At 36.2% G+C, this 288,358-nt stretch overlaps 1 protein-coding gene and 1 pseudogene across 1 annotated transcript; both read right to left on the minus strand.

The window, feature by feature from the left end:
- Positions 1-39,560: 39,560 nt before the first annotated feature.
- On the minus strand, positions 39,561-39,678 carry LOC150099880 (5S ribosomal RNA; annotated as a pseudogene).
- Positions 39,679-41,873: 2,195 nt separating this feature from the next.
- Positions 41,874-178,066, minus strand: LOC150099881 (alpha-2-macroglobulin-like). The gene is made up of 23 exons (XM_090403164.1): positions 177,922-178,066; positions 168,099-168,293; positions 142,429-142,527; positions 141,183-141,296; positions 139,638-139,783; positions 124,046-124,336; positions 122,395-122,544; positions 105,212-105,284; positions 99,802-100,000; positions 75,159-75,387; positions 69,887-70,126; positions 67,086-67,137; positions 66,852-66,944; positions 64,960-65,136; positions 64,549-64,787; positions 61,072-61,309; positions 57,663-57,853; positions 57,340-57,552; positions 57,084-57,202; positions 52,810-52,900; positions 46,608-46,682; positions 45,597-45,699; positions 41,874-41,920 (listed from the first exon to the last, which is right to left on the minus strand). Exons 1-23 carry the CDS (start codon positions 178,064-178,066, stop codon positions 41,874-41,876), a joined length of 3,519 nt encoding a protein of 1,172 aa, XP_090259290.1.
- Positions 178,067-288,358: the final 110,292 nt, after the last annotated feature.

Consider the following 288,358-nt stretch of genomic DNA (forward strand, 5'->3'; position numbering starts at 1 on the left):
GAGATGGTAATCGACGCATTATATTTACTTTAATTTGCATTTCGTTTTAGGTTATTGTTAACATTACGAATGATAATAAAGCAAGAAAAATTTCTTTCTAAATGAACTGACTGAGATGCTAAAGAAAAGAGAAGCACTCGATTATTGTCCGCACTTGAAGTTTGTGTACCCTAGAGTTATTACGATGTGGAGAACACATCTGATGTGAAAGGCTCTGCACATTCGCCATTTTATAATATCTACATACGAGCTAGATAAATTCGTTTCTCTTATTAAAGTTTTTATACTGCTGATACGTATTTGAAGGGGTTTCAAAATTTTAAACAATTCGCTAGAGTTTTAATTTTTGTTTTAAAAAAATCGTTAGAGTTTGTCCCTAGAGATGAGATACCTGATCATCGTTACCATTACCATTGCAACATTACTATTACATCATAACATCACCATTACTACAGTAAAAACTCTCGATGAGTTCGTAAGATTCGTGAATAGGATGAGATACAAAATTCAGGATTTTAATGCACTTCAGAATACCTTTTCTTTTCTTTTGTTCTTTTTTTTCATGCAACTCCTATGCTGCACGAAAAGCCAAAAATATAACTATGGTTAGAACACTGGAATTTTTCTGTTTTTTTATTATATATATATATATTTGTGGGTGTAAAAGATACCCAGTAATTTTATAAATAAACTTGGTTTTTAATCCTCTTTCCCAAGTAAGCAAACACACAAGTAAGTCGAGTTTGCGACTACACGTAGTGCAACTCGTGGCAAAGGTGGAGCAAGCTCTGATCTCTAGTCTTACAATTTTTCCTAATGCGAAGCATATTTCCTTGCGGAGATGTATGATGCTATGCATTAAGGTAATTGTCTCTACAATATATATATATATATATATATATATATATATATATATATATATATATAATAAAAAAACAGAAAAATTCCAGCGTTCTAACATATAGTTATATTTTTGGCTTTTCGTGCAGCATAGAAGTTGCATGAAAAAAAAACGAAAAGAAAAAGAAACAAAGAAAAGAAAACTATTCTCAAATGCATTAAAATCCTGAAATAATGTGTGTGTTTAAAATTATTAACTGACTTAACCACCGAGAAAAAATACAAGAGATTTAAAAAGGTTTCACTCATAGTTTCATCGGAAATGCCGACTTCGTCAAGTGAATACAGTACTTTGGAGAAAGTGAAATCTTAAATTATATTTTACGTTTGTGTTTGAAATAGAGTACCAATGTGTAAAGGTTTTTTTTTTATGTTGGGCCCATACACAGGAGGTTGGTACCGTGTATGTGTAATGGGTTTGGAAAGGAAGAATTTGTTTACATTTGATTTGAATGACTTTAAATTGTATTCGTTCTGAAACACAGCAGGTGGGAGATTGTTCCAAAGTGCAGCAGTTGCAGGGATGGAGGAAGAGGAAAAGAAAATTGTTCTGTTTCTTTCTAGGGGAACTGTGAAGGGATGCACTCATTGGAGCACGTGCAGCAGTTGCACGTGCTCCAATGAGTTTATTACTAAACTGAGGAATTATTGATGATATTTCCGATGAGCATTTTCCATGGAAATATTTGTAGAATATATATACTGCAGAGATCATACGTCCGTGTGAAAGAGGGAGGGGGGAGTTGGTAAGTGATGGATCATTGATAACTCTCATTGCTCTCCTCTGTATTGAGTTGAGCATTTTGAGAGATCTGTTTTGGGCCACACCAAATAAGTGAGAGCAGTATTCAATAGTTGGGCGGATTTGTGACTTGTATAAAGGGGATGAAGTAACGTCTTGAGCAAAAGAGAAATCCTAGTTTTTTTGAGGCAATCTTTGGGATATGTTTATTCGAGGAGTGGTTTGATGTGAGGGTGAGTCCATGGAGCGAGATCTCAAACTGTCTGGAGATTTGGGTATAATTAAAAAGGATATTGGAAAAAAATGGTTCTTTTTTATGGGAAATAGTACAGAACTGGGTTTTATTGGCGTTGAAATTTATGAGATTATCTGAACCCCATTGAAGGATGGCTTGGAGATCGGAGCTGAGGATCGCGTTGGAAGATGTTCTGTAGGTTGAGGTGAGTTGTGTAGGGTAAGGCTTATCAAATGCAAGCGAAGAGTGCAGTGTTCTGCAAAACTGTGTATTGGGTTGGAGGTCAATTTCAGTAGGTCGTTGATATATAGCAGGAAGAGGGTTGGTGAGAGGACAGTACTTTGTGGGACCCCAGCATTAATCGAGTGGTGAGAGGATAAGTAGCCGTCCACCATCGAAGAGAGTGTGTGCCCAGAAGTAGTTTTCTATTCACCTTCTGTAGGTGGACAGAAAACTGGCTATCCACCTACAGAAGCCCTGGGTCAGACCGAATGATGGGAGTTTGCTTAATAAGCCTTTGTGCCAGACCCGGTCAAAGGCTTTGGAGATATCTAGTGCACCCACTTGAGATTCGCCAAACGTCTCCATAGCCTTCGTCTAGAGATGGGTGACGTACGTGAGTAGGTCTCCTGTTGATCAGCAGTGACGGAATCCATACTGGCGGTCGTTTATTTGGTGATTGTCTTCAAGTGCAGGAGTTGTGAAGTGATGAGTTTTTCCATTACCTTCGACAGGACTGAGCTAAGCGGAATAGGGCGGTAATTTGATGGCAGTGACTTGTCACCCTTCATAGGGATGGGCTGAATAAAGGTCAATTTCCAGTTTGTGGGAAAGATTCCAGATGGCATTCTCCCAATTGTTCTGGAGCGCAAACTTTCAGAACAATTGGGGGAATGCCATCGGGGCAGGAGACTTTTTACTGTCTAATTTAGACAGTATTTTTCTAATCTCATTCTGGCAAAAGGATATGGGGGGGCATTGCATTTTGCATATGTGGAATGGATGGGAAACATTTACAGTTGTCAGTTATGCATGCATTTTAAGCAAAGTAAGAGGCCAGAAGATTGGCTTTTTCTGTGGGTGATGATGCAGTAGAGCCATTGGGGTGTGATAGGGGTGAGAATAGTGTTGGGCAGAATTTACGGCCAATTGCTTTGTCGAGAGACCAAAAGGCTCGGCTGCCGTTTGGACAGGCTTCTAGTTTCCTGCCTTTTGTTATTTTGAACTCTGTTATGGAAGTGTTGGTTGTTTTTTTGCATTTATTACGGGCTTCGGTGTAAGCTCTGAAGGAGGATGGGGTTCTTGATTTCAGCGTTGTGATATGTCTGGTGTTTCATCTCACAGCCTTGGCACATCTTTTGGAGAACCAGAGTTTCGTTAGGGAATGGCAGTTCTGGTATTCATGCCGGTGAGGATTACTTTGGTAATAAGCTCGGTGCATATGTTTTGGTTGGAAAGCCTGGAAGCAGTAGTCCAACCATGGGAATGCGGTATAAAAGATGCGGAGGCTGTCCCACTTGGCACTGTTATAGTGCCAAACTACTCTTGTATGGGAGTGTCTGTGTAAAGGATGTTGCATGGGGGAGGAGATGAGCACTCGGTTGTAGGCAGAATTGCCCAGGGGGCTGTGTATTTGAAGAGGTCATTGGTAAGGAAGAGATCTGAGGTGTTTGGGGAGTGGTTTGGGTTATCAGGTATTCTGGTTGGCATCTGGACTAGTTGTGTAAGGTCGTTGGTGATGGCAAATGTTTCTGCATCTCTGCCTGCAAGATCTGTACAGCTGGAGGAGAAAAGCCAGCTAGTGTTGTGGACGTTAAAATCTCCTAGGAGAACGATTTGGCTGTTGGGAATGTGGGATTGGAGAAAGTCGACTTTTAGGGGGAGGAAATTAAAGAGTTCAGGGTGGTTTGTTGCGTTGGGGGAGCGATAGAGTCAGCAAATGAATTGGACTGAATGGGGAAGGGATATTTTCAACCAAAGGAGGTTAAAGTTCGGTGATTCTAGGTTGGGTTCTCTTTGGCAAGGTATGTCAGAGCGGATGTATGCACCACCCTTGGGACGAACGCTTTTGAAGAGTGAGTAGTTTGGAAGGTTGAAATAAATGATGCTGGGGGAGTGAGATTTGAGTTTCTGCCAGGAAGAGTAGTTGGGGTTTGGTAGACTGTAGGTGATAGTGGACACTATTCAGGTTGGAGTTTAGGCTACGGATGGCTGGCGTCTTTGTTCCCTTTGTGCAAATGATAGGTCTGGTTGTGCACGTATGCGCGATTGGGGGAAAGTGTCTTTGAACTTGTTGTTCTTGATCGCTGTTATTATTTTTGATGAGGTTGTCCGCGTGTCGCAAATCACTTTTACTAGGCGCGGGAAGTTCTTTCCGTCCTTCCTTTTATTTATAGGCCCGAAACGGTAGCACCTGACGATATTCTTAGGATCGATATCGCATTCTTCTGAGAGTTTGTCGATGTCCTCTTGTAACGATTTTCCGTTTTCCGTCGGGAAATTCAAAATGATGGCGCTGAGTTTTTTGTGTTTGGCCTCCATCAATTCGTTTACCGTTGCTGCGATTAGAGCGTGAAGTTCTGTCACTGGTGGAGTGGAGCTTGCGTTGCGCTGGTTTTCAACTTGTTCTAGCTTAGCTTCGTCTGCACGTATTTTGGAGGTGAAAGTTTCATTTTCTATAATAGTACAATATGTTGAACAATCCTATGTGTAACGTAAGAGCAACAGCTCATCCAGGTTACGATATGCATATTTAAAGTAGAGATGTTCGAGATTTAAAGTGTTCCAGGTTTTCGACACGTTTACCTATGTTCGGTAGTTGTTTTACCGAAGGGAGGCACAGCGAACAGAAGAATGGCTGGTTAAGTTCGATGTGTAGCTTTTGCGCAGCTTCTTCAATTCTCGCGTAGGAAGCGTGCACCCAGTGGCGACAGAACTCGCAGAATATCCCATTTTTTCTGTCGGTGACACCAGTTTTGCAGCACGTAGTAGGTATGTTAGCGGCGGTCGCAGGCACTGAGCTGGCGAGACACGTGGTGCTCGTTCGCCTTTGGGTTTTGATGCCGCCATCTTTGCTGCGTACGGCAGGCATCGTGTGCGCTTGCACGTGGCTGATTTCAAATGGGAAGAATAGTTGACTTACAGTGTGTACTGACGTATTCCGCTGTTCAATAACCGCTGTTAGGTTTCCGTTCGGTAGTTAATTTCGATGGAAAATCACTCGCAGTAACGATAAATTGGAGAGCACAAATTTGAAGTACAATATAAGATTTCGTTTTGTCCATAGTACTGATGACGAAGGCATTTCCGATGAAACTATTAGTGAAACCTTATTAAATCTCTTGTAATTTTTTCTCGGTGGTTAAGTCAGTTAATAATTTTAAGCATATCATTTAATCGAGTCAACTACTCTGGAAATATATATATATATATATATATGCACTTTTACATTATTGAAGGTTTTGCAATTTGCAAACCAATCAAAACTCGCAGTTTTCTTTCTGGTAAACACCACGTGATATTTAGCAGATGCTTTCCTACGACTTACGTGATGATGCTTAACTCTACGAAGAATCATCATTATCAGGTTTGTTCAGTCCCATTGCTGCTGAATGCCTTTCCACACTTCATCGATTTTGGGCGATCTTGTTTATCTCTCAACCATAAATATCCTTCACATTTTGTTCTCTCATCATAAGATATTAATGCTGGTCTACCTGGTTTCCGATGACTAATTCTTGTTGCTCGTTCTGTTGTTCTCTTTGTCCATCTGTTGTCAGCGTGTCGTGCCCAACACCATTTGCTGCGTTTTATTACCAATGCGATTTCCATTACCTTTCTTTGCTTCCTTTTAAGTAGTATTATTCTTTTTACTTCTTCTTTAACTACGCGTTATTCCCGCTTCCTATGCAGGGTCCGAGTGTTACTTAGATGCGACTACTTGTTAGTACCACTCTCAACCGACCTGTCGCTGGTAGGGGGGGGGGGGAGGAATATATTCGTGACTGTAGAAGAGTATGTTCACGCCAGATAAACTGGTGAAAAAACCCTATTGCCAGCGCCCAAGACCGGCTAACTTGGCTATGTCTGAGGAAGATGCTCACGTCTTCTACGGGAATCGAACCCGGGACACTCCTTCCCAAGGCATATGATTGGGAAGCGCAAAGCCACTAGGCTAACCGTGCAGACAGTATTATTCATTTTACTAAACCATGTTATTTCCAGCGTGAGTCTTCCCTTAATTCGTTAGGTGGTTTTCGTTTTCTTTAGGTGCTTTTAGAAAAGCTCCACGTTTCCCTAGTATAGATTACTGCTGTGAGGGCAAAAGTTGTAAATCTTTCTTTTTAGGAAGTTAGGTAGGTTTCTTTTAAATGTATCTGTATCGTGAATAGCAAATCACCATCGTTCTCTTATTCTAGCTGAAGTTGTATTATCAGCTTTATGGTTGTTTGTACTTATTTTTCAATTTGATTTATTTCAGTTTGTTTTTATTCATTGCATTTGCACTATAGATTAGTTTTTATTTATCTCTATTCATTTTATGCTTGTTTACAAGCCTAATTCATTTATTTCATTAAGCACTTGTTCTAGTTTTTTTTTTTTTTGAAATTTGCTGTTAGTATGACATCATCAGCGAATCGTAGAATGCAAAAGTATTCGCAATCAATATGCACTCCTTGTCTTCAAGTTCAGTTTTCTCATTGAATTCTCAAGGGCCGTAGCAAATAATTTTGGAGAGTCTCCCTATCTGAACTCCGAATTAATTTAAATTCCTGTTTTATTCAATTTCAATGTATTATCACTGAACCTCACACACACACACACACACACACACACACACACCTGAGTTAACGTATGAGTTAAGATGTTAATATGAATATCATCTATTACTAATCGTTTTGAAACTTCAAGAATTTCGCACAGATCTATTGAGCGCAATATTTTCTCATGAAGAATGACCGCGACAGAAATTGGTAATATAGGTTCGTTTGTTTTTACATTATTTAACTTAGGCATATGAATGATATGAAGTTTATAAAGATGTTCTGAAACCAGCCTTTTTTTTTTCGATAATGAAAATATAATATATTATTATTCTAACATTTCAAATTTTTGCAAACTGATTATAGTTCTATAATATATTGTCAGATTTATCACCTTTCGTATATATAAATATGATTCCAGTAGTCCAAATTTAGCTGTTTTCCATGCTCGTTTATATACAGTACACAATTCTACTAGTTTAATGAGCAGAAAATATTCTTCAGCTATTAACGCTTCTATATATATTCCACAACACCCAGGTGGCTCCATTTTTATTTGTAAATTCATGTTTTATTTGATATTTGACTGCTTATTTAGAAAACTTTCCAGAATATCTTTCAACACTAATACTAATTTTAAATAATGCGTTTCCTTATTTTTGTATAATTGTCGATAAAATATAGCTATAATCTCCAACATGTTTACTTCGTTTGTAATCAGTACCCCATCTTCAACTGACATTTCGCTTCTCATATAAATATCAAACCCATTATCAAGAGGTTTTCTTACTATCTTTATACTGCTTTATTTTCTGTTGTTGATGTGATCATATTTGTACTAAATTACTTTGTGTCATTCTTATATTTTTCCTTCTTGTTTTACATAATTCGGTATATTCTATGTTTCTTACACCAAATGCATTACATTTCATGTTCATTTTTATTCCTATTAGGTCGTTTGAATTAGCAAAAAACCTCAACTTTTTATTATACTTTTTTCCTTCAAATTACTGGTTTTATTTTCGGTATTCGAAATTTTGTGATCCACTTATTTACGACTTTTTCTAAATCTACTTGAAATCGTTTTTATATTTCCGATTGTCAAAGAGATTTTCTTTTTCCCCATAGCAATCACCATCAAAGACCATTAGTAAAATATCCTCATTTTAACGGCTAAAACCTTTTGTAGTCCTTAGAGCGAACTACTGCAAAGGACGATGAGATTGCCTAGATCTTATTGCCTAGCGACTTCGTTAACGAAGGGTTCCCTTCTCAAATACCTAAAACTGCTTTTCAAGTTTACTCTTGCCATTTCAATCTAGTTAATATGATTTCGTATTCCACGCTTCAAGAAACAAAGTTTTTTGCATGAAAAATGCTTTGTTTAATATACGAATTTTGTTTAATAATCAAATATTTAAAACATTAAAAATATATTAAAATATATTATTTTATATAATTTAATATATTATATAAGGCGAGAGTGAATTGTGAAAAAGTGGAAATCGACAGAATTTTGTCTCGTTATGATATAATATCAAACGATTTGATGCGTAGGCTGTGCAGAAGTAATCGATGCGAGTTTCTGGATGTGCGGAGTGAATTCGAGGGTAGACTAAGAGGGACGGGCTACACCTAAATGTTTGGTCTCAGGAATGTAGAAAAACTAATAACTGGAATGAGAGCTATCTCAAAGAGTGAGGGATACTATATAAAGTGAGGAATGGTGTGAACGTTAGTTTAACAGCGACAATGTTATATAACTGTGCTAATGACGCGAATGGGATTTTTCATGGAAATGTTGACGAGAAGAGAAAGACTTCGGGTTTGTGTTATTCCAGTTCGGACTCATCAAATGTGTGCAAAAAAGATCTACATGTGTGAGACATTAGAAGAGTGATCTGGAAGTTGTCAATCAGTGTAGTGCAGAGTGTAGTTTAGACAATACAAGAGAACGAACAGAGAGATTATCATGTCTCTTCACGAATTCTAGGACTACCAGAAACAAAGGCAGAGAGTTTGTTGCCTTAACTAGCATGTTGCGACCTCAGATTGTAAGCATTAGTGAGAACTGGCTATCAGAATCAGACCTACTAACTGGTATAGAGTGTGAAGGGTACAATAATTTTAGATAGGATCGAGAGGACAGGATAGGATCAGGCATACTGCTAACGATATCGCATGATTTGAATCCAGTTAGTGTTGAGTTCTATAACTGAAGTGTTACTTCTAACAATATTTTATGTGGCAGTGAGTTTGAAGCCATCTGGTGTGAGGTGGAATCTAACAAGACAAATTACACAGTGGGGTGTTGTTACAGGCCTGGTGGATCGGTTGCTGGTGATGAAGAAATGCATCACCAAATAGAAAAGATGAGGGCGAAAAGAGTAATCATAATCAAATCAAAAAATCAGATAACGCCTTTCTGTTCACGCGTACGGAGTACATGAGGCCGTTTTAGCCCTATCTAACTTTTGGGGACGCAGTGGGCAGTTCAATTCCACTGGTAGCCAATTAGAAATAGCTGGCTCAACGCTACCACGGTTAGCAAGTGACACCATCTCGTGGACTAAGCACAAACACAATATATATATATATATATATTATTTTACTCTTTACCAATGATACCTGAAGAAGTTGTATTTCAACGAAACTAGTTGTATCTTAACAATAAATTTGTCATTCTATATAAAGTCATTTATACCGAGTCATTTATATATATATATATATATATATATATATATATATATATATATATATATATATATATATATATATATATATATATATATATATATATATATATATATATATATATATATATATATATATATATATATATATATATATATATATGTGTGTGTGTGTGTGTGTGTGTGTGTGTGTGTGTGTGTGTGTGTGTGTGTGTGTGTGTGTGTGTTAAAAATACCAAGCAATTTTAAACCTGGTTTTTCTCCATTTCCCAAGTAAGCAAACAGAAAAACAAATCAAGTTTGCGCCTGCAAGTGATGCAAGTCTAGCTGATCCTACAGGTAGTGCAAGACCAAGGCAACTCGTGGTAAAGGTTGCATAAGCTCTGATCACTAATCTTAATATTTACCCTTAATGCCAAAACACATCTCCAAGAAGGAGATGTATGATGTTTTGTATTAAAGGCAAGGGGCCACTACCCAGACCGGTTTCGACCTTTATTGAGGTCTCATCAGTGGGAGCCAGGCTAGAAATACCAAGATTTAGTAATACAGAGCTTATAAGTATTTTACCAGAACAAGTTGCCATAAGGTGTTTTGACCTTATTAAATAAAAATCTATGGAGATGTGTTTTGGCATTAAGGGTAAATATTAAGATTAGTGATCAGAGCTTATACCACCTTTACCACGAGTTGCCTTGGTCTTGCACTACCTGCAGGATCAGCTAGACTTGCATCACTTGCAGGCGCAAACTTGACTTGTTTGTCTGTTCGCTTACTTGGGAAATGGAGAAAAACCAGGTTTAAAATTGGTTGGTATTTTTAACATTTACTACACCCAAGGTAAAATACTTTCTACATATATATATATTAATGTTTTCTTTTGCCAGATTCGTTCAACTTCGAATTGCAAATCGCGATACTTTGTAATTTTTTTAATTTCTTTGTCTTCAACCCGACGATCACCTGGTACTGATATTTCGATAAACTGAAGAACCATATTGTCATTTTTGTCATGCACTGTGATATCGGGTATATTGCATTCCAAGCTTTTGTCAGTCTGGATTTTGAAATCGCATTTAGATTTTTCATTTTCAACCACATTCTGGTGAAATGTATGCTTACAATAGTCTTTAGATACTTTAAACCCATTCGTTTTACATACCGCATATTCCGGCGTACAAGTCGGCCTGGCGTATAGGCCGATATTGGAATTTTTTTCAGTTTATGAGTTTTTATAGTATACTCTTCGTATAAGTCGACTCGAAAAATTTCTTTAAAAATAAAAATTATGACAGTTTTTAAGTAAAATGTTCATACAGGCGTCAACCACTAGGATCATTACTGTCTTTTTAGTCCTTCCATTCTTTGTTTTAGCAAAAGATATAAAATACCTAGTTGACAAAAGAAATTTTACTTCGTACTGACCAGTTGACCAATAGTAAACTGAAGTGCAATGGCTCCTTTGACGCGTGTTTTAAGTGCAAAGTGATTAAATTTGCAAAAGAAAATACTGTGTCGCTGCACGTCAGTTCGGAGTAAACGAAAAACTAGTTCGTGATTGGAGAAAAAATGAAACTTTAATAATGAAAATGCCAAAAAATAAGTGCGCATTACGGAAATTTGTAAGTGGCCTATTATGAAAAATAATGTTGGGGTTGAGTTCGAGGAAATCGCCAAAATAGACTCATTATGAGGAGAAATAATATTCGTTCATTTGTTTTGAAGTGGGGCAAAGCAAACAAAAAAGGACAGCGAAAACTTCAAAGCCACAGTGAGTTGGTGTAGCCGGTTTATGGAAAGGAAAATTTTAACGCTTCGACTAAAAACGAAAATCGCAGAGAAGCTGCCAAAGGATTTGGATGATAACAGTGATGACGAAATTGATGCTAAATCTGATGGAGAAAACGAATACAATTCATATGATGACGATATACCGGAAGAAATTACATGAACTTTTCATACATTCAGACAATGAAAATTAAATATTGATTATGTAGTCACCTACCTATTTTCTTTTGTAAATAAAGAATTGTATAACATGAAAATATTTTTTTCTGTAAATAAATTTGATATAAGTTGAAATATTTTTACTTATTTATCATTTTTATTCATTGCTAATAAATTTAAGACAGTAGGATATCTTCTAGTTTTTTCTTGGAAAGCAATCAACTTTGGATCCAGCGTATAAATCGACCTAAAAAATTTAGTATTTTTTTTTCAATGCTGAAAAGTCGACTTATAGGCGGGAATATACGGTAAATGCCAGTGAATTATCTTAGCTACGTTATCGTGTCTTTTACACAACTCAATTGGCGCGATTTTGCAGCACCCATTTATAATGTGGTCTCAGTTTCTTCCTTTGCTTTGCACAATCTGCATTTACTGTCTTCTTGAATGTTTTGTATTTTTGCCTTCGTAACGTTGGGTTTAACAGCCTGTTCTTGAGCTGCAAAAATTACCGATTCGGTTTATTTCTTCAGTGCTCCATTTCTCAACCATTTCCAGGTCAAGTTGCTGTCAGCACTATCCGCTATGCTTCAAAGGTATTTTCCATGCAATGGCTTATTTTTCCATCTTTAAGTTCTCAATTTACTTGGTTCGTTTTGGATTCCAATTTTGTCTCCATGGGTTTAAATAAATCCTCTTTCCTTACCTCAATTAGAAATTTTTCCGTTGTTTGCTGCAGGTAATCATTCAAATTGCGTTTTTTTCTTCAATAACTTGTTTGATTTGTAATAATCCTCTACCCTCTTTTTGATTGATAGATAGAGCCTCTCAATGTCACGGCGTGGATTGAGGGCATGGTGCGCTGTCATTAATTTTCGAAGTTTTCGGTCTAAATCGTCCATCTCTAGCTGAGTGCATTCAACAATGCCTGCCGAATATCTCAGAAAAGGAATGACCCAGGTGTTAATTGTTTTTATCAAACGTTCAATATTAAGCATTGACTTAAAGAGTTTCCTTAGTCGTCTTATGTATTCTGCTCTAGTTCTTTCTTTGATCTTATTGTGGAGAAATTGTGATGCTTCTAAAATTCCCAAAAATGTATAGCTATCTTCGAATTTGAATGCCTTTATTATTGCCCCATTGAGCAGTTCAATTTCGTTCAGATCTTCAACCTTTCTTCTTGTTATTCCAGCAATTGCACATTTGTCTAAGCTAAAATCCATTGATAAATCTTGACTGAATATGTGCACAGTATTAACCACGCTACCGGCCAAGACGTCTATAGACGTCAAGTTTATAAGATGCGAAGTGCATATTAAAATTATAATATCATTGATATTACATTGAAATATATGATGGATACGAAGCGAATGATGATGCGTATCTGATCCATAGTGGCACGTGAGGTAGTTAAACTTGAACTACATGTGTTACAGCGAACGAAGTGCTGTGCAATTCGTTCTTTAAACAACCATTACGCAGCTTCGGGGGGGGGGTGCAGTTTTAAATTTCTGAAGCCTTTTAGATCGATGTTTGGTTGCTGTTTTCCTTGACATCTAGAAGCATGTCATAAGATTCAACCAGAGACATTTTAATCCAAATTCTCAAATATCCGCCAATGTATCTGAAAGCTCCACACAGGAAAATAAAGTTAAAGACAATCACGGAATTCACAGAAACAGAGCTGAAACCTCGATGAATAGACAGCTTATTATAATGCCCACTGCGGGAATATAAAGTGCCTCGAGTATTCTTAATCCCTCTTCGTATATTTTAAATAATAATAAACATCATAATGGCTTCACATATATCTTCAGCGCATACAGAGTATTCCACGATAATATTTCTTTATAGTGTTGCATTATTGTTAGCATCGATATCCAAATTAGTCTGTTATTTGTGAGGAACCCGATATTGTCTTCTCCTGCATTTAGTTCTTTCATCCATTTCTTGTTGCATCAATCACCGTGAACTTTGGTCTTCCTCTTAATCTATAATCTGAATAAAACTATGCAAAAAAAAAAAACCAGAAAAACATGGCACACAGCATTCTTTTTTATAATAAGGTAAACTGTTTTGAAAATATGATTTGCGCGCTGTGGAATAGAAGTGAACAATTCTCTTTTAGGCGATCACGAAATAACTTTTTGTTAATCATACTCAACTGTATTGAGTATGATTAAAAATTTAATCATACTCAATTAATTAATTGAGGCATTTAATTAATTTTGATAAATTAAGCCAATGATCAGCCGAAATAGATACCGACTTTCTTCATTTTGTACTCTCAGTTAAGTCATTAAATTTCTGGTAAAAGTACTTGTAAAATGGTCAACGTCTAAAAGGCTGCTATGACAAGACTTTTTCTTCCAAGTATTCTGCTCATTGTAGAAAGATGAATAAGGAAGCCTAAAATGTACTATTTTCCCTACGACACTTTTAGTCCTTTCATTTTTAGAGTAAAGCGAACAGCTATCTCTTTATTTTTGTTCGATATTTCAACATATGCTCTATCCTTTGATAATGATGCGAAGCTGGTGCACATTATGACGCACAGCCTGGCATTTAATGGTGAACAATATACTCTAAGAAGTTAATTATCATAGTAATAAAGCAGGTAGGCTACGCATTGAAATTTTATGAACTAGATGCAGTTCGGCGAGAAAACTTTGGCAGATCAACTCGTAAACTGACCAGTCAAATAGTTCGAAACATCTTTTCAACCATGAGAAGCCTTAGGAAAGGTCAGGAACACATTCAGCCTTTTGTTTTCTATCCTGTTGAGAGCTACCACCTAACACCGTCGCGCCCGATTGAAAGTTTGAATGTTTACCCGCTTTCTAGACGTAATCGTCAGTTCTACAAACTCCCACAAGTTGATTGGTCTGAATTCCTGGTTGTTATCTTCTGAAAAGTGTTCGTCCTTAGGTTTTAGAGACCAGTGTGTTAATGCATTTACAAGTGAGGGATTATCATGCGCAACACAAATTCTCCGCTTTCGATGATATCAGAAACGTTTCACTGCGACAAGTTTCTTGGATTTATTCAAATCGCCAGTAAGCACTTCAAATTGTACTGGATTATGGGATTGATTTACGAAAAATAGAAGTAAATGAAATACCTAACAATTTATTAGGATGTAAAAAAAAATTTAAGCTCGCTTTGGTTGAGTGGAAATCAGTTCGCCACAGAAGATATTTCAATATAATTTTGGAGGCTGTTGGGGAAAGATTGTGGAATATTAGTGTAATGTGTGTACAGTAGTATTCACGCTTAGAACCTTCAGAGAAAAATTAGGTGAGTATGGTTTCTGTCGTTGTAAAGACGAAATGTGCATAAAAGCTGACCGTTCATCACTTATGGCAAATTTTGTAAACTAATTGATGCCGAAGCGTAGTTAGTTTCGTCCATGTCATAGTAGCAGTGGACCCTAAACAGAAAAATGACGATGAGTTAATAATGAAAATGATCCTCTCCTGTCATATCCTCCCTTTCGTGTTGGGCTTAATGGCCTGTCACAGTCGAGTTGCTTGGCCTCAAAAAACTGATTACTGGTTTATAGGGGCAGTTAATTCCATCTGCATTGTTTGTTGTATCTGTAAATTGTGTGCACTCTAAAGGTGGATTGCTACTTTGAGAGATGAAAAATCCGAGATTCTACACAAAACATCCTCCATTTTCGTGTGAGACCGGCAAAAATCATCTTCCCTTGAAATCCCTGATAAAGATTATATATATATACACACACACACACACACACACACACACACACACACACACACACACACACACACACACACACACACACACACACACACACACACACACACACACACAGAGTAGTGTGTGTTCTACAGTCGATTTTTTGACGATTGGCAAAATATGATTTAAATCGATTCGTAGTGTGAGGCTTTGGAAATGATAGAGGTAATGTAATTTTAGAAAACCGCATCACAAGTACTTACCTCCTAATATGAATAAATGTTTTCCCCTTTATCACAAAAAGAAGAAGGTTAGTTAGAATTTTAGAAGCTCATCTACCAAAAATGATAAATATTTACAAGAGTGAATTTATCAGAATAGGATAAAGAAAATGGCTTGGAATTAAATTCTGAGACTGGTGGGAAGACGACTGTCCATGCTTTTTGAACTGAGATATTGAGCACTGAAATTTGTGATTTTTATTTAACAACTCGTTACTCTTACGATGTATTTCATTTATTATTTCCACTAACCCACAGCATTAACATGAGCTGTGCTGCAAAGAAGAAATCTTTTAATCGTTAGATGCGTACAGTTTATGGAAGCTGTTGTCAATCAATGCCCTTGCATAGTTAGAGAACTGCAGATGGCATAGAAAGTGTATTTCACAAAGGCGTAAAATTTATCGCAGGATTTTCACATTTGCCAAGTGGAACTTAAGATGAGAATTATTTCCATAATAGAAATAAAGTCATATTTTGCTTAGTGCACGTAATACGTCTTTGTATTTCAGAAAATGATTAACAGAGTTCATCCTGAGAATCCAAAGATGGAACAGAACATCCGAGTTGCACGAGTTCGTTTTAAAATAAGAAGTCGCTTGATTATAATCAGATGAAATCCAAACATATATAAATATATCAAAGTTATGATAAACTGGAGTCGGCAATTATTGAAAGAATCTTTGGATTAGGTAATTAAAGATTAGAAAATGAACTGAAAATCTCCAACATTTTAAATATGCTGGAATCATCAGGCATCGAAACTGAAAAACGTGTTTTCTGGAGCTTAAATATAAATGGAATGTAAATGTTTATTAAGAAATCGAGTTGCCTCCGTTCTTAGTTTAAATCAGTGCAAATATCCTTCTATGTTTACTCAGAGATGCACTTTCAGTACGAAAACATACAATTATTTCTTCGAAGAGACTTAATGCAATAAATAACGAATACTGATGAATGACACCTACCGCACAGAGAGAGAGAGAGAGAGAGAGAGCTGTTTGGAGGAATTGCTTTCTTTAAGAAATCTTTCTGCTTAATGCTCAAATGCCAGCTTTAAACTGACATTCTCAGAGATGTTAGTACTAATCATCGTTGATTTCGTCAGCAACAGTAAACAAGGAACCATTTTGTGATATTTCTGTTTAACTCGTGAGATAGCAGTCTGTCTTCATAAAAATTATGCCGTAACCGGTAAACTTGCACCGATTGTTATGCTAATGAAATGAGCATAACAATCGGTGCACTTCTAGCATTTGTCGTCGCTTTCGAGTAGATTTAATCTGACTAATGCAACTGCTATACATTAACAACAATGATAATCTCGTTGTTATAGTAAGACATCTAACTTTCCGGATTAAATGTAAAGTGAGATGGTGATCTACAGAAGAGCATTACATTTACTGTAATTTGCATTTCGTTTTAGGTTATTGCTAACATTACGAATGATAATAAAGCAGGAAAAATTTCTTCCTGAATGCAAAGACTGAGATGCTGAAGAAACTAGAAACACTCGATTATTGTCCGTACTGGAAGTTTGTGTACCCTTGATTCTCCATATGATTAGCTCTGATATGGAGAACGTTTCTGATGTGAAAGCTCTCCATATTTGCCATTTTATAATATCTACATACGATCTAGATAGATTCGTTTCTCCTATTAATGTTATTATAATGTTGTCAAGTAAGCGAAGGAGAAGATGTTATTTGCAATCGTCTATAAAGACAACACCAGCATATTCTAAAATAGGTGTGAATTGATTTTAAAAATCGCTAGAGTTTGTCTCTAGTGCTGAGGTGCCTCCTTATCATTATCCCTGTCACACTAAAACCTCTGTATTTCATAATATTCGTGAATAGGATAAAAACAAATCAGAGGATTTGAAAGCATTTCAGAATGAGAAAATTAATCTGGTGCAGTTTTCATTTTTGTTTTGTTTTTTGCTTTTTTTTTATGTGACGCCTATATATATATATGTGTGTGTGTGTGTGTGTGTGTGTGTGTGTGTGTGTGTGTGTGTGTGTGTGTGTGTGTGTGTGTGTGTGTGTGTGTCGAAAGTATTTTACCTTGGGTATAATAAATGTTAAAGAAAGATACCAAGCTATTATAAACCTGGTTTTAATCCATTTCCCAAGTAAGCAAACAGACAAGTAAGTCACGTTTGCGCCTTCAAGTGCAAGTCTTAGGCAACTCCCAGCTGATCTCCTATTACTGTAGTCCCAACCGGGGGAATTGATTCTAAGCGTTTCCTCTACCAGATCACGAAAGGGTCGATCTCTGGTACGGCCCAACGGAGTTTTTCTCCTGGAAACTCGGTTTTTCTTCCGGTCAACTCAAACATTCAACCATCGAATACACATTATTTCACACAAAAACATATTCTGTTAGTATGAGATGCTTGTATGCCTTTTTTTATATCTGATCCATACAAGAAAAGTCACAAGACCTATAATACTTTAGTGCCGTGCGTGGGCAATAGGAATAGAAGAAAGGAGGATACTCTTCATATTTGCTTGAACAGCTGGAAGAAGGTTCCAAAGAACAGAAGTAGATGGAATAAAAGATAAGGTAGTGAAGTTGGTTTGGTGAGTTTCAAGATGAACTGTACCAGGGTGTTGGTTCGCAGTGGCTCTTGTTTTAATTATTTTGGAGTAGAGTGGAGAAATATATTGGCCAAATCAGCAGAGCACTGTCAAGAAGAGTCCCAAAGCAGAAGCTGGACATCTGTGACAGACAAATCATTAATTAGCCAGATTGCCAACAGCATCCAGCAATCTCAAAGAATTTTTGTGCACTAGCCCAAATATGGGAGAAGTATTACATGGGAAGGTGCATTTGGGGTTTGTATAGAGTTAGCAGCTGTGGAAGTGTGAAGTAGTGTCTTGTGCGGAAAAGCAAACAAAGGGTTTTGTCTGCTGAAGACGTTATAGTTGAAATGTCGTTGTGTGAGGAACGATTAGCGTTGCAGATTACTTTAATAAATCTGTTTGGATATTTCAGTATTACCAAAGGTAAGGAGAAAGAATCCGAGCTCTTTCTTTGCTCTTGAGAGAGGACTGAGTTTAGCTGGTATAGAAGTTTACAAGGTTGTCCTTGCTCTACTGAGATATAGTTTGAGGATTTGAGTTCAAGTCAGTGGTCGTAGCAGATCTTGAAAATTCTAATACCCTATAACTACAAGGTTTGTCGAATGAAAAGGAGTGGAGTGTACTGTCATCAGCAAACTAGTGGATAGGATTGTAAGTCTGTGAGAGCAGGCCGTATACAAGAGGAAGAGAGAATGTCTGAAAGAACAGAACAACCCTGTAGTAATCGTGCATTGGTGGGGAAATATGAAAGAGAAACTGTCCACAATAACACTTAGTAAGTGACCTGTGAGGTAGTTGACGATCCTGTTCCAGAGTGGAGAAGGCAGCTCATAGGATTGCAGTTAGTTAAGTAGGCTCCTGCGCCACACCCTACCCTTTGAAATGTCGAAGGCAACCACTTGAGTTTCTTCAAATTTCTCCATTTCTTAAATACAGGAGTGAGTGGTGAAAGCAGGAAGATCAGCTGTAGATCGCGATTGCAGAAATCCATACTGCTGGTCATTGATTAGTTTATATGTCCCTTGGTGATTCAAGAGCTGGTTGCTGATGACCTTCTCCATACGTTTAGAGAGAACAGAAGTGAAAGCAATTGGATGGTTGACTTTCAAAACCTTCCTTTAGGATGGCATGGATGTGGAACTGTTTCCTTATTGTAGGATGCATGATATGTGACACCCTTGTAGTGCTAAAGGACACGAGACTGTGACCTTGTGGGTGAAGGTAGCTCAGTTACAAAACGGGGTTGTATGAGGATATGATCCGTGTTGCCAAGAGAAACTGAACCACAGAATACAATACGTAGAAGGGAGCTTAATAGTAAAAGGGTCTGTTAGCAAATTTGAAGAGGGATTATTAGGTATTCTGTTAGCAAGATTAATCTGACAAAACTCATTGCTGATGGAAGCCACAGCATCCCTGTCTGTTTGATGAGTGAAACTGAAAAAGTGAAACCAATAATAAGTTTTAGCTACTGAAAAGAAGGACGACCTCAATTTGGGTTGTTTTGACTGCATAAAATCTAGCTTTAGCGAGAGAGATAGAGAGAGGAGATCGTTGTAGTGGTCGAATTTGTTGATGGAGTTTGAAGAGCGATAGTGAGAATATATGAAAAGCGACAGTTTATTCGGTAGGGAAATTTTGAGCCAATGCAGATCAAACAGCAGAGAGTCAAGGAATTGCAGTCTTTGGGATGATATGCCGATTCTTATGAAAGCTCAATTGCGCCCTTGGAGCGAAAACAGCTGTGTGATGTGGTTTGGGCTATTGAGGTTGGCACTAGGTGGAGTTCTGTTATGTGAGTAATTCTCGTTTAGAAGACTGTAGGCGGTGCATATAATTTATAAATCAGTTTCAGCTACATATTTACCCTAAACAGCATGTTGGCGATTGGTTTTAATTATTATTATTATTATTATTATTATTATTATTATTATTATTATTATTATTATTATTATGTGACACCTCCAGGGAGTCCAAAGACTCATCGAGGGAGAGTATGCCAACAGCATCGAACGATTGATGCTTCCAACTAATAACCGCGCTCAAGCTTGCTTAACTTTTTGAGTGAGCCATTAGTAGCAGAGGCTCTACCAATCAACCAACCAACCTTTGCTAGCAGCGGAAACTTTTTTGGCAAGTATTAATGTTGATGGGTGTTTGGTTTAGATTTCTGTTATATTATATTATGGCTATTTAGACTATTTTTGGATTTCTGTTGCATGGTTTTTAGCTAGTTTTTTGGGGGACAGTTTTTCAGATCCGAGTAAAATGGCATATCTTTGCTCACACAGACGATACTGAGTCTCCTGTACCCAAGTGGCCTGGTCCCTATATGGGGAAACGCGTTAGATGACAGATTGAAGAATATGCTACCATCAGAAGATAAAAAACCATGTAAACTATATTAATAATGAATAAATGCTTTTTTTTGGGTCATATTTTATTATGCAGCAGAAACATGAACAAAAACCAAGGAAGTACAATCGATGCTTATGAGCTCGGCCTATACAGAAAAGCACTGACGATCTCATGAATTCCGAACAGAAATCACGATTTGGAACCCGCTATCTCTGATTGGCAACTGGTAAAGATTGAACTGTCCACTCAGTCTCCCAAAGAAAGATGGGGTTAAAAGGGCTTTCCTACTCCCTAAGAGAATAAAAGGCGTTAACTCATTTATTTTCAGTTTTCCATCATCCTTATGCCCAAGGAATTCATTCCGTTTCACCATTTTCTACCAATCTCTAGCTTAATTAGATTACACATCTGTTTCACTCCAATCCTTTTTAATCTTAGAACTCTAAAGTAACATTCGAATATTGTCTCATTTAAATATTTCTAAACGCTTCCCATGCACAGTCAACATCCTTCCCATCTGACAATTCATAATATCATGGAGCAGATCGCACGTGGTCGTAAGTTCCAGCTTTGTTCTTCAACATGTAACCTCTTCTGAATAAAACATTCATAAACTTAAGAGACTTCCCACGTGAGTACTATATGATCGCTCTCATTAGTCGGAGGAAGAATAGCGACATCTTTAACAACTGAAATTTCCTCCGCCAATATAATTAGATGAAATGGGGAGTTTTCTCCCAGTAGCACAATGAATTCAGTTTCATTCTTCTCATGAGGTTTCACTGCAGCCCAATCAATCTTTATATAATTATAGCCTACTATTGTGATTACTCGTTTCTCACACATCATATTTATTTGGTCATGCATTTCTTCGTCACCAGTCTCTCATGAGATGGCTTCAAATTTACCTCTACATGAAAACATTGCGAGTAGCATTGCACTCATAGTTCTCCCGTCTAACTGGATTCAAGTCATCCAATGTCATTAGCAACACATTTCCCTCTTTTCCTGCGTGTCCCTTCTTGAAATACTGTACCTGTTACACACGATACCACTTAGTACATCAGCCAATCATAGCCATGTATCTATCGCTAATGCCTGCAATCTAAGGTCCCAATGTATTGACTAAAGCAACAAATTCTGCAAATTTTTTTCTTATACTGTTATATTTCATGAGTTATCTGCATGTTTTTACATGCTCTTCTCTCTAGTGTGACACAATTGGACAACTTGCAGATTTCTTTTCCTTATGCAGGCGTACTTGTACACGTATGACAATATGAACCGTAAGAACAAAAATTCAATCTTCCCTGATATTCACTCCATAATAATGCTCATTAACACAACTACATAACACTGCCGTTCTTACACACGTTCTTACCATTCCGCCCATCATAATTTAGTTTTCCTGACACTCTGTTAGGTCTCACACTGATTGATAAATAGGACTCCTAATTCCAAACGCCTTCATGAATAGCCCACCACTCTTATACAAATCCATTCTTCTTTCCAAGTCACTTCACACATCCAAAATTGGCATCCATTCCTTCTACACAGCCTATGCAAACTCAGATCAAGCGGATAGGACCTGGCGCTCGCCAGTGGGCCGAGCTTTGTGGAAGAATTAAAAGAGATCTATAAGAACGATATAGATATTATGCATTTTGATGATTAATTTGAACAGCTTGTGCTATTTTTACAATAAGATGAAGAAAAATTCAATACTGTACACAAATATAATATACCAGGCTGCAAGAGAAATGTCAACTTTTCCAAATGTAGAAATTTTTGGAACCCACTAAATTTGACTGGCGGGGACTCTCGCCGGCTTACTCCTCCGCTGAGCATAAGCATCTAATCGAATAGTTTGCCATCGTATCTCTTTTGACTCATTCCTACCATATGTAGGTTAATATACTTGGGATTTTCACTTTTTATATCCCTCTCACTTCTTCCAACAACCCTTTCATATTATCTCATGCTGAATTTATCGCTAGGGAAGACTTTTATACCTACTATAATTACGATATCTTTTACTTTTCTCTCCTGTTTTTCAATTGCATGTACTACAGGGTTTTTTTTTTTAATTTTTGCTCTGGAAAACTTAAAGTTATAACAAGCTCATCAATAGCATCTTTTATAATAGTCACCATACAAAGAAATCCCTTTTGCAATCAATGTTACCTTATTTTATTACTTTTTGACTTGTCTGATTCCGTGCTTCGTTGTTTATTATTTTCCAGCCTAAATTTGCTCCTCTCCTTATGTTCATTTAAACGTCCCTCGACATTTTGTAATTCCCGGGTGCCTGTCTAAAAGTTTGCTTTACATTCGCAATTTTGGGAGTTAAATCATTTTGAATATCCTCTTTAATATCTTCAATTACCTCCTTAGTAGGAAAAGTCTTCCTATTTTCGACAAATACCTGTTCTTTTAGGGTTACGTTTCTTGTGCAGTTTTGGCTCAATTTTAAATTATATTTAGTATTCAATATCTGAGCCTGTGTAGCTCAGTGAATGTGGCCTTTCTACGCCAAGGCGCTTGACCGCACGAAGAAAGACTTGGTTTCGAATTTAGTCGGCGACTAAAGGAAATTTTTCTAAGCCTTTTCTCGACAGTTCCGGTGTTAGTCGATATCTGCACTGACTAGAAGGTTTCTCCTGGAAACTCGGGTTATTCGCCGTGTAAACACAAGAAAATCGACCGTAGACCCCACGCTATTTCAAATATTAAATATATTGTGCCAGGAGTACGGACCACGAGATGGTAGCACTTGTTGAGTCATTCTCTTCACTGCGTGCCTCTTAATTAGTGATAGCCTTCGGTCAGCTATGCTTAATTGGGTACCAGTGGAGATTGAACTGCCCACTCAGTCTCCAAAAGTTAGATAGGGATCAACTGGCCTCACCTATTCCCTATGAGAGAATGAAAAGGCGTTAGATGCTTTTCTTATTCAATTCTTAATTTATTCACTTTATTTATTCTTATGCAAAAGGAATATAGAAAAGCTATAGGTCAATGTCCAGGCAGGAAAGCCAATCCAACGCCTCATCCGTCACCTCGTGGATGTCCTGTGGGCCACCACCCTGGAATTGGTGCCTTGAGCAGTTGTTCACAATATGAGTAATCGTCTGAGCCACGGAAGAACAACCACAATAAGGGTGGTCTAACAGCCTCCATTTATGTAGTAGGTATGCCCTGGTTAGTTCTGATCATCCTGCTGATTAATGACCAAATCTTCCTAGGAAGAGCAAACCCAGGCTGCAGAGCACAGGGATCTTCTACCTGGAAGCCGTTCGTTGGGAGATTGTTGGACCCGTATTCTCTCCACATGTCAGGTATTGATAATAGGGCAGCTGAAGAGAGTTCGTCCATGGACCAGAGAGGCTTTCTATATTTTAGGCGGAGACAGGTGGATTTATGAGAGTTTTGTGCGGGGGCAGAGGTGGGTTGCACATTGCTTTATTAAATTATTTAATCGAGGGTTGTCTTCTCTGTATGTTTGGGGGAGCAATGTTAGGCAAAGGCAGCCAGGAGAGAATATCTTAATAAAAATTATGTTATAAAAGAGTAACTATTCCATAAACACAAAACTCTACTCTATAAATAAATATATTCTATAAATATATATTCTATAAAACGCTAATTTTATTTGGGAAAAGAAAAACACAATAACAGATTACAATTGCCAATTTTATTTTTTTCTTTAACATTTTATTATTTCCCAGATAAATTACATACATTATATGAACACAATTATGCATAACAAATACTTTCTCGTACATAAAGTTTTTTAAATAATAATAATAATAACAATAACTGTTTACAACGTATATTATTATAAGTATACATAATAATAATAATAATAATAATAATAATAATAATAATAATAATAATAATAATAATAAACTAACACCAATTTAATGTCCAATTTTATATGTGCGTTAAAGAATACACCGACTACTCGCAACGTAACCTCGAACCCAGGTACAATACCCGACAATTCGTATATTTCGCTTAGAAAAAGGAGTGGAAGAATATGGAAAAATAAAAATATGGACATTTGAATCTGTGCGCTTGATATTTATTTCAAATTTCCAAAAGCCATTTTAAAGAGACTTCCCTGAACTTAATTTTTTGAAACAGAGAACATGAACTTTTGATGTCTTCATATTTCTGTGGTTGCAACGGGCTATTTGCAGAAAAGCCTGTTGGTGAAGCTTCAGAAAGCGTGCTTATCAGCTGAAAATAATTATCCTGTGTACACTGCCAATTATGCCTGGAGAGAGGATTATAGCAGTTTAAAGAGTGCTCTGAAGAGGCAACGCTAGGATTGGAAATGTGGTATGTCTACTCACAGTTCGTGACATGTCCACATGCCACCAGAAAGACAACAAAAACATTTTGCTATCTTTCGTTTTTAAATCAAACTCCAATAAAGAAAACGAAAAAAATTTATATAATACGAAAATGCAATAAAAATTTGGGAAAGAAATAATAATATACCCAAGGAAATCTGACAACAAACAAACAACATTATTCCAAGAAAAAAAAAATCTCATTTGCATAAACCTTAGCATATTGTAGTTCTCAGTACCAACATCAGTAATGCGCCACACAACTTACAGACTCAAATGGCAGCCGCTGTGATTACATCTTCTAAACTTTAAACATCGTATCATGTTTCCATAAAAAGGTCGAAACTTGCTCCTTTGTTAGATTTCGAATTCCATGCCAAAAGTTATCAGACGTAAAATTTCCTTTCCGTGATCTGCTTTAGCTCGATAAAAAAAAAAAAAAAACAGCTAACGCCTTTTTAATCCTGTACAGAGAGTAGACGAGGCCGATTTAGCCCTATCCAACTTTTGGAGAATGAGTGGGCAGTTCAGTCTCCACTGTTACCCAATCAGAGATAACTGGTCCAAAGCTAACACTAATTAAGCAGCTCACAGTGAAGAGAATGGCTCAACAAGTGCCGCTATCTTGTGGTCCCTAACCCCAACACACTATATTTATATCTATAGCTCTGAAAAAGCCTTTGTTCGACCGTTCATGGCTTACCCATGAACATTTTAAGAGTGTGGTTAGCAAAGGTGTTAGGACATTTTTTGTTTGTTTGTTTGGAGGGTGATGTGCGGGTGGAATGGGTTGCCAGAGTAGTTGTGGGTACTTCGATAGTGCATGACTTTAACGAGAGGTATGATAGGTATATCTGCATAATAGCTAGTGTATAAATAATGAATCTCCCGCAATAAGTCATCTGCCTCTATGGATGTACCTGTGTAGTAAGAGTAATAATAATTTTCCCGAAACATTTAGTTTGGCAACTTTGGGCGACGTTGAAAATAGATCTGCATAGAATGTGTTACAACTGGTAGTCGGAAAAAATTTCCATAGCGTCCTAATTAATTACTATAAATCTATACGTGTGTGTCCTATGTTTTCGGAAACGTGGAGGTAAATGGTCATGGATTTCATGACTCAAATTAAATTTGAGGCAGGTTTACAAAACAAGTAAGTCTGTTTAATGTAACCAAGTGATAAAAAGGTTAACGCGCAAATTATTCTTTATGTATAGATTAAAGTGTTAGAATCAGTGGGACTGGAAAAAATTATCTATATACTGTAATGGCTTCAGACAAACTCATCCGAAAGAAACCTACAACAAAAAAGAAAAATGATGAAGTACATCGAAAGCTAAGTCTAAGAATGAGATTAGGTCAGCCTCAGAATATAACCGAAATTGCGGACGCTTTAGTTGCTGCTGAGGGTGTAGAAAACATTAGTGCAGTTAATGAATGGAATACTTCCAGGGGAGTGTATGACGTTACCTTGAATACTTATGCGGCCAAAGACAGATTGATGACTAAAGGAATAATTTTTAATGGGAAATGTATAAGTCTGATACCAGTAGATGCTCTGTACAAAACACTGAAATTAAAACGATGTCCTAATGAAGTGACCGATAGGCTAATTCGCAAAACATTTTAGTCCTATGGTGAAGTGCTAGATATTCGAAGAGGAATCCTTTCGAAGTATCCATACATTTTGGATGGTTCGGTTACACTCACTATAAGAATGAAGAGAGAAATACCTCATATCGTAAACATTAGTGGATTTAATGTTGTAGTAAATTATCCAGGGGTGAAGGAAATGAGTGCATGTTGCAAGAAACTAAAGAAAGCTCTAGTACAGTATATGAGATCTAAACCGAGCAATCCCACAAAACTGATTAATTATTTAAGAACCAGCTGCGATACAGCATGCCAGAACAGTCCTATGAAAAATGACATGCAGACACCTAGTCAAATGTCTCATGTTCCCAAAAGCAGTGAAAATAAAATAAATAAACCTTTCTCATCTCTGCTTTCACAAAATGTAGATGAATCGATTAATTCCCAGATATTAAATGAACAAGGAAGCAGCTAGTAATAAAGCTAGTAATAAAGCTAGTAATAAAGCAGACTGTTATAGCATGTATCCAGATGCTAAGAAAAGACACAGACGAAGAAAAAGGTATTGGACATCAGCACGACTAAGTTGGGATATTAAAAGAAATGTTGATATGAAACAAGAAAATGAGAATTCTGTGCATATAAAAGTGGAGTCTCCAGACATAGAAATATTGAGTGGCCCATGAGAAACCCATCAGATATGTTATTACAATATGATATTAAAGAAGTGGCTTGAGATATCTCAATTTTACATAAGTGAAAACTGGTTAGCTGCAGTATGAAGAGAAAGACTAACACACATCTCTAGACCTTTCGTAAAAGTCAAATAGGGGGAAAAGCCTCATTTTAATAAAGAAAGATTATTTGAAGACAAACTTGGTATTCTGTGGCTCCTCTAGTTATTTATTTCCATAACAGTAAAATGCACGTGTATGTATATATGCACACTCTCCTCCTCTTTTCAGAGTAAAAAACACAAAATGAAGTTTATTCAAAAATTATCAGATCAAACTTTTAAGTATTTTTGAAATTTTTTTTTGCAAATAATTAGTTTTGAGTTAATAATTTTTTTATGGTTAATTCTTAAAGCTAAGAATTAAAAAATGAAAATTGTTGATATATATATATATATATATATAAGTTTTAAAAGTAGTAAGTTAAAGCAATCAGAACATATTATTTTATTTCAAATTCCAGTCAGTTTTCTTATGAGTGATTTAAATAAATTAATTTAAAAATAGAAAATTGCAATAGTTTCATTTTTTGATTGAACAAGGGAATAGTTTGAAATGCGTCTTTAATAAGTATATTTAATTAATAATATTGGTCTAACATTTTGATATATTAATAAATTAAAATCCGAAACATATAAAATTAGCAGATGAAAGATACTTTCATAAAAAAATAGTTTACAAAACTGTCACAGTTAAAAAAATGTGAACTTCATCCATGGCATCTATAACTACATGTAGATATGTAGTTCATATCTTCATTAATGTTATCTTTTACTTTCTTTAAATGTGAATATCTAAAATGTATAAAACAAAAGTTGTACAAGAAAATTAAAATTTTCATTATTTATATTAATGAGATTATTAGGACATGAAGATAGTAAAAAAAGTAGTTGGTATATAAATTTTTGAAATCTTGGAGAAGAAGAATACTTGTAAGCCCAAATACATATTCAGGCTAAGCATGAAGCATTCACAAGTTTCATACAGTGAGACAGTGGCACCATGGATATTCTATATGTAAGATTGATATCTTAAATACATTCTTAATAAACTCAATAAGAACAAGATAAGATATTAAGTTTTGGACTGTAAATCGCATCCACTTTCAGACGCCAAAAAACTAGTCATATGGGTACAGTCAAGTTAGAAACATTTCCACAGCTGACAAAAGAACTCTTATTTTGGTGCATTTCTGATTCTGGATAAAAGTTAGCTCTTGAGATGGAATTGGACTTAAAATGACTCTCACAAATTATTGATAAATTAATGCCACTATACTTGTTGTAGTTTGGGGAGTATTTATTGCTGCTGCTCACTCCAAAATTGGTCTCTCTGACTGCTGACATTTATGTAGCATTGTAGTTTTTTCCTATCCAAATCGGTATGATGGTTTGCCAGGCCTCACTTGCTATAATGATGGTAGCAAATATATTTTTGGTATTCTGTGTGGTATATACTAATTAAGAGATCTTTTTGTCCATAATAAGCCAAGGCACAGGCACGTAACACATTTGGACTATTAAATGGATGATATGTAATGTATTGCTTGCTTGCACACGTCTGTATCTGGTAAACATTGCTGCTCGAGAACAGTATCTATTACTGGTATTACATGACATCTCTAGGGAGTCCAAGGACTCATCATAGAGGGCACTCTACTCTGCCACAAACAATTCACCATCTTGCTCATTACCATCTACCACCATCAATACCTTCTACTACCCACCACCACTTGTTGCAGAGAATGCTAACTGGTCTTCGTGGTAGATTACTGTCCATTTCCTTGTTAAACACCACCACCATCTGCGTCATAGAGATGTGAAGTATCTACTGCAAGTTGGAACTTCATTGTACTTCACTGCTATCGGCTTTGTCTCCTTCCCCCTTCTCCCATGCAGTACAGGTGAAACGTTTTCAGAGACACGTCAAATACACTGTACAGTACTATTCTCAACACAAGGGCACAGTAATAAAGTGATTCTACTGACCAGCCAGTAGATAGCGTAAAAGATTGCTATTCTGACCTTTTCCCTGCTGTTGTACTAAAAACCTGCGCAACAGAATTAACAACTATATCTCCAATTTTTGTAACCCTGTTTTCTCTCGGAAATGATGACGACATCACCAGCCAACTTCTTCATCACCTGGAGACCCACCAGCTAATCACTGACAGCAACATGCATTTTGCCATTCTTGATCTACAGCAGATCTAACCATTACCACCCATGTTTGGATTTAAGCCCATAAAGGTTTGCAGAAGGCAATGGTGGTCACTCATGGTTTCTAATATCTCACCAAACTACATCTTATATTTTGTTTTCTGCATATTTTGATTGGGTGTTATTTAACAACTTCCTCATATTTCCCTATCAATGATGCAGTACCGCAGAATTTTACTCACTTTCTTCCTCCTGTATATGAATGACCTGTCACTGACTTCAGATCCTATCCTTATGTATGATGATGACAATACAGGATATGCCTTTCCTTGAGAAAAAACTTCAGTGGATAATTATTAGAACTAGTCTTCCGAAACCAGTGCTTTCAGTGGGGCAAGAACTTCAGTAGCCTCTCTCACCTTCCCGTGCAACTTTCAAGAAACATGTCAGCAGGTTTTCGTATGCCCTTGTCCATATGCAGCACACACTGATGTGCTTTAGGTTGTGCAGCTTTGTGTGTGTGTGTGCGTGCGTGCGTGCGTGCGTGCGTGTGTGTGTGTGTGTGTGTGTGTGTGTGTGTGTGTGTGTGTGTGTGTGTGTGTGTGTGTGTGTGTGTGTGTGTGTGTGTGTGTGTGTGTGTGTGTGTGTGTGTGTGTGTGTGTGTGTGTGTGTGTGTGTGTGTGTGTGTGTGTGTGTGTGTGTGTGTGTGTGTGTGTGTGTGTGTGTGTGTGTGTGTGTGTGTGTGAAGGTCTGATAAAAAAATAGAAAGTTTTTAGTTTAATTTGTGATTTTAACATGGAGTGGGGGTTATTTTTATTTAATTATTGATTTATCTGTCTTTTCACATATAATTGAATATATGGGATAGAAACAGTTTTGCTTTGGTCTCCTTTGGTGTTTGTCTCGGGTATTTTATCTACTGTGTTAGAGTTGTAGCCATTGGCTGAAAATGTGTGGAAGAGTTTGTAGAGTTCTGATAAAATTGTCATTGGGAACAGATTTCCTGTATTTGTTATTGTTTGAAGATACACAGATAATGATATGATTCTTATATGTCTTTTGGTGTGGTGTTTGCTTTCTGTAAATAGAAAGAGACAACAGATAATTTGAAAAACATGTGACTAATGTGTCCAAGAAGGATATATTTATTTATTTTTATATTTTTAATTGTATTTTAAATGAATCCATCAAATGAGATCAAATCACAAATACATAATTCAGCATATTGGAGACAGAAAACTGGCTTAGGTGAGCTGTGTTGAATACTTCGCTCACTAAATGCTCTGTATAAAATTAGCTAGAGACGTTTGGGGGGATTATACAAGTAAACAGAGAAATAATATCAAAGCAAATTGGGACATCTGAATTTTTACAATACAGATTTGAAATTAACTGAAAGTTATAAAGAAGGGGTGGGGAAGAGTTAACTATTAGGGATGATAAGAGGCTTTGCTAAGTTAGCTGAGTATTATCTTTTGAATAACTATCTACCTTTTCTTAGACACCTCAGTCATACGTCTCTGATATAGTTCATTACCTTTCTTATTTATTGAAAGCCAATAAATAAGAAAGGTAAGGTACTGTCAACACTGAGAAATATTGACATAGGCACACCTTATCATTCAGCCTAGTAATACGGTATTCTCAAAATACTAACTCGAGAGCCAGGGATATCTGCTACAATGACACAGTTCTCACCAACAGAAATCCCTTTCCGTTACTACATGTTTAGCAAATACTACAGATCAAACAAAACAGATAAATTACTCATTTTGAGAAAACAAAATCCAGGGGAAAACGGGGATATCTAAAGTGCTAAATAAATGTAATCTCCATACCACTTTCAAATCACACATCGGACTAACACACTCGTCTACAGACTGAAAGACATGGCATTGCTGTCTTGTCCAGGAGTATAAAGTGCCCATGTGTTGTAGCCTAGGAGACACACCAAAAATCTGTTAACATGTACCTCAGAGAAACACGAAATACTTTTATTGTCATCCCAGGAAGTCAGGGCTGGCAGATGTGTAATTGGTATTCATATAGTGGATTAAAGTCACATTTTTAGAGGAAAATACAAGTTGGAAAGACTATTTTTTGGAATCAGCATCAGCAATAAAAACTCTCCGTGAAGAAAGAACGCTCTAAATCTAAAGTATAACTGCATTAATTGACTAATAATTTTGAGGGAAGTCATTTTTAGATCAGTTCTAACAAACCACCAGCTACAAAATTCTTTTTAACACATCTGATGGCACCAGATTTGGTCATTATTTCTTTTACCCAGTAAAATTTGGAATATTTCCAAGACTTCTTGGTTGTTAGTGGCCGCAGATGAAGAATGATACCATTCGGTATATTAGAAAATAGAATGAGTATAATAATGAACTTGGAATATAACTGATTAAAAATAATAATAAAAGAAGTCTCAAAGTTTGTGAGGTACATCTATCTCTCGTTATCGGCATTTTTAATGTATGCTGTTTACTTTTGGTTTGTAGGATTATTGTTGATCCAGGATCATGGAAGATTCCACATATCATCTCGTTTCTTACTTCCATCTGCCATCTCTGATCTCTGTCCACTTTTTATCCTTACTGCATCATTTGTCTATGCCGTATTGTCTTTAACTGTAAATCTAGTGAAAGGTAAAAGAAACCAACACCTTTGCAAGTTGTTGATGGTTCAACTCCCATATGAGTCGTTGTGGGATCCACAATCTGAACGCGCCTGGTGAGGCTGGAGCTATAGATCTCATTCCCACTTTGGAATTTCTCGATCACTTCATAGCAAAGATAGCAGCAGGAGGTTTTCATGCTGAAGCTTGTTTAACCTAGATCAGGATTGTCCAACCTTTTACATTCCATGCGCCAATATTTCATGTATGAGTTTAGATGTGTCATACAACTCTTGTACCCTTAAAATCCCCGTACAAATATGTTAATATAAACATATTTAACATAGACATGATATATGAATTTAGTATAAAAAATATAAACATTACTTACCTTAATGAGACTTTGGACCTGCTTGGATTTTGCCAACCTTTTAATGTTTGGAGTTAAATTAGTTACTGAGAGCAGCAGAGAATTCTTCAACATTAAAACAGTCAGTCGCGACCTCATTTTGTTTTTAATCAATTTCTTGACTAAAAATGCTTGTTCACATCTGTTCGTCGTTACGAAACAACAGATATAACTCTCGGCAAATATTCTTAATTCTTTAGCATGCTCACAGAGTAATGATCGCCAGGAATTAATCATGCCAGAAGCATTTGGGACTGAGGGAAGCCCATCAAATTTCATGTGCAATAATGAATTGGTTTCAAATCAATAAGTTTCATTTGTGTGTTACAAGACATCTTCATGATATTTTATTCAATAAGTGAAAGTGAAGTTATAAATACAAGTATGCAGTCCTCATCGTTAGCAAAATCACAAAAATGACTTTCAAATAATTCTTGAAATACCGGAATTTTTCAATATATTTTGTAAAATTGCCATTATTATTATTATGTCGTCGTGATACCTCCAAGGGGTTCAAAGGCTCATCGAGTGCGGGCCCCTACTCTCCATCTCCACCACTCAATCCACCAACTACAACAAACCGCAACTACCTTCGTCATCTACCGCCCACCACTAATATCTTCACAGACAATCACAAACATTTATGCCCATGGTGGGATTCGAACTCACAGCCATTTAATTTGAGAGAGATACGCTCATCCCCGGCCAACCAGGCTGGTTATCTTCAGCACATTCACGCTGCTCTTTTAAGCGCAGAAAATGGCGCAAATTCTCATTTTCTAACTGAGAGGAAAACAGTTCTATCTAACTTCATCTTGAATGCATTGATATCATTTAATAAGCTCGGAAACGATTTGTTCTCGTCCTGCAGATTCAAATTTGGATCAGTGAGATAGCTTCTAAGATCAACTGAAATGCTAAATCAAACAACCAGTTGTTAGCACATAAAAGTGCTCTTTCTTCAGGCTGCTCATTCTTCTCTTCTAGAATATTTAAGAACAGTATTTTTCAGTATCAAAAATCCACTCAGAACCTGTCCTCTAGAAATCCAGCGCATCTCAAAATGAAGAACGAGACCACCATATTCTGCAACGAATGCTTCACAATAGTCTCTGAATTCTCTTCTGTTCAATCGTCTTGCTTTAATTTTATTCACGCATTTCACAACCGGTAGCACATTTGACTGCAAATTTAACGTTTTACCACACAGTCACTCTTGGTGTATAATGCAGTGATATTTTAGTAAAGGACGACAAGAAATATTTTCGAACATGTTGCAGTCTGAGCGACGTTACCTATCGTTGACAACGCTATGTCAGTACAGACGCTAATGAGTTTATGTGAATCTACTTGTGGAATTTCTAGGCATGATTTTACTGAAATATGTCTGATCCTCTTGTTTTTCCATGAAGCGATTCAAACTGATAAGCCTCCTCAGAAACTTAAAAACTATCATCAATAACTATTACAAAAAGGCTTAACTGGGCTACATCACATACGTCAGCAGATTCATCCAAAACTAAAGAGAAAGCAAAAGCACCGAGAAGGTCTTTCAGTTTCAGTTGTACATCGTGACAGAATTCTTCGGTGAATCTCGTAACTGCTTGCTTTGACAGAGCAATTTCGCCTACTTTACTTTCGATATTTTTATCGAAAAACATCTTGCAAATATTTGCAGTAAAGACCGAGCAATTTCTTTTCCATCAGAGAAATACTAGGATGCTTCTATAATCGCCAAACTTTCATAACTTCTTTTAACAAACATATTCTCTCCGTACTCAGATCCACGCACTAACTTCAGTTTTCCTTCTATTTCAGTCTGATGTGTTTCCTCACGGATTCACTTTAAATAAGAACTCATTTTCCCACTTTTCGTTAAATTCGCATTACTATCACCTTCTCTTTTTCTTTTTCTCATTTTCTTTTGCACTCTGATGGGCACCAAAATGTAAAAACAAGGCTTAATTTTTGAAAGAGTACAAAACTGCCAATGTTCACAAAGGATGAACAAAGCACAACTCCGTAGCGTACGAGTATCAATGGTAAACTGACGAAAACCTGTGATGCACCACTGCATCTAATTCTTGGCGCCTCGGGGGTCAAACAAGTGAATGCACAAAAGATGTGTACGAAACAAAAAATCGGTAAAAAATAATTACTTAGCTTTTTTTCTACAAATAGGTTTGTGGTTAATACTTTTTGCATAAATAGGCTTAACTTTTTATCATTATCATTGGGATGCAATGCGCCCCTTTTCGCGCATGTGGAATAGGTTGTCTATCCCTGACCTAGATGAAATTGGCCTGTTTTAGAAGTGTGTATGCACAGTCGTACTTTCATATCCATCAAAGAGAAGACACCACCTTGATTTAAACCTTCCAAAGACTACTGTTCGTTGCTTTTAGGAGACAGTGCTTCCAGGAACTACAGAATAACACATCTCAACCCTCACAGTGTGTCACTCAGAAAATTTGTGGTCACTTAAAGGATGCATAAATAGAAGACTGCTGTTATTTGCAGATAGAATAAGGGCTGCACAACATCGCAGATTTTCAGTAATTTATTTATTTGAGAGGGAGAGAGAGAGAGATGCACGTTATGTTAATCTCGATAAGAAAGAACCAATTCAGTTATTGTAAATAAAATATTTAGTACACATAAAGTGTACTGAATATTTTATTTACTACCTCATGCGTTAAAACAGTTATTCCAAAACTGTGTGCCCTGGGTTGCCGCCCAGTATTCCAGTATTTTCAGTGAAATGTTATTGAGCTGTCTTGCGACAATACACGAAAGACAACATTTGGCAGCATTGAACTAACTGACTTTTGGATATCAATAAAAGATGAATATCCGCTGTTAAATGGTAAAACTCAGCGAATCTTAAATCCATTTGCGACATCATGTTTGTGAGACGCTGGGTTTTCTGCGGTTGTATCATGCAGAATTCATTCAAATATCATTCAAGTATCATGCGAAATTCAAGTTGGAACAGGAAATGAGGGTCGCTGTGTCCAGTTTGATTCCAACATTTGAGTAGATGTACTGTGAAGAACAAGCTCACCCGTCCCTCTAATTACGATTTATTTATTCAATGATTTGATTGTTCAAATTATGTTCTCATTTAATACTTTTTACATAAATTGTTTGTGAATTTGAAATACGTGTGTTCGTTTACTTTTTTAACTTAACGTAACCGCACCAATTGCTCACTGCAACTGTTAGGTAGGCCTTTGTTCTGCCTTTGCGTTCAATGGAAAAATCCTGATACACTACGGGCGTCGTGAACCGAAAAGGTTTGGAAACAGTGCCATTGTATGTATGAAAAATAGATGCTTTTTCGATTATATTAATCTTGAAAGATCAAACTCCTGCCAATTTTGGTAATGGAACTTCTATTGTTCCCATTTTACAATTTTTTTATATCCGCAGCTATTCTCGAAAACAACTCACGTACAACAGCAGTAGAAGTGGGTGTGATATATACGTCACATACACGGCTCATGCAGGTATAAAAGAAAGCACGCGGTCTTGCAGTCTGAGTAGAGACACATTAACGTGTTCATTGCCAATCACGCGATATCGAGCGGTGAGAGTTCTCACCAAACGGCCGATCACGCGTTGTCGCGTGGACGTCGCTAGCTAGATAAAAAAAATTTAAAAAAATTGGCCACCACACGAAATTCCAATTTTCAGCTTGGCAATGAAAGTGTTAATAGTAAAATGAGCAACACTGAATAGCTCAGTGACTTTTGACATGGCATTGTAATAGTAGTTCACCTATGCAACAACTCAGGTCGAAATATTTCTGCGCTGCTGCAGCTGCACCCCAATCAACTGTAAGTGATGTTATTTGTGAAGTGGACATGCCTAGGAACAACAACAGAACAATTGCGACCAAGTTGACCACATAAAATCAGAGTGGGACTGCCAGGTTCTGAAACACTGTGAGGTTCAGCACTTGGCTTATTTTAAAATTATGTTTCCAAAATAAAATTATATGGTGTGAATGGAACAGTATACCTGCGAGTATTTGGTCCATTCAGATCCAAGCGTTGTGATGGCCAGGGAAGATGGTGAAAATCGTTATCATTCTTGGTGAAGCACTGCTGAACAATTCTTGCGCGGTTGACAGTAGCATTCTCGTCAAGAAACAACCATCACCTGTTGGAGAAAATGTGAACATTGTAGGACTAATTTGATCAACAATAATGTTCAAATATTCCTTTGAGTACCACTGACCACCCAGAAATATCAGGATACTCGTTCTGTACTAACAGAACATGCCCTACGCTATGACACCACTCCAGAACTTTGGGTTGTGTATACAAGGCAATCTGGGGTTCGTTGCTTCAGGAGGCTCCGGTCAAACACTCTGCTTACCGATGGGATAGATCTAGGCCCTGTGCCTCGTAGCACCGTATGACCTTATTCCAGTCTTCCAGTGTGCAGGCACGGTGTTCCTGATACCACTGCAGACGAAATTTCCTGTACGTCGCAGAAATCGGTGGTTTTCTGCATGCTATTGCCGATACCGATGTTCTTCAGTTCCCTGCTCGTAGTTCGGTAAGATGTCAGTTGGGCACAAACTTTATTAAATGCTTCGTCAATTGCCTGGCACAGAGAGTTCTGGTTGTCTGTACAAGGCTTCTCAGAAGGCGATCTCTTCCCTCACGGAGGAATATTTCACCTCTTATTGTGCTGAAATAAGAGTTGTGTGATAATAAGCCTTTTATCAAACTCTAAAAGATTCTTTGTTTTATCCATGTAATGGACACCAATGATGATAACTGACCAACCAGGAGCATTTATAAACTGTTGCCTAAGACACTTGTGTGACGCGCGTGACCAACTAGTTTGCATATTCGCTATGTAAAGGACGTTTAGGCACATCTTCCTAAAGATTTCTAATTCAGTGGCAGTTATGTGCGTACATCTGAAAAGGGCATGACTTGGTAAGGGGGCCACGAGAGAAAATCTGACGAACATACTGCAATTCTATATAGGCTTGTAAGTTGGGAACTGAAAACGACTCCGTGAGCAATTGAATGACTGAGTTTGAATGAGTATGGGAAGGGAGTTAGAGGTAAAATCAAGTAAAAGACAGAAATACGAACATATGTGTGTTAGTTGGAATACCCTTCAGTTAGTAAGGACCGCTCCGAGTTGCTTCTAGGAAATGAATAACCTTTGAATGTTATTTTTAACTGAATTTAGGTGAGCTAATCTCTTTGGAAGTAACGGATTCCCCTTTGGGAAATTTGGACTATCTATTCCGCCAATCAGGCAGGCCGTGCAGACAGGATTAAACGTCCTTTCGTATCATCAGTTAGATTGTGCATGAAACAAGTTACTAACCATGATCGTCCACTGAACCTAATATGTATTGAAAAGACAAGATGATATGAAAAAGAGTGGTCACTGACTCCTTTCTCATGCATTTCTATGCGAATCACATAGAGAAAGGTACAGGCATTACACGTGATGTCATAATCTGAAATCTTCACTTCAGATCTTTTCTTTTTTCAAAACTGTTATTTAAAGTTATGGAATATTCCGGTTTATTAATAACACAAAATCCGGTATAGAGATAATAGGAAGCAGTGCTTCGATGAAATACTTATTCCTGTTGTAACTGAATACAGGCGGTTTCGCAAAATGATGTGACTACGAGAGAGGTGCCATCGTCAGCTGTCACATTGGTGGCATGTCCATACGTGCTATTACCGCTCAACTGGAGCAGCCAAAATCAACGGTAGGCGATGTGATCAACAACTGGAGACGTTCTGGCATCACTACTACACAAAAACAACCAGGGAGGCAGCCGAAAATGATTGACAGTGATAGGACGGTGTTAAATTGGGTGGCACGCAAAAATTGGCTACAATAGGCAGAGATCATCCGTCATGAGTTCGAGAGCTCCAGTAAGACCATCGTGAGCACTAATACTGTACAAATCAACTCCATTTGCTGGGTTTCCACGATAGAGAAGCGTCACATGAGCCGTACATCAAAACACTGAACAAGGTGCTTCGTCTGGCCAGTTGCGAAGAGCTTGTAAATGAACGGGACAGTTAACCAGTGGAAAACGATTGTCTGGAGCGATGAAGCAAGGTTCATCTGCTTCCAATCTAATGGCAGGATGTGGGTGTGGAGCCAATCTGGTGAACGCTTGTTACCGCGGTGCGTTGTACCCAGAGTAAAGTTTAGTGGAAGAAGAGTAGTGGTGTGGGGTGCATTTAGCTTGTTTGGGGATGGGGACCACTGGTCGTTGTATACGGGGTTCCATGAAAGCATCTCAGTACCTTGATATTCTGGACAATCAGGTCTGTCTACACTGGAGGTTTTATGGAAAGGACCCGTGTTACTATCAAGACGACAATGCCCCATGCCACGAAGCTTCAGTTGTTATGGAACTGTACGAAGAGATGGGTGTTAAACGACTGCCTGGCCTCTGGAAGTCCTGACCTCCACCCCATCAAACACCTATGGGACGAATTGGAACGGCGGTTGAGGTCCAGAGCAGCACGATATTTCTCTGAACTCAGTGCTATTGTGATATTGAAAAATCATTTTTTTATGCAATCGTTTCAGTAAATAGGCCAAAACTTAAGTAGAGGGATATAATTAGAAATCATTTTAAAATACAGAATGGCGGAGAAGATCAGAGGCGATCTAACAACGATTATTCGGAAGAAACTTGCTCCATCTACATCAGTTTCCTATGAATTATCTTATTTGTAAGTGCCTAATGCGTTGTTTGATCCCCTTCCGCCACTTATATTTGATCGAAATAGTCTTCCGATAAACGCATTCGGTTGAATGAACGAATTACACAACCACAATGAAGCGAATTTTTTGAGAACATGCAAATGTTTCCACGACGTAAACCAATTGACATAAAAAATTGTCATTGACTCACCATAGTATTAATTTATCATGAGAGTTGGTTGTTTGCACGCGTGGAATGTTCTAATTATGTTCTTCCTAGAACTAAAGAATTCTTTCTTTTTTGAATTTTGTTGGGTATTTTCTCTTCTCAAATGCCCTTCGCTTTCACAAAGAGATTGGACACAACATTTATTATTATTATTATTATTCGTGACACCTCCAAGGAGTCCGAAGACTCATTGCGGGAGGACACCTATTGTACAACTCTCCGTCTCCACCACCAATCATCAACATCGGCGCCATCAACTGGCCACCACCGCCACCACAGCTTGTATTTTTTGTCTGTAAATTGCGTGTGTTCTGAAGAGCCGATTTTTCTGTATGCAGGACGAAAAACCTTAATTTCCGGGAGAAAAAACTCTGCTACCTCCGTATGAGATCAGCTAACTCACCTTCGATTCAAAACGTTCGTATAAAGATACCTCCCGTCATGACGAGAATCGAACTTAGGCCTTTTCCAATCGAAAGGCGCAACGCACCGTCGTTCTTCCAATTGCGCTACGGAGGGGCTTAAATATAATTAATGTCAGCAGCACCCAGGGTTCCCAGGTACCATCCTCCCAAGTACTAACTGGCTTCAAGTTTGCTTAACTTCAGTGATTAAACGAGAACTGGTGCTTTCAAACCGATCTGGCCGCTGACAGATTTAGTCAGCGGCCAGATCGGCCACAACTTTCGTCAATCGACAAGCAGCTGATATTCCCCACAAGGAATTCCTTTCATGCGATATGAAGACTTGAGGATGAAAGGACGGAAGTTCTTCGGTTTTTTTTAATCAGTCCTGCAGTTAAATGCTTCCTTCACAAAAAACGTGTGTAAAGCAGTTCCTTTTATTTTTCAAAATAATGAATTACAAAATGGTAGAAAATAAATTCGTTCAGGATGATCCTGGAATCGGACCAACAAAGTTCTTCCGAGTGTGCAACGCTATGAATGCAGAATTTTACTGGAAGGTTCCACCGGCGCGTATATTTATTATGCTAATAATGATGGTCAGTAGAACATGATAAATAGATTTAGTCAGCTTTCTGGTAATGTTTGCATCTATAAATCTATTGGTGGGCGGTAGATGGCGTTGGTGTAGATAATGATAGTTGCAGTTCTTTGTAGTTGGTGGATTGATTAGTGGAAACAGAGAGTTGCAGAGTGCGTGCCCTCCCTCGATGAATCTTTGGCCTCCTGAAGGAGTTACGTAATAATAATAATAATAATAATAAATTTCTCCTCTCCAGAAGTCTACTATTATGGAACAGTATATGGTCAACATTCCATAATGCTGCTAGAGCAAAGACTATTGTAGGCTCTAAACTAAAACCAGTGACTAGAGGAGTTTTTCTCGTGGTCATTCTGATAGATTTTGATGCAAGCAAATAATCAGTGGTTAAAATCATCCTGAAAAAAAAATGATTGCGGTTCTCGGGTATAAGACTGTTGTTTGTAGGTCGTAGTAACATGAAGTTTATTCACCCCCAGAATTATTATTATTATTACGTACCTTTCAAATGTTCATCTGAAATGGCTTCAATAATTCCACAACCCAGTACTAAGTCCTTGGAACAAGTGCAACTATCACCAAACACAATACACCTTGAAAACCACAGAACCAGTTTCTTTTCCTCCTCCTTCATCCCTGATTCTGCTGTACTGTGGAGCGTCTTTCCCTGATGTGTTTCCCAAGGAATGCAGTATACAGTACAGTACAGTACAGTCTTTTTAATCAAGTGTAAACGAGTTCCACCTGCCCCAACCCATATATGGTACTAATGTGCTATAGGTTGATCAACCAACCTTTTGTGTATAGGTTCAACATCGAAAAAAAAAAACTCCACCGAATCCCAGGAGGACACTCTACTCAACTCAGCTGTTTGAGAATTCATCTTTCCCAGGTGTTTAATAAATTTTCTTGATTTTTCTCAGCGCTGCTGTGACAATACGAACAATTTTTGTTTTTTTGTTCCAAATTCGGTTAATTTTACTTTCCCAATTTCTACACGTATTACCTGCAAGTCCATGTCAATGAACCAAACGCGTTTGTTCCACTTCGGTATTGTCAACATATTATGTTCTATTTCTTTTCTGTTTTGCGCTTCCATAATACACTGCTTTTCATAAAATTAGGGAGCAAACAGAAAACTCAATATAACGACTGTATGATAAATTTTGTGCAACTCAGTGAAAAGCAGGATGACATGAGGTGTGAAGGAAACACCCACAACAATTTTAAATAAATAGTTTAACTTAGTAACAAATGGGTACATGAAGACGAAAGTATTGTACTCCAGTCCTTTGGAATGACAACGTAGTGACAGGAGATTGCTTTCGGTGCATCTATTCTTCTTTCTAATTGGTACTTACTGCTTCTGTTCTCCTGATGCAAAAGAAATTACAATTCCCTTGCGAAATTATGTAAAATTTCGTCCCCATTATAGTAAATGTGACATGGAATTATCAACATTTCTAGTTGAGTTTATCATCGGAAAAATGTCGTCTACACCGCTTCATTAGTCTTCATTTCTCTATTTTGGCTGTGTATTATGTTCTTTAATTAGTTGCGCATTTTCTGTTTCAGGAGTGTTTCGCGTGTGCTGTTTGTGTTGGTGTTAGGAAGATTTGAAAGAAGACAAAGAAAGAAGGACGTAAGCAAGAAGATAATTCATCTACGAAAAAATCATTGGGAAATGATAAACATTTTTATTAATTAGCAAAGAAATTATGTCGAGTTATAGCATCGTCTTGGAAAACGGGGAAAGTCTGTACTCCTTTGCTAGCGGTACGAAGACCAGAACTCTGATGGTTCTGATGACCTCACCATTGATGACGAAGTTAAAGTTCAGCTGTTATGCACATCCACCTTCCACGCTGTACAGGACGGACTCCTGTCGATCTGCAAGTGAATGTACAAATGAATTAAATTGTATTTGAAATACATTACTTTATGAAAGAAGAGAAGTGTAGAATAACTTTATTGAAATTGGATTCACTCACTCTCTTCTATTAGAAATGCACCCTTTCAATCCGAAAGACTACTTTTTGATTTGAAATCCTCGCAAAGCCTATTAATATAAATTCGATGAAATGAGATTCTCCAAGAACTCTTACAGGTGATCAGGAAACAGCATTTCTTAATTGGAAGCCAAACGGGAGTGCGTGGATCCCTCTTCTTTATTAAAACAGATAACACACCTCTTCAAAACGAGCAAAACAGTTTCTGGCTTCAGTGACTTTCGGACCCATTCTAGGATGATAATTCACCAATAATCTCATTTGGTACGAAGCGCTTTGTTTCAATGGGCTTCACAATTGTAAAGCATATACGGCGTAAACATTTCAAACATGAACAGAATATTTAATATTTTGTTCAAAAATATAAAGGACCGGCTGAGTCTGGACTACACAGAAAGCAGCTGAAGAGAGAAATAGATGAAGATACCTCCTGGATGGAGATGAGAGTTGACAGGAAAATATCTACGTAGGCTCCCTTTGATAATTATTCGATTATTTTCTGCTTCAAGTGCAGTTTTTTTTTCGCAGTGCCCAATGTTATCTATTAAGATAACCGCTGGACTCTTTTCCAACGATTTTAACTTTCTCTAAATCTATCGAAGATTTCATAATATAAGTTAACAGTTCGACTGCCTTCTAGACTCCGATATTGCACTTGTGAAGAGAATATCCCCTTCCACACACAAGTGTATGATTAATATTCATACGTGCAGATGTTTTCTAAAGTCCATTTGCAGTTACTCAATATCTTTAAGCTCAGTGTGTCCACTGATATTCGTAGTTTTATTAACAAAAACGGCATCTGTTTTACAATGAGAGGAAATTCGTAAAACCTTAATCTCATTTGGTTTGTGAATAATATTGTCTGCGCTGCATCCTACGGGAGCAATGAAATTTCTGAATGTCCTTTCGGCTCTATGACTGCATGTAATTCCTTATTTCTCTTGTCCGTATTGATAGCGACAACAATTGCTTACAAATGGTTATAAAGCCATTTATAGAGTCGTATAGCTCTCATGAATACATTCAAAACGGCAAAATTAATCTCTTTAAACTCTGTAATTGTGTAGTTCGCTGACTTCTCCATATTTGTCTTGCTATTTTGAGTTTCATTTGGTACGCAACGGGTGGATGCCCCAAATTTAAATTCATTTCATTTAACTGTTACACTTTGGTATATTTGTCTTCAAGTGTGTCATGTCCTCGTAATTTTCCATCTACAAATGAAATCGTTATGTTTCCTTTTTTCACTGGAAAATTTATAAAACGCATTCTGAGTACACTTGAATATTGTGAATACAAATGTTCAAGTGTTTCGGTAGCGTTCAATTTAGCGAATTAGTAGCCTCAATTGAGCCCTAAATCCATATCATTCGTTGATCTTTTGATGTAATTAACACGTTGGTATAACAAGAATATCAACCTGTTCTCAATGCAATATGAACAAAATATCCAATCCAGAATTCTTAGTCAATCAAAATTATAGCCTGTAATAAAATTCTTTCGCAATTATTGAAAACAATTTCACATTTGACGCCGTATGGTCACTGCCTTACCCTACATAATTTTGGCAACGATGTCTTCTGCTAGAATCAGTGGTAGGGTCGCAGATTCCCTTTCCACACAAAGGCAAGATGTCAAGAGGCCGTGGGTTCGAATCCCACCATGGGCATGGATGTTTCTGATTGTCCCACAAACTTTGTGTGGAAAGGGAATCTGCGATCCTACCACTTATTCTTGCAGAAGAGATCATTGCCAAAAACATGTGAGTACCTCACATTGATTTGACCATACGGCGTCTATGGACGTCAAATGTGAAAATTTAAAATTTTGGAATTATTGAGATGATCATTAATAAAAGTGCTGATAACGTTTCAGTTACCAACATCATGTGGGCTGTTTTATGATCAGTGCACTTTTACATTTAGTTCTTAATTCCTTCGTTCTTTTTATTTTAATGTGGCTCCCACCCAGGAAAGATTTTTGTGAACGTAGAGTTTCATTCGTACCTTGAGTGGGTTACTCTTTTTTTTTTTAATTCATTAATTTTATATATATTTGTGTCCAGTTTAGCTCTGCAGAAATGACGTTTGCATCCACCTGGTAGATTCTAGTTGCCTACAGAAACGTTTTGAATAGTACTTCCTTCGACCGGTTCTAGAATTATTCTAGAACCAGTTTGGCAAGCTGTTTTTTTCTTCTTTGCCACTGGGGTTTTCGTCCCTAAACTCAAGAAAATCTAGCGTAGAACCCACACTACTTCAAACAACAAAGAGAATTGTGTTAATGAACAGGAGATTGCAGCACTTCTCTGCTTATCTTTGCCGAATGCCGTTTATAACTGACCAGATATTTCTGAACCATCTGGACAGGGGCGAATGCTGGTCTTGAAATTCACGCTTGCTCTAATTATCATTCAAAGAGTGGGAGGTGTGATTGAAGTCTGATTAGCGGAATAATGAATTACTGACTTTAAAACTATATATTTAGAAATTTATGTACATTTAATTATAGAAATACAACATTTATTTTACAAATGATATTCTATCTTTTTCAATTTATCTACTTGAACACAAATTCTACCCTACTATTCTTCTTTATGAATTGGTCAATAACATCGTCATAAAAAGTTGGTTGTAACTTAATTTTCCCAAGCAGCACGCACACTTGTTAAGGCTGGCTGAAGCTCACTGGATAGAGCTACGTTGACTGCGTATGGCCTTGTATTTAAGACGACGTTAAGGGATCAGAAATGGCTATGCGCGCGCATGAAATCACAGTGCTGCAGCGAGGATCTGGATGCTCCTACAACCGAGCAAGCCAAGGTAGCTTTGACTAGACGAGCAAGCATCGGCCTTCGATACACAACGCAAAGCTCAATTATTGCCGCGCAAGCTTAAGACGTCCTCTGTATACAAAAATAAAAGCCTAAATGAATGCTTATAAACGCATGCATTTATGAAGAAATAAATATTACTTCTTTCTCAATTAATTAGCTTGCGCAGCAAGCATAGCAAGCATGGAGAATTCGCCCTGCATCTGGAGAATTAAATTTTCTCTCACCCTCCAAATGTCAAATTGGACTAAAATGGCCCTTGTTTATTCCCTATACAGAATAACACGAATTAGCGAATTCAGTTAATTTTATATATTTTTTAATTTTCATTTATTTTAACCTAATCCAGAAACCATACCCTCGAGTCCAAACAAGGAACTCTTCCAATCAACTTCAGGACAACGTTAAGCACAGGACGGGGACTCCCACCGGCCGAGGAAATTCATTTCCCATTCAAAGACAATAGCAAACATCCATGCCACCTCGTTATTCGATTCGAACACGCAGCCTGTTGGCTGGGGATTGATACGATAACCACTCGTCCAGACATTCAGATAAGTGGTTTGCGTTCACGTGGTTCGCATGAGTGCAGCAGTGAAAGAATTCCAAACGTAAAAGTTAGCGAATGCAAAGCTCGATTGGCTGAATTGCTTTAAAAATTCTAAATAACATCAGAATGAAATCCCAAAAATAATGAATAACCAAAATGGCGAATACTCACCGGTCTCATAGTAGTCGTAGACGCGAACGGTGGAGGATTTCACGTCTTCAACCTCGAGCTCCTCTTCAGTAACAAATCGAAAACATTTTTCTTCGTTGGAGAGCTCGAAGAAACAAGGCAATTGATTACTCTTTCTTCTAGGTCACAGTGTATGTGTGTGTGTGTAGTTTTAGTTAATGCCTTTATTCTAAAGTGCTAGTCGGAAACCACGTTTCTCAAAAATATTTTGAGTTTAGTCTTTATTTACTACCTGTGGACTTCGTAAACCACTTCCGATTTCATATTTCAAAACAGAAAGAAATTATGAAGTCGAGATTGCAATCATACTATTTTCAAAGTGCTGTTAAAGTAGGTAATAAGTGTTCAATTTATAGTCGATGGATAGTTTTAATACTGAGGTTTTATCTACACTTGGACACAGTATAACAATACTCTAACCGTCGGGGCCATTCGGATTAAATGTAAATGTCAGGCGTGTTGTGTTATAGGAGTCGGTAAAATCCCACACATGAGGACTGAAAGAGGTCCAAACGCACGGGAGACAAAAACATCAATTAGGCTACTTCCCCACGACCACCAACTTTCAGCTCCAACTAATAAGTATCAAAAATTATTTCGTTGATGCAACTTCAATCTAGTAATATAAAAGTATATTATAAGCTTGATTTGGGTTTTAAGTCACTTAATTTTTTCGGGAAAAAATAAATTAAAAAATGACAGAAATATGTCAACAAATGAATCTTTTCTTTTGTTTTTTGTCATTTAGTCTTTTCAGCAAATGATCCTTTTTCTTGTTGGTTTCTTTGTTTGTTCTTTTTGTTGTTTTATGAAGACATTTAAGAAAAAATAAAATCTTAAAAAATCACTTTAAAAAATTCCTTTACCAGTTCAAGGGTACACGTTCGTATACTAATATTTAATGACTTAAATAAATGAGGAAGATTGACTTCGTTAGGAAAGTTGAATGCAAATATCTTCTAAAAAAAGTCAAAATGAATGTCTTTTGCCTACCTCATCAAAATAAAAGTTCATCTTGTTTCCATCCACTTCGTACCTCTTCAACTGGACTTGCTCATCCAAAGAAAGCTATAGTTTGAAATAAAGAAAGAAAGAATAAGACTTTTCTCATAAGTGAAGTTGTTTTATTAGTTTCAGTTTCTGTGCCTTAATCAGGCTATAAAGGCCGACGATTTCGTTTCGTATTTTCTCATATTCTGATTTGGTAAGTTAAGTTGAAGTGAACGGAAAATGGGTGAAAAGATTTCGCATATCACAAAACTTACTGAAATAATCATAATATAAGAAGAAGAAGAATAGCACTTCCTTATTATTTCAAGGTCATACAGTTGGCACTGAAAGATTTGCAGTTGACATCGCAGTATAGGAAAATTCAACCTTCGGCACTGGAGTTGCCTTCGAATTGAAAGCCGAGCTACTTACAACTCTTTTAAGCACAATTCATATTTGCTGTCATATTCCACTGCAGGTCACCGTATTAAGGTGGAGATGAGCGCATTGTATATCAAAGTTTAATAGAGAGAGAGAAATTTAATGTGTGTATATATATATATATATATATATATATATATATATATTGTTGCAATCAGGATTGACTCGAGATGTATACATTTATAAGATAAACATTTTTAACTGACTAGAACCCGAGAAAGTATAACAAAAACCTTTAATAAATCACAACTAGTTTCATGGTATTATTATTCCGACTTCTTCAGGTGAGTAAGCAATAAATAACATAAGACTTATAAAAATAACAACGTAAAAGACATGGACTTTCTAGCTTAATATAAAGAAACAGTGATATTTGAATTGGTGACCGCGTGCTACCGTTGGCATGAGTTGAATGTGTGCGACAGCTAATTTTAGTGCGCCAGTATTGGATTACTGCGCTATGGGAATCAGGCAAGTTGTAGCTTAGATTGTTTTTCAAGTGTGAAGGGTTGAAACAGATTTATCTGTCTGGCCATAATAAGGTCGACCACAGTCGCACATAACTTTATAAATACCAGGAAAATGCAGTTGGTTGTGTTTTAGTTTTGGTCGACTCAGAAAAGAACGACGTTTTGGCAGAGTAGTATAGTCGGTCTTTATGTTGAATTTCTTTAAACTCCTGGATAGTTTTGGGGTAAGTAAGCTCAAAATTTTAGCTCACCCAGTCCTGTCTTCTCAGCGGTTTAAAAATATTAGAAAGCTAAGAATTTGACTCGCTGCGCCCTCTTTACATCTTTTCGAAGGGCTGAAAGGTGTATGCATTTTCGAAACGCGAATGTGACGCTGCGTTTACACGGTGAAAAGTGCCATCTTTATGAAGCACTAATGCTTTATTGCCCTCCTGAAGAGGACAATGAAGCATTAGTATATTGTGATCAATTTTAAGTCTGCAAACTGGGGGAATCTTTAACTAGAATAAATGCAAAAATATAATATAGGTGATACTGATATTTAGTGGATGGCACCGCACACCTGGCACATCAGGAATATTCGCCCTTGATATATATACGTGGGTGGTCTGAAACGTTCTCGGCCTCGACCATACAGGGCAACACTATCGTCAAGGTGTTTTTTTCCTAGGTTGGTACATCTATCATAAGTATCCAACATGAAATTGCAAGTCATTCTATCAAATATTTTTTTATACAGCTGTTCTGAAGCAAAAGAGTTGTCTGTATCCCTTGAAATGGATAAAGTTGAGTATCATGCGGTTTTCAACTTCTTTGTAAAGGAAGGTTTAATGCCAAAACAAATTCATTCAAAGTTCATAAAAGTTCATGGGCACTCTTCTCGTTCATTTTCAACAATTAACAAATGTGCTGCCGAGTTTATATGCGTCTGTACCAGCCTTGAATATGATCCACGTGAAGGACGTCCAGAAAGTATAACCACACAATAAATCATTGATCAAGTGAACGATATCGTATGAGATGACCGGCGAGTCGAATTGCTTGAAATTGCTGACACTACAGGCATTTCAAAAGCACGTGTAGGATATATTTTGCATGAAGAATTGCAAATGAATAAGCTTTCATAAGATGGGTGCCGCACTCGCGGAAAAATGCATTCGCATGGAGATCTCAGAACAGTATTGGAGCGTTTCAACAATAATAAAACTGATTTTGTGCGTCTTTTTATTGCCATGGATGAGATGTGGATTCACCATTAAACACAAGAATCTAAACAGCAGTTAAAACAGTTGAAAAAAGCCGGTTGCTCGACGTCAAAAAAGACAAAGTCATGGCATGGTATTTTGCATTTTGTTTATTAATTATTTTAAAAAAAGGTAAAACAACAGCCGGGGAATACTATTCCGATCTTTTAACCATACTAGACGAAACCTTCGTGAGAAAAGACGCCGTTTGCAGAAGAAAAAAATTATCTTCCATCAGGACAATGCACCTGCCCACAAAGGTGTTTTGGCAATAGGAAAATTAAGGGATTTGCACTATGAATTATTGGAATATCCACCCTATTCCTCAGATTTGGCTCTCTCTGAATTCTATCTCTTCCCAAAACTAAAACTCTTCCTCGCTAGTCAGCGTTTTTCTTCGAATCAAGAGGTGATTGCAGTTGTAGAGGGATATTTTGCAGATCTTTCTGAGAACTACAACGGGGAGAGGATAATGGCGCTGGAGCGTCTCTGGAATAAATGTATTAGTCTTAAGGGAGATTATGTTGAAAAATAAAAATAATTTTGAAATTATAAATTCGTTTTTTCATGTTAGGCAGAGAACGTTTCAGACCACCCTCGTATATATATATATATATATATATATATTCATTTTTAATATTAACTGACTTAAAACCCGAGAATTATAACAAAATGAGATTTATTTGAAAACGCAACATGTTTCGTCGAGATTGACTTCATCAGGCGTTAAAACATAGAAAGATATTAAAAGACACTGAAAATAACATTGAGACACTCTAAAGCTATACAATTATAAAGTCATAATATTCGACTGTGAATTACAGTTATTAGGAACTTGAGCTATAGTCCGTGTTAAAGTTCTATTGTTGTACACTTGTGCGTGTGTGGAACCACGCGATCTCCAGTATCTGATAGTAGAGCTGAAAGAGTCAGGCAAATTATAGCTGAGATTATTGTTCATATGAAGCGGGTCTAAGGTGATTTCTTTGACTCCACAATGCGGCGTTCCACCTCATCATGGCAAATGTGTAGGTTTGAAGTTGACGTCCAATTTATCCCATGTTGGCGGCTTTGGTTGTTCGTGTTTATTGAAAACAGGACATGGCCCGACAGAGCAGTTGCTCTGGTTCTCTTATAAGCAATGTCTCTCTGGTGCTCCTCGAGACGCAGTAGGATAGATTTCTCCGTTTGCCCATAGTAAGGCTTTCCACACTCACATGTGACCTTGTATACACCTGGGAATTGTAGAAGGTTTTGAGATTGTTTATAGTTGTTGAAACGTGATCTTATTTTTGGCAGCGTCGAGAAGCACGTTTGTATGTTAAACTTCTTTAGGATTCTACTCAGCTTTTTGGATAGTGCGCTGATATATGGCAAGACGATATGACCTTTGGAGTCGTCCTGTGTCTCTACGTTGCTATGTTGACGGTGGGATAATTGGTTGTTAATACTTTTTAAAGAGTAGCCATTGTTTTTCAAGGTCCATTTAAGATGTTGTAGTTCTTTTTTTAGTTCTTCATCCGACAGTGCAGATCTTGCACGATTTGCAAGAGTTGATATAATACCCAACTTTTGCACTGGATGGTGATGTGAGGACGCCGAGTGTGTGGGCTTTCTAAATATAGAGACTTTTATTGATTCAGGCGTCTTGGTGAGTTTAACATCTAGGAAACAAATGGAACTATTTTCTTCAATCTCCATTGTCAATTTTATATCCAAATTTTATATTCAGGCGTCTCACCAAGACGCCTGAATCAATAAAAGTCTCTATATTTAGAAAGCCAACACACACGGACAGATATCTGCATGCGTCCTCACATCACCATCCAGTGCACAAGTTGGGTATTATATCAACTCTTGCAAATCGTGCAAGATCTGCACTGTCGGATGAAGAACTAAAAAAAGAACTACAACATCTTAAATGGACCTTGAAAAACAATGGCTACTCTTTAAAAAGTATTAACAACCAATTATCCCACCGTCAACATAGCAACGTAGAGACACAGGACGACTCCAAAGGTCATATCGTCTTGCCATATATCAGCGCACTATCCAAAAAGCTGAGTAGCATCCTAAAGAAGTTTAACATACAAACGTGCTTCTCGACTCTGCCAAAAATAAGATCACGTTTCAACAACTATAAACAATCTCAAAACCTTCTACAATTCCCAGGTGTATACAAGGTCACATGTGAGTGTGGAAAGCCTTACTATGGGCAAACGGAGAAATCTATCCTACTGCGTCTCGAGGAGCACCAGAGAGACATTGCTTATAAGAGAACCAGAGCAACTGCTCTGTCGGGCCATGTCCTGTTTTCAATAAACACGAACAACCAAAGCCGCCAACATGGGATAAATTGGATATCAACTTCAAACCTGCACATTTGCCATGATGAGGTGGAACGCCGCATTGTGGAGTCAAAAGAAATCACCTTAGACTCGCTTCATATGAACAATAATATCAGCTATAATTTGCCTGACTCTTTCAGCTCTACTATCAGTTACTGGAGATCGCGTGGTTCCACACACGTACAAGTGTACAACAATAGAACTTTAACTCGGACTATAGCTCAAGTTCCTAATAACTGTAATTCACAGTCGAATATTATGACTTTATAATTGTATAGCTTTAGAGTGTCTCAATGTTATTTTCAGTGTCTTTTAATATCTTTATATATATATATATGGTCCATAATGTGTATTATGGTATATTATGGTCCATAATATATATAATGGAACTAACGCAAAACTGATAACAAATTGAGAACAACTCGAACTAAAATCAGCATTTAATCCATTTGAAATTGTGCAGACATATTTACCTTGGTGAATTGGTTAGTTTCAAGGAAATGCAACTTAAAAAGATAATATGAAAGAACATAAAATGAAAGCAATTTCATATAAGTCTTATTGTAGTGTTTACGTATGAAAATGAGACATGGGCAACGACTAATAAACAGGAAAATAGGTTTCGTGTGTTCCAAAGTGTTTTATAGAGAAGAATGCTCCTCAAAATAAAAAGGGATAGAATGAAATACTAGAATGAGAGCGATGACTGGAGCAGAAGTAATAACGAAGTACTGTAAAACACACAAATGGAGTCGGGTACATTAGTAGACTGCCGTAAGAAAGAAGTACAACATTAAGCACTGAGTGCATACCAAGAGAATAAGGATGTCGTCGATAACAAGATGGAGGGATGTCGACAGAGGTGTGACATGACATGATGGATATCAGGTAAAGACAGACAGAACTGGAAAGTTAAGGGAGAGCATTATATTCAGCCAGTAACGAGCCGTATATGACACATTATGGACCATATGGCCTTTCCAGAACGTAAGACATTATTGTATGTGTTGAGCGATAAAGGGAAATGTTAAAATATTGTAATGGTTTTAGACTTCACTCATGTACAGAGAGAAACAAATGTTCACTTCGTAACTGAAGTGCTTCTGACTTAGAGGTCAGTGCATTTATCTGTTCTTCCCGACCACCTTTGCGTAACAAAATCCTAGAGCTTGCAGATGGAAATGTTGTCATCTTGTGTCCGACATGCCTCGTCTTCAGCTGAGAAGTCTCGTAAAGGTCCGCGCATCCTTGAAGTCTCTCTTTGGTATCGAGAAATCACACTGCGTTAAATGCACGGTTTTTTCTAGTCACCAAACACGGTACCCTTTTCCTGGAAAGACAATTGAAGAAAAAAACGGGAACAGAATTTTAAAAAATGTGAAAATAACAGAACCTAAAAATACTGGCTTCTTTCCCAGCATTCATAAGAATTACTGCGAAAATACGTAAAGGACAAAACTGAGGACTATTCCACAAGTTAACGGGAGGAGGGATTCTATGTTTTAAGATTTGGAGGATACTTCAAAGTTCTTATTTTCTCATTAGGTTAATATTAAACCGTGCTATTAGCAAATGTTTTCATTTACCCTCTTAGGTTTGGGCAAAATGTTTTAAATTAACATTCCTGCATACGTAGTTTTTACTTTCGTCTATTCTTCTTAAAATATATAGCTATTAATTCTAAGAGAATTTAATTTCTTACCTTTGCTATGGACTCTTTAACAGGTTTATAGCCGGACAACAACTTGACTTCCACTATTGCCATGTTTGACTTTTGGTCATTTGGTAAAAAACTAAATTGAAGAAATGAAAACGGAAAAGAATAATTTAGAACTTAAAAGAGAGAAACATATGCTATAATGTTTTAACCCAAATGAAGAAAAATATATTTATTTTGAAAATATGGTAAGTGTTTCATAAGTGAAACACTTTCTATTGCCCTAGATCTCTTACTAGTTATTTATATTTAGCAAGTATACCAAACAGTTTAAAAAAGGTTCATTTTATGTATTGATCCCACACACACACACACACACACACACACACACATAGAAAGAGGTTGAAGGACATAAATTGCAGTTCATTTATTTATTTATTGAAACGTTGCAGGTTTCAGCTGTTTCGAAAATACTTCATGAGGAAGGCTTTTTCAGAGGACAGAGGTAGAGACGGAATTAAAGAAGATGATAAAAGCACGTTTGGTGTGTTTGCAGCTGCACAACAAAGGGATGGTGCTACTCCTGCGTTAATAGATGCAACAAAAAGTCAAGAAATGGTTTTCACATCAGTGGAGCAATAACTATTCAAGCACCTTTAATCTTCATTGCTTTCTTCTGGACAGCATGAAGAATTTTTACAGAAGTTTTAGATGCTCCACCTGAAACATGCGAGCAGAATTCTAAGAATGGGTGAATTTCGAATTTGTACGTGTATATTGTTAAGAATCGACTGGGCATAAAACAGTATCGTGAACGAAAGAGAATGGCTAGCTTTTCATGCTGAGGAAGCTATTGTTGAGCTGCGTTTGTGCCTTTCTGCCAGGAGACGATAGACGTGAATGTTAGTCCAAGCAGAGAGAAATTATCTTGTCTTATGGCTTGTGGTTCACTGAGAATAAGGGAATGAGAACTTTCTTTTGCTAGAGTAGGAAAATTGTTTTAGTAGCATTGAACTTTACCAGCTTGTCTATGCTCCGTTGAAGGACATTACGTCAATCGATCAGAGTTTAAGGCAGCAGTTGTAGATGATCTGGTTGCTTGGAATATCCTTGCACTGCATAGTTTGTCAAATGACTAGGATGAATGGAGAGTGGTTTCGTCTGCTAAGCTGTGGATAGGATTATTGGGAGTGAAAATAGGTCGTTTGTGTAAACAAGAAAGAGGGTAGATGATAAGACAGAGCCCTGAGCTCTAAGCCATCCCCATGACACGCAGTGAACGACCAGAGAGGAAAGTAGCAACCCAATTACAGAGGATGGCGGAGACAGACCAAAGGATGGCATTTCGTTTAGCAGGCGACGTTGCCAGACACGATCAAAAGCTCTGGAGACTTAATAGGCGAGAGCACCAGTTTCATCTAACCTTTCAATTGCACATGTCTAGTAGTAGGTGTTGTAAGCTAAGCGGTCAGCTGCAGATCTTGAATTGCGGAATCCATACTGGTGTAGCAAATTAATCGATGACCCTTAGATTAGTGGAGAAGTTGTCTATTCATGACTTTCTCCATAATTTTGCAGTGGACTGAGTTGATGGCAACTGCTCAGTAGTTTGACGGTAGATTCTCTCTCCTTTTTGGGAATAGGCTGGATATGAGATTGCCTCCACATGTTAGGAGAAGTACGTGCAATGCATGATAGATTGTAAAGACCGTACAGAGCTGGAGTTATCTCAGGAGCACAATGAGAACAAATAGAGAGATGCAATCATCATGACCACGAGAGTCTTTTGTGTCCAAGTTATTTAATAATTTTAATGAAGCATTTATTCTTCTCGATGATTCCTTCTACTTCTTGTTTATATACAAGGGTCGATAAATTATGCAAATCTCTTCTCGTCAAGCAAAATAAATAAATTACACGGTCAAGTTCATCTAGTAGTTTAATGGAATGTCCCAATAAGTCAATAGAAGTTCCACCATTACAATTAATAATGCTGTGATTTCAGAAGTAATTTATAGATTTATTTTTATTGCTAAAAAAACAATATTCAGTTTAACCAGTCTACAGCTACTCGCCAGCTAGCAAAATGTACTCGTCACAGGCGAGCATATTTGTCGATCCTTGTATATATTTATAATCCACGCAGAAAAAAGAATTGAAAAGTCTCTTTCTGCTGCAATTGGAGGTTTTCGAGAGTAGAAGAGTCGCAGTTCCCTACTCAATCACTTCTTATGATCTCAAAACATAAAATTTCTGTTTGTTCTTGAAACATGATTTGGCTCTCGTGTAATACCTTCGTTAGGATCAAACTGTGTTCCCACACAGTGAGGAGAAAGAAAGAGAGAGAGAGAGAGAGAGAGAGAGAGAGAGAGAGAGAGAGAGAGAGAGAGAGAGAGAGAGAGAGAGAGAGAGAGAGAGTAATATTAACTAATGTGTTACTTGTTGAAGGAAAATGCATTTATTATTCCAACCTAAGCCATATTTATATTACATGGTTCCTTTGATTTAATGCTGTAAGCAGTCTATCGATAAAAAGCGATAAGAAGAAGAAATCACGTGTCAGAAGTAAAGGTGCATTTGGTGGAAACATTCTTTTATGGTGACGCATCCGTTATGGCAACTGTTATATCCAAAGTATATTTCAGCTTATGGGACTGCACGAATAGTTTCTTGATACCACGTTTGTCATTAAAATTGGCCAAGCGACAGATTTTAATGGAAATTCGGAATTCGAAATTGCACTCAATTTCATGAAAATAGCAAGGAATTGTTAATATCAGCTCGAAAGATTTTCCAGTGAAATTATAAAAACCAAAATTAAATCGCGTTAGCATCTCTCTTGTGCATCTTAATCAAAACTGTTATTACTTTCAAGAATGACAGAGAGAGAGAGATATTATTGCAATAAGCAATACCAAGTTGATTGTTTTGGATTACGACGAAAGCACTCAACCCTATGAAGCCAGCCTGTTGTCGTGTTCTGGACTTTATTTATTATATTACATTACGTTATTATTATGAAAACGATTTTATTATCCAGAACAAAAACAATTTTCCATATCCTCCGGCAAGCTGACCTTCCACGGAAAAGTCGTTATAAAGGTTCATCATCGTATATAAGATGCGAACTCAGGTGACCTCAGTCAAGGGCATCATCTCTAGCACATGGGCGACCTCTAATTTCTAGAGGTCACGAAGTTGCATGAAAATTCGTGTTACAAGAAACGTTCAGGAAAAGAGACAAATGAATTGGAATTATGAGAATTTTCTCTCCTCCATACAGCCTTGACATAAATACTCTCTCTCTCTCTCTCTCTCTCTCTCTCTCTCTCTCTCTCTCTCTCTCTCTCTCTCTCTCTCTCTCTCTCGAAATCTGCATCCTCATTTTCAGACTCTCCAAAGGTAAATCATTTCCGAATTCAAATCGTGAGTGCTTCTCGCTAGTCAGCATTCGAGGAACCGAAGAATATATTTGGCCGTTTGACAAATCAAGATCACGTACGAAGGTGAATTTTGCACGAGTCCAAGTCCAAACAGTAGAAAATTTGAAACTTCTGCTGCAGAATCTAAACTGATAAAAAATTTATGCGCTTCAGGCTTCCGGTGTGTTCCATCAAGCACCTCCTATAAATAAGATTCACCCACCGCCTAAACAAATTCGCAACCGTCCGTGCAGAGGGGACCTGGCTCGATACACTTCCTGAAACCATCCTGTGTTGCCTTTATGGCAACCATCGTTCTTTCTTTCTTAAATCATAGTTCCAATTAGCGAGCTTTTTTTTTTTCATTTTTTTCTGTCCAAATAACTGTTTTACTTCCTGATAATGAATCGAAATGATGTGCTTAGATTTAGTTTTACATCCTACGTTCTGCAGCTGCGATGTGCACACAAACACTTCAGTTTCTTCCCTCCCATTTTTGCGGATATGTTTCGTATCCTGTACAAGAATTACCGGCCTGGTTGGACGAGTGGCTACCGTACCCACTGTCCGACCAACAGGCTGCTGGTTCAAATTCTGCCTTGGGCATGGATGTTTTTGAATATCTTTAGGTAGGAGTTGAATGTCATCACCCGCTAAGAGACACTTCTGTGCTTATTAGGAGGCCTGAAGTGGCTTGGAAAAAATCCATGTTTGTTCTCTAGAGTGTAAAGCATTGTCTCATAACCTGATAAAAAAAAGGAAAAAAACGTCATTAACCTTCCCAAAGTGCAAAAGTATTATAGGCTCATAAATAAAATTTTCCTGGGTGTGAGCCTCAAAAAAAAAGGAAGGCGAAAATTTTTTGATAGAAAGGGAGAAACTCGTTTTTGAATTTACCTCACGCAAACCTCGGTCTCCACTTTCTTACAGCCATATGACTCGCTTCCGTTGGTTGTCACCTTCAGTCCGAATTCCTTTTTCTTAGGAAGATCTCTGACTTTGTAGCGAACCACAGTCTGAAAGACAAAGGCGCTTCAAAAACTGAAGGAATCGAGATACTCACACTTGATTTAAAGAAAAGTGACTGCCCCTGATAAAAGGAAGCCTACCACAATATTTAAGAAACGTCTGAGGAACAGCGGTATGAACTCACTTGGATAAGGACACACCCACTTCCTCTTGCTTCAACGTTGAACGTAGAAGGAAGGCGCGGAATCTTCGTGGTTTGCACGACCAGTTTATTGTCTTCCGTCAAGTTGAATATTTCAGAAAAGTCCTCTCCCTCAACCTTCACTGCGAGGTCCATGGATTCTACTTGAATTCGAGAAGAGTACTGTGCCAAAGCTTGTAGTGCTATCACAGTGTACTGCAATGAGAAAATCCTGTAGAAATAACACGACAAAACAGTAACTTGGAACTGACTCAATACATACTCTGCCGAAATGCCAATCAATTTCTGAAGTGGATGATTCTCACCTCTGTTGAGAAATGGTCGGGCTTGGAGTTTCTCTTTTCAGCAATCCATCGGACAAGGCTCTTCATTTCTTCATAGTTTTGCCATTCGTTTGTCCGTAGCATTGCAAGCAACAAATAAGCAGCAGTTTCAACATCAGCGGAAGTGTAATCGCCTTTTCCTTTCCTCTTGTCCATCCAGTCGGTGAAATAACCTAAAATTAGGAAAACACGTATCAGTCTTCATAACACAAGACAAGTAATAATATTAATTGCTTTCCTGGAGAACGACGCGCAAACTCTGATAGTCACCAACTTATGCCTAACAAACCTTGTGCAGCATACAATTCTTATTCAGTTTGGTCAGCAGCTCTGGTGCTTCCTCCACATACACGTGCGTTCCATCAACCTGTGAAAAGTAGCAGTTAGCTGAATGTTTCATACACCCTGTTGATAGCTTTTAGCAAAATTGTCACTCATTTGTTGAATAATTGCATCTGTAGTCCGCATGGCATTTACATTCATCAGGGTATTCTTTCATGTATTCTTTCTTTAATTTTGTGACATAAAGCAAGAATTCGTTTGCTTTGTCTTTAGCTTGCTTGGCCAGTTCCTTTACATATTCATGCTTTGCTGTTCGGACGAGGGTGTGCTGAAAGGTTGTCGTCATTACCGTGAAGGAATTGGCATATCTGACATGACTTCTTATATATCCTGAAAGAAAGAGAACAAATTACTACAGTTGGATGCTGACATGGGAATTAAAGCGTTTTGAGATATGTTCTTTCTTGTGGCATCTCAGTTGATTTAATATCATTTTGTTCTAGATGTTTATAGCAACCTTTTAGCCGCTCACTTCTCGTACAATAGTTGTAACTTTTCTGGCCTGCTCCTAATGATTTTCATAACTGACGTCATCATTATGAACACGTGATTCCGTCCATATCTTTTTCTTAAGAATATCTAACTTAACATTTCAGATCCATTTTAGTCCTACTCTTTTATATTCTTCGGAATCTTGGAACACATTCCGATATTGAGACGATCCATTTAAGTGTTTCTAAATGCCTCCCACGCACTACAGACATCTTTCCCATCCGGCAACCGACAGCAATGGACAGAACCTTGCATATACTCAAGCGAATTTAAATTCCTGCTTCGTAGTACAGCATGAAATCTCCTGATTGGAATATTCATACACTTAGCCACTTCACAAGTCAGCACAACAGAGAGAAAAAGATCCCGGTCCCTAATCGGAGGCCGATCAGTCCCATCTTTAAATGAAACTGCTCTGATGCTGTAATCAGATGGAATTCTCTAGGTTTCTTTTGTCACATGCTGCTTGAAGAAGTATTCTCGCAAAGCTCAATGAATTCAGTCTCTTCCTCTTAAGAGTTTATTTTTTCATTGCTGTTCAAAGTCTTCCATGATGATCACTTGGCCCATCGTGTTTATTTGTTGATGCATTTTGTTGTCGCTACAGCTTATCCACTAGATATGAAACAATACTTGACTATCTGCTTTAATTTGTTGGTCACCACCTCACACCTAGTCAGATAGCTTCAAAATCACTGTCATCACGTGGAAATTGTCTTAAAATTACATAAATTCACGTTTTCTCTATCTTCCTCCTGAAGACAATTACGCATATGTTCACGGCTAAGAGTTAAAAACTGGTCTTCATTTATTTCATTTCTCAATTATTACTATCTCATTATTTTTTTTCTTCTTCCTATCATTTTCTTAACACGTTTTGAAGTGGTCCTTTGCCTTTCCCTCTGCTAATTACATTTCTCTTCTATTACTTTAAGATATGTCCCATCGAAAAGTGAGTAATTATATTACTCACTTTTCGATCGGTCAGTGGCTGATCTTTTCTTCAACTGATGTCCAGTAGGACATCCCTTGAATAGGAGTTCAGATGAAGAAGAGAAGTCCTCGAGCCTTAAGGAATGGATGGTATCTTAGGATGCGTAGCGTCCTCTATTTAGAGAAGTTCACGACAAGGTAATGCAGGCAGGCACGTCACTCCACTGCCGCACTCCTCCAACGACAAGTTCTTATGCCTGTAAATTTCTGTCTGTTCAAGGGACCTGCCTACCTGATTTGTGGAACAAAAAAATCCCAGTTTCTGGTGGGGGGGAGGACTATTATTCTCCGAATAAGATCCGCTCATTAACCCCCTAGTTGAAAAACGTGATAAAGGTTCCTGATGTCATAGACGGGATTCTAATCCAAGTCTTTCTAAGAAAAGGGCTCGTCGGCCTTAACTGAGTCAGAGGGCTCTGACAAAAGCCGATATTGCATGTCATCTGTGCAAGCGTCGGTGTTTGAGGACTGTATTACGAAAATATATTTTAATAACACTAATCAATGCAACTTTTCCTCAATATAACGCCTTTTAATGCAAATAACTGATGGCGTCCGCTTCTTATCCAGTACTGCCTCAACTGTGTTGTAAAATATGGAAAGTGAATCCATATTTTTCTGACCGCCTCGACAACGAGCGGAATGAATAAGTTTACATGCAGGTCAAGGACCGGAGTGAAATTGGCTTGACAATTCATTGACCTCATCATCATGTTGTTGACAATTTCCGAGTAACATTTTCTAAAGTTCTCATCAGCTGGTGATATGGAAGCAGTTAATATTGTATTTGTATCGGTGACACTTCGCCAGCAGTAGTTTTAAAATGTGATTGATTTTAAAATGTATTTTTTTAGGCAAATTCTTCTATCAACCATGAAATACGTCCCTTCTATGGACTTTTGCTTTCTTTTCTTTAATCCCACGCAATTCACATCAACGCGCTGGTCTTCTTTCGTGCAATCTTTATAAACAGCGTATTGGCCTTATTCACATCGATTATATAAATATTTTAATACTTTTTAACAGCTTGGTTCAATACTTTCGGAACGTCTCTTTTTATATATGTGAGAAATGTGAGTATTTTCAATGTGAGTAACTTACTCCCACTGAAAGTCAGTGCAGATTCAAATGTTGATTACTTTGTTTGGTACTTTGCTTTGATTCGTATCCGTGGATCGTATTGTTTGGTGTCACCAAACTAAAATCGAAATGAAAGCTAACCCCGAACGTTGTGTTCGCTTTCTTTTCAAGAAAACGAACACAACGCTTTCTTGAAAACATGTTTGTGAGTCGATTTTTTTTTCATAAAGATTTTAGTTTCTCTTGTAATCGATGGAGTTTTTTCCACTTCTACAATTATCACATTCATGTTTGCTTTTCATATTTGAAGGGTGTCAAAAATAGAACGTAAAAAAAGTAGACAAAATAGACAAAAGTGTACAACCTTATCGCGAGGAATATTCGTATTCCACTGATGTGAAGAGATATGCATGAAACACGATGGAGTTACGCCCCTTGCTCCTGATCCCTCAAGAACACAAATCCTTTTCTCTCGTAAGCTTACCTGTTTTATTGGCAAGCTCCCACATTTTATTCAAGTACATCGTTGAGGAGGAATGCCCCGCCAGGGCAGCTGCGTAGGCATACAAGGACAGCGCATAAGGAGAATCATCCTCCGCTCTTTCGATACAAGACAGAGCCGCAGTGGTGATCGCTTCATTTAGGAATCCAGACTCGAGTAGTGCAATCAGAATATAGGCTGTGAGCGGACTATTTGAAACCTTTGCAAGCTTTATTCCACCCTACAAAATAGATAAGAACAGTTAATGAACAAGACGAAGAAACTCTCTGGCAATACGCAGGGAAACCAATGGAACTCTCTGCTTTAATCAGAAACCAATATACATGTGAAGTATGAAAAAGATGGCAGTTAGGTCATTGTCATTTCTCGTTCAGTCGAGTAGAGAATGAATCTTGCACTCCGGCTTGCCATTAAATTAGGGACAGGTACCTACTAACGTGCTGGATCCCTCTAGCCCTGAAAACGGCGGCCACACGAGTAAGCAAGAGTCCAAAAGCTTGCGAAAATGTTTCGCAGGTATGGCGACCCATGCATCCTCCAGACCTATCACACAATTCATTCACGTTCGGCGGTGATTGGACACGGACACGATTGCTCTGCTCGACGGCATCGCAAAGATTTTCAACTGCTCATCTTACTGCCTGGACCAGTAAGATGAGCAGTTGTCTTGCTGGTAGACGACATCTCCATTGGGATAAACATAAATGGGTGTAAATGGCTGGCCATGAGCTCCACGTACTGGGATGCATTGGGTACAGGTAGAAAAGGTCCCAAAGACCTGCAATGGAAGACATCCCAGGACATCAGTGAGCCACTACCAGCTTCTACAGTTCCGACTTGACATGCTGGATCCAGGAGTCCATTGGGTTGTCGCCATAGCCTCAGCCTCCCATCTACGCTCACATATTACCTCAAATCACTGGTTTGGGATAATATGTGAGCTAATTTGATATTAGATAATCTCTGGTCCCTATCGGTCCGTACGATGCGAGTCAGACGCGGAGCCCACGATCATTCAACTCTGGTTGCCATTTGCAGTTTGTCCGGGCGCTTTTCTTTTCTTTTTTTTTTTTTTTTTTTTTCGGCAGGAAATTTCATGTTCCCCGAACGGTCTTGAAAATTCAAGTTCGCTGACAATTTCTGAGATTCAGTGTCCCGTATCTGGCACGTACGACATGGCCTGTGTTAAATGCGTATAAATCCCGCACCTTTCCCATTACGCTTCTCACAAAAAATGCTTGGGTAAGCTAACTCTGGCAGCTTTATGAATACACGTAAATGCGGCAGTTGCAGTACAGAATTTGCATAGCGTCTCCTATCCCTAATTCAATGGCACTTCGTTGTAGCATCGCTCATTATTGGAAATGAGAAATGCTAATGGAAGAAAATGATGATGGAACATCTACTATGTAAAATATACATTGTGGGCATTTACATTTACTTCCGCATAAAGTTAGCCAAGCTACTGTTTAAAAATTGTTGCCGAGATGGCTTACTCATCCAACAACTAAAATAAGAGTTATGAAGCAAATGATCGAGACAGAATAGGTTGAAAGGCAGTCTTTACTACAAGCAAGCTATCGAGTTAAATCCGAAAGAAATCTTTATATAGATACAAGGGATTCAAAACCTACAGCAAATTCTTGCTGTGGATTTGAAATTAAGACAGAAGAAATCTGTCGATGTTCTGTAATCAGATACGAGGGTGATATTAAAGATTCACAGATGAAGAAAAATTTACAAGCTTTGGCAGTTTAGAAAATTGACTGGAGGACTCATGAGCATACAATCCTCACCGTCGTAGTTTGCCTTAGTTTTCAATACATAAAATACATGAGGATGGCCAAGGCTACCGTACAGTCGTATTATATTAGTGCTGTTTGATGAGCCTCTGTACCTTAGTCTGTATAGACGAAACCCTTTGGCCGGAAATACCTGGGTTCGATTCCCGTCAATGACGTTCTTCTTTCGACTAAAGGTGAGTAGCCGGTCTCAAATGGAGGTTGGGTTTTTATTCACCCGGAAACTGAATTTTCCTCCTCCAGAACAGGCAAACTGGCCTCCTTAACACACACACACACACACGGTCATACGTGCACTCATAAATACTTAATCCGCCATGAGTGGGTTAAACTCGCCCCAGTAGGGACGGGGAGAAAGGAAGGAAACTCCCTACGAATAAATAAATACATAATTGGTGTTTGATAAACATTTCACTGACAGCTGTCTAGAATTGGTTGGTTTTCATCAGAGATAGACGGAACCTAAAAAATTGCAAGAATCCTCCTTCAATACCAAAAGCAATCGAATGTCAGATAATTTTATTTTGCATGAGGGAACTCTCCGGAGGTGCCTAAGATTATGTGGTCAGTGGATTACGTCTGGGAGCTGAAGCTCTTCTTCTGGCTGGTTTGCCACTTTTGTTTGAAGAAAAACCAGAATTTCAGATGAGGCAAAGCTTTAAATCCTTTCAACTGATAAGCGCTTAGAACGATTATACACATCAAAGATGGGATTCAAATACAGACTTTCCAACCAAATCTCATTGTGGACACTAACCTAGGAATAAGAATAAGATGGAATAAGATGAAATGAAGTCACTTGCGACACGTTTGATCGCATTGCAGAATTTTCTCGACAACAAAAATTTTTGTTCAGCTCGAGACAATCACTTCCTAATGAAATACCCATTTTTTCGATGACCAAATCGAGTGGATGTGAATCCTCTTTCGTAGGTTTTCGGAAAAATTATTTTTTTCCAATTGCAACTGAAAACTCAGTTCCAAACATAACCGAAATAATTTAAAGTTAATTAAGTTCTGGAACGGTATTCTTGGAACAATCATGATCTTCTACCTGAAGTACTTGTTGAAATGAAATATCAACACCTGCTTCGAATGTCTAAAACAGCTTCAGGTTTGTAATCTTAATTCTTTGCTTTGCAATTGTTCTAAAACATTGAAATACGAATCGATGTCCGAAATTGTTTTCTGTTCCTCATTATACTCTACTTTTAAATGGAGGAGTATCATAAGAACAGGTTCAACAACCCGTTCTTAAGATACTCCTTCATTTTTAGAAATTTTCTCGTCTTTCAAAAACTTAAGGCAACACTGCATATGATGCGTATTTCGCCTTGAGCAGATTGTCATCATAAAAATAATAATAATAATAAAAGACTGTGATCGTTTGACCAAACTTCTGGTGAATTTCCATCAACAACACCTTGCTTATAGCGAGATGTTGTTGATGGAAGTTGCTTTACTAATCGCTGAAGTCGCTTTGCTGATCGTCTGCATCAATCCTTTTATTAATGTGATACTTTTAAAATTAGCTTCAAATTTTAATCCATATTTCTTTTTCTTTTATTCATACTGGATTTTCAGTGTCGAGTTATCTTTACTTCACGTACAGAAAATTGTGGGAAAACGTTACTAATAATTTTTTTTAATTACTCACCCTTAGATCAAGGTGATCAAATTTCCCCACCATAGGGAAGCAGCCATCTTCCTGTTGATGTTTTACCACCCACTCGATGGAACGAGAGAGATCAGCCTCGTTTATTGGAATGAACCTCTTGGCCTTTGAAAACGATTTCATAACGAAAGCCGTCAGCCAGAGGCTTCCTTCTTCATCACTCTTTCCAAAGGCGCTGTAGGAGCCATCATTGCGACGATAAAATAGCTGTAGTTGGTATCCTGCAATGGGCAAGTTGTATTACGTCAAGCAAATTATTAAAAACATTAATTTAAAAGCCAAGAGCGCCTCTTGTACCGTAATCTGATAATTACTGAGGGAATAATTTATTTTCTAAAACGCGGCAAAATAAAGCAGCAATGTGATCAAGATGACATTTAAAATGTTGTTTACCATAGTTCAGATATAAAAGAACCTTGGATTCAATGTCTTCTGTGAGATTTCCTGTAGACTGGAGGTAGTCCAACACTAAGATATTTGATAGGAACCGAATCATGTTGGTCTCTCCGGATCCCCCGGGATATCTCACCAAACGATCCACGTCTTGGAGAGTGAGTCCCATTAAATCCCCTGTTGAAAAAACAAAACCATGAAAATTTGATAGGATACCCGAATGATTGTGTAAAAGAGAGCAAGAAAGAAAGAGAGAGAGAGAGAGAGAGAGAGAGAGATTTAAAACAACTCTTCTTTTAAAAAGAAATTACGAGAGAGATGTCCGTCAATAAAATAAATACGTCGACAGGTAGTTTGGAGTCTACTTTATTCTCACGCACGTGTTCTGATCATCATCTTCATTCCTTTCAGTACCTTTTCTGTGCAACCATTGGAGTAAAGCTCTTCAGTAGTTTTCGGAACCATTTTGTCACCTGTGCTTCAATCTCTGAATAATTTTTAAAATGAGATGCCTTCGGTTTAATAAATAATCATGACACACTAACTGTTCGTGTATAGCTTTGCTTTTCATGCCGCAAAAGCGATTTCTGATTGTCGGCACGAACACTTTCGTTGGATTCACTTTCTCATGGACTTCGCACAGATTTAGAAATTTATTGCCGTTTTTATTCGTATCTCCCGGTGAATGACTTTCGCAGCCAAAAGATATTAGGATGGACTTTCCAGAAGAATATTTTGTCTTCAAACGCTTGACCTCGGTGTAGTAGTTCTAGCAGTGTTCTACAAATAGAATGTTCAAATGTTTTTCTGAAAATCTCAAGAGCTTTACACCAATGTCTTGACAAACCAGTTGGGAACGAGAATATTTTGTGAACGATTGCACAAACTAGAGACTGAAATATTTATTTATTTAATCGGCACATCTCTTCTGAGTGGGAAGCTCTAAAGAATGAAGACTTTTTTTCAAATTCTTCTCTAATAGAAACACTTAAGATTTAAAATAATCTCTCCCTAAACGTTAAAAAGATTCAAATTCCTGAAGCTTCTATATGAAAGCAACAAACTCATTTTACTGGCGATGCTGCTGGTTGATTGCTTCAAATGCATTTCAGCATATCTGGTTGGGGGAGGTGGTTAGCGTTTTCTCTCCCCATTTAAAAAACTGTGCACTTCAATCTAACTGCGAGAATTTGCAAATGTCTTCAGGCAGACGAAAGCTTTTATCTCCCGGTATGAGACGATTTCTCCAATTATTGCAGACCCCATGAAAGGTTCGAAGATGTTCCATATTTGGTCTCAAGGGGGGGTTTTGGATTATCTTGTCCTTACCTTAATCATAATATGAATCTATGAGGTTTCTTGTCTTTAATGGGTGGCATTCACATACAAATAGCAGAGCTTGCGCATTTGAATCTTTTGTTTTTGCAATCTTCAGTTCGAAAGCTTGCTCTTCTACTGAAGGATGCTTCCGATGATCCAAATCATCGTGATTTTGACGGCGCAACGGCAATGCACTCTTTGAGTACAACGATAAAAGATTGTTCTTATGTTTTTGTTTGTTTGCTACATACCAAAGCGCTTCCATACATATTTATTTGTTGGGGCGTGGAGTTTCAGTAAATTTCATATGAAATGTCATTTGTGTCATGATAAAGTCTTAGTCCTGCATCATTTTGGTAAAGAAATTGCTAATGTTTAATTCGCAGCCACGGATGTCTCTTTAGTCAACACTTAAGTAATGCAGCATCCTGTCGTCTGGTCCAGTTTAATTCGTTATGGAGAGTAAAAGCGATTGCTGGTCTCGTTTTAAATTGGAAATTACTTCAGTTCCTAGGGAAGTTAGCGGTAAAAGAGGGATTTGTAAGATACGCAAGGTTACAAAATGTTCTTACCAGATAAAGAAATTAGAGCCCTTGAGGAATCCTCCACGACGTTTTCTGGTACATCAAGATCTTGCTGGGAGGTGAACACCCCTCCTTCCTGGTCTGAAAATGCAAAAATATCATTTTGATCTTAAGCCTGCGCAGCCACTTCTACAGAGTTTTGAGAAAAATGTTCCTGATCTTCTAAATGTACTTTGAATTATAAACTATTTGAATGTAAACCCTGAAGAGCAAACTACCCACCTTTCATGCAGAAGAAATTGTAGATAACCCTTTCTACAGGAAGTCCCTCTGCCTGGAAACAAAACAAACTTATGTCAGAAATATACTTCTTCCTTCATCGATCATGCATGAAACAGATTCAAGGCAAATATGCAAGAAAACACGAACTAACAGAACTTGCACTGCAGTCGCAAATGAAATTTCGGTCGATCCGCCTTTCATATTGTTTATGAGAACATTATTATTAGCATTAATAGTAGTAGTTTTTGTATATAAAGAAATTGCTATTTGCAGAATCTTTCTATATTTATGTGTAATATTTACAGAAAGTTCATGCATGATGTGCTAAGGAATTCACGTTTGTTACATGGAGAAATTCCATAATATAAGTATACCACATGAAATTAATTCGCAGTTTTTTCTGTGCTTGAGTAATTTAAAGGACTGATTGTGGAATTAAATTTAGTGTACTGAAGTGGCAGTGTTAGAATTTAGAAATATGGAATTTATAAGACGAAAGAGAAAATCTACTTATCCTGAATTATAATCAGTAGCATGGCTCTCATCTTGCAGCTTTTTAAGGCAATTTTAGATGTCACGTACTCAGTGGATGATTTCAGAGGAGATTGCATCGTTACAATACTCTCTTAAATTTCACCTCTGCAAAGATTTTTTCTTCTATAAATGAATGATGATGACAGAGATATATTTATTGAAAGTGATGAAGATGACTTAGGGTTTTCCCATCTTCTATTTAAACAAAAAACAGCAGTTGCAAAACTAAGTATACAAACGTGCACATCACAATGCTTTAGAAAGAAAACATAAAAGAGAGTTTCAGTAGTTTTGTAGTTTGTTGTACTCACCGAAGATGAGGATAAAGCAAACCTTTCTCCCTTGGCACACATTTTGAAAAAGGCTGCTGAATATATTAAGTCAATGCATAAGAAAAATTCAGTTGATCAGCAAGTTATGGAAGATCTTATCCGACAAAATAACTCTTAGAGGAACAGATAGGTGTATTAGAAAAAACAAAACATTTACGGGTACATTTGTTGCAGATTTCGGACAAAAAGAAAAGAAAACCATTTCATTGTCTGATGAATCTGACCCAGAAAGTCCAAGTATAGGAGTAACTAAATGTTACAGAATAAAAAGAAGAAACTCAAGCCTTGGAAAGACATCTGCATAAATACAAAGTGATATCATTATTATAACCGGACTGCAAGTTACGTTTTCACTTTTGTTTTTAGCATGTTCACAATATAACGATGTAGTCCACGTTTGTTGATGGTGGGTTGATAGAAAAGAGGAGGTTATTTGCATTTAGTTAGTCCACGAATAACTAAAGAGTACATAAACTGTAGTTTAATTCCAGTTGTTAATATAATGATTGAGAATAAAATTGTTTTTTTAATTAGATTTTTTTAATTATTTTTTTCAGTCCTCCACCAGGAACGATGTCTTTTCGAGAGACAAACATCACTCTTTCTAAGAATTATCTAAAGCTTCTTCTATAGTGAAATAAATAAAATGATACTTAGAAAAAGCGTTCTAAGCCAGGTTTGACTTTATTAGAAAACAAGAAAAAAAAAGATTCCATAAAGCATAATCAAATCATTCATTCATGAAGATAAAAATTAAGACACAATGATTAAGATGATCATACTGACATATTACGATTATGATGAAAATGATTAAGACAAATTATCTTCTTTACCATCATTTTCTCGCATATATTTGGGAAGTATGCTATCAATATTTTCTCCAATAATAAATCTACTTTCCCTTTATTTCAGTTACTAACATATATTTTATAGTGTTTAGTTTCAAATTTGTATAGTTAATGGAACAATAAGAAATCTGCTGAAATGAATTTATTGCATGAGAGCAATCCAGTTAGCCTCTCAGAAATCACTCCATTCATTCCTTCTGTTTTTCAATAAAAAACACTTTCCGTCAATCTCCGTATATGGCGGTTTTATGCAAACCATAAAATTTTCACTAACCACGGCGTTTAACTCAACTCGTAGAAATTATTTTAGTGTTACTAGTCTTCAGTTTGACACGTGACATTTTAAAAAGTACTTCAAGCGTTATGTAAGTCAATCAGCAAACTTGTCCTTAGGGGCATCTCTCTTTAGTGACATGTCAGCCATGGCGTATGAGCTTCAGACTTTTTCAAAGTGACCATAATAAAAGTGAAAGTTGCACCTCGAATAGAAAAGAATATGGAAATTTTTAGAGACTCGGCAAGCAATTCATGAGACATTCTTGCATAACAAATTGTGAGAGATAAATATTAAACCAAGAAAAGAGCTCTCATTGATCAGGTGATTTATGCATTGTGCTCGACATCCGGAGGAAAACAAGGCGAAATTTTAGAGGCATAAACAACTGGTAACCAGCTTCTCCACGCCCATTCTCATCACCTGACTGCTCAACTAATTTTAATGCGACCCACTGCACATCCTTCAGAACCCGTCAGACACTGGATGAGAAATGCCTTAATTTTGTTAAGTGGAGTCGCTGATGGTTCAGATCTAAGTGATCGGTAGATTTCTAAGATCTGAACCTCACAACTTACCGTAAGACTCTTTACCAAACTAGCACATAACGAAGAAGGATATTCGCTTCTTAATCGGGAGTAAGAAGGTCTACGACATAAAAATGTCTCACATGGTAGAGCGATTTTAATTCATTTCAAAGCAATACAGTTTAATTAAATAAAGTTAGGAATGAAACTCTGTTGTAATGAAAAATGAAAACATCATGAAAAGGAATTTGAAATGAAAAATCAGAGCATCACAGGACGTTCTTACCTCTACTAGCAACTGCCTTGTCACTGCATCCCTTGCTATACTGCTGGCTATGGATTCATTTCCACACACGTCTTCGTCGTTGACGGAATGTGCGAATACAGTCACGTTGATATTTCCAATCGCTTTGGGTTCGATCATAAACTTGTGGACGACGCTCTTCCCTGCAGGCACACAAAGCGTTCTTGAAGGTGAGCCATCGACCAAAGTGAAGTTGGTACTGGACTGTAGGGTCACTTTTATCTAAGAGAAAATTAAAAGGTCAGTGATATACGGGGATCGCCTGAAATATTGTGGGTAATAATCATGAACGTTCAACATGATAAAGTAACAGTTTCCAATTCCATGTCGCATCTAAGCGAGCCTGTAGATTGAATCATCATTTGAGGAATGAGAGGCCACATTCTCAATACGCGTTAATGAAAATGTATGTGAAGGAATTGCTTACTTGACACCGACAAACGTTCCCCAAAAGAGGTGGAGAAAGACCCATTCTATAGCTCGAGATGGCGACGCTTCGCTACTGATAATGTTGCTTCTGCAGTATCATGATTTAATCAAACTAACAAAATTACCAATACCAACGAGCAGAAGTAAAAATGGAGAACTGGGATAATACTGAAAGCAAGAGAATACATTTTAAAATGGATGTTTGCTTTAACAACAGAGAACAGTTTTCAGAACTTTTCAATGGGCATATGCAGCGAGGTAATAGTTTATCTTTGACTTGTTTTAGGAATAAAAGCGTAAAATCCTTTGTTGACCGAAATACTTCACAAAACTATTAGTGATGTACCGTGAAATACAATAAACAGGAAATATAAAATAATTCGGTGACGTTGTGCTCAAAACGAGAAGCAGTACTCAGAATAGCATGCCTTATTCAGAGTACTGTTTTGTTTCTTTCTTTGACTGGTGAAACCCACCTCATCGTTTTACTACGTACAAATGTAGAATGTTCATCTACACAGAACGTCTGTAATTATTCTTTGTAGAAGCTTCCTTAATGCAATTTTTCATATATGCAATCGAAATAAATACAGTATATGCGGTGTTATTTCAAAAGAACTGCGAAGAATCTATACGAAAAGAGCGAAATGAACAGTTGTATTACTAATTGACAGAAACGTGTCGATCTGATTAGAGTACGTAAGGCAGAATTCCATTGTTCTTATAATGCTCGTCAGATCCCTTCAAAGAATGGTCGCAAAAGGTTCATCAGCGCATGCGTATCTACAGAAATGAACCCACATAGGATTTTGTTCTAAAAGCGATAAATTCATGAATGAACATTACAAAAATTGATTCGTTGATTACAGCATTTTTTAACAGTAAAAACTTGGGCCAACCAGATTGTTCGAAAAGACGCGATTTCTCTCCCAAATAAACTAATCTAACTGGCATCTCATGCATGGCGGCCAACTACCCGGAAACTCGGGTTTTCTTCCCGTAAACTCAAGAAAGTCGACTGTAGTACTCACATTATTTCAGACAGTAACATATCCTGTTAGGATTATATAGCAAGAGATGGCAGCACTTGTTTACCGGTCTCTTCATCGGTGGCTGCCTATAATTAGTGATAGACATGGACCAGCTATCTCTGATTGCTACCGATGGAGATTGAACTGCTCACTGTCTCCAAAGCTAGATAGGGTTTAAAGGCCTCGTATATTCCCCATCAGGGAATAAAAACCATTAGATTATTATTATTATTATTATTATTATTATTATTATTATTATTATTATTATTATTATTATTATTATTATTATAATCTGCATTGATCATATAAATATAAAGGCCCATCCAAACAGCCACACAGCAGCCGTCATAACATGCAAACTAGCAGACCATTATTTCACAGCATTGCAGTTACACACTGAACCAGAACCCATAAAAATCACTGAGACTACAAAACAGTATCATAGCATTGTAAACGAAGCAATAGTGAACGATGAAATCAGAAAAACAGACTGGATGCAGATAGCATCTTTAGACTCTGCTGAAGCTGTATATAATAATCTTAAACTTGCATTTAACAAAATATATAACAAAACATTAACAAAAATAAAAATACGCCCCCAAACGAAACAAAATCCATGGATAACAGACAACATACTAACAGACATACAAAGAAAAGATGCCCTATGGAAACAACTTAAGAAGTCACCGAACAATATCGCTTTAAAAGCTGAATACAAAAGAAAACGGAATCCCTTAACAACCCAGATTCGAACGGAAAAAAGAAACTATTACAGCAACAAATTAACAACAGCACAGAACGACATAAAGGAAACCTGGCACCTGATTAATGAAATGCTGGACAATATACACAGAACCACTGCCACAGAAACAATAAAACACAGTTTTGCCTGCGACCCCAAATCCCTCAAACAGTTGGCAAACAACTTTAATCAGCACTTCGTGAACTCTGTCCAAAACCTACAAGAAACAACCTTTCCTCACACATACGAACATTCTCCACTTGGTCCACGAGCAACCCAGTCAATGTGGTTCCCCACAGTAACAAAAGAAGAACTAACACTGGCAATTCAACAAATTAATCATACCAAAGGACCGGGGATAGACGGAATCAGGCCAAAAGACATCAAGAAACACTCAACCGACCTACTTCCAGTAATACAAAAACTGTTAAATAAAATCTTCGAAACGGGACCCATACCTGAAACACTGAAGACTGCACTAATCACACCCATACACAAACAGGGAAAAAGAAACATAATAAGTAATTACAGACCTATCGCCACGCTTCCTGTAATCAACCAAATCATGGAACGCATTGTACATCAGAAACTCTCCACATACGTTGAAAATTTTCAAATCATACCCAAAACACAATATGGCTTTCAAAAAAATAAAGGAACAGCAACACTCCTGGAAGATTTCACAGATCTAATAAACGCTGCATTAGATAAAAACAGAATAACATTAGTGGTATTCATTGACCTAACAAAAGCATTTGACACACTAACACATAAAACCTTGTTAACGAAACTTACCCATATCGGAATTGGAGGTCGTCTACTCCAGTGGTTTAAAGCATACACGAAAAACAGAAAGCACATCACACGTATAGGATCAGCACACAGCCAAGAGGTACATGTAACCTGTGGAGTACCGCAAGGAGCTGTCCTATCTCCCATTCTATTTAACATATACACACACGACATAAGCCAACTCCCCCTAAAAAGTAAAATCTTCCAGTATGCAGACGACACTGCCATAGTATCCATTCACAACACTGCAAAAATCGCTTACAAAAATATGCAACACGACATCAATCAAATCACTAACTGGTTAACCGAAAACGGCATATATATAAACCCTGGAAAAACAAAGCTAATGATATTCAAAAACCCCCAAACCCTGCCCATAGAAACTAAATATCTCACTATCAAACATTCATCCTCCTATACACAAAGTGCAGAACCTAAAATCACAACCCTCACACAGGTGAAAACAACACGCTACCTTGGACTTCACTTCGATGCACATCAAAGTTGGAATAGCCATACAAACTACCTACATACCGAGCTTAGGATAATAGCAAGCAAACTATACAGATTAAAAGACATTGCCCCAACCCACATAAAAATACTAATCTATAAACCATTATGTGTAAACATTTTAAGATATGCAATCACATCATACGCATTCTGCGCAGACTACAGACTTAACAGGCTACAATGGTTGCAAGATAAAATGATAAAACTGATATTCTGGGAACAACCCACTCTTATGCAGGAAGCAAGGACAAAACACAAAATATTTAAGGTGAAACAATTACGCCACTACACAGTCATGTTAAAACACTACTACAGCCCAACGTATAGAGTAACCAGAACAACATATCAAATAACAAGACCACAGTCAACAAACTACATAACATATAAGTACAACAATCAATACGCCAAAGCCACCCGAAACTTCTACGTACCTGACATGATAAACAAACTGCCGTTCGACAACAGAAACCTAGGAACATACAGAGAGCTGAAACAGGCACTATATAAATATTATAGCGAGAATGAAAATTAGAGCAATTCCTGTTTCTCTCTCCCCCACCACACATACACACACACAAACCTACGACAACCCTCCCTCTCAAAAAACTACCACTACAAGAACACAAAGAAACAAACACACCATGTCTAAATCCAACCCTATTTGCACAAAAAAAAAAAAAAAATTAAACTGTAATAGCAGTCGAAGTCTTTCAATCACTTATCAACAAACAGTAAAATCAACACCTGGCTTGTGACCACTACAGGAACACAACCATGAAACCACCACACTCTGTCATCTATTATCTTCCTCAGATAAGCTCTGCTAAGCTTCGAGGAAGAAAATTACTAACTTGCAAGTATCTGTTATACACACTTGTAATGCGTTATAAATATTATATACATATAATTACTACAGCAACTATGTATGTAATTCATCTCAGACATAAAAAAAAAAAAAAAATTCTGTATAATCCTTATTGTAAATACTGTGAATATTATTATTGTATGTAACTTATAATGAGACATAATAAAATGTAAAAAAAAAAAAATTATTATTATTATTATTGAATTGTGTGTGTATGCTGCATTACTGCATTGTATCGTGAATTGTGTGCACATTGGTGCCAGTCCATATTTAGCTAGTTTTAAAAAAATGTATATTCATATTTATAAAATGTACTCTGCATTTTGTATATCGAATTTTCGTACTGTACAGAAAAGATAATATGTTTTTCATTGTGTGTGTGCAGATACTCTGTGTGATAGTAAACCTTATTATTCTCATTGTAAAAACATATTAATAAGTCGTTTATAAAAAAAAAAAAAAAATTATTATTATTATTATTATTATTATATTCTAAATTCAAAAATTCTGTATAAACCTTATTGTAAATATTGTAAATTATTATTGTATGTAATTTATACTGAGACATAATAAAATGTTTAAAAAAAAAAATTTTAAAAAAAAAAAATTATTATTATTATTATTATTATTATTATTATTATTAAAGATAAAGCGAAAAATGCAAAAAAAGAAAAAAAATGTAACTGTCACGTCTCGCTTTATCGGTATCTGTGTTCAAAATCAAGGTTAAACTTTGTAGAGTTGAAGAGTGTTTTAAAGCAGACTTTTTTGTCTTATCACGTACGTGAAATATGACCTAACCTTGGCCCCTTAGAGAGAAAGACTCTAGCGTTCACAATGATACAAATAATTTAAGGAAAACATTCATACTCATTAAACACTCACCGGCAAATCTTTGGAAAGATAGTTGAAGACGGACGCCACGAGGGGAACTTTTTCTCCCCGGATCACCGAATCCGGAAGCCGGAAAGAGAGGAACAAAGCCTGGAAGGCGGTAATTTTGGCATCCTGGGAGAGGCCCAGCCCCTTTTCTTTGTGTAAGCATAAAGCATTCCCCACCCACTCGGTAATGGTGTCGGGTAGCTCTTGCTTCAGCACCAACTTTCCTGAATCGCTAGAACAGAATTCGTGTAATGAACCAATTTGATACGAATTATCAATAACATTTGTGTGATAATATATAAAAACTGCAGAACATTTTATATAAAAATACAATAAGCAAAATGTGTTTAACTCACTCTATCAATTTCTCAGCTACTACTCATGAATATGAAGTTTCCTTCTTAATTTCAATACTGCGTTTGGTATTGATATCCTACTCCATGTGGAACAGGTCGTGTAGTATTAACATTCAGGCAGACTAGTTTATTAAGAATGATTCATATATCGTTATGCTTTTCAAGCGTTTTATTCTCGAGATCCTCAGACACAGCTGAGCAAACGCTTTCAACGAATATGCTGTGCGCATTTTCACTAAATAATAACAAAATGATTCGGCACATTTCACTACTAAAAAAGCAACTGTGGCATTCATCTTGCCTAAATTTCCAATGGAAAAATTAAGAAAGATGAATACATCGCAACTTCTCTACTTGCGTTATGCAACGTTTCACTGAGAGTAACTATTCCCCACGAGGTTGTGCAGGATCTCGATCAGGATTCGTTAGCTTGACCTGCCAACGTAGCGCTGTGATGCAGAGTTGTCAGCCGACTACTCCTTAGATTTTATTTTATTTATTTTATTTTTCAGAAGCTCTGAATGAATAATTAGGTAAGATATAACAGTCTACGCAGTCAACTAAGCAAATTAGAAAAATTACCTAACAAAATTTTTCAGCAGTCTTTTAAGACCTAATAAACACTAGAAAATAATTGATCTTCTTATGGGGATCATAAAATCCTCAGAATTAGAAACCTGAAACACTATGTGATGTTATTATGAAATTAATTCCATAACACCTATCACAACAGAGACTCATATCCCATAATTTGATCCGCCACAGCTCTTTATGCAGCTGCCTTCCACAACTGATATGGTTCAGCTGTAACAGGGTATCTCATACCCACACTAATCAACAACCTACAGCCACTTATCATCACCACCCTGCAACAAATGGATATTATTTTGTTTCTTACCTGATAAACTTACAGAATCTACATTAAAATATCCAAAAAAATAAAATGTCAAATAAATAAATAAATACCAAATTCTACATCAACCTCCAAGACAGGATGAACATGAAAAGCAAGATTTCTGAGAGGAGCAGAGATCCCTCTCTATATACAATTATTCACAGAAAAAGCATCAAGTATAATATTCATACAGAATAAAAAGGTGCCATTCTACCCCACCAAAGAGATTTATAATCTTCTGAAACCTCTAAAACTTTCTCATCCACCTCTCAAAAACCAGGAGAATAAATCTGGTTGGAAGATTCTAGTCATATCAATAACATTGAGAACGAAAGGTAACAGAGATTAGGACTGGAATGATATCCAACTAAACATCAAGTATTATGACAAAAAATGAAAATGTTTCACGGAGATGAGAGTTTTTTCTCAAGAATATTAAAGTACCACAAGGAGCTGTACTTTCGCCCATTCTGTTTTAACATATACAATATTAAACATCTTCCGTTAAAAGTAAGATTTTCCAATATGCAGACGACGCGGGCATAGTATTCATTCAGAACAGCGAAAAATAGCTTTCCCAAATATGCAACACATCAATCTGATCACTGAATGGCAAACTGAAAATTGCATATATGAAAACCCTAAGAAAACAAAGCTAATAATATGCAAAAATCCCAGCCACATGCCTATAGAATCCAAATGTTATTATTTTTTTATTGTATGTGTAAATATTTTAGCAATCAATAAATTATTATTATTATTATTAACAAACAGTAAAATCAACACCTGGCTTGTGACCACTATAGGAACCCAACCATGAAACCACCACCCTCTGTCATCTATTATCTTCCTCAGACAAGCTCTGCTAAGCTTCGAGGAAGAAAATTACTAACTTGCAAGTATCTGTTATACACACTTGTAATGCGTTATAAATATTATATACATATAATTACTACAGCAACTATGTATGCAATTCATCTGAGACAAAAAAAAAAAAAAATTCTGTATAATCCTTATTGTAAATACTGTAAATATTATTATTGTATGTAACTTATACTGAGACATAAAATGTAAAAGAAAAAAAAATTATTATTATTATTATTATTGAATTGTGTGTGTATGCTGCATTACTGCATTGTATCGTGAATTGTGTGCACATTGGTGCCAATCCATATTTAGCTAGTTTAAAAAAATGTATATTCATATTTATAAAATGTTCTCTGCATTTTGTATATCGAATTTTCGTACTGTACAGAAAAGATAATATGTTTTTCATTGTGTGTGTGCAGATACTCTGTGTGATAGTAAACCTTATCATTTTCATTGTAAAAACAAATAAGTCGTTTATAAAAAAAAAAAAAAAATTATTATTATTATTATTATTATTATATTCTAAAATATTATTATTGTATGTAATTTATACTGAGACATAATAAAATGTTAAAAAAAAATTATTATTATTATTATTATTATTATTATTATTATTATTATTATTATTATTAGATATGTGAAGAACCAAAGGCTTCAATTCAACAAAAAATACAGTTCCTAGGAGCTAAGTTCACATTATGGGCAAATATCAAGAATAGTGATCGGAGCTTGCTCCACTTCTACCACGAGTTGCCCCAGCTTGCACTACCCTTTGGGATCAGTGCTGCAGTATCCAGGTATTTGCTTACGCTTGGAATCGCCGAACTTTATATATAGTTTCTACTATATTCGGCATGAAACTCTTTGAGTTTCTTATTCGGCTAAGAAACTATATGGGATGTAATATCCCTTAACTTAAACAAGTTATTATTATTATTGTTGGTGGTGGTGGTGGTGGTGGTGAGTGCGACTCACCAACAGCCCAACAAAAACTAAACTTATAAAAGCTAGCAGGATTAAAAAACCAGTAGTCAAGGATCTGAAAGGAGACCACGACAATACCTCAATATACTTGTCCGAATACCTAACGCCATATTATCAGAAACTATTCTACGAAGCAAGGAAAGCAAAAACAGAAGAAAAAAAAAACCAGTTTATATGGATAAGAGACAGCAATATATTCCTAAGAAAGACACAAGGCGCAAAACCAATCGAAATAAATCCGTAGAAGACCTCAACAGGTTGTCATATTGAAAGGATTCTTGACAACTCGTAAAGAAGGAACAGCACACCAACCAACATGAATGCAGACCATCAAGCAGACGTAATCAACCCGGAACATGATAATTGCCACATTCTGAAATCAATAACAGAATGGAAACAAGTGACAATCCCCAAAAGAGGATTATCTATTCTCCATATCAACGTCAGAAGCATTCAAAAATACTGGATGACCCTGAAAGCTTATCTGAAGGAAGATATAGACGACATAGACATTTTAATACTGACTGAAGTATCTACGACAAACGAGAGGAATCCATCTACCAAATGCCACACTTCCAACAACACAAACACTGCAGACAAATAAAACGAGGCGGTGGTATAATAATATTTACCAAACATAAACTAGAAGTAACAGAAATAAACTATAATTTAGAATACGCAGAAAACATGCATCGAAATTAAAAACATCAAACAAGAAAACTCCTTGATATTAAACACAATATATAGACCACCCAACTTAAGCACCACAAAATTCCTAGAAGAACTAAACAGATGACTTTCAGCCACGAAAGTACGCACCTCAGAATACTTGATAATAATAGGAGACATTCATATAAACACTAGGAACATGAATAACAACACAGCACAATACCTAGACCTATTATCGGCATATAACATAACCCCATCCATGCAGTCGTACACCCGAGAAGAGATAGTCCGAAACACAATAACCTCATCCTGCATTGATCATATAAATATTAGGGCTCCTCCAAACAGGCACACAGCAGCCATCATATCATGCAAACTGGCAGACCATTATTTCACAGCATTACAGTTACACACTAAACCAGAACCCATAAAACTCATTGAGACTACAAAACAGTATATTCTAGCATTCTAAAAGAAACAATAGTAAACGATGAAATCAAAAAAACAGACTGGATGCAGATAGCATCTTTAGACTCTGCTGAAGCTGTATATAATAATCTTAAACTTGCATTTAACAAAATATATAACAAAGCATTAACAAAAATAAAAATACGCCCCCAAACGAAACAAAATCCATGGATAACAGGCAACATATTAAGAGACATACAAAGAAAAGATGCCCTATGGAAACAACTTAAGAAGTCACCGAACAATATCTCTTTAAAAGCTGAATACAAAATAAAACAGAATCTCCTAACAACACAGATTAGAATGGCAAAAAGGAACTACTACAGCAACAAATTAACAACAGCTCAGAATGATATAAAGGAAACCTGGCACCTGATTAATGAAATGCTGCACAATATACACAGAACCACTGCCTCAGAAACAATAAAACACAGCTTTGCCTGCGAACCCAAATCCCTCAAACAGTTGCCAAACAACTTAAATCAGCACTTCGTGAACTCTATCCAAAAGCTACAAGAAACAACCTTTCCTCACACAAACGAACATTCTCCACTAAGTCCACAAGCAACCCAGTCGATGTGGTTCCCCACAGTAACAAAAGAAGAATTAACACTGGCAATTCAACAAATTAACCCTAACAAAGGACCGGGGATAGACGGAATCAGACCAAAAGACATCATCAAGAAACACTCAACCAACCTACTTCCAGTTAAACAAAAACTGTTAAATAAAATCTTCGAAACGGGACGCATACCTGAAACACTGAAGAGTGTATTAATCACAGCCATACACAAACATGGAAAAATAAACATTATAAGCAATTACAGACACATCGCCAAGTTGTCTGTAATCAAATAAATCATGGAGCGCATCGTGCATCACAAACTCTCCATATACGTTGAAAAATTTCAAATCACACCCAAAACACAGTATGGCTTTCAAAAAAATAAAGGAACAGCAACACTCCTGGAAGATTTCACAGACCTAATAAACGCTGCATTGGATAAAAACAGAATAACATTAGTGGTATTCATTGACCTAACAGAAGCATTTGACACACTAACACACAAAACCTTGTTAATGAAACTAACCCATAACGGAATCTGAGGTCGTCCACTCCAGTGGTTTAAAGAATACATGAAAAACTGAAAGCACACGACACGTATAGGATCAGCGTAACAAAGAGGTACATGTAACCTGTGTAGTACAATACCGCAAGGTGCTGTTCTATCTCCCATTCTATTTAACATGTACACACACGACATAAGCCATCTTCCCCTAAAAAGTAAAATCTTCCAGCACGCAGACGACACGGCCATAGTATCCATTCACAACAACGCAAATATCGCTTACACAAATAGGCAACACGACGTCAATCAAATCACTAACTGGTTAACCGAAACGGCATATATATAAACCCTGGAAAAACAAACTAATGGTATTCAAACACCTCCAAACCTTGCCTATAAAAACTAGATATCTGACTAACCGACATTCATCCTCCTATACACAAAGCGCAGAATATAAATCACAACCATCACACAGGTGAAAACAACACGCTATCTCGGACTTTACTTCGATGCTGATCAAAGTTGGAATAGCCATACAAACTACCTACATACCAATCTTAGGATAATAGCAAGCAAACTATACAGATTAAAAGACATTGCTCCAACCCTCATAAAAATACTAATCTATAAACACTATGTAAAAACATTTTAAGATATGCAATCACATCATACGCATTCTGCACAGACTACAGACTTAACAAGTTACAATGGTTGCAAGATAAAATGATAAAACTGATATTCTGGGAACAACCCACTCCTATGCAGGAAGCACGAACAAAACACAAAATATTTAAGGTGAAACACTTACGCCACTACACAGTCATGTTAAAACACTACTACAGCCCAAACTATAGAGTAACCAGAACAACATATCACATAACAAGACCACGGTCAACAAACTTCATAACATATAAGTACATATAATTATCACTACGGCAAAGCAACCGGAAACTTCTACGTACCTGACATGATAAACAAACTGCCGTTCGACAACAGAAACCTAGGAACATACAGAGAGCTGAAACAGGCACTATATAAATATTATAGCAAGAATGAAAATTAGAGTAATTCCTCTTTCTCTCTCCCCCACACACGCAGACGCATGCACACACACACACACACACACACACACACACACACACGCACACACGCACACACGCACACACGCACACACACACACACACACACACACACGCACGCACGCACACACGCACACACGCACACACACACACACACACACACACACACACACACACACACACACACACACACACACACACACCTATGACAATCCCCCTCTCAAAAACCATCACTACAAGAACACAAAGAAACAAACACACCATGTCTAAATCCAACCCCATTTGCAAAAAAAAAAAAAAATGTTAAACTGTAATAAGAGTTGAAGTCTTCTAAGCACGTAATAGGAGTTGAAGTCTTCTAAGCATGTACCAGCAAATAGTAAAATCAACACCTGGCTTGCGACCAGTATCTAAACATAACCATGAAACTACCACCATCTATCATCTATTATCTTCCTCAGATAAGCTCTGCTTAGCTTCGAGGAAGAAAATTATTAACTTGCAAGTATCTGTTATTCACAATTGTAATGTGTTATAAATATTATAAATTTTATATATATAATTATTACTGTATCTATGTATGTAATTTATCTGAGACATTAAAAAAAATATTATTATTATTATTATTATTATTATTATTATTATTATTATTATTATTATTATTATTATTATCCAAAAATTCATGGAATATAACGAAAACATTAAGCAAACATGAGTTACACTCAACGAAATAGTAACCCGAAAAAAGAAAACTTCAGCACAAGATTTTATTGCAAAAAGCTTTGGTCAAGACACAAATCAAGAGGAACTAGCAGACTCATTCAACCATGCTTTCACAAACACTCAACTCAAAAAAGATAAACTACCAACGATCAACAAAAAACTACCAACACAAAGTCAACAATAAACGATGTATTTTCCACCCATAACAAAACAGGAACTGAAAAAAGCACTCATAACACTAAAACCAAAGACCACTTCAGGAATAGACAAAATAAAACTCACAAACCTTATAACACACTTTGAACAAATAAATCCAATAGTTTTGAAACTCGCGAACATAATATTCGACACAGGCATTATTCCGCAACAACTTAAAACTGTAATAATTACTCCAATATACAAACACGGCAAAAGAAACGGTACTCAGAACTACAGACCAATAGCTACACTACCAGTCATCTCAAAAATTCTAGAAAAAATAACACACACCAGACTACAGAACTATTTACAGAAGTACAACATCATCTCACAAAACCAATACGGCTTTCAGAAAACAAAAAGCACCATTACTTTTTTAGAAGACATCGCCGACACAATAAACAAAGCTCTCGACAAAAACAAGTATGCCGTCCTTATAATGCTGGACCTAACAAAAGCATTTGACACACTTGAACATGACATACTACTCACCAAACTATACTCAATAGGTATAAGAGGAACACTGCATACATGGTTCAAGAACTACCTCTCAAACAGAACAAAAGTAACAAAAATAGGTACATGTCACAGTCGGAGTATACAAGTAAAACACGGTGTACCTCAAGGTGCCATATTATCACTCACTCTATTCAACATATACATTAACGATGTTCATAACATATCCATAAGAAGTCAAATATTTCAATACGCAGATGACACTGAACTGCTAGCGATCCACACAGACATTACCACAGCTCTCTGCAAAGCACAACAAGACCTAAACGAAATCACAACATACTTCCACCAAAATGCAATTCTAATCAACGGCACCAAAACACAGATGTTGATAATACACAACCCAAGAATCATACGCCCCGCATCACTATCGATACATTGTCACACATACCGCTGTATTAACAACAAAAATACCTGCCAATGTTCCCAAATCAAACCTGTAACACACGCAAAATACCTCGGTCTCTATATAGATTCCCATCTTAAATGGAAAAAACATATAGAATACCTACACGCCAAACTCTGGATCATCGCAGCAAAACTCTTCCAAGTTAAAGACATTATTCCACCCAACATAAAAAACTCCTATATCACGGTATCTGCGAATCCCTACTCAGATACGGAATAACAGTCTATGCAAATACATCAAACAGCCACCTAACAAAATTAGAAACACCCCACAGGAAAATCCTGTCAACAGTGATCTGGACACCTTACACACAACAACCAATATCCGACAAGCACATGGCGATACACAGAATTCTGAGCATTAAAAACCTGAAACACTACATGACATTAACAAGGAATTACTTCCACATCATCTATCGAAACAACAGAGACACATATCGTATAACACGACCTACAACAACTCTGTACATCCCTACACCCTCCAACAACTCATACGGTTCTTTTTTGAGATCACATCAGATACCCACGCAACTCAACAACCTACCAATTAAGTTAAGACACGTAGATAACTACAGAACATTAAAAAACGAACTCTGGAAAATATACCAACAAAGTTAAGAAACCATTACCACTAATATACACATCACAAATCACTAGCATCCAATGCCTACATCCCATACATAAACAGTAGCAACAACACAAATAGTGAAGGCTAAATCCCACTCTCTTCATAAAAGCTAACCCAAGCTTCGAAGGTGGGATTAACCTGCCTCACTCATCTACAAGTAATCCTTATAAGCAAATGCAGAAATCTGTATGTATAAACATTTTTTCTCAAACTTAAAAATAAATAAATAAATAAAATAAAATAAAAATAAAATAAATAAATAAAAAAAATTATACAAAAAATTCTGTATAATCTCCATTGTTAATATTAGAAGAACATGTGTTGTAAATATATAATATAAAGGCAAAAAAGTATTAAAAATTTTATTTGAAATCCAATGTAGGAATTGCAGCACTTAGTGCTGAACTCTGTAAAATTATAAGATGCAATGTCACACAAGATGTTTATTGTATGTATAAATATTTTAGCAATTTTTTAGCAAGTCCGTATAATCTTCACTGTTAATATTAGAAGAACGTGGTGTAAATATAGATGCAAAATAGTATTATTGTCAAAATTTTAATTGAAATGCAATGTAGAAAATTAATTCAGTACTTAGTGCTGAAATTTGTAAAAATTAGAAGATGGAATATCACTAAAGACGGTTATTGTAATTGTGAAAATATTTTAGAAATCAATAAAAAAATATTTTAAAAAAATTCCAAATTAGTTCAAAAAGAAGACCTCAACAAAACAATAATGAATGAGAACCATCAGATAGATGTAATTACACCAGAATACATGAGCAATTGTACTTACGACTCGCTTGATGCATGGAAACATCACAAAGTACAAGCGGAAGGTCTCTCAATCTTGCATATTAACATCAGAAGCATCGAAAACATTGGTTATTGTTGCAGGCTTATCTGAGGAATTTCATCGGTATTATTGATATATTGGTCCTAACAGAAGTATCCGTAACTAATGATGAAGCGACTGCTTTCCAAATTGCAGGCTTCCAACAACATTGATCATGCCGCCAAACAAAAATAGATCATGCCCCCAAACCAAAAAACAAAATATTAATATTTATCGAACATAAATTAATAGCAAAAGAAACTGCCTATCAACTTGCTGAAACGCTTTCCCACGAAATCATTAATACCACAAATAGACATCATCCCATATAAACACAATAATCACTAGGAAAGGCACGCGAAACTTCTACATCCCAGACATTATAAACAAATTAACTTCTGAATACAGAAACCATATAAACTACAATAGCCTGAAAAGAGCTCTAAGGACATACTGTTAACTTGAAATATGCACCCAAAATACCATACAAACTTAATGAGACACAATATATTCGTTCAGGCTTCCAGTTTAGCAACGCATCAATATATTCTAAGTTATCGAATTTGTGTGTGTGTGTGTGTGTGTGTGTGTGTGTGTGTGTGTGTGTGTGTGTGTGTGTGTGTGTGTGTGTGTGTGTGTGTGTGTGTGTGTGTGTGTGTGTGTGTGTGTGTGTGTGTGTGTGTGCGTACGTGCGTGCGTGCGTGCGTGCGTGCGTGCGTGCGTGCGTGCGTGCGTGCGTGCGTGCGTGCGTGCGTGCGCGCGCGAATTACTCAATCATAGATTTCGTAGCTACCCAACACAGCAAAAAAACAATAAATAATAACCAACTTGTGTCATCCTCAGATAAGCTTACAAGTAAGCTATGAGGATGAAAGCTGAGAAATTATATCTCAACTAAGATATATATATATATATATATATATCCCCTTAATATATATAAATAAAATATATAAATATATAAAATATATAAAATATATAAATATCCCCTTAATTTAATTAATATGATTGTTATTTAAAATAAAAATAGGAAAAACTATGTTATCATCGTTATTATTGAAATCTCATTATTCAGTACAAAGCTGAATCTTATATATATATATATTATTTTGTATATTATTAACACTAATATACACATCACAAATCACCAGCATCCAATGCCTACATCCCATGCATAAACAGTAGCAACAACATAAATAGTGAAATCTAAATCCCACTCTCTTCATAAAAGCCCACCCAAGCTTCCAAGTAGGTGGGATTAACGCGCCTCACTCGTCTACACTTAACCCTCATTATTAAAAAAATTATGTAAATAATGAGTATACATTTTATATTTCTGATAATTAGGAAATATAATATTTTAATTGCAAATGTGTAAATGCCGTTGTATAATCACACTCTCTAAAATTTGAAAAAAAAAAAGTAAACTACAACATGTAATATTATATAACTTGTGTAAATCTGAACTAAACTATTGTAAAATATTACTGTGATTGTTATTTTAAAAAAATAGCAAAAAACTATGTTATCATCATTATTATTAAAATCTCATTATATGTAGCACAAAGTGCTGAAACTTATAAAATATTATACTGTATAGATGATCATTGTATAAATATAATTCAACGAACAATAATAATAAAAAAATTATTATTCTCTGATAATCATTCCTCAGATAAGCTTACAAATAAGCTTCGAGGATGAAAGCTGAAAAATTACATTTCATCCAAGATTTAAAAAAAAAAAAAAGTATGTATCATAGTAATCAAACGCAAGTAATGTATTAATCACATGTAAACAAATTTATGTAATGTATATACTGCATGTAATCAAATGTATGTAATGTTGTGATGTTGTATCATATGTAATCAAATTAATGTAATGAATGTATCATATGTATGTAGTTAAAAAAAAAATATATATATATATATATATAATATATATATATTATTATTATTATTATTATTATTATTATTTAGCATATTATTAACATTAATATATACATCACAAATCATTAGGATCCAATACCTACATCCGATGCATAAACAGTAGCAACAACACAAATAGTGAAGGCTAAATCCCACTCTCTTCATAAAAGCCAACCCAAGCTTCGAAGTAGGTGGGATTAACTTGCCTCACTCATCTGCATGTAATGCTCATCACTAAAAAATTATGTAAATAATGAGTTTACATTGTATATTTGTGATAATTAGGAAATATAATATTTTAATTGCATACGTGTAAATACGATTATATAATCACACTTTCTCAAATTTGAAAAAAAAAAAAAGTAAACTACAACATGTAATATTATATAACTTGTGTAACTCTGAACTATATAATTGTAAATTATTACAGTGGATGTTATTTTAAAAAACAGCAAAAAAAAACTGTTATCACATCATTATTATTTAAATCTTATTATATGTACCACTTAGTGCTCTGAACCTTAAAATATTATACTAAATGTTACTCAAGATGATCATTGTGTATATGTAAATATTTGAGAGATTAATAAAAAAAAATAATAAATAATAAAAAAAATTACATTAAGTGCAGTAGCTGCAGTGCCTAAATACATTAAATGAAAAGCGTAATTATATATAACTGATTGTTAAAAGTTCTACTATATAATGTATTAATAATTACTATTATTACTACATTATACAAAAAACAAATAAGAAAATCTGTACGAATTTCATTATGAAATATATATATATATATATATTAAAGATACCAAGTAATTTTATAAACTTCTTTTTTTTTTTACTCCTTTTCCCAAGTAAGCAAAACAGTTAAGTTCTTAGTCTGGGTAGTAACCCCCCCTCACCCATAATTTATAACAGAAATACAACTCTTAGTGAGATGTCTTTTACATTATGGGAAATATTAAGAATAGTGATCAGAGCTTTACCATCTTTACAACGAGTTGCACTACCTTTAGACTTGAACTACGTTCAGGCGCAAACTTAACTGTTTTGCTTACTTGGGAGAAGAAGTAAAAAAACCAAGTTAATAAAATTACTTGGTATCCTTAATATATATTATCCCCAAGGTAAAAAACTTTTCACATCTTCATCTCATCCAGAGTTCCTTATTCAAAGTAAAAGCACCTTGTAGCAACGTGTATAGGTAAAGTTGATAAGACTCTGTATTACTAAAAACCTTGGTATTTCTAGGTCTAGCTACTTACTCACTGATGAGAGGTGGACGCTAGATAGAGATAGATATATAGATAGATATTTCTAGGTCTAGCTACTTACTCACTGATGAGAGGTGGATTCTAGATAGAGATAGATATATATGAGAGGCTCTGCTTGTGATAGGTTTTCGTCTGTCTCTGAGTAGGGCCACCGCTGAGATTATGGCTCTGGCTGGTACTAGACCTGGTAGTAGAGCCTACCAGTACCTGGTAGGCTCAGAGGTGAGCCTGCCACTGGGTAGAGCCAACGCTGAAAAGTTCTTCTCGGTGACGGAGTGAGTCTGTCACTGAGTGGAACAACGCTGAGTTGGACGATCTTTCGGCCACTATTGAGTGGTCTAGGGATCGTCCTAATTTTTAGAGAGGTCTTTATTTAAATACACCTCAAAAAAGGTTAAAACCGGTCTGGGTAGTGACCCCCCCAACTCATAATGTATAACAGAAATACATCTCTCAGTGAGATGTGTTTTACATTATGGGAAATACTAAGAACAGTGATCAGAACTTTACCCACCTTTACAACGAGTTGCACTACCTTTAGACTTGAACTATGTTCAGGCGCAAACTTAACTGTTTTGCTTACTTGGGAGAAGGAGTAAAAAAAAACAAGTTTCATATATATATATATATATATACCAAGTAATTTTATATATATATGTAAAATTACTTGGTATATTGAATCTATATGTAATTTATCTGAGACACAATAAAATGTTAAAAAGAATATGATTTTTGTAAGTAGTAGTGCTTTTTTCCCTACTACTTCCAAAAATCATATAACATTTTTTATTGATCTCTCAAATATTTACATATATACAATGATCACTTTGATTGACATTCGTTATATTATTTTACAAGGTTCAGCACTAAATGCTAGATATAATGAGATTTCAATAATAATGATGATAACATAGTTTTTTGCTATTTTTTAAAATAACAATCACAGTAATAATTTACAGTTATATTATTCAGAGTCACATAAGTTATATAATATAATATTATATTATATAACTTGTATATAATATATAATATAATATAATATAATATTACATGTTAGAGTTAACATGAACTCAAGCGGTGAAGCGCTAGAGGACGATGGATTGGTCGGGGTAGTCCCATCGCTTGGCCGCCACGATCGCCTGGACTGTTTCCTATGGGGGCCATATGAAAAGCCTAATTTACGATAGCCCCATCGATTCCAATGAGGACCTTATTGCCAGGATTTCTATTGTCGGTGCCGATGTACGAGAAATGCCTGGTGTTTTCGCCAATGTACGCCAATCACTACGTCGAAGATGTGGAGCCTGCATTAATGTTGGCAGTCGCTCTTTTGAGCAGTTTCTGTAATTTGTTCAATAAAATTCTTTAGTTTATCTTATGTAATTTTGGCAATTGTTTCAGATTCCTCTGTCTTTCTTGAGTTTCCTCATTTCCTGACGCAGTAGTTGCTAACCACTAGCGCTTCACCGCTTGAGTTGGGACCATGCACTGTATGACGAAAAGAGCTTGTTTAGGTGTGTTCCATCATTCCTTAAAGTTTGGCCCAAGCGTTCTGAATCACCCTGTATAACAATAATGAAGATACTGAAGATACCGATATGATAGTCGTAATTGTGTAAATATTTCAGACATCAATAAAAAAAAATTATCTGAGACTTTCAGGGCGTCAATGACTGATCGAAAGAGGTTATAAATCACCCAAACCAGCTATCATGCTTTCCCTTGAATTCATTCACGCTAGATTCATTCACGCTCACTACCCCTGAGGGCAATTATTCCACTCACTCACTGTGCTTTTAGAGTAAAAACCTAGCTGTTACCCTTTTCTTGACTGTGAACAAACTTAACCTCCATGGATATTCCTCCATGTTCCCTTCCCATCTTCAAATATAATGAAACATTTCACCATTTCATATTCTATAACACCTATTCAAACGATTATAGACCTCTATCACTTCATCCCTCTTTTTCCTGCCAACCAGTCTGTAATCTGCCCTCGTAATCTAAATCTCATAATCAGCATATAATCTTTGTAACTCTTCTTTGCACTTTCCAAGTCTTGTTTATACCTTTGTGATCCAGGAGACAAAATCTGCATACAATGATCTGAGTGTGGTCTTATCAAATCCTTAGACAAAGGCAAAATTACTTTCTTATCCTTACATGACAAAATTCGCTTCAACATAGCAATTATACTCTGATTTGTAATAGCAACTTTTACTATGCGACCTTTGAACTTTAATTTCTTATCCACCAATACACGAAGATCCCTTGCTTCTTCAGTGTCGTGTAGCATAACCCTGCTAATATACGAGATGCTGCTGGAACTCTAGTCACGCTAAAGTGCATAACTTGACACTTAATAATATTAAATTGATGGCCATTTCCGTTTGCCCAAATTTTCAGTCTGTTCAAGTCATTTTGTAATTGCTAAATATCAGTAGCAGCTCTGATTGTACTGCCTATCTTTGCATCATTGACAAACATCTGCACATCTGATGTTAGATCCCTCTTGATGTCATTAATGTATAGATTGAACAATAATGACCCAAGGACTGAACCCTGAGGTATACCACTGGTCACCTTAAATCTGGCAGATTCACACTCACTGTATACCACTTTTTGGTATCTGTCTGTCAACCATCCCCTCATCCAAGTCAACAGCTTATATTCCAATCCTATATTCTCCAGTTTTTGCAACAGCATTTCGTGTGGTATCCTATCGAATGCTTTAGAAAAATCCAACATCATCATAGTGTATGCATTCCCTTTATCCAACTCGGCCTTTACGTTGTTATAAAATTTGTGCAAGTTGCTAAAACATCACCTTCCTTTAGTAAACCAAAACTATATCTGTTATCCAACATCCTCATGTATACCGAAAGCACTTGTCGTAAAACCACAACCATCACAGAGATGTAAATAACACGTTTTCTCGGGCTACTTCGATGTTGATAAAAGTTGGTAGCATACAAATTTCGTACACAACAAACTCAGGATAATAGCAAACAAACTATATCGATTACAAGACAATGCTCCGACACACACACAAAAAATTATTAATCTATAAAGCATTATGCTAAATCATTTTAAGATACGCAATTACATCATGTTCAGTCTGCCCAGACTACAAACTTTCAGATTACAGTTGTTGCAATATAAAATGGTAAAACAAATAATCTGGGAACAATGAGAACAGATTCTATATTTCTAACATGATCAACAAATTGCCATTCGACGACAGAAACCTAGGGACCTAGTGAGAGTTGATACAGACGCTGTATACATATTATAGCTAGAGTGAAAATTAGAGGTAAATTACATACTTAAAGTATAACGAATTCCTCTCAAACATCAATACGTGGACAGAAGCCATATCATATCCAAATCCAATGCTCTTCCTTCACGCATGCAGTGGTTGTGTCCGTGAGAGCGTGTACTCACTGCTAAGTATTAACCAAACAACATGTATATATATAGATAGATAATCAGCTAACGCCTTTTTATTCCCGTATACGGAAGTAGGCGAGGCCATTTAGCCCTATCTAACTTTTGGAGACTGAGTGGGCAGTTCAATCTCCACTGGTACCCAATCAGAGACAGATGGCCCAAAGCTATCACTAATTAAGCGGTACGCAGTGAAGAGAGACGGCTCAAATGTGCCGCCATCTCGTGGTCCCTAACCCTAACACAATATATTTAATGTCTGAAATAATGTGGGTTCTACGGTCGATTTTCTTGAGTTTATAGGACGAAAAACCCGAGTTTCCGGGAGGAAAAATCCTCTTGCCCGTGCCAGAGATCGACTAACTCGGGAACCGGTCGAAAAAAGGCTTGGAAAAATTTCCTCTAGTCGCCGACTAGACTCGAAACTAAGTCTTCCTTCGTGCGGCCAAGTGCGGTGGTGTGCAAACGCCACATCCACTGAGCTACACAGGCTCATTATTATTATTTTTACACTTAATAATATTAAATTGATGGCCATTTCCGTTTGGCCAAATTTCCAGTCTGTTCAATATATATATATATATATATATATATATATATATATATATATATATATATATATATATATATATATATATATATATATATATATATATATATATATATATATATATCTGTGTGTGTGTGCGTGCGCATATCATAAATATATTTCTAAGCGGATACACATAAACAGAGAAATCTACACCTCGCTCTTGATGAATACTGAAACAAAACCACCAAACCACTGCCATCTATTATTTTCCTCAGACAAGCGCTGTAGAAGCTTCAAGGAAGAAAGCAGAAACGCCAGAAGAACAAACAAGTCTATCATAAATGAACATACGCAGCAATTTGTAAATTGAATTGTTGTTATGATAAAAAATGTAACAAAAATTTTTAATAATTTGTACATAGATAAGCGGAATACTACCAAACTTTGATACGGACATTGAATTATTATTCCTATCATTATTACTAACTTATATGTTGTAAATTTTCTGTACTAAATGCATAATATATAAAACGCTATTGAAATATAAATACAAATGACAATTTGCAGAAAAATTATGAAAAACTATATTCCATTCTTATTAATATTATTGAATTATGTAACAAATTTTCTGCTGTATCACTATATTGTAATAGTGCATACAGCTAATTAAAAACGTATTTGCGTATTTATATATAAAAATAATAATAATGCATTTTGCACTGAATCTTTGTATTGTACAGAGGACATAATGATATTTTCTTTGTATATTTGTAAATAATCCGTATGATAATAAACCTTGTCACTGTAAAAAAAAAATATTAATACAATTATTATTAATTTCGTGTTAATTTTATTTACTGTACCAAAACGTACTCAAAAATGAAGCTTTTCTGTCATGGTGTTAATCAAAAAGTGTAAACATTTTCTAAAAGGCCAATAAGATTGGTATTGATGTAGTTATAAAAATTATTATTGCTATTCTTTTACATATACCAATCATACCCATTGTAAAAGTCGTTTGTATTAATTCGTGTTAATTTTGTTTATATACTTTTGTGTACATGTGATTTCTTTGAAGGAGAATAAATATTTAAAAAAATATAAAAATTTTATTATTTTATATTCAATTAACAGAGTTCAGATTAACAAGAAACATGGAATTGAATAATGAAATCTTTGACTTGCAATGAATCCAGTTCGAGCCTTATCCAAAGGCCTAGGAATTGACTAGATATCGTCGTAAATTATGAGATGTCCTTATATGTGCAGTTGTCCTGGATTTGAGTTGAAATCATGTTGTATCTTCGAGACTCAACTTTTCCAGATGTTTCATAAATGTTCTTGGTATTGCTCCTAGCGCTCCCATGATAACTGAAACTGTCGTTGTTACCTTCTTGCTCCACAGGCGATGAATTTCGATCTCCAGTTCCCTATACTTGCTCAGTTTTTCGTGCACTTTTTCTTCTCTCTACCATCGCTTGGTATTGCGCATCAATAAACTACACGTGTTCTTTTTCGACTACACTGATGTCTGCCATATTAGATTCAGTTGTATATCTGTCTGAATTTCAGTGTCCCAAAATATCTTGACATTTTTCAAGGTTTTCAACCATGCGTACTCAAGTGATTTTGTAAGTTGGGAAAGCATATTTCCTGCAAAGCTTCAGTTCAGTGTACAGCTTTCTTACCGAATCATGTCTTTATTTTTAGTCCTTATGATCAGTCTTGCTGCAAGAACTAATTGGATGGTTCATTGTCTCTTCTTTATCTCTTCACAGGCGGCATTTGCTATAGTTGCAGAATGTTTCAATCTTCACATTTATTAAATTTGTTTGTAGTGCTTGTGCTTGAGCAGCAAACATTATACCCTCTCTCTCTCTCTCTCTCTCTCTCTCTCTCTCTCTCTTGATGTTGTCCTGCTGAAGCCATTGATAAGTTAAGTGACTGTCAATTTTCCCAACTTTCCCTTCAATATCTTTTAAATATTGACTATGCACTGCTTTTTTCCCAACCTTCTAATCTCTTTTACCATCACTTCCTCCTTGTGTTGCTATTTTCCTTCTACTACTGTTTTGAAAGCTTCAATTAACATCCTTTCTCTACTTTTCTTGATGTAATCGTTCAACCCTAGAAATATCTAGGTCAATTTGAACCAAATCGCGATAGGGTAAATGTGAGAAGTGACATCACTATAGTTAGCCCACAGATTAGAGACCCTTCGACACTTCTGCGCATGTCACACAAAGGAGAATCAATTCCGATAATAGGGTAATCAATCCGTATTGTGGGATGAGTTGTTTATTATTACACGTCGGGAAATTAACTTCTGTTTTATGATCATTGTAGTTAACTATGTTGCTTGTATAACAGTTGGAAAATTTTGCCTATAAAGCACGTGATTTCACGTGTTGGCGACCAATTCGGACGTCCTTCATTTCTTTCTCCTCTTCAGCATGAATCGACTATTCTGGGCAAGTTTCCAAGTGGAGATCTCTAAAGCGTGGCCATACTATACTCTCTCTGTCTGTTCTTATCAGATGTAGATAAGGGATGTCATTTCTCAGCTGACGATAAGTGACGTCATTTTGATATGTATTTTTATGACATCATTGTAGTGGGCATCTGCAAAGTCATCTGTGTCCTGGATGCATGAGTTGTGCGAGCAGCCTCTTTTTTCTTTGGTTGGATGGATGCATTATAGGTAATGGTTCAAGTATGGAACTCTGGGTAATGGTTTGATTGTGAAATTCTGGGATGTGTCTGTTGAGCCCAGTTGTCTCTGACATCACATTGTGTCTTTTGGTTCGAGCATGGAATTTGGAATTCTAGGAAACGGTTAGAGTATGGAATTCTGGGTAATGGTTTGATTGTGGAATTCTGAGAGATGGTCTTTTGACCCCAGTTATCAATGACGTCACGTTGTATCTTTTGGTTCGAGCAAGGAATTCTGGGTAATGGTTAGATTGTGGAATTCTGGGATATGGCATGATGCCGCCATCTGTCAGTGAGGTGAGGTGAGGTGAACTTTTGGTTCGAGTGTAGCATTAATGATTAGAGATTGGAATTCTGGGAGGATATTTATTCACATATTGGGGTCTTTGGCTCGATTGTGAAACTATAGGAAAATATTTGTATATAGGTGGTAGCACAAGTTTTCTAGTATAAGCGTTGGTATATCACCCCTAATTTTGACGATGGGAGAGCAACGTCAAAATTAGGGGTGATATACCCATCTCTTGACTCTAAACCAGAGTCAAGAGATGGCGCCAGCAGTGTTTTTTTTTCTTTAACATTGAGGTTTTCTTGTCAATACGTAGCAGACATTTTCTAAAATAATTAACTACTGGATATCAGTGATGTACCCCCATCCCCCACAAACATACAAATACTCACAATTTTTCCCTGCATTAATTTAACTGTAGTGTGAAGAGATGGCAGTACAATTTGGTATTTTAAGGGTGTGTGGTATTTCATCCCTATATTTTTAGTTTAATGTCAAGAGATATCATCACAGTTTTTTTTACATTCACGTTTTCTTATCAATAGGTAGCAGTAGACATTTATCTAAAATAATTATTACTGGATATCAGTTTTCCCCACTTTTTTCCCTTTTCAATCCCTGCATTCATTTCACAGAATGGATAACACATGGCAGTATGATTTGGTATTTTACTGTATGTGTCTGTGGTATTTCATATCTACATCTGATGAGAACAGACAGGGAAGTCAGTGACATTCTATCACTCCTTTCCCCTTACTCCTATTTGGTTCTTAGTGACTGAATTGCATTAAGGGATAAAATTATGGATTGATATATCAAATTATAAGCAGAATAACTGAGTAAAACATCTTAAATAATTTTGCATGTATAATTAAATAAAAATCTATGTTTCCAATAATCTTTTCACACATATAACTCAACCAATATTTTGATCTTCGTTAATGATTCCTTCAGTGGCGGCACGTAGCTTGAAATCGTGGGGGTGCTGCAACTTTCGAATTTTTCATACACACTGTAAGTAGAGTGTATACGTTTGGATAAAATATCAAAATTATGGTAAAAATTAAAAAATAAATTAAACATGAAAAACGTTATTCATTATCGATAAAATTATGCAGTTTGGTATAATTCAAAATTATTTTAAAATAAAATTCATTCCTTTAATTATAATTAAAGGAATGGATTTACAAATTTTGGGCTTAAAAATTAAATCCTTTAATTGTGATGTCCAAATATTTAAATAGACGGAGTAAACACAATAAGCACTACGAACACTGACTACTGGCGCAAACTGCATATAAACAACAGTGGAACTGCGCGATGGACAGTGACGCATTACGCTAATAGCTCGTGCTTCGCGCGTAGCAATATTACACTGTGGTAAACACAATGCTGCTAGCGTCCTTCGCCCTCCTAAGTGCTACAAGATGGATTTTTACTATTTTTTATACAAAATAAGAGAATTGTATAGATTGTTGATCATAAAATTAAATATCACAAGCGAATATAAATAAATTAATAAATATATTTATATATTGAGAAAAATTGGGGGTGCTGCAGTTCTGCAGTGCCCATGCACGGGCCGCCCCTGTATTCCTTTCTCACCAAATATGTAGAAGCGGTCTTCGTATAGTTTTCATTTTATAGATGTTAAAAGTTCATTACTTTTTTCCTAATTAAATGTTAACTCTTTTTACCCTACTTAACAGAATTGCATTAAGGGTTAATTTTTGGATTTATATATCAAGTGCTATACAGAATAACCGAGTAAAAATTCACGGTAAGTTAAACATGGAAAACACTCTGGCAACACCAAAATTTGTACATTTATGTTTACACATGAACATTTTATTTTATAGAAATGTTATTTACAAGTATATCAAAAAAGAACAATTCGAACATTTAATTACCTAGAAATATTTCACAAGATTTAGTTTACATTTTAATATTTTCCAATGAGTTTGATAATAAAAATGTTCATTACGTACTGTTTTTTGGTTACAATACATCAAAATAGCTGGTCACAAAAGAAGAGTCTTCTTTTGTGACCAGCTATTGTTCATGTGTAAACATAAATGTACAAATTTTGGTGCTGCCAGAGTGATTTTCATATTTAAGTTACGGTGAAATTTTTACTCGGTTAATTCTGTATAACAGTTGAAATATAAATCCAAAACATTATCCCTTAATGCAATTCTGTTTAAGTAGGATAAAAAGAGTTAACATTTAATTAGGATAAAAAAAAGTAATAACATCTATAAAATGAAAACTATACGAAGAACACTTCTGTATATTTTGTGACAAAGGAACCTTTGACACAGTTCAAAATATTGGTTGAGTTATAAAAAGATCATTGGAAACATAGATTTCTGCTTAATTATGCATGCAAAATATTTAAGTTTTACGTTATTTTGCTTAGAAGTTGATATATAAATCCATAATTTTATCCTTTAATACAATTCAGTCACTAGGAACCAAATAGGAGTAGGGTAAATGGGGGAATATAACTTCACCGTCACCCCCCCCCTCTGTTCTTATCAGATGTAGATATGAAATAGCACACACACTTAAAATGCCAAATCGTATACTGCCATGTGTTGTCCCTACTGTGAAATTAATGCACGGATTGAAAGGGAAAAAAGTGGGGAAAAGTAATAATTATTTTCGAAAAATGGCGACATCTCTTGACTCTAAACTAAAAATTCACATATTCAAAATTAGGAATGAAACACCACACACTTATACTAGAAAACTCGTGCTGCTACCTATAGACAAATATTTTCCCATAGTTTCACAATCGAGCCAAATATCCGAACACGTGAATAAATATCCTCCCAGAATTCCAATCTTTAATCATTACCCTTAATGTCACACTCGTGCCAAAGGCTCTCATTACATCACTGACAGATGATGGCAACAGGGCATATCCCAGAATTCCACAATTAAACCATTACCCAGAATTCCATACTGTAACCGTTACCTAGAATTCTATGTTTGAACCAAAAGACATAATGTGATGTCATCGACAACTTTGTTCAACAGACCACATCTCAGAATTCCACAATCAAACCATTACCCAGAATTCCACAATCAAACCATTACCCAGAATTCCACAATCAAACCATTACCCAGAATTCCATACTTGAACAATTACCATAATGCATCAATGTAACCAAGCAAAAAGGAGGGCGCTCACACAACTAATGCATCCAGGATACACATGACGTCACAGATGCCCACTACAATGAAAATACATATCAAAATGATGCCACTTATTTACTTCTGATCAATTTATCTACAGCTGAGAAATCATGTCGCGTATATAAAAAATATGATAAGAACAGACAGGGTTGGCAGTGACATCACTTCCCCCATTTATGCTATCCCTATTTGGTTCACAGTGACCTAGATATTTCTCACGCCCTTCTTCTTCTATTCTTTGCTTCACTTGAGAAGACCAGGTCCTCCACTTTACTGACTATTTACGACCTACTCACATCACTGCGTGTGTACAAGGCAGGATTCACTATCAATCTTTTTCCTGTTTTACGATTAAGCTGTTCGAATCGGCTTGTGTCGAGACAGTTATCTCTGCTGTGTATCTGATTACAGAGATGGCTCATGCATTGATTGCTGGTGCATTGTTGCCTCCATTCAGGTTGCATTTTAGAACTTATAACTCTCCTATATCCACTCACTGTTTTCTTTTTGACTTCTGAACCTAAAATGGCGTCTGCCTCAAGAAATCCTCGATATTTATAGGATTCGTGCTGCTGCAAGTTTTCAATCTTCTTTCCATCTGTAAATGTGGTCTCGTTGGTTTTTATATTCCCTCGAACTATGGAGATTTTTGCACATTTCTCAAATCCATACTAATGTCTTTATTTGACGATGCAGACTGTATTGAGCCGTGACTCAATTTCTCTGAGTGATTTTCCATATCCTTTGAGGTCATCCATGTATAACTAATCAGGTATTTTCCTTTCTTGCTTTGATATCTGTTATCCAAAGCTAGTTTTCTTTAGAACTAATTTTAGAGGAATCATTGCCAGGATGAAAAATAGAGGTGACATAAGACACCTTCAGAAACTCATCTCTTGATATTCGCTGTTCCGAGATTATCTCCATTGACTATTATTTGGGTTTTCCAAATGGGCATGACAGTTGTTAGGAATTTTTTATGTTTTTACTCACTCCAGAAATTTCTAAATTTATAACACTTTACAACCCAGCTCTGCGGCAAACACTCGCGTGCTTTCTGGTAATCAATCCTTGCCATATATTGGCATAGAATGATGTTACCAGAGTCGGCTTTTCATCTTTTCGAATTTTAAAAATTATTTACTCAATTAACAGTTCTTGCTGTTAGTCCAAACTGGACACAATGAACTGGAAAATCCACTGATATTGGAAGACTATGATATCGATTAAAGCACGTGTCACAGAACAGCGTGTCTTTTTTTGTTGTTGTTGTTGTTGACGGCGTGTTGTATTTCATCACACTGAATGATGATCAAGATAAAAGAAATCACACCCCGTTCCCATTGAGAAGTATTTAAACAATCACGGAGATCTACAGAGATCCTGACATTTCCAAGTAAACCCAATATTAACCTTTCTGTTTCTGTCTGCTACAAAGCACTGATTGGACAAATCTCCAAGCGACAGAATGTGCACTGTGATGGATACAGGAATGGAATGTGCTTAAATGTTAACAGTTAGTGCAATACCGTAATTCTTTAGCATATTAACAGACTGGTTCTTACCCGAGAGTATGAATATCCCACAGCCACGTTTCAGGAAAATAATCACGAATTTCTACTGCGGATGTTGTCTCAAGTTCTTCCTCTTTCTCTCTTTCTATCTCCATCTCTGCCTTGAACCTAGGGAATAGTGGCTTGCGATATGTACTAACGTTCGAATGTACATACTCAGGTTCAGTTTCAAATCCAGCACTATACAGGGCTGTAAAGAGAAAGAATTAGAGAAATGTCTGCTTATGAAGATCTATCAATGCACAGAAAAATGAAACCACGCATTTTGTGTGAGATGCGCATTCCTCCCACAAGTAACTCTAGAATTAGAAGATTTTTTAAATGCTACAAGGCCCCGATTACGTTTATTTACGGAAAAGTTTTAACTATTTCCTTTTTTGTATTTTCATTCTTTTACATTTTAATTATAAATAATCTTACGTTTACTCTACCGTTAATATATTTATAATTATGTAATCGGTTTCTTATTATACCGTATGAATTTAAGCCCAATAGAATTGGGTTTCAATAGTTCATAGTCAAAGATTAAACGAGAAAGTGCATGTTTGACATTTAAAGAATACACTGAGCAGAAAGAGGTCAACGGACACCCCCAATGGGAAAGGTACAACGTGACATGTAACAAGTCACCTGCTTGTAGCGGTATAAATTGCAAGAATACGATGGTCCCAAGTGAGTGCAATTATGTCCGGGTGAAATGGCTTCAAGAAAAGAACTCACGGAATTCTTTACTCGCAGCCACTGCTGCAGTCATCACAGTGAGGACTAAATCACCGAATAAGGTGGGCGCTAAGGGCTGTTTGTTCCTCACATTATCGTGTCCATTGAGCTCTTTCTAAGCAGTGTATGTTTGACATGTCAACTGATTGTTCGTTTTTCGCTTGTTTATCTGATAAGTCCTCATTTTTAATTTCACATCTCCAGAATGGGAAATTCTGGAGATGGAAAATTATTAACCTTATATTGAGAACTGAATTCGGTTCACTTTCCATATATCATGCGAGAAACCTTCTTAACGGCTTTTCTTCAACTGAAGATGAGCTAGCTGATCTCACGGGATGATAGACTGAATTTGTAACCCTTAAGCGTGGGATTTTTTATTCCGCAAAGCACGTTAAATCGGCAAAATCATACGGAATATAACAATTTAAATATGCTCATGCGAGAATTGAATTGTTTCGGTTGTGTTACGAATCGCACCATCAGCAGAAGATGAAGAAACCTCTCGGAAATCAACCTTGGCAACTTCTTCTTTCGGATTATTTCGCTAACATCATTGTTTTTCCAAAAAACACTACGAACGAAGTTTGTATTGTTCTCCCATTGGTGTTAGCCCTCGAATCTGCCTTATTTCACAGCTCACCTTTTCCTTCTTGTATAATTTTCTTGAGGAAGTTCCACTTGTTGATGAACAGAAATTTGTACAATTTTAGATTAAAGCTACCACTGAAATCTATCTTCGCTAGTTATTTCTTATTTCCGGTAGAATTCTTTCCTTTTCAAACAAATATGAACCATAAATAAGGCAAGATGCCTAAAAGGCATCTTGCCTTTATCATATTTTTGTTTAATATTATCCTCTTGTTGCGTCTAATATATATATATCAAAGATAAAGTTCAAAGATGGACAAGCGACAGTCGGTTATTTGTGATTGGGCTAAGTCAGGAAGGGCAATTTCAAGAGGTTCTGATGTGATGATGTAAGAGATTTTGAGCATGTTGGTGTTTAGACTCGTGTGTGTGTGTGTGTGTGTGTGTGTGTGTGTGTGTGTGTGTGTGTGTGTGTGTGTGTGTGTGTGTGTGTGTGTGTGTGTGTGTGTGTGTGTGTGTGTGTGTGTGTGTGTGTGTGTGTGTGTGTGTGTGTGTGTGTGTGATGTATAATGTTCTGTACTTTGTCCAGAAGAGAAAGAATGAGGTTAATCACAGTGAAGGAACTTTGCTTTAGAAAGTAAACGTCGCCAAGGATCTTTGAATCTCGGTGCATAAGTAACTGAATTTCAGGGATCACACTCAAACGTAGTAAGTGTTGCCGAGAAAATTGCCGCTCTGCATTACATTTCGTTTTTGCACGGATTAGGAGGTCATAGTTACACAGCGTAAGGTACTAATTAGGCTACGTTTGGATTTCTGTGCACAGATCTGGTCATTTGGCTTTGTTGACGATAAGGAAACATTGTAGAGAGTGCACAGGAGAATAACTAAAATTGTTTCAAGACTCATGAATGTTCAGAATGAGGGCAGACAGTATGAATATGATCTGCAAGAAGGTCTGTTTGGCAAGTAGAAGGGAGAGGGGGAGGTGATAAGACTGAGGAGTATAAGCTAGTGAAAGGACGTATCAGGAGATACGGGAAATGTTGGACGGAGTGAGGGATGATCAGAGAATGAGTAGTCATTCCTGGAAGATGTACACAAATCGCATGAGGTGCAAAGTTGAACTCTTTACGTGACGAGTGGTGAACGAGTGGATCGCATCGTCAGATGGGTGCTGAATGTTTTCAAGGGAATATTAAGTCGCACGAGATGAGTGTTCAGATTCCATGGAAGCTTGGAAGTAATACTGATATACTATCTAATTGTCAGTACAGCTTTGCCTTGGTCTTGGTCCTGACTGATTGGCACTTAGGTGTTAATGCGCTTGCCAAACGATGCTTACATCATGAAATAACTCCTCCAAACGCCCATGCTCCTGATCATTCTTTTCCTTAAATGCCAGTATATTCTAGAAGACTTCACCACTAGATTTACATCTTGCAAGATTTTGTCAGCCAGATGAAGGATGATGCAGTTGGAAAATGTTGAATACTTTTGTCAATTTTGAGGAGTTTAATCTCGTTACTTTCTAAACTTCCTCGTTCATCGAACCCATATTTGCTTGAAATGGTCACTTAATTTTAACATGGAGCACGTTGGCCCTTTTACTATAGTAAACTACTTTCGTCTAATTGCTAAGCCAGATCTTGATCTTCTAATCATGACCATTGCAAATTCAGCTCAAAATTCCTATGAACGATTCCTATAACAGAGGTAAAGAAGAAGGGTAAAGAAGAAGGGTTAAGGGTAAAGAAGAAGCTGCCAACTTCAAGCACATAATCAGTATTCTTAATGAAGTTGAGAAATCCAACACAGAATATGAAAACAAAATTCGCACAGCAACATCAGAAAATTCAATCCTATTTTAAAAAAGATGATGAATTGAAGTCGTTTACATTTCACGCGAGGTGATAAAGGCCATACACTGATCTCATATTTCAAAGTCAGATTCGGATGCAAAGAATCAATTCTACGCTGGTCACAGGAATGATAACGTAACAAGGATTTAAAGGAAACACCTTACCTTGTCTATATTGTTAGATGTAATGGACCCATTTAATAAATGGGCCCTAACTGCTTAAACTGAATGGGTAGACAATTTAGGAAGTTGGGCAAACACTTGATTTATAAATGAAAATAAGGGGTATTTGAAAAAATGATTGGAGGACTTTTATTAGACTTCTCTGCTAATACCTGTCCCAGTGTTGCACTTTTGGATTATGCGAAAAAGAAGTAGTTTTCATTTTAAAGGAGGCTGATTACGACCCTTAAAGTGATTTATAATAAACACGTTTTGTGTCAATTAAAGTAATCCCTTAACTGATTGGACCGTTGAAGGAGATCGCTAGTACATGTGACTGCTGAGCAGATTCCAGTTTTCCTTCACCAAGTACGATCAAAGTAAATTTACGAGCGTTTGATTTGAACAAACCTCTTCTCAGGCAACTGATGTCATATCCGCTTTCCAGATTACAAGCTGTTGGTCTGAATCCCTATAACAGCATGGACGGATCAGAATATTGCAGTGATAGATTTGAATCTTCATTTGAGTTAAAAGTCATAACCTTAATTATGAGACTCCTAAAGAAGTCATGAAAAATATCATCTTTATTCGGTAGTGCAAAGCTTCAGGATCACATAACACTGTCCCTTTATAACACAAGCGTAGTATAAGTTTAAGATTAAACACCTTTCATAAGGGGTTTTCACATTAAAAAATCCATAATGAAATCTAAACTATATCGAATAACAGATTTTCAAGACTGCATCTGTAAATCTGTTTGACCCATTTGAAAGCGTATTCTTAGCACTGCATCTGTACATCTGGGGTATTGGACCGATTTCAATGTGAATTCCCTTCTACACTGTTAGATGTTCATATCATCTAGTTGTTTACAGTATTTCTGAAATCAATTTACATCTCAAAATATCCTGGAAAACCTCTTTTTGCATCCTTCTCAGAATACCCAGGTAGATTATATGTTTCTATTGCGCCTAGGATCAAACCGTACAAGTTTAAAACGCTGACGAAACTGATAGTTTGGCCGCTACTATGGGAAGTACTTCATCAAGCTTTCAAGTCCGATAGGCTTAGATTTTCATCTCTATATTGCTGAAATACTGAAATAACCATATAAAATGGCTTTGGCTGCATCACAGGTACAGTTATAGGAAAACCTCAAAGTTAGTTCTCTCAACGAAATAAAATGGAAGCTACCTTGTTTTCAGGTACGTCAACTTATTTGAATATATTTTTCCAAACGACAGATTAGTCACGCTGAAAAATAATTCTAAACTTTGTGAACCAGAAATGACTTTGTCCTGCTCGTCAATGAAGCGGAACAAATCAAGTAATGAATTACTTTCTTATGTGGAATTTTCTCAATTCCAGCAGATTTGCTCAACAAGTAGGGTATTGCAGATATCCATTTCCACTGTAAAATGAGAGAGGTGTAATCCCAGTGGTCATTTAGAGAACAACAGAGGGAATATTATTCAGACGCAAAAGCCATCTGATTAAAGTTTTAAATTAATTTTGGCGAATGCGTTTATGCAAAATCATTGCTGATTACAAACAAAACTAGTAATGAACTCTGCAAAATGAACTCTATAGAAATTATCTTGAAGAGATCTTGGTAAATGAAAAAGGATCTATTAAGAATTCATTTTCTATTCTGATGTCGATGATTTGACTTCGATTTTATATTCTTGGTGATATTATCATCATCAATGTCTCTAACTGGCACTTAAGCGCCTTCGACCTTCTCAATATCCTTGGATGTCGTAATTTTAATTCTAGGATACGAAGGCTAGTACTAAGTCCAGAAGCATTCTTTTGCATGCAAATTGCCCGTGTTTTACTGCCCCGTTCTCCTGGCTGCGGGACGAAAAAGCAGAGTTTCCTTGGAGTCGCCTCATTATGAGTCAGGCTCGGCTAACATGCCATCATTTGAAATGCCCTCATAAAGTTCTCGTTCCGATTCGAACCGAACCAAGAGCTTCGTCTATACTGACTGAGCTACGAAGTCTCTCATACTAAAACAATCGCGAAGTGTTAATGTGCACACTGTGAGGTTAATCAACTTACTTCTATGCAGTCGTTGATGGCTGCAAGGCCGATTGTCTACAGTGAAATCAGTGATCAAAACCCGTCCAGATTCCTGAAAGATAAAGAAAATTAAACATTAATTAACATTCACGATTTTCTAGATGAATTTTTCTTTAGCAGAAAAATAACTGCATCAGATAATCATTACGTAGAAGGGTATTGAAAATTTGAACTTGTACAATGGTCAAGAGTCAGACGAATTGTAAATAATTCAGTATTTGCCATTAAGTGAATTCTCCGAAAACAGTTCATCGAAAACAGTTTACCGAATGTCAATTCATCAAAAAAGCAATTCGTCAGATAAGCAATTCATCGAACAAGAATTTAACGAATGGCAATTCATCGAATAAACAATTCGTTGAACCAGAGTTCATTGTACGACAATTCGTCGCAAATGCAGATGGTCGAATAAACAATTCACCGATAATAGTTCTCAAGAAATGACATTTTCTTGCAACTTCTTGCATTTTCTTGCATTTTCGTGTGTGTGTGTGTGTGTGTGTGTGTGTGTGTGTGTGTGTGTGTGTGTGTGTGTGTGTGTGTGTGTGTGTGTGTGTGTGTGTGTGTGTGTGTGTGTGTGTGTGTGTGTGTGTGTGTGTGTGTTTTCGATTAATTACGTTCGACGAATTACTTTTTTGAGGAACTGTTTTTCGATAAATTGTTGTGTGATAAATTTCCTTTGCTTAATTGTTTATTCAATTAAATGTTTTGGATTATTTTTCTGAATGCCGTAATCTCCATGGTAAGGAGAGGTTCTACCTGTGTAGAACCTCTTCTTACCATGGACTTCTTACACTTCTAATCGTAGAAGTGTAATAGAAAAGGAGTAAGACAGCGCATATTACATTCAACCTCTTGGGTTCTAGTCCAGTTTACTCGTAAGTATTCTCTTACGTACCGTTTGGAATGGCACAGAATGTTTTTTGTGTTTTCCATATTTCCCGGTCGTCCTATCGTTTTAATAAAAATGTCAGTTTTGTCCCGTTTTTAATAAAAACTATACCTATGCTTTAATACTGGTCAGTCATAAATTATTATTCTTAACCTATAATCGTATATCAACATCATGGATATCAGTAATTTGTATAACCACGGAGTCGCATTTTTCGATACTAAATATCGACATCTGCAGTGATTTATTCAAAGAAAATAATAAAAATGAATGTCGGCAACACTTGCACGTCTCAGACACGGCGTCTGTTCTGCTGTAGCGTTAGGTTTTGTTTTGCCCGTATGCTAACCGGTGGCTTTGTTATTCAATGCCGGTGGTTTAAATTTCATATTTTTTAAAGCTTTAAGTCTATCCTTGCAGTGTCAAAGAGCAGTTTTAATGACGATCTCAATAAAGAATTCAAATTTATTAAACTGAACAAGCTGTGTAGTGATGGAACAAAAGTGGTATGCCGACATTGTATGTCCATTTTTCTGTTGCTCACGGAGGCAGAAGCGATATCAAACAACATCTAAGGGCGAGAAACATGAGGATGCTGAAAAGACTCTGGCTTCAGTTAAAAACATCAGCTGATTTGTGGTGATAGCGAAAGCGATAAAATTGCAGCAAATGAAGCTCTTGTTGCTTATCATACTGTCCGTCACGGCCAAAGTTTTCACGCAAATTACTGCTTGTCGACATTGATGAATAAAATTTATGAACTAAGTTTCTTCAGCACGTACTAAATCAGAAGCAATAATTACCAACGTTTTATCACCATACATGTTGGCGAAGTAATAGAGGGTTTGAATAAAGCAAAAAACATTACATTCAGTTTAGATACAACAAACAAAAAGATCAAACTCTTTCCAATCGTTGTGAGGTACTTTTCGCCAAATTGTGGTGTTCAAAACAAAATTATAGTCTTTATTTCCTTACTTAGTGAAATATCCCACCTACAGTGTGTTATGTTGAAGGCTGTAAGAGACAAATTTGCCTTACAAAACAAAATTTTTGCTTTGTGTGCAGATAACACGAACACCAATTTTGGTGGTTTCAAAAGACAGCAAAATTAATGTGTGACAAAACTAGAAACTGAACTGAAGAGGCAGATTATCGGTATTGGTTGTGGGGCACACATTATACACAATTGTCTCCAGTGTGCTGTCGACTGTTTACCAATCGATATTGAATATTTTGCAGTGAAAGTAAACAAAAACTTCAACATATACACAGTCAGAGTTGAAGAACTGAAAAACGTTTGTGACTTTGTAGGAAACAATTAGGCTAAATTGTTTGAGCATGGAATTACAAGATTTTTGTTCTTAGGTCCATCAATTGACAGAATTTTAAACATCTTTGATGGGCATCGTTCTTATTTTCTTTCTCAAAAACAATGTCCTGTTATGTTGCGAAAACTGTTTGAAATTGTGGTGGTCATTTGCAAGAAAACAAGTGTCTACGCCAAACATACCTTAGCCTAATTGAAAAAGATAATATTTCAGCTAAAGAAGTAGCTGTGAACATTGAAAGTCTTGTAAACAATTTAGAGTCCATAAAAATTGAAGTGTGTTTAACTACTAATATCACCAAACAACTGAAAATGTTAGTAAACTGAGATTAAATTAATAAGGCTAAGTTTTTTGAGGTGGTTGAAAATTTATATGAAGCCAGCTTAGAATATGTCAACAAGTGGAAGTGCAGTTTAGGAAACACTGAGAAGTTCAAGTGGGTGCTATTAAGGAAGATACCTGAATGGAAAGAAATACAGGACAGCCTGAACGAGGAACCCATCACACGCACAGAAACAGAAGAAACTCGTGTATTCGATCAGTGAACCCTCATAAAATCTATAATTGTGAAGCAGTTGGATACTTGGAATAAAAACTGCATTCCTGTATGTGATAGATGAGTACAGAATTTTTCTGAAATGAGCGAAAAACGCCTAGACTGTCAAGAATTTTGTAATATTGTAGAGTATATTCTTTGTCTTCCAGGAAGTACAGCACCTGTGGAGAGAATGTTTTCTGTTATGAACAGGATGTGGTCAAAGGAGAAATCTAGATTAAGTGTTGAGACAATGAGGGCTATGTTAGTTGTAAGACAAAATTGGGTCATGGAGTATCAGAAGCTTTATTATAAGCTGTTGAAAGACCGAAAATTTGCTGCATAAGATCACTTCATCGGAGAAATATTCATGGTACGATCGTGTTGTTAAACAGTCCTCCTCTACGTTTACCTATAAATTTTTGTATGGGTTCTGTCACTGAAGAATAATGCAAGCTCAATATTTTTATGTAATGAAACTTTTTAGTCGTCTTGCTTTTTCATGAATGCAGATTATTACATAACCCCAGTCCGGTTTTTGCCATCTCAATATCTCGTTTTTGTCACGAGGAAATATGGTCAGTCTAGTCCTGAGAACACCAGAACGAGCTTCTGAATAGAAATACTTGTCTGTGTGATATCCTTTCCATTTTCACTATGACTAAACAGTTTACTTACGGTAATTATCTGTAACAGGAAATGGCTCATCATCTCTTTCTGCCGAATCAATGCGCGCGTGATCTGGGTTGCTAGCACAACCCAGCGACCTTTATAGGTCGTTTATAGGTGACATTCTAGACAATTGTGCGCTTCCAATTTTATGGCAGCAGTTTGGTGAAAGTGTATTTCCAAGGTGACCAAAACACTCAAGGTCACTTACGTACTATGTCCTACAACAAGTGGGAGGAGCCAATGTGTGAAGAAGTCGGGCTATACTCCACACATTTTCAACAGAAGCTGCAGTACCAGTGATCGGAATATCGGAAACCATCTGAAAGCAAATACTTTCAAATTAGCTAATCGCACTGCCAACAATATCGAGCAAAAAAAAAAAAAAAAATCGCAGGGTAAACGCAGCGAAATGCAGCAAAATATCCATTCCTGACCTCACTATTACGGATAATTAAGATTCGAACGGAGATATGATGAAAGCAATACTGAATTCCAAATAATACAAGTCAACCAACTTTTTCTTGCAAGTCAACCAAATATTTAGGAGTGCTCAAAAAAAGGGGACGCTCCTAAACGAAAGCTAAAATAGCCGTAAAAAGTAGTAGTTTTTGAGAGGAATTAACATGGGAATTTTCCCAGAAATAATACAAATATTTCAGAATTACGAACAATACTTCCAATGCAATAACGATAGGGTGAAAGAAGTGCTCGCAACAGTGCATGGGATACAAAATCTAACCTACTGGCAGTAACGGAAGAGCAATAAAACGTTAAGCTCGAAAAACTACGAAAAGAAGTAAGAAACCTTACGTCTCAAGTGAAACGCGTGCTGCATAAAAAACGGAAAAAGGAATTACCACCTGATGGCCTACCCAAAGAAAGGAAGGAAAATATAAACCATCTGGTACAATCGACTGGCACAGCAATCAGTGTACCATCACAACATACACGTACCAGCGTTAATCGAGAACCACAAGAATGTTTGTTTAGTTATTAATTAAATAAAATAAAATAAACGCTGATGAGACTCATAAAAAATTTAATAAACCTAATCATATTTTAAAGAGATTTTAAAGAAATTTAAAGACAGTACAGAAAATAGACGCTTACCAGGAAATCTCTCCTTGAATCCGCAAATTGTGACTCCATGGGATCTAACAGCACTGAAAAAAAAAACGAATCAATAAATAATTAGACTGTGAACGCTCGCGGGCGCGCATGCGTTTGTGTTTTAATCCTACCACGAGGTACTTCACGTACTCCTTTGCATGTAATGCAGATATTACATGTAGCATGTTAATCGTTTGATTAACATTTATGTTAATATTTTTGTATCAATATTCATATTTTCATTCAAATTAAGTGGATATTGAATCCAACATTATTTCTTAGCCGAATAAGAAACTCAAAGATAGAAAATCTAATCTAAGAGTTTCATGCCGAATATACAAAACTATAAAAGCTCGGCGAGTCCAAGCGTAAGCCAATACCTGGTAGAATGCTAGGGCAACTCGTAGTAAAGGTGAAGCAAGCTCCGATCACTGTCTTTGGTATTTCTCCTAATGTAAAACACAACTCCTACGAGATGTTTTCTGTTATACATTATGAGGAGAGGTCACTACCCAGACCGGTTTCAACCTTTTTTGAGGTCTCATCGGTGAGTAGGTAGAACGAGTAAATACCAAGATTTCAGTCTCTCTAATAGAAAATCTAATCTCTTAGATTAGATTTTCTACCTTTGAGTTTCTTATTCGGATAAGAAATAATGTTGGATTCAATATCCACTTAATTTGAATAAATTTACTTCGCCGAAGTGAAGCCTATTGGCTCTTTATCTCATTAATGTTTTCATCTATATTTATATTTTTAAATCTAGATAAATTTACACTATACAATCCAAACCGTATGAGTAGTTTATGTTACATTATAATGATTGGCGTTTCATCCTATTGGCAAAATTACCTAATTCTGAGTAATACTTTCCGATCAATCTCTGTTTGACCCTACCCACTCGTCTCCCAAAGTGATGGCGTGTCGTATTAGGGGTATCCGAATGGAGCCTCAATAGCTGACAGTCGGAAAATATATGTGATCGACAGTCTGTAGAAGGTGTGGACTGCAAACGCATGATGGCGATCCCAGGATATGGAATCTGTGTGGGTAGTGTCTTAATTTTCCATGTCCCGTTAGTAGCGTAGTTAAACCTGAAGAGATGGCGTGCATTATCAGCAGAAGGCTGCTTCTTATATTTATCATGAATTCGTTTCTTCTTGATCCGTTTTTTGATGTTTTTCATTCTTTTTCCACACAAGTTTACACTTATTTCTCCTGCAAGTGTTTTTGCAGATTTTCAACACTTTCGGAAAGTTATTTCTAGCCGTTCGTCTAAGCCACTTCTTTAGCCAGCTGATCCGCTCGGTCGCCATCCCAATATGCGCCCTCTCCCACAGAACTTGATTTCCCATCCCTCTAGAGTGATATTCCTTATCATGCTTCGTGTCTACTAACGCTAGGTGGTTCTTCTGGATTTTTATGCAGCCAGTTCTCTACTGTAATAACTGTAAATTGTTACCGTCTTTTAATGAGGGATATTTCACTTCTAATTCCCTGAGATATGTAAGTGAATGGACTATAGTTTGGTTCTTCCGTCCTCTCTCTTCAAACATCCAGACTTCTTCTTGGTTGTTTGAACAGAGGGGATGCAGTCTGGAGCAGCGCTCTTGTATAATAGACTGTCTGTAATGTGGAATGAAAGAATAACTGACGTTTCCTTAGGTTTTGCTTCCATCAGTGTACTCTTATATATAGAATCTCACTTTCAGAGGGTTTTCTTCCCTTAATATATGTTTTTTCTACCAGGTAAATCCACCTATTGCAGCGATTTGGGAGTTCTAAGAGGTTCGGATCAATTTTGACATTTCCGCTATCTTCCGGAAGTAACTTTATATCTAAGAGAGAATTCTTGCATCTTCAAGCAGATCGGTGTTAAGCCAGGAATGCCGCAAGTTGCGTCGAAAGAGATTCTCCTGTATCCTTCAATTATTCCTATGGCTATAAGGGTTTGAACTCTGTTCAACTTTTGTTGGTTTTTCTTAGATTTTGTTGCATCTTTCAAAGCAGGTGAACCGTACGATATCAATGATAGTATAGCTCCTTCATATATCGTTTTTTAGCACTTTTTTAGTCTAATTCACAGTTTGTCCTTGACCACTTAGCTAGAAGATTTACTATTTGTAAGATTTTTTTCAAAAACTTATGAAATGTACTTGCTGAAGTTAAATTTGTTGTCTATTGTTACTTCAAGGTATTTTACAAAATAGCTACCCCTAGAACGTCACCATTTAGAAAGACCGTTAGAGGTATGTATAATATTTGACGTGCTTTGTAAGGTACTTTAGACTTGCTGCTGTTGAAAGTAATTTTCCTCTGACGCGCCCACTCCTCAGATTTAAAAACTTCTTCATTGCCATGTACAATGTCATATACAAAAGTCGTTGACATTAATATATCAAAATTTGAAACGTTCTAAAGTAGCGGGAGTGATCAACAGTATCTTTAAACTTAACAAGGTTAAAATCATGAAAGAATAAGCGTTTGTGAAGTTTTGACGAGCTCTTCTCTATTTGCAAGAAAATCTATTATGTACCATGAATACAGCCAACAAGATGGGATACGCACAAATCCCAAGGCTCGCATTGTTCAAATTTTCGAAGGGGAGCACACTCCTTGTGTTCCCCTTGCCGCCTTATTCTTCTCATTGAATCCATCGAATATTTCTGGGATCATGTGAAACGTAAAACCCTCCGGTTGATTCCTTCTGGACCAAGCAGTCAGTCAAAAATAACGTAATTTTTCGAGGTAAAATTATTTTTTCTTCGTACACATACAATTTAGCAAAGTGAAGGTCTGGAGTTTTGTTCATTTAATGGTATGTTCATCCCCGATGTGGAGACCGGGTTAAAGAATAGTCCCAATGTAGCCCATACACTTTGTAAAGGCGACTAAAATGGGTGCCTGGGGTATAGTTGGGCCACCCTGCCTCCAGCGGACAAAAATTGGGAGGCCTGGTCCACCAGGTTGGGGGATTGGCAAACTAACAACCCATTCCTGTAAAAAATATCTCTTGTTAAGAAAGCTAAACAACTGAAAGCTGGACTGACCACAAGGAAGCCATACATGAAAAGGAAAAGGTTAATGAATTTTGGAATATGGAATGTTAGAACAATGTTACAGGTAGGGAAAATGCAAAGTATAGCAGAAGAGTTAAAGAAATATGAATTGGATGTTACAGCATTAGAGGAGATAAGATGGAGGGGAAAAAGAAGAACAATTGAGATTATATTATGTATTACAGTGGTGCTGAAGAACAAGGAAATTACGGAGTGGGATTTATTATTAGAAAGAAGATAATAAAATCAATTTCAGGATTCACGCTAATAAATTAAAGAAGGAAATTCGATAATATCACTTTTATTATCGTATATGCCCAGACTAAAAATGCTGACAAGTTTGTGATAGATCAATTTTATGACAATTTACAAGAAACAAGTGAAAAAATAAAAAAAAATGATGCCATGATAATACTAAGGGATTTTAATGCAAAAATAAGGAAAGAAGACATTTCATGAAGTATTTAAAAAGTACAGTCTACATGAAGAAACCGATGAAAATGGAAATAGAGTTATACAATTAGCAATATCAAATAAACTTAGAATAATGAGTACATGTTTTCAACAAAAGAAGATACATTTGGGGACCTGAATTATTCCAACAAGAAAAGGTTGTAATCAAATAGATTATCTCCTGATTTTAAAAAGAGGAGCAAGTTCAGTCAATGATGTACAAGCATATAGAGGTGCAAATTGTGACTCTGATCATACGTTAGTTTAAATTTAATTTAAATACAGAATATCAAATGTAGACCAATCGAAAACTGAAAGGATAAAGAAATCGAACACTAAAGAATTCCAAAATAGAGAAATAATTGATAAATATGAGAAGAAAATAAAAGATAATATTAAAGAATAGAAAAAGGAAAGAATATAGAAGACAAATGGGACTTAATCCAACAAACAGTCATAAATGCAGCTGAATACTTTTCGTTGCTTTGTTTTCCAGTTGAATTGAAAAATAAAGCAACTAAAAGTATTACAAAGAAAGACAAGAAATAATAGAGAAGAATATGAAGAGAAAAGAAAGCAGGTAAATAAAATTTGTATAAAGAAAAAGCAAGAAAGAAATGATGGAGAAGAAAGTGGAACTAATAGTGCTGTAAAACGAGTAAAGAGAAACTAGAAAAGTTTACAAAGAACTAAAACAGTTAATACATAATTTTGATACACAAATGATACGATGTAAAGATAAAGAAGGAAAAGTATAACTGAGAAAGAATTAGTTAAAGAAAGATGAAAGGAATATTTTAGTTAATTATTTACTATGACAGCAAAAGGAAATAACGAGTACCAGGAGATTGAAATAATTGTAGAAATATAGAAGAAAGAATTAATGAACGAACTTATAAAGAAATAATGGAAATAATAAAATAAATGAAAAGATTTAAAGCACCAAGATTAATTGGGATAACAGTAGAACTCACAAAGAATGCAGGTGAAACTGCATGGAAAGAAATTTATTATTTGATATCAGGTATAAGGAAAGAAAAAAAAAGCTAAATAATTGTAAAATTGGAATAATCCAGCTAATATATATAAAAAAGGAGATAAGATGAATTGTCAGAACTATACAGGAATTACATACAAAATTTTATCAAGTATGATATATGAATTATTAGAACCATATATAGAAACAATAATAGGAGAGCAGCAGTGTGCTTTCAGGAATAAAAGATCCACAATTGATAATATATTTATGCTACGAAGTATACGAGGATAAGAAAAATGTTTAAAATATGATATAGAACTTCAAAATTTATATACTGGTTTCCAACAAGCATTTGATAAATTAAATAGGCAAGAAATGATACATGGCTTGAAAACACTGGAAATAGCACGATCATTAATTAGGATAATTAAAATTATATTAGAAGGATCCAAAGCAATATTTAAAACACAAGGGAAATCAACGAACCCTTTTGAAATAAATCGTGGAGTAAGACGAGGAGATGTGCTTTCAGCAAGTCTATTTAATTTGATACTTGAAGCAATAATAAGAAAGTTAAATATGAGAGGATTTATAAATAATAAATTAATACATATATGCGCGTGCGGAGACGATATAGCAATAGTAAGTCGCAGGAGAAAAGATTTAGGAGAGAAATTTGAAGAACTTAATAGAAACTCTAAATAATTCGTTTACAAATTAACGAACAGAAGAATAAATATATGCAATGTGGAAAGACGGTAAATAAACATATTACAAGATGTAATATAGGTGAATACAGTTTTGAAGTTGCAGATAGTTTTTAATATTTAGATTGATTAATAACAACAAAAAAATAATATATACGAAGAAATTAATAGTAGAATCATGGCTGGAATAAGTATTGTTATATTTATAAAAAGTTAATGAGTAATAAGTTTCTTAATCGTAATTCTAAATTAAAACTTTATAAAACAATTATAAGACCTGTGACAGCATACGGATGTGGCACGCGTCCATTAACACAAAAAGATCTTTGAAAGGAAAATATTAAGGAAGATACGAGGATGTGGACCAATTAAAGAAGAAAATGGGATGAGGAGAATTGGAACGAATAATCCGCTTGAACAACTAATTAATGGGGAAGATATGGTAAGATATATAAAGACACAAAGAATACCATGGTTGGGGCATAATAGAAAGAATGAAAAAGATGGAGGAGTTACAGAAATATTTGAATGGAAACAATTAGGACAAAGGAAGATCAGGAAAAAGACAAATTGATGATGTACGAAAAGATCTTACAACTTTAAAAGTGAAGAATTGGAAGAATATTGTACAGAAAAGAAAAGAATGGCTAAAAATTGTTTTCAACTCATAAAGAGTTGTAAAGCTAGAAGAAGAAGAAGAAGAAGAGGAAGAAGAATGGGATGTACATAGACTCATATATTTCATTTCTTTGGTTACTAATTCAATATCTTTTTTTTTCCGTTTTGTCATCCTGTTCGAGCTGTATTCAATATGCATCCCAGAATTCTCGTTTTGTTTTTCTAGATTCTTTGTAAGTTTCACTTTTGTGTCTGTTGTACTTTCCCTCATTAGATTTATCTTGAAGAAATGCTAAAAAGATGTTGTCCTATTCTTTCCAGTAGTTTCACTTCATCGGGATTTCTTCCATTTATTCTGTTACACCTGATATGTTAGGAATATAGTATTCTCAGCCATCATGGTGTAACATAAAGAATAAATATCATAAGTTAAAACCCCTACAAAAAAAAATGAATTATTTAATGGAAAATTTTTTGCATCCAGTAAAATGTATAAAACGTAAGGGTGGTTGTTAAAGTAGCTGATAAAGGAAGGAATGTATTAATATTGTAATATGACTTAAAATAAGGAATTCTAACTAAATAAGTAGCTAACAAAGGAAAATATAGATTAATATTGTATTACGATTAAAAATGAGAGCGTTAAGTAAATAAGTAGAAATGGGTGAGTCATAAAATACGTTATGTGAGAGATTAAGTTATTAAGTAGAATTCATAGAAAAAGTTTGAAAGGGGATTAAGTCAGGCTAGCACAAGAAAAGAAAAGCTATCGCTTAGGGCCGATCCCCGGATTGAAACATTGATACAGGCTTGCCGATCAAATGACGTTTGGGGAAAAAACGCCACCCTAATTGGTCGATGATTAAAAAACAAGTACAAGGAGGATAAAGGAAGTAAGAAAAGGTGCCGTTAGGGAAGCAGCTATAAAAGGGTTGTAACCCCCACAAAGAAAAAACTCTTTTTGGATAGTCGCTTTTGGCCTTGGAGTTTGGTTTTGGTTCCAGTGGAGTTCATGGGGTTTTCCTGAGTGGCGACAGGGGTGATATCTCCTCGTCACAAGACGGAAACGAAAGTGAGCTGGATTTCGATTCCCGTTTTCCCGAGTAGGAAGCAAAGAAAAATTGCCATAGAGTCCTAGAGAAGGAGGGATCTTCTTCGTTTCGACGCTAGTGATAACTATGCAAAGCAGAAAGCTGTAAAGAGATCGATGTCCTCGTTGCTAATAGTAGAGCAAATATATGTGTGTTAAAGTATTCCAGAGTTACAAGAAGTTATACCAGAGGTACGTTAGGAAAGGGATAAAGGCCCATACGAAAAGCTCAAGAAAGGTACTGTAAATCATAATCTATGTTAGCTAGAAATTTGTCTGTGAAAAGTATTGTGATTCCAATACAAAACTGTTGAAGTTATACTAGGACTTTAGTATATGATAGAATGTGTTATGTGTAGATTGACTAGTGTTAAAGATTTGTGAATGATTAAGAGTCCTAAGGTATTTTTGCATGTCTATTAGATTGCACAAGATATTTAAATGACATATTTGTGTGTTAGTGCAAATAACGGTATAACGGAATAGTGTGAATTAAGTAATTACGTATCCTAAGAATTGAATGCCTAATGTAATGTATAAAATAATTGAAATGTCACAAGTATGTGTTAGCAGTGAATGATTTGTTAATCTACTTCAGTATGAATAATCAGATAGTGTGAATTGATCTAATTTGTTCACATCAGGTGAATTTATGAATTAAAGTGTATGGCGGCATAATCACAAATAGCCATATTGCTTGTAATAATTTAATGTTAGTCTATAAGTATTTTAGTTTAGTATTTGAATTGTACCATTTTAGAAACTTAATAAACCTTTTGTTCAGTGATAAAAGAGTTGTCTGATGTTGCTAATCCAATGCACCGCTTAAAATCATCGTACCTAATCATGCGGGAAAATTTAATGTTGAGGAAAGAGATTAAGAGTCACGACTGCAATAATAATAAAATACTAAGAGATATATTCGAGATTGACTTTCTCCCTATTTATGACAACATAAATGGTGCAATTGATAACCACTTGAAAATATTGTACTTAGTCACGCGGAAAATTTAAGTTGAGAATCGAGTTAAGTGTCACGACTGCAATAGTTACACTTTCAGATATATTTGAGTTCTTTCTCCTTGTTTATGTATGTAACATCCTAAACTAAATATTCCAAAAGGCGCAGTATAAATACAAATATTAGGGGTACTACGGGGAGCAATAACTTAGATATTGGTATAACGTTTGGTAAAATCCCGGGCATAGAAGTTAGAAGAATATAGATAAAAGGAATTCGTAAGAATTAGAGTAGAAATCGTAAATTGGGACACAACAATTCCCAGCTGTGTTGTTCTCGCTGTCCTAAGGCTTCATTTCTATTATTTAGAAAAAAAAATCAGCTCAGTCCAGAGTTTTCATTAAAACGTTTTTCTTTCTTTTTTTTTTTTCGATGTCATAATGATCGAATATTTTTTCTTTTTTGTCTGTATTTTTACTTTTTTTGTTTTTTGTTTTCATGAATAACTTTCTAAAAAGTTACGCGAGGTCACTTCTCATATCAGCTGATGAAAGAACTTGCATATATATCAAAGAAATCTTCGTTTCCTCTGTTTTATTCGTTATCAAAAAGTTGGTTTTGGATGAGTTTCCTCCACTTGAATTTTATGACTGTGTTTATGCATTTACTAAGGCGTTTCTCCGTGTTATATTATGATTTCCATTATGTTGGCAAAATATTTTGTTTATTCTCAATTCAAATAATTTTAATAACTTTTTAATTTTAAAAAATTAACTTTTAATTTTCAACTCCACTGAGTTAAAAAACTATTGACGCATTTCAGTTCCCAAAAGGGAATCAACTAAACTAACGGACTCCTTTTTTTTAATCGGTAGAGTGGAGAGAAACAAGTGCATATTTGCCTTCACTAAAACCCTGAGAGCTCCGAGAGACAGACGAAAACTGGCCTGGAAAAATTGTCCGCTAGTCGACGACTGGAGTAGGACCAAAATCGCTGTTTTCGTTAGCCGTTCCACCTTGGCTAAGAGTTATTTCACTATTGTTTAATAATCGAAATATTTACCAAATTATTTACCAAAATTACATTGCCAAACAGAAGCAAAAGGCTTCTGTTTGGTAATGTAATTAAACCACTGCTTTCAGAAAAACAGAATGAGTGGATCTCCACCGTCGCAATCTTTGGTACTGAAATTCACACGCGAATGATTTCTTGGACTTCAATCATGTTGTTTGATGAGCAAGAAGACGAATTGTAACCATTCTTGCGTGTTGTTAAACCGAGTCAAATGTTAGATTTTGTTCTTGCAACTTAAACGATTCCATTCTATTTTTATTCGGATGCATTTATTTATCACAATAATGATATTTTTTATTATAGAAGGGAATCTATTTTCTGTGGCTTAATCTAATTATTTTTGCTTTTACTTACAATCTCCACGATAACTCGGTATCAGGCTACACTTGCCATCATCAGGTTGAATGATCAGTTTTCTTTTAACAGCCGTCGCTTCGAAAATCTGGAAATAAAAGAAAGACTAAATAAATATTTTTGCACACGTTCATAAATACGTTTCCTTTTTTGTTTTATTGAATATTTTCGCCATTCGTTAATTCACCGAATATAATGAAAGTCGCAGGATTCTGGAAAAACGCAAATTCTGTCTGTGAGGTGTTCAAATTGCGCTGTTGAATTATTAGAACGCACTGAAACGGATGAAATCACCAATCATTGTTTGCCAGTAGACGATCAAGGTCTTCTAAGAGCAAATATTACTTCTCTCAGATAATAATATGTTTCTGGAGTTAAAAAAAATCAAGCTTCAATTTATTTTTTTTTCCATGTCTTTACGAACCTTAATCGACAGGTATCGAAACCATGTTCAACAATCCATTTCACCGTTTATACTTGATGACGTTTTGAGATCGCGGCTTATTCACATTGCAATTTGCACAAATTATCGTCATTTTAATGTATATATATTATATTATATTTTACTGACTCACTGAAAGCAGTATCACAAGTATGGTTTCATATGTAGGACCAGAAGAGGTGTTTGTCCTAAAACAGTATCCACCATCTTATATTATGTTTACATCAGTACCATGGGAGGACTAATGGCAACAAGACCAGATAAAAGACAAACTTGGAACCTTTCAAGCCACTTCAATCCTCCACTAATCACAGTTTCACGCTAATACTATAAATAAACTAATAAGGGAGTACATTAGCACATGATTAGTTTATTTATAGTTTATATTTTATATATATTTTTGCAATCCAGAAACCATGGCTTGGAATTTTTTCAAGTCACTCGAAGTCTCCAGTAAAGAGAGTGATGATTTCAGATTCCACCTAAACATCCAGGTCCACTCGCCGAGATTCGAATTTGGAGCTTGTTGGTTGCAAAAAGTACACACTGTCCTCTCTGCATCCACTGCGGTACTTTGCTGCCTTAAAGGGAAAAGGGAAAATCCAGCCGTTTCCTTCATAAAAGGTTAACTCCCCATCACGGGAAAACCGTCATAAATTGTTTACGTGTCCATCATTGATTGAAAATCAGTTCCACTTAAAGGATAGAAAATATCCCATCCTTCTGACACTGCACTACGCCACCAGTTGTCCCTTATTAGTTGCGGAATACAACAATTTACAATTTAATTGAAATAAAAGATTTTTATAAGAGGAGGAAGAAGATGCCTCTTCATTACAATCGACAATCCAAATACAACAGTGCCTCGAATGTTTTACCGACTTCAGTGAAGCGGTATTTAGATTGTGCCACTTTCTAAACAAAGTATCAACATGGATGAGAATTAGAAAGAGGAGGTAAGACAACAGAGAGAACGTGTACATATATACACTAGTGCCCAAATCCCAAGGATGAACTCTGTTTCTGAAGATTACAACTGCAAATTCAAACGAATTAGCTTGTGGCAATGTCTGTAACTGGAAATTTCAAGTAGAAAGCGTGTACACGTTTCAAAGTTTCGAATCGCGAGCAAAGGATTCAAGTGGGAGCAGTCTGTAGGATTAAAGTTGAGCAAAGCGAATTGTGTTTGAAGAAAGTTCTTTTCGTGAAGCAATAAACTTGCAAACTTGGATATCTTGTAATATCTCAAAGACGGATGATTTCACGGGGAAGAATTGTTGGAAAGCTTGAAGAAGGCCACAGATTTACTGATATTGCCAAAGAATTTAGAATCTCACATAACGTTGTATCCAGGCTCTGGAGAGCGTTTCTAACCAGTGAGATCTGTATCAAATGTTTGCGAAGTGGTTGCCCTCACTATACCATGGAGTAGAAGGATAGATTTCTGGTTATAACTGCAAAACGCAATCGACGTACCACGGAGGGTCAGATTGCAAAGCCGGCTCCATTAAAGCACAAATAAACGGATATCTCGAATAGCTGTGGCAGGACGTCTGTGATCAGAAGCCTATATATTGCAATTTAGTTTGTATTAAATTTATGAAACATATTTGTGTATTATAATTTATTTATATGCTGGTAGTAAATTTGCAATAAATATTTATTGCCAATATGTAATAAATCTGTCCACATATGGCTGTAGTCATGAAAATATTTTCATACAGAGGTAAAAATATAGTTGGTCGTTAGCTTTTGTACACCAGTGTATGTCGAGTGATAACTACATCTTGTGATTTTTTACTTTTATTTTGGTAAATATAATATAGAAGAGCCATTTTCTTTCTCATTTCAAATTGTGTCCGCAAAACGCAGAGCACAGGGAACTGCAATTTTCATGATAGCAATGATTTTTCCATTGATTCATAATGGCTACTAAACTGCCTTCCACCTAAGAACACTTTCACAAGTGCAAAGATGGATGGATGGATAAACTGAATTATCTACAAGAAGCTCTCCAATAACGAACATTTACTCACCACACCGTTTGTTGATTACTAATAGTAGTTTTTTTTTAAATTTTTTTTTGAATAATTTTGACAATCTGCTTTGTATGCTAAATAAAAAATAACAAATTTCTTGGAGAAAAAAAAAAGCGTAAATGTGTCATATCATGTTCACTTGTCTCCAAAAATTAAAATAAGGAACAAAGAGAAATATCGCGATAAGTCCGTGGTGGGGAGGAATAACATATTAAAATCAGATACATCATGTAATAAATGATGCTAAGTGTTTATCGTACACAAATAGGTGACACTCTCAGCTTTAAATGAAAATAAAATTTGTCGGTTTGGAGTGGGTTTTTGCTTCGTGTCTGCATTGAGAACAAGACATTTCGCGATAGCAAAATTATTGCATTTTGACAATCTAAGTTTGTCTTGTTTTCTTTGACATTGTCTTCATGTAAACATTTGTTACTGACTCAAACGATTTATTTAGAATATTTGTGGGTGTTTCTTTCACATCTCATATCGCACTGCTTTTCACTGAGTTGCTAAAAATGCAGCATACAGTTTTAGAGTTATTGTGCATTTCTTTCTTTTTTCCTTAATTTATGGAAACCTTGAAAGAGACATGTTGCTCTGTCCGTTGTCTTACTATCTCCCCTTCACAAATTGTATTCGCGCGTATTCATCTTTCTGGCCGGAAATGGGACTTTCACAAGAACGTCAGAAAACGGAATATTTTTATTTTCGATAAATGATTGCGACAACAATTTTTATGTCGAAATTATTTACAAACTTCGTTGCATTTACATGACAATAACAAGAAATGTTATTTCTTATAGAAGAAACAAGAAAAGACTAAGCAATTGTACCGTACTCACTTTATTCAGTGTCAGTGTATTCCCAGTACTCAACAACTGCACGCTCTTGTCCACCACTCCCAATCCACAGACGGAATCCTTTTCTGCCGTCAGAGTGAGGGAAACGGGAGTTCCAGGCTGCTTCTCATCTTCGTCGAAGCTCAGAGAGACCTGAGAAGGAAAAAGAGAAGAAACTGAGTTGCAATATTCATCTTACAGAGAATTGCTTCGTAAAGCGGGAAAATGTGCTTTGCGACATCAAAAGAAACAGTCCGGTGGTCTCAACGATCATTTTTGTTAGAAAGCAGGATTACCTTTTTCCAGCAGTTTTCTTGTTCTTCACTCAAAAGTGTATTCAGCAAATTCTTTGTGTTAAAAACACCTCCGTGTAACAGAAAAGTCTTCTGAGAAAGTAAAATATTCTGTAGAATTCAGAAGTATCTTGGTTGCTCCTTAATATTATTTGGGCCCTTGCAGACACCCAAGCAGCGCCATCTACATTGCAGACAGTCATTTTATTGTTTTGATATTTGAATCAAACTTTTACAGATGTCGAGGAATAATTAATCTTAATCGGCTCAACGACTACGATCACCTGACAAAAATGCATTTGGCATTCACGTGCTTCTTCTTCCGCCTTCGACCGTATTTGACGTTGGCTCTGGTGGACTTCAGTTTCCAACAGTGTTAATGATTGGTGACTTTTCAGTCATCAATCATTAAATACCAATCATATGCCAAGTTTGAAAGAAGTAGATTGGAGCTTCGACCTCGAATGCAAGGAATGAAAGAGGACGTTTTCGGCAGAGTCTGCTGATTCTAAAGTCGCAGGAAGTTCTTTTGTTCTTCGGATTTCACGATTGTAATTTGTCTCTTTCTTCCTGATTTACGTTTACGCATGGACCCACACTTCACCGTACAGGTATGAGAAACCAAATCTGACCGAACAGGGTGGTTACTTCTTATGCCTGAAGTGTCCGCTCTCTGTTTATTGCGTGCGTTCTTCCATCCGGTTTGCCTTTTCTGGGAAACGAAAAACCCGAGTTTCAGGGAGGAAAAAAAATCCTCTACCGGCGTATGAGACCGATTAACTCACCCTTCAGGTGAAAACACCTGATCAAGATTCTTCACGACACACACGGGATTCGAACCCAGGTATTTTCAGTCAAAGGACTCGCTAAACCAACTGAGCGACGGAGACTCAAATCTGTCTCTAACTGACATTATCAATCGAATACAATTGGCGTGTTGATGATATCCTGTCTTGTAGATCAGTAATTATCCGGTGAGAAGAGTGTAAGCTACTCGCACTTCAATGCTCGCACTCTTAATTCTCCTTCGCCAAGAAAAAAAAAAAGAAAGAAAGAAAGAAAGAAAGAAAGAAAGAAACGTGATCTGTCATCAATAAAACAGGCCTAAAACTTTAGGAAGGTGATTTTGGCCAGGAACGTTGATATTTAAAATGTTTATTTGCATCCACGTGAGTATTTTGATGCAAACAGATGAAAAGAGATTTCCATTCAAGGAATAAAAAAAAAAATTAGGTAAAAGAAGGAACAGAAAACTTCAAAATTGACTTACTTCTATAGTGATTAAGGTGTGAAAAGTGTGTAACCAAATGCTGCGAAAGATTAAGTTGCAGACACTTGCTAGACAGCTTGAATTGACATACCTTGTTCTGGGTGCATTTCTCAACATTCACTCCTTGACTGTCTGACACAACTTCGCCGTCTTCTCTCAAATAATACACCAGAAGTCTGAAAGAGGGCGCCATCTCAGCAGTCACTGGAATATGAAGCAACATCCTTCCAATTCTGGAATTTCCGGGAAATACTTCTTTTCTCCGAAAATACTTTAGATCTTCGAACAGGTAGGTTTGGTCTCTGTAGTCAGTGACGTCATCCTTCTGTTGGAACATAAACTGGCGTTGATCCTGAAGAACAGTTGCTCCGAAAGCGATAACCTGAGTAATAGATTAAACAAACATTAATCTTTGGTAATGCTTTATTACTAATGGGATAGTGGATTAAAACTGAAGTGAAGTCGCAATTATTTCTTTCTACACATTTCTAAAGCCTAATTATTGTTAAATACTACACAATAATCAAGCATTACCAGAGCCAAAAAAATACTTTAAAAATAGAAAAAAAAAAGTTAAAGTGTACCTGTGGTGCCTGGAAGTAATATTTCCGCTTTTATAATGTTATTTTTCCAAAGAAACATTGTTATAAGTTCGACTGTGGATACTGACTAGATAAGCTTTTTATTTTTGTAAGAATTTTGTCCGCCGATTTCCGAGTTAAGCGAATTTTACCTACGCAAGTAATTTTTTTTCTTCCGGAAACAAACTTGGAACTTTGTGACTCAGACAGATCCACTGTACAAGTCACACTCCTGAAGGCAATAATAGAGTTTAGGTATAAGAACACGATATCTGTCAGTAGGGTGTGTCTAAAACTCTCGCGTTAGCCTCAAATTTCATCGGCAACCTTGAATTAAACAACCAGTGTAACTACAAGATTACATTGGCTGCAGACGATTTGTAAAATAAAGCTCAAGTTCATTTTAATCTCTTTCGGAAATAAAAGGCATTTTTATTATTTTTTTATTTTGTTGCAAAATAGGACATTTAACTTTTACCATTTACGACCCCACTGTATCTTCTGTTAAGAGTCATACTAAATTACAGCACGCATTCAAGACAAGGCTGTAATTTTCATGGGAATTCCTTGATAATATGCTAAAGTAGAGACCTTCGATTGCTATACAAACTTACAACACTTGTTCTATAACTAATTGCGTATTTCAGATTATTATTATTATTATTATTATTATTATTATTATTATTATTATTATTATTATTATTATTATTATTATTAAGAGAGACTTCCAGGTAGTCAGAAACTCATCCAGAAAGGACACATACCACCGCACCAGCTGTCATACTTGTTCTTGCATTCATTCACACTACTCAGGCACACAACATCCAATCGTAATCCATTCCAATCACGCAACACCCTATCAGAGAAACAAAAAACTAGATCTCACTCCCTTTCTTGATGCCATTCATCCCTAGATTCCAAGGAGGCCCGCTTGTCCTTTCCCCACCTACAATAAAATTGAAAATTCCATCAAATGAAATAATTTTAGAAGCTTTTTGTAAGTTCAATCATACCACCCATCTTCTCGTGTTTGGTTGTGTCTGCACTCTACAAATTTTCAATGTCTTCATAATCACCATTCCACAATCCTGATATCATTTTAACACACTCGTTTGTACTCTCTTAAATATACCAGAACCACTACGGAAACCAAGAGACTAAACACCTGCTCACAATAGTCCAAGAGTCTTATCAAGATATTGTAAAGAGTCAAAATGACATTCTTATCTTTACATGTCCAAGTTCGTTTCAGCATTGCAATTATCTTTTGAGTTGTATTTGCAATCTTTGCTACAAGGCCTTTGAACTTCAACTTCCTATCTCCTAAAAACTCCAAGATCCCTAGCCACATCAATTTCTTCCAGCATAACCCACCAAGATAATATGACATTAAATATCTAATATCACTAAGTGCACGACTTTACATTTAGTAACTTTGAACTGGTAGCCATTTTGACATGTCCATAATTCCAGTCTATTCAAATCTTTCTGTTAAGTACTACATATCAGGAGCACCCTTGATCCACTGACCTATTTTTGCATCATCAGAAAATAGTATGTCGTCAGCCAAATCCTTCCCAATGTCATTAATGTATAGATTGGATAGCAATGGAGCAAGCACTGATCCTTGTGGTACACCACTGGTTACCTTAATTCTTCCAGACTAACATCCCCCATATAACACTTTTTGATATATGTCATTCAGCCATCCTCTTATCCACGCTAATATTCTATAATTAAAACCAATATTCTCGGATTTACGCAAGAGTCTGCCATGCTGTATTCTCTCAAAAGCTTTAATAAACTCCAAAAGTACGTAGAGATTCTCTCGACCCATTTCTAAATGCGAACCCTAACCAACTTTTCCAAAATCTTCATGAGCACTCCAGACATACTGATAGGTCGAGAGTCTTTGCACCATCCTTCTGCAATGCGATTATTATACAGTCTTTTCATCCCTTTGGAATCTTCCGAGTTCTTAGACTCATATTAAACAGCCTGGTCAAAGGAATGGCCAATTAAGCCGAACACTCTTTTGACACCCGTGCTGATATCCCATCATCCCCTATTGCTGAAATCAGTTTGTGCAAGAGCTTTAATACTTGATCCTCATACATCTGAGTTTCTTTATCCAGTGAAGAGGAAGCAGTAAACTCAATGTTGCTTTAACATTGAGTCATGAAATAATAATAATAATAATAATAATAATAATAATAATAATAATAATAATAATAATAATAATAATAATGAAATTATCATTATTTCGTAATAATGAAATCTAACATAGTTTGACTTCGAATTTCTTCTGTCGCGAATATTCTAGACAAGATAAAAAAAGGTGGAATATTGGATAAGAAAGGTGGAATAATGTTAATGTTTTGTTAATGTCCAATACTGCAATATTTGATAGTAACTAGAATTTTATTTTCTTGAATTTCTTTTTAAACTATGCAAAAGACATATATGCATAATACAAGCGTATAAGCATATCTGAGTTACAAAATGCATAAACTCACAGCTGTTAATAAACAGAGCAATGGCAGTGAATGCAAAAGTAGTCTGTCACGAAAAATACTGAATGCATTGGTAATAATTAAATTATATTTATTTATTCTTATGGCACAGTACAGCTACAGATTAATGTCCAATATTGAAATTCACTCTAAGGCCTCCGTTGACACTTCATGTATCTCCCATAGGTCGCCGTATAAACGGCGATGGGGAAGTCACTGATGATATGTTTCATAGTCTGTAGAATATAGGTGCACGCACAGAAAGGACAATTTGCCATATTCCATTTATGCAGCAGGTAGCCACATCAGCCCTGGTTCACCCTGATTCTGTCGATAGTCGAAAGACCCCCTGCAGGGATCTTTCGCAAGATAGCTGTTTGTTGGCAAGTTCACAGCCCATTGTTGGTTCCCACTTGTCCCCACTTGTGGAGAGTTGAAGGCGTTTGACCAGAAAAGGCTCCGGTTATGTCCCAAAATGGGTACCTTGATTTCATCCGGGTTTTAAGAAGGGGGCGTGGGTTTCATGAGGACTGAGTGGAGCGGCAGTAGGGAGTTATTCGTGATTTTCTTCACTTCTTTTAGTTAAGCCTGTCGTCTTCGTATATTTAGTGGGATTATGTTGGAAAGCACTGGGAGCCATGGCAGGGGGGAGGGATTTCAGGTTACCACTAATCGTGCACATGGTTCTGTTCAGTTGGAGGTCAATAATATTTGCATGAGCATTTCTTTCCCAGACTGATGCACGGTACTCTGCAGCAGAGCAAACAAGGGCAACGCTTGAGGTCCTAAATACGTTGACTCTGCAACACCAACTAGTTCCACTTAGTCTTGAGATGGTGATGATGATGATGATGCTTCTCGATTTTACTTTCTTTTTCACTTTACAGATGTGATTTTTGTAAGTCAAACTGCTATCCAGGTTCACCTTCAGGTAGTGCGGGTAAGGATCATACTTGAATGGGCTGCCACAGAAAATTATGTTGAGTTGGTGGTTTGCCTCCTTAAGATCGAAAGGTGTGGACACTGTTTTGGTATGGTTTGGCTTATGATGCCACTGCTCATTTCTCGAGAATCTCTAGATCGGTGTGTAAGACGGCCTCCAAGAAATCGAAAGAAGGTGCTTTGTGGCGTTCAGTCATGTCATTAGCATTCATATATTTGCTTGATCATGTTGATGGAATGTCCGAGATATAGATGATAAAAATAGTTGGAGCCCAAACAGAGCTGAGGAGCGACTCTGAATGAATCTGGGTCTGCTCTTCCTTCATCCAATATGTACCCGATTTTTTTTTTTTGTTTTGAGCATGAATTCTAAAACGTGTAAGGTTGTTTTACCTTTAATGATGAAGCCTAGCTTTAAGTGCAAGCCTCTAGTCCAGGCTGCATCATAAACAGATGTCAAGCGAATGAAGACAGCTCAAGATGATTTCTTTAGAAAACCGCACCCAATTTAAGTTGTTAAACCCAAGACTTGATCACAGCAGTTCTGCTAGGCCTATAGTCAGCGTGCTCTGTAGGGAGAAGCATCTCGATGAGCGGGAAAGTCCTTTTCACAATGCCTCATTCCAAGAGCTTGTAGGTTGAGCATAGAAAATCAATTGGGCAAAGGTTACCAACAGAGCTTGGGTCGTTCACTGGCTTAGGAACGCAATCATCTTTAATTCTCTCCAGCTGACTGGTAGTAGTTCTCCAGTAGAGAGGATAGTGGAGAACAGAACTGACAGCCATGCCTTTCCCCGCTGGAAAAAGTGTTTAAGGAACTCAGGGAGGAAGCCATCGACAACAGAGGCCTTGCCATACTTGGTAAGTGAGAGAACTTCCTGGATTTTCTCTGCTGTGATTAGGCTTCGTGGATCTGAAGTTTCAGTGTTGAAACTGAGTAGTTTGGATGTCCTCCTTTGTGGAAGTGTTTGGATTGATCTTAGATGTTGATAATAAATGGATTGCAACTCGGTCTGGGGTGACTTCTGGAACATTTTTGTTGTAAGTTCTGCTCCTTCAAGTTTCCTCAGTAGAGACCAGTTATTCCAGCTGGATTTAGAGAAGTCGATTTTCCATGGCTGATAGCGATCTCTCTCTCTCTCTCTCTCTCTCTCTCTCTCTCTCTCTCTCTCTTCTGTTGTCGTCCACGTGCATTATTATTAATTTTTTAGCCACCAATGGGTCGCCGGATTTTTCGCGCATAGCTAAGATATCTTCAAGTTCTTTGTTTTAACACGATGTATAATGGGAACGTAAACCACGAGGGATGGTTGCTTTGGCTACTGTTTTTTTAACAATTTGACAAATCTGGTGTAGCTTTTGGGCACACGTAGAATTGTATTGATGGTTTGATAAATGGTTTCATTTATCAAACTTTCCGAATGTTCCTTCTAGGTATTGGAGCGGTTTTAATAAATGAGATAGATAAACCGATCTTCAGAAGGAGAGGGCGATGTTCGCGGTTTTTAAAGCTGTAGAGGATAAATCTATTAATTGGTGGGAGGTGGTTGTCAATATCTTTAGAGAATATGCATCGGTCAGGAGTATATGCCTTTCCCCATCTGCCAGAGTGATAGGATCCTGGCATCAAAGATCAAGTGAAGGTTGTGATCTCCATCCAGGTAGCCTGTTATTCTCTTTTAAGATCAGCAGATTAGTAGCCCAACATGGAATGGTGGGAGTTAAAATCTGACGCGCAGATAACTGCATGTGGAGAGAGGCTTAATATCTGGTTTGTAGACATTGTAGATTTTAAGAGTGTCCATTTTTTTATTCCACTGGCGTGTTTCAGGTCAGGTAATGGCTGAGTTGCGTTTATCAGGCCTGGGTGCATATAATTGGCTAAACCGTGGCTGGGATGAAACCTGTGGACCACTAAGAGGGCAGGGATGTTGAGTCAATTTGGGGCGGAATTAGTCACATGGGTCTCTTGAAGTAAAAGGACACGATAGTTTTGTTTTGGAATTTTTTCCAATGACCTCGGCTTTGCATCCTGAGAGATCTTCAATGTTCAGGAAGCAAATCCCGAAGTTTGATTGATGTGGGGACTGTAGTACACTTTTCGTGGTCTGCTTACCTCCCAAACAGGAACATAAACAAGACATATGGTCCTGGTGGTGTATCACTTATTGTTTTAAAAAAATATGTCCCAGAACTAACATTTATCATATATCACCTCTTCAATTTATCGTATTCAACCAGCATCTATCCTACAACATGGAAACAGTTCATCCCAAACAAAAGTGATAAGAATCGACCAACAAACTACTGCATGATTGTTCTCACTTACTTCTTTTCTCTAAAATTATGGATATCATCAACAAACAACTCCTGAGCTGCCTAGAGGCCTACCAGCTAATTAGTGGCCAGCAGTACGGATTCCACCACTAGTGATCTAGAGCTAATCTTCTTGCTTTCAACATCCATCTCTGGACTAATACCTCGGAGAAATTTGGAGAAACAGACGTGGTTACCCTTGACATTTAGAAGGCACTTGATTGGGTTTGGAGCACGGGCATGCTTTACAAACTGTCATTCTGTGGTCTGCCTTTCTCACTCTGCAACTGTATTGACAACTTTCTCACCGGTCGCTCACTACATGTCATGGTGGACGGTTTCCTCTCCTCAGATTTCCCGACCAATCCAGAAGCATACAAGGGTTCCGCTCTTTCATCCCACTTTCCTCCTCTTGGACATAAATGACCTGCTCTCGGAGACCTCTATCAGTATCTTTGCTTCGTTCCTCATTTGACAAACGTTGAAGAGCTGAAGTATTAGAATCCTCAAGACCCACCACAAACAATAGCCTGTTCTTCGATCTCCGAGCTATATCCTAAGCTGGCATGGAATACCTTGTAGATTTCCATTCCACCAAAACTCAGTCTTGCCTGATCTCTGCCAAGAAAAAGCTATCATCGCGCCCCCTCAATAGTACTGAGCTACACCTTCACCTCCGGTCTTTCCTTCCACTAGCACATTTCAAATATGGCTTCTGCAGTCGCCAAAAATCTTGGTGTACTTTTTCGCAAGACACTACTTCATACCTTCATAGCTGCTAATTCTATACAAAACGGGGAAATGCAGGCCCGGCCCAGTGAGATACCTTCAACCGACTTCCGGAAGACCTTTTGGGAGTGTGTACTCCATGTTTGTTTTCGTCTAGATTGCAGAGAGAATACTCTCCGGCTTCCAGAGCCGTTTTATGTAAACAAGCCATACCATAGCGAAGGATGGGTTGACCTTAAAGGGGCGATTGTATTTTCTATTTCCTGCATACTAGAGACACAGATTAGTAAAAAAATAAATAAATAAATAAAACCGTAAAGTATTTGAGCCACGATATTGACAGTAACCTGAAAAAAAAACGTCCATATTCATTTTTAACAAATAAGTTGAGTTTCGTAATTAACAGAATATATTGTCTCAAAACTTTTGTAAATGCAGCAATTTTAAGATGCTTCAACTGATTATTGGTAAATTCTTCTCTGCAATAGAACAGCATCTGTTGGTCGCGATTATCACAACAATTTGCTCCTTTGAAACGAATACAAAAGGGATTAATTAGAAAACCATCATTTGAACTTGTTCGTTCTTACCTGATAATGGAAGAGGTAAGTGTTTCCAACTTCTCCTGTAAGTAGAACCTCAAACTCTTTCGACTGGTCACATGGTAAGACTTCTTCTACTGCGCTCAACTGAAGGAAACTTCCGCTCGGTGAGTACCACGGATTAATGTAAAAAGTATTCCTTTCTTTTGGTGAATGCTGTATGAACGGATGATCATACTTTACCTAAAGATGTAAACACCGGGAGGCATTCAGCATAATTAGAAAAGAAAGAAAGTGGGAGGATAGAAAAAGAAAAATAGATATTCATTTAACAGACCGATATGAATCGTAGGGAAACAGAAAATGCACGCGCCTTAATTACCAAACGAAATGACGCAGCTCAGCTTACCCTGATTTTCAGCTTACTATCTCTGACACCAACGGGAGGAACAGTGAAGCGAACATTTCCTTCGCTGTCAGACCGAAGACTCTTGCAAGACTCACGTTCGACAGGAAGGTTGGAAAAGAAATCACCTCCATGGGACCTCTTCCACATGCCTGAAACACACACGTTTACGTATCTTCTGGGAAGACGATTTCCAAGAGGATCCTCCACGTGGAACTGAAAGTAAACGAAGACACTCTGACCAGTGGCGTTCAACTTATGGGTCGCGACCTCATTTTGGATCGCGGAAAGATTTCAAACAGGTCTCCCTTCTCTAACCGCGAATATTATATTAATGTGATTTTTTATTAACTGTGAGTAAATTTTGTTTAGTAACTGAACATAAAAGAAAATAATGGGGAAAACCCCTTCTGTTAAGGGATTAAAACCAACAGAAGGATAAGACTAAAGGTCATCTTCGATGAGCACCTTCCTCAACAGTTCTGAGCATCAAGCGACCAGTAACAAAACGCAGTTCAGCGTCCCCATTAGATGAAGTGTAAAGCAATATTTCACACCCACCCACCCACTCACCCACCCACCCACCCACACACACACACACACACACACACACACACACACACACACACACACACACACACACACACACACACACTCTGCACTCCATAAATTCCCGTAAATTCCAAACACCCGACAACATTGTTCTACCATGCATGCACTGGCGCCATACCGACAAAATAGTATTAAAAAAAAAGTAATAATAATACAAAGTTTACTTTCAAATTAAATAACTCGGTGAATCACACATCCATTTAAAACAAAAACTACAATAAGTTGGCCTGTTGTCAACGAAAATACGAAGTTATTTATCCTTCAGGAGCGATAAATCCACTCTACACGCACACTTTCGCACACACAATTCTGATATGCAAAAGGCCATCAGAAATGCTTCGGTTAGAAAACGGAAGGAGGTGCAATAACTTTTTCTAAATTAATATTAAAAAGAAAAATAATTTTCCAAACCGCAGTATCCAAACACTCACCATCCCACGGTAGGGGAGACCAGTACTGTAAATTTTCTGGTTTCTGGAAAAGGAAGATGCAATTACCTTTGCTGAATGGTAAACGGGATAAGGGTAGGTGATCTTCGCGGTCAAATCTGTGAAGTACAAATGAAATAATTAGCTGGGTGGCAAAATGCGCACTCTCTAAATTCATTAGTTAATGACGGTAGGTATTATGCTGAGGAAATGGAACGAATGCTGCATGCAAGTAAATTGTGGTATACATTAAATTATAAATTGTGGTTATATGTATTTGGGTTCGACCGTGGGTGATCGGTTAACGAACAGTGCGGACTGCGAACAAATCGGACAACGAACACTTTCGCGAAAGATCATGTTCGGACAACAAACATATGTTCGGATAACGAACACCTCACAGAACAAACACAAGAAGAAGCGACGCTGTGCGTAAGATTTGTAGAACTGTATTTTACTGCCATCTGTGAACGGTTTCTGGAACGAGACTTTGACAGTTGTATACATAACCTTTTTGTGCGCTAGTTGATTTCTGTTCTCTGAATTTTTGTAAGTGCTTTTCTGAACTTTTTATTTAAAAAAAAAATTGATAATAATGGGGCCTAAAAAGAATGGAGTTTCAAGAACTGTGCTCACCATAGAAACCAAGCAAGAGATAATAGCCAAGGTAGAGCGTGAGTAGAAGGTGTCAGATGTAACTAGGCAGTATGGCTTGAACAGGTCTACCTAAGCACAATCTTAGCCAAGAAATATTTAATCAAGAAGACTCAAGCAGCTAAAGGAGTAACGAAAATCACATCTGAGAAACAAAGAATGTGCCATCCATGAAAAAAATGGAGAGATTGCTTTTAGTTTGGATAAAAGAAAGGGAAATGAAAAGAGATGTAACTAGTATGACTATCATTCAAGAGAAGGTTAGAGAATGTTTTGAAGAACTGAAGAAACAAACTCTACATTCGTCACATGAGGAGATAGAATTCAAGGCTACCACTGGATGGTTTGCAAAGGTTAGAAGAAGATTTGGCATTAAACATGTGGTAATGCACGGTGACTCTGCTAGTGCAGATAAAGAAGAAGCTGAGAAGTTCTGTCTCAAATTTCAAGAATTCATTAAGAAAAGAAGGATATTGTCCGCAACAAATTTTCAATTGTGATGAAACTCTGGTTTATTTTGGAAGCCCATGCCGAACCGTACCTACATCACGAAAGATGAAAAAAAATATTCCTCGGCATAAACCCATGAAAGACCGATTGACGTTACTATTGGGAGCTAACGCTAGTGATGATATTAAGACTGCCAGTGATGTGGAGATCGAATGAAAGGGCATGGGTCACGCAGGTTCTTTTCAAAGAATGACTGATTAACGTTTGTGTTCCAAGCATCAAGGATTACCTTCAGACCAATGAATTGTCATTAAAAGCACTGCTATTATTGGACAATGCACCAGGATTCCCAAAAGACCTTGAAGATAATTTGCTAGAAGACTTTTCCTGGCTGACAGTTCAGTTTCTACCTCCAAATACCACTTCGTTGATTCAGCCAATCGATCAGGAGGTTATTGCGGGTTTCAAGAAATTGTACACTCGCGCCGTTTCGTCGGTGCTTTGAAGCATGCCAGTTCTCCTCGACGATGATATTAAAAACGTTTTGGAAAGAAAAATTTGATATTCTTGAAGCTATCAGGCTCATTCAAAAGGGCATGGTCAGAAGTCACTCCACGACAGTTGAATTTTGCTTGGCGAAAGCTGTGTCTATCCTGCATTCAGGGAGACGGAGATGATGTCCCTGAAATTAATAATGAAATTTTGACAACTGCTAGAGATCTGGAATTGGAGGTGAATGAAGATGACATTAAAGAGCTCATAATGGAACAAGAAAATGATCTGACGACAGAAGAACTCCAAGAAATCTTGAATGAAGAACACCAAGAAACTCAGAGAGATGTGTTTTCTTCTGAAAAAGAGGAAGATGAAAGAGGATCAATGCCGAGATCTGCTATTAATGATCATTTAAAGAAGTGGGAGGATGTCAGAACAACGGTCTTAGAATGGCACCCAAACCAGGTTGAGGTCAATAGGCTTGGGGATCTCTACAACGACAATGCTATTAATCACTTCCAAAAAATCCTGAAGAAGATAGAAAAGCAATTGGCTTTGGACAGATTAACGCTCCACAAACGGAAAAAAACATGACTAATGAAAATGCAAGACTGTGTGTGTAGGTATTATTTTTATTATAAATAAACGCAGTAAGAAATTATATAATTTTTTATTTATTTTTTTGGGGGGTCTCCAGAACGAATTAATCAAATTCCCATAAAAATCTATGGTAAATCGATGATCGGTTAACGAACAATTCGGGTAGCGAACCTCGTCTTTGAACGGATTATGTTCGTTAACCGATCACTCACTGTATTTTGTTCTCTTGTGAAATACGTCATTGTTATTTGTTCTGTTGTTGCTTATTTTGTTTAGAAAATTGATGATTTATGCTATACTGGTGGAGATTTTCCTGTTTTTTTTATATTTGTTCTTTTCATAACATTTTTTTTAAATATTCAAATGTTAACGATTATCGTGAAATGGTAACGAAACGGAACGCCAACAAAACGGTGAGTTGAGAACAAGAAGGCGTGCCTCCTCTGAAGAAACACTTGAGGACATTGAAAATGAATAACCTCTGAAATCGCAAAATTAAAACAAATCAGTCGACAACTACAGCTATGTAAACACACGTGCACCACAGTGAAAATTATTATATTCGATAGATATTTCGTCCCTACTTTCTCCGGAAAACTTTATCTATGGTTTTTATTCAAATGAATTTGAATAAAACACAGTAGAGTGTATTCGTTAAATTGGAATCCATCAATGTATTCATAAGTCAGAATATCCTTTCCAGATGCACACGTCCACCGTGAACACGATCGATCCATTTCCATTTCTTTCTACCAACTTTTACAGGTCACCAAATCCACACCATTCGTCTCAAAAATATGGCATCATAAAAATCCCTAGAGCACACAAGATTTGATCTTCCCCAAGAATCGCTTAAAGAAAAACTGGAAAGTAACCAACAAACAGCTCTCCTATATTGTTATATTCCAAGATTAACTCAAAATATGAATAACCACTCTCCTATACAGCAACCCAGGCAAGACTTCTATTCCACATATTAACGCCATCTGTGAACGGATAGAAAATCACATGTAAAATTGAAACTCTTCACAACTTATAAATCCATTAATCAAATTTATATCTTGCTATCTTCTCCAAAAGATAAACTCTCATCATTGATGCTATCTGGCGTATACAAAGTACCGTTTTCGTAAACATTGTCTGAATATAGATAAAAACAGGAACATTTGTCAATAAACGTATCCAAATATCAGCACCTCATCCGGCTTATCAAACGGAAGTACTCTGCAAGTAAAGGTTTGCATCTTTTATGTAATTTCTTTGAAAGTGAATAACAGACAAAAATACAATTCACTGGGGTTCACAGCATACCTTGTACACATTGCGAATAATGCACTGTATTGGTGGACAATCATTAGCGCGATATACAGGAGGGATTATGTAGTGCATGTGTGTGTGTGTGTGTGTGTGTTTGTGTGCATGCAATGCCCTTCTAGAACATACTTCGGTCTCTGTGCAAGTTGCGAATCACAATAATAATAACTGGCACATTATCAAAAGTCAGATTAAGAAATGGGCCTTTATTTTACAATCGCATTAACAGCAGTAAATGTTTGTACATCAGAATTACGATCGTGGAAGAAAATATTTTGTAGACAAAGTTTACAGCCAAAAACCGAGCAGCGAAATTTCAAACAATAAAAATGAGAAATCGTAGACTGGAATCAGAGCGATGCAATTACTCATTTGCAGAATGGATTGGAAATTTTATAAATAAATGGAGCACGAAGTGGGTCTCAATGTGTAAACTGCAAACACCGAATATAACACCATCCACAAACAAGCTGAGAAGACAAATTAAATTAAAACAAGCGAACCCAATACGTGCGGCTTAGTGATAATTGTATTACAATTAAAACAGCTAAAACTAAACACGTGCGCTTCAACTAAACGAATAATTTAGATTGCAATCGTTATAAAATGTTGTAATAATTGCAGCGATACCTTTGGATTAATTAAAATAATAATAAAAATGTAAACTGGTTTTACTCACTTGAGCTTTTCTCCCGCACTTCTACTTCCATGCGAAGAGGCGAAATAAAAGAATGGGAGTATGAATGGTCGTAGAAGCGATGTTCAATCGAGGAAACATCCGCTGTGTAACGGATGCAGCCTTTTATCTGTTAAACAAAAGCAATGTTAATATTGCATTTTTTACTATTTTATTTCTCCCATATATCGATTAAGCAATAGCGTAGTTTTTGTTTTTTTTTTCAGAAACATGAAGCTCACCTCGGTTTTAAATTCGTCTTCTATTGGTCGGAAATCGAATGCAGAATCGAGTGTGTTGCGAGGAATCTTCTGGAACACCGTTACTTTCACAGTTCCTTCTACGGCCTTGCCGTAAATGTATCTGAAAGGGGAATTTCACAAGTAAAGAGTCGTTTCCTGGAGTGAACTGGTTTTATCAGTTCACAAAAATGTTATTAATTTTTATTATTATTATCAGTAGCACATAGTAGCAAGTATGCTTTCAAGACGCTCCTATCTGAGAGCTAAAGTAGATTTTTTTTTAATTATGGGTTAATATTCAAAGTGAGCCTATGTAGTTCAGTTGATGTGGCGTTTTCACACCATGGTGCTTGACCACACGAAGGAAGACACCTTGGTTTCGAATCTAGTCAGCGACTAGAGGAAATTTTTCTAAGCCATTTTTCGACCGGTTCCCGAGTTAGTCGATCTCTGGCACGGGCAAGCGGGCTTTTTTCTCCCGGAAACTCAAGAAAATCGACCGTAGCACCCACACTATTTCAGACATTAAATATATTGTGTTAGGGTTAGGTACCACGAGATGGCGGCACTTGTTGAGCCATTTCTCTTCACTGTGTGCAGCTTAATTAGTGATAGCTATGGGCCAGCTATCTCTGATTGGGTACCAGTGGAGATTGAACTGCCCACTCAGTCTCCAAAATGTTAGATGGGGCTATAACAGCCTCGCCTACTACCTATACGGGATTAAAAGGCGTTAACTGATTTTTTTTTTATTAATATTCAAAGTACATCCGACTTCTCATAGTCCAGCAGAAACTCATTATGCGAAAAGTGTATCTGCTAATTATGTAAGTATATAAGTTAGGTTTTCAAAGTTTAAAGCAACCGGCAGTTAACCATCGACACGAGAACAAAGGAACTTGTCGCCTTAACCCTCGTTCCAGGATCGCCGAAGATAGAAGGATCAGCATGTGTTATAAATGTCAGGAATAACAAATGGAGGAACAAAATCCCATAGCAAGCAGGAACTACCCCTCTTACCAGACGCAACGTAGCAACGCAAATCGCATGCGAATCATGATGATCCAACTGTGCACGCTCTTTGCACCACTGATGACGACGCTGCATGTTAGTTCGCGTAATGTGGACTTGCATATTTCTGCGCTACCATAGAAACCGATGTTGTGAGCCTCAGTTCTAAATGTTTTTGCGGAGATTCCTGTTCCAGTTGATGACCGGAACGCCGCATTCGATGTGTCGGCCAACGAATAGCAGATTTTGCATATTCTCCTCCGTAGCAACTTAAAGTCAGTGAGTGTGGTTCGTCGTTCACTGAAGATAGTATTTGCATTTCAATACCTGCACTTCCATCTTGGTGTATTATCACTAGTTGTCGAACTGGGATGGACCAATGTATCACAGTTTGCCGAACTGATAAGCCTGCAACATGCCATCCTGTCACTACCCCTCTTTCAAAAGTTTGAAAGAAGTGTCCGTGTAACTATGTCCGGATATCACCCGGACATAGTTACACGGAACAGGGAACATCATATTCCTTCACTTTACACAAGCTATAAGCACGTGACTCGTTACCCGATGCGATGCACCTTGCCCATTGGTAAAGGGGTGTCCGTTGTCTTCTTTACAAGCAATGTATATGCAGTTATTAGAGAGCAAAGAATTTTGTGTATTCATATTTGCACCTCTGCCATCCAGACAGAATTATATGTAACACCCACACTGATGATCAGGGCAAGTCCCCCCCCCTCCAAGCATTATCGAAAACAGCTCAATCTAGAACTCATTTGGTCCTTCGTCAAAACGTGAAGGAATCCTGAATAGTTTGGTTACCCAAACCTTTTGTGCTCCAGAAATAACAGCCATTCTGCATCATCTTCTGAATCTTTCATTCTCATCTCGCTTCTACTTTTCGATGCAAAACCAACCTCTCTTCAACTGTCTCCAAAGCAAGGAGATAAAATTAAGCCGTCAATCTATCACGCTGTTTTCAATACTGTTGAAAATGATGGGGGAAGTCACCAACAGTCAACTTTCACCAGCTGGAATTGTGCCAATGAATCACTGACCATCACTGTGGATTCCGTGACTCTCGACACATAACTGACCTCCTTGCCAATATATTACCCGTCTGTAGACACAAGCTATGGAAGACCCCTGAGACATTTGATGGCAAAAAGACTTACAAAATTACCATCTTTCGGTGCACTTCCATCCTTTTCAGCTGGATTATCAATTTCATTGTCTGTCATGATGTATGGCTTTATTTCATGGATGTCCACAATAACTTCGGAGCTTCTCCTGGCTGTGCACTTTCGTCCACGCTCTTTCTCTTACTCATAAAGGACCTTCTATCTCTGATATTTAATATATCTTTCATATCGCATCTCTAATTTTTCTAGCTGGAGTGCACTGTATTCTCCTTTTTCATTTGACTCTCCTTACATTGCATAAACATCTGAAACAAGATAATCAAAACTCAATTCTTCCAACGCTGATATTTTTACTATTTTTAGGTGAGTAAGAGATTATCTTGCCAGCTGTAATTCTGCCAAGTACAGTCTGTCTTATTTCACTAAAGAAACGGCTTATATAACTCATTTTCCTTTTTTATAACACTAAGATATCCATGCAAGATAAATCCGTGTTCTTCTATGGACTCGCAGCTGTAGCCTTTCCTGACCATATCACATTGCATACATAACCACACCTTCCTCCAATAATCTAATTGTCCTTTTCAAGAGCTTCCAATGCAATTTGCTATGAAAATTTCCAGGAATATTGTTCAAATATTCGCAGTGTTGCACCAAAATAAAATCCTCTGTCTAAAAAGTATTGATATACAGAAGAGGACAGTGAAGTTAAACGATGACCCCTCTTTCACAAAATTACTCCACTCACTTTGCGACTGATGTTCTCTTCTTTTGCCATACCTTTTTCTTAGAGGGTTTATGGGCACTCTTCGTTTTCACATTCTGCACGTTCTCTTAAGCGTAAAAACACGAGCAATTCCTAATTACATCGGGTCACTCCGCAACTTCAAACATATTTAATATAATTTCGTCTATCTCTGCTCTTTGGAAAAGTCTTCTGCTTTCCCCAAAACTACAACACCCAACTACTCGAGAGATAGAGCGAAGAAAGAACAAATCTCAATAACAAATTTCTTCTTTTCTCTTCATAATTTGACTACACAAACTACTGTTATGGTAATTGTGGGTGTTACGATATTTCGAGTGTTGGGTTATAAATAAAATATATTTTAAACATTTTAATGAGATAAATATAAAGAAAAGCCATTCGTTTACGCTTAAAGAAACGCAGTTTGGTATTCATCAATCAGAGTCGTTTCCGTGATGTTTAGGCTTACTATTAGCGAAATATTCCAAAGGAAAAAAAAATTCTCTTTAGAAGTTGGCACTTACCTGGCACAGATCCTACATATGATTAGTCTTTGACTTATCCGCGAGAAATAAACCGGAATTACGAGAATTTCAAATTTCGGCAACACTGAAAAGGGAAGAATATTGGGTTAGTTCTTCCGCTGTTGATAGCACAAAAATAGCTTTTCAGTGTGAATTATGAGCAGGAATTTCATGCATTTCTAATAAATGATGACAAAAGTGAATAAATGCACTCTCTATAAAACTGCTTGGGTGGAATATTTGTCCAAAATCTATTCTTTTGCTCTTGTTCCATTTTAACTGAGTTTAGGGAATAAACCTGCTTACCATATTCTTCAACGCTAAATGTTTGTTCGGTGATTTCCTGCTTTATTTTCATGAATATTTTCCACTTTCCCAGGAGAGGTTCTTCCGGCAGAGGCATTTCCACTTGAACTATCCCTGCAAGAGAATAAAGAAATCATCCGAATAGGATTCCGTGATAGAACAATTCGGACACAAATCAAGGGGAGATATAGAATTCAGAATTCATACACTTCTAGAAAATGATCGACAGACTCACATTGGACGAAATATTTTTAATTGTATATAAGTCATCATTATTCATAGATTCAAAGTCGTTTAATAATTCAGTGAATGTTTCGTCCACATTGCTTTTTTATAGTAATCAGTATGGCTACGATCCTTGGTTACACACAGTTCTGATCTGGTCTGATTTTCCCTTTCAGTCGTTTCCGACCGAAGGTGACATTGTAGGCATTGCCCACAAAGTACTCCTGGTGATTTTTAAAGGGTAGTTCATCATTGCTTTCCCCAACTCCCAATTTTATCCGTGCTCAGGACCTGCATATGGCTGGGACGTATTTATGACTGTAATCCATGTGTGTTCGCGGGGCCAGTTTGCCTGTTCTGGGGGACGAAAAACCAAAGTTTCGGAGTAAAAAAAATTCCTCTTACCTCCGTATGAGACCGGCTAATTCCCCTTTCGTCGAAATAGACCAGATAAAGGCTCCTCACGTCATTGACGGGAATCGGACCCAGGTCTTTCCGACTGAACTACGGCGGCTCTAAAACAGTATTCCGAAGAAAAGGGTTACGTCATATCAGTTTTATTCCGTAAGATGGTAATTATAATTCTCTGAATTTTAGAAATTTACTCTGTAAAGTTCTTTTTAATTCTTTCTAGTTCTTTCTTTCTAATTCTAATTCATTCAGTTCTTTCTAATCTAGTTCCATTTTTCTGTTTTTTTTTCCTAAGTTTTTTCTTTAACTGCCAATCTCTTTATTCCAAATCCTAATCCTGTAGCTTCCTCTCTTTGAGAGGGTTGCAGCTGATTACAAGGGAGATAATGACGCAAGGTGGTTTCTTGTGGTGGAATCGAACCGGGTCTTTCCGATCAAAGGAAATATATATATATATATATATATATTCATTCTTCACCTGACTAGAATGAATTTCTCTTCGTTGATGCACAAGAAATTCAAGAAATAATAACAATATTGTCGTTAAATTTTACAACGAAAGTACGTCCATTAGAAGAAAAACTCCGCAAATATAAATAAATGCACTTACTAGGAGAAAGGGATATTTCTTTCCACTGAGCAATTCTTGTTTGCGAGGGGTCTTCTATCCATAAGTTTCCAACCTTCGAAACCGAAATGAATAGCATTACTTAACAAATGTAGGACATAATTTTTATTTTACTGGAAAAGATGGAAAAAATGATGCCAAAGTGATTTAATAAATATAGTAGAATGAAGTACAACTGGGAAAGATATTATCATTAGTAGTAGTAGTAGAAACCCCCAGGGAGTCGAGGGAGCTCACATACTTATTCTTGAATTCATTCGCACTGCTTGCACTCTCAACATCTAATGACAACCCATTCCAGTCACGCGCCACTCTATGAGAGAAAACACTAGCCCTCACTTCCTTCTTAGCAGCATTCATTCTCAGCTCCCAAAGATGCCCTCCTGTCCTTTTTCCACCTTCCATAAATTGAACAATTCACTCAATTGAAATCCTGTATAATCCTTTCAGAAGTTTGTAATTCTCAATCATATCACCCCCTCTTTCTCCTGTTTGCCAGTGTATGCGGCCTACAAATTCTCACTCTGTCTTCATAATCAATATTCCACAATGCTGATATCATATTTAAAACTCTCCTTTCTACTCTCTCCAATATATCAAAATCACGACGGAAACCAGGAGACCAGACCCGTGCACAATAATCCAAATGAGGTCTTATCAACGCATTGTAAAGAGGCAAAACTTTATTGACATCCTTATCTTTTCATGTGACATCCTTATTTATACATGTGAACGTTTGTTTCAGCATTGTAAGTATCCTTTGAGTTGTATTTGCAATCTTTGCTACATGGCCCCTGAACTTCAATTTCCTATCTATTAACACTTCAAGATCCATAGCCTCGTGAGTTTCTTAACGCATAATCCTAATAATATAATACGATATTGGACATTTAATCACACCGACCTGCGTCACTTTACACTTACTGACATTGAACTGACATCCATTTTCCCATTCCTACAGTTCCAGGCAATTCAAATTATTCTGCAAGTACTGCATGTTATCAGCATTCCTGATTACCCTACCTATTTTTGCATCATCAACAAATAGCTGTATGTCGCTTGTCGAATCCTTCCTAATATCATTAATGTATGGATTGAATAAGAGTAGACCAAGCACTTATACTTGTGGTACACCAGTGGTTTCCTTACATCTTGGAGACACATCCCCCATATACCACTTTTCATATCTGTCCCATATTCTCCAATTTATGCAACAATCTGCAATTCTGTATTCTCTCAAAAGCCTTAGCAAAATCCAAAGGTATCAAGTGTATCCATTCCCCTTGTCTAGTTCAATGGTAACATGGTTATAGACTGTCAGCAAGTTGCTAAAACATGACCTTCCCTTAGTAAGCCCATATTGTTCATTGCAAAGAAGAGATTCACTGTCAACCCATTTCTGGATGCGAGCCGTAACCAATTTTTCCAAATTCTTTCCCACCACTTCTGAGATACTAATTAGTCGACAGTTGGATACATCGGTCTTTTCACTGCCCTGGTGCAATGGAATTACCATGCATTCCTTCCATTCCTGCGGAATCTTCTGTTCTGAGACTCTTATTAAACGGCCTCGTCAAAGAAATGGCCGGGAGGAGAAGTCCGACCACAACTCCTCGTGGCCCCCCTGGACCGTTGAAGCTCTTGACCAAATTTCTTAAGGTACGATTTCAATGTGACTAACGTAGCAACGGCATTCAATTTTCCAATGAAGAGTCATAGAAAGATGTAAACCAATGCTACCGCGTCCGGGGCAGCCGAAGCATCTGGGGCTGCAGTCCGGGCCCCTGATGATAAATATGTTACAAGGACTCATATTGACATTTTGCAACTCAATATCAATGGCACGCAAATAAAAATGGATGAACTTAAATACATGCTTTACAAAAACAATATCCATATAGCTTGTCTACAGGAAAAAAAACTGAACAAAATCCTGAACTTCATCATCAAAAGAAAAACACATTTCTTAGGCAGGATAGAGAGGAAAGAGCAGGTGGTGGGCTTGCTATCCTTTTGAAGACCCCAGAAATCAAATTCAAAGAAATCACTCTAAATCAATATTTAAATAATAACAGTTCGACGGAAGCTCAAGCTGTTGAAATACATCTACCAAACCATTCTATTTCAATCATAAACGTCTATCACCCTGATAATACAAATATTAATACAAACATCACTAAAAAGCTAAGTGAATCTCCAATGGATACAACCATTATACTTAGTAACCTAAATGCAAAAGGCCCAACGTGGGGCTTCCCAGATTTAGACCATAAAGGTCAACAATTGGAAGACCTCTTTACTGATTTGGAACTCACAACAATTAATAATGGACAGAGCATCTATCTCTCTAAAACTACGGGAACTGAATCTGCTATTGACATCACAGCTAACATTGCATCAAGTGCATAATGGAAAATTTTGGGAAATGCCATCACTGACCACAGACCAATAATAACAATACTAAACTTCAAGATTGATCAAGAACAGCAAATTAAAAGAACATGGAACTTCATAAAAGCCGACTGGACAAGGTTTACTCAAATCCTGGAGAGCCTTATTCAAGATGAACCTGTCTTTGGAAAACATGACAGAAAATTACAAATCTTTACTTCACACATCAGTAAAACTGCCAAAGCAACAATACCAAGAGGCAAATGGAAAAATACTTGGATACCATACTGGAAAGATCACAATATTGATTCAATGATTACAGAAAGAGACAAATATATCAATGAACAATTCAGAATTAATAAAACTGATGAATACAGAAAAAAATTAATGGACATAACACACAAAATAGTGCAGGAAATTTGGAAGCAAACAAGAGAAATGGGCAGAGCTTTGCAGTAACTTGGATCCAAGAAAAGACAGCCAACACTGGAACATTATTAGAATCCTAGACAACAATATTAAAGAAGAGAACCAACAGAAAACAGACTTCATCAACATAAAACAAACTTCATCATAAATGCTGGGAAACATGCTATTACAGATCAAGAAATTGCAAACACACTGGCAAAAACCTATTCAAATAACTCCAAACTTCAGTATAACAGAGAGGACAAGACCCTCAATAAACTCGCAAGTAAAATACTAAAACAAGCAACAGTATACCAAATTGATAACATCTTCTCCGAAGATTTTACACTAAGTGAACTAAAATCATCAATCGAGAAAACTGCACCTAATAAATCTCCTGGTAATGATCTCATCGTTGGTCATATGATCAAATACCTTGGCAAAATTCCAAATAACAACTTCTGGACATTCTCAATACCTCTTGGCTAACAGGCAATCTTCCAAAAGAATGGACAAAAATCAGTTATTGTACCCATCCTGAAACCTGACAGAAATGCTGAAGAATGTCAAAGTTACAGACCTATCACATTAACTAGCATACTCTGTAAAATTACTGAAAAAATCATGCGCTCCAGGCTCATGCACTGGTTGACAAAAAATAAGAAAATTAGCTACTACCAAACTGCCTATAGAACTCGTCATTCGACAACAGATCAATTATTCCACTTCTGCCAAACAATAATAGACTCATTTCAGGAAAAACCAACAAAAAAGATAACTGCCATATTCCTTGATATGAGTGCTGCTTTCGATTGTGTTTGGATCAAAAAATTAATACAAACAGTACATGATAATGGAATTACAGGAAACGCTTTAATCTGGATTGCTGATTTCATTAGAGGAAGAAAGATCAAAGTCAGGATCAATGCAGCAATGTCAAGAGAGCAGAGAACCTTGGCTGATGTTCCCCAGGGCTCAGTACTCAGTCCCTTGCTATTCCTTTTATACGTTAATAACATTCATCCCTACCTTACAGAAGACACAAAAGTAGCTTGCTACGCAGAGGATACAGCCATCTGGCACACTAGTGCTAAAATCAAAGAATTAGAGGAGATTCTGAACAAATCCATTAGAGAATTAGAAAAATGGTCAGATGAACTTAAACTGAAAATCAACAGAGACAAAACAAAACTAAGCACCTTTAGTACAGACAGGAAAAATAGACATTCCTACAATCCCAAAGTAATGATCAACAACAAGTTAATTGAAAAAGTCACAAATCCAAAATACCTTGGTGTCACGCTTGATCAGGATTACGTTTTGCACAACACATCTGTAACACTTCCAACAGAGCTATAAAAAAATTAAATATACTGAAAAGGCTTTGTGGAACAAATTGGGGTGCAAAGCCAAAAATCCTCAAAACTACTTATACCACACTAATAAGGCCAATAATGGAATATGCAGCACCTATCTGGTCACCTTCGGCCTCATCGGTAAAGAAACAATTAGACAAAATACAAGAAAAGCATCCAAGATTATCATTGGTGCAATCTCATCCACTAACAACATCAGAGTCCAACAGGAATGTGGGCTTGACCTACTGAAGAACAGACGAAAATTTGCTACCATAAAATTCATAAACAATATCAGAAGCTACCAAAGCGATCATATCTCTCTAAAAACTTATGAACATTGGAATCAAAAATGCAGATTTCACAAATTATCAACTTTACAATATGATGACACTATCAACAAGGAAATAGGCCTTGATCAGCTAAATTCCCACATACGCAAAGAACCTCTATTTTTCCAGTCCTTTAACTACAAATACTTCCATAAATCAAAGCCTTACCAAATGCTGTACAAAAAAAGAATCAAAAGAAATGCTCAAAGAAAAAGGCCTAAATACTATCAACCTTCTTTCATCCTCCAAACAAGTTATTTGTTATACCGATGGATCGTCAGACACCAATATGATTAATGGAGGCGCTGGTGTTCTCCTTCTACTCCCGAAAGGTGAAAAACTTTCAATAAAAGTTGGATTGGGAGAATCGCTTCCAATTTTACCAGCGAACTTTAAGCAATAAGTAAAGCACTCGAAGCCTACTTAAAATTGTCATCGCTTCAACAATCTGAGGGAATTATAATTTACAGTGACTCAAGATCAGCTATGGAGGCAATCAAAAATGGAAATACCAAGCTCACACAAGACACCCATAAATTCTTAAATCAACTAAAGTGTTTAGGAAAAAGTTGTATTTTACAATGGATTCCTGCTCATGTAGGCATTGATTATTATGAAGCAGCTGATAAATTAGCAAAAGAAGCCAGAGAACTCAACCAAGAAACTCACATGATAATTCTTGATGATGCTAACGCACTAGCAAAAGCTAAACTAATTCCACTGAAATCAGTGATACAACATCAAATTCCCGAAATCAGTGCTGACAGAAAGACCTCCACCACGATAGCAAGACTGCGAACAGGACATTATAGAGGAATGAAGATCAATACAGATGATACGAGAACATATAGAAACTGCAACAACTGCCCCAATACTGAACTGACACCCACTCACATCTTTACCTGTCCAGCAATTACAGCAGACTTGCAAGAAATAGATCCTAATCCTGAACAACATCTCTGTACAAATAAAATCATCCACATAGCCATAGCAGTTCAAGGAGCACAAGGAAACATCTAAGACTCTTCAAAGGACAAGGCAACAACAACAACAAAGGAATGGCCAGTTCAGCTGAACATTCTTTTAACACTGGTTATGATACCTCATCAGTTTGTGCAACAGCTCCAATGGTTTGCCTCCTCAAACACTTGCGTTTCTTCATCCAGTGAAGAGTTAACAGTGAGCTCAACGTTGCGTACACCAGGTTGATAGCTTTTAACAAAATGGGAACTTATTTGTTGAACGACCACTTCTGCATCTGTACCTCTCACGCTATATGCATTTAGAAGAGTTATTCGTTCCTAGTCATTCTTTCTTTTACTTGCATTACTTCCAGCATATCGATAGAATTCTCGTGGGTTGCCTTTAGCATGCAGAGGTAGTTCCTTTTCATACTCGATTTCTGTACAACAAATATGATTATTCTAGCTTGCTGCTTATCATTTTCATAATGCACATCATGCACAAGAATATAATTTTTACCTTCTTCTTCCGGGAGTTACTGGGAAACCCTCATTGAGAGGGATACAAGAAACATCTTCTCTGTCCAAACATAACCACAAAAACATCCAGAAGCAAAACACTTGCCTCCCCTTTCCATCCTGCACTCACGTCACCAAACAGCTGGTCCTTCCAAGATGCTCGGTGGTTAAAGAGAACATAAGACTCCAAGAACGTCACTAATGAGACACCTCCGGACCCTTCTCAAGCCCTTGGGGGTCATAAATTCTGTCGCTAACCTCTCCCCAAATATATGTTACCATCATCAAAATAACAATGAGTGATAATAAAAAATGAAGTTTTGTACTCACCACATTGGCATCCGGTAGTCTGAGATTTCGCAACAATGAAAGAATCCTCATTCTCACTGAGAAATAAAAAAAGATGAATGACATGAGATGACTTAATTGACAGCCATTTATTATTTAAAATAACCTTATTAAACAGATGAGTGCAGTATAATGAACAACTTAGGATATCTGTATGGTAGCTAATATATATATATATATATATATATATATATATATATATATATATATATATATATATATATATATATATATATATATATATATATATATATACAGGGTGTTCGGGATAAATTTGACAGTTTCGTAAGGAAAAAGAAAATCTTCTTTGTATCTATTAAATTTAATGAATTGACAAAAAAACATTACAGGCAGAGTTAATTACAATACTATCAACAAGATTTACTCAAAATAACCACCATTAGCATCGATCACAGCTTCAATTCTGCTTCGGAACCTCGAACAAGCTGATGCTACAGTCTCCCTGGGAAGGGCCGCAAAAACTGTTTTAATTTTATCCATTAAGTGGGCTTTTGTATTACTGGAAGTGCGATTGGTGTCTTTTTCAACTGCGCCCCATACAAAATAATCCATGGGGTTAAGGTCTGGGGAGTTTGGAGGCCAAACATTTGGACTGGTGAAGTCGTAGAAATTTTCAGACAACCATTTTTGACTTTTCCCAGAGGTGTGGCAAGGGGCCGAATCCTGCTGCCATACATACGGCCTACCATTGGCTACCCTTGTTATCCAGGGCTTGACTACAGTTAGCAACTCCACGAACAAAGCCCGAATTCCAATGCCAGGGTTCTTCAACACCTGTTCCTGCAGATTTGCGAGGAATTCTGCTGTACGAACGCAATCAGATCGTCTGCTAGGGATCTTTCTTCTTGCTACATCCTCGTAGTCACCATTGCAAGTCTCTAGTTCATGCCTGATTGTTTTTACTGTATTCAGGGAGCATTAGGCAGCAGTCGTAATATCCTTATTTTGATGGCTGGCACGAATCATCATGATACAAGTTATTCTCTTCCATGATTCAGGTGGGTTCCAGCTATTCATCCTTTCTGACATCTTGTATATGAATGAAGAAGGGTCCAAACTTTTAAATGAAGAGAAGTGTGTGTTAATACATGTAACTTACGGAAAAATATAATTAATTATAAATATGTCAAATTTATCCCGAACACCCTGTATATATATATATATATGTGTGTGTGTGTGTGTGTGTGTGTGTGTGTGTGTGTGTGTGTGTGTGTGTGTGTGTGTGTGTGTGTGTGTGTGTGTGTGTGTGTGTGTGTGTGTGTGTGTGTGTGTGTGTGTTTTATGAAGAATTAAATGACTAGAACCGGGATTTAAGTAAAAAGGTTTTAATATAAACACACTACTAGTTTCGGCCTGCAACAGCCTTCTTCAGGTGACATTATAAAAGAAAAAACACTAAACATTGAGGGTTAAAAGACTATGAACAACATAGACAGTCTTTATACATAATTAGCATGAAAACGTTGTAGTTGTATTTGAAGCTGTTCTTTCGTTTGTTGCATTGTTGGGAGAGTGCGTGCTTGCTGCATCACGTGAACGCCAGTACATGATTACAGCTGAATGACTATCTGGGAGGTTGTAGCTTAAGTTGTTATTTAGATGAACAGGATTGAAGATGATTTCTCTAGATTCCACCAGTTTTCTCTCTGTTTCGTCACTGCAACGGACGATGTTAGTAGATTTTTTTCAGCAGACTTTGTGACTTTGGTTATCATCATTAGGATTATCCGAGAAAGGGATGACTCGCTCTTCTGGTAAACTAGAGATATCGATATATAGAAAGCCCACACATACCAACAGATATCTGCACAGTCAGTCCCACCATTTCCTTCCTCATAAGTTTCGAATAATTTCCACCTTGGGACATCGAGCCCGTTCTCTTCTTGATGACCCAAATCAACTTCTTACAGAAATAAACCATCTGAAAACTTCTTTCGAAGTTAATGGATATTCCAAGAAAATCATTGACAAAGTCCTTCTTAATCCTCCTAGATATCACTCAGAAGAAACAAATACTGTAGATTCAAAGGCAATATATCTATTCCTTACATAAGTACTGTTTCACATAAATTAGCAAACGTTCTAAGAAAATACAATATCAGAACCTTGTTCACTCCACTTCCAAAGATCCGTTCCTTAATTAGCCACCCAAAACCTTGTCATCATCAACTCAAGCACCCTGGTGTATATAAAATATTATGTGATTGCGATATTCCTTATTTTGGGCAGACAGACAAATCTGTCGAAATGCGTATGGAAGAACACATGAAAGACATTACTTACAAGAGACAGCGAGCGAGTGCATTATCAGGTCATATCCTTTTCTTGGCTAATCCTAATGATGATACCCAAAGTCACAAAGTCTGCTGGGAAAAATCTACTAACATCTTCCGTTGCAGTGACGAAATAGAGAGAAAAATTGTGGAATCTAGAGAAATCATCTTCAATCCTATTCATCTAAATAACAACTTAAGCTACAACCACCCAGATAGTCATTCCACTGTAATCATGTACTGGCGTTCACGTGATGCAGCAAGCACGCACTCTCCCAACAATGCAACAAACGAAACAACAGCTTCAAATACAACTACAACCTTTTCATGCTAATTACGTATAAAGACTGTCTATGTTGTTCATAGTCTTTTAACCCTCAATGTTTAGTGTTTTTTCTTTTATAATGCACCTGAAGAAGGCTGTTGCAGGCCGAAACTAGTAGTGTGTTTATATTAAAACCTTTTTACTTAAATCTCGGTTCTATTCATTTAATTCTTCATAAAACTATGTATGTAAACCGAGTCAATGATCATTCTGTCATATATATATATATTTATAAAAGGAAATTAAATGACTTTATACCGAGAATGACAATTTTATTATTACGATACAACCAGTTTCGTTGAAATACAACTTCTTCAGGTATCATTGGCAAAGAATAAAATACAAAATAATAACACATGAAAAAATACATTAACAAATCTAATATAAAACAAGTACATTTAAAAAGCAATGCGTGCTAGAGTTTCAACTGAAGTTGACTACGTGCGTGAGCTGGTATTAGTGCGCCAGTATTGGACAGTGGCAATCTGCGCATCAGAAATATTATAGCTAAGGCTGTTATTAATATGAGACGAATCAAGCGATATTTCTTTAGATCTTCTTTCCAGTTCATCATAACACACATGGATATTAGATGTTTTTTGCCAGTCAACGATGTGTTGGCGGCCATCATCTGCGTTGAGGGAGAAGAGAACGTGGCTAGAGAGAGCGCTGGCCCTGGTTCTGTTGTAAGAAATGTCTCTTTGGTGTTCTTCCATGCGTAAAAGGATGAATTTAGCAGTTTGGCAGTAATATGGTTTGCCAAAATCAGATAAAATCTTATAGACTCCTGGACTCTGAGTAGGAAGATGTTTCATTTTATGTCTACTTAGTATGGAGCGAAGTTTATCAAACGTAGTGAAGCAAGTTCTAATGTTGAATTTCTGAACCATTTTTGCCAGTTTCTGGGAGAGAGGGCTGATGTATGGTAACAAAATAAAACCTCTTGGTGGAGAAGAATCTTCAAGAGCAGTTGAGTGGTGGACAGAGAGAAATTTATTAATCTTTTTAAGAGAGAATCCATTGTTAACGAAAGACTTTTTAAGAAAATTGAGTTCATATTAAATTCCTGTTTCATCTGTTAATAAAGATCTGTCACAATATCTATATATTGACGATGTATTTCTCATTTGGGAACACGGTATCAACAACCTCAATCATTTTCTGGACCACCTTAACAAGTTTCACCAGAAAATCAACTTCACCTGTGAACTAGAATCCGACGAATGTCTTCCCTTTCTGGACTTAAAACTTACGAGATTGCGCTGAGAACATCAAAATCTCCATTTTTAGAAAACCCACTCACACGGACAGATACCTTCATGCTTCTTCCCATCACTACCCTCCACAAAAGTTTGGTATTATTTCAACCCTGGCACATTGATCCAGATCTTTATTAACAGATGAAACAGAAATTGAATATGAACTCAATTTTCTTAAAAAGTCTTTCGTTAACAATGGATTCTCTCTTAAAAAGATTAATAAATTTCTCTCTTTCCACCACTCAACTGCTCTTGAAGATTCTTCTCCACCAAGTGGTTTTATTTTGTTACCATACATCAGCTCTCTCCCCCCGAAAGTGACAAAAATGCTTCAGAAATTCAACATTAGAACTTGCTTCACTACGTTCCCTAAACTTCGCTCCATACTAAGTAGACCTAAAATGAAACATCTTCCTACTCAGAGTCCAGGAGTCTATAAGATTTTGTGTGATTTTGGCAAACGACATTACGGCCAAACTGCTAAATCCATCCTTTTACGCATGGAAGAACATCAAAGAGACATTTCTTACAACAGAACCCGAGCGAGCGCTCTCTCTAGCCACGTTCTCTTCTCCATCAACGCAGATGATGGCCACCAGCACATCGTTGACTGGCAAAAAACCTCTAATATCCATGTGTGCTATGATGAACTGGAAAGAAGAATCTAAGGAAATATCGCGTGATTCGTCTCATATTAATAACAGCCTTAGCTATAATATTTCTGATGCGCATATTGCCACTGTCCAATACTGGAGCACTAATACCAGCTCACGCACGTAGTCAACTCCAGTTGGAACTTTAAAATGACTTTAAAACGAGAAAATTATTAAATTTTAATGATAATGATACAACTAGTTTCAGCCTTTTACAGCCCTCTTGAGGTATCCACTAAAGGTAGAACACAGTAATAAAAAATTGAAGTTACAAAAAACTGAGAATTACAGGCAAAAAATGCAGTTCATAATTGACACAAAAACGTGTATTTTTCAAGTCATTCTATTTAACATGCTGTTGTTTGTTGCATGCGTGCTTGCAGGTTCTCTTGAGCGCCAGTATTGAACAACTGCAGTATGGCTATCAGGGATGTTATAACTCAAATTGCTGTTCAAATGTTCAGGATTAAGGAGGATTTCCCTGGCTCAACGATTTTCCTTTCAAACTCATCACTACAGCGAAAAATGTTTTCGGATTTATCTTAGCAAACTGAGTGACTCTGTAGATCGTCATGAGGATTGTTTGAGAAACGAACATGACTGGATAGCGCAGATACATGTGATCTTTTATAGGAGATGTCTCTCTTATGCTCCTCAATACGCAGTTCAACAGATTTGTTAGTCTGTCCAAAATAAAGAATATTACAATCGCACCATAACTTGTAAACCCTTCGATATTTCAGCTTATGATGATGGCTTATAAGAGAACGGACTTTAGGGAGTGTAGTGAAAATCGTCCTGATGTTGTATGTTTTATGGACTTTAGCCAATTTATTGGAGACTAAACTAATGTAAGTATTGAGATGCTACCTTTAAAATCAGTAGATTCCCTAGTACGCTGCCTAGGAGGATCCAGAAGAAATTTCTTAATCGTTTTTTTACAATATCCATTTTGTTTAAAGATAAAAGAAAGTTGTTCAATTTCTTCTTTTTGGAGTTCATGTGGTTCATTTAAAAGAGAGCGTGTTCTGTGTCCTAAGGTAGAAATAGTTCCGAGCTTTTGTGGTAGAAAGTGATGAGATTGAGAGTGCAGATATCTGTTAGTATGAGTTGGTTTTCGGTATTTAGAGATTTCAAATCTAAAATACATATTTCGGTGATTACACCACATTTTTTATTATTCAGTTATACAAAATACTGAAATCATAGTTCCCGACAAGTTTCGTAAATCGTAGGATTTACATATTCAGGGGGTAAATAGTATAACTTAAAGTTTAAACAAGAGAATTAATACATACAAATCATAACCGTCTGGCTATTCATAAACTCAAATACCAGAATGCAGATATAAAACGTTATTGACGTTGAACAATACTGGACGATGTCACGTGTTCTTGTTCTCGTTCATACAGTCCGAGCTCAGATTGAGGTAGATTTTTTATTAGAGCTGACCACACTTGATGGAGAATTAAACCGTGATTTTTATTGCATCGGGTTGGGTTTTTCAGCATATTAGCAGCTTCTTTAAATTTTCTTATGTAACTGTTGTTTTCTATGTATGACATCGTCGTTTTTTTGCCAGAGTACATAGTTGTCCAGTGGAAGTTGTGTGGAAAGCGAGACCCGTTTTTTGTACTCTTTTGTATTATACGTCTTTTCGGTGTTCAGCCATGCGTATTTCTCCAGATCTTCCTGTCTGTCCTACGTAGCAAATCCCGCAAGAGCAATGGATTTTGTAGACTCCTTGTTTTTTAAGAGGATGATGAGGTGGTTTTAGTGGATGTAGGAATCTTGAGATTTTTTCAATACGAAGGAAGGCTACTTTTACGTTGTGTTTATTCATTGTTTATTCATGGCTAGCTTATCTGTATCATTTTTGATATAAGGAAGCGAGATTGCGTTTTTGTAATCCTGTTTTATTGTGTTGTTAGTTGAAGGCATGTTAAGGATTCTCCTGATGGTTTTTGTTTCATATCCATTCTGTTGGAGGATTTGTGTTAAGTATTTTAGTTCTTCATTACATCTTATCTTCTGTGCTGGAGATATTGTATGCTCTGTCTCGAAGAATTTTAATTAATAAATTTTTTTTGTGAAGGATGGTGGTGTGAAGCTGCATTTAGAAATCTTTCTGTGTTGGTCGGCTTCCTATATACTGAGAAGGAGAGTTTATTTTCTTCATTAACTTCTAATAGAATATCCAGAAAAAGAAGTTTTCTATTTTCTTCTTGTTCTAAAGTGAATTTTATGGTGTTGTGCAAATTGTTGAGATAATCTTTGAAATTGATAACTTCATCTGTTGTTCCATTGAATATGATGAAAATATCGTCTACATAGCGTAGCCATATTTTTGGTTTTTTATAGTAATTCTTAAGAGCATTGTTTGAAACCTATCAGAGCATCGTGTAAGAATTACATCCAGGATAGGAAGGCAGTTATTTCGTTCTAGTTCGGCAGTGAATTTTATATTAAATGCTGGTTGTTAAGATGATGAAGAAAATCCATGAGAGATGCGTGCCCGTGACTCCATATAATACAAATGTCGTCAACATAACGCCTCCAAAGTTTCGGCTTAAGTGAGAAGGACGATATGGCTTTCGTTTCAAAATCTTCCAGGAAAATGTTTGCTAGAACCGGGTATAAAGGGTTGCCCATTGCTAGGCCTTGGTTCTGTTTGTAAATGGAGTCGCGATATCTGAAGTAGCCAGATTGAATACAATGCTTTATTAAAGCAAACATCTTTTTTAGACAATTTGTCCTTTAGTAATGTTAATACCTCCTCAGTAGGGACGTTAGTAAATAATGAGAAAATGTCAAAACTTGCTATGATATCATTTTCACTGATTGAAATATTTTTGATACGAGAAACGAAGTCTGTGGTGTTTTTGATGAACGATGAAGATTTATTGGAGAAACACTTGAGGTATTCTACAAAATGTTTCGAAAGCTTATGAGTAGGACCATCAATTCCTTCTATAATTGGGCGAAGAGGGTGTTTTCTTTGTGTATCTTCGGAACTCCATAAATGCGTGGAATAAGAGGGTGAAGAGAACGTAAAGAAAGGCGAATATTGTGAGGAAGTTCAAATGTAGCCTTTAATAGATTGTTTGTGCGTTTTGTAGTTCCCTTGTTGGATCATCCTGAAGAAATGAATATGTAATATTGTCTTCCAGCAATTGAAGCATTTATTGTGGTAATCTTCAGAATTGAGGACGAATGTGGCATTGCTTTTATCTGCATGTAAAATAATGATGTTTTTTGTTCTTTTTAAGATTCTTTAAGGCCTGTCTTTCTGCAGGAGAAAGATTATCTCATGGAGGTTCAGCATTATTAGTAATGAAGATGGATTCAATACAGATATCCGCACTATCAATCTCATCACTTTCCACCACAAAAGTTCGGAACTATTTCTACCTTAGGACACAGAGCACGATCTCTTTTAAATGAACCAGATGAGCTCAAAAATGAAATTAATCACCTTTCTCTTATCTTTAAACAAAATGGATATTCTGAAAAAACGGTTAAGAAATTTCTTCTGGATCCTCCTAGGCAGCGTTCTACGGAAACTACTGATTTTAAAGGTAGCATCTCAATACCTTACATTAGTTTAGTCTCCAATAAATTGGCTAAACTACTTAACAAATACAACACCAGGATGTTTTTCACTACACTCCCTAAAGTCCGTTCTCTTATAGACCATCCGAAGCCTATTCATCACAACCTGAAATATCCAGGTGTTTACAAGTTATGATGCGATAACATTCCTAATTTTGGATAGACTAAGAAATCTGTTGAACTGCGTATTGAGGAGCATAAGAGAGATATCTCCTATAAAAGATCACATGCATCTGCGCTACCCAGTCATGTTCGTTTCTAAAACAATCCTCATGATGATCTACAGAGTCATTCAGTTTGCTGGGATAAACCCGAAAACATTTTTCACTCCAGTGATGAGTTTGAAAGGAAAGTCGTGAAGTCCAGGGAAATCCTCCTTTATCCTGATAATTTGAACAGCAATTTGAGTTATAACATCCTCAGGGATGTTAGCCACACTCTAGTTGTTCAGTACTGGCGCTCACGAGAAACTGCAAGCACGCATACAACAAACAATATCACGTTAGATAGAACGACTTGAAAAATACAACGATTTTGTGTCAATTATGTATTGCAATTTTTTCCTGTAATTCTCAGTTTTTTGTAACTCAATTTTTTATTACTGTGTTCTACCTTTAGTGGATACCTGAAGAAGGCTGTAAAAGGCTGAAACTAGTTGTACCATTATCATTAAAAGTTAACATTTTATCTCGGTATAAAGTTATTTAAAATTTATTCTTTAAAATGTGTCATTACAACAGAGTAGAAGATCAAGAATACATATATATGTGTATATATATATGACAGAATGATCATTAATTCGGTTAACATACATATTTTTATGAAGAATTGAATGACAAGAACCGAGATTTATGTAAAAAGGTTTTAATATAAAAACACTACTAGTTTTGGCCTGTAACAGCCTTCTTCAGGTGACATTATAAAAGAAAGAAAAAAAAAACACTAAACATTGAGGGTTAAAAGACTATGAACAACATAGACAGTCTTTATACATAATTAGCATGAAAACATTGTAGTTGTATTTCAAGCTGATCTTTCGTTTTTTGCATTGTTGGGAGAGTGCGTGCTTGCAGCATCACGTGAACGGCAGTACACGATTACAGCTGAATGACTATCTGGCAGGTTGTAGCTTAAGTTGTTATTTAGATGAACAGGATTGAAGATGATTTCTCTAGATTCTGAAGAAGGATGTTACAGGCCGAAACTAGTAGTGTTTTTATATTAAAACCTTTTTACATAAATCTCGGTTCTAGTCATTCAATTCTTCATATATATACATATATAATTTAATATATATATATATATATATATATATATATATAATTTAATAAAAAAACGTGCTTTTCTACTTTTCCCAAACCTAGATTAATTCTAAACCAACCAACTCACAAACATCTTCAGGTGTATATAAAATCATGTGACTCTTGGAAGGCATATTATGGCCAAACTGAGACGTCCATCCACCTTCTTCTCGAAGAACATCAGAGAGACATCGCTTATAGTAGAACCAGAGCATGCGCCCTCTCAAGCCATGCCCAGTTCTCAGTCAACAAAAATAATGAAGGTCGCCAACACGAAACTTATATATATATATATATATATATATATATATATATATATATATCCGCTTTTTGAGAGTTCTTTCAAAACCGCCTCTGCAGCTTTTACACATGCTTTGTTGCTTTCGAAATGGCGGCCTCTTAGTGGTTTCTTGAACTGAGGAAACAGCCAGAAATCGCACGGTGCGAGATCAGGACTGTATGGAGGGTGTGGTAGGATATCTGTGTTGTTCTTCTGCAAAACGTCCACTACACAACCAGCAATATGTGGCTTTGCATTATCGTGGTGCAATAAGAAGTCATTCTTCTGCAATGGACGCTTCCATTGACGTGCTTGATGATAATCCTGCTGTGTTGCTCATTGTCTCTGTGATGAACGTTGAAGGTCTTCCCTCACGTTCAAGATCTTCCACATTTTGCCTTCCTTCCTTAAAAGTTTTATGCCAGCGAAAAACACTTGCCCTCGACATTGCTTCATCGTGGAAAGCTTCGCGTATCATGTTAAAAGTGTCCGATGCCGATTTTTGCAAACGCACACAAAATTTAATCGCATAACGCTGTTCCAAGGACGCTTCCATTTCGACGAGTGGTCGCCCCTCGAAGGCGCGCCGATGAGCACTTGCGTTTAGTCACGTGACACTCTGGCACATCAGCCAGTATACGCCATCTATCAACCTCTTTTGTTAATACAGACAACAACATGTCTTTATTCCACAGAAATTAATATTGTGATGAGTGGTTTCGCCACAATAAAATTATATATATATATCATCAAAACAATTCATCAAATATGTCGTTTCTATTCTTTCCAACCAGTTCATGTCATTTTGCTTCTGGGGTGCTGTAAAACTCGATGTAGCTTAGAATTACCAAAGCGCTTTATATCGATTTTTTCAGAGGTCGAGTCTCATGAGAACTGTTTTAAAACTTCTTTATCACTATGTATTTTTAGCTAAATATTAATGTAATTAACCCTATGGGAATTAATTGTATTTACTGTTTTTCCACTAAAATTTCTAATATCAAAAACAAAGGCATTGCTTTACCATCGGAACTTTGTATAATAGCTATGTATAAGGGTACAAGAAAGTTGTTTGCGATTTAAGTATATGAGAAAGTTGTTTGCGAACTCTGTGCATAAACACCTTCAAAGTTAGTATCAAAGAAATACTAATTTTTTGATTATCTACCGCTAGGTTCAGACAAATTTCCGCTGCCTGGCAAGATAAAAAAAAAAGAAAAGAAGTGCACAAAAAGGAGTGCACCGAGGAGAAGAAACAACTAGTCGGTCTTAACTAAGAGATCAAGGAGGCGTGTTGATTTCTTCTGGGGATTACAACCCTTCAAGCAAGGTCCTGAGAACGGGAAATAAAAAGAGACTGAGCTGAACGTAGTGAGGAGAGGTGAGGTGCAATTACTAAGAAGAGATGAGTTACAGTTACTAAGAGGCGAGGCGCAGTCACTTGGAGAAGAGAGGAGAGGCGTAGGTGGCAGAGAGTCACCGGCAGTCGGATCCAGAGGACCAGACGTTATGGCGAACCCATGCTAGAGGAAAAGTATGGGAATGACGAAAGAACAGCCGATGTAAGTACCCGAGCCAAATGTTGGTCGGATGTCCTTTTTCTGTGGGAAGTCAACAGAAGCTAAGAGCCATAGAGTGATCTTCAAGCTTATATTCTGAAACCTCTTGCCAAAACTTTTCGAGTACCAAAAAATTGCAGTCCAAGGCCCACAAATATTCTGACGGAATGCCCCCTGAAGCAAGGCTCTCCAGACGGAAACCCAAGACCTGAGATGAAAGAAAAAGTATAGAGAGTTTAATGCAGGACCTTTGGAAGAGTGTGTGACAAAGAACCTCTGTAAGTTTGTTCCATCTTTTATTGCACATTCCTTGTAATCTAGGAAATATGTCACAGATGGACTGAAATAAGAAATAGTAATAAGAAATCTCTATAAGAGAGTCCTCTGATTTGTTGTTAATTGGAACATAATTTGTGACATAGCTTGACATAGCTAGCTGACCTTTTTGAGAGTAAATTAGTTTCGGTAATTTGATTTAATGAGCAGAGAAGTAATAGATTAATTAAGTTGTATAGTCATTTAGTATTGAAAAGGGAAAGTTTGTTTCTTTATGCTGAAAGTCTAGAGGATAGGTAGAGAGAGTAACTTTCCTATCATTTAATTAATGTACTTTGTTTTTTTTATATAATGCAAATAAATGTGTTTTAATTATCTATCAATAGAGTGCCGCATGATCTTTTATTTTACAATGCACTGTTCCCAAAAAATCTGACTTGTGAGTAGAAACAACTAAGGCATTAAAAGCGCAGTTACTTAAGAACCACGACAGTTTATGTAAACATTGTTGAAGGAAATTACGCTAGTAAAAGAGAAAGAGAGAAAAATCTACCGGTCGTTTTACTGAGTCTTGCGTCGATATAGGTATACTTGTGGCGCAGTCTCGATAAATAAATTTTCCAGTATTCTTAGGCATCTGACTAGTAAAAATACAAAAGGTGGATAAACATGGTACGCAACAGGTTACGGTTTCTACTAACAAAGAAATACAGTATAATATTACAATAACGCAGTAAGAATTAAAATATAGCAAAAGATATACTGGATATTACAGTGCCTTCTGTAATCAATATGACAAAGCTATTCACTATAATACTGTGATAAAGTTTAATTAATTAAAATTGGAATAAATGTTCTATGCAAATAGTGGTCTATTGATAAAATTGTATGTCAGAATTATATTCTATTGTAAGATGCAGTGTAGAAGGTCTTGTTTCGCCATTAATAAATGGCTAGCTAGGCAGTTAAGCCTAACCGCAATACTAACAGCAAATCGCGATTTAAGTCACTGATAGAACGCGTTTTCAATACGACGTATTTACCGTCATACATCATTGCATTTGAAATAGCAGTAGACATTTTCATGTCGAGTACATGAAACTAGAACAGTCAAGTTGCAGTTCCACCTGATCCACTTTCCAGTTGAAGTTTGTTCGCCATTACTGAACTGCTGTTTGTGATACCGGCTGTTTTGACGTCATGTACGGTCAGAATTTATGGAGGATAGAATGAAGCGATCAGCTGATAGACAGAAAAAAAAGGTAACTAAATGGAGGGAGATCCGTTGTAAAAAAGGAACGGTACAGTAAAGGGAAAATGGAGTGTGGCCAATGTTTCCTTTTAAGAAATAAAAAAATAAATGTAAGAAATTAATGAAAGAATGAATGAATAAATTAATGAATGAAGTGATTTTCTGTGGTTTTCTTATTAAATTTCGTACTGTTGGAAACCAAAGTTTCAACAGTGGAGATACTTTTGCCTTTGTGTTAAAGACGCTCTAAAAAAGCTAAGAAACGGGAGAATATAAACACAGAATTTGGGAACTAAAAGAATATAAGAAAAAAATTAAATTTCGTTACATCAAAAAATTAATTAACTAAATTTAATGTAGGTTGGGAGGAAAGGCGAACCAGTTAATCGGTCACTTTCTTTAACTTATCGTGGGTTCCATCCCAGGCGGGAGGATATCGGATTTTTAATGAGACCATCAAACCGAGTGCTGTATTAATCCGCGGATAGAAGTGCGTGTCATTTCAGCTGCCTCCTTGAAGTTTATTACGAAACAGTTAGGTTGAATATAAGACACTGCTATTGTGTCTTATATTCAAGTCCTGATTTGCCTTTTACGCAACCAACCATTAGCGTATCGTCGTAATTATAATACGTTATGAGTTGAAAATTGGATTTATGCAGCTACTGAGAGAAAACAAGCAAAGAGAGGAGATTGGATCTGAATTAAATGGATAAAAAGCAGCATTAATCACTACAAAGTGTAAAAAATGCAGATTAAATATAAAATGAAATATGATTAACGAATTGTTGAGCAATAAAAATTTAGGCAAGAAACGTGACCGGCGTAGAGAAGCAAAATCAGATTAGTAAAGAAAATTAGCCAAAGGGGCCAAAAGAAATCCCGAAATGTTCTTTAGAAATGTGGCGAGTAAAACAGAAGATTATGTAAAGATGCTTTGAACGATTTCTGATGATAAGGAGATGATCGAAACGGTTGAACAGCTGAGTGATCATTTGCAAGTAAGAATTGCACAGGTGGAAGCATTGCAGTGACGTGGACTGATGTAAGGAGAGACTTAAGTGGACTGAACTGGAGGGGATTACGAAACATCAGAGTGAACACTGCCCTGACAGTGGACGAAATATCTGCCCGTTTTTTTGAAAGAGAAAGAGAAAAAGAAATAGGATTGCTGATGAGAAGGCCAATTAATTTAGTTTAATGCACGGGGAAAGATATAGGAAAGAGGAAAGAATTCACAATAATATTATGGAAAGGACGCTAGAAGAAATAGGTAGCAAATCACCTCGGCAGTGGTGGAAAAGGAACTCAACACGTCGGTTATGGATGAACAGGAAACTATCCTGGGGTGAAAAGGCTGGCGTTACAATTTATGCACAATTTTATTTAAAGTTTTATTGCACGATAAAAATGCACTTCTACACCTTTTCTGTTTGAAAATACAGCCGAACAACTGAAGCCATGAGGCCAGTGATCAGTAAGTGACGTTCTTCTAGCTAAGTTGACTTAAAGTTTTTCCTGAGGAAAAACTTTCACTTCCGTATGAGATCGGATAACTCGCATACGTCACTGTGTACTATACGGTAATCTCTTATGGCTAACTGAGAGATATCAAAGCATCGTGGATAAGGAAGATAAACCGTGATATGCCACAGTTGTAATTTGTTATTTAAATTATAAATTCTACTGGAACTATCCAATTATTTCTTGACGATGCAAAACTGAAGAGAAAAATAGCAAATAAAAGTAACGTAGAGAGCCTGCATTATTATTTGAATTGTAGAATTTTACCTTTTCCAGTTCAACGTGGCAAGTGTAAAGTTATGCGCCTTAGACTGAAAGATGTGTGTCATGTTGAGGAAGCTGCACTGCTAAAAATTGACAATCGAGGAACTAATGTAGAAGTTGGATTTCAGAAGATATATTGCAGAAGTTGACAGAGCAATACATCAAATCACTTCGATGTAGAAAAACTTACTGACGAGTAGGAAAATTGAATTAATTATTCGTCTTACTAATAGATGGATATGGCCACACTTTGAATTCAAAGCGCAAATTTGGTCGCCTAAGAATGCATCTAATTCATATAAGGATATATTGAAAATGTAGGGTTAAAAAAGTTGGCTGTTGGAAGATGAAAGAAAAGAGATGTGAAAGAACAGGTGAGTTACGTTTCGAAATCAGTTCTATAGAAATTATTTACTATACGATAAGAGGAGAAAGAACAAGGAGTCACCGGGAATTCGAGCCAAACTGAAGCTTGAAGAGTGGTGAAATATGCGATTGGATTGTGAAGATGTTTGTCAGCACATTCGCTGTGAAAGTGAAGGATACATTGTTTCCTGGGATGAGAAAAGATTGGCAATGACAGCGGCCATAAAGAGTTTGAAATTAGATAGACAGGAGTGTGGGGGGTAGCGTATTTGGAACAATCCAGTTTGCAAAATAGAGGCCAGTAGGATAAAGTATGCAATAAGCTGTTGCTATATGCTTCGGATTAAAATAGATGATGCGAAAAGATACTTCAACTAATTAGCACAATGAATGCAGGTCGAAAACGTATAATGGGGTACTTCATCTACAGCAATATTAACTGGAAGGAGGAGAGATCAAATGGGGGAAGGAAATTGAATTTAATCAACAACTAATAAAACAGCATATGATGGAGGAGACTCGAAATTTGAGCGTGTTATATCTGATCACAGACCAAAAGCTCTGTCCATAACCAAGGTGGCCTTATTGCCTCCGAGTGGGAAGAGAGTGATCAAGACGACTTGGGAGGTTACAAAACGTGAAAGTTTCAGTTGAGAGAGAGAGAGAGAGAGAGAGAGAGATGTGGAATCACAAGCTTAGGATACAACTTGAAACAGTGCGATGGCATAACCGTCTGCAAGGGAAAGATGTTAGCAGTGAGTGGGAACAAATCGAGGGGTATCTAAAGGAAGCAATGTCAGACTCTATATCCAAGGTGGATACGTCGGTTCGATTTAAGTGGATGAGCAGCATCCATAAGGAAGAGAGGTACATAAGGAAAAGCGGGATCAGTCAGCTGACAATCGAGACATGACTCAGGCATGAAACGTGATCAGCAAGGGGATGAAAGCAAAATCATATTGCGAGAAGAAATTAGCCAAATAGATCAAAGGAAATCTCAAAGGCGTCTTCCGCAATGCGGCAAGAGTAAAAGGAATAATGACTACGCATGGATAACTTTAACGAGTGCGGGTTGCAAGCGCGATGGCAAAAGCAGAAAAATAGTTTAGTTAGATAACTAAGTTATTTTTGCTCTTTATAAGGTTACCTGGGTTACTTGTGGATGGATGGATGGGAGAGGATGAAGAGGCGAGTGACTAAAATGATGTGTAGTCTGTTTTTGCTGTGAACAACGATGGATTGGGGAGTGGAAGTGACAAAAGTTGGTTAATAGGAAAGAAAGAAGAAATATCTAGAAAGATTTGTTTTTGAAATGTTTCTATACGACTGATATAGAGAAAATATTTCAGCACTTGGCTGGAGGAGGTAGAGAAACAAGGGCTTATACAAGAAAACTGAGTTTAGTCAGCATGGATATGAGGAATAGATGTTTCGCTTGGAAAGTGCTCACTAGAATTGGTGTATAAGTTCAAGAGAAGTACAGCACATAGTGAGGGAACAGATTGGATCTCCTTCGATCAGTGTTCGGATCCCATGGTACCATTGCAATATTAATAACAGGTTATAGGTACGAGTACTCTCATAACTCTCATTAAATGCGCTTCTCATCTGTGTTTTCGCATATATGCGGTTTTATTTCGAAACGGAAAAACTGTTGCTGATTCCTATCCAGCGCTGCGGAAACTTCAGCGCACTTCGTCTTGTTTTATAATTTCGTCCGCCGTACTCAATCAGTCAGTGTCCATTTTGAGTCCCTATCGCCTTATTGGTGTACGTGTTATTGTTTTTATCTGTAATGAACTTCTGAGCCCTGAACAATGAGGCCATCGAGAGAAATGGAGCAATGAAGATCTTATTTGCACGTCAAGGTTTTGTCTCAAACTATTAAGCTGACAGATGTCACGGCTCTCTTCAAAAAATGACTGACGACACGAGGAGCTCTGAGGCGAAAAATGAGACTGAAAACGTCCATTAATGCAAGGATGTCTACAATCAGAAGTTGAAAACAGCAAGTCATGTTTCCGTTGAGAAATTCTTGAAAACGCAGGCTTCAACATGCATGCCAAAGAAGGTGTGGTGACGATGTTTAATCTTGAACCTAAAGAAGTGCTTTAATTGTTACGCGTTTTATTTCGTACTGTCGTACCTTATTATAGATGAAAAACAGGTGCATTTCGATTAAAGTAATCTTGAAAGATCGGAATATCCTCGTTTCGGAACGTAACCTCGATTATCCCAAAGGAGCGATATTCCGATATTTCAAGATTAAGTCTCCTTTTTTACCCGTTTTCGACATACGGGCGATTCTCAAGAACACTATCCCCGCTTATATGATCATCATCATCATATTTTATTCATGAATTTATGAAAGAGGAAAATCATTCTAAGAAGTCGTAAACTGTCTGTATAGACTCGTGTCAATAATAATAATAATAATAATAATAATAATAATAATAATAATAATAATAATAATAATAATAATAATAATAATAATAAGCAGTGCAGTCCTATTCGAACATCTTAGTCGCCATTTTGCAACTTTTGCAATACTTGGTAAATCCGTGTACACTATAAGTGCACACAGAAATGTTTTAACCCACTTTTAAGATATCATTTGTGGATGATTAATACCAGAAATCCTAAAATTGCACACCTCGAAAATAAGAAATCTTAAAATACATACACCGTATTTTTGACTTGAAATATCTCTGTGGCATTAAAATGTGTTTATTAAGCCCATACGATTCTCAAGTGAATTCGCAGCTTTTCTTTTCAATAAATGGAATTAACGTTGTATTATTATTACAGATCTCAGTTTGGCTGATTATAGCAAGTTGCATCCTTTTTCTCATTTGACAAACTACTTGCACTTTAATAATTACTCAACTGCCACTGCTACAACCTTAATTCTGATCTTCAAACCATTTTTCGATGGATTCTGATAACGATGGCAATTTCAGCACAATCGGAACTCGGTCCAGTCTTATTTCTAGCAAAATAAAACTGTTTCTTTTCAGTAGTATTTTTTCCACATCGAAATATCAAAATTTCTTCTGTGATAATTCTTTCTTATATTCCATGTCATAAACTAGTTTAAATATATACTCATATTATTACGAAAGACAGAATAATTCTTTTCATTTCCATTCATTCCGCCTACTTCTATCATTTAGAAAAAGCTTCTGTCTAATGGATTTCCAAACGAACTTCATCCCCCAAATCAAGCAAATTGGCCATTAGAATGCAAGCAATTAACAAACAAAATCCGGTGGCCTCACAGCCTGAGTTGCCTCGGCTGTGTATCCAAATAAATCAAACCATTCAAAGGAAAGCAATCTGCAAGTGTTTAAATCCAACGATTCCTATGCTCCCAGGTGGAGTGCAGAGGATTAAGTAAGTTAACTGCAACGATAACAATCTTCTTACTAACTTCTTGTTGCCCCCCCCCCCCCACGTTTAAGAATCGCAGTTAATGTGGTTCCATATTTGTAGATAACAGGATGTGTTTTCAATTTGATGCATTCTCTTCTTCTCGTTCTTTGGTTCTTTGGTACATCAATCCGAAGTTTGGTAATTATTGCAGCATTCATCCATTCAATTACAACTACAAGGAGCCTCCAGAGCTCAGTCAGTATCGTCAATATACTTTGCTTAGATAGGCTTAGGATCCTCTAAACATGCACGCACGCAAACACACACACATACGAGAATTTTCTTCTCGTATACCAAACAAAACGCCTAAGATATCAAAAGCAATTAACAAACATACAATACTGATCTCATAGCCGTACTTGCTTCGCCAATTTAATTCCAAATAAAAACAAGGTTCAACGTCGACAGCATCATCCTAAAATAATGTGATCGGAAAGAAACTTCGAGATCTTGAATGAGAATCTAATGTGTGAATCAACAGACCATAAGGTTTTAAATCGATATCACAAAAACAAACGCTATAATCGATTATCAGAAAGCTACATGCGTACTAAATAAATCCACGTTGAAGTCAGCATTATGAAGTGATTCTAAATCGTCAAAGTGTCGATTTCTCGGTTCATTCGACAGTTCTTAAGAAGCACCCTTCCGAAGCCACATTAGGTAAAAGAAGCTACCAAAAGCTACCTTGTTGAAATGTTTAGCCTTTTAGTAGACTTTTCACTAAAAATGTCAACATTTACCTCAGTAGTGACGTTTCTCATTTTTCATCATCAACAACACAAATGACAAATTTATTTTAATATTTTGAAAACTATACTGAAAATAATTTATTAGTCAACGGTTGGTTTTTAAAAATGATTTCTATCAAGTGCTGGATTTTTAGACGACATTGAATCCTAGACATACAATGCTACAGATACAATCCCAGAAGATTTACCTGTCTGTCCAGGTTTGTAGAGCGGCTTGTCTGTTTGAATGAAGACGACGATCTTCTTAGACTCTTCTGTGAAACGCACCCTCTCCTTTCCTCTTATGACGTAATGGTCGTCAATACGGAATTCCCCTTCAATCTCGATCCATCCGCTAGATTCTTTAATCTTAGGGACTGGAAGCTCCAACGTATTGCTTCGACCTAAATGTAATGAACGAAATAAAATTAAGAGAATATAAAAAAACACGCAAATGAGCAACAAAATGTATTTTGAAACGAAGGGAGTTTATAGAATCCCCTAAAGGGTAAATGGCAAGACTCTGTCCGAAGATAGATTTCCCTTGAAGAACGTCTGGTTGCTGATTATTCAATGAACAACGAAGTATTGTAATGTTGATAAAATCTGAATCAGAACAGGAATGAATATCAATATATTTAATCATCATGTCACTGGTTCCTCATTTATTCAAATCAAAGTATTCGATTAATTACCCATTAAATACTTAAAATAATATCTTATTTCATTTGTGTCTCTACGCTTTCGGAAGATCTCTTCAGAAAGTGCCGGAAAACATACAAACATCGTCGTCACTCCCCTGTTAATCGTTGAATTAACACAGAAGAATTCAGCGTAGCAACATAATCTACTAAGAAAGTAAAGAAGGAAACTGAACTGCACTCACCTTGCACAGTATAGTTGGACTGGAATAGAACTCCATCACCGTCGGCATTCAGTAGACGCACTGCAACAAGACTTCCTGAGGGAATGTCGATTAACGTTGTCAGCGACACCTTTTGAGTGGTTCCCTTCTCAAGAGCGTACGGGGAAGAGAAGAGGTAGAATCTGAAAGAGGTGCATGATGTTGAAAATGAACACAACTTACAAGGAAAACTCGATTCAGAATAATGTGTCGAATGAAACCATTTAAGAAAGACCATTTTATTTGCTAAGAGTGACTTTTTTATTTGTTTATAAGCAGTTTTCCTCCTCAGATTTTCTAATATCGACGCTCTTTTTCTTAGAATACTGAGCATCTAAGTTCTTGCCTGCATGTAAAAATTACGCTATTCTTTCATTCTTTTCTATCTTGTGGGTCCTCCATTACAGTGCAGGATTTTCATCTCAACTATCATTTTCGATGTCTTCCTTCGAGCGTTGCCATGGTCTTCCCCCCCTAGATCGCTTTCTGTCACTCCTCATCTTGAATGGGTGTCCTTTCCTCACCCACTCTTTGCACATGCCCAAGCCATCTCCTTCTGCAAGCTCCGATTTCATTTGATAAATTTGGAGATTTATAGAGTTCACATAGTTTTTATTATATCTTCTTCTCTACTCACCTGTTTCTTTCTTGCATCTTGGTCCGTTATGTATGCTCCAGCTTTCTGCTCCATGTTAAACAATTTTGGGAGGTAACAAACGAACGGTAAGATCTAATAGCATGCATTCTAGCTTGGATTTCTGTACTAAATTTGATATTTTGACTTAGGAAATTTCCAGCATATTTGCTTGCACTGACTTCATGCTTTTAAGTATTCAGGTTTCTCCTGGTTGATTTGTGATCTTAATTTTTCAGCAGAAATTTTGAATTTTCTGAACATTACTGTAACATCTTCGGCATTTTTTCAACTACGTATCATCCACATAGTGTAATACCACTGCTGAGGTTGTATAAGTTAAGTGGGATGGGCGAAAGAACATCTAATTGTTTCCTGCCTAAATATCGAAAGGTTCAGACCTCACTCCATTAGCCAATACCAGGCTTCGGCTGTCAGTGGTGCAAATTTTGATTAAACGTATAATCTTATGAGATACTTCAAGTCCATCTAAAACTTAACAAAGACCTCTTTTATGAATTCTATCATATGTTTTTCTGAAAACTGTACATTAAATACGGACCTGTTGATTATATTCCCAATTTGTTTTGGTCTTTCTCTTAGGGTAGAAATCAGGTCAACTTCAAACCTGTTTCTTCTGAATTCTGCTTAATATTCGCATACATTTTCTTCCGAATAACATAAGTTATTTTAGTATAACGTTAGACAAAACATTGGGTTGTTGCAAATGAAATGGTCGTTGAATGACTGTCAGGTTTCTACTGGCTGCTGAAGAAAGCACAGGTATATGCAAATCTTTTATGTCATGTGACAGCGTCACACGTGGGTGATGCAATTGTAGTATTTGTTCCGTTCAACTAGCATTAAACATTGAATACTACCGACATCAAATCAATCATGGAACCCAGTCAATTAAGGTTGCTATATCATTACTAGTTAAAATTGGGAAATTCTGCAGCGTCTGCAGTAAAAAACATCAATAAAGCATTCGGTGGAGGAACAATTAATGAGAGATCCTCTCGCCGTTGGTTTGCAAAGTTTCGCTCAGGAGATTTGAGGCTACAAAACGAACCCCGTGGACATCGTCCTTCCTCCATTGATTCGAATGAATTAAAGGATTTAATCGAATCAGATCCACGACAAACTGTACGAGAGATCGCCCAGACACTAAATGTACACTTCTCAACTGTTTCACGGCACTTGGCAATAATAGGAAAAGTAAGGAAGCTCGACAAGTGGGTGCCTCACGAACTCACTGATGAAAACAAAGCACAACGTTTGGTAGTGTGCATTTCTCTCTTAAGAAGTAAAGAAGAAAGGTTCCTGAAATTGTGACTGTTGATGAGAATTGTGACTCTGGATGAGAAGTGGATATTCTACGACAATCGTACACGTTCGTCGCAGTGGTTGGGAATGAAAGATGCTCCAGGAAGGACTCCAAAGGCACCTCTGCATCCAATGAAGATGTTGTTTACTGTATGGTGGTCTTCTGCTGGTATTATTCACTATTTATTCCTTCCAAGAAGTGTAACGATAAATTCAGCTCGATGTTGTACAGATATGCGGCAAATGCATGACAAATTGTGCCTTAAGCAACCAGCACTTGTGAACAGACGTGGAGTCCTATTGCTTCAGGATAACGCCCGGCCACATACAGCAGTGTCAACCATACAGCAAATCACCAATTTGGGATACGAAATTGTGCTTAATCCTCCATACTCTTCTGACATTTCCCCAACCGATTACCATTTTTTCCGGCACTTGAGCCATTTTTTGTCCAAGAAATGCTTTTCCAACGACGTATCAATTTATCGGGCAGTGGAGGACTTCATCACTTCTAGAGACACTGATTTTTACAAATGATGTATAAATGTACAAATGATGTATAAACAGGTATTATTCTTCTTTTTCAATCGTCCTTAACATCGTCCATTTCATTTGCAACAACCCAATATTTTACTCTGCAGAAAGCACCGATATCCTTCTGCCGTTCCTTTCTGAAAAACGCAGTGATTAGACGAGTCTCAAAAGAAGTGAATCTTCTTTTCATTTTCAAGTTGTCTCTTCATTTTTCTGCATTGAATTGATCAGTTTACGTAGATCTATAGTGAATGCACTTTCATTATATTTGTTCAGTTCAGCTACTGTTCCGCGTGTATTTGGTGCGTTGTTGTCTTTGATCTGCTTTATATTTTTCCCTACTTCTGCTGGTGAAGGCTTAAATTAGTTATATTATATTAGTTATATTAGATATTAGAATGACAGGTACGATACGTATTTTGTTCAAAAGACTGAGCAAGTTCATCGCAGTTCGGGAGTGTTTGCTATTTCATGTCGAGAAGCCATTGTTGATTTTGATTGTTTTTACATGTGGACCAGTTTTTTGGTTACTAGTTTAATAGAAACATTTTCCTTGGGTTATTTAGCGTAAAAGATTTTTTGTTTGCCAATATATATACTGTATATATATATATGTAATTAATTTTGGATACTTGGGATTAGGAGTTAAATAAATAACCAAGCTTATAAAATTACTTGTTAACCATATATATATATATATATATATATATATATATATATATATATATATATATATATATATATATATATATATATATATATAAAATAAGTTTAATGACTATTACCGAGAGAAAAGATGGCAAGATATATTTAACAAGATACTACTAGTTTACTAGTTTCGTTACAAGAGCATCATCAGGTATCATACTCAAAGAAGTATATAAAAAATTACAGAGACTTAAAATTGTATTTTAAGTCTCTGTAATTTGTTCTGTTAATACAATTTTAAGTCTCTGTAATTTTTTATATACTTCTTTGAGTATGATACCTGATGATGTTCTTGTAACGAAACTACTAAACTAGTAGTATCTTGTTAAATATATCTTGCCATCTTTTCTCTCGGTAATAGTCATTAAACTTATTTTATAATATTCCAACCGAGTAAAAATGAATTCTCCTAATATATATATATATATATATATATATATCTTAATGTTCATTATTTACTCGGTAGAACTGTATATAAAAGGAAATTAAATGACTTTATACCGAGAATGACAAATTTATTGTTAAGATACAACCAGTTTCGTTGAAATACAACTTCTTCAGGTATCATGGGCAAAGAATAAAATAAAAAATAACAGACACATGAAAAAATACATTAACAGATCTAGTATAAAACAAGTACATTTAAAAGGGAATGCGTGCTAGAGTTCCAACTGAAGTTGACTACGTGCGTGAGCTGGTATTAGTGCGCCAGTATTGGACAGTGGCAATGTGTGCATCAGAAATATTATAGCTAAGGAGGTTATTAATATGAGACGAATCAAGCGATATTTCTTTAGATTCAATTATTCTTCTGTCATCATAGTAGCACACATGGATATTACAGGTTTTTTTCCAGTCAACGATGTGTTGGCGGCCATCATCTGCGTTGATGGAGAAGAGAACGTGGCTAGAGAGAGCGCTGGCTCTGGTTCTGTTGTAAGAAATGTCTCTTTGATGTTCCTCCATGCGTAAAAGGATGGATTTAGCAGTTTGGGCGTAATATGGTTTGCCACAATCACACAGAATCTTGTAGACTCCTGGATACTGAGTAGGAAGATGTTTCATTTTAGGTCTACGTAGTATGGAGCGAGGTTTAGGGAACGTAGTGAAGCAAGTTCTAATGTTGAATTTCTGAAGCATTTTTGCCACTTTCGGGGAGAGAGAGCTGATGTATCGTAACGAAATAAAACCTCTTTGTGGAGAAGAATCTTCAAGAGCAGTTGAGTGGTGGACAGAGAGAAATTTATTAATCTTTTTAAGAGAGAATCCATTGTTAACGAAAGACTTTTTAAGAAAACTGAGTTCATATTCAATTTCTGTTTCATTTGTTAATAAAGATCTAGCACGATGTGCCAGGGTTGAAACGATACCAAACTTTTGTGGAGGGTAGTGATGGGAAGAAGCATGAAGTTATCTATCCGTGTGAGTGGGTTTTCTAAAAATGGAGATTTTGATGTTCTCAGAGCATCTCGTAAGTTTTAAATCCAGAAAAGGAAGACATTCGTCGGATTCTAGTTCACAGGTGAAGTTGATTTTCTGGTGAAACTTGTTTAGGTGGTCCAGAAAAAAAGGTTGAGGTTGTTGATACCGTGTTCCCAGATGGGAAATACATCGTCAGTGTAACGATACCAAACTTTAGGTTTAAGAGGTGAGGAATTAAAATCTTTAAGAAACATACAGGGTGGCCATAAATTAACTTTCTCTCTTTGGAAGTATCTGTAGCTAAAATTAATACACGGAATGAGACCACATTTTATATTGAGACTTTCGAAGGCATGGGGAGATGAATTCCGCGAAATCAATATTTAGTACCAAAAGTCGCCGATGGGGGGAAATTTTGGCGCTGGCGGAGCCAAAAGCAGTCAAATATTTACAGTAAACACAGGTAAAAAAGGATTATGCAAATTTTAATGTGCACACGTGACGCATGACCTTCGCGCTAACGTTTCTTGCCCGAATGGAGGTCGGCAATGACTGGCCTTGGAGAATATTGTGTGGTGATTAGGTTCATTTTTATCTGAATAGGTCCATCAACACTCACAACTGCAGAATTTGGGCATCTGAACATCCCCAAGCAATTCAGCAAGTACCACTGTATTCTCCAAAAGTAACCATGTGGTGTGGCTTCACAGCCGATTTCATAATAGGACCATACTTTTTGGAGCGTATTACCCTACAGGTTCTGTAACCTGCTTCATCATTGGAGAAATTTATCGACGAATGCTGGAAAATTTTGTCATTCCTGCATTCCAGCAAATACAATGTTTGGACTCCATAATTTTTATGCAGGATGGAGCACGGCTCACACTGAACGTTCAGTACAGCGTCTTTTATGCCAGCATTTCAGTAATGACAGTGTTATCAGCTAGTTCTTTCTGACGGAATGGCCGCCTCGATCCCCGGACATCACTCCACATACTTTTGGCTGTTAGGGTATTTGAAATCCGTTGTGTATGTTGGTGGCGTTGCCAACTTGAATGTCTTGGAAGAGAACATAAAACGGGCTGTTATGAATATCCAATATCAACTCCTTACTCTCAGCTGCAGAGCATGTCGCACACCAGATGCAGTTTGTTGTACACAAGAAAGGTCAGCAGATTGAAAATCGGGTATGTGGTCCAGGGGCCCATGATTCTGATGAATAAAACATTATTTCCTGTGAGTTCAATCACTACATTATTTTCTGTCTCTCGTAAGTTGTTGTTTTAGTTTAATTATTATTTTTATTGTTATCATTGTAATCCCACATATCTAGCTGGAATGAGCGACGCGGCTGTCGCTTACACTGTCGAAATGTTATTTTTTTTTCATTTTATCTTTCTTTTATGTAATTATCTGCTTGCTTTCGGCTCCACCAGCGCCAAAATTTCCCCTGTCGGTGACTTTTGGTACTAAATCTTTTTTTTTTCGCGAACGTCATTTTCTCATGCCTTCAAATGTCTCAATATAAAATTTGATCTCATTCCGTATATTGGTTTTAGCTACAGATGCCTCCAAGGAGGGAAAGTTATTTTATGGTCACCATGTGTGTGTGTGTGTGTGTGTGTGTGTGTGTGTAAACATATGACCATAAATATCATGCAAACACTACAATTGCATGTCTACGTTGTTTCTGATCCATTCTAGCGCTGAACTGGAAGCTTGGAGAAAATCAGATCGCAGTCACTTGATAAGCACTCAGGCTGCATTCAATGGTGATGTGACGAACTGTTTGTTTAGGAACATTGCAGTCACGTCGAGGCGAAATGCGTTTTCCTCACATTAATGAGAAATCTGCACAAATTTCGTGGTTCATATGAATCCCATTCAGAGTCAAGAACAGTGGGTTGGTTACTAACACCCCGAAACCAAATTTGTAATTGAAGATTGTCAGCGTTTGTATACCCCGCCATCTTGTCCATTCTTCTCTGGAGATGACTATTCCCAATAACTATTCGCTCATCTGATCGCAAAATATCAGCTACAATGTTATTAAGCTCGGTGTAACGATGAGTTTTGTGTGCGGACCGTTGAGCCAAACAGGGGAATAACTCAGGTACAGAGAATACCAGACCTATAGCTAATGAGCGTAAGGTGGTAGCAGTAGAGCAGCGAAATTTTTGAATGATATTATGAATCTTGATTTCAACCGCTATTCTCCAGTTGTTTTCTGTAGGACAGCGCTCAGTCCAGTGTGACGCCTAGGTACTTGAAAAACTTGTTATATCGTAATGAAGTACCATTTAAGTTCACCTGTAATTCTGTATTGGCAAGTCTGTTCTTTATATTGAAGCAGGAAACTTCAGTTTCACCTGCAGTCTCCTTTTCTTAAAGTAATCGTCTTAGAAAAAAATACAAGATGGAAGAGAAATATTTTGCATTATCATGTTTACTCCCTGAAATGATTCTTGGTGTACAAAAAATGACAATTTGCTTAATGGATGAACTTTTCCTACCAACTCGCAGTCGTTTTCTCAGAGACATTCTTTTTCTGACTGATAGGATTTCTTAAACAGCTTGCTGCGAAAGTGACTCGTCTTTGTAAAGTATTGGATGTGGTAATTATATATGAGAGCTGACAAAATTCAATGATGATGCATCTGAGATCGTTCACTAAAAAGGATATGTGTACAACTGCAGTTGATTCCGATACTGCGGAGGCAGCTTGAAGCTCTGTCGTGCTATGAGAAACTACGTTCGTAGAGGAATTAGTACCGCGTAGAAGATGGTCAAGGGGAAAATGTAACTGACTACATTCCTATAGTGAGGGGAACTGAATGGAAATCGCATGAAGAATCCTTCAGGTGAGAAATATTTCCCGATTAGAGAATTCATCTCTTAAGTGACTTGCAATATTTCAGACAGGAGATCTCTGGACATATTATCTTCTTTTTGCACAGATGACATTAATTTATATTTATAATTCTAATGAGCGATTTTAAAAAATATAAATTTTAACACTTCAGTAAAGTCAAATTAGTAAAATTAGTTATATTCCCTATAAAAGAGAGAATGCTTACTTTTTTCCAGCAGCGACCTGTACAAATAGAAACCACGCTACGAAATTAAGAAAAAGTGTCCGAGCCATTACTTCGCACGAGACACTTGAAGTGAAATGTCAGTTTCTCTGGAAAAACAACAACAGTAACTAGAAGTTAATCCCACACAAATAGATATTTTATATCAGTTATAGTTCGATACAATTTTGAATGCTAATATCAAGTAAAGAGAACTGTCTCCAAAGGCAGACAGACGCCTTTGAGAAAGAGCGCTGAAATCCGACATCTGCGCATATTCTACGTTTCTATTCAAATAATTATTTATTAATGTCAAATGTTTGTTCGTGTCTTTTACTAAGCTTTCAAAATCGAAGATAAGTTTGTGATAAAGCAAGTTTTAAAAGAGAATCTTCGTGTATAAATCTGTAAGAGGAGAGATTGCTTCGAGCATTTTGATCTAAGTATGAACACGAATAAGGAAGTTTCATCTAATTATGTACAACCAAACTAGGAATATAAAAGTTCACTCCATTTCGTTGAATTTTATTTTCTACTCCATCATAATTTCCAACATCTTTAATAACCTCCTTTTTTCAGAAACGATTGCATCACAATGCAATAATTTTCTTTTTGGAGTAATCGTCGTCATCTTTCCATCAATCTATTCATTGAACGTCATCAGACTGAGGGTCGAGGCCTCCAGAAAAGCATACATCAGGACCACTTGGCAAGGACTGGTATGGCATATCACCGTGCATCTGCGTGAGCATATACCATACCAGTTCTCGCCAAGTGGTCCTGGTGTATGCTTTTCTGAAGACCTCGACTCTCAGCCACTCGTGACACCCCATTCATCCATCTCATTGACCACCTGCCGCTTCCTTTTTTACAGGAATTTTACCTTTTGTTACTGTTTTGAGAAGCCCTGCTTCCATTGTTTTCAAGGTCTCCAAAGTATTTTAACACTCTTTAAGGAGCCTTAATGTTCTACGGTTCCAGCATCCATCTATTTTTCTTTATTACTGATCTCATTAACTTTGTGAAGAATTTCTCCTAGTTCTTCCCTGTGGTTACAAAGGAGTACCGTATCATCAGTACCTGAGATTACTGATCGATTTACCTTCCTGTCTTGAGCTCATCCAGTAATTCATGCATGATGCCTCCACATATATACTAAACAACTGACGAGAAAGTGAACATCATTGCCTAAATCCTTTTCCAGTCCGAAGCCAATCAATTAATGCAACACCTTTATTACTGTGTCTTCCTGCTCAGAGTACAAGTCAGCTATCAACCAGAGTTGAGGAAACCCATTACTTTCATTACTTCCACATTTTCACGCTGAACAAAGTTAAAAACTTTGGAGTAGTCTGTGAAACACGTTACCATAGGGAACCTAAATTCTTTATTCTTTTCTAAGGGAAAGGATCTGATCTCTGTACCCTTACCTTTCTTAAAACCAGGTTGTTCCTTAAGTATATTTGCTTGAAGAAAAATCAACGGAGTTGATGATGCTTCTGTAAATCTTCTTCTGCTTCTACTGCAGCTTTTCCCACTTAGGTAGGGTCGCTGATTGTGGGGAGTCTCCTCCATAACATCTGGTCTTTGGCTGTAGACACATCCAAGTTCTTCATCCTCAAGTCGTCCTCTACCATCTCCCTCCATCTCTTCTTTTGGCCGTCAGTGCTTCCTCTTTCCCTGCACATCCATCTGCATGACCTTTCTTCCCATGTACTCTTCCTCTCTCCTCATCACATGACCAAACCATCTCAACCTTGCCTCCTCATTTCTCAGATAATCCTTTCTGGTCACACTGCACATCCACCTAAGCATTCTCATCTCCGCTACCTCCATCCTGCTGATGTTATTTTTACTCAGGGCCACAGTTTCCAAAGCATATGTCATAGCTGGTCTCACTACTGTCCTGTAGATTTTGCCTTTTAGTTTGATCGGCACTCTCTTATCACATAGCACTCCAGCCATCTCTCTCCAGTTCCTCCATCCTGCTTGTATCCTGCATCCCACTTCCTTCTCAGCCTCACCATCCTCTTTCATTGTTGAACCTAAGTATCTAAAGTCACTGACCTTCCTGATGACATTTCCTTCCAGCTCCAGATCTGTCTCCTGGATGCCATTCACTTTGCAACACATATACTCGGTCTTAATTCTGCTCAGTCTCATACCTCTCTCTTCCAGTACTTTCCTCCAACTGTCAAGTTTGGCTGCCACTTCTTCTCCTGATTCTGCACACAGCACGATGTCATCTACATACAACATAGTCCAAGGCACGTCTTCTCTCACTTCCTCCGTCATCGCCTCCATCACAATATTAAAGAGGAACGGACTTAATGCTGACCCTTGATGCAAGCCAACTGTCACTGGAAAACTTTCTGTCTCTCCCTGGCAGGTTTGAACTCTTGTCTTCACATTTCTGTACATCTCCTGCACCAACCTGATATATTTCTCCTGTACCCTCTTCTCCCTCAGACACCTCCAGACTTCTGCCGTAGCACTCTATCATACGCTTTTTCCAGATCAATAAATACCAGATGTAGCTTCCGTTGCTTCTCTCGCAACTTTTCCATTATCTGTCGTACCGCAAATATAGCATCTGTCGTCGATCGACCAGGCATGAAGCCAAATTGCTCTTTTGCAATCTCCACCTCCTTCCTCATTCTTCCATCAAGAACCCTCTCTAGGATTTTCATTGTTTGGGACATCAGCTTTATTCCTCTGTATTTATTACAGTCTTGTGCATCCCCTTTACTCTTCTAGATGGAGACAAGGGTACTATCCCCTCCATTCCTCGGGAAAATTTTCCTGTTGACAAACTTTTATTAACAGGTCCCACAGCAGGTCAATTCCTTCCTTTCCCATTGCCTTCCATGCCGCCACTGGGATCCTGTCAGGGCCCACTTATTTTCCATTCTTCATGCTCTTTATGGCTTCCTTCACTTCCACTCTACTAATGTTCTGCACCATCCCCTCATAAGGCTCCTCATCTTCTCTGAGAGTCCTTGCATTATCTTCATTCAAAAGCTCTTCAAAGTATATTCTCCATCTGTTTCTTATATCCACATCCCTCCTTAATACCCTTCCTCCAGAGTCTTTGATCTGCCTCACATGAACGATGTCCTTTGATGCCTTATTTCTACATTTTGCCAATTGATAAATCTTTCTCTGTCCTTCCTTTGTTTCTAATTTATCATAAAGGTCTTGATATGCCATGGCCTTCGCCTGTGCATCAACTCTCTTGGCTTCTCGCTTTTTCTCTCTGAGTTCCACTCTCTCTCCTCTTCCACTCTTGACTCGTCCCACTTCTGCTTTGCCTTCTTCTTAGCTGTCACTGCCACTTGTACATCATTATTCACCACCAACCCTCCTTCTGCTCTCTAATCTTTCCGGATGTTTCACCAAGCACATCAACTGCACAGCTTAGAATTACTTTTAAATTATTTCTGCACCAGTCTTGTAAACTTTCTAATCCATCCGCAATCCTCTCTAACACTTTCTCCCTAAAACGGTTCGTCACACTCTCTCTCTTCTTTTAAGAGAAACCACTTAATTTTCTTCCTCCAATGGCTTCCAAAGGTTGTTATCTTCGACTTTATTTCAACGTCTGCACACAGCAGCCGGTGTTGCTGTGCCACTTGATCTGTTGGGATTACTTTACAATATTTTACTGCCTTAAGATGTTTTCTTCTAGTCAAAATGTAGTCAATCTGTGAACTATTATTGCCACTTCTAAATGTTATCAAATGCTCTTCCATCTTCTCTAAGACGGAAGAAGGAAGCCAGATCAATTGCCAGATCAAACGTTACTGCAGAGTCCAAAATCCTCTCTCCTTCCTGGTTCATGATTTCCACTCCATGGCCACCATGTACCTTACACAGTCCCCGTTCTGTCTCCCTATGTGTTCGTTCAAGTCTTCTCCGACAATCACCATCTCGTTTTCTTCCAGTTCCCTCATTTCTTCATCTAGCACGTTCCAGAATTCGTCTTTCTCTTCTGCTGTACAGCCAACTTGTGGGGCGTATACACATAAGATGACCAGTTCTTCTTCTCCTAGACCCAGTTTCATTCGCATGATCCTGTCGTTCCTCCTACCTACTTCCAGTACTTCCCCCTTCATTCTGCCATACACCACAATTCCGACACCATTTCTTCCCTCTTTATTCGCTCCAGAGTAGAACAATTTATACCTGTCTCCTAGTTCCTTCGCCTTTTCTTCCTTCCACCTTGTCTCCTGTACGCATAAAATGTCCAACTTCCTCTTCCTCATCATGTCTGCCACCTCTCTTCCCCTTCCAGTCATGATTCTTCTGTGAATCCACCAAGGATTACTCTGACATCCATTCTTAGTCTAACTAATGATCTCAAGTACAGTCTGCTCCAGGACAAGCATGCACATCAGAAACGAATGCCTTCCACCGTTAGAGAGCCAGCATGTAATCAGTCTGATACCGTGACCTATTAATATATAGGTACGTCGTGGATGTTTCTGGAAGCAGGTATTAGTAATAGTTAATCTATTAGCACAGGAAAATTCCAAAAGTCTTTCACCACGAGTGTTACGTACACCCAGGCCAAACATGCCACACTCCAGCCTAACTCTCATTATTTTATTATTATTATTATAAACACCTCCAAGGAGTCCAAAGACTCTTCGCGGGAGGGCACCTCATACTCTTTTCTACTTCTGCATTTAAGTCCCCTAAAATGTAAAGTCTGTCTATCCTAAACTACCTAAACTACCACGATTGACACATTGCAGTCCGTAATAGTCTATCCAATTATAAATCACGTCGACCGACAAAATCATATTTCCAATATGTCTTGAACATATTGCAGAAAACGCATCTTGCAGTTGATTCCTGCAGAATGTGAACTGCAGGAACCAACGCTGTTATTCAAGGTCTGCTCCACAACGGTAGTAGTTACTTCATTCACTTTTTGTCCGATTGGCTTGCGACCTCTGCCAGGTTTAACTCCCAGTGATCTCGTTTCTTCAAGATGACTAACCATTCGTCGCAGAAGACACGAAGGTAATGGACGTCATCAACATTTGTTTTCAGGCGACGAAATTCGAGGTGTGCAGCAACAGCATTGCAGTTGTTTCGTTAGTACAGCTTCAATAGCAAACCACGTTGGGATAAGGTATGTGTGCCATCACTGCAAACGGTATTTACAACCAGAATGAAGGGGGGAATGCCATGTGCATCTTTATAAATCCTTCTGGCACCTGCCGAGTTGCCTGATATGCAAATGAATATGAATACGTACGAATATTTCCAAAGTTCATATAATATGCATATGAATTTTGGAAATACCTTTTTTCTAAGCTATCGCTTCCGCATGAGGCACAATGTATTCCCGCAAAGTTTCGCAGAATTTGGATCACCACATGGCGCTCCCAAAGGCCTCAAACAGGGATTCATTAATTTTGACCTCCCTGTATATATATGATAAAAATAATGATCCCTTTGATACGAATGTTGATCTCTCTCTCTCTCTCTCTCTCTAACGAATTCACTCCAATGCTGTCTACCAACTGTTTGTTACTCTTCGTATTTTTCTACTTTTACTCCCATTGGGACCATTCCAGTAAAGTGGTAACTCTCCTTTTATATAACATCGACCACGGTCCTGCTGCAATCATACGAATCTGCACCTCCTCCTCCTCTATCCTCATTCACTCCATCCGTATCTGTTCTCCGGAACCTTTCCTCACCATGTTCTACAAAGAGTGAATTCCGTAGCTGTTTGAATGAAATATTAATCGATTCCTCTTTCTCCCACACATCACTAATTTGATTTTCACAACATTTTTTCCTAAACAACTAGAATACGCAATGCTCACTGCAGAATATGAAAAAACAGAATGACTTTATATGCCCGCCTACAGGAGACCTAAAGCGGCTTGAAAAAACAGATTTCTGGACTATATAAAATAAAAATTAAAAATTAAAAAATATATATAAAACAGACAAAAATGTTTATAAAAATCCTTACCCAACCTACGGTACATATATATCATAAGTTTAATAATAACCTTTCGTGGATGGGAGCCACATTAAATAAATAAATATATATATACACATAAAGCCGCATTTACCGTAAGGCGCATTAGGCGCAACTGGGGCCTCACTCTCTATGGAGACACATTTTAAAACTTTACACTTGAACAAACATTTTAAAAATACGCGATACAAAGTTAGTCAGTAAACTATATTTTCAGTAAAGTGAAAGAACATAATACTATCTTGTTCCGTTGAACTGATTTGAAGAAAAAAAAAAAGACCGCGAATTTAGTATTACTAAATAGATTCATTGCAAAGGGATCTAAATAGCAGAGTAAGAAATTATCGTCAGACATACAAAAATGTTTGCGAAAAATTTGGAGAAAAGAGCAAAGCTAATAATAATGACAAATTTCTATTGGATTTCTTTCTGGATTTCTGCTCAGGACATGAACTGGTTATTAATAACACAATGTCCCAACATAAAAATGTGCACAAATTCCATTGGAGAAGAGGCAAGGAATAAAAAAAAGTCTCATTGACTATGTTATTGTTGATAGTGATGTTTTCTCCCTGGTGCAGGACACCAGAGTGTACAGAGAATTTGGAATTGGAAGTGATCACTATTTATTCTTGAGCAGGATAAAATTGAATTTCATATTGAAAAGAAGAAAAGGTAAGAAAGTTTAAAAGCAAATAAAAGTTGAGCATCTCTCAAATGTGAACTGCAGACTAAAATACACAAATATTATTCAAGAAAAAATGGAAGAGTTTGAGAACAGAAACCAAACCTTGGAGATTCATTTGCAAGCCCTGAAGAAAGCACTAATTGATTCAGCCAGAGATGAATGTGGTGAAGTTTTCTGCAAGGGCTGAAAAATCAGAACTCCATTGTGGACACAGAAAATTAAAGAGGCAGTGAAGGAAAAGAAGAAAGCATAGTAAAAGTTCCTGGTGAATAAGTCAGCTTGTGTTCTTAGAGAATACAGAGACAAATGTAAGAAAGCTGAACAAAAGTTATGGGAAGACTTTGGTAAGAACATTGAAAATAAATATCAAGAAAGTGGCAAAATATTCTGCAGGCTGTTGAAGAAGCTTAGGAATTGAGGAAAGAGTGCTGTAAAAGGAGTTAGAGATGGTAAAGGTGACAGGAAAATGGAAGAAAAAGATATCCTTGAAGTATGGAGTAATTACTTCGAAAAATTGCTAAATGAAAGAATCAGTGACAGAACAGTGGTAAAAAAACACTGATCAGGCATGCAATCAGGAATACATATCCACGTGAAGTAGAAAAAGCCATGAAAAGGATGAAATGTGGAAAGGCAGCTGGAGTAGATGATATTAGACCAGAAATGCTCAAGTGTGGAGATATAAAAATCTTACAGCAGCTGAACTGCACTGCATAGTTCAAAAGGCCTGGACAGAGGGACGAATTCCAGATGATTGGAGGGGAATTTTCATAGTACGCATATATAAAAGGGAAATAAAACGGAATGTGAGGATAACAGAGGTATTTCTCTATTGAGTGTTCCTGGTAAGATATATGCCAATATACCTGAGAAACGGTTGAGAAGAATTGTGGAAGAAAAGCTGGGTGAAGAACAAGCTGGATTTAGGCCAAATAGAGGCTGTCAGGATCAGATCTTCACTTCAAATCAAATAGTTAAGAAATCGTGGGAATATAACAAAGATCTGTATTTAAGTTTTATCGATCTGGAAAAGGCATATGATAAGGTGCCAAGAGAGAAGTTATTCGAAACGCTACAGTTATCTGGTGTCAATGGGGCATTATATCAAGCAATACTTTGTCTTTATTTGAGTTGTAAGTCAGCAGTTAGAATTGAAGGAAGTAAGGTAAGATGATTTATTGTTAAATCTGGTGTGAGACAAGGATGTACATTATCCCCTCTGTTATTCATTATCTATATGGATCACATTATGAAGGAAAGTGGTATTAAACATGATATCAAAATTGGAGATGTTAATCTCAGCTCTTTGCTTTATCTGGATGATGTTATACTTCTAAATAAATCCACTACGAGTCTGCAAGAGTCCCTGACTGCATTGAATAGCTGTTGTGATAGATATGGTATGAAGGTCAGCAATAAAAAGACAAAGACAATGAAAATAGACAGAAACATTGAAAATATCAACTGCATTGTGAATGAAGAACTTATAGAACAAGTAAAACATTTCACCTACTCAGGCACGATTTCTAGTGAAGATGGTAAATTAAATATAGAAATCAGCAAAGCTTGTATGGTGGGAAGTCACTTGAATAAATTCATATGGAATAAGAGAGAAATTAGTCAAAACACTAAATTAGCTGTATGCAAGCCAGTGTTGAAACCAGTTCTAACTTACGGATCTGAGAGCTGGGTTAGAAGGCCAAAGACTAGAGACTGCAGATATGAGAGTGCTTAGAAAGATTTGATAGTATAATACACATAATGATGACAAGAAAGTTCGATTTCGGATCTAGTAAAAGAAAATTACTCATTGAAAAGAAAAACAGCGAAATAGTTAAAAGAGGGCAATTTTGTCTTTCTTACGTTCTTCTGAAAATAAATGAAGTGAAGAGTTTCATAGGACTGAAGTTGTACCTCAGACTTCTCGAAATGAAAGCGAAACATTGGTATCAGTATCAGGAGGCGATGAAATTGAAAATGAAGAACATCAAAATAATGTGGAAAGCATAGAAGGAGAAAAAGAAGTAAATGAAACAAATCAAGAGTTTTGAAGACATTTTTCAATCGAGTCTGTACTTAACGAGCAAGCAAACTATCTCTTATCCTACCGATATAGCAGTGTGGCCAATTAGTATTAATGAATAATTTATTGAGTATATTTTAATAAATATTCCTGAGAATGTTGGTAAAATCGATCACAGAAAGAAATAAAATGTATGTCCGAAATGTAAATGAATCACATTTTAAGTAAAAAGGCGAATGGAACGAAGGAAAACGAAAGTGGCTAATTTTTTCAGAAACCAGCAAAGCAATTTACTGCTCAATTTGTAAATTGTTTTCTAAGTCAAATAATAGCTGAATGAATTGTTCTAACGACTGGAGAAATATGATACGAACCTTATGTGATCACGAGCATTCTACTGAGCATATACGAACGATGTGCAACATATCGCAAAAGAAAATCAAGTTCTGTAAATAGTCGAATTGATTCTGAATTGATCAAACAAATACAATCTGAAGAAAATTATTGGAGATAGGTTTGAAAAAGAATAATAGCTACCATTAAGTTACTGAGTAAAGTAGGGCATTTAGAGGAAATACAAATGCTATTATTTTTGATTCTTGCGGAAATTATTTATCGTGTTTTACATTATTTAAGTGAATTTGATGACTTTTTGAAACATTACATAAACTCTACGCCAACTGTTGTTCTGGTAGATCAGATTATCTTTCTTACCACACTTGTGATGAAGTAATAGCGTTGATAGCTAATAAAACAAGAGAAATATTAATATCAGAAATTAAGAAAGCTGCTTATTTTGCAATAATACTCGATACAACAACGGACGTTGCCCACAATGACCAACTAGCTATGATATTTAGGTACGTTGCCGCAAATTCCGACATTAGAGAAACATTTATCTGGTTCATCAGTACTACACAACATACGTGAAGAGGTTGTGTTAAGAAATTAGAAGAATTATCTTTGGAGATGAAAATGTGAAGACGGCAATGCTATAGTAACGCTGCCAATTTGAAACGTGTCTATACAGGTTTACAAGCTAGGCTGAAAAAACATACTCCCTCTGCACATTAAAAACCATGCTCTAGTCATTCTCTAAATTTAATTGGCGAATATGCCGCGGAATCTGGTCCGGAAGCAGAGCAATATATTTTTTCTTCAAAATGCATATGTTTACTTTTCATCTTCAACAGGGAGATGGGCTAAAATCTTTAACAGTTAAAAGACTAACTGAACGAGGTGGTCCGTAAGAGTTGACGCTATATTGACTTTTAAACGTGGATATGAACAAATTAAAGAGGCATCACTTGAACTATCCATTTCTTCTCGTGAAAAAAATATTTCTAAATTAGAGAGCTCTTCACTGGCTGAAAATGATTACAATTCACAAACAGCAATTTCAACAGTTGTGTGGGAAAAATTTTACAACAATTAAATGCTGCTAGTAAATCTCTACAAGATTCCGATATGGATTTGTTTTTAGCTAATAATTTTTTTTCAGTCTTCAGTTGGTTTTATTTTAGATATAAGAAATAGTTGTGCTGCTTTAAATGATTAAGCGAATTTATTAGCAGAAGGGACAAAATTTAAAGATGAGAAGGAAAGAGGGAAAAAACGAAAAAAAATGTCTCACGAAATTTCACAATCTAACAAGGAGAGTAGTATGGGAGGCGGTTCTGACCAAATGCTTCCGGTGGGCGTGGCTTCATGAGTCATGAAATTCACTGAGGGTATATGTGTGAATGGCTTCAGTTCTTGTGTTTTGGTTCGCGTATGGAATTATGGGTGCTTTTTTGGTTCGCGTATGGAATTATAGGTGACGGTAGAGATAAGGATTCGTGTTGTGATTGGTGGGACAGTTTAAACCAAATGCTTCCGGTGTGCGTGGCTTCATGGGTGTGGAATGTTTGGAATTTCCCTGTGGGCATATGTGTCACTGGCTTCAGTTCTTGTGTTTTGGTTCGCGTATGGAATTATGGGTGATGGTAGAGATAAGGATTCGTGTCGTGTGTGTGTGTTGTTTTCAGATGTAGATAAGTGACGTCATTTGTTATTTGTAAATAAGTATATATGTTATTTGTAAATAAATAAACACACATACTTTTTTTTCCCATACCTCATCTGTATTTTCTTCTATATTCATATTCTAATCAAGTTCATATTTTATTCATAATTCATCCGGATATTTTGATTTGTCTAAAAGTAAGATCTTAAAGTTCAATAAATAAATAAATAAATAAATAATCAAATCGTGTGTGTATTCACGGTTATTTCAAAAGTGTTCATACTTAAACATACATACATAACACGTCAAAGACACTGTTTGTTCTTTTAAGTTTACATATTTATTTCACAGATATTATTTACATTGCAATATGCAAGAAATAGGAATTGAATTTACATATATCACCAATGCAAATGGTGTTCCCCCCCCCCCCCCCACCCCCCCCCCCCCCCACCCCCCCCCCCCCCCACCCCCCCCCCCCCCCACCCCCCCCCCCCCCCACCCCCCCCCCCCCCCACCCCCCCCCCCCCCCACCCCCCCCCCCCCCCACCCCCCCCCCCCCCCACCCCCCCCCCCCCCCACCCCCCCCCCCCCCCACCCCCCCCCCCCCCCACCCCCCCCCCCCCCCACCCCCCCCCCCCCCCACCCCCCCCCCCCCCCACCCCCCCCCCCCCCCACCCCCCCCCCCCCCCACCCCCCCCCCCCCCCACCCCCCCCCCCCCCCACCCCCCCCCCCCCCCACCCCCCCCCCCCCCCACCCCCCCCCCCCCCCACCCCCCCCCCCCCCCACCCCCCCCCCCCCCCACCCCCCCCCCCCCCCACCCCCCCCCCCCCCCACCCCCCCCCCCCCCCACCCCCCCCCCCCCCCACCCCCCCCCCCCCCCACCCCCCCCCCCCCCCACCCCCCCCCCCCCCCACCCAATCCCTGATAAAGAGTTTATGTCTCCTACTCGTGATTTAAAATACGTTCTCTCTAATTTAAAATAATATGAATGCCAATAAGCTACTGATGCTTTAAAAATGATAAAGGTGATGTGATTTTCGAAAACTGCATCACAGGTTCCTACCTCTTGATAAGAATCAATTTTTCCCCCCATTATAACATAAAGAAGATGGTTAGTTAGAACGTTAGAAGCACATAATTCGTCAATGATAAATATTTATGAAAGTATATTTTAGCAGAAAATGATATAGAAAATGTCTTGTAATTAGATTCGAAGACTGGGGGAAAGATTATTGTCCATGTTTCTAAGATTTTTGAATTGCGATATTTAGTGCAGAAATTTGTGATTTTTTATTTAAGAACTAATTACTCTTACGATGTATTTAATTTATTATCTTCAGTAACCAAAAGCATTAACATGAGCTGTGCTGCAAAGAAGGAATCTTTTAACGTTAGATGAGTAAAATTCATGGAAGCTCTTGTCAATCAATATTCTGCCATGATAAGAAAACTGCAGATCGCATAGAAACTGTATTTCACAAAGGCGTAAAATTTATCGCAGGATTTTCAACATTTGTCAAGCGAAACATAAGGTGGGATTATTTCCATAATTGAAATAAAGTCATATTTGTTTAATACACGTAATACGTCTTTGTATTTTAGAAATGATTAACTGAGTTCATCGTGAGAAGCCCAAGATCAAACAGAACATCCAAGTTGTACAAATTATTTTTAAAATAAGAAGTCGCTTGATTAGAGTAACATGAAATCAACCAATCAATCAATCAATTAATCAATAAATATATAAATATATAGATATATATTTTTAACACACACATGTATATATATATTATATTATATACATGTATATGTTAAAGATACCAAGAAATTTTATAAGCTAGGTTTTTTAATATTTTTCCCAAATAAGCAAACGGACAAGTAAGTCAATTTTTCGGCTGCACGCATTGAACACATAGGCAACTCGTTGTGAAGGTGGAGTAAGCTCTGATCACTTTGCTTAGAATTTTCCTGTAATGCAAAGCACATTTCCTTGCGTAGAAGTATGATGCTATGCATTAAGGGAATGGCCAATACCCACACCGGTTTCTCTTTGTTTAAGTGCGGAGGTACCTTTCCCAAAACTCGTAAAATCCCCCGGATCACCCAATAATGAGCAGAAAATCAGAAATTCAGAAACGCTCATTTGCTCATCTAGAAGGGTAACAGAAACAGTCGTGCCTCAGTTAACTTCACAGGCTACAGCATTGCCATGCATTACCCCACCACGCAGGCCCTGGATGACAGCAACAACCAAGCCTCAGTTAAAACTTAACGAGCTATAGCATTGCCATTCATCACCCAAGCTTCCAAAAGGTTTCGACCTTTATTGAGGTCTCGTTAGTGGCAGCCAAACCTTAACAATGCCAAGGGTGAAGTAATACAGAGCTTATAAATATTTTACCTAAACAAGTTACCATAAGGTACTTTGACTTCAATAAATAAAAATCTCAGGATGAGAGTAAGATGTAGAAAGATATTTAGTTGGGTGTATATTATGTTAAAGATACGAAGCAATTTTATTAGCTAGGTTTTTAATCGTTTTTCCCAAGTAAGCAAAAGACAAGTAAGTCAAGTTTGAGGCTGCACGGAGTGCAACACTAGGCAAATCGTTGTAAAGGTTACCTGCAGCCGCAAACTTTACTTACTTGTATTTTTCTTTCTTGGGAAAAAGGATTAAAAACCTAGCTAATAAAATTGCTTGGTATCTTTAACATAATATACACCCAAGTTGAAAATCTTTCTACATCTTACTCTCATCCTGAGATTTTTATTTAATGAGGTCAAAGCAACTTATGGCAACTTGTTTAGGTAAAATATTTATAAGCTCTGTATCACTTCACCCTTGGCATTGTTTAGGTCTGGCTCCCTCTGACGAGACCACAATAAAGGTCGAAACCGGTATTGGTAATGACCATTACCTTAATGCATAGCATCATCCATCTCCTCAAGGAAATGTGCTTTGCATTAGGGGAAAATTCTAAGGAAAGCTATCAGACCTTACTCCACTTTTACAACCAGTTGCCGACTGTTGCACTACATGCAGCTGCAAACTTGACTTACTTGTCTGTTAGAAAATAAAACTGCAAATGTCCAACGATATATATATATATATATAAAAGATAAATTAGAGCAATTTTTGAATTTTTCCATAATAGAATTAAAGTCATATATTATATTCCTAATCCAAAGATTCTTTGGATTAGGAAATTGAAGATTAGAAAATAAAACTGAAAATCTCCAAGGTCTATTTTAATATGCTGGCATCATCAGGGATTGAAGAGAAAAGTTGTTTTCTGGAGCTTATTAAAGATGTTTGCCTCAGATTCTTGAGCGCTCTCTTTATTCAGAGAGGAATGTAAATGTTCATTAAGATATAGAGTTGCCTCTGTTCTCATTTTGAATTAGTGCAAACATCCTTCAATATTTCCTCACAGGTGTGAGAGATGCTCTTTCTGTACGAAAACATACAATTATTTCTTCGGAGAAACTTCATTCAATAAATAACAACTGATGATTGACACTTACCTCAGAGAGAGCTGTTTTAAGGAATTGCTTTCTTTAAGAAATCTTTCTGCTTAATGCTCAAATACCAGCTTTAAACTGACATTTTCAGAAATGTTAGTACTAATCGTCGTTGAAATCGTCATCAACAGCAAACAAGGACACAACAAGAACCACTCTGTGATATTTCTGTTTATCTCGAGAGATAGCAGCGTACCTTCGTAAAAATCACGGTCGTAACCGGTAGACTTCTGTAACCAATGCGCCGATTGTTATGCTAATGAAATGAGAAGCATTTGCCGTCGCTTTCGGGTAGATTTAATCCGACTAATGCAACTGCTATACATTAACAACAATGATAATCTTGTTGTTATAGTAACACTTGTAACTTTTCGGATTAAAGGCAAATTGAGATGGTAATCGATAGAAGAGCATTACGTTTACTGTAATTTGCATTTCGTTGGATGTTATTGCTAACATTACGAATGATAATAAAGCAAGAAAAATTTCTTCCTAAATGCACTAACTTAGATGCTAAAGAAAAGAGAAGCACTCTGGATTTATTACGATGTGGAGAACTTTCTGATGTGAAGGCTCACCACATTTGTTATCTTATAATAATTACTTACGATCTAGATAAATTTGTTTCTCGTATTAATGTTTTTTTTTTACTGTTGACACGTATTGAAGGAGCAGATGAATTGTACAGTCGACTGTAAAGATGACTACAATATTCTATAAAATAGGTGCGAATTTGTTTTAAAAAATCAGTAAAGTTTGTCACTGGGGCTGAGGTACTGATCATCGTTACCATTACGTATCTACAGTAAAAACTCTCTACAAGTTCGTAATATTCCTGAATAGGATGAGATAAAAAATTCAGGATTTTAATGCATCTGAAAATAGTTTTTATTTTCTTTGTTTCTTTTTTTTCTTTTTTTTTTTCTTTTTTTTTTCATATAACTCCTATACTGCACGAAAAGCCGAAAATATACGTTAATGTTAGAATTCTGGAATTTGTTTATTATATACATATATATACATATATATATACATGTATATATATATGTATATATATATACATGTATATATATATATATGTATATATATATATAATATATATATATATATGTATATATACATGTATATGTACATATATATTATATAATATATAATATATATATATATATGTATATATACATGTATATATACATATATATACATGTATATATACATGTATATACATATATATACATGTATATATACATGTATATATATATACATGTATATATACATGTATATATATATATATATATATATATATATATATATATATATATATATATATATATATATATATATATATATATATATGATGACTACTAATATTAACTTGTGGTTGGGATATGTTCATTTTTAATATTAACTGACTTAAAATCCGAGAATTATAATAAAATGAGATTATTTTGAAAACGCAACATGTTTCGTCGAGATTGACTTCATCAGGCGTTAAGAACATAGAAAGATATTAAAAGACACTGAAAATAACATTGAGAAACTCTAAAGCTATACAATTATAAAGTTATAATATTCGACTGTGAATTACAATTATTACGAACTTGAGCTATAGTCCGTGTTAAAGTTCTATTGTTGTACACTTGTACGTGTGTGGAATCACGCGATCTCCAGTAACTGAGAGTAGAGCTGAAAGAGTCAGGCAAACTATAGCTGAGATTATTGTTCATATGAAGCGGGTCGAAGGTGATTTCTTTTGACTCGACAATGCGAAAATGCATAGAAAAATGTTCCTCAGGTCGACGAACAGATTCCAATGAAGGACTATCCTCTTAATCAAGCCAGTAGAGTCAAAAGCCATTTCTACTGAGCTATACACGCTTTCAGTAATCATAACGGGAGAATTAATTATTCAAATAGTGATTAGGTAGCAATAGAATCTCATAAGAAGAATGAAAATGCATTTATTGAGCTGTCGGCGGAAAACTTCCACAAGCAGCATGTGACAGAAGGAACTAGAGAACAAAGAGTGTTAGATTTGATGACGTGGTCAGAGGGAGTTTCATTTATAGATATGTAACTATTCTGCCTCCAATTAGTGACAGTGATCATGAAGTACACTCTCAGGAAGTGACTAAGTTTATGTAGGTTCCATTCAGAAAAGGTTACATGCTGAACTAAAATAAAAGATATTATGACCAACTGAGGAGTTTACTGAGTTCAGTGGAATGTGATCGGTTGACAGATGGGAAGAATTTCGACAGAGTATGGGAAGTATTTAAACAGACTTAAATGACGCAATAGCAGAATGTGTCCCGAGAGTCCAAGAATAAATAGGGTAGGAGTCAAATGGATGTGTAATCACATTAAGCAAGATCTTCGTAGATGAAGAGGATGATATGAAACGAATACCGTGTACAAAAGGATAATGTCTGTTATGAAGGTTATAAGCAGCAGGCTAGAATAGTCACAGCTGTTGTGCTGAAAGCAAAGTCTGATTATGCTAAGAAAGTGGTTCTGCATGCAAAAAACAACCCATAAGAATTATATCTTTACTGCAAGTAAAAGAAAGAAGGAATATGAAAGAGTAACTCTTCTAAATCCAGATGGCGTTAGGATTACAGATGCAGAAGATATTGTTCTGTTAATGATTGCCATTTCGTTGAAACCTATCAGACTGGCACAAGCAACATTGAGCTCACTGTTACCACCTAGCTATTTGAAGAAATGTAGGTGTGTGATTCTTCAGGAGTAGGTGACGCTGTTTTAGAAATATCTAACTCTTGGAGACGGAGTGTGCAGTTCGGTTTCCACTTGTAGCCAATCAGAAATATCGCAATCACTAATTAATCCTTACACAGTCAAGAAGGTGACTAGCAGTGCCGCTATTTTGTGGTCATGAACCCAAACATTATACTGTATATATATATATTAACACTGAAAAGAGTGTGGGTTCAACGTTGATTTTCTTGACTTTATTGGTGGAAAAACCGGAATGCACGTGCGAGAGATCGACTAACTAGACAACCGGTCGAGAAAATGCTTAGAAAAATGTTCCTCTAGTCGACTAACAGATTGGAATGCAGGATTATCCTCGTGGTTACGCCCGCAGAGTCAAACGCCATTTCTACTGAGCTACACACGCTTCGATTAATCATAATGGGAGAATTATACAAATAGTTATTAGGTAGCAACAGAGTCTCATAAGAAGAAAGAAAATGAATTTTTTGAGCTGTGGTCGGAAAACTTCCTCAAGCAGCATGTCACAGAAGGAACTAGAGTGCAAACAGTGTTAGATTGGATGATGTGGTCAGAGGGAGTTTCAATTAGAGATGTAACTATTCTGCTTCCAATTCGTGACAGTCATCATGAAGTACACTCTCAGGAAGTGACTAAGTTTATGTAGGTTACATTCAGAAAAGGTTACATGCTGAACTAAAAAGAAAGAAATTATGAACGACTGAGGAGTATACTGAGTTCAGTGGAATGGGATCGGTTGACAGATGGGAAGAATATCGACAGTGTATGGGAAGCATTTAAAGATGACTTAAAAGACGCTATAGCAGAATGTGTCCCGAGCGTTCCAAGAATAAATATGGTAGGAGTTAAATGGATGAGTAATCATATTAAGCAAGATCTTCGTAAGAAGAGGATGATATGGAACGAATTCTTTATTACAGGAAATGATCCATAGAAAGAGGAGACTGGCAGGACATGTACTGAGAGGATCAGCAGTACAGATAATAGAAGAAAAACATTTATAAGGAAAAATTATCGGAAAAGGATCAAGAGGCAAAAAACGAAGGACATGGCTTGAAGATATAAGATCATGGACAGGATCACATGGCTATTATTATTTCTGACACCTCCAAGGAATCCGAGGACTCATCGCGGTAGGACACCTACAACTGTCTCAACCACTACACCGAACGTCTACTATGAATCATTTCCATGAACGCCATCTACCGCCCACCACCACACCTAGTATTTTTTGTCTGTAAATTGTGTGTGTTCTGAAGGATCAACTTCTCTGTATGCGGTATGAAAAACCCGAGTTTCCAGGAGAAAAATTCCTGCTACCCACATATGAGATCGGTTAACTCAACTTCGATCGAAATCGTCCAGATAAAGATTCCTCACGTCGCGACGAGAATCGAACTTAGGCCTATTCCAAACGGAGGGCGCAGTGTACCGTCGTTTTTCCAATTGCGCTACGGAGGCGCTATACAGAAACAAAAAGGAAAGCCACCAACAGAGAGAACTGGAAGGACATGGTGATGCACCCTCTCACTCAGGAAGCTACATGAAGAAGAAGATGCCTCTGACAATAATCAATTTTTTCCGATACTTCTGATGTTAATATATGTAAGATGGAGAGTCCTCTTCTTTGTAATGTGTGTTGTTTCCATGCATTGAGCGACTCAAAAAGTATACAAGTGTCTGATAGTGAACATTAATTTCTGTTGTGTTGTGGTCTTCTTTTTGAAGTAATTAGGAGTGTTTTGTTTCACACTGGCAGCCTATCTATATCTCCCGAACTTTTTATTTGTGTCGATTTTGATGTTTTCGACTTTCTCAAGAATATCTTGCCGTCTCTGATCCATAAAAATTTATACTTTTGTTTCTGTGTTTGCTATTCATGCTTGGTACAACAGATTACGATTGAATGTTGTTAGATATTCATTTCGAAAGATTTGTGTATTGTCTTGAGATGCGTTTAAGTCCTTGGCAACTGTTTTTTTTTCCAGTCTGATGGCTTTTAATAATAATAATAATAATAATAATAATAATAATAATAATAATAATAATAATAATAAAATATATATATTATAATTTTATTTTTTATTTATTTATTTATTTTTTAATTGATCTCTCAAATATTTGTGTGTGTTAAGATCCATCGAGTCGTTTCCGACTTCTGGCGATTCCTTGAACATACACTTTCCATTCCAATCTGTCCCTGATTACCATGTCTTTCAGAACCTGCAAATGCACTCCAGTTGCTTCTTTACTCCATCCACTTATCTAATTCTTGGTCTTTCTCTTCTCCTGCTTCCGTCAACTTTAGCAAGCATCATCATTTTCTTCAGACTGTCATTTGCTCGTATTAATGTTTCCGAGGTATGACAATTTTTGCTTGATGATCATAGCTTCAAAGAAGCAATCTGGCTTTATTCTGTCTATCACAGTTCTTTTGGTTTGCTTTGAAGTCCATGGTATTCTTAGTAAGCATTTCCAATCCCATAATTCAAATGCATCTATATTCCTTCTTTCATTCTTTCTGAGTCCACCTTTCACATCCATACAGCACCACACGGAATACCATTGCTTTCACGATTCTAATTTTTGTTGTGAGGCTAATATCTTTATCTTTACAGATCTTAGTAGTAGGGTGGTCACTTCTGAAAAGATCAAGATCAAGATAAGATCAGGAATCGTGACGTAATTGGTTGATAAGATGATGACGTCATTGTGTGCACGACGTCATGAGTTTGGAATGTTTTCGGAATTTCCTTGGGGGCATATCTCTCAATGGCTTCAGTTCTTGTGTTTTGTTCGCATATGTAATACGCGAACTTTTGGGTGATGATTATTGGTGATGATAAGAGATAAGTATTTGTGTCGTTATTGGTGGGACACTTTTGACAAAACCTTATCAAGATCAAGATAAGATAAGGAATCATGTTTTTAGATAAGATATCCTGGAATTTTCCCAGGGTGACACACATCAGTCATTATCATCAAGTTTTGTCTTTGGTTGTCTATAGATGACTGTACTAATTTTCCAATACGTTTTGGGGTATTTCTTTCCTGTTAAAGGGTGGGAATTCTTTGAGTATACTAGAGTCTAGTGGCGGCAGTGATTAGGCTTTTCTGAATAATTTAATTATATGCTGATGTCCCTCACGCAAACGTGCGCGCGCGCCCGCATATGAGCAGTGATTATTGAAATTACAATTATCAATTGTTATGTTTAAGTTAAAAAAAATTAACTTACATTTCTTTCCAGAATGGGAACATATTGGTACTATCTAGGTTTTCTCAATATTCCAAATTATTGATTTTAACATATATTCACAGCACAGAACACAAACACGAGTCTGAAAATGCAGTTGACTTTTTCATTATAGGTTGTGGTAATCTTCAGAGTTGAGGATGACCGTAGAGTTGCCTTTATCTGCAGGTAAAATAATAATGTTACTGTTCTGTTTTAGATTTTTTAGGGCTTTTCTTTCAGCCACTGAAATATTATCTGTTAGAGGTTTGGCATTATTTATAATGAAAATTGATTCAATACGAAGAAGTTTCGCCAAATGATTAGGAATGAGTGAACTTGCCCTAAAAGCCCTAAAAAATCTAAAACAGAACAGTAACATTATTATTTTACCTGCAGATAAAGGCAACTCTACGGTCATCCTCAACTCTGAAGATTACCACAACAAAATGCTTCAATTACTTGAAGATAGTTCAATATATTCAATTCTTCAAGAAGATCCTACAAGAGAATTACAAAACCATACAAACAACTTGTTAAAAACTGGGAGTGAACTTCCCCATAATATTCGCCTCTCATTACGCTCTCTTCATCCTCTTATCCCACGCATCTATAGAGTTCCAAAAATTCATAAAGAAAACATCCCTCTTCGCCCAATTGTGGAAGGAATTGATTCACTTACATAAAAACTTTAATAATATTTAGCAAAGTACCTCAAGTATTTCTCCAATAAATCTTCATCTTTCATCAAAAACACCACAGATTTTGTTTCTCATATTAAAGATATTCCCATCGATGACATTCTAGCTAGTTTCGACATTATATCTTTATTTATTAACGTTCCTACGGACGAGGTACTTACATTACTACAGGACAAATTATCCAAAAAAATGTTCACTTTATTAAAGCATTGCATTCATTCTGATTACTTCAGATATCAGGACTCCATTTACCAACAAAAACAAGGCCTGGCAATGGGCAACGCTTTGTCCCCAGTGCTAGCTAACATCTTCCTTGAAGAGTTTGAAAAGAAAGCCATATCTTCCTTCTCATTTAAACCAAAAGTTTGGAAAAGATATGTTGATGATATATTCATTATTTGGAATCACAGGCACACATCTCTCACAAATTTTCTTTGTCATCTAAACATCCAACATCCTAATATAAAATTTACTGCTGATCTAGAAAAAAAAATAACAATAACTCCTTAGCTTTCTTGGATGTTATGCTTACACGATGCTCTGAAAGATTAAAAATCTCTATGTACAGAAATCCTACGCATACCAATAGATATCTGCATAATCTTTCTCATCATTTTCCACCACAAAAACTTGGAATTATATCTACCTTAGGACACAGAGCACGTTCTCTCTTAAATGAACAAGGTAAACTACAAAAAGATATGAATCACCTCACTCTTATTTTTAAACAAAATGGATACTCTGAAAAAACAATTAAAAAATTTCTTCTGAATCCTCCTAGGCAGTGCACAACAGAGACTATTAATTTTAAAGGTAGCATCTCCATTCCATACATTAGCACAGTCTCTAAGAAAATAGCTAAAGTCCTTAAAAAATATGATATCAGGACCTTCTTCACCACACTTCCAAAAATCCATTCTCTAATCAGCCATCCAAAACCTACTCATCACAACCTTAAGTACCCTGGAGTATATAAATTGTGGTGAGATTGCAATATCCCATACTTTGGTCAAACTAACAAATCTATTGAACAACGAATAGAAGAGCATAAGAGAGACATCTCTTACAAAAGATCTCATGCAACTGCGTTATCCAGTCATGTTCGTTTTTCAAATAATCCTAATGATGACCAACGAAGCCACTCTGACTGCTGGAATAGATCAGAAAATATCTTTCGCTGTGATGATGAGTTTGAAAGGAAAATCGTAGAATCAAGGGAAATCCTACTGAAACCGGTCCACTTAAACAACAATTTAAGTTATAACATCCCAGATAGCCATGCTGCAGTTATTCGATATTGGCGTTCACGTGAACCTGCACGCACAATTGCAACAAACAATGGCACGCCAGTTGGAACAACTTGAAAAAATACAACGTTTTTATGTATCGATTATGTGAGGCAATTTGTACCTGTAATTTCCAGTTTGTTAAATAATTCAATGTTTATTAGTATTCTTTTCCTTTATTAATACCTGAAGAAGGCTGCTATATGCCGAAACTAGTAGTATTTATCATTAAAATCTTTATATGTTATCTCGGTCTTATAGTCATTAAATCTATATTATATATATATATATATGATTAGTACTATTAACTCGGGGTTGGGATATGTTAATTTTTCTAAATTAACTGACTTAAAACCCGAGAATTATAACACAATGACATTTATTTGAAAAAAAACGCAACATGTTTTGTCAAGAATGACTTCATCAGGCGATAAGAACATAGAAAGATATTAAAAGACACGAAATTAACATTGACACACTCTAAAGCTATACAATTATAAAGCCATAATATTCGACTGTAAATTTCAGTTATTATGAGCTTGAACTACAGTCCGAGTTAAACTTCTATTGTTGTACACCTGTGCGTGTGTGGAATCACGCGATCTCCAGTATCTAATAGTAGAGTTGAAAGAGTCAGGCAAATTATAGCTAAGATTATTATTCAAATGAAAAGGGTCCGAGGTGATTTCTTTTGACTCGACAATGCGGGCGCTCTACTTCATCATGGGAGATGTGTAGGTTTGAAGTTGATGGCCAGTTTATTTCATGTTGGTGGCTTTCGTTGTTCGTGTGTATTGAAAACAGGACATGGCTTGACAGAGCAGTTGCTCTGGTTCTCTTATAAGCATTGTCACGCTGGTGCTCTTCGAGACGTAGTAAGATAGATTTCTCTGTCTGCCCATAGTAAGGCTTTCCGCATTCACAAGTGACCTTGTATACACCTGGGAATTGTAGAAGGTTGTGAGGTTGTTTATAGTTGTTGAAGCGTGATCTTATTTTTGGCATAGTCGAGAAGCACGTTTTTATGTTAAACTTCTTTAGAATTCTACTCAGCTTTTTGGATAGTGTGCTGATATATGGCAAGACGATATGACCTTTGGAGTCGTCCAGTGTCTCTACGTTGCTACGTTGACGGCAGGATAATTGGTTGTTAATATTTTTTAGAGAGTAGCCATTGTTTTTAAAGGTCCATTTAAGATGTTGTAGTTCCTTTTTCAGTTCTTCTTCATCTGAGAGTACAGATCTTGCACGATTCGCTAGAGTTGATATAATAACCAACTTTTGCACTGGATGGTGATGGGATGACGCGTGCAAATATCTGTCTGTATGAGTTGGCTTTCTAAATATAGAGACTTTAATTGATTCAGGCGTCTTAGTGAGTTTAACATCTAGGAAACAGATGTCCTGTTTTCAATAAACACGAACACCGAAAGCCACCAACATGAAATAAACTGGCCATCAACTTCAAACCTACACATCTCCCATGATGAAGCGCCGCATTGTCGAGTCAAAAGAAATCACCTTGGGCCCTTTTCACATGAATAACAATCTTAGCTATAATTTGGCTGACTCTTTCAACTCTACTATTAGATACTGGAGATCGCGTGATTCCACACATGCACAGGTGTACAACAATAGAACTTTAACTCGGACTGTAGTTCAAGCTCATAATAACTAATTTACAGTCGAATATTATGGCTTTATAATTCTATAGCTTTAGAGTGTGTCAATGTTAATTTCGTGTCTTTTAATATCTTTCTATGTTCTTATCGCCTGATGAAGTCATTCTTGACGAATCATGTTGCGTTTTTTTCAAATAAATGTCATTGTGTTATAATTCTCGGGTTTTAAGTCAGTTAATTTAGAAAAATGAATATATATATATATATACAATTATGATGAGCAACATTTATTTATAAAATAGATGTCTGAATCTAGAAAGTATTTTTTAATGTCTAAGTTTTAATATATAAGTTTATAAGGTGGTTTTGCAATGGAATTAAAAACATGTTCATGAAAATACTTGAAACTGTTTTTGAGTTAAGTCCATAACTTATTACATTTTTTTTTTATTTACTTGTTAGGGTTTTTGGGAAAGATTTTGAAGGTTGATGTTTACTAAAATTTTTTAGTGAAAGCATCGCATGGTGTCACGCAATTGCTATATTACTTTATGATGTGTAACATTTATTTATAAACGAGATTTCTGAATCTTGAAAGTAATTTTTTTAATGTCTAAGTTTTTAGTATATAAGTTTATATGGTGGTTTTGCAATGGAATTAAAACCATGTTCATGAAAATATTTCAAACTGTTTTATGTTAAATGAAATCCCATAGGTCATTTTTTTATTTATTTATTTTTTTGTTTGTTAGGGTTTCCGCAAAAGATTTTGAGGTGTGGTGTTTAGTAAAATTGTGTTAGTGAAAGGATCACATAGTGTCGCAATTGCATAATCACTTTTTGATGATTAACATTTAATTATAAAAGAGATTTCTGAATATAGAATGTAATTTTTTTATAGCGATCATCAATCATTCGGTTTGTTAGTGGTAAGATTGTGCATAATCATGCATCAGTTATTGGTGAAGTTGATTTAACAGATTCATCTGTAATTGGAAATGAACAACAACACCCAGGTCATGGCATTAATCTACATGTTTCTCTTGCTGGTGTGGCTGGAAGCTCTCGTGACCCCCCACAATTTTTACATTCTGAATGAGAAAAAAGCTCTTCTACCACTACTGATCACTCACTCTACAGGGATTTTATACTGTTTCGGTGGGACGATCATGTAATTCTATCAAATATCAAACTCATCAAATGGATACTCGTCAAATGGAGTATCAAAATCGATTTCGTGATCTTGAACTTCTCCCACCGGAGTGTTTTTTGAAATATTTTGAGATATGCTTAATGAGATCATTAAGTATTTATCGTGTTTAGGAACTTTTTATCACGTTTGGTTGGGCATTAGTGAACCCAGTTTGGAAAGCGATATTAAATTAATATTCATGTTGCTTTCTGAATTAACTGTCCAAAGGACAGTTGATATATTTTATGCTGTCACCCAATTGAAACGTGAGTTTCTTTTGGCAAATGATCTTACAATTGATATTGTACTTATTAACATCAGTAACAATAGTGGATGAACCAGTGTTAAAAAGAAGAACTCTGCTTAGCCTGAATGAATTTGAGAAAATAAAAAAGCTATTGTGGAAATTACCAACAAAGACAATTTTGCATGGCTCGAGAACTTGTGCTGGGTTAGATTGTATAAAGATACAAACTAAGAGAGCTTTAACTCTTTACAAAATTGCAGGGGTTCTGCTCATTTCTTGTGGAATTCCAGAAGCAGGTCTGTTTCAAAAGCATTTGACTCTTGAATACCAACTTGGTATTCTGGAGTCAAATTTTATGACAGATGCTGATTTTTCTGTGGTGTTTCAGGGGGAAAATGCAAGTAAACAGATCTGTCTTTTATATCACAAACAGCATGATGATTTAGTGCATAGGTGTGCAAGCTCTGTTTGGGGGTACTTCTATTATTTCCCCACTTGCTTTCGAAAATTCAAAGACTCTATCAAATTGCAAATGCATAGATGTAAAAATGTGTGCATCTGCTGCTGTATAAATGCCAATCATAGTGTGCAGAACCTTCTTTGTGTGGGTCATGCAATTGATTTTTCTACAGCAGCGATTGTCTGAATTTGAACATACGAAATAATATTTGTTCAAAACTCCATCATTGCAGACAATTTTTAGCTACTTTCTCTACAGATAAAAGCCACGTCTGTCCACCTGAAAATTTCTGCTTCCACTGAAATTAGTTCACCCAAAACAGATGTGTTTTGTGCAAAAATCAGAGGTCTCAAATAAGCAGGTTTCTATAATTTTTTTTGACACAGAAAGTATTGCTGAAAATCATCATCATGTTCCAATATTATGTATAGCTGATTTTGGTAGTCACAAACATGAGTTCTGGGGTGAAAACTGTGTGGGTAAGTTCCTAGGTGAGTTGTTTTCTGTCAAGAATACCATGAAAAGGGATCAAGATGGTAGGATCCTTTGGACTATCAAACCAAAATACGAAAATATTCATGTGATTGCACACAATTTTCGTGTTTTTATGGGTATTTTATTTTGGAATATCTTTTTTCAAAAAATTTCCAACCCTGTGTAGTGTTTGATGGATCGAAGATACTTGCTATCTATTATGACACTTTAAACATCATATTTCTTGATAGTTTTTTCCTATATAAGTGTGATACTGAGGAAACTACCAGCCATGTTCGATTTCCCAGAAGTTTGTAAGGGTTTCTTTCCTTATAGGTTTCACACATCCCATTCTCTGGATTATCGTGGAATCATCCCCAAAAATCATATTTCCAGCCAGAATTTATGAACAAAGAAACTCATACAGAGTTTGAGACTTGGTACGAAAATCGGCTAGAGTAGTGAATAATGCCTGAAAGTGGAACTATTAGCTTATACGAAAGATGACGTGCATGTTTTGTGTGAAAGTGCAACAATTTTTGCACTCTCTTCATACAGCTCACCCAGATTGATCCCTTTCTCCAAGACATTACAATTGGCATAGTATGTTTCAGAGTATTACTGCAAAACTTTTTGAAACCTAACACTTTGGCCAAACTTCCTTCATGGGGGTTACATTGGGGCAAACATGCAAAGTCGAAAGGCTTTGGCTTGGCTCAAATGGCAAGAACAACAGAACAACATAACCATACAATATGCACATTCTGTAAGGTCTGCATCGGACCTTATTTTTTCGATGGGAAAATGTGAAGCTTTTTATATGAATAATACGGCTGCTTCCATCATGGGTGCCAAAAATGTTAGAGACCAAGTACATTCCAAACATACAGAAACAGACATGATTTCTCTCTTTGAGCAAATGAAGGATCACGAAAACTATTTTTGTAGCAAAGGATTCGAAGTGATCTCTATTTGGGAATGCCAATTTAATACAGGAATTTCTGAAAACAGAACCTTGAAAAACCTTATTGCTGCTCTCAATATTCCGGATCCCATTTTACCTCATATTGCTCTGCATGGTGGAAGAACTGCCTGCTAAAGAACAGGTCTAAACCCAAGTTAATGAGTACGGGCCGTTAGAAGCAGGAATCTAGTTTGATATCGCGATCCATGTTTGTGATTTAGATGAATATGAAATTCTTATGAGTGTCTATAAATAATCTGCCTGTTTGATTACCATCGCCTTGCTTTAGTTGTAATTTAGTATTGATCTTGATTAGTTTGAATATATGTGTTGTTCAAATTGTGAAGTTGTTAGATGATTAATAAGCATGCTTTCCCATGTATACCTCAGTTTGTCTGAGTAAGAGATTCAATTTTACCACTCACGAAAATATCGAACCTATGTTTAGAAAGAAAAGGGGAATTTAAGATTATTAAGACCATGACTGGTTACCGAGAACTCTAAGATTTACTTAACTACTTAAACTAGATGAAGTATTACATGATTTCTGGGAAGTTTTCTCCGGATAAGAATTTCTATCCTAGAGCTCTGACTGGCACAGCATAAACAAATAAATTTTGTCATTGCTCGAATAGGGAAACGGCCCCAGAAGGTCATTTTAGAAGCTATATCTCAGTAGGCACAAAGAGAACAATATAGGTGAATTATAGGTAAAAACAACGACGTAACATTAATATACATGGGTTTTTGATTTGGCCATACCCCAATTAAGAAATGAACTTCATCATCATCATGAGTATCAAGGATTTAGGCCTTCCAGGGCCTAATCCGGCATTAGAAGTCATCGTTGAATCGTTTACGAGGGCGTCCTGATTTTCTTTTTCCTAATGGCTTGTACTTTAAGGCTTGTTTCGGTAATCTTTCTGTTTTCATTCTTTGAAGGTGTTCCATCCATTTATGTTTATATTTTTTAATTTTTTCTATTACTGGTTCTTGGTTTAATTCTTTCATAATTTCTTCATTTCTTTTGTGATCAAATAGGGAATACTTTGCAGTTGTTCTCATAAACTTCATTTCTGCTGTTGTTAATCTTTGTTTGTCTTTTTGTTTTATTGTCCAGATTTCGCTTCCATACATTAAGACTGGTAGGGCTAATGTATTGTATACTTTTAGCCTGGTTTGTTTTTGAACTAGGTTTGGGTTAAATATAGAGTTAATTACACCTGTTATTTTTAAATATTTTCCAATTCCTACGTTTATATCTTTTTCATTTTCATATGTGATCATACATCCTAGGTAGTTGAATGAATTCACCTGTTCTACGAACTTGTTATCTATTACTATATTAGTTTTTGCTGGATCTTGTCCTTTAAAGGCCATACGTTTTGATTTTTCTGTGGATTTTATCATACCATAATCTTTGAAAATCTCATTTAGATCTAAATTAGCTTTCTGTAAATTATCTTCAGAATTTGTAATTATTATTCGGTCATCGACAAAGAGGAGAGTATTTAAGTTCACTGCAGGAGAAAGTTTAATTCCCTGATGTAAATTTTTATTCCATTTTATTATTTCATTTAAGTAGATATTAAAACGAGTTGCTGAGAGGGGACAACCCTGTCGCACCCCTTGGTTTATCTCTCTCGTATATGATGGCTCGTGATTTAATCTTATTTCTATTTGATTATTTTCATATACACTTGTGATAGCTTTCAGGATATTGGTATTTGTTTGGTATTTGTCTTTCTTTTAATATATTAAATAATATGTTTCATTTAGCTTTGTCAAATGCTTTTTCAAAGTCAATAAATGCAATATGTGTTTCTAAATTGTATTCTCTTCTTTTCTAAATTATTAATTTTAGGCAAAAGGCCGGGCCTATACATGATCGTCCTTTTCTAAATCCATTCGGTACTTCTAAAATAAAGTTTTCGGAATATTTCATTAGTTTGCTATTTAACAGGAATTTAGGAATTTTTTAACAGGAATTTAGTATACTGATACCTCTATAATTTTTAGGGTCATCTATATTACCTTTCTTAAAGATAGGAATCAGAATTGTTTTTTTACATTCTATTGGGGGGGGATACCATTCTATTGAGTCTTTCTTTGAATCTTGTTCCTGCGTATTTATATAGTTCTGAACCTAGCTTATCTTCTCCAGGTGATTTTCCGTTTCTTGTTTCTTTCAGGCTGATTTCTAATTCTTCTTCAGTTATTTCCTTTTCATTTTCGTTAATGGTTTGCCAGTTGTCTTTTTTTAAATATTTGTCTGTCCACAATTCTGTGCAGTAATTTAGAAATTCTTCTAATTTCAATTCAGTTTAATTTTGTTTTCGTTGGTATCTGCATTTAAGTGTTTCAAAATCTTATATGCACTGGGTCTTATTTTATGTAAATCATGTTCTAAATTAGAAACAAATTTGAACTCACTTATGTTTAATATTTTACCTCTGATAGAATTTACAGAAGGGAAAAAATTAATCCAAACAAAATCAATTATCATCAGAATTTTGGTTTTCGTTTGGCTTTTGTTTCTTCACAATATTTGGCATTTTGGTTTAGGTTTTTGTTTTAGTTCACTATTTTGATTGGGTGCCATGTACAAAATGTCTCTACGATGTTTGTTAATAGTATTGCTCTCCAGGAAATCCATGTGCCTGACTGAGCCCTCAATAGACTAAAGATCCCGGATCTAATTCTCGGGTCTTATAACTGCCATCTCAAGCATGGCCTGGCAATTTACATCCAGCCTGGTCTCAATTACATAAATTAATGCATACCTGATGCAGAATTCTCCATGGATATTAAAGTTCAAAATACCACCCATCTACAATGTCTATTAGACACCACCACAATCCTCGCATGATCAGATGGACCTTTTGCCACCCCACCTTGTTATCTATGTTGGTGAATTAAACTCTCATCATACCATGTGGGGCTATTCGCCTAACAACCAGGATGCTGATAACCTAGTTAACTGGATGGATAGATACGAGGGTTGTTTGATAAGTCTGCGCTAAAATTAAGAAACTAAAATATTTTTGAGACAAACATATCTTTTTTCAACATAGTCTCCTCTGCGGTCTATACACTTAGTCCAACGATGCTTGAATTTTTTGATGCCGTCCATATAGTGTGGTTTGCCCAACTCTTCAAAATAATCAGTTGTTTCCGCAATCACCTCATTGATTGATGAAATTATATTTGCTGCCAGCCATTTTTTCATGTTTGAAACAGATCCGTGGAAGCCAAATCTGGAGAGTAGGAGGGATGTGAAAGGAATTCGTAGCGTAAATCGAACAATTTTACGGTAATAGCAAGAGAGACAAATCTTATGAAATTTCTAGATAATTATATGTTCTAATTTTCATTGTGAATATACTTGTAAATAATATTCCATTCAAATACACGTGTATTTGTAAACTTAAATGAACAAATTTAAGTGTAGTTGACGCTTTCTCCATATTTATGAATATTTATTCTGCTTAGAATTTCTAATAACGGTGACATTTAGTTAGAAAAGTAATGAAGTTTTTATGATCAAAAAATGTATGTGTGTGATGTGCCGTTTTGTGTATCCCGTAAACTAAAAAAAAAAAAAATCAGCGAATCCAAAACTGTTTAGAATTTTTCTTTCTTCAGGAGAATAATAAGAGAGACAAATCGTGTGAAATATTTCTAAGTAATTATATGTTCTAATTTTCATTGTGAATATACTTGAAATAATATTTCTGTCAAATAAATCTGTATTTTAAACTAAAATGAACAATTAAGGTATCTTTCATGTGTGTTGCATATTAAGAATATGTATTCTTCTTAGAATTTCTAACAGAGATTCCAGTAGTTAATTATTTTAGAAATATGAACATGAAAGGGAAAAAGTGTGCGTGTGTGTGTCGTACTGTACTGTTCTGTTTTGTGTATCCCGTAAAGTAAAAAAAAAACTCATTTCAATTGTCAGAATTCCATACTCTAACATCACCCAGAATTCCAAACACAGGAAGTCATTTTGTGTTAGTGTCAGGGACCACGAGATGGCGGCACTGGTTGAGCCGCCACTTCACTGCCTGCCGCTTAATTAGTGATAGCCTTGGGCCAGCTATCTCTGATTGGCTAACAGTGGAGTTTGAACTGCCTCACTCTCCAAAAAATTAGATAGGGCTAAATAGCCTCACCTACTCCCTACAAGAGAGTAAAAAAGGCGTTAGCTGAAACAAATAATAGAGAAATCATTAGAATAGAGCAAACCTCTTTACATGTGCTTTATTGATTTAACGAAAGGCATTTCGTAGACCACAGTTAAAAGGTATGATAACCACATTAAACATAAAAATAAAAAATTACGAAAAAAAATTCAGAATTAATTTGGAATAGATATGCACAGTTTTTGGGGAACTGTGTAGATCACATTTACGTTGTTTTCCCTCTTGCTGTGAATTTCTGATATCTTAATGAAGTATTAATAATGTTGACCAATTTAAAAAAAAAACATATAAAAGATGATTTTGTTAGAAATCTCATCTGAGCCTATTACCTCTCGTTTTCTGTCTCTCTCACCTTAAGTTTTGGTGATTATTTCATTCATCTTCACAAAGAATGCCCGTCGGGTTTAATTTAATTAGTCTGTGCATCATGTATCGTCCAACGTATGGGATTGTGCAAATTTACTTAAAGAAATCAAGATCTGCTTGGATGTAGACTGGAATACAGGGCTTCGTTTTCCAAATTGCTTCAACATCCCCTGCATCATATTAATTCTTGTCTCCAATCCGTTCACCAAGGATTGGAGACAAGATTTTATGGTTTACGTGTAGAGTTTTGTTCATTTAGCAGTTCATCTGCTCCTCTATAATGAATGGCTGGAATTTTCTCATCCAATTTTGATTTCTATAGTTTCTGAGCATATTTCGAAATTTCTTGCTAGCCCTGTTGAGTGTTGTTTTCTGTGGACAGAGTGCTTTGGAATTAATGCATAACTCTGTTCTTTTCACGGATAAAATTCTAATCTTAATTGAAAGTCGGTCAGAGTTCGTGCGTTGCACATCCAGCTTCAGTGTTCATGTATTCTTAATCTGCTTTTCCAATTCTCGATTGAAGTCGATAGATTGAATTGAGCCCATCAATTTCTGGAGCACTGTCGTTGTGCTATTGATGGTTAGAATCCGATCTAAGATATTTTCGTGTTGTGAGTTCAGAATATCCCAACTGACGCATGAATGAATTATGAGAATGAGTCCGATTGGTGTAAAATTGGGTTGACTCCGAAGCAGAGGTCGTGATTCGCACTTATTTGTATTATGGAGCGATCATTTGTTGCATCGCTATGCAAAGGATATAATGAAATCCTAGCACTGTAGTTTCTGGAAGTAATGGAATCACGATGTTCCCTATAGCTGCAGCAAAGTTTTCGAGGGCACTGCAGTTTCCATTTTCAATATTGCTCTTCCAAATTATGTATTTAGATTTCATGTTTTCTCACCTCCAGCTAGTCACTGTTTAGTTTGTCTAGAATTTCAGACGACTGCTTCCAGTAACATTTTTTTTTCTTTTCTTGGGAGATATGGACCTGCATTTACGGATTAGATCTCATCACCATTACTCATTGTTAGTACTATCGGTATTTACAATTCCAATGTTTTCTATGTTCTGCTTGACAAAGATTGTAGTGCCACCCTCCCTGTTTTGGGTCTGTTATTGGTGGAATAGAATGTAATGCCTGAGCCTTACGTTGTGTTGCGTTTGTTTCGTTTACCGCAACTATCACATCTGTAACAAGTCTTAAATCTAAACCATTGGCTTTCAAAAACAGAATCTAAAGATAGTTTGGCAATGAGTTTGACTAATGCAGAAGACAGCGTATGTCACAATTTTTTTCGTCGACTACTGGATTGGGTTCGCTTTTCTAAAAAATGAATGCTATGATTACAGCTTTGAAATTTTTTTTTGTTTGTTTTAACTTCACCAATTTTGCATTAGAGGAGAGTGCTTGGTCGGTTTGGTGTACTTTTGGGAGCTCATCGAAATGTTTTTGGATGCCTGTGCTATTTTGATGGCATTGCTTTTCTTCTGGTACTTTGTTTGGTGGCTAAGTATTATCATGGAATCCTTTCTTTTTAAATTCCATTGTGTTAATTACATTCTGAAGAAAGAGACCGAAAAATAAGAGAATGTCACAGGGCAACACCAAAGAACTAAATTTAACAGAATAAATTTCATCCTTCAACGAATATGCTTTTTTCCACAATCACAAAAAATAACTACAGACATTTTGAGGACGTTTTCTTCAATATCGTTTTCAGTACGCTGTATTTATTCATAAACAACGGCTAAATATTTCAGCCAATGAAGAAAATATTACGGATATTGCCTAATGGCGTGTCGGTCCTTCTCTATTGAGAATAGCAACCTTTACTCTCCGAGGTTGAGTTTGGGTTTCTCGAGTTAATTCCAGACATATCTGTTGCAGCATCATCCACAACTGCGCCTTAGACGTCGGTCCGGGATACATGGATTTGATGTTTCACTCTATGGTATCCGAGAGAGAAGGAGATTCGATCGGATTTAAATATCCGGGCACCTTGGAGGACACTTGATGGTCCCAAACTCATATGAGCGTTCCAGTTATTTAGAGTGAGATACCAGTTCAATAAATTATATCATACTTTGCGCAACTTGAAAAGAAGTAGATAATTCATGTGATACAGTAAAAGAATCTAATATTTGGCTATCTCCATATGCCCTGATTCTAGGTTATTTGTTTGTGTTTCGGCTGACTCAACAATATCGGAACTTGAACAGATTGTCAGCGGATGTTGTCACCGCTTGTGGTTACTCCATTTCTATTACTGTACATGAGTCATCACACGTATTTCAGTCATGTTCACTTTTCTCCTGAAGATTCTTATGGGAAGTTTCCCAATGTACAACCTCTTTACAGATCTACATATTCAGACTTTTAGCAGCACTAAAGAGCATACAAGGATTTTTACTGCGAAAGTTTCACATCAGCCATTTTACATAAAATCTATTAATTATTTTTAAATCTGTGTATGTTATATCTTGAGAAATGCTATGAAAAGAAAGAACCTGGGACACACAGCACTAATATGTGTGCTTTAAGCCTCTTACCTTTACATAAAGTTAAGTCACATCAAGAAACGTTTCAGTAGAAAATAATCCATTAAAAGCAGTTAATACATTGATATGGTGATTATTTCTCTTTAGACAGATTTCCTGAAATTCCAACTTTATAATTTAATAAGATTTTTTTAAAGTTAACCCATGACAAGTAAATAATTAGCTCCTAGTTGCCATGTCTTCACCAGGAATGCAATCGTTATGTATGTGGGAATTATAGCTAACTGAAAAAAGAACTGAATTCCAGTCAATAAACAGAAATCACTCCGGATTACTGACTTTATTCTTAATGCTACTCGCATCATTTATCTTAAGAACTACTGATCACACACAAACCATTAATATAATTCATCTTCTGAACAAACTAATAAACTAAACCCGAGAACTAAAAATATCCGACATTATCTAATACTCCATGTGGTAATATATGGCGTATTAGTAATTTAAAGAAGGAAGTTAAGTGGAACACATTTCTGGATAATGTGTTCCACTTAACTTCCTTAAGTGTTCACTTAGATTATGTCTAAGTGAACCGCTGCCACACAGTGGTTCACTTAGACATACAAGTATATCGTAATCAGAGTGATTATATTTTTGCAAGAGGGAAATACTTCCTTATTTCTCATAAGTAAAAGACTTTAGTTTTATTTATGTATGCCAATCCATGTTTTGCCTTCATGTAAATGCATTGAGCAATTTGCTTCAGCCGTACTGTAGTGGAGGTCGTGAGATTAATCGGGATGTGTTGCAAATAAAGATTTTATTTTTTGACATTCTCTCAGTTAAACGAAAACCGGGTTAGGTCTTTAGACACTGTTTCCTGGATTATATAAAAAATTTTGAAAGTAATCGAAAATCCATAAATTATTTGGTCCTCCATTAATGCTTATTTTCACTATAGATTCACAATCAATCGGTGGGGGGCATATACATATATGTGTATATTAAAAAATATAAAACCTTCTGTATGTAAAGCAAGTTACTGACGTAGGATTCAATGTTTTATTGTGCAGCCTAATTTATTATTAATTATTATAATTTATACAGAGTCAAAACAAGATATCCTTTAAAAGAACAATTTGACTGGTGATACAGAGCAATTCATATTCTACCGAGGATCTATGAAAAGTCCTGCAGGTAGCCTCGCAAAATAAGGACCATTCCAAGCAACGCCAACTGCAAGTCACATTTCGAAAATAATTACTATTTTATATTACAAAAACATAAACGTCCTAAACAGGTTTCTTATTCCAGCGATTCTGCATTAAGTATATTGTAAAAAAAATTCAAAAAACGATTACTTTAAAACTGAAATGTTATGCTTTGATCAGAAATTGCTAGTTGATTATTTCGGTGCATCATTGGTCAGTTTCTTGTTCGTTTTGCGAAAATGCTCTTTGACTTTTTGTGCAGTGAACCGAAGGATTGCAATTAAAGATTGAATCGCATCGTAACGAGTTCTTCACTTCCCCTTCTTCTTGGACTGATGCGATGCTATTTTTTCCACAATCACCAAAAGCATATCGTAGAAAGACACAAACGACACTCCGATCCAGAGTCCCAGATATCCCCCAAGACAACTGAGGATTTCGATGCTCTAAATAAAAACAAATACGGTATAAGGATATTTATTTTCTGTATTTTATACAAACTAAACGAAAAAGTAGTAAATATTAAGGAATAAGGTGCGCGGAATATGTTACCAGCACATATATTAGCAAATAGGCTGAGGCCTATTTGGTAATAAATGTGTTGCAAAGAGCCTGCAGATTGGAACTGTGACAGCATTTCTGCACACTCCTTTCACAACAGAGTATCATAATGTAGAGTTAGTCCAGGGAATAAGCAAAAGGTTTGAGAGTCCAAAAACCCTTCACTAAAAGATAAACACTGAACTGCATGAAGCAGTTTCATACTTCCAGTAAGAACGGAACCCGTCTCACAACAGGCGGAGAACCTCATTTATTTCTAAAAGACGTTCAAACACATTCGCTGTGTCGTTTATTTTTCATTTTTATAGATTGGCGCTGTGATATTTGTACTTCAATCTTTGGCAATGGAATAATGTCTTTTCACTCGATCTTCTGAAATAAGCATGCAAAGTATTTAGCGAAAACTGTCGTACATCCATATTTAAGCAGATCATGTTGAAAACCATCATCTGTTCCTATTACCTTTTGCAATTCAGGTTTGGATATTGTTCTTCTGAATGGAATAATGATCCCAAATAAGAGAAGTTAAAGGATCTGATAATTTACCAGTGGTAGGGTACATGGTGCAGGTGGCACGTAAGAATGATTTTTGTCGAATTCTTTCAATTTTTTATGTGTTTTAGCTTTTTTGGAAATGTTCCAGAAGGAAGAGTGTTTCAGAGGAAAGCCACTCCTGATTGCATTCCACTTGAATATTTTCTGCGGCATAGATTGTTTAATTTAAAATTAAAAGTGATTATTGCAGGACATCTCTAATATGTTCAGATATGATATCAACTTTTATTCCGTTTACAGTATTCTTAACTTCATTTCTAAGCTTTACTAATATCCGTGGAACATTTGATATTTTTCTGCTTCTTCTAACGTTTGTCAAAAGTTTCTTCTGGATGTAAACACGTAAATCAAACTAAAAACTGGAGATTTTATAATGGAACGTTCGAGAAATATGAGGTTATCAGATCGGAAATGCTTTAAACGCAAGACGATTTCAAGGATCTGACACAGAACTCAATTTCTCAATTAACACGGAGGATGGTTCGGCAGCTACGCGAGGACTAATGAGGAATGGTATAGAATGTATACAATGGCGATTGCAAATGATGTATTATTTATATACAATGGAGAGTAGCATAATATATATACAACTGATTAATATACTATCTACAGAAGAATGGAGAATGCAGAATATTGCATTCGAAAGAAACCTGAACTTGTTTTTGTAAGATCTGTTATCCCATCGCTAAATCTTCTCTCACCTTGAATATTATTTTCACGATCTACTTTTTCTTATAAACTCCTTACTTCACGTTACTGCCTTCATTATCTGTCTCCAAACTCCAATGATTCGGCTTATTTTTTGACTATATTTTCCAAAACCCGGCCACATACAATTACTGCAAGAGTGAAGTAAGCGTTTGTGTGATCTCAGTCTTCATAATTCAATCTGGCTTCCCTTCACCTTCTTCAAAGACACCTGCAAAGAAACAGAAACCTTTGTTCTCAGCAGTGATTTAACACAAATCGTTCACTGACCAAGAAGAATTCTAGATGATCCCTTCATTCTCCCATCCTCTTTTCCTAACACTACCGTCTAGATATACAGTTGATAGTTGATAGTAGAAACTTGCTTATTTGTGACCTTCGATTTTCGCACAAAACATATCTGTTTTGGGTGTTAGAATTTGCAGTGTTGACAGTAATTTTCAGGTGGACAGATGTGGCTTTTCTGTAGAGAAAGTAGCCAAACACTGCCTGCAATGGTGGAAATTTGGACAAATATTATTTTGTATATGCAAATTCAAACATTTGTTGCTGTAGAAAAATCTATTGCATGCCTTGCACAAAAGATGATCCTGCACACTATGACTGGCATTTGTTTGACAGCAGTTAAATACACTGAAACATCTATGCATTTGAAATTTGATAGATTTTTTGAATGTTTCAAACAACTGGGGCAATATAGGTATCCCCAAAGAGAGTTGGAACACTATGCACAAAATTATAATGAGAATTGCGATATGAAATCAGATCTGTTTTTTGGCATTTGGGCCCCAAAACACCATTTCAGAATCTGCTGAAACAAATTACGATTTGCTAATCCAGAGTCAAATGTCTCTGAAATAGAGCTGCCTCTTGAATACTGCATGAACTGAGCTGAACCCCTGCAATTTGTTTAAGATTTAAAGCCCTCTTTGTTTCCATCTTTTTAAAATCTAAACACACTTGCCTGTATGTTTTCCCATCATCACTGTGTGAAGAAACATCCAGAACAAGTGATTGGGCTTCAATTGGGTGACAGCATAGAATGCATCAATTATCCTATGGATGCTTAATTCTGAGAGCAACATAAATGGTAAATTTATGTTGCTCTCAGAATTAAGCATGAAACTGAATGCACTGACACCCAACCGATAGTAATTTCCTAAGGTGGATAAATAGTGGGAGGAGTTCATGAAATCTAATTTGGGACTTCATTTGATGAGTTTGATAGAGAATCATCACCGACCCACCGAAACTGTATAAAAATGCCCATAGAGTGAGGCATCAGTACTAGAGGAAGAAGAAACTTTAGTTTCAAATCCAGAATTTGGATGTAAAGTTTGTGGGGGGTCACACCTCCCTTCTGCCACATCAGCAGCAGTAACACAATTACTAGCACTTCAAATTCAACAATTAGCAGAGCTTGATTATACATAATCCTGTCAGCATCAACATACCAAATTACAGATGATCGCTAATTAAAAAAATTACATTCTAAATTTTGAATATCTCTTTTAGAAAATAACATGTTACTCATCACAAGGTAATTTGCAATATTCTACACTAAGCAATATTAGTCAATATTAATATAGCACTTACCAAATCATACGAGCAGTGTTATTTGAAATTACAAATATTATATAAAGTAACTGCACTCAACAAACATTGTCTGTTTTGGCTGTATATATATGATAAAAAAACTCAACTGGTGTTAATATTTTCAATGGCCATTGCTATGTTTAAACTACACAAAGAAACATTAACTTCCATTTTCTCCAGAAACTAACGAACTTCTGAATGCAAATAGATATTCCAAAATAGGTGAAAATAAGAACAATAACAAATCTCCAAAACCCTTAACTGTATTTATAAAGAAACATAACCAATGGAAGACCAATAATGAGAACACATGACATCCAATAAGTATAGTTCTCACCAAGCACATGAGGTGAAATTCCAAACCTTGGTAGCTACCCTAGTGTAAACAAATCGTCCATCTACTTGAAAACAAAAACTGATTATAACCTCTTTAGTATGCATGTGTCATTACAACTACTAAAGACCGGATATGAGACATCATTAAAGATAACATTATAGTGTATAGTTCTAAATTATTGGAACTTTGTAACAGAAAGTTCACACGTTTGCTGCCATGCTCCTCGGGCATAGTTTGTTCTGGCATGCCAAGCACTTTCACTTCTTCAAGGTCAGAATGAGTAATCTCGTAGCCGGTGGTAATCGACATATGAGAATGTTCATAGTTGGCTTGTGAGGCTCATATACCAACTACGAGTATACACACGTTCGCTGCTACGCTCCCATGCCAAGCACTTTCAATTCTTCAAGTTCAGTACGAGTAATCTCGTTGCCAGTGGTAATCGACCTATGAGTATATTTATAATTGGTTTGTGAGGCTCATATACCAACTAACAGTATACTCATAGTTGCCAGCAAATCTGTTAATATAAAGTATAATACTAGAGCCAAAGAAGGAGACATAAATCTAGATTTTGAAAAGCATATTTTGAATTTTTAACAGTATAATAGAGAAAAAAACAATCAGATTAAAAAAAAGTGCAAATTATCAAATCTTAGTACAAATTTTCACACTATATTGTAAAAATTAACACAATATGCAACCAGTGAGTTTACGTTTATTCCCATGTGTCAAGTAGAGAACCTCCATAACCATGGGAAAAACATAGCCATGAACCACAGTGCAAATGATATTAAGGAAACAAACAGAAACCTATAAGGAACAAGATTCAACTGCATTTCAGATTATTTACTGCAATTCGTTCTTTCAGGCCTTGTGTGTGTTTGTGTTATACTGTACTATTTTGTGTATCCTGTAAAGTAAAAAAAAAAATCATTTCCCTCGTCAGAATTCCATACTCTAAGCACCACCCAGAATTCCAAAACCAGGAAGTCCCACATACCCACAACAAAAACGCATTCCCACCTCAACTCTATGATGTCACTTTGGAGAGAAATCTATGAGGAACAATAATCGAGAATTCCATTTCCACGATCACAAATGAATATTTACTCCAATTCGTTCTATCAACCCGTAAATCATCTTTGTGTGTGTGTGTGTGTGTGTGTGTGTGTGTGTGTGTGTGTGTGTGTGTGTGTGTGTGTGTGTGTGTGTGTGTGTGTGTGTGTGTGTGTGTGTGTGTGTGTGTGTGTGTGTGTGTGTGTGTGTGTGTGTGTGTGTGTGTGTGTGTGTTGTGAATATATGGTTATAATTCAACTATTTTGGAATATATATTTCATTCAGAAATTTGCTTGTTCCAAGATGAACTATTCTGGAGAGAAATTTAAATTAAATTATCGTTAGAATTTTTTCTAGACTGCATACAAAAGTTCTTGTAATCCAGTTTAGCTGTTTATTTATTTTTTTAAATGCCACCTGGTTTTTCATTGAAAAAATAACTCATTTTTATCTCTAAATGCGGACGCTATCTCTTGACTCTAAAACACTTTGTTATAGAGATAAGATTTAATTAGAAAAAAGTAATGAACTTTAAGATCTTAAAATTTTAGACAAATCCAAATATTTGGATGAGTAATGTAGATGAAAAAAACGTGTATGTTTGAGGCCGGGGGTTGAGGGGACACCTATGATAGCCTGTAAATAATTGTTAAGAGCATGTCTAAATGCTGACAACAGCTCTTGACTGTAAACTAAGAATTCCAATAGCCCAAAACTTTGTAATAGAGATGATATTTAATTAGAAAAAAGTAATGAACTTTAAGATTTTAAAACTTTAGACAAATCAAAATATTCGAATCAGTTATGTATAGAAAGTAACATAAGCAAAGATTTTGTGCTTAATTTTAGGCTCAAAAATATATGCATTGGTTTAAAAAAATAAAAATATAAGTCTTATACTACAGTAACAAATTCCCATGATCACCAATGAATAAACTTTTGCAGATGAGTATCGCATTGTAGAAAAGCTGGTGAATATCATTTCTGCAACCATGGGAAAGCATCCACAACTGTGGTCAATGATCCCCTTTGAAGAACAGTGCAAATTTAACAATAATAAGATTAAGGAACAAAAATTATAGTATATTTTTCACTTTATTTAATTTATGTTAGATTCAGAAAATACAATATTGTTAATAATATTTCAGTCAAATAAAATGTGTAAACTTAAATGAACAACTTGGTGTCGTTGTTGTCATGCATTTTAAGTAAGACCACATATATATTTGAAATCATATCAAAAGTGCACACAATTTATTTACTTTTTTTGCTCAGTTATTCGGTTTAGACTTTGTAATTAAAGATAACATTTAATTAAAAAAGGAACGACGTTTAAGATCTTAAAAATTTAGACAAATCAAAATATTCGGATGAGTTATGTATATGGAAAAAAAGTGTGTGTGCGTGTGCGCACGCACATGAAGTTAATGCAGGAACACATTTGATACCCTGTAATTATTTAGAAAATGTCTAAATACTGACACCATCTCTTGACTCTAAACGTTACATCAATGACATATGGGGGGGGGGCAAAATAATTCCAAGGATACCATACTAGATCTTATCTCTAACCATCACCCACAATTCTATATGTGAAAAAAAAACACTACTTCACATCTATGACAGATATGGCCCCAGAGAAATTCCAAACATTACATACTCATGACGACACTCACCAAATCACACACAATAACATCACTGATCTTAACAAACACCTATCTTATCTCTAACCATCACCCACTGTTCTATACGTGAACAAAAATACACAACGTGACATCAATGACACATATTTCCCCCAGGGAATTTCCAAACATTCCACACTCATGACTTCACACAACGAACCATATACAATGACGTTAATGATCTTATCGCCAATGTCGTCACGATTCCTTATCTTATCTTGATCTTGATCTTGTTCCTAGTGGCTCCCATACTACCGAGTCCCTTTGCAAGAATAATTTCTTCTGCAATTGTGAGGATATGTGAGGATTTAGTTACAACTAGTTTTTGGTAAGGAAGCATAAGTAGACAAGGAATGATCCTGTATACGTCTGAGGGAATCGAAATTTGTGATAAAATTTGGGTTCTTGAAGCCAAAAGTGAGCAGATTTCTTTTGTGTTGTTCCATGACATATTCTCTAAGGAAGCCTATAAGCGGTTTTCTAGTGAACGTTTCTTGGTGAAAAAGAAGCTAGACTGCATTTAGTATCTACAATTCATTCCGATAGAAGTTCTAGTTATGCGTTCTGGTAACTTCTATGTGCTCAAGCTGTTTTGATGGATTCTTTGAAATATATATATCAGGGGAGAATACTCCAGATGTCCGCGTGGTTAGCCGAGTGCCTATGCGTTTTGCAACCATATGCCTGGGAAAGGAGTGCCCTGGGTTCAATTCCCATCTTCGACGTGAGGAGCTTAAGGATCTTTCTCCGACATTGCCAACTTAACCGATCTTGGGCATGGAATGCAGGTTTTTTCTCCCCAGTTTATCTGGGGATTTTCCTCCTGCAAGCAGGAAAACCAGCCCTATGAACACATGCAGCTACAGACATAGGATACATCCGGGGGCATAGGGCTAGCCACCTTATCCTTGGGATGTATACGGCTAAGAAGGACTAAAGATAACTCCGTAACAGGCCACTAGACCTAACAACAGAAGGGCAGAAGAAGAATATTCCGGGTGTGCTAGGTGTACATCCACGAAATATCAGTATCACCGATATTAAATTTTTGCATTTATTCCCATTAAAGTGTCCCCCAATTATTTGCATACTTGGCGCGATTCCTAAAATTGAACACAATATTCTGATATTTCATTGTCCTCTTCACAATGATAATAAAGCATTGGTGCTTCATGGAGAGGGAACATTTTGACGCGTAAACATTGCGTCACATTCGTGTTAATAACTCGGGTGTGCTTTAAAAATACATACACCTTTGTGCCCTTCGAAAAGATGTAAAGAGGGCGCAGCTGGTCAAATTCTTAGCGTTTAATATTTTTAAACCGCTATTAAGGCGAGATTGGGTGAACTAACATTTTGAGCTCACCCGGCATCGGCTGTGATTGGTTATTGTGTCAACTAATCCAATTGCATGCTGTCACCTTGTCATGAGTTGAGCGCTTTCTGTATCTGATGGCTGTATTACAAACAGCTGTTCACATGTTTTCTGGAACTGAAAATTTGAAAGTGGATGTTAGGAGATAAATGCTAATTGGTTTTTTCTTTTACTTGTGCAGTATACCATCTGTTGAGGTTGCAATTTTTTTTTTATCGGAATAGAGACATTTTTATTCTAGTCTTCGGAAACAACAGACAATAAAAAATATCTATTCCTGAATAAAATGAATATTCAGTGTATTATAAGACGTTGTTGTCTACAACAAAATACCAGTGTAAAAATATTCATAATTTTAAATTATGGCTGCTTTTTCATTGTTTATGTTAGTAGGTTATTAATTTTGGTTTCATAATACGTATTGTCGGCACTTGCGATGCGCACATTATTGATGTTATTTTGTCAAGATGAAATATGAAGCATTTAAAAAATTCTAAGTACTTACTGGCTTTGGATGGTTGTGTTATTTTCAGAAATTTTATTGTGGTTTAAAATTATTAAGTGCTGTGTTTTGTAAAGACATTCTCGTAATGCTAAGGAGACGACACGTCAGCCATTATACATAATTTCTTGCTTGCCACTTTCATGGAGTGCACATGCTCACAGAGGAGTTTGATGGATGATTGACAGCTGACAGAGAGAACGTTCAGTATCGAGGTAAAAGACAACAAGGGAGCGTTCGGTATTCGGAGGAAGAACAAAAGAGGGCTAATGGAAGTTCAAGAACGCAGGCCGGCAAAATTTTGTTGTTAGGAAATTACGTTTTAATGTGACAGTCAGGGACATATTAATAGAAGATTACGAGAAAGAAATCGTAGAACTGTGAGCCTTTAAGGTGGAGGAATTAAGACTGTAAATAAGTATTGGTAAATAAAAGAAAATATTGCAATTGACGTTCTATAGGAATGTTCGAAGAAACGCTGATTTAAAATTTAATCTGTTTTAAGGCCGTCGGATCAATTTTATTTCTACTGAAAAAGGAGGAGGAATTTATTAAGTTAGATAAAGCAGTAGAAGAAACTTTTTTGCTGATAAAAAATTAACAAAAATTGAACTGCATGAGGTAAGAGTACCTACACTTCGGTGAATTCAGAATATCTTACTTTAGAGTCAGGAGGAATTTGTGTGATGAGAAAGGATTCTATGGAAAAAGAAGAAGGTAATCTTATATCTTCGAAAAAAGCCTTAAAAATGACTGTGAACATTTTGTTATTGTGTAAACAAGGTGTTCAGTCCAGTAGACGTGATTAAATATATGTTAAACAAACCAGTAATAGAATGAGACAGAGAATGGGAGATCTCTAAAGTATAAGTTTATTTTAAAAGGCCTTGAATCCAGTTAATTTTGTAGATAGTTGTGTAATTTTTGAAGTGTATATATTGTTTTTGTTTTATTAAATGTATATATTTTGTATTTGGTCTTGAGTCAGTGATTTTTCGGAGTTGGAAAGAAACATTAAAATCATTGCACCAATCCGAATTGAACCCTTGTGCGTATAAATTAAAACACTCGGAAATAGAAATAATCTTTATATAGAAAATAACAAATTTGATAATAAATAAATAAATAAATAATCCCCCTCTTTATAACAATTGGTAACAGAGATCAAATCTCTTTATAACACCAGCATATGTGAGATTGATGAGACAGAACTGCTGATACTAAAAAAAAAAAAAAATAAATAAATAAAAAAATTAAAAAAAAAGCAAAAAAAAACCCTAATGAATTTAGGATTCCCGACGAAAGTGTGAATAATTCCGATAATGATCGGATGTTATGTATATCGAGTCTCAGTAAACAAAATAAAATTCTTGGAAAACGGAGCGAAATATATACAAACCAGAGAAATACATATAACATATGCAACAAATTTTACAAGATGATTTGCTGCTCCATCAAACCATAATAATTCCTGCAATAATCTCTCTCTCTTCATAAGTTTTTTTATTTTATTTTAATTATACTATCATAAATTCACTTAGAGAGCCTGTGCAGCTCAGCAGAAGTGGCATTTGCACTCTACAGCGCTTGACCGCATGAAGAAAGGATTTGGTGGTTCAAATCTAGTCGCCGACTAGAGGAAATTTTTCTCAGCCTTTTTTCGACCGGTTCCCGAGTTAGTCGATCTCTGGCACGGGCTAGCGGGTTTTTTCTCCCGGAAACTCGGGTTTTTCGGTCCGTAAACTCAAGAAAATCGACCGTCGAACCCACACTATTTTCAGACATTAAAAATATTGTGTTAGAAATCACGAGATGGCGGTACTAGCCTTTCGCCTTCTTCACTGCGTACCGATGAATCAGTGATAGCCTTGGGCCAGCTATCTCTCTGATTGGCTACCAGTGGAGATTGAACTGCCCACTCAGTCTCCAACGTTAGATAGGGTAAACGGCCCCGCCTACTCCCTATACGGGAACAAATAGCTGTTAGCTGATTTTTTTTAATTCAATTATTCATGTTTAGACTTTATAGGATCGTGCTACTCGCTCTACCCAGCAACTTATAGGACACACATATCACAAACGATAATTATCAATAATTCGTTTACCATTAATGAAAGTGTTTCTCCTCATATTTATTCTTTCCTATTCTTACATGTCTTATAAATGATGGTGAACATATTTTCATCTTTGAGTATCACTGATATACCAACCGAATATAGCATTATATTTCTTCTAAATCTATTGAACTTTTTCTCCTCATCTCTTCCTACTTTCACCATTTTAGTTTCGCTTAGATTGATTCTCATTCCTCATTTAAAATTTATATATATATATATATATATATTTGTTTTTCAAATATTATTTAGATTCTGCAAGAATAATAATGTCGTATGCATATCTGTAGAATGATCAGCCTAATGAGTCACGTTCTCAAAATGCTTCTGAAAATAATTTAAAAAAGAATATACAGAAAATGTGAAGACACCATCAGTGATACCCAATTGGGCTTCAGAAACGGCGGTTTGGGAACAAGAGAGGCTCTTTTCTGTTCTCAGATCTTATTCCAAAAATGTATGGACCAAAACAAGGAAATATTCATATGCTTCATCAACTTCGAGAAAGCATTTGACAATGTCCAACATGCTAAAATGATTGCACTATTAAAAAGAATTGGATTTGATGGTAAAGACATCAGGATCATTGAAAACTTATATTGGATCCAAAAGGAATCTGTTGAAGTTGATGACATTATTACAGACTCCATTAACATCAAACGAGGAGTAAGGCAAGGATGTGTGCTGTCACCTCTTCTTTTTAACATATACTCAGAAGACATATTTCAATAAGTCTTGGAAGGAAGAAACTGGAACAAATGTGGAAATCAGGTGAACATTTAGATACCATGAAAAGAAGGAAAACTGCATATCTTGGTCACCTACTTCGTAATGAAAAATATAAGCTACTTCAATTGATTATAAAACGGAAGAAAATGAAAGAAGAAGACAAGGAAGACGAAGAAAATCTTGGCTGGCAGACATCAGACAGTGGACTGGCATGAACTCTGAGAGACTGCTCAGAGAAGCTGAGAATCGCTCAAAATTTTCCAAAGTGGTCGCCGAACCCCGATAGGAGATGGCACTCAAAGAAGAAGAAGAATGCATATTTAAGATCTTGAGCTATGGATATGCATATATCCTTAAGATACTGTATATAATAAATAAATATTGGTGAGAGTAGGCAACACTGAAGACTCAATTTTTCTACTTTGAATTTCTCTATTTGTATTTTATTAAATTTGATAGTTGCTTTGGTATCTTTGAAATAATTGGTAATAAAAGTTTGGATTTCTGAATCTAGACTTAGAGATGTTAAGATATTTATCATTTGGTTGATGTTCAAATGACATCAATGAATGAAATCAAATGCTTATTTGAAGTCAATAACACTGTAGTGAAAATAGGTAAGTAAGTTGTATGCCAAGTACTTTATAGCCATGTGTCAGCCGGAATGCGCTTGATCTTCTCCTGTTGGCTCATCAATTAAAGTCAGAATTCCATTTTGAATAGTGCGTGTGAAGATTTTATAGCTCTTATTTAGCAAAGCTATGGGTCTGTAATTTTCGCACCTCTTTTTATCTACCTTTTGAGAATGGGAATTGTGATACATGCCCCTTCCAATCATCTAAAATTTCAACAATAATTAGTATTTGATTAAAAAGTTCAAGCAGGAAACTGATAGCTGCTATGCCACTATATTTCCACAGGTCAGTAGGAATTTCAACATAACCAGATGACTAAGTTAAGTTAATTTGCATTCAAATTTCTTCTTTTATTATGAAAGGCGCTTTTCTTTTTCTTTCTCTCTGTTCTTGATTTTGAAGCCTTCTTCCTTCTGGAAAAGTATTTGGTGACATATGTTTAAATTGTTTTTAATATTTCGAACTGCCCCAGTTTCAGTATTGTTTTATCATTGATTTTGGTGTGTGCTGTTAATTATTTTCTAATTTTATATACGTTCTTGCTATTATACGTTTACTGGATTCTTCAAGCGTTTTTAATAGATTTGCACATTCTGTATATTTTTTTTTCAGTCTTTTATGCTTCTTATTTTCATCTGTATTTTCTCTGCTAACAGTATTTTTGTAGCTCACTTTTCTTCAAAACTTTCCAGAATTTCTGTCTTTATCCACTTGTTATTTGCTCTACTGTTGTAACAAGAGCTTTCCTTTCAGCACTCACGTAACTACAAAAACGAAAAACTAATTTGCGCATTTTCCATTATTTTCTGCTTGTCAACATCATTTTTTTAACAGTGTTTCCATGATGTATCTGTAGTGGTATTGTATACTTATATCTTTCAATTTGCTTATGTTAATATTGTCGTTTAGGGTTTCGCTTTGCTGTTTTTAAATTTCAACTTACTTTTCTCAGGTAGTAATTAATGATCAGAGTCAAAATCTGCTTTCGTCAGTATTCTTACATTTCAGATTGAGGATTTTCAGTTAGGTTTGATCATCTGGATCATCTGGATCAGTTTTTCATGAACGATCTGTGTGATCGTCCATGAAAAACATTCAGTTTAAGATGAACAGATTGTTATGCTTACAGAATTCCAGCAGTCTTTCGCCTCTTTCCTTTCTCTCTCTCTCATGCACTGCACATTTGCCCATCAAACCCTTCATGTCTGGTATAAACCTCCCTACCTTGATGGTGAAGTCTCCCATTACTATTAGGATATACGTTTCATTTCTTTTGTCAATTAGATCCTCTACTTACTGGAAGAAGGTATCGAATTCTTCATCTTCAAGTGATTGATCTGGAGCATAAATTTGTGTTTTATTTTTCATTTTTCTTCTTTTTAATCTAATTGTTATAATTCTTGGACAATGTGGTACCCACGTTAAGACGGATTTCTGCAAACGATTAATGAATAATATTGCGATTTCCTCTCTCGATATTATCTCTATCTTCTAAGTAAAATATTTTTTCTTTCTTCAAATTCATCACAATTTCTCCTACCCTATGGGCTTCGGCAATATTTATTATATCCCACATAATCCTCCATAGCTCTGTGTTCATCCATTTGGTCTTTCTTGGTTTAAGAGAATTGCTTATATTTGATGATAGGAGGTGGATTATTTTATAAGCTGATCACAAACCATATTTCTTAGCTGTTTCCTATGAGCTAAAAACAGTCGCAGCTGCTCCAGAACTTATGCTCATCCTACATCACCCCTTCAAGCTGTTGTCCTTATGTAGAATTTATCCTACAACTGGAAGCATTTATCAGACTATTCCACAAAAAACGGAGATAGAAATCAACTGCCGCGCTCTCTCGCAATGACCTCAGTATTGTCTAAAATAATGGTAAAGGTCATAATTTATCGCTAATTAATTAGTGATAATCGATACGGATTCTTCCATTCTTCGTTCTGTAGGAGACCTTCTTGCCAACCTCATTATCATTTGGTTGCAGGCCATGAAATGCTACAAGAAACTGAAATGGTCACTGAAATCCCTTGATCGAGTCTGGTATTGGAAAAGATCCGATATTTCTTCTTTGCTTTGCGAATGGATTGCCCGTTTCTCTTCTGGTTGTTCATTGCGATTAATGGCATATGGTTTACTTTCAACTTTTTTCAGTGTGCCCACATGGCTCATTAATGAAGTCTTAGTCCTAGTCATTATCTTCTCTCCCTGAAATCCAATCCTATTCATAGCACAGCTGAATAAAGTACCCTCCAATTCTCATTCTTTATTCTCAACATTTTTAGTGTTTAGCTGGATTACGCTTCAAGTTCTTCTTTACCATTGTCATAAACAATGATCTTGTCATCTCCAAGTGGGATAAGGCTAACCTGGTGATATGTAAACACAATCGTGTCTCCTTTCCATGAAGAAAGATTACGCTCCCACCTTTCCTCCCTTTTGACAGTTCCTGTTCCGAAACGGGACCAGTTTCATCTTTTTTTGGTCAACTCTGACATCTAGTCTATCTCAGTATACGAAGACGAGGTTCATATCTTTTCAGTCTCCAAAAAGCTTGGTATTCTTTTGTTCCAAAGAGTACTTCTCTCCTGCGCAGATCATGCTATGTGATAAAACTCATATCCACCTAAACTAATATTAAATATTTTCCTATCATTGGGGCGTGCACGTAAAACTTTCCTCAGAATGATTAACTCTATAAAGAAGGAAGCAATAGTTGGGAACAAATGTTCCCCTACCATTCCAGATACCCAATATACAATGTTCGTTTTATCCTTTTGTCAGAATGCGATCAGAAAACTACTGTCCAAATTAGACACAAAAAATTCTCCTGGCCACCATGGCATTCCCCCAATTGTCCTGAACGTTCATACCAGAACTGACTCCTATCCTATGTCACCTATATATACTCTCTTACTCTACTGGTATCTATCTCACAACCTGGAAATTGGCCTATATTCAGCTCATTCCCCAGAAGGGTAACAAGTCAATGCCGTTCAACTACCACCCCATCTTGCTTACCTCAATCCTGTCAAAGTAATGGAAAAAATTACCAATTCACAACTCTTACATTACCTTGAAGACACCTATATAATAAATGACCGGCAGTATGGATTCCATCACGACCGATCAACCGGAGATATGCTCACATATGTCACCCATCTCTGGACAAATGCCATGGAGAAGATTGGCGAATCTCAAGTGGTTGCACTAGATATCTCCAAAGCCTTTGACAGTGTCTAACAAAAAAGGCCTCTTAAGCAAACTACCATTATTCGGTCTGACCCAGGACATCTGGATTTGGATTGCCAGCTAGTAGTGTAGCGGCACTCTGAACCAGATCAAGATAAGATAAGGAATCGTGACATGATTGGCTGATAAGATCATGACGTCATAGTTTGTGATGCAGTGCGTAACATCATGATTTTGGAATGTTTGGAATTTCCCTTGTGGGATCATGTGTCATTGAGGTCAGGTCGTGTGTTTTGGTTTGCATATGGAATGGTGGGTGATGGTTGGAGTTAAGGAATCGTGTCGTGATTAGTGGGGCACTATAAACCAAATAGGAGTCTGGTGAATGGAGGAGGCGACTTAAGTGTCATGGATTTGTGTTGTTATCAGATGTAGAAGAGTGAATTGTTTGCATATGGCATTGTGGGTGATATTTAGAGATAAAATAGAGTATGGAATGTTTGCAATTTTGCTATGGGCCCCCATCTGTCAATGACATCCAGTGGTATGTTTGGTTTGCGTAAGAAATTGTGGGTGATGGTCAGAGATTAGATCGAGTGTGTAATCCTTGGAATTTCCCGGGGTGACACCTATCCATTACTGATGTCAAGCTGTTTTCCATTGTCTATATTTGGCAGTACGAATTTTCCAACATAGGTTTCTGGTATTTCATTCCAATTATTGTTATGGAAATTTTTAGTTTAGGGTCAAGAGATGGTGGCAGCATTTAGACATTTTCTGAATAACTAATTATATGTTATAATTGCAGTCCCCCCTCAAACACACACACATATATTTTTCTTGGCAATAGATGTATATGGGAATTCTTAGTTTAGAGTCAAGAGAGGGTGGCAGCATTTAATGAATAATTAATTATAGGCTATCATTGCTGTCCCACCCTGAAACTCCGAGGTAGTTTTTAATGAATTATTAGTTCTATTGTGTAGTTCATTCGTAGGGTCACTATTTATTTCTGAGTAAGTGTCATTGTTTAAAATTTCCAAGATTTTATTATGGTAATCAGACTTGTCCAGGATGACAGTCCATTCCCTTTGTCTGCCGGAAGAATATCGATGTTATTATTATCTTTTAAAGACTTAATAGCTGCTCTTTCAGAGAAGGAAATGTTGTCTGGTGGAGGCCTATCTTTATTTTTGGTGAAAATTGCTTCCATATGGTGGAGGTTAGCTTCTTCCATTCCTAAAGAATATCTCTTAACAAAGATAGAAAAGTTAGCTTCTTTATTACCAAAAAAAAAAGAAGCTAACCTCCTCCTCCGTATTGAAGCCATTTTTACCATAAATTACGCTAGATCTCCAGCAGCCAACATTTCTTACTCTGAAAGAGCAGCTATTAAGTCTTTAAAAGATAATAATAACATCGCTATTGTTCCGGCCGACAAAAGGAATGTGACTGTCATCCTAGACAAGTGTGATTACCATAATAAAATCTTGGACCTTTTTAACAGTGATACTTACTCAGAAATTAATAGTGACCCTACGATGGAACTACACAATAGAACTAATAATTTATTAAAAACTACCTCGGAGTTACAAAGAAACAGTCTCGCTCTTAGGTCACTTGATCCATTGATCCCTCGACTGTATAATCTCCCCAAGATTGACAAAACAAAAAGCCCACTAATACCTATAGTTGAGGGCATACATTCTCCTACCTATAACCTCTCCAAGTATCTTTCGAGTTTTCTAAGAAATCTTTCTGGAATTTCCTCTTCAGATATTAAAAACTCTGCTGATTTTGTTTCTAAAATCAAGGATGTAAAACTTCAAAATCCAGATTTAATGGCCAGTGTCGATATTGTTTCTTTCTTTACAAATGTTCCTGCTCAAGAAGTCCTCGATCTTCTCAAGAACAAATTATCAAAAAAAAAACCTTTGCTCTACTCTCCCATTGCATAAAGTCAGGATTCTTCAAATATGACAATAAGATCAACTTACAAAACTCAGGTCTGTCCATGGGCAGCCCGCTCTCTCCAATTCTCACAGATATATTTCTCAACAATTTTGAAGAAAAAGCTATTTACTCCTTCCCCCTTAAAACAAAATTCTGGTTTTGCTATATTGATGATGTTTTCCTCATCCGGGAAGATGGTTCCAACAACCTTAATTTATTTTTAGACCACCTAAACAAATGTCATGAAAAAATCTCTTTTACTTTCGAACTGGAATCAGATGGCTGCCTTCCCTTTTTAGACCTCAAACTTACAAAATGTGCTGAGGGTATTAAAATACCAATTTTTAGAAAGCCTTCTCATACTGATAGATACCTTCATGCTTCCTCCCATCACTATCCCCCACAAAAATTTGGTATCATTTCTACCTCAGCTCACCGAGCAAAATCATTACTTTCAGAAGAACCAGAAGTTAAAAATAAACTCCTTTTTCTTAAAAAAACTTTTATTAATAATGGTTTCTCTCCTAAGAAAATTGACAAATTTCTTTCCCCAAGTCACTCAACTACTTCTGAAGATCCCTCTTCCCCCAGAGCCTTCACTCTTTACCTTACATCTTCACCAAAACTGGCAAAAATTCTCAAGACGTTTAACTTCAGAACTTGCTTCACTACACTCCCATAACTGCATTCAATACTTAGTAAACCTAAAGAGAAACTTCTTCAACTCAGTTTCCAGGAGTGTACAAGATTTTATGTGATTGTGGAAAGCCATACTATGGCCTGACTGCTAAATTCATCCTTCTACGTTTGGAAGAACACTGTACAGATATCTATAACAGGTCTAGAGCCACAGCTCTCTCTAGCCACGTTCTCTTTTCAGTTAACTCAGATGAAGGCTGCCAACACATTGTGAACTGGGCTTAAACTTCTAGCATCCATGTGTGCTATGATGTACTGGAGAGAAAGACTGTCGAATCTAGAGAAATTTCCCTAGATTCTTCTCATATCAATAATAGCCTTATTTTCAATATCTCTGATGCACACGTTGTCTCTGTTGAGTACTGGTGCACTCACGACAGTGCATAGTATACGTTTGTTTGGAGCTCAAGCTAGCATTTTGTTTTCAAACATGCTACTGTATTTTTGTACTTGTTCTGTTATTACAATTTTAATTCTCTGTAATTCTTTACATATTTCTTTGATTGTGATACCTGAAAATGTTGATGAATTCAACGAAACTAGTAAACTAATAGTATATTTTAAAATATACTATGTCGACTTTTTTTCTGTTGGTATCAGTCATGAAAGCTTTTTGATAATATTCCGACCGAGTAAAAATGAATTCTTATTGGGATAATCGATATATATAATCTAAGACCATATATATATATATATATATATATATATATATATATATATATATATATATATATATATATATATATGGTCTTAGATTATATATATCAATGATCCCAAGTTGTTAATTTAAATTTTCACATATTATTTGAGTGAAATATTATTTATAAATTGTATTTACTGAATGTTACATGCAGAAAATAAACAAATTGTAAATACACCCTATTTTTTGTTCCATAATCTTCTTATTGTTAAATTTGTGCTGTTGTTCAAAGGGATGATTTCCCATGGTTGTGCAATTGCCATCATGTGGTTTTCGACAATGTGACACACTCATCTGAAAGTTTATTCACATGTGATCATGGGAATTTATTTCTGGAGTAAAATTAATGGTTACATTTTTATTTTTTAAAACCAATACATATATTTTTGAGCATTAATATAAGCACAAAATCTTTGGATATGTTTCCAAAAACATATAAAAGTACACAGAATTTTTTCATGTTCAGGCACCCTAGATCATTTAAATCAACAACAAATCTGTCTATTAAATAAGTTCATGTTTTTGATTTTTCTCATCCTTTGGTGAGCAGTATTTGATATTTGTATGTTGATTCTATTATCCAATCTCTCAGTTTGTCCAGAGATAATGAACCAATTTCCCAGTTCAGCTGATGAGCATATTTTATTAACGAAGAATTCTGTTTTTTTAACTCTTTCAGGTAATTCTTTCCAAGTACATGGTGAATTTGTCAATGCATATCTTACAATAATTCCATCAGAAATACAAATTTCTTTAGGAAATAAAGTTGTATTCTTATTGAAAGAAAACTGAACATCATTAATACCATTAATAACTGAAACTTCGTATTTTTCACCAAATGTAGATTTTTCATATTCTTTTTCCTTCATTCTTCTTACATTACGTCATTAACACTACAAATAAATAGTTATTGATTATTATTGCAGTGAATTTTAGCTCTCTTCTAAAGTTTTATGTTAACTTTCTGTTAAAAAATTCCAAACAATTAGAACTTTACACAAAGAAAATTTCAAAGACTTTTGGAGCTCACCCATAATTTGTACTTTACTGGACACAAATACCACAACACAATACGGTAGTTGCAGTGGATGAACGATTGCATTAAGTGAAAAGACACTGGACTCGATTCTTATTCCTTATAGTACTGTTTAATCTGACTGTTTCTTCAAAAAAATATAACGTTTGCACAGATGACTAATGGAGATGTTTTGTGCATGCTGTTGAATATAATGCTGATGCAATTTTTTCTTACTTTTTGAGATCATAAGGCAAAGATTATCTGGCTCGAATGGTTTTCTTTATTATTTATCCTTATTATGTTAAGACACATGTTTTTAAACTTTTATCATGTACATATGTGTGAAAAGAAAAGAAAAATGTACCTTCTCTTTATTTTGAAAGCAGCATAAAAGTTTTCTTCCTATTTCTTCTTATTACATTGTGTGAACATTAATTTATCCACTCTTCTCACTCCCCAAAATTTCTATTTGTGTTATTTGCAGAGTACTATACCTTTTTATATTCTATACCAAACTTTTTAAGAGTTTTAATAACGTGATGAGTTAAAATATCTGCTATTTCTCTGTAAAATATTCAAATTCTAACAGTTGTGCTGTTAGAATTTGGTATGGCTGTTTTTTATAGTTTGGTGGAGCTATCTACAGATACTGTAACAAAATTGTCACTTTTTTCATTTGTACTTTACAACACCACAACACAATACAATAGCTGCAGTGGATGAACGAAAAACAAAATTTTTTTTTATTAAGTCACTGTGAATTCACACACAATTCATTTATTTATTTTGCTCAGTTATTCTTGTTAGAATATCTAGTTAAACGGAATTTTAAAAGTAAAATAGAGAAAAACAACCAATCAGTTTGAAAAAAAAAAGAAAACGAGTGCAAATACCAAGTCTCAGTACAAACCATCATACTACATTGTGAAATTAACAGAATACGATAGCGGTGACTTTACTTACAACACTAGTTTGTCTCATTTCCTTTCACTCAATACTTACTAAAGAAAAAGAAAAAAATTCAGAAAAGCCCTTCTGGAGAGAAAGTAAGTTAATGTAAATTATCATTACAATATTGCTAGACTACATACAAAAGTTCTTGTAGTCAATTTAAATCTCCGTTTATTTTTTTAAAAAAATTGGATTTGGTTTTTCATTCAAAAAAGAACTAATTTTTATTTCTAAAGGCTGACCTCATCTCTTGACTCTAAACAAAATATTCCAATAGCCAAAAACTTTTGTCATAAAGAAAACAATAATTAGAAAAAGTAACAAACTTGAAGATATTAAAATTTTAGACAATCACAATATTCAGATGAGTTATGTATATGAGAAAAAAAGTGAGTATTTGAGGGTACAGAAATGATAGCCTATAATTACTTATTCAGAAAATGTCTAATTGCTACGCCATCTCCTGTCTTTAAACTAAGAATTCCCATACTCATCTATTGCCAAGAAAAACGTGTGTGTGTGTGTGTGTGTGTTTGAAGGGAGGGGACAGCAATGATAGCCTATAAATAGTTATTCAGAAAATGTCTAAATGCTGCTCCCATCTCTTGACTCTAAACTAAAAATTCCCAGACTCAATAACAGGAATGAAATACCACAAACCTCTAGTGGAAAATTTGTACTGCTAAATATAGACAACCGAAAACACATAGCGTCGTTAATGACGGATGGTGCGAAGCAGGGAAATTCCAAGGATTACATACTCTATCGTATCTCTAAACATCACCCACAATCACATACGCGAACAAAAACACACGACGTGATGTCACTGACACATACGTTCCCCAACAAAATTCCAATATTTCACACTCTATCTTATCTCTAAACATCACGCACAATGCAATACGCAAACCATTCACTTCTCCACATCTGAGAACAACACACATCCATGACATTGACGTCGTTCCCTCATTCACCCTACCCCTATTTGGTTTAAAGTGCCCCACCAATCATGACATGATTCCTTATCTCTAACCATCACCCACAATTCCATACGCAAACCAAAACACACGACATGACCTCAAAGACATATGAGCCCCTAGGGAAATTCCAAATATTCCCAAATCATGATGTCACACACCGCATCACACACCATGACGTCATGATGTTATCAGTCAATCACGTCACGAATCCTTATCTTTTCTTGTTCTTGATCTGGTTCTGAGTGCCATGTATTCCACTCCACCTTTCTGTCTGAATGCACACTGTGTGTGATAGTAGATGGCTACCTATCCTCTCACCATTCAATTAATGCTGGGATTCCACAAGGTTCTGTCCTCTCACCAACCCTCCTCTTGCTATATATCAATGACCTATTTCAATTGACCTCCAACCCAATACACGGTTTTGCAGACGACAGTACGCTACACTCCTCGCGAGCATTTGATAAACCTTACCCTACACAACTCACTTGATTTTACAGAACATCAAACATCCTCAACTCCGATCTCCAAGCCATCCTACAATGGGGTTCGGATAACCCCATGAATTTCAACGCCAATAAAATGTAGTTCTGTACCATTTCCCATAAAAAAAGTACCATTTTTTCCCAGAATCTTTTTTGATTATACCAAATTTCCAGACAGTTTGAGATCTCTCTTCTTGGATTGACTCTCGCATCAAACCTCTCCTTGCATAAACACATCACAACCATTTCATTGACGGCTTCAAAAAAACTAGGATTTCTCTTTCGCTCAAGATGTTACTTCACTCCTTACAGCTGTCAACATTATTGAAATCACAAATCCGCCCAGATATTGGGATGGAGCACCTAAAGGCTCTCTCAAAATGCTCTACTCAATACAGAGGAGAGCAACTAGACTTATTAATGACCCATCCCTTACCAACTCTCACCCCCCCCCCCACTAACGCACAGACATATGGTTTCTGTAGTATGTATATTCTACAAATATTTCCATGGGAAATGCTCATTTGAAATAAGATCAATAATTCCTCCACTCAGTATTAAGCTCGTTGGAACACGAGAAGTCCTACTCAACTTCCCTTCACAGTACACCTAGAAATAAACAGAACAAGTTTCTTTACCTCCTCCTTCATCCCTGCAACCGCTGCACTGTGGAACAGTCTCCCACCTGCTGTGTTTCCAAGAAATAAACATGTCGCTCATTTAAATCAAATGTAAACAAGTTCCTCCTTTCCCAACCTACCACCCATACACGGTACTAATGTATTATAGGTTGAACAACCAACATCTTGTGTATGGGCACAACATAAATACAAAATATGCTTAATTAATGATTTTTAATTAATTCTCCCTACAGTTGCTTTCCCATAATCATTATGTTACTGGTTCAATTTTCCTCTGTAAGTATTTTCATGGGAACTCCTCTGAACTGGCCGCTGCCTCTCCCAGTCTTTCCTGTATACATTTACGAACACGAAGATGTCCGAAACATCAATACACACTTCATCTCCAAACACATCGAATCAACTTCTCATCCTATACCTTCATTCTCTACACTTGTGAACTTGAGCAATAAATTTTCCCATACTCTCCCCCCCTCCCCAATGATTAATTTCTCTAAAATCCTATAAACAAATTCCTTTCTTCCTTCTAATCTGAGCTCTGTTTAGGGGCGATTGATATGAAAAATGTATAAACAGAGAATGCTGCACATAGTTTGGTGTAAGTTCCATAAAATGGAAACTAGTAAATATAGAATGGTACATTATATATATATATATATATATATATATATACACACACAATGGGTAATGATGTAATATCGACGATACATTGATGAATTATATTTAAGTCCTGCGGGACGTTCTAAAAAGTCCAGAGGTTTTGAAGTGTGCCGAGTTCTTGAGTATTTCGTCGATCACTTAAGATGAAAGAGATCGCACTTATGTCATCCTGTAATCAATTCCGCACATTTCTGAGTCCAGGGATGTGGCGAATTTTCATGCTCAGATTGCTGCTGAAATATCAGATACTGAGAATGAAATAGATTGATGCACTCGTTACATGTTGGCCAATAAGAATTCGTGCGGTAATTTTGGTCAGTGATCCGTAGGTCACTGAACAAAACTTCCTTCCTAAAGTTACGAAGGCTGGTTTCAAAAAACAGAGATATTTTTTAAAAAAAGAGAGAGAGATTATTTCATATCATTTTTGGCCAATGAAATATGAAATAAAAAGAAGATAATGATTCATCCGTTTGGGCAATAAAATATTCGAATATTCTTAAAGTCTATTTTGCTTTAATCGCGAAGTATTTCGGACATTAATAATAAATTTTAATAACTTGGGGATAGCCTTATTGAGATACATCTGAGCATTATTGATTCAGTGCTATGGTTAAGTAGTAAATATTTAAGTAATGATTACCTCGATTCCGGGAGAATAGTGGAATGTTGTCACTTCCAAGGAGTCCAGCGTGATTGTAACATTTATGGACCGGCATCTGATTTGAAAAATAAAATAATAACATAAGATAGCTAATTTATTATGGGAAATGGAGTCTTAACATAACAACTGAATGTGCTGATTGAAGTATATTGTTGAAATAATTATTATTTTAAATAGTTATTGAGCATCCTCTACTCCCTATACGGGAATAAAAAGACGTTACCTTATTTATTTATTTATTTTTATTTATTTATAGTTATTACTTAGGATGAAATACGCAGCCTTGCCATTTCAAAGCCACCCCAAAAGCGATGTAACATATGGTAAATTGCAAACGAGTTTGATGTCCTGTAAATCACATTAAACACTCGAAGGCAGTTCAATTTCGAAGAATTGCGTATTACCAAAGAACCAGTCAGTTATCTTACAGTTTATTTTAGCTCAAATATAGCATGTTCACTCAGGTGACGCAAACATTTTTAATTTAGGATTAGTTTTCATACCGAAAACTTTTCTTCAGTTGATATTCAAAATATTGTGGACTTAAAGAAATGTAATAATTTCGAATAATTTTGAAAAAGAAGTGTAATAAATAAAATACATATTTCGTCTCTTACTACAGACGAAGCTGCGATGATGCAGGAATTTGGACTTGAAATCTCAGTTATTCTTTGCAATTCCTTAATCATGTTCGATAGCTTGTATTGGGGAGTTGAAAGTTTATTTTTGTTGAAAGTTTTGCTACTGTTTCTGCCTGGTATCTCCAATTCTTGGCCTGCCTCCCACAGAAGAGACCTCAATAAAGGTCGAAACTAGTCTGGGTAATGGCCAATCCCTTAATGCATAACAGTATACATATCCACAAGGAGATGTGTTTTGCATTACGGGAGATACTGGGATAGGAGTGTTGGTATCTTGCTCCACCTTTGCTACGAGTTGCCCTGGTGTTGCACTACTTACCCAGGTAAGATAGTACAACACTATATTCAGTCCTGAAGATATTTTCAGGCGCAAACTTTGTTTGCTCACACTGGGATAAAGGATTAAACTAAATTTATTATTGTCTTGGGGATGTTCAAGACAAGTAATTCCACATTCCCGTGGGATGACCTTTCAACAAATGAGGCTTTGATTGCTTGTAAGGCGATAGCCACCTTACATTTAAGTCAAATAAACTATTAGGTGGGCGAGTAGTTTGATCTCCTAGTGAAACAACATCCTGTGCTTATATTATTTGTGAGGTGACTATGGCCATAATTGGTTTTCAAAGTTTGGTCTCCGTTTTCTCTTCTCTCCTTTCCTTTACGCATGCAGTGAATCTTGCTGATCCATATCACAGAATTAAATAAGTATGGAATTATTATATTCCAGTTTGCGGCAATAAAGTGGTTTTCCGCACTAGATAGTAAACGAGACAGAATCTGTTAAAGCTGCAGATGCTTCTCGATTAGCTGCAAAATAAACCAGTTGCTGCTGAGGACATCAGTGCGAAGGGTTCGGGAAATGTCGATAATATGCTTGGATTGGAGATTCTCACTTTGTGAAAATTATGTACACAATTCCCCACCTGTGCTGCATGCTAATTGGATCTGTCAATACTACAGAATCAACGAAACGTACCTAGTAGCCGGAATATATAGCAGAAGTTACGGACGTGACTTAATAAATAATAGTATCAGAGTGTTCAAATACTTCCTACAATCCTGAATGGATGTATTGTTATTTGAAGTTAAAAATATCAAATAACAACAAGATATCGAAATTTTAACGAATAAAACATGTAAATTTCACGAAATCAATAAGATAGACTAGAAAATTTAAAAACAGTGAACAAAAGTTTATAAAAAAATGAAAAAATTCCTTTCAAATTAACATGTGTGGTTTCAATATGTAATCGTGCCGATAGTGTTGCCCTCTATGGTAGAGGCCGAGAACATTTCAGATAACCCTCCTAACATAAGTATCGTATTACCAGTTTCACTCGTCTCAACCCAATCGTTCATCATCATCAGGCAAACTCAATTGGCATTCTATACGACTATAGTTCACCCGTACTTTCCTATTTACGTGACGAATGATACCTTCGATAAGAATAGCTGAACATGTGCTTTTGCCAGTTTCCCCATTCCATGAAAAAAGTTACCAAACTTGGAATCTACCCTAAAGGATTTGCTGTGGGGTTAGGATTCCTTGTGTCTCTTAATTTGCAGCGTCGACTGTTTTCCTAATTCTGATGAATCTACTGACATTTTACATTTTCTTTGTCAGACATTTGACCACCTAGTCTATGTGCATGTCACAATGGATGGTTTGCTTCCTCTAATCAGATTTTATTACCAATGCCGGAGTACCCCAGGTCACTGTTCTTTCATCCACACACTTCCTGATACCAGTGACCTTCTCTGTCACCTCACACCTCATCTACAGCTTTGCTGATCGCAATATACACCATTCCACTTTACATTTGCAATAACATGTTCTTATGAATCAAAGTTGCAGATCACTTATAACCAAGACCTTAAACACCGACGTGCTTCCTTTTCACAAGTGAGGTGAAGATAATCTTCAATGCTACCTAAAACCAACACCCAGTCCTGCCTTATTTTTCTAAAGAAATATCCCACATTCTTCTTTCACAATGTTGATAATATCCAGAGGTTCATTCAAGGGCAGGTTTCTCTTCATGAATCGATATCCACATTTATCTCATCCCATCTCCAAAGGTTTTGATCCAGAGAATTTAAACTCCTTAAATTCATTTAGAATCAATTTATATCCCAAACCGCTCAACATTAGAATATGGTTCCGATATTTGATAGTGCACCAAACCTCCGTTCTTGATTCTATCATGGTTCAGATTTGGTGTTTTTTATAGTCAGGAGCATCACAAAAAGTACTCTCTCTCTCTCTCTCTCTCTCTCTCTCTCTTTCTGATTATCTCCAATTAATTTCTGATCAATACTCATTTCTGCATTATTGCTATTTCATGCGTATCGATATCTGGAGCACCCTTCCAGTGACCAGGCCATCTCCAAATTCTTCCGTAATAATTTTCGAACTAGAGAAAGCAGCTGCTTATTATTCACTCTCTTATTATTTGGAACAGCTTTCATCACACTACCGTTTTGTCCAATTAATTCATCACTGTCGTGTTATAAATTTTGTCGCTAGTTAATGCGAAAGTTGACTGAAACTGACGAAGTGTACATACCCGATGGATAACCCTAAACTAAGAAAGTGTTGGCTTAAATAATAAAACTGTAATATTTACTTACTCTATCAATCGGTATCCGCTGTCCACGCAGATTTTCTAAATGTAGAGAGGGAAAAAAGACAGAATAAACAATTTGTTATATGAAACATACACATATTTATTATTTTTATTTCATATGGTGATTGAGCGGTCGTGAGTCCCGTATATGGGGAAGTACGGCACCACCTCAAACCCCTCTATTTTTATCCAGGCTCGGGACCGGCATAGCTGACAATTCAGACGTATGGCTGGAGGGATAGTCTTAGATATTCCTGACTCTCTCTCTCTCTCTCTCTCTCTCTCTCCGTATGTATTAACGGGGCCAGTTTTCCTGCTTTCGGGATGAAAAACCGCAGATAAACTGGGAAGAAAAACCCTAATCTCCACTCCGAAGACCAGCTAACTTGGTTTTGGCTGGGGAAGATCCTTAAGCTCCTCTAGGTAATCGCCAAAGGTAATCGAATCTAGGACACTCCTATGGGGAGTGTCCTTCCCCATATGCGTGGCAAACTCAGATATTTATTTACGATTGCAGATAATGGTAAATATTAAATATATTACATTCTTAAATATGGCACTAATACAAACTGCAGTGAGTATGATTTCCTTTTTATGGAATGTTTACCACCCTCACGCGCGCGCACACGAACACATGCATATCCGCCTCTCATCCCTAGAGACTAATCTTTATGTTTAGTTTATATTGCTTCGTAATCTTTTTATCTTTTAACACTTTTACGTGCAGTTCTTCAGATCTCCAAATAAATAAGAACACAGAACCAATCTGATAACCAAACTGAAGTCAATTTGTGTGCGTGCGTGTGTGTGTGTGTGTGTGTGTGTGTGTGTGTGTGTGTGTGTGTGTGTGTGTGTGTGTGTGTGTGTGTGTGTGTGTGTGTGTGTGTGTGTGTGTGTGTGTGTGTGTGTGTGTGTGTGTGTGTGTGTGTGTGTGTGAACATAGATATAAATAGCATGTTTATGAGAATAAGGAATATTTACGTTGCGATGAGATCTTAAAAGGGCTCCTTCATTGCACTTCTCTGTCGCTTATACTCAACAACATGGGCTGCAAATCTTCCCTGAACTTCATTCACTCTGTGCATCTGTTCATTCAAAACTTGGTGGGGAATCAAAAATGTGTGCTGCTGAGGGGGCGAATCTACCAATCACCAAGGGATAAATTAGCTGCTGGTGAGTTTATGACATCTACCTTCTGAACTTTGAGTTTGAAGAAGTGAAGCTGCTATTTTGCTTGAATGGATTCACTTTTCACTAAATAGTACTCTGAAAATTAAAATATTTGTTTAACCATCGGTAGTAGATTAGGGTTTTTCTAAATTTAGATACTTGAATACAACCCTCATCATTTTGCAATTCGTGTCTTAGATATAAACATGTGTTCAAGGAGACTCCGCAAGTTCTCGACATGCAAATACAACATTAGCTGCAACGAAAGTGATGGTCTTCCAATATGAGAGGTTTATGCTACAAGGCATACAAGAAATGCGCAATCTAAAACAAAACATAGTAGCTACGCAGAGAATGGCTGAGTTTTTTATAGGCTGTATATTCTCTTGCGAGAATTCAAGATCAGATACCATTATTCAGTCAAAAGAAGTCACTTAGTCTAGAACAGGTATTCTGAGATAAGTGTGGCATGATATTTTCGATGAAAAAATAATATAAATAAATTTGTTTCATATAAGTTTTCCTCACCCAGCATACGGAGGATGAGGTAAGTATAGTATTCCCAAAATAATGAACCTCCAGTTGAAGCTGCCCATTGAGATTGGCTCATAAGTTGCCTATTACTCTTAAACATAAACATAAAAACATGCCAGAGCTAACAAAGATTTCAAGAAATAGAAAAGCTTTTGGCTTAAGTTTGCAAGAAAACATAAATCAACCGAGTTATGCATCAGCAACACCACTGTTGGTGCTGATTTGTCTCCAAGGGTTAGTGCTGGAGATATCCTCCACGTATTGAAGCAGCTTTCTCCTGAGGAGCAGTTCGTTAATATCCTGGTGTCCCTCAGTGGAGTAAGTTCTTCTTCTCCACATCATGAAAGTCCTGACGAGTAACGAGAACAGCGGATGGGAAACCTGTTGCATTGAATTCTGCAGTAAAGAATCGGTGCAATGTTTCTCGACGAAGAACGAGTATACCACCTGGAAGATGAAGTTCACATTTCTTTCAACTGGGAAAGTATTTCATCCGGCTTTTTCGCAGGAATAATATCGCTGTTCGAATGTGTGAAAACAGACACATTACATGAAAACAAATGTGAGAATTAAAATGAAGTAGGGTGTTTTCAGTGCCAAGAGTACCCATTAGTGACCACGTACTGATTGGTTGCATTAAAAGTTTAAAAAAAAAAAACAGTGAAATCTAATGTTAGTAGAATCCATTATATGCCATGCGTTTTTGTGATATTTTGGCAGCATTACAAGGTTCAATTCCTTTGGTAAGTTTTGGTAAATCATGGATTTCCTTTATTTTTAAGGTAACAGAACATTTAAAAACTCGATAAAATCTTAAAGAATTACGGCCATATCTATAAAATAGAGCTAAAGGATCAACATAATAATAATAATAATAATAATAATAATAATAATAATAATAATAGGGAAGTTATGATGTGTTTTTTTACAGACCACCACTAGACAAACGGGTATTAGAAAGAAGCGTGTGCATTTAATTTTGAAAGAAAAATTCTCATAATGTGCAATAACAGAAGAAAGGCTTATTGACTAAAGGAAGTTCAATTCCTGCAACAAAATATTTCATAAACCTCAGCTGCAAGAGCTACGCAATAAATAAACAACTGCAGTAACAAATAATTAGAAGTATCTGTACTCGTATTTAACTTCGAAATTTAGCTGTGATAATCAAGCTAACGGCCAGGACCATCGCCAGATTAGATCGCGCCCTGAAGCAAACAGTTAAATATGGTTGCTGATGGATTATAAGACAAAATATAAGAAAATCTCCAAATGCTATTTTGTTTTTATTACAACAGAAACATTAGTGCAAAACAATTATATACACACATGGACAAAGAAATTAGCGCACTTGGAAGAAAACATGGTACAACGGCGAAACTAAGCAAATAGCTAGAGTGCAGCGTGATATGCAAATGATCCAAGTTTGGACCGATTGCGCATGCCCACACGCTCTGCGGTGGCGGTGAAAGCACGAACCGGCAGCCTTATAAAGCCTGCGTTCGAAAGCCGATTAAAGCGAAAAGCAACGGACGACACAAGCTAGAGTACAGAGTGACAATAATGCCGGGAAGACGCCAGAGGTCGATTTAAGCAACTTATGGACTTTGACAGAGGCATGATCATCGGCCTGAAAACCGGAGGGTGGTCTGCGCGCCGTATAGGCGTGCACATGAACAGTTCTGGCCATACCGTCCGAGAGTGTTGGGAGCTGTGGACACGTTCCGGCACTACCACATGCCAGAGCGGCACCGGACGGATCAGGAGGACCAACGCTAGAGAGGATCGACGGATCGTGCGGCAAGCACGGAGGGATCCCACTGTGACACGGTCCACTATACTGGCAGATGTAGGGGCTCCTGTGTGCCCAGGAACCATTTCCCGACGCCTCGCGGAAGCGAATCCACGATCCCAGCGCCCCTTATGTGTGCTCTAATTAACACCGCAACATCGCCGACTCCGTTTGCAGTGGTGCCAGGCGAGAGTGACGTGGAACCTCACAGACTGGCGAGATGTGGTCTTCAGCGATGAGTGCCGCTTCATCTTGGGGACAGATGATCATCGTGTCCGGGTGTGGAGGACCCCTGGTCAAGGACACAATCACGACCTCGCTATCGAGCACCACACCTCCCGCACAGCAGGCATTACGGTCGGGATAGCCATAGCCTACGATAGCCGATCACCCCTTGTATTGGTACGTGGCGTATTGACGGGGAAGCTGTATGTGAACGACATCCGATGGCCCCCACGTTCTCCCATTCCTGGCCGCGAAGCAGAATAATGCCCGTCTGCACACGGCTCTGGATGCCCAGGCCTGCCAATGTCGTGTACAGACACTAGTAGTAGGGGTGGCACTTCTGACCAGATCAAGATAAGATAAGGAATCGTGAGATGATTGAGATGATGACGTCATTGTGTGTGTCGTCATGAGTTTGGAATGTTTGGAATTTCCCTGGGGGCATATGTGTCAATGAGGTGAGTTCTTGTGTTTTGGTTCGCTTATGGAATTATGGGTGATGCTAGAGATAAGGATTCGTGTTGTGATTGGTGGGACAGTTTGAACCAGATGAAGATCAAGATAAGATAAGTGATCGTGACATGAATGTTTGTTGTTGAGATGTAGATAAGTGACGTCATTTGTTAGTTGTAAATAAGTGACAATATTGTTTTGAATGGAAAAGGGGATATATTAGCAATGTATAAGGAATCGTGTTGTGATTGGTGGGACACTTCTGACAAGAACAAGATAAGATAAGGAATCGTGCGTGAATGTTTGTTGTTATAGAGTTTAGAATGTTTGGAATTTCGATGTGGCCTTCATCTGTCTTGGACATCACGTGGTGTGTAAGAATCGTGACGTTATGTGTTTGGAAATTTCTGGGGAACATATGTCTCTCTCTCTCTCTGATATCATATGGTGTTCTGGTTTGGCTATGGAATTGTGGGCAATGTTTTTGAGATAAGATATCTTGAAATTTTCCCAGGTCATGTTTTGTCGTCATGTTTTGTTTGGTTGTCTATAGATGGGTGTACTAATTACCAATACAATATGGGGTATTTCTTTCCTATTAAAGGGTGGGAATTCTTAGAGTAACTCATGATGTTGGCAGTCTTTCTAGCTTTACTAAATAATTTAATTATGCTAAATGCACTCAAAGATACTTTTTTTTCTTCTATAGGTGGCTGTACTCATTTTCCAATACATTTTTGGGATATTTCTTTCCTGTTAAAGGGTGGAAATTCTTAGAATATGTCGTGATTGCGGGTGTGATTAGGTTTTCTGAATAATTTAATATATACTGGAGTCTATAAACACACACACACACACACACACACACACACACACACACACACACACACACACACACACACACACACACACACACACACACACACACACACACACTAGGCATGAAAATTCGCTAATGTATCCATTTTGATACTCTAATATGCCCTATGATTATTCTTAAAAAAAAAACAAAAAAATTATTCAGTATTAGAATTATGCTTACCGAAACATACGAGCATAGATTATTGAAATTACAATTAGCAATTGTCATGTTTAAGTTAAAAAAAAATTAACTTACGTTTCTTTCCAGAATGGGAACATCTTGGTACTATGCATTTCTGAATAATTTAAAAATAATCTACGGTATTTTTAAATAAATTAATTAAAATAAACGGACAGTTAAATGGATTACAAAACGTTTTGTATTCTAGAAATTCTAATGATAATTTAAAATTACAGCTTTCCAGAATGGCTCTTCTAAATACGAATATTCCAAAAAAATAATATATATATATATATACTGTATATATATATATATATTCCAAAATAGTTGAATTTTATATCCATACCACAACACAAACACAAAAACCACAAAGAACGAAATTTCTGTAAATACTGTAACCTGAAATAGTTCAGTACTTCGTCCTTTAGATTTCAGCCAGTAGATGCTATGTTATCGTTATGAGCAATATTCCACACTGAGCGGTATTCTTCAAAGGGGTCTTTCATAAAGGTAGCATTTTCTCAAGTTTGGATGTTTCTGAAATACTTACATATCACTAAATGATTAGCAATCACAAGATTGTGATGACACATATCCTAAAATTATTCATTCTTCATTCCCGTGGGAAATTATTGGTGTAGTAAATTGATGTTTACATTTAATTTTTAAACCAATATTGACTATTAATTTTACCTGCAATTTCTTCTGCTCTTAACCTATTTCTGTAAGTGAAATTTATTTATTTTTCTTATTTTTTGCCTTAGTAATTTTAAGTAACAGATATTTGCGAGAAACAAGGTTTTTGAACTCGCCCTTGCATTTTCTTTTAGAAATTTCTTTTGCCAGCACAGCAAATAAATAGTTATTTCTTATTATTTCAAATGAATATTAGCTCTGTAATATATACATTGTTAATTTCTATGTTACCTTTTATTTGACTGTAATATTATTAACAAAATGCTCTGTAAAATAGCCAAATTCTTACAGTATTTTAACTTTTCAGGTGAAATCTTCTCCACTAAAATTATAGCTATTAATTTAATACCCAATTATTCTTTTTGCTTCCAAGATTTCACAGAAATATTTGAGGGCTTGCATGAACAAATAAGACTTTTAATTCAATGCATCAAAAAAGACTCTGGTTACTTTGTGGCATGAAATTTCACAATGAAAAAAAAAATGTTATACTCCTTAAATTTGTATAACACATGAACGACACCCAATTTGTTCATTTAAATTTACACATTTTATTTGAATGAAATATTATTTACAAATTGTATTTACTGAATCTAACAATACAGAAAATAAATAAATTGAAAAATACATCCAAGGTTCTTCCCATGCTTATGGAAATGTCATCATGTGGATTTGACAATGATGTGACTCTCATCTGAAAGTTAATTTTTCATTTGGTGATCGTTGGGAATTTATTACTGTAGTAAAATTAAGGGTTGCATATTTATTTTTTTGAAACCAATACATTTCTGAGAATTATTAAAAGCACAGAATCTTTCATTATGTTTGAAAAAGCATTTAAAAGCACATGTTATGTTTTCACGTTTTGGACATCCAATTTCATTTAAATCAAACACAGGCCTCCCTATTAACCTCGTTAATATTTTTGATTTTTCTCTTCCTTTGGCGAGTAACATGTAATATTTGCATATTTTTTCTATTATACAATTTCTTAGTTTTTCCAAATATAGTGAACCAATTTCCCATTTCAGTTTTGTATAGAAAAAATGTTTGTACTCTCCAGATAACACATATACAAATTTTACCTTTCCCCACACAAAGTAAGATAAAAACACATCAACAGTATATCCAACAGCATGTGAAAACATGTCATTGAGTCATTCACCCAAAAGGTTCATTTTTGAAGGAACGGTCAGGGTAGGGCCTGGTAAGTGTGAACAGAACTATAAGAAAATACCATAGAGTCCAGTGACTTTGGATTGAAGGTAATCGTTCATCCATTGCAGCTGCTGTTTTTTGTTGTGTTTTGTGTTTGGTACTGTAAAAATAATGGGTGAATCACAAATTCTTTGAAAGTTTCTTTGTGAAAAGTTCTAATTGTTTAGACGTTTGTAAACGAAAGTTACCATAAAGTATACGACCAGAGCTAATAATCAGTGAAATAATAATAATAAACAACTATTTATTTGTGGTGCCACATGAAGTAATCTAACAAGAAGAAAAAGAAGAAGAAGAGGAAGAAGAAGATTGAAGGAAAAACGATTATGAAAAATTGACAGTCGATGAAAAAGACGAATTTTCAGTTATCATTGCTATAATTGATTGCCAATTTCTGATGGAATTAGTGTAAGATATGCATTGACAAAATCATCTTGTAGTTGGAAAGAATTACCTGAAAGAGTTAAAAAAACAGAATTCTTGGTTAATAAAATATAATCATCAGCTGAAGTGGGAAATTGGTTCACTATCTTTGGACAAACTAAGAAATTGGATGATAGAATCAACATGCAAATATCACATATTACTTGCCAAAGGAAGAGAAAAATCAAAAACATTAATGAGGTTAACAGGGAGGCCTGTTCTTGATTTAAATGAAATTGGATGCCCAAAACCTGAAAACATAACGTGTACTTTTAAATGCTTTTGGAAACATAATGAAAGATTCTGTGCTTTTAATAATTCTCAGAAGTATATGTATTGGTTTCAAAGATATAAATATACAACCCTTAATTTTATTACAGTAATAATTTCCCAACGAACACCAAATGAAAAATTAACTTTCAGATGAGAGTCACATTGTCAAAACCACATGATGGCAATTCTATAAGCATGGGAAGAACCTTTGATGTATTTTTCAATTTATTTATTTATTTTCTGTATTGTTAGATACAGTAAATACAATTTGTAAATAATATTTTATTGAAATAAAATGTGTAAATGTAAATGAACATTGGGTGTCGTTGATGTGTTATACAAATTTAAGGAGGATAACATTTTTTTTGATTCATTGAATTAAAAATCTTATTTGTTCATGCAAGCCCTCAAATATTTCAAGAAACTGTCAAATCTTGGAAGCAAAAGGAATAATCGGGTAATAAATTAATACCCAGAATTTTATTGGAGAAGATTTCACCTTAAAAGTTACAATACTCTAAGAATTTGGCTTTTTTATTTTACAGACCCATTTGTTAATAATATTACAGTCAAATAAAAGCTAACATAGAAATTAACAAAATATTATTACAGAGCTAATATTCATTTGAAATATTCAAATCTTGGAAGCAAAAGGAATAATCGAGTATTAAATTAATAGACAGAATTTAGTGGAGAGGATTTCACCTGAAAAGATACAATACTGTAAGAGTTTGACTATTTTACAGAGCACTTTGTTAATAATATTACAGTCAAATAAAAGGTAACATAGAAATTAATAAAGTACATATTACAGAGCTAATATTCATTTGAAATAATAAGAAATAATTATTTATTTGTTGTGCTGGTAAAAGAAATTTCTAAAAGAAAATGCAAGGGTGAGTTCAAAAACCTTGTTTCTTGCAAATATCCATTACTTAAAATTACTAATGCTAAAGAAAGAAAAATAAATAAATTTCAGTTACAGAAATAGGTTAAGAGCACAAGGAATGGCAGGTAAAATTAATAGTCAATATTGGTTTTAAAAAATGAAATGTAAGCATTAATTTACTACACCAATAAATACCGATGGTAACGAAGAATCAATAATTTTGGGACATGTGTCATCACAAACATGTGAATGCATCCCTTCGTGATATGTAAGTATTTGAGAAATGTCCAAAGTTGAGAAAATGCTACCTTTTGAAGAATACCGCAATTTACGGGTGTGACTCATGTCATCTTCATGAAAGACCCTTTGAAGAAAACTGCTCACTGGGGGATATTGCTCATGACGATAACATACCATCTATGGTCTGTAATCTAAAGGAAGAAGTAATCATCTATTTCAGGTTACAGTATTTACAGAAATTTCGTTCTTTGTGGTTTTGTGTTTGTGTTGTGGTGTGGATATAAAATTCAACTATTTTGGATTTTTTTTTTTTTTTTTTGGAATAAGCGTATTTCGAAGAGCCATTCTGGAAAGCTGTAAGTAATTTTAAATTATCATTAGAATTTCTAGAATACATACAAAAGGTTTTGTAATCCATTTAACTGTCTGTTTATTTTAATTTATTTATTTGAAAATACCGTAGAGACACCAACATATAATTAAATTATTCAGAAAAGCATAGTACCAAGATGTTCCCATTCTGGAAAGAAATGTAAATTAATTTTTTTTTTAACTTAAACATAACAATTGATAATTGTAATTTCAATAAACACTGCTCGTATGTTTTTGATAAGCATAATTCTAATACTGAATATTTTTTTTTCATAAGGATAAAATAGGGTACATATTAGAGTATCAACATGGATACATTAGCGACTTTTCATGTCTAATATGTATGTGTGTATGTATGTATGTGTGTTTAATGACACCAGTATATAATAAAATTATTCAGAAAGCCTCATCCCACCCGTCATGACGACATACTCTAAGAATTCCCACCCTTTAACAGTAAAGAAATATCCCAAAAATGTATTGGAAAATTAGTACAACCATCTATAGAAGAAAAAAACTGTATGTTTGAGTGACATTAGTATATATAATTAAATTATTCAGAAAACCTAAACACGGACGCTATCACAACTCTACTCTAAAAATTCCTAACTTTAACAGGAAAGAAAGAAATACCCCATAATGTATTGGAAATTAGTACACCCATCTATAGACAACCAAACGAAACATGACGACAATGACAGATGTGTGTCACCCTGCGAAATTTCCAAGATATCTTATCTCAAAAACATCACCCACAATTCCATAGCCAAACCAAAACACCATATGATATCAGAGAGAGACATATGTTCCCCAGAAATTTCCGAACACATAACGTCACGATTCTTATCTCTAAATATCACCCACAATGCATAAACGAACCAAAAACACCACGTGATGTTTCTGACAGAAGGGGGGGCCCCAGAGAAAAACAAACATTCTAAAATCAATAATAACAAACATCCACGTCACGATTCCTTATCTTTTGTTGATCTTGATCTGGTCAAAAGTGTCCCACCAATCCCGACATGATTCCTTATACACTAATATGTCTCCCTTTTTCATTCAAAACAATAACGGCACTTATTTACAACTAACAAATAATGTCACTTATCTACATCTCATAACAACAAACATTCACGTCACGATTCCTTATCTTATCTTGATCTTGATCTTGATCTGGTCAGAAGTGTCCACTAATCACGACACGATTCCTTATCTTTAATATATCTCCCTTTTCCATTCAAAACAACAAAGTCACTTATTTACAACTAACAAATGATAGTTGTAAATAAGTGATTTATCTTCATCTGATAACAAAAAACATTCACGTCACGATCCCTTATCTTATCTTGATCTTCACCTGTTTCAAACTGTCCCACCAATCACAACACGAATCCTTATCTCTACCATCACCCATAATTCCACATCAGAACAAAAACACAAGAACTCACTTCACTGACACATATGCCCCAGGGAAATTCCAAACTCATGACGTCACGATTCCTTATCTTATCTTGATCTTGATCTGTTCAGAAGTGCCACTCCTACTACTGACACTTCCATTGCCTCCCCGCTCCCCTGTCTTGTCCCCTATCGAGCATGTTTTTGAGCAGCTGAAATGGCAGCTCCCAAATTCCGCTGTGCCGAATTTGTGCTGTGTCCTAAACGTGTTGGTGCAGAGCCTCCAACACGTTTAGGACACAGGTGTCTATTTGCCACCATACCGGACCTTATTGCAGCATGTAATGCGGCACGAGTCGGTGCAATGCGCTATTCATGATGACCTGATTGCATACTACAAATGCCGATGTAATTGTCCTTCAGCTCTGTTTTTGCCATCCTGTGCATCACTCACCTGTATCATTACACCAATAAAATTTCATTTGAATCCTATGCTTCCTTCTTGGTGTGCTAATTTCTTTGTCCGTGTGTGTAATAATATGAATTAAATGTTTGCTTTACGGGAATATCGCACAACAGAACAGTTTATAAGCCCTTCTAAATTTCATTTATAAGCTATATCCGCCGATATCGACATGGTTGCTAGACCAACCAATCTTTCTTATGTCATTGCTGTTCGCAGATAATTTTTAATCAGTTTAAGCTTAGAAAAAGTTCTTTCCGCAATTGTTACGCAAACAAGAATTGTTAGAATAGTAACGGCGCATACCGCAATAGTGCTGAAAAGCGCCCCTATTAAGCGGCGTCGTGAAGCAGGCTGCCGCTATTCTACCCCTTGTCGAGGGTGCTGCAAATGACCCACCTCAGAATGGTTTAAGAGAAATACAGGCTTAAGTGAAGTCGGGAATATTGAAACATATCAATTCCATAAATAACCGCATAAAGTGCTACATAAATCTAAGCTAAAGACCTTCCCTTAGAAGCAAATTGTGTGATAAAAAAAGAAATAGCAACCAAAAGATGAAATAAAACAAATATTCCCTTATATAGTGCAAAGCTCATATCATTAAAATGAAGTCTCACTGCAAACAGCAAGAGCAAATGCCGAAGTGAAGCAATCTGCACCATGGAAAATCCGGATGGAACGAAAATTAAACAAACTTTGCGCTCATCGGAGCAACTTAAGGAGTCTTAAAGAAAGACTGCTGAAAAATAATACCATAAAAACAAACGCACACATATACAAATAATTTGACTAAAATTTTTTTTTGGAGTTAAGAAAACTTTGTTTTAACTTTTTGGAGTTTAAATCAAAGAAGTATTATTTTGGTTGTGTGCAATGTGGTTAATATATTTTCTAATAATAATAATAATAATAATAATAATAATAATAATAATTTTAACGCTTTGTTATGTATATAAAGTTAAAATAATAAATAAAATGAAAGAAACGAAGCCCTAAAATATACAGGAAATCAGAAGTTAGACGCTACATCCAAATTAGACATGTAGTATAAAAATATTTACAAAATAACCGAAGTTGCAAGAACTCTTTCAAGTAAAGAAATCGAATACATATAATTTAAAAGAAAGTAAAATCGAATACTACAGAAATTAATTCCTAAAATGACAAGGAAACCCCAAGAGCAATGGTTGTTTGTGAATAAAATAATGCGAAAATACACACAAACAAACTCTTCCGATGGAAATAGAGAAAATGGAAACAGAGGATTAGCGAAGTATTCAATAATCACTTTGCTACGGTCACTGAAAGCTTTCTGAAAAATACTAAACCAATCCCTTTGAATTGCTCTCCCTCGAAAATTCATGACTTCACATATCTTTTTCCTATTCATAGAAACGAAATCAAAATTTTTAAAGTTAGCCTAAAAACAACCAGAACTTCAGGAGGAGATGGTATTAACACTAACGTTGTGAAAGAATTCCAAATCTACATTTCACATAATACCCGTAATATACATTTTATCACAGATAACAGGCAAGTGTCCGTAGGATTTTAAGAAAGTCGCAGTTGTACCTATTTACAAAAAGGGAAATAAACAAAACTTGAAAAATTACTGGCCAAACTCCCTTCTACCGTCTCACCAAAATGTAGAGAAATTTGAAAAATTGGACTCATTAAATTTTGGATAAAAACAACTTCTTTTGAAAGAATCAATTTGGGTTCAGTTAAACATTTAGCACAGAACTTGCTTAAATGAACTTCACGACCAGAGTTTATACGTACCAGATAAATATAAACTAACATTGGCAGTATTTCTAGATGTACACTAAGCTTTTGACATTGTACGAGGGTGGTCGCAAAAGTTCTCGGCCTCAACCATACATGGCAAAACTATCGGCACGATTTCTTTTGTAAGTTGGTACATCTGTCGTAAGAATCCATGTGAAATTGCAAGTCATTCTATCAAGTAGTTTGTTTTATTCAGCTCTCTGAAACAAACGTGTTGTCTGTGTCTGTTGAAATGGACAAAATTGAGTATCGTGCATTTAACACTAACGTTGTGAAAGAATTCCAAATCTACATTTCACATAATACCCGTAATATACATTTTATCACAGATAACAGGCAAGTGTCCGTAGGATTTTAAGAAAGTCGCAGTTGTACCTATTTACAAAAAGGGAAATAAACAAAACTTGAAAAATTACTGGTCAAACTCCCTTCTACCGTCTCACCAAAATGTAGAGAAATTTGAAAAATTGGACTCATTAAATTTTGGATAAAAACAACTTCTTTTGAAAGAATCAATTTGGGTTCAGTTAAACATTTAGCACAGAACTTGCTTAAATGAACTTCACGACCAGAGTTTATACGTACCAGATAAATATAAACTAACATTGGCAGTATTTCTAGATGTACACTAAGCTTTTGACATTGTACGAGGGTGGTCGCAAAAGTTCTCGGCCTCAACCATACATGGCAAAACTATCGGCACGATTTCTTTTGTAAGTTGGTACATCTGTCGTAAGAATCCATGTGAAATTGCAAGTCATTCTATCAAGTAGTTTGTTTTATTCAGCTCTCTGAAACAAACGTGTTGTCTGTGTCTGTTGAAATGGACAAAATTGAGTATCGTGCGGTTATAAATTTCTTAGTAAAAGACTGTTTAACGCCAAACGAAATTCATTCGAAGTTTAGAAAAGTTTTGGGTACTCTTCTCCGTGTTGCAAATTTAAGAAATGAGCTGACGAGTTTAAACGTGGCCGTACTAGCCATGAAGATGATCGACGCGAAGGACGTCCCAAAAGTGTAACCACACCAGAAATCATCGATCAAATGCACGATAGAGTAGATGACCGACGAGCCAAAGTGCGTGAAATTGCTGGGACAATAGGCATTTCAAAAGAACGTGCAGGATATATTTTGCATGAAGAATTGCAAAGGAAAAACCTTTACGCAAGATGGGTGCCGCGCTTGATCACAGCAGATCAAAAACCGTGGATAGAAGCCGGTTGTTCAGCGTCAATGAAGACAAAGTCGATTCCATCAGAAGGATAGATCATGGCATCGCTGTTTTGGGATGCTAAAGGCATTTTGTTTATTAATTATCTTAAAAAGGTAAAATAATAACCGGATATATTATTCCGTTCGTTTAACAGACTACACAAATGACAAATTGTAGAAATAACCAACCGCTATAGCAGCCGCTAAACAGTAGATTGTGGTGGACCGCAAGGATCTGTCTTCAGACCAAGTTTAATTCATATTTATATTAAAGATTTCTGCAATCTTAATCCCACCAGTAGAGTAACTGATTTTGCAGATATTACCGTCCTAATTTTCTCTACGGATACAGGCGAGCAAATATGTAAAATGTAAAAAAAAATAAATGCTATTTAACTACTTTTTTTTTGGTTCCAAGATATTTTTGTTCCAAAATCTAAGTAACGTTATGGAACTTATTATCTACGTATTAGCATGTCTTCTGTTAAGATGCATTACATAACTTTATACATATCGTAACCTAGACGAGCTCTTGCTCTTAGATTACCCATATGATTATTCAAAATTTTCTACTAGAGTATGGAGCTTGCAATAAAATATATCTATCTAAAAAATAGAAAGAAACGCCTATCTTGCAGAAGAAAATCTTTAATTTTTACTAAAATGTCTTCTGTTAACACCCCTGAAAAAATATTTCTCTGCAATTATTTGAAGCATTTTCCTTTCATCTACTTACCTCTGGTATCTTCTTGATGATTTTGGATTTAACATGGTACGTGACGCCTCTAGAATTAGAGAAGATATGCGATCAATACTTTAGTTTTTATTTTATATATAATTCGACTAAAATGATTATTTTATAAAAGGTCTTATTTACTATGTTCAACATTATCATCATCAACATGCATATCAAGGATTTAGGCCTAGCGTGGCCTGTTCCGGCCTTGAAATAATCGTCGAATCCTTTAAGAGGATGTCCTGGTTTTCTTTTTCCTAATGGCTTGTATTTTAAGGCTTGTTTTGGTAATCTTTCCGTTTTCATTCTTTGAACGTGTTCTATCCATTTATGTTTATATTTTTTAATTTTTTCTATTACTGATTCTTGGTTTAATTCTTTGATAATTTCTTCATTTCCTTTGTGATCAAATAGAGTATTATTTGCTGTTTTTCTCATAAACTTCATTTCTGTTGTTATTAATCTTTGTCTTTTTGTTTTATTGTCCAGAATTCACTTCCATACACTACGACTGGTAGGGCTAAGGTGTTGTATATTTTTATTACTATTACTATTACTATCTTAGTTCTTGCTGGATCTTGTCCTTTATAGGTCATACGTTTTTTAATTTTCTGTTGATATTATCATACCATAATCTTTGGCTATCTCATTCTAAAATAGCTTTCTGTAAGTTATCTTAAGAATTTGTAATTATTATTTGGTCGTCGGCAAAGAGGAGAGTGTTTAAGTTTACTGTAGGAGAAAGTTTAATTCCTTGATGAAAAATTTTATTCCATTTTATTATTATTTCATTTAAGTAGATATTAAAAAGAGTTGCTGAGAAGGGATATCCCTGTCGGATCCCTTGTTTTATTTCTCTCGTATATGATAGCTCGTGATTTAATCTTATTTGTAATTGATTATTTTCATATATACTTATGATAGCGTTTAGGATATTATTTGGTATTTGTCTTTCTTTTAATATGTTAAATAAAATGCTTCTTTTAACTTAGTCATATTCACTATGTTATTTTTGGAAAAGCATGATCATCTCCTTGGGGAAAACCTCACCCCTACCAAGCGCGTCCCTCGGGTGGCGGATGAGGGAAGCCCAAGCGGGCAGCTCCGAATAACGAATAAGGATCCGTGGACTAAAGGTGCACTTCAGAACCATGGTCAGGAGAAGTGCTGTAGAATCTACATGGCTGGCATATTTACAGTGGTCTACAGTGTAGACCACTGTAAAGATTCCAGCCAATAGAAGAAAGAAAGGCCCCTAGTCCTGCGCGGCTCTTTGCAATCCCACTAAGGTGGTGGCGAGAAATCTGCAAGAGCAGGAGGTACTAAAAATCTCGCAGAGAAAGATAAACCACCATCTGGAAATCCGACCCTATTTATTGGCGCCTTCAACACTCGAACTCTGTCTTCCAACTCCCATATTGATTTCCGGCTTCAAGAACTGCAAAAGTAAAGTTCGATGTCTTTGCTATTTGTGAAACCCGACGAAGCTCTGAATTAACAGCAAAATGGAACAATGGCAACCAAATTTTCTTGGGAGCTTCTGATAATGCTAAAAGGACTGCAGGAGATGGCTTCATCATATGTCAAAGGATAACTAAAAATATTATTTCTTGCACAGTCCATTCTGAACGACTAGGAACACTAAAATTAAAAATTGGAGAATCCGTATCAATAAAAATAATAGCAGCCTACGCACCCACCTCAACAACTGACAAAAAAGAAATAGAAAATTTACATGAACAGCTACAAGAACCATTACAGAAAAAACAACATGCACAGTAGTGTGTGGAGATTTCAACGCAAAGATTGGTACAAGATTTATTGAAGACAAATACATGGGACTATGGGGGAAAGGGGAAAGAAATTACCGAAGTGAACTCGTGGCAGAATTTGTAGAGGCAGAAAGTCTGTACATTATGAATAATTTCTTTAAAAAGAGAACTGGTAAAGGATGGACTTGGCAATCTCAAAATGGAGAGACAAGAAACGAAATTGATTTCATCCTAACAGATTGCAAAAGAATAATACAAAGTGTCGAAGTCAATGACAAAACCGACTGCGACATTCATTCAGACCGCCGTCCAATAAGAAACACCCTTAAAATACATTAAAAAAAATGAAGAACGCATACGAGCACAGTCCAACTATAAAAAATGCTCAAAAGAGATAAACCCAGAAAAATTTAGAAAAAAGGTGGAAGAAACCGACTGGAAATTCAAAAATGATATCGACGAAGATTTAACAAACTTTATCAATCAATTAATGAACTGCAAAGAAAGAACCGCGTATGAACTTCCCCTTAAGACCAGGGAACGCCTATCAGCAAGAACAATAGAACTATTGAAGAAACGAAGAATGCTGAAAGATACAGGAAAAGACCGTCTAGAATATAAAATTATTTGTAAACAACTGAGGCAGAATATCAAAGACGACTATAACATATATAGAATATATAGAACAACAAAATTGCGGGAGCAACTAGGCTCCGCAGTAGCAACTAGGCTCCGCAGTAGCCTAAAAAAGTAGAAAAAGAAATAAATCTAAAGCAACCGCTACCGTCAGCCTTCATAGACAATCAAAGAATCAGACACACAAACAGAGGTGAAATGGAAAAAATAGGAAAATCGTTTTATGAGAACCTTTTTTACTCATCTGAACAAGTAATCACAGCTCCAGTACCAGAAGAAAATTTGGAAAATTTGCAAATAACATCTGTCCTACCTGAAGAAGTAAAAATGACTATCCACCATGTGAAAAATGGCCGATCACCAGGAATTGACGGTACAAAATCTGATGAATTAAAAATGGGTGGATAAATACTCTTTAAAGCTCTAGCAGAACGTTTTACCCGATATATACAATTAAGGAAAGTACCCACTGAATGGAAGACATCAAAGACCATAATTCTGCATAAAAAAGGAAATAAATAAGATAACAGTAACTACAGACCCATCTGTCTATTAGCACACACACATATAAAATATTCGCCAGAGTCATCCTAAACCAAATACAAACCTCCATCAAAGAAAATAACTGCAAAGAACAGGCTGCTTTCAGAAAAGGCTTTTCAACGATAGAACACATTCAAACTATTACCCAGTTAACAGAAAGATGCAGAGAATACCAGATCCCACTTTGTCTTCTTTTTATAGATTTTAAAAAGGCATTTGACACTGTTGAGCATAACGCAGTATTCCAAGCTTTAATAGAATAAGGTGTAGAAAAAGCATGCATCCAACTCATAAAAGATATCTACAAAGAAAGCACAACAAATATCACCCTTTTCAATCACCCGATTAAAATTAACTTAAGTAGAGCAGTGGGTCAGGGCGATGTCTTATCACCTAATCTCTTCACATCTACTCTGGGCAGTATCATTCGAAAAATTGACATGAAAGATGAAATAAACCTTAATGGTGAAATGTTAATTATTGTATTATTCGCCGATGATGTGGTATTAATATCTCACTCACCCAAACTCTTAGAATCAATGCTGAATAACATAAGCCAAAACTGCCAAAAAAGTGGATTTGAAATACACCCGGACAAAACAAGATGGATAAAAAAACATATACTGTGAAGATTGAGAGATAAAAGATCGACTGTCAGTGTTACAAACTGGTATCCGAGAGATAAAGAGAGGAAACCTGGAAAACCAGCCTTAAGGTGACAAGACCCAATGATTAAGAAAGTTGGAAGAAAATGGAGAAGAAAGGCCCAAGACAGGAATAGCTGGACTCTTTGCGACCTGCAGCATGGAGAAATCCCGACTTCAATCACAGGTCCATCAAGGTAATCAAGGTAATGACCATCTCGCTGGTTCCGAACACAGAGTAGATATAGGATTTGAAACAGGAAGTGATCACCATTTCATTTTGAACAGATTATAGTTGACTATTATAATGAACATGAAACTGGAATAAAAATCAAGCAGGTATTCCTTTACAGTCCATTTGAAGCACCATTTACCAGACGACAGAAGCTTGGGAATGAGTGGGTGAAATGTCATCTACAGGGGACGAAATAGAAGATCAGTCAAGAAAAGACATCACATCCATAGGGTAGTGAAGAGAGAGAGAGACTTGAAAAAAAGGTGCAATTCTTTTGAGCAATATTTTATATATATATATATATATATATATATATATATATTTATAAAAATAAATTTAACTGACTAGAACCCGAGAAAGTATAACAAAAACCTTTAATACATCACGACTAGTTTCATCGGTGCTCCGACTTCTTCAGGTGAGAAATAAAAAACATAAGATATAAAAATAACAAGGTAAAAAACATGGACTTTCCAGCTTAATAAAAAGCAGAATAGTAACAGTCATATTTGAATAGGTGACCGCGTGCTACCGTTGGCATGAGTTGAATGTGTGCGACAGCTAATTTTAAAGCGCCAGTACTGGATTACTGCGCAATGGGAATCAGGCAAATTGTAGCTTAGATTGTTGTTCAAATGTGAAGGGTCCAGAACTATTTATTTTCATTCGATAATTCTTCTTTGGAATTCATCCTTGCATATATATAAATTAGTAGTGCGTTCCCAGTCAACTTGATGTGGCTGTTCTTCAAGGTTAGAGTTTGCCGAGAAGAGGACATGACTGGAAAGGCCGCTCGCTAGTGTTCTATTCTAAGAGATGTCACGTCTATGTTCCTCAAGACGAAGTGAAACAGATTTATCTGTCTGGCCAAAATAAGGTCGACCACAGTCGCACAAAACTTTATAAACACCAGGAAAATGCAGTTGGTTGTGTTTTGGTTTTGGTCGACTCAGAAAAGAACGACGTTTTGGCAGAGTAGTACAGCCGGTCTTTATGTTGAATTTCTTCAAAATCTTAGCTAGTTTTGAAGAGAGCTGATAAATGGTAACTGTATATGAGTGAGAGGGTTGGAATCATCTTCTTCTCGAGGATGTTGGCGTGGTCTCAAACGTTTAGTGATGTTACGAGACGAATATCCATTATTTAAGAAGGTGTTTTTCAGAAAGTTAAGCTCTGTTTGAAGGTCTTCTTCTGTGGAAGTGAGACATCTTGCTCGATGGGCAAGGGTGGAGATGATTCCCAGTTTCTGAGATGGGAAGTGATGAGAAGAACCATGTAAATATCTATCAGTGTGGGTGGTTTTTCGAAAAATTGAAAATTTAAGACAGTCAGGTAATCTGTTGATCTTTAGATCCAAGAAGGGGAGAATGCCGTTAATCTCTAGTTCTGATGTGAATTTAATGTTCTGATGTTGGTTATTTAAATGGTTTAGAAAGTTTTGCAGTTCCTCTAAACTATGTCCCCAGATAACTCATGCCAACGGTAGCACGCGGTCACCTATTCAAATATGACTGTTACTATTCTGCTTTTTACTATTAAGCTAGAAAGTCCATGTTTTTTACCTTGTTATTTTTATATCTTATGTTTTTTATTTCTCACCTGAAGAAGTCGGAGCACCGATGAAACTAGTCGTGATGTATTAAAGGTTTTTGTTATACTTTCTCGGGTTCTAGTCAGTTAAATTTATTTTTATAAATGTATACATCCCGAGTAAATCCTAATTTCAATAATATATATATATATATATATATATATAGATTTACTCATCAGTAAAATGCACGTTGATTGTGAATATGACGCATGCAAGCACAAACACAAGAGTGTCGAGGCACCTATCCATGTGTGACCTATGATGTTTCTTCTGCATATTGATACTCCGTCTCGCTACACATACGATTCAAGAGAGTAAGTGGCAGATGAATTCAAAATAGTGGGCAAGCCGTCTTCTTTGTTACCGTAAGTTATGTCCCTGTGTAGTATCTGGTGAGGGCGTCGGTCTTCGAGACCGCTTTACTACTTTATCCTCAGAAGGTGAAGACTTCATTCCTGCTCAAATAAGTTGTGTTGCGCATCTGTTTTCTTTCTCTCCACATTGCAGGTGCAAAGAGAAAGAGAACAGAAACTGGAGATAAACATATTTGGAAACAGTCCAGCCAAGATAGTAAGACCTTACCCCGTCAATGTTTTCGTAACACCTTTATGTGACAGTCGTCCTTCTCAGTTGACACTCGTATTAGGTAAAAGCCAGTGAGTAGACTTGATATGGTAGGATAGGGTACGTATGATCATTCGAAGATGGTCAACATGGGCATGGGAAATGATGATAGGGACTTCGAAAAGGCGCAATTCTAGGGTATACTGGAAACTGCTAATATTTTAAGTTCTAAGCGATGTTCTGCCGTTAAGGGGTATAAAACATTTAAATACACGGAAAGGTTAGTTGCTTCCTGCCAACTATGCTTTGACACATTTTTCAGATGCTGGTAATGAACACACATGTTAGAGGTAAATATCAGCATTCATCTAAAAATTTGAATTTCATCTAAAATGCCACAAGATTCAAAAGAATCTCGTTTCTTCTGAAATGTCACATGGACGGGTAGAGGAAAGTAAGGCAAATTTCTGGGACGAGCCTCACCCACTCGGTTCAGCAGAAACAGTCAGGCAGGGTTGTGGTATCGGGGATGATTTACGGGGAATCTCAGGAACCCCTGATATGTATAGACGTATCTTGAATGCAACACAGCAGCTTTCCATTGTTTCTGAACAGGTACATCATTTCCTGGTGATTATGTTCCAGCAGGAGAATGCGTTATGTGCACTTGACTGATATCGTCCGATAGTGTCCGAACACGACCGCGACATAGAAATGTTACATGGCCTCCATTTTCCCGCACTTTAGTAACCATAGAGCATCTATTACATGGATCGAGACAATCAAGACAATGGAAGATATGGTACGTACATGGTACATCATACTTTCTTCACATTTTAGTTTTAAGAGATAAGTCGGAGCTATTATACTGTAAATATAACACAACAGAAAGAAAATGTGGAAGTATTTGGAATTAGCAATAGATCGTGAACATTTAAATATTCACCAGTGCTGTAATTATTATGTATATACATATATATATATATAAACCGAAATTTGAAATTTGAAACGTTTCTATGTCACATTTTTTGTCTCTTCATCTTTTGAAACGTCCAACATGAGACAACAATTTGTTGGACGTTTCAAAACAATTTCGAACCGGCTTAAAAGCCAGGAACTCGGGGGTTGGACGCCGTAGGCTCCAGGGTGGCAGAGCCCCCCCCCCCGGTATATATATATATATATATATATTTATTTACTCCTATATATATTTATTATATATATATATATATATAGGAGTAGTTATTTACTCCGTTAATAATGATATGAAAATTAATATAATTTAAATGACGGATTAGCTAGAGGTAGTCCGCTCTCTTCCGTTACTTGCAAATGTATATTTCTTGAAGACTTCGAAGAAGGCGATTAATTCCTCAACACTAAATCCTAAAATCTGGTACCGTTTTATTGATGATGTTTTCGTTATTTGGGAGCACGGATTAAACAACCTCTATTTTTCTAGATCATGTTAACAACATTCATCAGTAGATTAAACTCACCTATGAACTAGAATCCAACAACTGACTCGATTTTTTAAATTTAAAACATACAAGATCCTTTGAAAATATCCAAATCTCAATTTTCAGAAAGCTCACACACACGCACAGATATTTTAATGCTTCCTACCATCAATAACCTGCGCTGAAATTTGGTATCATTTCCACCCTGGCACATCGAGTAAGATCTTTATTAATAGACGAAACGAAGATTAAAAATGAACTTGGTTTAATAAAAAGGACCTTTCTCAACAATAGCTTCACCCTTAAGAACATTCAAAATTTTATCTCTAACCTTCGTCTACCTACTATAGAAGATTCTTCTTCCCCAAGAGCATATATCTCTTTGCCATTCACCAATTTCCTCTCTCCCAAACTGGCAAATATTCTTAAGAAGTTCAACATCAAAACATGTTTCACTTCGTTTCTTAAACTTCGCTCCATACTTAGTCGACCTAAAGTAAAACATCTCTCTCTTCAGCATACGGGAGTTTACAAGATCATTTGTGAGTGTGGTAAACCATACTAAGATCAGACTGATAAATCTGTTTTATATCATCCGTATTGAAGAACACAAAATAGACATATCCTACAATAGAACCCGAGCCAGCGCCCTCTCAAGCCACGTTCTACTCTCTATAAACTCCGACGAAGGCCGCCAACACCTCATAGACTGGTCTCAAACATCCAACATACATAAAAGTTCTGATGACCTCGAGAGAAGGATTTTCGAATGTCCCTCGATTCAACCCATATGAACAACAGCCTCAGCTACAATTTATCTGATGCGCACATTTCTGCTGCCAGTATTGGGGCTCTCGCGACAACTCACGCACGTAGTTAACTCCAATTGGAATTTCAGCACGTATTCTTTTTTAAACTGTACTACAGTTTTTATATATTAGATCTATTCTTGTTATTTTATGATGTTTCTCTCATTTTTTATATAATTCTCTGTATTTTACACCTGAAGAAGTTGATTTTTTCAACGAAACTAGTAGTGTTTCACGACAAACTTTATTCTTTTTTTATTCTCGGTGTTATAGTCATTTAAACTATATTCATTTTCATATATATATATATAATATAGTATATTTTATTCAGTGCTGTCTCGAACTTGTGTAATGGTGCTTCCTAAATAGAGAAAGGATTTTACTTGTCCTAGGGTTTGGTTCTCCTGGATTATTGAGATATTTTCAACTTCTCTTCCTATTTTCATTATTTTGGTCTTTCTGATGTTGATCCTCATTCCAAAGGTTTTACATGCTTCATTTGAAAGAGGGGTTGTTGATGTTTCTAATTGTAGCTTGGATACTGATGTGTTGATGTTCCTTCCACTTATATTTATTCTTGGTTCATTGGAAATTTCTTTGCATATTTCCTCTAGGTATACGTTGAATACGTGCGGTGAAAGTGGACAGATCTGAATAACTCCTTTTTCCATCTTAAATTCTTCTGTTTTTATATAATTGAATTTGACGAGTGCTTTTTTGTCTCTGTCAAAGTTTGAAATGAAGATCAACAATTCGAAATCTATTCATTTAGGATTTAGTATATTGATCAATTTTTCTCTGTCTGTGATATATCAGACCCACAAGATACACAATTCATGAATTGTGTATCTTGTGGGTCTAATATCGTGTATAATTGGATCTTATGGGTCTGAAATCAGTTTTTTCTTCCTCGACGAATTCTTCCATTAATTTATGCATGCGGTTTTGTATAATTCGATTATCTTGTAGCTCTGATCGAACCGGGTGACAGGACGATAATTTTCATATTTTTTATTATTTTTTATCCTTTTTATGGATAGGTACAATAATCACAGATGTCCAGTCCTTGGGTATTTCTCCTCAGAACAAAATTTGGTTAAAAAGATTCCATAAGTATTGATTGGTTCCAATCCCTCCGTGTTTCCAATGATCAGTAGGAATTTGGTCATTTCCTGGAGTTTTTGATGTTTTCGTTTGGTTTATTGCTTAAAGTAGCTCATCTTTTATTATAGCAGGTGCTCTTTCTTTTTTCTTTGTTGTTTGATGAATTCCACATTTGGTTTCTTTGGAAAAGTGTTTGGAAGTATTCTTTCCATATTTTTGTATATCTTGAATTGCCCTGTTTTCTAATTATTAGAATCATTCACTTTTAAAGTAATGTTATTATATTCTTTAGTTAGACCTTTTATTATTTTGTAAACTTATATATATATATATATATATATGGAAAGTTTTTTTACCTTGGGTACAACATATGTTAAAGATATCAAGCAATTTTATAACCTTGGTTTTAATCCTTTTTCCCAAGTGAGCAAACAGACAAATAAGTCAAGTTTCCACCTGAACGTGGTTCTTTAACATATATTACACCCAAGGTAAAAAAACTTTCCACATCTATCTCTCATCCAGAGATTCTTATTTAATAAGGTCAAAGTATTAAATTTGTGACCTTTATAAACTTCATAAGAGCATTTATTTGATAACAATTTAACAAGTAGAAACCTTAATGGGAAAATAGTGCTTTCATCTAGGTATAAATGAAATAAATATATTGATAAGAATAATTGTTAACTAGTATAAGAACGTTGATTGTATAATATTAAAAAAATGAGATAATTAATTTACATTATTTAGTTATAAAAGTTTTGCATGTAAAAGGCTTGCTTGTTATTGGGTGATCTGATAGAGTTTGATAAAGTGGACTCATAGGATTAACTAGTAAACCCCAAGGTCATGGTCCCCGATTTAGATACTGCTGCGATTCAGTCGCGTGCACATGGCCCACCGAAGGTAGAACTTTCAGCATGGAGACGCCGCCCTCACAGGTTACGAGAAACATATCCTAATGTCGGGGGGGAGGATTTAGTTGCACGAGGTGCCGGTAGGGTCATAATATAAAAGAGTTAGGAACCCCCCACGAGGTCTTTTGCCAGTTTTCGTTTGGAGGTTACCTTCTGAGTTTCCTGAGTTATGGTCAGGAGTTCCCATACATCTGCCACGACCTGAAATATTAGTAGGTGGGAATTAGGTCCCGTGTCCTAACATCGAGAACAAAGGACGAAAGGTATTTACTGTATACTAAGCCAACCCTGGTCTAAAGGGAGGAGATTATCAATAGAAATTGCGGATATCCTCATGGCAAATATGATGACTGCAAAACAGCAGAAGAAGCCTGATGTAGTGTAACCGAGGTGGCCCTCATGATCCTAAGTACCCCAAATATGACCCACTACAGAAGGAATATTTCTTTAGGAATCGTAGACAAGTAACGACTAGTAGAAGAGCTTCATCAAACGGTATTGTGAAAGATTTTATGTTAGTTATCTTAATTTAATATGGCTGTAATTGTAGTTTGTATTACTAAGCAATTTGAAGGACTTGAATGAGAGTTGAACTAGGACTTTCGCTCACTTAATAGTATAGAGAAAGAGGGAACTAGTTTATCAGAGTTACTGAACGAGCGATACTGTGTATAGATACTAGTATATGTGATTTACCCTTAACTGAGAACGGTCATAAGAATTGAATATGGCGTTCATTGTAGCAATGAAATTGCTAAGCCCACATAACCCTTGTAAATTAAGATGTGTAATCCAATAGTGTCTAATTGAAATATTGTGTCATATTATTATGCTTAAGAGGTTGAAGGATTTAAACCAACTTATTTATTAACGGGAAAAGCCCTTTATCTTGTGATAGTGTGATAGAGTTCTTTGTGGAGGCGTAATAGTTTATTTCACGTGCTAGTGTGAGATTTTCCTTTTTTGTATTTTGCTAGACTTATTAACATTGTATCATTTTAGTATTGAATTGGAAATTTTAGAATTTAATGTATTGTATTGTATTTATGAGTTCAATAAAGGTTTGCTTATCAAATATTCAGTTGCCTCAGATTGCTATTCAATGCACCGCTTGTTTTAACGTACGAACCTAGGAGCAGGGAGAAGAAAACGTTTAGTTACAAGATCAAGGTTATGACTGCATGATTATTTCACTTCTAGACTTATTTAGGAATTGCTTCTTCTTTTTCTTCTTTTAAATTTCTTTATATACTAAATGTCCTAAATGGTGCAGCTTTAAAAAATAAATTTAGTTTTAGGTTACTAAGAGGAGCAAGAGCTCAGATTTCTAGTACGGAAGTGACGATACGCAGAGAAAAGCGATAAGATATAGAAGGGAAATATATATTTAAACAAGAATGGGACACAACAAAAGCACCTTGTTGCAACTTGCATAGGTAAAATTGATAAGCTGTGTATTACTTAAACCTTGGCATTGTAGGGTCTGCCTACTCACTGATGAGACCTCAAAAAAGCTTGAAAACCAGTCTGGGTAGTGACCCCACAACCCATAATGTATAACATCATACATCTCTTAGGAGATGTGTTTTTACATTATGGCAAATACTAAGGATAGTGATCAGAGCTTAATCCACCTTTACCAGGAGTTACCTTTGGGGTGCACCATCAAGAGTTGCCTCGGTGTTGCACCGCCATGAGTCTTGAACCACATTCAGGCACAGACTTGACTTACTTATCTGTCTGCTCACTTGTGAAAAAGGGTTAAAACCAAGGTCATAAAATTGCTTGGTATTTTTAACATATATATATATATATATATATATATTTGAAGACGTCCACCCAACGAAACACCTTCGGAAAACATCATACAATCTCCACCCTAAGTGTCCCTTTCGTGGATATTAGAGGGACTATACCGAATATCTCTGGTTACCATCAGATCGGAATACTTTCTAGTATTAATTTGTAGAGAAAGTCCGGACTCTGCTGTAAACAATACTGACCCATTTCGAACTTTTTCTTGCGTGGTGTGAGATAGCGTCACACGTGCTTCTGGTCACATAGTATGCAGATCACCATCGTAAACCATTCTATGCTCAGTGGAAGCAGATACAATGTTCCTTCAGCTAACTCGAGGTCACATAGTAGTAGATTCGAGGTAGCCATCCGGTTTCAGTGACTAGATAATCAGAGATAGTGGTTACCTATTGTGATAATGGCTCGTGGTCTTCTTGTATGTCTGGGTTTTATATACTCGGGATGTCAGTTGGAGTTTGATTATCAATATGTATGTGGGTTACGGAATGTCTCACATGCGGGCAGGAGACTGTCTCCGCCTATCTATGGCCACTCTCCAGTTAGATGATGCCAGCCATCGTAATTAATCTGTTAAATGATGTCCTGCAGTCATATCCAAGGCATTTTGAAATCCTTTCACAGAATTTCTTATTTTCATTCCAGACGTGAAACCCTAAACTCCCACTTTTATTAGGTGGCCGATTTGCATAGACCATTGGAAAAGCCCCTCATTTGTATACCGTGTTGAACATCAGTTGTAATCCTTCTCCTTGAGGAACGTTAAGCGAACTGTTGTTTAAGATGTTGTTTAATAACATGTCAATGCTTGATTAATTTGAGAAATATAAATGTTATATAATGGAAGAGCATTAAAAGTACGAAAAAATAAAGTATTTAACTAACCGGCATGCTGTCTTACACTTTTCGTTGCAGTTAGGCAAGTGGTTTCTAACACTCCTCAAGAAAAGAAAGCTAGCACCTAAAATATCTAGAAACGATAATAAATGTAAAAGTTAGTGATTTTATTAGTATGCTTTTGATATAAATCACAGTCTTATACACTGCTCGATAAAATGAACAGAACAAAATCCTTTTAATGAGTATTTTATATTTTTAATTGGGTATCTGAACGTAAAATTTGAAAATTATTCTGGCTTGCAAATTCAGAGAATTCCTTAAAAAATAATCTACTACTCAACGGATTCGCACAAAATTCAGGTTGCTCTTGCCTACAAAAAACACAAATTTCAACCATATCAGTTCATTTCGTTTTTGGCTTGTCGGTGCGTTGGCCAAATGTCCAGTACCTTCAGCGATGACAACTCTTCTTCTTCAAATGTGATTCCTTACAAAAAAAGTTGGCAAACATCTCACGTAACTTTTTTCTTTCTTTTGCGGCTCTGGAACATTTGTGGTACTTCAAGCCAGTCCAGTCCTTAATATCTTCAAACCACATTCTCCTGGGTCTATCTCTCCCTCTCTGTTGTCTTATGTTGTCAGATCATCTTGAGACTCAGCTATAAGGACTGTGTCATCTGCATACCTGAAGTTTTCGAAGTTCCTACCCCCAACATGTACACCTTTCAGTTCTGAAATATTTTTAGAAACTTGCTTACTGTACATATTTCCCTTCTAATACTATTTTCTGAATGCATATTTGTCGAGTTAGATGTCTGAAATATTTCAGTTTTCTTTATCTAATTATTTTCATTAATGTTCTTTCTATTTTTGCTTTCTTTAAAACATCTTCGTTTTTCATTTTCTCTGTCCATGGTATTTTCAACATTCTTCTGATGGTCCACATTTCGAAAGCTTTTATTTTTTTCTCTGCGTGTTTATTTAGAGTCCAAGTTTGACTGTTGTAGAAACGGCTTGATCAGATATAGTATTTTATTAATCTTTTTCTTGTGTCCATGTCAATGTCTCTGGATGTTAGAACAGAGTTCATATCAATAAAGGACTTTCTTGCTATCTCTATTCGTGTTTTTATTTCTTTAAGAGAATTTCCTCTGTCTGTAAGCATATGTCCCAAATATATGAATGACTGAACCTGTTCAATTTTCTTTTTATTAACAGTTATGTTTAGTTTCTTGTTTATTGGTTCTTTTGATATAATCATACACTTTGTTTTCTTTATGTTAATAAATAATTCCATGTCTAAGGTTTCTGTTTTAAATTTCTGTGACTAGGTTTTGAAGATCATCTTCAGATTCAGCTATATGGACTGTGTCATCTGCATACCTGAAGTTTTCGAAGTTCCTACCCCCAACTTTACACCTTTCAGTTCTGAAATATTTTTAGAAACTTGCTTACTGTACATATTATACAGTAATGGTGATAAGACACATCCTTGTCTTACTCCTTTTTTAATTTCAAAGTTTTCAGATTATGCATTTTTATATCTTACTGAGGCCATTTGTTTCCAGTATATATTTGTAATTATACGTAGATCTTTTCCTTGTATTCCGTTAGTCTGTAGGATATGTATTAATTTCTTGTGTTCTATTGAATCAAATGCTTTGGTGTAATCAATAAAACAAAGATGTATGCTTTTCTGGTTGTCAAGGCTTCTTTCTCCCAATGTTTTCAAAATGAAAATTCTTTCTCTTGTACCTTTGTCTTTTTGAAAACCTGATTGAGTGTCTTCTAATTCTACTGACAAAGTGCCTTTTATTCTTTCTAGGATTCCTCTGAGTAGTAATTTTGTAACATTGCTTGTTAAACTTATTAGTCTATGTACTGAACATTCAAAAGTTCTTGGAATTTTGGAATAGTGACAAAAATTGATTTCCTTAGATCATCAGGGATGCATGCTGTATCATAGATGTTATTAAATATAACATTAGGTCATTAAGTGTGTTTTCATTTACGTTCTTTACCAATTCGATAGAGATCTGATCAGGGCCTGGTGTTTTACCTGTATTCATTTCACTTAGAGCGTATTCTGTTTCTTCATATGTAATTGGTTCACCATCCATATTTTGTATATCTGGTGCGTCTGTACGATCTGAGTCAAACAGTTCTTTTCTATATTCTTTCCATATTTTTATGATACCTTATGTCTCTAGGAGCATTTTTCCTTTTTGATCTTTTATACAAAGATTATGATTGAAAATTTTCTTTCTTTTTGTCAGATCATCGATTGACTTCTGCATTTCTTTACTATTGTGTTTCTTGTCTAATTCCTCTATTTCTTTACATTTTTTATTTAGCCACTTGTCTTTAGTCTTCCTGCATTCACTTGTTTATAATTTTGCTGATATTCTATACTGTTGTGTACTTTTCTTTTTTCGTCTTTCATTCGTAGGGTCTAGTACTGATTCAGTCATCCAGGGTGTTTTCTTATTTATTTAATTTTCGGAACGACCTCGTTAGCTGTCTTATATATTACACTTCTAAAATTTGACCATTTGTTTTCAGTTTCCTCTGTGCTACAAGGTAAATCGTCTTCTGTTTTATATCCTACATGATCTCATTTTTTGTTGATTTCTGAGTTAAACACCATCATGTTGTCAGGTATATTCAGAGATATGAAGTCAAGTCTAATAGTACGACTGTTTTTAGAAATGTTTTTTAGTTTAATTTTAAAAGTAAACACAACATGGTTATGGTCTGAACTTATATCAACACCTGGGTATGCTTTTATGTTGGTTATATTATTTTTGTATCTATTATTTATCATTATGAAATCTATTTGGTTTCTTATAGAGTTATCTGAGTTTGTCCAAGTGTATAGACTGTGCTTTGGATGTTGAATGAAAGTATTCATAAAGGGTAAGTTGTTTTGAATGCAGAATTGTATCAATCTCTCACCTCTTTCATTTCTTTCGTCTAATCCAAATTTTCCAACAACTGATTTTCTTCCCCTTCGCCAACCTTTGCATTCAAGTCACCCATCACTATGAGTATCATTTGATTTTACATATTCTATAGATTTTTGTAAGTTGTTATAGAAGTCTTCTATTTCTTCATCATCGTTGGTGCATAACCTTGGATAATTATGATGTTAAAAGGCTTTGAAGCTAATTTAATAAGTATTATTCTTTCATCTATAGGCCACAGCCTCATTACACATTTAAAGATGTCTTTCTTAATCATGAAGCCCACTCCATATTCATTCATCTCTCTAATATACGAATTTAAAGCCATCTTTTTCTAGTTTTCCCGTGTTAGGCCATCTCGTTTCAATTATTCCCATCACATCAGCTTTAAGTCTTTTCATTTCCCTAGTTTCCCTAGGGAAACTATGGAAAATTCACTAGTTTATATAATGTTCTCACATTCCAAGTTCCAATTTTCAAGACTCTGTTTCTTGTTTTCAAAAGACGATTATCAGATCTAGACCTTCCTTTCGGATTTAAGTTGACATCATCAGGGAGTGCATTTGCAGCGCTCATTTTACTCACAAATTCAGTGTCTTCTTCCCTGTAACTATTTACAGCTTGTGATATTGGAGAGGTTCCAATTCCCAAAGCATAGCTTGTAAGATATTTCCGTTTCTCCATGGTCGACTATAGGATAGAGGATAATAAAGTGGTGAGCCCCAATCCCTTCCACGTCTGCAATAGCCAGCTAACTTGGCTCACTCTGCCAGCCGTCGATCTCTATTCAGATTCTGCTAGTTGTTTCACATTGACGTTGATATATGAATTCTTCCATCAATAATGAAACAACATATGTCTTTGCGGTCCTAACATCTTCGCCAGAACCCCTTTAGTCAGCCATTTTTCAAGGTTCTCTGTAAGCCTCCACAGTCCCGAGGCATACGAAGTCCTCACCGTGCTTCACCTTACAAAGCAATCCTCTACTTTATGCTACTTTCACTCTCCATGATGTAGACGCAGGGTTGGGCTTTTGTAGGGTGATGACAACTCATTGTTTCATTATTCATCGTTTTATATGTCAAGAGTTGTCTTTTCAGTAGTATGGAGGAAGTTTTGGAACATACGAATCAATTCAGGGAAAGGTCTATGGGGACTTGATCACTACGTCAACTGGAACAGACTGCTACTGTCAGATGAAGGGATCGATGTTCCTCTATCACCAAATGTCTTTTGATGTTGCTACGGCCACAGGTGCAAATATTTCCAACCGGACTGTTTAGGAGACTCAATTCTAAAGGACACTACTCAAGGAAGACAATGGTCTGCGTGTGATGAGCATGTGTCTTGAGGTGGGATACATTTATATTCTCTGTCTGTTTGACTTTTGCCTTGAAACGCATTCCAGCTGTTGTTGGTTCTATAGAGAACGAAGAATATGGCATTATTTCCTCTAAAATCAGACAAAGGAACACTTATGGTGAAGCAGAGTTGTCACGTGGGTCAGAAAAATAAATGACGACCACATCTCTCTTCATATTTTTGATAGGGAGATATAATTGCCCATAGGTATCGAGGACAGATCATCGAACCATGCTATGTGCAATTTTGTAGCGAGTCCTGTTGGCCAACATTTACTTTACATGCCTTTACAGCTGCAGTGCTGAGGAAAGAATGTCACATCTTGAAAATGAAGTCAGCTAAAGACAGCCATGGTCAGCATGATAACCAGATTTACTTCAGATCGAATATGTTCCTGACACGTTTTAACAGCCAACGACTCGGTTACTTGGCGAGCTGAGGTTTTATCTGATGGAAGAATGGTATTTTTTACTACAGAATCCTAGAAACGTGTCATATTGAGCACGGGTTTCCCGCCTTGGGGTCTCTTTACCCATTAGAGGTTTATTTATTTATTCGTATGGAGTTTCCTCCCTTTTCTTCCCCGTCCCTATTGGGGCTAGTTGAGCCCCCTCATGGGGGTTAATATTTTTATGGCTGTAGATCCGTGTGTGTTTACGGGGCCAGTTTGCCTGCTTGCGGGATGAAAAACCCCAGATAAACTGGGAGAAAAAACCTGATGTCCACCCCCAAGACCGGCTAACTTGGCTATGGTTGAGGATGATCCTCAGGCTCCTCACGTCGGCGACGGGAATCGAACCTAGGACACTCTCCCCAGGCATACGGTTGCGAAGTGCAAAGCCACTAGGCTAACCGCGCGGACTACCCATTAGAAGTGATCATATGTCTTTCCTATAGGATGTTCCGATATTTCCGAGCGTGTTCTATCGAGTTCCGTAAAGTTATATTTTTGTTAATTTTCATATGCTGCTACGTAATGTACCTTCTACTTGTCCAACGTTTCCTCATCTCCCCTCTTTCTCGACGTTTTCGCTACCATTCCAAATGTGGCCTTGCTCAGTGGCAAATTGCACTAGTCACCCTATATATTCAAGATGTATTTTTTGAAATATTATCCATGAATGTAACTAAGATGATCAGAAATCTTTTGCAATGTGATCAATAGATTTATCAGAATCATTAAATCATTCAGTATCGAATCGATAACGTATTTTACCTGTTTCTGCAAAAAACTGTTTCATCGCTGTGCTCATGCGAGTTGAATGAAGAAAACCTGAATCCAAAACAAGGGAATCTTCTAGAACAGCGGAAGATTGGTTCTATTTCTTGCTTGTGTTTAGAAACTAACGGATAAACAAATTTTGAGTAGCATATGTACTAAAGGGATAGTTACTGAAATGTTGCTCTCTTTAAGCTCTTAATTCCCACCTTTTTTTAAATTACCTTTGCTCTGCAAATGTGTTCCTTTGAAGAATGACTGTCGTTATTCTGTCATCAGCACAAAGCGGATCATATACTGACCAATAATGTATATTAGATACAAAAGTGACACGAAAGAATTCTTCGAAATGATTTTCTGAATTGGAACCCTGTTAATTAAAAGTCGAAAGTGGCTATGCGAGTATATAAACGTCGTGGATGGGATTTCCTATGAAACTGAGATGAGGTCTTAAAGAGAAAAGGAAAAACACGGCAATGACTTCAGACGACATGGGGCATGATTTGCTCTTTGGTTTTCAGATATGTATCTTTTTTATATTAATTTCATACAGTTAGAGTTAGAAGAAACTACATTATTGCAATCTAATAGGAGAATGGCCGAAATTAAAAAAAGAGGGGAGAAAAGAGATTTCCTCTTAGGAGTCCTACGTGCAAAGGGTGTACCAGACAGCAGAGCAATTTAAAGAATTGCGATATTTCGGTGGATTTTGGGTTTAAGTTGCAAGTGGTTTTTTTTTTCACTGAAAAAAATTATTTTATTGTTCGATTTTTTTTATAAAACCTCTCTCTAACTAGAAGAGGAAAATCTTTTGTCTCCTAAATATTTTCCCAAATATCCATGCTCACAGACTGATCGTTGCATAACGAATACGTTAGTAACTCGCTAACCAGACAAACAAGTGAAGGTGAGGAAACGACGAACACAACAGGAGTAGAATTACAATTACGCAGTTACCTTATGGAGGAAAGGACACACGTCAGAAACATGATATTGGTGATAATGTGGTTTCAATGACCGTGAGAGTTATTTAGTAATCAGAATAGGCTACCTTATACGGGAGTATTTAAATAAAATTCCAGAATATTACTATACATGAATATTAAAAAAGATTTTTTTTTCGATAAAAGATTACAGCTTTATAACTTCAGCACTAACGAAATACTTACGAACAGCGACACCATTACACCCTCTCACAGGATACTTGGATCCAGCAGTCCGACAGCTATCGTTTGAGTAGGTTCGATTCAAGTGGAGCGATATATTCAACAAGCATTCCTCTACACACATCTGAGGAGAAAAAAGTGTGAAGGTTTTTAAGTGTTACGTTTATGTAAATACACTTGGAAGTGTTCATAGATCCAATATGAATTTTTCGAAAATGAACGAGACTGTTTAATACATGCAATTGTAATGGCCGAAAAGTATGTCACATGTTTAGTGGACAGTAAATTTACTCTTGTATGAAAAGAAAGATCGAAGTCCATAAGGAATACTCAGCAGTATGCCAGTGCTCGTTGATATAGGTAGATACGGCTGATTATTTTATCTCGCCACAAACCCTAAGGAATCTGCGATTGTAGTTAGAAAGACTCTCACAAACTTCCATCAGAGTCTCCATAGACAAACACTCATGAGCGCTTTATGTCTGAATTTGCACAATAGTGTTGCCCTCCACAAGGGTTTAACAAGCTGAGATCGGTCTGGGGAGAAATGGAGAAGGTCATCTATCACTTCCATGTTCATCTGTTGTTGGGGAGCAACAAGAAATGTTAACAATCGTCACTTACTGATTCTTGACGGCTGTCGTATTTGATTCTTATCCTGAAAATTATATCGTTTATTTTGAAGTAAGCTCACGATGAGATTTTCTGATCACCATTTTGTTTTCGTTGTCGTTGTTTTTGTAATGTGTCATCCAGTCGTTTTTGACTCTTCGTGATCTTGTGAACGAAGGCACTTCATCCCATTCGGTCTCTTCTACTTCCTGTCGGCAATGTAAGTGCAAGTTGCTAAGTTCTTTTATGTTGTCCATCCAACTCGTTTGTAGTCTTTCTTTTCTTCTCATTCCCTCAAGTTCGTAAGCAACTTTCTTTTATATGAGCCGTCTAATCACCTTCACAGAAGTAGCGCAGCAGCAATTCTAACAGTGAGAGGAAATTCTCGAATTACTTCTGAGCACAAAATATCACGTACAGCATCAGTGTTCTTCCTCTCCCCATTACAAACAAACAATCCTTCATGAACACTCGAAATTAGAGGAAAGTACACGCTTATTGAGAGAATACGAGTTCGGTGGGGATGAGCCATTCATAGAAACTGTAAAGCGTTTTTTAAGCGATCGATCCTACGATGGCAAAGCGGAACTAAGCAATTATAATAATAATAATAATAATAACAGTAATAAGTACTTAAGGACTTGTGTTCATTCATGTGCAATAAATGTTCACAAAAGTTATAAATAAATGGTTGTAATAAGATAGAGTTTGTAGCATTTAACCTAAGAAGATCTCTGAACCATTCGTTCTTTTTAATGTTGTCTGTGGGTAGAGGATTATGCGGGATACAACAATTAAGCATGAAACCAGTTTTGTCCAATCCACTTCAAATTTTCAATAAGAAGAACCCCCCCTTGATATGAAAGTTGGCCCCCACAAACATCTTGTCCATATTTTCACAAGCCTTCTTTCCACAACCCAGCACACAACCACATTTTTAGAGCGCTACCGAAGGACAGCAATTGCTTATTGCAGTCTTCTCTTCAGTAAACGCACCACGTGTTCTAAATATGGAGGAAATGAATGGGAATATCTTTAAACGGCAGATCATTTTCACTCTCCAGGGTGAAACCCTCCTTTTGAAACATAGAATCTATTTCCATCAATACTTCATCTCTAATCTATACTAATGAAATCTACCAAGATTTTCACGATTTCCTTGTGAGATAAGAAAGAAAATGAATCATGTATGAGAGAAAGATTACTATTTGGGTTTTTTGGTCAAATATATTTATTTTAAACTAAGTTATACCAACTAGTTTCACCAAACTGTGGCTGTTGACTTCATCAGGGTAAAAATTATATAAATGTAAGAACACTTAAATTTTAACCATGATGAAGCCAACAACAACAGTTTGAGAAACTAGTTGGTATAAATTAGTTAAAATAAATATGTTTGACCAAAAAAATCCAAATAGCAGTCTTTCTCTCCTATAGTTCTCATGGTCAAAAATAACCATTGTATTACCAAGAAAATGAATCGTTTTTCTGTGTCTTTTATGGCTATTTTGTGTATTTTCCTCCAGGAGTACCCCTTTTATGGTGACATTGGCTTTTTACTCAATTTTATGGGCATTGCTGATGTTAAAAGACATAGATTCATGAAGAATATAAGGAAGGAATGATTTGGGACACACCTTTGTATGATGATCTTCCTGGTTGGCTTCTTATTAAGCATCATCCGCATATTCGCTATACACATTTATATATTACTGCCGAAATATGACTGAAAAGAAAGGGTGGGGGGAAATGTGGAGATAGAAATATGTGGGAAAATCGCGGAAAAGCAGAGGTATATGAATTTAAAATAAGGGTTTCAAGGAATTCTCAGCCCACTCTTCAAACCTGAGAGAAATTGTGATTATACACAGTATTTACATTTACCATTAAAATATTGAGTAATAGGGGTCACTAATAACAAAATCAATATCAAGATCAAGATAAGAAAAGGAATCGTGATATCATTGGATGATAAGATGAATGACGTGATTGTGTGTGATGTCATGAGATTGGAATGTTTGGAATTTTTCAGGTGATTTATGTGTCATTGACGTCACGTTATTTGTTTTGTTCGCGTATTGCATTGTGGGTTGTTTTTAGAGATAAGGATTCATGTCGTGATTAGTGGGACACTATGAATCAAATAGGGGAAGGGTGAATGGGGGAAGCAACGTCAGTGTCATGGAAGTGTGTTGTTATGAGATGTCAATAAATAAATTGTTGTGTATGGGATTGTGGGTGATGGGTAGAGGTAAGATAGAGTAAGGAATGTTTGGAATTTCGCTGTGGCCCCATCTGTCAGTGACTTCCTATTGTGTGTTTGGTTCACTTAATGAACTGTGGGTGTGGTAAGAGATAAGGAATCGTGACGTTATGAGGTTGGAAATTTCTGGGGAACATATGTGTCCGTGACATCACGTAGTATGTTTTTGTTTGCGTATGGCATTGTGGGTGATAGTTAAAGGTAAGATAGAATATGGTGTGTTTGGAATTTCGCTTGGGTCCCCATCTGTCATTGACGTTCCGTTTTGTCTTTGGTTGTCTATAGTTGCCAGTATGATTTTTCCAATATAGGTGTGGGGTATGTCATTCCTGTTATCGAGTATGGGAATTATTAGTTTAGAGTCGAGATGGAGGAAGCATTTAGACATCTTCTGAATAAATAATTACAAATTGTCATTGGTGTCCCCCCTCAAACAGAAGCCCCATCTCTAGTCACACTTACCAATTTTGACCAGTCCATGTGACCATTTTGAAGACTTTTCTAAATACACAATTATAATTATTTCCTGTCGTAGTTCCTGACATTGGCACTATATCCAATAGTTCTTCAGTCACATTCATATCATCATCAACGCCCCGAATAAATATTGCTAACTGGGAAGTATTAATAATGTCTGTACATTTGTCAACTGCAATGGAAAATGCTACAAAACTGTTTATTTTTAAGGCAATATAACTTGGAAGTTCTTTGCTATATCTTAAACATGCTCCGCAACTGTATTTTCTGATATGCTTATAGTTTGAAATGTTTGTTTTTTTTTCCGGACATATAATTTCGACAGCACTTAAAACACAATTTTTAATAAATTATCCATCAGTAAAAGGTTTCGATGCCTGAGCATTTTTTTTTTCATTTACGATGTAACTACATTTAAAAGCAGCATTACTTGTGATAATATTCGAAAATATCCTCTGTTGAAACTTCAGTTCATTTATTAAATCTTTAAGTTTGTCATCACGCATCTTTTCTGCATATTTATCACAGTTCTCATGGTTTGTGTCATAATGACGTTTTAGGTTATATTCTTTCACACGGAGATACTTCGTCTTCATATCAAACATCGCGTATTTTTTACTTCCACAGAGAAATATGCCTTCCCCCATTTTTCTTGAAAAGTTCTGCCGTCTTGTTCAATTTTCTTTTTTAACTTTAAGTTTAGACATTGTTATAGGCAAAAATATATATACGTTTTTGATCAAAAGTTAGAAACATTGATAAACCAATGTTTCTAACGTTTTATTTACACACTATCATATGATAACGGTAACTTATTGACATTGTATCATGTGGCTTAAAATGGCTGCGTGACAAGTAACTTTGATTTAGTGTTGCCAACATTTGATGATGGTACAAAGAATTGTAGTAATAAGTTTTACGTTTATTTAAAGCTGTCATAAAGCATTTAGAAGTTTGAATTTTTTTTTCTGTTTTAATCCCCCCAGGATGTTAGAAACATTGACATTTAGAAAAGAAATAATTACGGTCGCGGCCTGATACGAAGCCTTTGCGGGCCGTAGCTGACCCATGGGTCGCCAGTTTCCGACCAGTCTGTTCAGAGTCTGCTCTAAGGCCTTCTTATTTTCACCTCCTGACACTATCGACGTCATTTTTTGAGATTCTTTTAAATTTTTTACTTTATTTTGAAAATATTCTACACGATTGTCCATGATATTCATTATGTTTCGATTCGAAATGGCGATTTAAATTAACTGGTTTCTTACTTTCATTTTCCAACCTTTCACCACAAACGATACTTCATGAAATAGGTTCCTCTTCATATCCCACATTCTAATTAATTCATATCGTACATACGAAGTTTATTCAGCTTCTTCCTAGCTGGTTCTTTAGAGATTTCACACGACATAACTTTATTAATTTCATTTGGTCCAGATACAATACCGACATTTATTGTTGCTTTCAGCTACTTGTATCTGCTATATTACTCTCTTTTGTGCGCTTCATAATGCAACCTTTAACGAATAACCCATACTAAAGAATTTGAAAGATAAAACATTATGCTATCCATTATTGGTATTATAACTTCCGTACTTTATTAAAGCAATGATATCAGTGTAAAAGTAGTACAAACCTAATAATCGTTATTTTAACTAACAACAAATTTGTAATATGCTCAAATAATGAAGCAAATTGATTAATATCTGCTTATCTGACATAATTACATGTACTAATAACTCATATAATTCATATAATTTGCAGGCCTGGTTGGGTAAGTGATTAGCATATCTGCTCTCCAAACAACAGGTTGCGTGTTCGAATCCCATCTTGGGCATAGATGTTTGTGATTGTCTCGGGAAATACCAGTGGAAGGCGGTAGATGGCATCATCGATGTAGTTGCGATTAGTTGTAGTTTGTGGGTTGAATGTTTGAGACGGGGAGTTGTAGAGTAGATGCCCTCCCTGAATGATTCATTACACTCCCTGGAGTTGTCAGGTAATAATAATAATATAATTACTTTTTTATCAATCGCTATCGCACTCTTCTCGAATTGCTGGAAGCTCGCAATGTATGCTCATCTACGAAGCAGAACGAAGATTCACGAGTGTAGTAGGGTAGGAGCTTTGAACAAGACTAAGATAAGATATGGAATAGTGACGTGATTGGGTATTCATAAGATGATATATCATTGTGTGTGTGACGTCATGAGTTTAGAATTTTTCTGGAGACCATCTGTGTGTGTGATGTAATGTTGTTTGTTTTGTTCGCATATGAAATTGTACGTGATGTTGAGAGAAAAGGAATCGTGTCCTGATTGGTTGTTAAGATGATGACGTCATTGTGTGTGTGACGTCATGAGTTTGGAATGTTTGGAATTTTTCCGGGAAACATCTATGTGTGTGACGTCACATTGATTGTTTTCTTCACGGATGTAATTGTGCGTGAAGTTTAGAGAAAAGGAATCGTGTGGTGATTGGTTGGACACTATGAACAAAATAGGGGTAGGGTGAATGGAGAAAGCAACGTCAGTGTCCTGGATATGTGTTGTTATCAGATGAAGATTAGTGATGTAATTTGTTGGTTGTAAGTAAGTGATGTTATTGATTTGAATGGAAAAGGAAGATATATTAGTGGATAAGGATTCGTGGTGTGATTGGTGGGACACTTTAAACAAAGTAGGGTTATGGTGAATTCAGGGAAGCACGACAGTGTCATGGATGTGTGTTGATGAGTATATGGCTTGCTTATGGCATTATGGGTGTTACGATAGAGTTTGGAATGTCTGGAATTTCCCTCGTGGGCCCAATATCTGTCAGTGACATCACGTGGTGTGTTTGGTTCGAGTAGAGCATTATGAGTGATGTCTAGAGATAAGCAATCATGATGTTATTTGTTTGGAAATTTCTGGGGAACATATGTGATATCATGTGGTATTTTGGTCTGCCTATGGAATTGTGGGCGATGTTCTGAGATAAGATATCATGGAAATTCCCAGGGTGACACGTATCCATCATTATCGTTAAGTTTTGTCTTTGGTCATCCATCGGGGGCAGCATGACGTTTCTAATAAGTGTGATATTTCTTTCCTGTTTAATTTAGACTATGGTAATTCTTAGAGTAGATTCGGGATGGCGGCAGCCTTTAGACATTTTCTGAATAATTAATTATATGATGGTGTCCCCATCAAACACACACACACACACGCGCGTGCGCGCACGCACGCACGCGCGCGTTTTTCTTGTCAATAGATGAGTATGGAAAGTTTTAGTTTATCGTCAAGAGAGATGGTGGCAGCATTCAGACATTTTCTGAATAATTATTTATATGCTGGTGTCCCCACAACACACACTTTTTTTTCCTCACATACATAACTCATCTGAATATTTTGATTTGCCTAAATGTAATATCTTAAATTTCGTTAATTTTTTCTACTTAACGCTATCTTTCTTATAAATGTTTGGCTATTGGGATTTTTAGTTGACAGTGAAGAGAAAAACCAAACGGCATTTAAAAAATAAATTAAAATAAACGGAGACTTAAATGGATAACAACAACATTTGTATGTAGTCTAGAAAATTCTAATGATAATTAAAATTAATTCACAGACTTTCCAGAATGGCTCTACTCAATGCGAATAAATATTCCAAAATAATTGAATTAAATATCCACACCACAAAACACACAGAAAACACAAGGGTTGAAAGAAAGAAATTTCTTTTAATAACCTGAAATCTAGTTGAATAATTCTTCTTTTGGATTTCAGTCTGTTTTGTACTATTCGTTAATCCATTTCACTTTGCCTCATGTCTGTCCAAAATGGCATCATACAGTTGAGGGTACATGCGATTTCCTGTTTATAGAATTCTGGTAGATTTGGTATTAGGACTCGTACTTTCTTTTTTGTTTCAGCTGATTGGTTGTATTTTCTCTATTTCGCTATTTAAAATTCAGTTAACTTCATTTTCTAGCTTCAATAACTGACCAATAAAAAAATAGATAAATGTGTGTGAATTTTTTCCCTTCACACTGTAGATTTTTCAATAATCTTGAACATGATTAATTTTTCTCGCTTAGTTTTTGGTACTTTTTCAGAGTATGGGAACTTTAGTTTTGACAGTTTCTAAATGACTAATCACATCCTTTCATAGATGACTCACGGTGTTGTTCAAAAGGTATCATACGATTTGTTTGTTCATATCCTCCTTTTTGTTGTTTATGTACTACTTCCCTAATACTAATTGACACAATATTTTCTAATCCCACCTTCCGTGTATTCCTGAAAACAGGTTTGTAGTTTGAACTTGCTTTCCCAACAGTTCTTAATAAGGGATACAGTTCTCATAAAATTCAAAATCTACTTTTCAAAATCTACTTTATTTTCTCTTTCATTAACCTACAGAAACTAATTTTGCACTTGTATATTTTTAACAATAATTAAACAGAATTGCATACGACAAGGCCAACACACATCTTTGTTCATTTGAGCTACAAATGCATACTTAAGCATGATATGCTTACAGTCGCACTTTTATTTCAAACTGATGAACAGATATACCAGTCTGTTGGAGACAGCTACAGATATTGTCACTGTATTGTAACATAGTTTACAGATATTGTCACTGAATTTGGTGATTTTACAACAGATTATGTAACCTAAAAACGTGACTTAAACTCTTAAAGTGTGCTATAGAAAAAAGGTTTGTACTCTCCAGATAACACAAATACAAATTTTACCTTCCCACACAAAGTAAGATAAAAACACATCAACAGTATATCCAGCAGCATGAGAAAACATGTCTTTGAGTCATGTGCACGAAAAACGGTTCATTTTTGAAGGAATGGTCAGGATAGGGTAAGGTAAGGTAAACATTAGTATAAGGAAAAACAATAAAGTCAGGTGATTTTGGATTTAAGATAATCATTCATCCACTTCAGCTAATGAATTGTGTTGCGGTGTTTTATATCCAGTAAAGTAAAATTAATGGGTGTGCCACAAAATTCTTTGGGTAAAGTTCTAATTTTTTTAAATTTTGTAACGGAAAGTTTACATAAAATATATGATCAGAGTTAATATTCAATGAAATAATAATAATAAATAACTATTTATTTGTGGTGTCAAATGAAGTAATGTAAGAAGAATAATGAAGGAAAACGAAAGTGAAAAATCATGGGTGAAAAATACGAATTTTCAGTAATCACCAGTATAATTAATGTAAAATTTTCTTTTGAATAAGACTTCAAATTTATTTCCTATAGACATTTGTATTTCTAATGGAATTATTGTGAGATATGCATTGATAAAATCACATTTTTTAAATAACGAAACATGTAGTGCGATCATAATTAAAAGAAACAAGTATTAACCACAGCGAAAATTATTTAATTGTAAATATTTCATCCTAAGTATCTTAGCACATCATCAGTACAGTAGTTATAATTATTATTATCAGTACTGCTACTACTACTACTACTACTACTACTAATAATAATAATATTTTTTTTTTACTTCTGTAACACGTTACGCACGTTTAATGAGATTCTGTACTAATCATGAGCCCTAACTTGTATGTTATTCCTATTATTGTTTTAAACTACTGTACTGATGATGTCCTAAGATACTTAGGATGAAATATGTACAATTAAATAATTTTCACTGTGGTTAATACGAGTGTTTCTTTTAATTAAAATCACCTTGTAGTTGGAATGAATTACCTTAAAGAGTTAAAAAAAACAGAATTCTTGGTTAATAAAATATAATCATCTGTGGAAGTGGAAAATTGGTTCGCTAACTCTGGACAAACTAAGAAATTGGATAATAGAATCAACATGCAAATATCAAATATTGCTCACCAAAGGAAGAGTAAAATCAAAAACATTAACGTGTTTATATCGAGATCTGTTCTTGATTTAAATGATTTGGTGTGCCTGAACCGTGAAAATATTTCTTGTACTTTTATATGTCTTTGGAAACATAATGAGAGACGCTGTGCTTTTAACAATGCTCAAAAATAAAAATATATAAATTATATATATCGGTATAAAAAATAAATATATAACCCTTAATTTTACTACAGTAAACGTTTCCAAGAACAGAAATGAAAAAACCTTTGCACAAGCTTTGGGAAATCATACCCAACGACCGCTAATGTTATAATAATAATAGTAAGGAACAAAATAGAATGCACTTTTCACTTTATTTAATTTCTCAATGCTAGATTGGAAAAAATATATATAACATTGAAAATAATATTTCAGTCAAATAAAATGTGTAAACTTAAATGAACAACTGGGTATCATTGATGTGTTATGTAAATTTCAGTTTGGAAATTGGTAACATAGAAATTAATAAAGTATACTACTGAGCTAATATTCATTTGAAATAAGAATAAAAAATTATTTATTTGTGTTGGTAAAAATACCTAATATAATAATTATGTTAATATATATATTTAAAAATCTCTGCTGTGAAATAAATGTCGGGCTGAGAGGACAACATTCAATTGGGACTAACGGAAATGAATCAACCATGGGAGTTGATGGTAGATTGTTGCCTGTCCTGGAAAAACCATAGTTCAACTTGTTTTGAAATGTCACATGGAGAAAAATCACGTTAATTACACGTAAACACAAGTAGCAAATTATACACTATGAACATCACCACATATGTTAAATCAAATGAATAAGGAAAAAATAGTGCCTGTTTCACTTTATTTAAATTTTGTATATTAGATTCAGTAAATACAATTTGTAAATAATATTTCAGTCAAATGAAAGGTAACATGCAAATTAACAAAATATATTACAGAGCTGATATTCATTTGAAATATAAGAAAACTACAACGTAACAAGAAGAAAATTGGTAAAAAACCACATACAATTCCATTATCAGAACCAAAAAAAAAAGATAGACGTGATAGCTAATAATGCAATGGTGCCTTTTGAAATGAATAAAGTACAAATGGACTAATCAGTGCCAATATCTGTAGCTGTCTTCAACAGACTGGTATATCTGTTCATCCGTTTGGAATAAAAGTGCGACTGTAAACATTTGGTGTTTAAATATTTCAGCAATATAAAATATGCATTTGTAACTCAAATGAACAAAGATGTGTGGTGTTCTTGTCGTATATGCACTTCTGTTTAATTATTGCTAAAAATATACAAGTGCAAAATCAGTTTCTGTAGGTTAATGAAAGAGAAAATAAAGTAGATTTTGAAAAGCATATTTTGAATTTTATGAGAACTGTATCTCTTATTAAGAATTGTTGGGAAAGCAAGTAAAACTACAGAGCTATTTTCAGGAATGCACTGAAGGTGGGATTAGAAAAAATTGTAACAATTAGTATCAGGGAAGTAGTACATAAACAGCAAATCGTATGATACCTTTTGAACAACACCGTGAGTCATCTATGAAAGGATGTCATTAATCATTTAGAAACTGTCAAAACTAAAGTTCCCATTCTCGGAAAGAGGACCAAAAACTAAGCGAGCAGAAATGAGTCATGTTCAAGACTATTGAGAAATCTACAATGTGGCGAAAAAAAATTACACACATTTATCTATTGATTTGTTTATTGCTTAGTTATTCTGGCCAGAAAATGAAGTTAACTGAATTTTAAAATAAAATATAGAAAATGCAACCAACCAGCTGAAATAAAAAAGAAATTACGAGTCCTAATATGTTTTTAAATTTCTTAATTCCTTTGGAATTTCTTAATTCCAAAAATAGGAAATCGCATGTACCCTCAACTGTATGATATCAGTTTTGACCGACATCAGGCAAAGTGCAATTGGATTAACGAATAGTACCAAACAGACAGAAATCTGTAGGAAGGAATAGTCAACTAGATTTCAGGTTATTTACAGAAATTTCATTCTATCAACATTTGTGTTTTGTGTGTATGTTGTGGTGTGGATATTTATTTCAACTATTTTGGAGTATCTATTCGCATTGAGAAGAGCCATTCTGCAAAGACTGTAATTTAATTTTAATTTTCATTAGAACATTCTGAACTACATACAAAAGTCATTGTAATCCATTTAAGTATCCGTTTATTTAAACTTTTTTTTTAAATGCTGTTTGGTTTTCTCTTGACTGTAAACTAAAAATTCCAATAGCCAAACATTTGTTAGAAAGATAACGTTAATTAGAAAAAGTAACGAAGTTTAAGATCTTAAATTTAGACAAATCAAAATATTCGGATGAGTTATGTATATGAGAAAAAAAAGTTTGTATTGAGGGGAACCAGCATATAATTAATTATTCCGAAAAGTAAAGGCTGCTCCCATCTCGACTCGAAGAATTCCCATAGTCTACATTTATCAGGAAAGAAATATCACACTTATTGGAAAAGTCGTGCCACCACCACTAGACGACCAAAGACAAAAGTTAATGACAATGACGAATGTGTCACCCTGAGAGAATATCTTATCTCAAAATATCACCAAAATTCCATAGGCAAACCAAAACACCACGTGATGTCACAGAGACCTGTGTTGCCCAGAAATTTCCAAACACATAACGTCACGATTGCTTATCTTTAAACACACCTACAATGCCCTACGTGAAACAAACACACCAAGTGATGTCCCTGACAGAAGGGGGCCCAACGAAATTCCAAACATTCAAAACTCTATATTATCACTAATCATCACCTATAATGCCATATGCAAACCATTTACTTATCTACAGCTCATAACAACACACAACTATGACACTGATGTCGCTCCCCACATTCACCCTACCACTATTTTCTAGTGTCCCACCTATTACACCACGAAACCTTATCCACCAATATATCTTCTTTTTCCATTCAAATCAACAACGTCACTTATTTACAACTAAAAAATGACGTCACTTATTTACAACCAACAAATTACGTCACTAATCTTCATCTTATAACAACGCACACGCAGGATACTGATGTCGCTTACCTCATTCACCCTACCCCTATTTGGTTTAAACTGCCCAACTAATCACGACACGATGACTTATCTCTAAACATACCCACAATTCCATACGTGAACAAAACATATGACATGACATCACAAACCCAGATGTTCCCCAGAAAAATTCCAAACATTCCAAACCCGTGACGTCACACACATAATGACGTCATCATGTGAACAACCAATCACGTCACGATTCCTTATCTTATCTTGATCGTGATCTTGATCTTCTTCAAAGCTCCTACCCTACTACTCACAAATGTTCGTCCGCGATTTTGCAAAGTATTCAATGAAACATCAATTTGAGGAGGGGAATTCATATATAGTATATAGTATATAATTTATTGAGAAATACAGACATTTAAAACAATTATTGTTTTTTCTTAATAATGATTCCCTGCATTAATGATGCATAGCTGACAATTGCCATGTCCCCCCTGAAGACCTCTCATGTACCCCCGGGTTTATGTGTATCACACCTTGAGAAAAAAAGACTTAATTCTTTGAGTATTCTTTATCGAAACATTCATTGGACAATTAGATATTTTAGTTATTTCTCTTATGCAATGAAACTGTTCTCACCTCTTGCGATAAGGGGCCGTATCCTCCGCGAGATTTCCACGCAGTCAAGTAATCTGCGCAATTTGCTTAAAAAGGAGCTGGTAGTAGTATCTTTTTTGTCTGAAAAATGCCATAAAACATTGTCACAGAAATAACAATACTCAACTTATTAAAATCTCTTATTATAAAGGTAATGTATTAAGTAAGGTGTATTATTAAAAAAGTCACTTCATTTTAAATCGAAAGACATTACTAAATCATGACTTCCCCCCTAACAAATTCAAGATGCTTTCTCGAAATGTACCATTCTCATTAATCCACGTTTGTATTCGATCCGCAAAAAGTTTCTTTAAGGCCTTCACCTCTACACTTGATACACCACTACTTCACAACACAATGATCGATAGTTAACATCACTGATTTGGAGTCCTTATGCATTTCTTTCCATTATTCTGGTTTTTAGGGAAACCATTTTCTGATTTTTTGAGGTGCAATGTGTGTCAAAGAAAAGAGAGGAAATCAACAAACGTAGGGAACTGTTTTTAGTCTTGAAAAAAAAAACGTTTGACGTCCATTCGGGGTTTTTAATGCTCTGAATAGTTTGCTTTTAGATTCGTCATTGATAAAAATAGTTGTCTTTCTTCTAAGCAGATCGTAAATTTTCATACATTGTACTATGAAATGATTCAATATATTTCAAATATTTGATTTACGTTACGCTGTATCGAAAACACTTTTATAAATGGGAGTCAATGAGATCCATTCCTGGTCTGAACTGTCCCCAAGAACCTAGAATTACTTTCCCTCTTTCCTCCAGAAAAGCAGTGTGTGGCTTTTATTGCAATGTTTACAAGGTGCTTTCGCTACTACTGATCACAACATCTTTGTTTCAATTTATAAATTTCAAATGCTGAATTTAAGGATAATCTGTTTTGTGGTCTCTTTAATTCTGTTCAATTCAACAAGATCGTGAGTTACTCGATCAATGGGAAGAGCAAGTACATTTTAATCCCTGACAGTGGGATTTTAACCACACATTTGTCTCAAAAAGTTGACAATAGGACTCACGCAGTTACAGACAACAGTACAAGTTTTAGGATTCTGGGCTCAGAGATGGCAGAAGGTGTCTTTCCTACTCTCTCTCTCTCTCTCTCTCTCTCTCTCTCTCTCTCTCTCTCTCTGTGTGTGTGTGTGTGTGTGTGTGTGTGTGTGTGTGTGTGTGTGTGTGTGTGTGTGTGTGTGTGTGTGTGTGTGTGTGTGTGTGTGTGTGTGTGTGTGTGTGTGTGTGTGTGTGTGTGTGTGTGTGTGTGTGTCTTCCAAGAAAGCCTGGAAAGAAAGCACGACGCACCATCAGCGAGGCAGAGGAATGGATACCAGCTATGAAGCAATAAAACTCATGAAAGTATTTATTTACAAGTTTTATTAGTAAATAGGTTATGGAAACTTTTTGGGTTACAAGGTTTAATTAGAAAGTATGGAAAGCGTAAGAGTGCACTCGCTTATTGCACTTCGACTTCACCGCAGAATTCAATGACAACTAGAAAGCAAACGAAAAAAAGAAAGTAGCATTACGAAGCCAAATGAGGGAAACGATAAATTCGTTTGTGGTTTTAGCTTCTGCTCTTACGTCCCTATAAAAAAATAATTCATATTAGGATAGAGCTGAAATACTTCCGCCTACCAAATTAAGTTATTAATCCTTCGGAGTATGTCATTTATCCCTCATGACTAGAGACAGATAGAACTGAAACTTAATAACGTTTCAAAATTCACCAGGAGGCTTATGAGAATACAATCCCAATAAGCATAACGATTAAATTGAAGTCTCATGTATAGTGCAAACCAATACAATTGCAAAGCACATCAACTCCAAGACATCGGAGTT

The sequence above is a fragment of the Typopeltis vanoorti genome, chromosome 13 (assembly GCF_054136105.1).
Source record: "Typopeltis vanoorti isolate ZY-2024b chromosome 13, IOZ_Tvanoo_1.0, whole genome shotgun sequence".
Lineage (NCBI taxonomy): Eukaryota > Metazoa > Arthropoda > Arachnida > Uropygi > Thelyphonidae > Typopeltis > Typopeltis vanoorti.

What these genes read in the sequence shown, in the direction of transcription:
- LOC150099881 (XM_090403164.1), bottom strand. Translation starts at nt 178,066, where the DNA reads ATGGAGGAGACTCCCCACAATCAGCGACCCTACCTAAGTGGGAAAAGC. An exon ending in ATCTTTCCAAAGATTTGCCG is followed by an intron (nt 70,127 to 75,158) that starts GTGAGTGTTTAA and finishes ATTTTCTCTTAG; the next exon opens with ATAAAAGTGACCCTACAGTC. An exon ending in CAATTTCTTCTGCATGAAAG is followed by an intron (nt 66,945 to 67,085) that starts GTGGGTAGTTTG and finishes TTGCATTTTCAG; the next exon opens with ACCAGGAAGGAGGGGTGTTC.